We start from the raw sequence: 288,358 nt of genomic DNA, 5'->3' as shown, positions 1-288,358 counted from the left end.
TACTTTTGGCCATCACCACATAATTCAAGATCTAATGGTTTAGACACATAATTGTGCATATTATATTCGGACTTTCATATTCACTAATATATTGGAACCTTTAGACGCTCCCACTCATAATTCAGCAGCGTTGAATATTAATTTCAGGGTGTGCTGTTAAACGGATGCAGTTGAATATTGTCTTTGACTTAGTTCACATATTATTATTAGTATAACTTGGTTTAAGTTCATATAGTGACGGACAATTAGCCTACTACAGATTCTGGTGGAGACCCCTATTTGATCAAGACATAAAAACCTTGAACGTTATATACGAAATACGCGACACATGTTTATAACACATCCACAGAGAAACATTTCTCTGCGATAAAACTCTAATAAGCATAAAAGCGTGATCTCTAGATGCTCTCCAGGTTGTGCCTAAGATGAATATTTCCAGGTGGAAGGTCCTGCCCATAACTTTCAGATTTTGTTTCTAAAATGCTTCCGTCTTTATCATACCTTTTCTGGGAATTCAATTTTTTATTCTTTAAGATGCGTATGACAATTCTGTACTGCAAATCCCCATTTTTAATTTCTTCTGCTACAAACAATGCTGAATTAATTACTTTCAAAGATTCCATCTTCTATTTAAAATTTATTCGTATTTATTGATCAATTATCTCAGCTGTTATATTTTGTATACCAGAATTATGTCTAATGTGTTTATATTTTGTTACCTTTTTTATAGTAAATCACAAAAGATTACAAAGTAAATAAATATTATGTTTTTTTAATTTAAACAGAATACGTGATGGGTAAATGTTTAATTGATGAATTTCTATATTTAAATTCTGTATTTAAAGTCGATTCTATTGATGTGGATCGACTAGTTAGCTTAGGTTGCATTACCAAAATTTAGAATGTCAATCCTTACCGCAGGTCTTCTTTCATTTAACTTCACAACTTCTCAAATTTTGTCTTCCATCGGTTCTGGATAAAAGAAAATCAAATAGGTATTTGAACAAACGGCTAATTTTATCATCATGCTGTAACGTATCTAAACAATAATCCTCTGTACCCTCTCCTGAAGATAATAAAGTTCGTTACTGATCTGTTGAAATCTATTTCATTTGTATACTTAGCCTTATGGTTTATACTTCTCTTTAAGCGAATTCAACTCATTATTTATGACAATAAAAGCTATTGGATTCTAAAAATTAAATTGATGTCAAATCTCTTGCTCAAAATTTGTTTTTTAATAATGCAGATTCATAGCAATCAATGAAATTGGCGGATATACTGTTTCTCCGTTTGTATCCAGCCTATTGAATTTTTAAAACCAATTTCTTCCTAGGCATTTAAGGAATAACTCTTTAGGGCATCAAATATTCAAATTTACTGAGTTGTTACTTACTTGAGATCATTGAAATGATTGCATCTAAAAGAATCAATATCCAAAATATAGAAGATCAAAAGGTGTCAGTTAGAATTATTCAATTGGGCTAACAAAACTGAACTAGATATTCAACAGAAAGAGCTGGCTAGCACAAGAAATCGTAAAATTTCGACATTCAAAACCCAGATCATTAAAACTGCACGGAAATGACTGGATATCCATTGAGAACTACCGTAAACCATTTCATGAGCATTAAAAATGTTTTTACAACCTGTGACAGTATGCATGCAAATATCCAAGAAGGTCCCCTGGATGTGAAAATCATAAAAATTATTTTACATATGCAGACCATAGTTATAGCACTATCTAGTGCTGTTTCACTCTTCTTTTTTCTCTTTTTTTCTTAAAAAATTCTACCCTTATGACTGCAAAAACGTAATATCCTTTTGACCCGTTGTAAAAGAATATTCTTTCAAATTTCTTAAAAGCGGTTAACTGTTGGTGGGTCCAGCTTTTTTTTTTTTTTTTTGCTTAGATCATAATATAGTTCTGAATTCGGTTGCTGCAGGATATCAAGGTGGGGTGTAATCGACCTAGTCATGTTTTTGTACTTTTGTAACTTCTGGGTGCGCTAGATAATTCTGGTATTTTGGGTGAATGCTAAGTAGCATGTTCATAATGTTATATATGTATATGCACGCACACAGACATATATATATATATCTATATATATAAAAATAAGTTGTTTGTCTGTTGACTGACGTCATGTTTGTGTGTCGACTGACGTCATGTTTGTCGACTGACGTCATTATAAGAATTGACCTGTATGTCGTCATGAAGTTGTTTGTCGACTGATGTCATGTTTGTCAACTGATGAAATTACAGACCCGGACACCGGAACACAAATGACGACCGGGACACAGGGAATATAAATAACGACCGGGACACTCAAAGAGAAATTACAGACTGGGACACCGGGACACAAATAACGACCAGGACACAGAGAATATAAATGACGACCAGGACACAGGGACATAACTACAACGGGGACGCCAGGGGCACAGGGGGGATAAATAAATGACGACCGGGACACAGGGAATGTTCGAAGAGAAATTACAGACCGGGACACCGGGACACAAATGACGACCGGGACACAGGAAATATAAATAACGACCCGGACACTCAAAGAGAAATTACAGACTGGGACACCGGGACACAAATGACAACTGGGACACAGGGAATATAAATGACAACCAGGACACAGGGACACAACTACAACGGGGATGCCGGGGGGCACAGGGGGATATATAAATGACGACGGGGACGCAGGGAATGTTCGATTAGCAATCACCATCAACAAAGCTCAAGAGCAATCATTAGAATAATGAGGTATAGATCTGAATACAGATTGTTTTTCCCATGGACAATTACATGTTGCATGTTCAAGAGTCGGTAACCTGACAATCTATTTACATGCACAGACAACGGGACAGCGAAGAATGTTGTATATTCGCAAGTTTTACGTATATTAAAATATATATATATATATATATATATATATATATATATATATATATATATATATATATATATATATATATATATATATATATATATATATATATATATATATATATATATTCACAGGTGGGACACAGGGACATAACTACAATGGCGCGTAACTAATATGGCGCGTAACGACTTACGCGTGCGGGGGGACTTGGGGGCGTAAGGCGCCCCCACCAAGTAGGTGTTTGGGTGGCGCTTTGCGCCACCCCAACAGCTAGTATATATATATATATATATATATATATATATATATATATATATATATATATATATATATATATATATATATATATATATATATATATATATATATATATATATATATATAATAATATATATATATATATATATATATATATATATATATATATATTTATATATATATATATATATATATATATATATATATATATATATATATATATATATATATATATATATATATATATATATATATATATATATATATATATATATACGGTCCCACGTTTTGTTATGAGAGAGAAGAGGATTACAGGAACGGATAAAACTTTTTTTTTACCTTTATTAATTTAAAACTCGGGCCAAGAGGAATTGATTACATAAAAAATTGTTTTGAAAAATTCAGGCACAAAAAAAGGCAATTAATTTTCTCCTAGTGGATGGAAACGCACATTTTCGACTAAAAGGAATCCAAACATATCAAGAAAAATAGAAAAAGAAAAAACAATATTGGTTTCCCCAGAATGAAGTTCGACTATTAGCCAAAAAGGGGAGCATGTTTATCTGGGATATGCAATGGTTTTTACCTTTCAGGGACTGTTATTGGGTCAAAACGATCCCACATTTTATTGCGAGAGAAAAGGGAATACAGAAACTGGCCAAATATTTTCTTTTGTCTTTATCTATTTAAAACTAGTAGCTGAATGTCCTCAGGCCAAAAAGAAATAATATAGAAAAATTATTCTGGGGAAGGCTCCTCTCAAGAAAAAAAAAGAATTCAGCCACAAAAAGGGAAATTACTAGTGGATCGAGACGCACATTTTAGGCTAAAAGGAGTCCAAACACATCAAGAAAAATAGAAAAAAACAATATTGGTTCCCCCAGAATGGAGTTTGATTTTTGGGTCAAAACGATCCCATGTTTTGTTGCGAGAGAAAAGGGAATACAAAAACGGGTCAAACATTTTTTTGCCTTTATCCATTTAAAACTTGTAGCTGCACGCCCTCGGGCCAAGAGGAAATAATATATTAATTATTCTGAGGAAGGCTCCTCTCACGAAAAAAAAAGAATTCTGCTACAAAAAGGGTAATTAATTTTTTCCTAGCGGATCGAGACGCACATTTTAGGCTAAATGGAGTCCAAACACATCAAGAAAAATAGAAAAAAAAACAATATTGATTCACCCAAATGAGGTTCGACTAGTTGGCAAAAAAGGACCAAAAAACTTTTTCCCTGTCACTTGGTATGGAATGGATGATCGTAGAAACTTGGAAAGGGGCTTCTTGAATTGAAATAAGCATATATTGAGCCATTTTAAGGCCTGGGAGTGATTGGAAGACAATCAGCCTCCCTTCATTTTCTTTTTCTGCTACCTGGTCCACCGTGACCCAAATTATGCTGAATCAAAACTTTAAAACAGTCATTTGTTAATAATATGAAAAGATCTAATAAGTGTGCCTCTGGGTTCCACACCGACCCAAAAGCCCCGAAGATAATGGCCTAAAACTATGTAAGTTACTCACTGTTTACATGTAGTTTTTACTAGGAAAATCTGTCATTTTTGGTCTGGGTTGTTCGATCAGCAAGGAAGTCTTGGCGATTTGTCCCTAGACAAAGGTCTCAGGAGTTTTGCAAGGGTATAATCTGTAAATGACACGCTTATATGAGTAAATGAAGAGCCGCTATGTGCGCCTTTTTATTTTTAATTTTATCTGTATAATCTCAAGAGACATTGGGAGATCCATCTTTCAGTGAGTGTTTTGGGTTAAGCAAACTCCAGATTTTGGCTCGGCAAAGGGGTAGGGCTAAATCTATGGATGATTTTTCATCCATGGAACTGGAATATCTCTAATATCTTGAGAGTGGCCTGGGAGATAAAGTTCAAACTTACTGGTACTACTGGGGAAAGGAAGAAGTGTGGGACAGGAGGACAAATTTTGAACTTTGAGGAGGGAGAATTGCTTAAAGATTTGTTTGCTTTGATCCGCCCAAACCTTTTTATGCCATAAATTCCAATAGGAACTATAATATATGCATGATTAAATAGCGAGGTAAATCAAACACACCTTGTTTTACCAGGTTAAAAAAGTAACATATCTGCAATATCAAACAGTTCGTGGTAACGAACTGTAGTGAGGAGTGACCCGGCTCAATAGTAACCAAAACTCGTATTTTTGGATCGTATTTTAAAAGGATCGTATTTTAATGCTAATTTCAAATATATAAGTTTCATCAAGTTTAGTCCTACCCATCAGAAGTTACGAGCCTGAGAAAATTTGTCCTATCTTAGAAAACAGGGGGAAACACCCCCTAAAAGTCATATAATCTTCACGAAGATCACACCATCAGATTCAGCGTATCAGAGAACCCTACTGTACAAGTTCCAAGGTTCTATCTACAAAAATGCGGAATTATGTAGTTTTTGCCAGAAGACAAATCAGGGATGCGTGTTTTTTTTTCGAAGGGGTGATCGTATCGACCTAGTGGTCCGAGAATTTTGCGAGAGGGCTTATTCGAACGGAAATGAAAAGTTCTAGTGCCCTTTTTAAGTGACCACAAAAATTGGAGGGCACCTAGGCCCCCTCCCGCGCTCATTTTTTCCAAAGTCGTCGGATCAAAATTCTGAGATAGCCATTTTATTCAGAATAGCTGAAAAACCTTATAACTATGTCTTTGGGGACGACTTACTCCCCCACAGTCCCCGTTGGAGGGGCCGCAATTTACAAATTTTGGCCAGTGTTTGCATATAGTAATGGTTTTTGGGGAGTATACAGACGTTTCCAGGGATATTTTTTGGTTTGGAGGGGGGTTGAGAATCGGGGATTGTGTGCGGGATACTTTCCATGGAGGAATTTGTCATGGGGGAAGAAGATTTCCATAAAGGGGGCGCAGCATTTTCTAGCATTATTTAAAAAAAAAACAATGAAAAAATAAATATGCAAAAGTTTTTTCAACTGAAAGTAAGCAGTAGCATTAAAAATTAAAACAAACAGAAAATATTATGCATGTAAGGGGTTCACCTCCTCCTAATACCTCAGTCTTTACGCTAAAGCATTTATAGTAATTTCAACTATTGATTCTAGGGCCTTTGGGATTCAGGGGACAAAATTTAAGCTTTAGTGTAAAGAGCGAGGTATTGACAAGTGGGTGAACCCTCTCATGTACATAATAAAAACGTACGAATACAGAAGTTTGTTACGTAAGCTAAATCGTAAGTTACATATATCTTTAACTAACGAAAACGTTCGTAAAAAACTAAAAGTTCTAGTTGCCTTTTTAAGTACCCAAAAAATTGGAGGGCAACTGGGCCTCCTCCCCCTACTTTTTCTCAAAATCATTCGATCAAAACTATGGGAAAGCCATTTAGCCAAATAAATAAATATGCAAATTTCGCTATTATTCATCTGCGGAGAGACGAAATCAAAACATGGATTAACTAAAAAACGTTCAGAAATTAAATTAAAAAAAAGTTATTTTAACTGAAAGTAAGGAGCAACATTAAAACTTAAAACGAACAGGAATTACACCGTATATGAAAGGGACTGTTCTCTTCAACGCCCTGCTCTTTACGCTAAAGGTTTTACTGTTTTAAAAATTAGAGTTAAGAGAAAGAGTCAAACTTTAGCGCAAAGAGCAGGGCGCTGAAGAGGGAACAGACCCTTTTTTTTGCCGTAGCAAAAAACAGCAAATTTGCAGTCTCCGGTATTCGTCGTCAGTACCTCTAGGATTCGAATTGGCCAGAGGGGATATCCCGCAAATTTGGCTAGGAATAAATCACCGATTTTAATGTTCGCAGGAGTCATGCCTAGTAAAAGAAAGACTATAAAGTGAAAGAAACTTATCTTTCCGTGAGAGCCGAGCCTCACTAATGTATCCAAGTGAACAATCTGTCCAAACTGTGTGAGGTCGGCCCAACTGCTAATCCTTCTCTACACTAAACAGCGTAATTAACTCGCAGGCAAATTATATCAATTTTTCTACACACCACACTTGGCTATCGTATCTAATTTTCTCAGTTCAAAACGCCAAAAATCTGATTGTGTGATAAATTCAAGTATCAGATTGCACAATTTCTGTAGTCACTGAATTAATTCATGGCTAAGGAATCAAGTTCAAACATTTCAAAAGTTCAAACAGGTGTAATCCTTTTGAGAGCTAGTTCAGTACTGCAGCATATCAGTATACTGCAGGCATATTCTTTGAATTAAATTCGTTTTTTCGGTAATCTCGGTTATAACGTTTTTTTCCGATATTATGAGAAATAGAAACATTCAGATCGAAATAAATATTTTTAATTTTATGAATGGCTTAAGAATATTAAGTGGAAACTTTCAGGGCATGATGAGGGGGATGTACAACCGACGAAAAGGCAATATGCGCGTACTTACTTATATGAAATTACTCCGTATATGAAAGGGGCTTTTCCTCTTCAACGCCCCACTCTTTACGCCAAAGTTTGACTCTTTCTCTTGACTCTACCTCTTAAAACAGTAAAAAACCTTTAGCGTAAAGAGCGGGGCGTTGAAGATGAAAATGCTAACTAAAGAAAAAAGACACGACAGATTGTCTGAGTGAGACTTAGACTTGATTTTATTAAACAAGAAACGATATACATATATACAATGGCCATCGTATTTAATTACTATAAAGTAGAGGGAGCAATTAATGAATGAAAATAGTGAAAAATTATTGATTAATGGAAAAAGTAAGAGTAAATTAAGAAATAATGAAATCTTAATAATTAAAATAATGAATATCAATTAAATAATAAAAAAAATAATACATTAAAAAATGATAAAGAATAAAATATTGATTAATTATTGAATTAAAACACTTTCATTAATAAACTTAAATTTTATAAGAATTTGGCCTTAGGTTTTTGGGAGGCAATGAGCTAATCAATATTTTTTCCAGGGCACAAGAGAGGCCTGAGCCCCCACTGGGCCGCGGGGCTTCATATCGTGTTCTATAGGGAAGGATTGCTAAAAAAAAAAAAAACTTAGAATACGTTCACGGCTAAGCAGCAAGGTAAATTAAAAGACACTATGCGTTGCCAGGTTATCCAAATAGAATATCTGCAATATCTTGGGAACAGTATAAAAGGTGGGAACTTTCAACAACTGAAAAAACTTGAAACTTCAAGGCAGTTTTTTTTTATTTTGGGGGGTGGTTACACGTGGGAATTAGATTCTAAGTTGTTGGAGAGAGCAAAGACGACACGTTCTGTATCGAATCTTCCTAAAAATTGTTAATTCAAGACCCTGTGGGACTAAAATTCATTCGCGGTGAGGCTGCAACGTAAATCTGAAGAGACTATATATACTTAGGTTAACAAAACAAGGTTTTTATAAACCTTAAGAACGGCTCTTGAAGTACAACCGAAAGTTCAAGGGGGTGTTGGGGGTTCCAATGGACCTCATTTTGACTTTGAGGACTAGGCACAGATGAAAATATGTTCGACCTTCGACCTTTGCTTTCCAAAAAGACAAAGAGTATCCAGGTCAGGCTTTCAGAGACTGTTGAACGGAGTGTGGAACCAAATAAAAACATGTTATGTGCATAAGGGTTGCCAAAAGGGCGTAACTAAGAAATGACTAAAAATTTAAATTTAGAACTTTCAGGATATGATAAGGGAGATGATCAATTGACCAAAGGGAAATATTTGCATGCTATTTACTACTACTACTACAACTACCACTAATACTACTGCTACCACTACTACCACCAAAGCTACTGCTTCTTTAGCGAGTAATACCAAGGTTAAAGATATTGAAATGAACTTCTGAGGAAATGTCCAGGGGAAAGTTAAACTAAATCAAAACATACTATGCGAATACAGATTATCAAAAGGGTTTATCATCAATATTTTTCGAGCAATTTACTGTATCAAGATGATTCCTGGACATCATGAGGGGATGTTCAACTTACCAAAAGGTAATATGTACATGCTACTGTTATTAATACGGTTGCTACTACTGTTACTACTATGATACTACAAAATGTTACTGCTATAAAAGATAGGTGTATCTAGGTGAAAATTCGCATGAATACTGAAGAAAATTCGAACCAAATCAAGAGACACTATGTGCATGCAGATTTTCAAAAGGGTGTATCTCAAGAATGGATTTGGGTATTAAATTGAAACTTTTAGAAAATGCTTAAAGGGGAAGATCAATTAACCGAAAGGTACTATGTGCATGCTATTACTAATTCTACAACAAACAATGCTTTTACTGCTATTGCTACCACTACTACTACTGCTACCAAACTACTCCAACTACGACTTTTATTGCAACTACTTGTTTTGATAATAATATCAAGAGGAAAATCTCCAGAAGTATGTGAATATAGAGGTTACCAAAAGGCCATATCAAAAATGTCATAGTAACGGCTCATTGTATTAAGTAGAAACTTCCAGGGATTGGTGAGGGGAATGTTCAGCTGACCAAAAGACAATATGTTAATATTAGTGCTGCTACTAGTACTAATGCTATTTTTGCTGCTACTACTACTACTAATACAACACTACTACTGCTACTACTTCTCCTGCTACTACCATCACTAGGCTACTTTAATACTAGTACTATTAAGGTTAAGCGTATAAAGGTGAGAATCTGAGAGAATATTGAGGGAAACTTGAACTAAGTCAACTCAAACTATGTGCATGCCGATTGTCAAAAAGAATGCATAAAGGGGAAGATCAATTGACCAAAAGGAAATTTGTGCTCGCTACTATTAATACTACTACCACTGCTACTTTACCACTACTACTACTAATATTGCTGCTGCTACTACTACCCCTACTACTACTACTACTACTACGACTACAATAACAACAACTACTACTACTATTATCTCTGTGGCTACTACTACTGCTACTACCATTACTACTGTTTCTACTACTATTACTACTAAAGTTAAGTCTGCTACTATAAATTCTATTAATACTGCCACTAAAGCTAAGGAAGTTAAGCCAAAAATTTTGGGAATATTGAAACAGGATTGTACCAAATCAAAGAACACTATGCTCATACATGTTGTCAAGAGGACATATCAGCAATGCTTCAGGAACGGTTTATGGTACTAGGTTAAAACTTTCGATGTTTGTTTAGGGGGATGCTTTTAAAAAAACAAAAGGTGATATGTGGATAGTGCTACTAATACTTTTACTTCTACTACAACTATTGCTACTGCGCAAGCTAAGGGTATTAAAGCGAAGCTTTCAAAGGATATTTAGACATATATTGAAATAAACCAAAACGAATGATTAGCATTAGATTGTCAAAAATTTGGCATAGTAATATCTCAGAAACAGTAAAGAGCAAATTGTGTTCTGGTCTTCAGAAGGCATGGGAGGCGTTAGCCCTGCTCATTTTTATTTCTGCTCGTTTTGAGTTTGCCTCGGTTATTTATTGTATTTTTATTCGTTTTTAGTTTTACTGATTTATTAATGATGATATGTGGTATTTCTACGCTTGAAAAATTATACGATTCTATTTGCGCTCATTTTTGGTTTAATGTAGCTCTTTATTTTTCTTTGAAAACATTATTTTGTAATTAAAAGTATTCAAACTAATCATAGGCAGAGCAATAGCCCTGTCTAAGTAAAGAGCGATATAGGCACATTGTATTATTTATTTAGTTTTTTTTTTCTTTAAGTCAGGGCACTTCGTGTAGAAGGAGTTATCATAGGAACTTCCAAAAGGGCTCAAGTGATTGGTAATTGAGAGGGCTAGTTCCCTTCTCAATAGTCAAAGATGGTTAGAGGGTGACCAGCCCCCCCCTCGCCCATCATTTTCCCAAACATATGTAATCGAAATTTTGAGATAGCCATTTTGTTCAAAGTAGTTGAAAGGTCTGGAAAATATGTTTCTGACGATGAGCCCCCCAAAAGCCCTTAGGTTAAGATTTTTAAGTTTTGCCCTGGGGCAATAAGGCTCTTATAAAAATAGTGGTTGTATAAACCTTGGAGAGGGTTCATTGGATTGTTAATAAGAAGTTCTAGTGTCCTTTTAAATAGTCAAAAGTAATTGGAGAGCAGCCAGACCCCCCTACCCCACGCCCATCATTTCCCCAAGTACATCCAGTCAAAATTTTGAGATATCCATTTGTTTAATGTGTTTCAAAGGTGCAGTACTTGTATCTTTGAAGGTTAAAACCGCCTCCCCATTGCTCTCAGAGTTGTTAAAATAAGTCTCCTAGGGGGGGGGGTCATTGGATCAGAAATAACAATTTCCCCTCCAGGCCCATCATTTCCCCAAGCTTATCCAATCAAATTCTGAGATAGCCATTTTGTTAAGCATACTTGAAAGGTCCACTAACCGTGTCTCTGGGCATGAGATCCCCCACGGTCTTTAGGGCAAGGGCTATAAGCTATACTAATTGCCGATTGTTAACATTTAAAGTTTTTCTGGAAAGGGTGGTCATATACTTCAGAGAAGGTTCATTGAGTGTAAAATTGAAAATTCGAGCTCCCTTTTAAAAATCAAGAGTGATCGGACGAGAAACAGCCCCTCCTTCCACGCCCTTTTTCCCCAAATTTTCCAACCAAAATTTGGATAAAACCATATATGAGCATAAAATTCGGAAGTGGCTCATTCAATAGTAAATCACAGGCCCTAGTGCCCTAATGAAAAGTCAAATATGATAGAACGGCAACTAGCCCCCTTCCCACGTCTTCTTTTCCCCAACTGCATATGATAGAAATTTTAAGATAGTCATTTTGTTCAAAATAGTCTAAACATTAAACAGAAAGGCCTTCAGGGTTGAAACAACACCCTGAACCTGGGAGCAAGGGTTTTAAGTTATGCCCCAAAGGTTCCTGTCTTGAGCAGCGGAAGAACCACTTCTGCTCGCTCCTAAATAATGCCAGCCCACCTTTTCCTCCAACTGTTAGTCTCGCCAAGTCTAGCAGTTAAAGAAATGAAGCACATGTTCCCCAGATGAGCCCTTCAGTCCATCAGAAATTGAAAATGCAGTTAAAGGGCACAAGAATAATACAGCTGCTGGTATCTTTGGCTTAAGCTCTAAACTGCTTAGGTATGCAGGCCCTACAATGCTTCTGTTCTTCCACACTCTGCTCTCCATAATCTGGCAAACTGGGATAATCCCCGAAGATTGGAGGAAGGGTGTCATTATCCCCTCATGGAAGAGAATAGGCTGTACAAGCAACTACTCAAATTACCGTGGAATAACTCTGCTGTCATTTCCCAGAAACTTTTCTCAATGGTCCCGCTGGATCAACGTCGGTATGTCATTCGTAGGATTTGCCGACCGGAGCAGGCTGCTTTTATGTCAGGCCATTCAACCAACGAACATTTTTTTACGATTCGTCTCAGATAATCTATGGAATCTACGGAGTTCCGACGTAAAGCTTGTCTTGCCTTCGTCGACTTCCGTGCTGTTTTCGTGGATTCTAGAATCGAACGGCCTTCCTGAGAAATACTGCTGTTCTTCAAAGCTCTACACCATGGTACAGAAAGCTGTGTTTAATTCAACGGCCAGCGCAGCTCGTTCTTCCAAATCACAACAGGAGTGCGTCAAGGATGTGCAGTAGCCCCAGAGCTCTTCAATTCAATCCTAGAACACATTATAACAAAGGCGACTGCACTTCTCAGTGGGATCAAGTTTGCATCATCTCAGATGCTGATTTTGCCGACAACCTTGCCATTCTATTGGACTCCATGGATCAGTTGCTGGAAGCGCTTCGGATCCTACAAGAAGAGGCCGCAAGCTAGGGACTGCAGATAAACTGGGATAATAACAAAATTATGGCTATAGATCCGTCTTCTCTTACTGTTAATTCTCCAGTTAGCCTAGACACAACAGCTAGCATTGAAGTTGTCCATAGGTTCACCTACCTGGGCTCTACAGTTTCCTCAGATGAATCGCTTCTCCCCGAGTTGCAAGCAAGGATATCCAAAGCGTCTTCTGCCATGGGTAGGCTGAACTGTCATCTTTGGTGAAAATCGAACATCAGTCGTTCAAAAAAACTGCGGATTTTCAATGCCCTCGTCGTTTCTGTAATGCTTTACGGAACTGAAAAATGGCATGCATCAACCTTAATACTAAAGGCCATCGATGTATTCCAGACGAAAAGCCTGAGAAGGATCGAAGGTCTAATGTGGCTTGATTTCAAGAGTAATGAGAAGCTGCTGAAGTTCACCAAGCAATATTGGCATTCTATCCAAGAAGCTGAACGTATCTTGCGATGGTTCGGACACCTACCTTGAATGCCCCTGCACTTACTCGCAAAGATGATCTTTGACTTTGACCCTACGGAAGCTGGTTGGAAGCCAACCTGTGGCAAAACGAAGAAGCGATCCGACAGCCTGTCCCCATTTCTGGCGATGACAAACATCAGACCGAGTGAAGCGCAAACGCACGCACTGGACCGAAGCGGATGGAGGAGGCAGGCATCACCCTCTACGCCAAGTCTCGCCCGGCAGAAGACCTAAGTCAAGTCCGACGGCATATAAGGTTCTTATGGAAGGCATGGTCGTATAAACTTTAGACGAGGCATATTTAACTGGAAACTTAAGTTTCTAGTTCCCTTTTAAGAGCTATCCCACCTGACACCCTCTTTTACCCAAACGTATCTGATCGATATTGTTAGATAACTATTTTGCTGAAAATAGTCCAAAGAACATATTAAAAATACTTCAGGGTTGACACAACCCACCAGAGCCCTGGGGTAAGGGTTGTAAGTTATTCCCTGGGGGAATACAAGGTTTTAATGGAATGGATGGTCGTATGAACTTTTCTACGGCTCATTTGATTGGACATTGGAAGTTAAAGTGTTTTCTACTGGAATTTTAAAGTGAATTGAGGGCCCCCCAGGGCAAGGGCTGTAAGTTAGGCAGTTTGTTCCCTGTTTGCATATAGTATATATTTTGAGAGAGGTAACATTTTTTACCTTTACTTTCCAAATAGAAAAAAGGTATTCAGGTTAGTCTTTCATTAAAATAACATTGAAACTTTTAAAAGAGCTAATTCGATTCAAAATTAATAGTTCTAGTGCCGTTTTGAAGAGGAAAACAGATTGAAGCGAAAGCAGCCCTCCTCACAACCCCATTCATTTTCCAGACACATCCAGTCAAATATTTGAGACAGCCATTTTTTTTCAGCATGGTAGAACGGCTCAGCAACTTCGTTTCTACGGATATTTTTTATGTCAACCCCCCACAACAATATAATTGTACCATTAGGCTTTAAAACGAAATGCTGCTTTAAAACTAAATGCTGCTTTAAAACTAAATCAATAGGCACAATGCGTAAAGTACAAATTATGCTCTGGTATTGATAAGGCATGGGGATTTTCAGCCCTACCAATATAATTTTTGCTCGTTTTGAGTTTGAATTGGTCATAAAGAGTAGTTTTTGTCCGTTTTGATTTTCATTTATTTATTGGTGGTGATTTGTCGTAGTTCTACGCTTGTAAGATTGTTTGACTTTATTTTTGCTAATTTTTGGCTTTATAGAGCTCTTTACTTTTCTTTGAAAAACTTGTCTTGTGGAAAAAGTTTTAAATTTTAAATTAATCATCATAAAACCCGATTTATTTAATGTGAATATTGTTATCAAACTCCTTTTTTTCAAGTTTTGCTTACTACTAGCCCAGATTGTTCCTTACTTAGGCTACATTTCTTTTACAATAAACTGCTTGATGATGATTTTCTTTCTTTTTTTTGGTTTTGTTGGTTGAGTTTTGACAAATAAACACCAGTGTTTTCAAAATATCTTTCGTTTTCAATGATGACAAATAACCCACAATCCATTCTGAGGGTTTGGAATGGAGATGGTAGCACCACTCTTATTTGTCAACCTTGATTAGCCTTGTGGTGATCTTTGGGTGTTTTATTGTTGTTTATGTTGCGTTAAAAAAAAGAAAAAAAAAAAAAAAAAAAAAAAAAAAAAAAACTCAAAATTCACATGCTTTTACAGGATAAAAGAAATACAAACAACTAAGGAACACAGATTACTTTAATACATCTAAGAGTGCAATAACTTGAAAATATTGGCTATACCTCATACAACAGCTGCCAGCACTGACTAAAATTTTCAAGGACATCACACCATCAGATTTAGTGAATCAGAGAACCGTACTGTAGAAGTTTCAAGCTCCTATCTACAAAAATGTGGAATTTTGTATTTATTGCCGCAAGACAGATCACGGATGCGTGTTTATTTGTTATTTTTTTTCCCAGGGGTTAAGTATCGACCCAGTGGTCCTAGAATTTCACAAGAGGGCTCATTCTAACGGAAATTGAAAGCTCTAGTGCCTTTTTGAAGTGACCAAAAAAACTGGAGGGCACCTAGGCCCCCTCACACGCTCATTTTTTCCCAAAGTCAAAAAATCAAAATTATGAAATGGTATTTTATTCAACATAGTTGAAGACCCCAATAACTATGTCTTTGGAAACGACTTATTCCCCCACAGTCCCCGTGGGAGGGGCTGCAAGTTATAAACTTCAGCCAGTGTTTACATATTGTAATGGTTATTGGGAAATGTACAGACGTTTTCAGGGGGATTTTTTAGTTGAGGGGAGGGGTTTAGGAAAGGGGTTTATGCGGGGGGAACTTTCCATGGAGGAATTTGTCATGGTGGAAGAAAATTTCCATGAAGGGGCACAATATTTTTAACATTTCTTAGAAAAACAATGAAAAATAAATATAAAAAAGTCTTTTTCAACTGAAAGTAAGGAGCAACATTAAAACTTAAAACGAACAGAAACTATTACACCTATGAGGGGTTCACCTCCTCCTAATAACTTGCTCTTTATGCTAAAGTAATTTTATTAATTTCAACTATTTATTCTACGACCTTCGTTATTTAGGGGTCATTCTTAAGGAACTGGGACAAAATTTAAGCTTTAGTATAAAGAGAGAGTTATTGATGAGGGGGTGAACCCCCTCATATACTTGATAAAAACATACGAATATAAAATTTCGTTACGTAAGTTAATTCGTAATTTACGTATATTTTTACTAATAACAACTCCCCCGCCCCTTTTACTAAAAACTATGAGAAAGCCATTTAGACAAAAAAACAACAAATTAATATGCAAATTTCGTTTTAATTATTCATGTATGGAGAGCCAAAATCAAAACATGCATTAATTCAAAAACGTCCAGAAATTAAATAAGAAAACAAGTTTTTTTTTTAACTGAAAGTAAGGAGCGACATTAAAACTTAAAACGTTCAGAAATTATTCCGAATATGGAAGAGGCTGTTCCCTCCTCAACGCCCGCTATTTACGCTTACGTTTGACTCTTTCTCTCGACTCTACTTTTTAAAACAATAAAAAACTTCTTTTGATGGGTAAACATCAAAATAAATGGGAGCTTGAAACTTCTACTGTACGGTTCTCTGATCCACTAAATCTGATGGTGTGATTTTCGTTAAGATTCTATGACTTTTAAGGGGTGTTTCCCCCTATTTTTCAAAATACAGCATATTTTCTCAGGCTCGTAACTTTTGATGGGTAAACCTAAAATTGATGAAACTTATATATTTAAAATCAGCCTTAAAATGCAATTCTTTTGATGTAACTATTATTATAAAAATTCCGTTTTTTAGACTTTCGGTTACTATTGATCCGGGTCGCTCCTTACTACACTTCGCTACCACGAACTGTTTGATTTCAAGTAATCCTGCATACTTTTCATAATATTGAAAAAAGATCAAACTGCAAAAGGCAACAAGTCAAAAAAAAAAAAAATCAGAAAACAACCGAGGAAATCAGAATTTGCTATTCAAGACTGGCTTTTCCGGAATTACTTTAAGGATACGGAATTTTACTATTCAGTTCTGGAGAGAACATTTGATGTTCTATAGGAGTATGGCATAATGCGTATTATTCGTAAGAAGTTCACTTTCCCACCTACAATAGTTTTGTTTCGACATTATGTTCAACTTGAGGAGAACAACAACAAAATTCTGGAAAACTACATGAAACTATAAGAAGTTGGCTGGAACTTTTCTTTCCTGTTTCATGACTTCCACACCAAGGAAGTATTCCAGGTTCGCTTCTCATACCACTGGGGAGCTACAGACCTGTGATCGCGAGAAAAAAAGAAACACCTGCGACAGCAGCAGTGCTCCTCCGCAACACAATTAAAAGTAAGTCAAATGATGTGGGCCTACAGGGACGGATTTATAGCAGAATCTTGTGGGAGGCCCAATGTGACAAGGGCCCCAAATGAGCAAAATCTTGGGGATTCAATGGGACACAGGTGCCAATAATTGACCGAATTGACAAATTATTGGAAAAAAAGAGTAAAAAATAGAAAAAAAAGACAGGATAAGAGAGAGGCAGAATATTTTTTGGAGGGGGGGTCCCGCCCCCTGGGTCTACCAGTGTTTGCCTGTGTTCTGAAATATAATTAATGAAAAATGGACCTAACAAACTGGGTTTCTAAATGGCCGGTGTACGTAATGGAAGCCGGCCATTAAAACCTAAAACACCCAACGTTATTTTCCGGATTTATTTATTTTCTAAAATGTTTAGTTAATACAAAATCATAAGTGCAGACTAAAGGGCGCATTCCTTGTCCTGCAAAACAGTGCAAAGGATAGATATTCCCGATTCTAATAAATATTAGTATTTAGCATTAAGGACAGAGAGGGATTCATGAAAATACATACTTTCAGGAACACTAACTCGGGAAAAATTTTTCTCGATGGAAAAGGATGAAAAAAAGCAAGTATATCATGCTGAGTTTCCAGGCCTTGCCATCCTTTTCTACCTAATATGGCTTAAAAAATTAGCAGTACCTTACACATTCCTTTTAACTTCTGTAACTAAAAACAGTAGTTCCGAGCTGATTAAGCGTTGAAAGTGCCGCTTTTGTATTCTCTAGCTGTAATATGACTGCCTGTTAACGAGATACTAACAAACAGTTCGTGGTAACGAACTGTAGTAAGGAGCGACTCGGCTCAATAGTAAACAAAACTTTAAAAGACGGAATTTTGATGCTAAAAGATACATCCAAAGAATTGGATTTTCATGCTGATTTTAAATATATAAGCTTCATCAAATTTAGTCTTTGTCATCAAAAATTACGAGCCTGAGAAAATTTGCCTTATTTTGGAAATAGGGAGAAAACCCCCTAAAAACCCCCTCATAGAATCTTAACGAAAATCACACCATCACATTCAGCGTATCAGAGAACCCTATTGTAGAAGTTTCAAGCTCCTATCTACAAAAATGTGGAATTTCGTGTTTTTTGCCAGAAGACAGATCACGGGTGCGTGTTTATTTTTATTTTTTTTTTTTTTCCAGGGGTCATCGTATCGACCAAGTGGTCCTAGAATGTCGCAGTAGGGCTCATTTTTGGAGAAATGCAAAGTTCTAGTGCCCTTTTTGAGTGACCAAAAAATTGGAGTGCGGGAACCTAGGCCTTTCCCACGCTCATTTTATCCAAAAGTCAACGGATCAAAATTTTGAGATAGCCCTTTTGTTCCTCATAGTCTAAAACCATAATAATTATGTCTTTGGGGATGACTTACTCCACAACAGTCCCTGGGGGAGGGGCTGCAAGTTACAAACTTTGACCAGTGTTTACATACAGTAATTGTTATTGGGGAGTGTACAGACGTTTTCAGGGGGATATTTTGGTTTTGGGGTGGGGTTTAGGGGAGGGGGCTATGTGGGAGGGGGCTATGTGGGAGGATCTTTCCTTGGAGGAGTATGTCATGGGGAAGAGAAATTCAATGAAAAGGGCGCGGGATTTTCTAGCATTATTATAAACAAAAATGAAAAAATAAATATGAAAAAGTTTTTTTCAATTGAAAGTAAGGAGTAGCATTAAAACTCAAAACGAACAGAGATTATTACGCATAGAGGAGTTCTAAAAATACTTTAGCATAAAGAGCGAGGTATTTAGGAGGAGATAAATACATCGATCTTTATGCTAAAGTATTTTTAGTAATTTCAACCATTTATTCTTTGGCCTTTCTGATTCAGGGGTCATTCTTAAAGAATTGGGACAAAACTTAAGATTTAGTGTAAAGAACGAGGTATTAACGAGGGGACAAACCCCCTCATATAAGAATATAAAACATAATAGTTTGTTTAAACATAACATAAGTTTGTTACGCAAGTTAATTATTAAGTTACGTATATTTTTACTAATAAAAAAGTTCGTTAAAAATTAAAAGCTCTAGTTGCCTTTTTAAGTGACTAAAAATTTAGAGGGCAACCAGGCCTCCTTCCCCACCCCTTACTTTTCAAAATCGTCTGATCAAAACTAAGAGAAAGCCATTTAGCCAAAAAAGAATTAATATGCAAATTTCATTTTAATAATTTATGTGCGGAGAGCCAAAATCAAATCTGCATTAATTCAAAAACGTTCAGAAGTTAAATAAAAAAAAAAACTAGTGTTTGTAACTGAAAGTAAGGAGCGACATTAAAACTTAAAACGAACAGAAATTACTCCGTATATGAAATGGGTTGTCCCCTCCGCAATCCCTCCCTCTTTACGCTAAAGTTTGACTCTTTGCCACAATTCTACTTTTTAAAACAATTAAAAACTTTAGCGTAAAGAGCAAGGGATTGCGGAGAGGACAACCCATTTCATATACGGAGTAATTTCTGTTCGTTTTAAGTTTTAATGTCGCTCCTTACTTCCAGTTAAAAATAACTAGTTTTTTTTATTTAATTGACTTTAAAAAGGAAAATAACACTAGGTCAAAGTAAAAATTTGGATAGTAAATAACTACATGTAAAAATTCAAAAAAAAAAAAAAACAGGACTGCATAATTGATTCACGTTTCGATATAATAACACATAAGTCTCTGATTTTCAGTCGTCCATTTTTCTTAATTTCAAGAGCCCAACAATCATCATAGAGTGTAGGCTACTGAACCTTGTAAAAGTTTCAGTCTATTGTTCAACTTTTCTGTCAATTATTGTTTAAAATTTTATTACTTGACCAGAGACGTTTTCAGCCAGAGGGGAAAATGTTAAAAACCAGATTTCATTGGAGAGTTCGAAACATTGTTTGTTAAATAATTAATTAATTGTTAACAGTTAGAGATAACGGTCTTTATAACAAGTCTTGGACCTAGTCAAGGAGAAAACATGGGAGGAAACAGAACAATTTCCTATAAAATAAAAAAAACAGTTTTTTTTACAAATACGCATAGCAACTATTAAGCAACCTTTAAGCATTACTGGCTGTAAAATCTGCCAGGTGACACAGAATAAAGTTTGTTGCGTCGACATAGGGCGTAAAAAACGGTATTTGGAAAACAAACTTTTCGGAGAAATTGGAAGACATCAATAAATCTGAACGGTCATTTAATTTAGATAAGCAGCTTGTTTCCAATTATGTGCCATGCATGTCTTCATTTACTTTTTTACGTCTTGAAACAATAATCTTTTAAAATTAGAGTGGGTGCGACAGTTTTTTTTTATTTACCAATGGTAATTTGGAAAAATGCTCCAGTCAAACTTTCCACCGTGTTTTGGAGTACAATTATGGAATTTATCACTAAAAAGTACTTATTCCTGGGAGTCATAAAGCGCATCGTTTGCGGTAGGAAAACCGCGTTGGATCATCAAACAGTTCGTGGTAACGAACTGTAGTAAGGAGCGACCCGGCTCAATAGTAATCAAAACTCTAAAAAATTGAATTTTGATATCAATAGCTACATCAAAAGAATTGCATTTTAATGCTGATTTTAAATATATAAGTTTCATCAAGTTTAGTCTTACCCATCAAAAGTTACGAGCCTGAGAAAATTTGCCTTATTTAAGAAAATAGGGGAAAACACCCCCTAAAAGTAGTAGAATCTTAACGAACATGACACCATCAGAATCAGCGTATCAGAGAACCAAACTGTAGAAGTTTCAAGCTCCTATCTACTAAAATGTGGAATTTTGTATTTTTTGCCAGAAGACAAATCACGGGTGCGTGTTTATTTGTTTGTTTTTTTGTTTTTTTGTTTTTTCTTTTTCCCAGGGGTCATCGTATCCATCAAGTGGTCCTAGAATTTCGCAAGAGGGCTCATTCTAACGGAAATGAAAAGTTTTAGTGCCTTTTTTAAGTGACCAAAAAAATTGGAGGGAATCTAGGCCCCCTCCCACGCTCGTTTTTTTCCCAAAGTCAAGGGATCAAAATTTTGAGATAGCCATTTTGTTCAGCATGGTCGAAAACCATAATAACTATGTCTTTGGGGATGACGTACCCCCCAAAATCCCTAGGGGAGGGGCTGCAAGTTACAAACTTTAACCAGTGTTTACATATAGTAATGGTTATTGGGAAGTGTACAGACGTTTTCAGGGGTATTTTATTTTGTTTGGGGGTGGGGCTAAGGGGAGGGGGCTATGTTGTAGGATCTTTCCTTGGAGGAATCTGTCATGGGGGAAGAAAAATTCAATGGAAAGGGCGCAGGATTTTCTAGCAATACTATAAGAAAACAATGAAAAATAAACATGAAAACGTTTTTTCAAATGAAAGGAAGAAGTAGCATTGAAACTTAAAACGAACAGAGATTATTACGCATATGAGGGTTTCTAAACCCTCATATATCTAAAATACTTTAGCATAAAGAGCGAGGTATTTAGGAGGAGATAAATACCTCGCTCTTTATTCTAAAGTATTTTTAGTAATTTCAACTATTTATTCTACGGCCTTTCTGATTCAAGAGTCATTCTTAAAGAATTGGGACAAAACTTACGATTTAGTGTAAAAAGCGAGGTATTAACGAGGGTACAAACCCCTTCGTATACATAATAAAAATATAAGATTATGAAATTTTGTTACGTAAGTTAATTCTTAAGTTACGTATATTTTTTACTTATAAAAACGTTCGTTAAAAATTAAAAGTTCTAGTTGCCTTTTTAAGTAACCGAAAAATTGGAGGGCAACTAGGCCTCCTTCTCCACCCCTTATTTCTCAAAATCGTCTGATCAAAACTAAGAGAAAGCCATTTAGCCAAAAAAAGAATTAATATACAAATTTCATTTTAATAATTTATGTGCGGAGAGCCAAATCCAAACATGCATTAATTAAAAAACGTTCAGAAATTAAATAAAAAAACTAATTTTTTTAGCTGAAAGTAAGGAGCGACATTAAAACTTAAAACGAACAGAAATTATTCCGTATATGAATGGGTTGTCCCCTCCGCAATCCCTCGCTCTTTACCACAATTCTACTTTTTAAAACAATTAAAAGCTTTAGCGTAAAGAGCGAGGGATTGCAGAGGGGACAACCCATTTCATATACGGAATAATTTCTGTTCGTTTTAAGTTTTAATGTCGCTCCTTACTTTCAGCTAAAAAAATTAGTTTTTTTTTATTTAATAATTGTAGAGATTCACATTAAGACAGCCAGCCGTCATCAGTTTAAGCCAGTTTGACATAAGACAACCTATCATGGCAACACTCTACACGACAATTTGAATCCCTCCATTATATTATTCGTTAGAAATGCAAAAAAAAAAATACCAACAACAGTTGGATTATGGGAAATGATAATGAGACTACAAATAAAGGTGAAATGGGTACTAACAATTAAGAATGCAATGAAATAATAAACAAGAACTAAGAGCTCATATGGCACTTTTGACGAGGGATCGTATCCCGTCCGGTTATGTCAATCACGCATCTAGAACTTGTACTTATTCTCGAACTCGCTAAAGCCGTAAAACTCCCCCCAACTTCCTCAAAGAGAGCGGATCCGGGCCGGTTATGTCAATCACGTATCTAGCACTTGTACTCATTCTTCCCACCAAGTTCCATCCGATATCTCCCCTCTAAGCGTTTTCCAACATTTTCGATTTCCAAGATTTCCATCTCCCCCCTCTACTCCCCAATGTCCCCGGATCCGATTTGAAAGTGAAGTATCTGAGACATGACATCTTTTTATGTATCAAGTTTCATTAAGATCCGGGCACCCATTCGTGAGATAGACATACCTCAATTTTCACGATTTCTCCTCCCTCCAGTCCCCCCCAGAAGGTAGAATCGGGGAAAAGACTGTTGTCGAGTCAATTTGTGCAGGTCCTTGACAGGCCAACCGATTTTCATCGTCCTAGCACGTCCAGAAGCACTGAACTCGCCAAAGCACTGGAAAATCCCCCTAAACTTCCCCAAAGAGAGTGGATCCGGTACGGTTATGTTAATCACGTATCTAGGAATGTATTTATTCTTCCCACCAAGTTCCATCCCGATATCTCCACTCTAATTGTTTTCCGAGATTTCCTTTTTCCTCTCCTACTCCCTCCAATGTCAAGGGAACCGGTCGGGATTTCAAATAAGGGCTCTGAGACACAAGTTTCCTCTAAATATCGAATTTCACTAAGATCCGATCACCCGTTCGTAGGTTAAAAATACCTCATTTTTAATTTTTTCTTAATTAACCGTCCTTCCATTCACCCCCCCCCCCCCACAGATGGTCAAATTGGGGATTTGACTATTTCTAATTTAATCTGGTTCGGTCCCTGATACGCCTGCCAACTTTCAGTGATCGCTATATTGATCACGTATCTAGTTTCAGATCTTCTTCGTGTAAAAATTGGGGTGGTCCGGGATTCGAATCCAAGACCTCTCGCATCTTAAGCGAGAGTCATAACACTGGACCAGCAAGACAGACGTAAGAACTACAATCGTTTGTTTATTGGCAAATACAATTTTTTCAACTATCTCGTTTGCTTGCTCCCCTCCAGATGGTTGAATGGGGGAAGCGACTATTTTTAATTTAATCTGGTCTGGTCCCTGATACGCCAGCCAACTTTCATTGTCCTAGCTTATCTGAAAGTGCCCGAACTAGCAAAACCAAGACCGACAGACAGACAGACCAACGGACAGAAGTTGTGATCGCTATATGTCACTTCGTAAATACCAAGTGCTATATAAGTGAAAAGACAATATATAGATAAATACTGAAATGCGTACATTTATAACAGAGGGTTCCTCTCCTCTCTGTGGAGTAGGGAGTATTGTTGATACTATCTTGGATTTACCCATATTGTGTCTGATGCACTGCATGAATCCTGTACTTGAATCCTCAAAATTGTTTGGAAGTAGTAGCAATAGTTTACGAAGCTGAATATGAACATCTGGGATATGAGATTATTAATGCATGTATCTCAAGCGCTAGCCGTACAAAAATGTGTTGAAACAGTTTTCAAAGAAATTAGTTGCAATCTGAGGTTTTTTGTCCAAGAGCAAATTATAAAGTACTTACATTAGCCAACATAAGAACAACATAACAGTATATACATGACAATACATTCCAACAATAGAGAAAAACATATTGTAGGCACTTTTTACCTCGGTTTCATTTCTTGCGAATAGAAAATAAACTCAAGATAATCATCATAGAATTTGTTAATCAGTAAGAACAACAAAATTTTGGACTCCACTCCAATCACAAGCAATAAATTTCCGCAAGTTAGTCTAAATAACAAAACTTGGAAAGACGGTCATATGACTTTCAAAGCGATATTTAAATAGAATGCTATGGAACGTATTTGTCCTGGAAATATTACAGTAGAGCTCTAGCTGGTAGAAATCGTACAGAGTCGGAACCTTGGAATATTCTTTATTTGATTAAAAAGCTTGAAGCAAATAAAACAAAAGGAAAACTGGATCTCTTGGGAAAAAGATAACTCATTATGGTTCTTTCGTTTCTTATCAAATTACACGCTAAATAACTCAAATTTATGAAAACAAATTGGCAAAAACTCAATGGATTCTGTTGATTAATTTGCTTACAAAACATGTAGTTTGGTTACAACAAGATTCCTAGTGGTATTAACGAGATTAAGCCGGTAGTCTCTCTGATTATCATTTTATCATAGGCAGTCCAGTAGCGCTTCCTAAATTAAGAGCGATATGGGTACAAGGTATGGTTTTTTGTTATTTTGTTGTTGTTTTTTTAGACCAGGGCACTTCGTATAGAAGGAGTTATCATAGAAACTTTCAGATGGGCTAATTTGATTGGAAATTGCAAGTTCTATTGCCCCTTCTAATAGTCAAAAGCCATTGGAGGGGAACCACCCCCCCCCGCCCATCAGTTTTTGAAATTAAGCCAATATAAATTTTGCGATAGCCGCTTTGTTCAGCGTAGTCGAAAGGTCTTAAATTATGTCTTTGAAAATGACAACCCACCCTCCCTCACAGCTCTCAGGGCAAGGGTTGTAAGCTATGTCCTGGGGGTATATAAGGCTTTTTATAGAAAGGGGGGTCGTAGAAACGTTGGAGAGGGCTCATTAGATTAGTAATTAGAATTTTTAGTGTCATTTTTAAGAGTTAAAACAAATGGAGGGTAGTTGCCCCCCCCCCCACCACACACAAGTTGAATTTTCCATAAATACATGTGGTAGAAGTTGTGAGATAGCAATTTGTCCAAAAAGTAGTCTAAAGATCATAGGCAGCGAAATAACGCTGCCTGAATAAAGAGCAATGGGTTTACAATGCAATATATATTTTTTTTTGTTATTTTGTTTTTTGTTTTTTTTGTTGTTTTTTTTTTACCAGTGAACTTCGTATAGATGGAGTTATCGTAGAAACTTCGAAAGGGGCGTCATTCAATTGGAAATTACAAATTCTATTGCCCTATCTAATAGTCAAAAGTAATTGGAGTGGATCCGTCCCCCCATGTCCATCATTTCCCCAAATACATCCAATCAAAATTTTGAGATAGCCGCTTTGTTCAGCATAGTTGAAAAGTCTAGCAATTATCCCTCTGAAGATTCAAATCCCAGAGCCGTAAGGGCAAGGGTTGTAAGTTATGTCCCAAGTGGTGTCTATACAGTTTGTGATGGAAAGAGTGGTTGCATAAGCTTTGGAAGCGGCTTTTTAGATAGGAAGTTGAAAGTTCTAGGGCCCTTTTTCATAGTGAAAAGTGATTGGAGAACAACCCGCCTCCATCCCCCTCCATCATTTCTCCAAACACATCCAACTAAAATTTTGAGATAACCGTCTTGTTAAGTATAATTAAAGGGCCCAAAAATTATTTCTTTGGGAATGACGACCCCCCTCCCCTGAGGCTCCCAGGGCAGGGACTATAAGTTATATTAGTTGCCTTTGTTGATATCTAAGGTTTTACGGAAAGAGAGGCCGTATAAACTATGGATGTGGCTCATTCCATTGGAAATCAGAAGTTCCAATGTCCTTTTTAAGAGTAAAAAGTGATAAGACCCCAACGTCTTTATTTTCCCAAATGCATCCGATAGAAATTTTGTGATAGCCAGTTTGCTCAAAATAGTCTAAAGATCATATAAAAAAGCCTTCATGGTTGAAAAAGACCCTAAGAACCTGGGGGCAAGGGTTGTAATTTATTCCACGAAGGCATATGAGGTTCATATGGAATGAGTGATTGAATAAACTTCGGTAGGCCTTATTTTACTGGAAATTGTAAGTTATAATGCTCTATTTAAGAGTCAAAAGTGAATTGAGAGCAAACAGCCCCCCCCCCTATACCCCGGCCATCATTTTCCAAAATAAACATCAAATAAAAATTTTGAGACGTGTACTTTCTTCAGCATTGCTAAAAGATCCTGTATTAATGTCTTTGGGGACGTTAACTCCCCTCAAAGCCCCTAGAACATGGGCTGTAAGTTAGACAATTAGTATAGTAAATGCTATTGAGAAGGGTATGCATATTTGACCTTTAATTTCCAAAAAGACAAAGGGCATTCAGGTGAGCCTTTCAGAGAACATTGAGGGAAGTGCTGAATCAAATCAAAACATATTATGTGTATACGGGCTGTCAAATGAACATCACCCAGGAGTAGCTGAGTATATTAATTTGGAACTTTCAGGAAATGATAAGAGAGATGATCCATTGACCAAAAAATAATATTTGCACGCTAATTTACCACCACTAGTACTGTGAACTACTACTGCTACAATGACAGAACTCAATTCAAAGTATTGAGGGGAAATTTAAGCTAAATCAAAATACGCTCTGTGAATGCAGATTGTCAAAAGGGTGTATCTCAAGAATGGAATTAAGCATTAAGTTGGAACTTTCAGAAAATGCTTAAAGAGGAAGATTAATTGACCCACAGGCAATATATGCACGCTACTACTAATGCTACTACAACTGCTACATTTACCACTACTGCTTCTGCTGCTACCTCAATTCCTATCTCTATTGCAACTACTTGTAAGGCTAAGAGCATTAAGATGAAAATCACGAAAGATACAGCTTATCAAAAGCGTATATCAGTAATGGTATAGCAACTGCTAATTGCAATAAGTTAAAACTTCCAGGAATTGATGAGAATGATTTTCAAATCACCAAAAGGCAGTACATAAACTATTAATACTACCACTATAGTTACTGCAACTAATGACGCTAACCCTTGGTTCCCATTGATGTGATTTTCTTCTAACGCAAAACGGCTCACGGATAGTGGATGCAGCAAAATCACAAAAATATTCCCACAGAAACGGCTCACTGCAAGCGCAGACGATATTATTATGTATTTAAGCATATAAACAATTTTTTTTATTGCATAAAAATATTATTAGATATTTAAACAGCAGATACATAGGAATATGCTAAGTCAAATTCTAGAAGCCAAGAGCAATATTCAAAGGGCCAACCTGTGTAAGCCTATGCTAGCTATACTTGATTAAAATATAATTCTTATCTTGTATGTTCATTTACCTAGAAATATTCATCGAGGCAAAAAGGATTAGAATCTTGGATGAAAAAGGCATGACCCCCGTTATGTTTTGTCAAATAGTAGTGGAAAGCTTTAGAAAACATTATTAGCTTCTCAGTCACTTTCAATTTTTAGTTCTAAAAAGTTTCAGTTCAGAATAACGGATGCGACTTTCAACGCTAAATAGAAATATTTCTACGCAGCCGTTGAACCGTTGTGACGCATATAATTGCAGCAAAAATGGAGGGAATTTGACGGATCGCGCAAAAACGGCCGTTTTTGGGTGAAATCGCATCAGTGGGAATCCAGGATAAGCGTATTAAGGTGAAATTCTTAGGGTACGCTTAGGGGAGTTCTAATATAACGAAAACTACATTCATTTAGGTTTTCAAAAGGACGTATAAGCAATATCATAGGCAACACCGCTCTATAATAGCTAGAAATATCCTTGGAACTTTTTAAGGAGCTAATTCGATTCAAGGTTAAAAGTTCTAGTGCCCTTATTAAAAAAAGAGACTGGGGCCCTTCTCCGAAGCCCATTCATTTCCCAAACACATCCAATCAAAATTTTGAGAAAGCCATTTTGTTCAGCATAATAGCACAGTCCAGCAGCAGGGGTTGATATGGGTATATCAACCCCTTGCAATCATGCAATTGGCCTACTATGCTTCGAAACTGAATGTTGCTTTAAAACTAAATCAAAAGGCACCGTAGGTATTGTTATCAATAAGAAACCTTAGGAGTATATTGAGAACGACTGAGGATATTAGTTTTAAACTTTCGGGACTACTACTATTGCAACTTCTACTCTTACTATTTAAATAGATCAAAAGAATGTCAAGGTATCCAGGTTGTCAAAGAGCATTGATCGATGTTTCTGGGAATTATTGTAAGTTTTATTTTTCAGGACAACTCGAGGCGGTATGAACTTAAAATAAACAATACTGTTTGCGTCAGGAACAAAAACTGTTGACAAAGTTTCTCCAACATGCAAATAGCAAGACTAACGATGGATTCTTATAGAAATAGCTGAAACAATTTTTTTTTTTTTTTTTTTTTTACATGAAAAAGACTATGTGAATAAAAAAGAACAGAAACTAGTGTAAAAAAAGAAACTTTTTCTACAAAAGAAGTCTTTCAAAGAAAGGTAAAAACCTCCGCTAAGCCGAAATAGGAGAAGAATAAAGTCTAATAATTTTCCATGTGTAAAACTACCGCAAAATACCATCAATAAATAAACGAAACTCAAAACGAACAAAAATTATAATAAATAGCCAATTCAAACTCAAAACGAGCGAAATTAAACATAAGTAGGTCTGACAACCCTTATACCTTTCCAAGACCAGAACATAATTTGCACTCTACTGAAAACAAATTATGTTTTAAATTTTTCACTTTTTTTACTTTAATAAATAAAAATTATTGTAACTTTAAGGAATAAATATAAGTCTATGTATATTTAACCGACAATCCATGGTCATTTTTTTTCAGTAGAGTGCAAGTTATCCTCTGGTCTTGAAAAGGCATGGGGGTTGTCAGCCCTATTCATGTCAATTTTGCTTGTTTTGAGTTTCACTCGGTTATTTATTGTAACATCTCTTCGTTTTGAATCTCGTTTATTTAATGATGGTTTTTTATGGTGGTTTTACGCTTGGAAGGCTATTTTACTTTATTTTTGCTTAGTTTTTGCTTTGTGGAGCCCTTTACTTTTCTTTAAAAAGACTTGTTTTATGGTATTTTTTTTATAAGTTTTCAAAAAATGGTTGAAGACAAGAGTTCAGTACAGTTGCAACAAATCATTGGAGGAAGCTTTTCGGTGAATGTCTCCACATGTAAACCTCGTAGTCAAAGTAAAATCTACAAATGGAGTTGCTTGGAAAGCCAATTTATGTCCAACACAGATGTAGAATAAAGCAGAGATAGGTCTTTTGCGACCGGTTTTAAAGTTACAGGTAGACAAGGCTAAGATAACTTTACTGAACATGAACGATTTAACAAAATAGGTTGTTTTGATTGGTGATGTCATAAAATAGGTGCCAAGTATTTTGTGGCTTTTCTACAGTTTACCGAGATAGTTATCACGTTTTTCCTAGAGCTATCACAGAAAAAAAAAATCAGAATGCAGATGTGGAATACAGCAGAGATAGGTGTTTAGCGACCGGTTTTAAAGTTACAGGCAGACAAGGCTAAGATAACTTTAATGAACATGAACGATTGAAAAGAAATAGGTTGTTTTGATTTGTGATGTCATAAAAGATATAATAAAATATAGTTTTCAGTGGTTTTCCTACAGTTTACCGAGATAGTTATCACATTTTTCCTATAGTTATCACAGATAAAAAAAAAAGCAGTTAAAAAATCAAAAAACGAAAAAATCCAAAACGTGAAAAAAGTTAACGCGAAAACCCTTGCAACCAATTCCAGGGGGGGTGTTTTTAGAGGTAAATTTAAACCATATTAAGAGATATTTTTAAGAGTTTTTAATGACAATTCATTCCTGATTGATAAGCATCTCAAACATCATAAGTTCAAGGAATAACAGAAAAAAAAGCAGTTAAAACTCAACAAACGGAGAAATAAAGCGTGAAACAGCTTATAAAGGAAAAAATATAAGCAAAAAGAAGCATGAATTAAAGAAAGGCGGGAGTCTTAGCAAACGATTCCGGGGGAGAGGGAGGGGGGAGGCTTACTAACAGAGGTGAATTTAAGTCATATTAAGAGACATTTCTGATTGGTCTTAATGAAAATGCCTCGTTCCTGTTGCATGATTAAACGCACATGCCTGTTACATTGTATTAATTTAAATCTCGGTTATAGCAAAATCATATTTCGAATGAGCCGTAGATATACGCTTTATGCAGCAGAAGCCTTATAACTGACAATGGTAATCATAAAAAAAATTCAACTTCAAAATATATTTTCTCGGTAGCAAATGAAACACGCAAACAAAGAAAAAAGAGACACTTTCTAGCATTTGCTTCATGATGGATCATAAATTTTTTAATTCTTACTACAAGGAGGGCAACAAGGAGCAATGAGAGATTTCTTGCTAGCAAATTATGCGCACCAACGAAGGAAAAGTAGACCCTTTTTTGCTTTTATTTCAAAATGGGTCATAAATGTTAATTTTTTTTTCTATAAGGAGAGTAACCAGGAACAAAAAAAAAACTTTTCACGTTAGCAAATGGGACAAAACACACACACAAAAACACAAAGTCAGGCAGACATACATAAAAACACAAAAAGTAAGACTCACAAAAAACACAAAGACATGCACAGAGACATGCAAAATGACGCTCAATCACACAGGCCTGGTGGGAGAGAGACAAAAACACATTCTCAAAAACACAAACTTAGATACACAAACACACAGAGTTAAACACTCAAAAACGCAAAGACCGACGCAGATATATGCAAACAAACGCTCATTCACAGAGGCACAGCGGAAGAGAGCCAAAAAACACACAAGAAAACCCAAAATCAAACAGATAAAAACACAGAGTCATACACAGAAACACAAAGAAAGACACTTAGACTTGCAAACAAACACTCAAACACAAAGGCACGATGGGAAAGAGATTAAAACACGCATAGTCACACAGTCACACAGACATAGTGGGAGAGAAACAGAAACACACAGAAAAACACAAAAGCCAAAAACACAGAGTCAGACACACAAAAACACAAACACAGACACAGAGACATGCAAACAGACGCTCATTCACACAGGCAGGGTGGGATACAGACAAAAAGAAACAAACAAAACACAAATTCAGAGACACAAACACACGGAATACGACACACGAAAACAGACACTTAGAAATGCAAACAGACACTCAGTCACACAAGCCTGGTGGAAGAGGTGACAAAAACTATAAATAAAAATAAAATGTCCGAGACACAATCACACAGAGTCGGACACACAAAAACAAAAAGACAGACACGGAAACATGCAAACAAGCACGTAAACAAGAAAGGTGGGAGATAAACAAAAACACACACAAACACACAAGGTCAGACACAAAAACTCTCAAACACACAGAGTCAGACGCTCAAAACCACAAAGAAAGACACAGGACATGCAAGCAGGCGCTCAGTCACCCAGGCACGGTGGGAAAAAGACAAAAAGACAAACAAAAAGACAAAGTAAGACACATATAGTCAGACACGCAAAAACACAAAGATACACAAAGACATACAAACAGGTACTTAGTCACACAGACACGGCGGGAGGAAGACGAAAAAATCACATAAAAACAAAAAGTCAGACACATAAACACACAGAATAAGCAAAAAAACAAAAACAGACACAGAGACCTGCAAACAGACGCTAAATCACACAGGGACGGTGGGAGAGAGAAAAAAACACCAACAAAGGCCAAAGTCCGACCCAAACACACAAAGACAGACTAAGAGACATGGAAACAGACACTCAGTCGCTCGATCACTGTGGTAGAGAGACGAAAAACACACACAAAAACATACGAAGAAACAGAGTCAGACACACTAAACCGCAAAAACAGACGCAGAGCCGTGCAAAACAGAAACTCACTCACACAAAGACGGTGGGAGAGAGACAAAAACAAAGACACAAAAACACATAGTCAAACAAACAAACACAAAAAGTATGACACACAAACACACAGAGTAAGACAAACAAAAAGCACAAAGACAGAGAATGAGACGCGCAAACATACACTCAGTTCACATGCACGGTGGGAGAGAAAACAACAACCCAAACAGAAACAAAAAGTCAGAAACACAAACACACAGAGTAAGAAGCTCAAAAGCATAAAGACAGAAATAGAGACAAACAAAAGCCGCTCAGTCACACAAACACGGTGGAAGAGACACCAAAAAAAACCTTAAAAACACAAAGTCAGACACACAAACATACAGCGTCAGACACACAAAAATTCACAAAGAAAAAACAGACACATGCAAACAGACGTTCAGTCATACAAGCACGGTAGGAGAGAGACAATAAACACACACACAGAGTCAGACACACAAAAACACAAAGACATACACAGAGACATGCAAACAGACGCTCAGTCACACAGAGACGGTGAGAGAAATAAAGAACACGCACAAAAATACAACGTTAGATACACAAACATACAAACACACAGAGTTAGACACACTAAAAACACAAAGACAGATACAGAGATATGCAAACCGATGCTCAGTTACACAAGCATGGTTAGAGTGAGATAAAAACACACATAAAAAAAACAAAGCAAGACACACGAACACAGAGAGTCAGGCACACAAAAACACAAAAAAAGACACAGATACATGCAAATAGACGCTCAGTCACAAAATCACAGTGGGAGAGAGACAAAAATCACACATAAAGACACAAAGTAAGACATACAAACGCGCGAAAACGCAGATTAAGACACACAAAAACACAGAGACAGGCACAAAGAGATATACAAACAGATGCTAGCTCACAGAGACGTGTTGAGAGAGAGAGAGAGAGAGAAAGAGAGAGAGAGAGACAAAAAACACACAAACACAAAGATTCTGACACACAAATATACATTTACAGAGACTGAGACATGTAAACAGACACTCAGTCAAACGGGGAGAGTGGGAGAGAGAAAAACATACAAAAAATACGAAGTCAGACACAAAAACACACAAAGACAGACACAAAGACATGCAAACAGACGCTCAGTTGCACAAGCACAGTGGGAGAGAGACAAAAACACAAAGAAAGATACAGAGATAAGCAAACAGACGCTCAGTCACACAAGAACGCTGGGAGAGAGACAAAAAACATGAACAAAAACACAGGCGCGTTAGGAGAGAGGAAAAAACACAAATAAAAACACAAAGTCTGACGCACAAACACACAGAGTAAGACACATAGAAACACAAGACAGACACAGAGACATGCAAAAAAGGCGCTCAGTCACATAGAAACAGTGGGCGAGAGACAAAACACATACGAAAAGACAAAGTCAAACACACAAGCACACAGAATCAGACACACAAAAACACCAAGACAGATGCAGAGACATGCAAACAGACCCTCAGTAACACAAACATGATGGGAGAGAGATAAAAAACACACATAAAATAAAAAGTCTACACAGAGACATACAAACAGACGCTCAGTCACTCAGGCACGCTGGTAGAGAGATGAAAAAAAGCACACAAACAAACACAGAAAGTCAGACACATAAAGTCAGACACACGAAAACACGAAGACGGAAAGAGAGACATGCAAAAAGATACTCATTTACACAGGCACGTTGGGAGAGAGACAAAAAAAATTAAACGCGAAAAACATAGTCAGACACAAAATCACAAATTGTCAGACACACAAAAACACAATTACAGACACAGAGACATGCAAACAAACGCTCAGTAGCACAGGCACGGTGGGTGAGAGACAAAATAAAAAAATGAGTGAAATTTGAATTGAATATTCAAATCAAAATTAAAACAGACAAAAATCACTACAAACAAGAGTTTGGCTATTGACTTCTTCCCTATCTTTAAAAGTCTAAAGCCTAATGCGTCATTTGCACTTTGTCTAAACAAATCATATTACAAATATTTTCTTTTTTACTTTAAATTTAAATTGGATATTCAAATCAAACTTAAAACAAACAAAAATCACTACAAATAAGAGTATGGCTACTGCCTCCTTCTCTTACCGTAAAAGTCTAAAGCCTACTGTGTCATTTGCGCTTTACTGAAAACATATTCTACTACAAATATTTTCTTTTGTTCTTGCAACATTGAAAATAAAATTGAAACTACAGTGAAATAAAATCTTGAACTGGTTGGCTTTCATTTATTGATGTCACTATATATCAAATATTCAGTTTAATTTATTAATTCTTTCCAAGAGCTGTTCTTGTGAAAGTTTCAAGCTCTCATTTGTAAAAATTTAAAGTTTTGTAAATATTTTGCCAGAAGAAAAATCACTGTTCCTGTTTTTTTTTTGTTTTTTTTTGGTGATCGTATCGAAACAATTGTCCTAGAATATTTAAAGGTGGCTCATTCAAACGAAAATTAAAAGTTCTAGTAGCCTTTCTAATTGACAAGAAAGATTTTAGGGCAACTAGCCTCCTTCCATATACCTTTTTTCACAAAGTCATCGGATCAAAATTTCGAGAAAGGTCCACGAGCTGTACGTCTGTGGTTGACATGACCCCCATATCCTCAGGGGAAAAGGTTGTTAGATATGAAATTTGCCCATGGTTTACATATAGCATTCGTTTTTGGGATGTACACAGACATTTTTGGGGGGATTCTCTGCAGGATGAGGGGATTATTTCCCACAGGTAAAATATTCCATGACGAGAGAATTTTCCGGAGTTGAACTTTGGGAAATGTTACATGGGGGATTTGTCACTTACGTAAGAAATTATTTTTACTTGTCCTACTTTCTCTTTTGCGAATCAATTTCAAATAGTTCGTGGTAACGAGCTGTAGTAAGGAGCGACCCGGCTCAATAGTAAACAAAACTCTAAAAAACGGAATTTGATACCAATAGATATATCAAAAGAACTGGATTTTTATGCTGATTTTAAATATATAAGTTTCATCAAATTTAGCCGAACTTAGTATTTTTTGCCAGAAGACCGATTACGGGTGCGTGGTATCGACCAAGTGGTCCTAGAATGTCGCAAGAGGGCTCATTCTAACGAAAATTAAAAGTTCTAGGGCCCTTTTTAAGTGACCAAAAAAATTGGAGGGCACCTAGGCCCCCTCCCACGCTCATTTTGTTCCCATAGTCAACGGATCAAAATTTTGAGATAGCCATTTTGTTCAGCATAGTCGAAAAACGTAATAACTATGTCTTTGGGGCTCACTTACTACCCCAAAGTCCCCAGGGGAGGGACTGCAAGTTACAAACTTTGACCAGCGTTTACATACAGTAATGATTTTTGGAAGTGTACAGACCTTTTCAGGATGATTTTTGGTCGGGGGGTTGAGGGGAGGGGGGCTACGTGGGATGATAATCCCTTGGAGGAATTTGTCATGGTAGAAGAGAAATTCAATGAAGGGGGCGCAGGATTTTCTAGCATTTAAAAAAAAAACAATGAAAAAATAAATATGAATAAGTTTTTCAACTGAAAGTAAGGACCAGCATTAAAATTTAAAAAGAACAGAGATTATTACGCATATGGGGGGTCCATCTCTTCCTAAATAGCTCGCTCTGTACGCTAAAGTATTTTTAGGGATTTCAAATATTTATTCTACAGCCTTTGTGATTCAGGGGTCAATCTTAAAGAATTGGGACAAAATTAAAGCTTTAGTGTAAAGAGTGAGGTATTAACGAAGGGGCCAACCCCCCCCCCCCCCATATACATAATAAAAGTATACGAATATTAAAGTTCGTTACGTAAGTTAATTTGTAAGTTATGTATATTCTTTACTAGTAAAAACGTTAGTTAAAAATTCAAAATTCTAGTTTTTAAGTAACAGAAAAATTGGTGGGCAACTAGGCCTCCTCTCCCACCCTTTTTCTCAAAATCGTCTGATCAAAACTAAGAGAAAGCCATTTAGGAAAAAAAATTAATACGCAAATTTCATTTTAATTATTCATTTGCGGAGAGCCAAAATAAAAAACGTGCATTAATTCAAAAACGTTCAGAAATTAAATATAAAAAAATAAGTTTTTTTTTAACTGAAAGTAAGGAACGACATTAAAAATCAAAACGAACAGAAATTACTCCGTGTATGAAAGGGGCTGTTCCTCCCTCAACGTCCCGCTCTTTACGCTAAAGTTATTTACTGTTTAATAAAGTAGAATTGAGAGAAAGAGTAAAACTTTAGCGTAAAGAGCAGGACGTTAAGGGAGGAACAGCCCCTGTCATACACGGAGTAATTTCTGTTCGTTTTAAGTTTTTATGTCGCTCCTTACTTTTAGTTAATAAAAACTTGTTTTTTTTTTTTTTTTAATTACATGTAGAGATGTTCTGGGAGAATTCTCTTGGGGAATTTTAGTAGGGTTGGAGATTTTTGCCTGGAAGATTTTTCCACGGGGAGGGATATCGCACATAAAAATGTGCGATAAATTTTGCATGGGGGAATTTTCTGCTTGAGAAAACAGACAGTGGGGGAATTTCACGGGGGAGAAACATTTCATTGGGTAGGTGAGGACTTCCTGAAAAACATTCCAAGGAGGTGAGGGATTCCAGCATTATGTGAAAAACGATAAGAAATTAAATGAAACAAGTCTTTGTTCAAATGAAAGTAGGTGAAGGAGGATTTTCTAGGCAGAATCGTGCAAAGGAAATTTTTCCGGAGGAATTTTCAGCGAGGATAGAATTGTACGGGGAAATTTTTTGGCGGATTTTAAGCAGGGGAATCTTTTAATAGAGGAATTACTTCTGTGGGGTTCCATGGATGGGGGGGCATTTTTTGGTATGAAATTATGTATAGAAAAAAGGTTCTACAACCGAAAGTAAGGAGCAGCATTAAAACTCAAAAGTAACATAAATTATTTGTTATATGAGGGGGGGGTACTACCCTCTCCTCAATGTTCCGCTCTTTACACTAAAATTTTGATTTTGTCACACTTCTTAAAGAACGGCTCTGGAAACACAAGGACCGTTGAACTAGAATAAGAACTTTTTACAAAGTGCTAAAACAAGAATTTAGCATTCAATTGACCAAAGAGCATAGAGCATGAATTTCACGTGTTGTTGATGTAAAAATTAAGTGATGAGCAAACCCATTAAGCACTGAGAAGGACCGAGGGCAACTGGACCTACGCAATTCTAGCTGAAAGGAGTCAGTGACGAGTCGTGAATACTGTTTATCATTGGACGTCAGAAAGGGGTCGTAAGCATTATTGACTAAAAGAGGTCACAAACTAGGGGAATTACAAAGCTGGTGTATAATGTTTACAAAAAAAGGTGGAAAGGGAGCCCTAAAAAGTTGCCTATGGGATCAAGTCCTAAAATATGAGACCCGTAAGAAGGTCGCACCATTTTTCCATACTTGGAGCACATAGTCTTAACCGCTTCGGTCAAACAAACAACAATATACAATAAAAAAAAAAATAAGAAAAAAAAAGCAAAATCTAACCTTTATCAGTGAACTACACGAGAGGAAGACAGATACTTCTGTATCTGTCTTCCTCTCGTGTAAGTTCACTTATAAAGGTTAGATTTTGCTGGGTTTTTTTTCTCTGTTTTCTTTGAGCACTGAGGACGACTTGGCGGAGGTCCTTGTCGAAATATTTGCTTGTTTTTCATATTTAGCTACTGGCTGATAAAATCCTCGTTTTTTCACCTATTTGTTTTTTCTCTTTTCATTTTTTATTCCCTTTCTTTGTTTTCATACGTTAGTTGACCAAAACATTTAGCCCAAAAAGGGCCAAAAAAGCATTGTTTTAATGATGCAAAATTAATATAGATTCCTGGGTTTTTTTCCTGATTGGCTTAAAATTTTATTTTTAAGTTCTTGCGCCAAGCAACCCCCAATCTGCCAAAAAAATACTGGTCTGCCAAAAAGCGGGGCCTGAAAAAGGCCAAACGATGTTTTTCTTCAATCAGTTTAAAACTTCAGTCAGTAAGGTCTTAAACCACATGACACAAAAATGTAAACCGTTCAAATCTTTATGTTTGATCGGCTTGTAACTCAGACCAAAATAAAATTTGTCCTATCATACCCTGGTAACACAAAAGAGGCAAAATATTTTTTCTCTAAAGTGTTTCCGAAAGTCCCAGGGACAAGGAAACCCTAATCTACGAACAAATCCTTAAATTATATTGAATATATCCTTACTTCAATACACACGTAAGTTTAAAACTTATATCTGTCAGTCCCTAGGCCTATGGCGCCCCAATGTGTAAAACATATTGAACAACAAATTTGGCTCAGTCAGCAAGAGGCCAAACAATTTCTTTGTTTCTTTTTTTTGACTGATCAAGACTAAGTGATGCCTTGGAAACAAATAATAATATTCTGAATTTTAATTTGATAAATCATTTTAATTTACTTTCTTTTTAGGTTTCATTAGTTCATTGATAGTAGCTTCTATAATGAATTATTACATGATTTCTTGTCTATTTAGGGTTTCAGATGGCTGTTTACCTTTCTTTTAAATTTTCTTTGGAAATTGTTTTTTTTCAGATTTTTTACAATCAAAGTAAATTCTGTTGGTGCAAATATTTTAATCGAGATATCGTTTTGACTTTGTTTTTGTTGACAAGGGTCGTTCTTTGATTAAAGTAATTAATCACCAACAGTTTGGCCAGGATGTATTGAATGTGAGACAAGCTGCTACTCGTCCCCTCCCCCTAGCCCTATTTTTTGCGTTCAAGTTCAATATTCGTGTAAAAATGTGTTAAGAATGATAATAATCCCTGAGCAGTTGCATCCCTAAAAATGTTTTTAGGACTAATGTTTCATGGAACCATAATCCAAATGATCGTTGCCACAGTAACTTCAACCTTGTAAAGAACAGACCACGACCAATAGTTGTAGGAACTTGAAAACGGGCCATGGTAAATATTTCTCACGTAACACCATTCTTATAAAAAGTTATTTAATTCCGATCCTAATGTTGTAATTCAGATCAAGATGAATCTTGATGCAATATATACAGAAGTTTGTAATTAGGGAAAGAAACCTATTGGAAGTTTGAAAAATACCCAAATAACCCTTACATAATATGTCAAATTGAAAAAATGGCCCTGCTCAAATCCCACAGTGTCTAGAGGCCATGAGGCTCCATTTTCAAAAACTTGAAGTTGGTAGTCTTTAACAAGGGAATGGCATTTTTGCATGGGTAGCGCTGATATTTCTCGACATTTTTCTTTTTGTGTTTTCCCGTCCTACTTATAAAACATGATTAAATCAGCCCCTGATGTTAGGTATTAGCTGTGATAGCGCTTATTTATCGGTTTTGTTTTGCTACTTGTCTCCGTTATGGTTTGTTTCTTTATACTGATTTGTGTTTTTTAATGGCTGACAATCAATTTCAAATTTATTTGCTGCTCCAATAGCTGTCAGATCCAATCTACATAGGTGCGTAGAGAGAAAGGGGCATCAGGGCTTGCTTCCCCACAGTTTTGGAATATGTTCCTAATTGCATTACAATAGATCTATTAGCAGCCGCTTCAACAAATAATCCCCCTCCCTCGACGTCTGAGCCCTATTGGAGGCTCCTGTGTAACTGACTGAGAGAATTGAATATACAATGAATTTTGTGAAATTAAGAAAAAACGATAGAACAGCATACATTCAAGGATTTGGTCTAAAAGCAAACTTACAAAAAATCTGGAAATAAAAACTGTTGCTTCCAAAATTGTATTTATTTTATTCCCAGGTTTGACTTTGTCTAACTGCACAGGTGCAATAAGAACTGAAATACGGAGGGGCAGCTGCTCACGACCATAGTTATAACGAGGAGCTCGAGCGTTGTTGAAAAAAATATTGAGTCTATTGGTGACATATTTTGAAATTTGTCGTTTTAATTTTAATAATCAATGGGGAAAAAAAAGAAAATTTAAGATTTGGAAAATTTATTCAATGAGAGCCTTTAACCCACTGGTTACGGCTATGTTTACTTGGGTGTCATTACTTTTTAAAACTATAGTCAAAAATTATCTTCAAACGCTTGGATAGTTGTCTAAAATGCAATAAACTTGATTTAATTTCAGAATCACAGCATCATTAACCTTTGATGATATAATGGCCAGTAATTATGACCTTGTATGTAATCATTGTGCTCATTGGACATATATATGAGCCAATCGTCTCTGTAGGAACTTAACACTGATCATTCCGAACTTCATTGGCCAAAAAACAGTTTAGTCGAGCGATTAATAGAGCTTTTTCATATTATTACGACTATTAAATATTTTACACCAGCTCCAAGTGCTTAAAAGCCACATAGAATCGCAGCTTCATCGTTAAAAGTCTTTTGTAGGGCTATAATCTAAACATATTCGCCACAGTTATTCATCTACATTGGATGGGTACACATTAAAATTATAAGCATCAATAACATTTTGAAAATTTGTGATACTGGCTAAGAGGGTACATAATAAAAGACACAGTTTGAACCAATCAGTACGCTGGGTTACTTTAAAATGTGATCAAAACTATAAATCGCTGGAAAATGTTTGTGTTTTAGAAAGAATGCTTGACCATACTCCGCTCCTATTTTTTCTCAACTCGCTTTAGATAGTAGTGCAGACACAACTGAGTAAGATAAATTAATCTGTTAGTACTTTGGGTCGCTGGGATAACTAAAATAATGTGCCTGCATACGGCTGCTCGGCTTTGCTTGACATATATACATTATAATAAACCCAGACTTACAAGGTTCCTAAATGGTCAGGACACCATGTAGTAGGAGTAAAAGCCAGGCAATGCAATCGGATTTTATTAACGAATTGTAAAAAAAAATTAACTGGAAAAGGAAAACAAATATCAATATGTCTATTTTCATAATAACGCTATTAATCAAATACAACTTCATCAACTCATACACATAATTATACTCGACTCAAAACTGACACTAAAAAATCTATGAAGTAATTAATAAGAGAAAACAATTGGCTAGCAGAATCTATTACAACCATAAGACCATCGATTAAGGCCGTATCCAGGGGGAAAGCTACTGGGTTTGATCCCCTCGTCAATTTTTCTCTGACTTGTTAAAATATAAACAAAGATGTAAATAAATAAATTGTTGATGCGTTTTGTTAAGTTTCCCCCCAAGAATATCCCTACGAATAAAAATTCTGGATACACCCTTGCCCTCAATCATAAAAGAAGGAGCGATGAACTAGAAAGCCAGCGGCAACAGAATATTGGAAGAAGGCTCATTTGAAAGTAAATCACAATATGTATCAGCTTTTTTCAGTTATATAAAATATCATGTCATGGCATGGCGGTATTCTGTGCCCCAAAAAAAGTTTTGCTCAAGAAGGGTCACAAAAATGGATATTCTAAAATACCCAGTCGATTTTTCAAAGTTTAAGCCCCTGAAAGAGTATTTCGGCCCTCGCCTCCAAAACCTTAACAAAACAACAGGAAAGGGCAATTTTCTGCACTCTGAGCCAGAAAGTATTAGTGTTTGTCAGAATAGGAACGAAAGTGGTGAATACAAATCCTGATACTACCAGCAGGGCCGTACCAAAGATTTTCGTTCGAGGGGGGATGGGGTAAAAAAAAATTCTCCGGTGGACTTAATCTAATTGTCAACTGTGGAGATCTTCAGTCCGCCCCTTGCGAACGAGGAAGTATCTGCTAGAGATACTTTTGTAGCTTTAAGGGGTATTTATTCATTATTATTTTTTTTGTAGTATCGCATTAGCAAACCAAGCATTTGAATATTTATGTACATAATATATCCACATAGCCGACCAAGAGTTCTTGTTAAGTAATCTAACTACCTACTAAGCAAAATATAAATGACGGTTTTTCTTCCTTGCGAAATGGAAGACTTTTTATGACTTTTTAGTGGCAGACACCAATGTCTCTATAGATGGCGAGCAGGGCTAAACCACTAACCCTTTCATGTCCTATTGAATTTCTTAGCCAAGCTTTTAACCTTCTAAGTGTAGACAACCTTCTTTCTTGAGTAGTAGTACTGACAGGCAAGGTTGCAAGGACAATCAATAGAAGGGATATATTTGGAAAAAATTTTGAGTCAGATCCATGAAAAGAAGATACAGAAAAAGAGGGCCTTTCTGTGATAAGAGGTGTTTCCCATTTGCTGCACTAAAGCTCAACCTCTTGTTTCATGCAGTCTGTCTGGGAAGAATATCGTCATATGACACAAGCAAAGACTCCGTCTTCATGGTTTTGGGACTAACTGATAGAATCTACGAAGGGACAAGGATGCTGAGATGAGACAACAGATTCTGGCGTTGTTCAAAGCGTTGTATCAGCTACGATATAAAGTGATCTAGAAAAGAAATAAACAGTGGGGCTCTACAGTGAGTGAGAAGATCAGGAGCATCAAGATGATATTTCCTTCCACCTCTAGATCTTGGGCGAGTCATCTCAAGCCCTAGAGTAGTTTACAAAAGACTAAGCTTTGTCAAAAATAGGAGCAAAGGTAGAATCTTTTCGCATTGCATTTGTTCTAAAAAGAAAAGTTTCTACGCGTCTACAAGCAGCAGGTAAATCAAAGTCAACCCACTGAAGAGTCTTGCACAAAGGCAGTGTCAGGCAGAAAGTGTTTCTTATGACATGAAGACACATGAAGAACTCTGACTGGTTCATGACGTCCAGCATTTGAGACGCTTTCGCAGACGTTTCTGCGTTGCTGTTCTCCTAAAGAGCTTCGAGAGAATGCATAATTGGCTGGTAGAACTCAAGAAAATGCACAACTGAATCATGGTACTAGATCCATCTTGCTTCTTAGAGTCCGGTCACGTTATGCTGGAAAAGCTTCATGAAGATTTCCATCAGGGGTGTGTTGGACGTAAACACATGGGTGCTCCGTATTGGAAATGTCCACCTTTTCGTCAACAAGCACCAAAAAGCAGGGACTTGCTTTTACTTTTTCGAAAATGGATTGTTGAAGAATTTCTCCGCAAGCTGAAATTAGACCATTCTAAACCTTTGGTGAAACATACGTGACATTTTCTGCTTCGGAAAGAAGATGTTTTACAGGACTTTCAACGACAACCCTTGCCCTTAGTCACAATAAAGCTTGCTAGTTGCCATAATTTTGAGATGGTTCTGGATCCGTTTAGACACCCAGTTTTAGCACAAGAAGCACTATCTTGCGACCTGGACATCTGACGACGGGGTTACCAAAGCCCAGATTGACCAGTTTCTCGTCAGAAAACGTTGAAAGAGCTCATGTCAGGATGCAAGAGTCTATAGAGGAGCAGAGACAGGCTCAAAAAATGTCTCCGATCACTTTCTTCTCATCTCTAAATTTTAAATGAAAGTAAGGAGCGACATTAAAACTTAAAACGAACAGAAATTACTCAGTATATGAAAGGGACTTTTCCTCCTCAATTCCCCGCTCTTTACGCTAAAGTTTGACTCTTTCTCTTAACTCTATTTTTTAAAACAGCTGTTTTTTTTTTGTTTAATTTCTGAACGTTTTTGAATTAATGCATGTTTTGATCTTGGCTCTCCGCACATAAACAATTAAAACGAAATTTGCATATTAATTTTGTTTGGCTAAATGCCTTGTTCATAGCTTTAATCGGAAGATTTTGAGAAAAAAGGAACGAGGGAGGAGGCCTAGTTTCCCTCCAATTTTTTGATTACCTAAAAAGGCATTAACTATAAATTTTTTACGAACGTTTTCATAAGTAAAAAATATACGTAACTTACGGATTAACTTACGTAGTGAACTTCTGTATTCGTATGTTTTTATTGCGTATATGAGGGGGCTCGCCCCTTTTCGATACCTCGCTCTTAACACTAAAGCTTAAATTTTGTCAAAATTCCTTAAGAATGACCCCTGAATCACAAAGGCCGTAGAATAAGTAGTTGTAATTACAAAAAATACTTTAGTGTAAAGAGCGAGGTATTACGAGGAAGTAAGCCCCTAATATGCGTTACAATGTATGTTCGTTTTCAGTTTAAATGCTACTCCTCACTTTCAGTAGGAAAAACTTTTCTATTTATTTTTTCATTGTTTTTTTAAATAATGCTAGAAAAATCCAGCGCCCCCTCCATTGAAAGTCTCTTCCCCCATGAGAAGCTCCTCCATGGAAAGATCCTCCCACGTAACCCCTCCCCTCAACTTTCCTCCCCCCAACCAAAAAATCCCCCTGAAAACGTCTGTACACTTCCCAGTAACCGTTACTATACGTAAACACAGGTCAAAGTTTGTAACTCGCAGCCCCTCCCACGGGGACTAGTTGTCACCAAAGACATATTTATTAGGTTTTTCGACTATGATGAATAAAATGGCTATCTCAGAATTTTGATCCGGTGACTTTGGGGAAAAAATGAGCGTGGGAGGTGGCCTAGGTGCCCTCCAATTTTTTTGGTCACTTAAAAAGGGCACTAGAACTTTTAATTTCCGTTAGAATGAGCCCTTTTGCGACTTCTAGGACCACTGAGTCGGTAGGATCACCCCTGGGGAAAAAAACAAAAAAAAAACAAATAAACACGCATCCATGATTTGTCTTCTGGCAAAAAAATGCGAAATTCACATTTTTGTAGATAGGGGCTTGAAACTTCTACAGTAGGGTTCTCTAATACGCTGAATCTGATGGTGGGATTTTCGTTAAGATCTTATGACTTTTAGAGGGTGTTTTCCCCCATTTTCTAAAATGAGGCAAATTTTCTCAGGCTCGTAACTAATGATGGGTAAGACTAATCTTGATGAAACTTATATATTTAAAATTAGCATTAAGATTCGATTCTTTTGATCTAACTATTGGTATCAAAATTCCATTTCTTAGAGTTTCGGTTACTACTGAGCCGGGTCGCTCCTTACTACAGTTCGTTACCACGAACTGTTTGACAATGGCCCTAGAAGATTGACAGTGGACTCAAAAGAATGTAAATTAAAAATTCTAGTGCCCATCTTAAGTGAAAAAAAGTGACTGGAGGGTAACTAATCCTGCTATACCCTTCCCCTTGAGCCCCTTCCTTCTCAGTCTTCAAAACAAAATTTAGAGATAAATACGTCCTGAGACCATACTGGCTATGCATGACGTATGAAAACAAGAAAGGCAATAATAAATGAAAAGACAAAAAATCAAATAGGTGAAAAACGAGGATTTTGTCAGCCAGTAGCAAAATATGAAAAACAAGCAAATATTTCGACAAGGACCTCCGCCAAGTCGTCCTCAGTGTTAAAAAAAATAAGAAAGAGGAAAAAGAAAAAAAAAGAAACAAAGAAGAAACAACAACAAAATCTAACCTTCTTAAGTGACTCTGTAGACACCACTACCTAGTATAGGGTCCGTTTTATCCTTTCCCGAGTTGAAAAAATGTTCAACTTTTTTGTTCAGTTTTGAAAGAAACAGAGAGATTGTGTTTTTTAAAATTTTTCCAAGTTTGTCGCTGAGTTTCGAGATGTATGGTAATGTAGTGAAAGTCTTTTTTCTCAATTGCAAGTGTAACTGAATCCAGGGGGACTGGCTCCCTATGTTCCTGTTGTACCATTTTTAATCGTCTATCTATTATATTTTGAATGAGATTGATTTGATAGCCATTGCAGAATAGAATATCTTTAACGTAATCTAACTCGGATTTTACATGATTACATGAACATATTTTTAGAACCCTGTCGACTAAAGAAATTACTACCCCTTTTTTTACACTATGAGGGTGATTTGACGAGAAATATAGATACCGATCAGTATGGGTCGGCTTTCTATATATAGAAAATTCAAGGCTAGGAATATTTTTATAATTAAAACATCCAAGAAAGGAAGCTTTCCTGAAACTTTCAGTTATATTGTGAACTGAAGATTCGAATCAAAAGGATTCAAGTGTGCTAAAAAATCTTTTAGAGAGTCCTGACCATGTTCCCAAACAGCAAGAATATCATCAACGAAACGAAACCAGAGAGAGTGTTTTAAGGGGAAACTATTCAAAGCAGACTGTTCTATGAAATCCATGTAAAAATTTACCAAAAAAAGGAGACAAAACAGTGCCCATGGGTAGGCCCTTGACCTGAAGGAAAATTTTTTTCTTGAAACATAAAATATAAAGAGAACTTGTTGCAAAGACGTACAAGCGTCATTATTGTGTCAATTTCCAAGGTTTTATTATCTGACAAAGCAGAATTTTCCTCTAATTTTCTTTGTAAGGCCTGTTCACATTTATGGACATCGAATGAAGTGTGCATGGAAACTGCATCAAAACTAGATAAGATAGTTTTTTCTGTTATGCTATGATTTTTCAGCTTCTCAACGAGATCTATGGAATTTTTTATATAAGATTTCTGTGTTGTTAGAACAGACTTGAAAATTGTAGCTAAGAATTTCCTACACCTGTAGCTGGAGAACTATAACATGCTTCAATAGGACGTAACGGAGTATCCTTCTCATGGATTTTGGGTAGACAATAAATTTTGGGGCTGAACAACCTTTTGGGCTGTACATTTGAGGGGTGATTAGTCTATTGTCTTTTAAAATTTCTAATTCTTTCCTCAGCTGCTTAGTGTATTATCCGTGGGATCAGTTTTTATTTCTTTGTAAGTATTTTTACCCAATAAAAGGGTATTTATTTTATTTTGATAATCTGCAGAATCCATAATCACAACTGTGTTTCCTTTGTCAGCTTTTGTCATTACTGTATTTTTATCTTTTTTCAAATTTCGGAGGATTTTAATTTCTTCCTTTGGTTGAGTTGTATGCAACCATGACGGCTAATAATCAAGAATACTCTTTTTTATTTCTCCTCTTTGTAGGTCTGGATTTTCAACTTCACCATGAGAGCTAAAAATACCGGACTCCACACTCGTAGTAATTTCTGATACATTTACGTGTGTCTAAGCCATTGCAAATTTAGGTCCTTTTGATAGAATACTTAGCTCCTTGGGTGCGAAAACCTTGGAGGATAGATTTTCCAAAGGAGAGCCAGGACAAAATCTAGGAAAGAAAATCCGTGTTTGTTGAAAATGTTGAAATTCGAGTTTTGAAATTTTTCTGATAAGCGAGTTTTCGCTAAATTAAAAAGTGTCGGAAAGACCTTTGTGAGATGTTCTTGGATGTTTTAATTATAAAAAATATTCCTAGCCTTGAATTTTCTATATATAGAAAGCCGACCCATAATGATCGGTATCTATATTTCTCGTCAAATCACCCTTCTTGTGTAAAAAGAGGGGTAGTAATTTCTTTAGTCGACAGGGTTCTAAAAATATGTACACGTAATCATGTAAAATCCGAGAGATTATGTTAAAGATCTTCTATTCTGCAATGGCTACCCAATCAATCTCATTGAAAATATAATAGATAGACGATTAAAAATGGTAAAACAGGAAAATAGGCAGCCCGTCCTCCTGGATTCAGTTACACTGGAAATTGAGAAAAAAACTTTCACTGCATCAGCATGCATCTCGAAATTCAGAGACAAACTTGGAAAAATTTTAAAAAAATATAATATCTCTGTTTCTTTCAAAACTAAACAAAAAGTTGAACATTTTTTCAACACGGGAAAGGATAAAACCGGCCCTATACTAAGTAGTGGTGTCTACAGAGTCCCGTGTTCATGTGGAAAATTTTACATTGGCAGGACCCATCAACAACTAGGGGAACGATTGCATGAACAGAAAATTTCGATAGATAAGTCCCTGAGATTTAAAAATAAAAACGACAACTTTGATTCAGCTCTTGCCCAGCATACATACGAAAATCCTGACCATTTAGTTCTTTTTGAAGAGGCAACTTCAATATCTACCGTAAATGGCTTACCGCAATCTTTTAAAGAGGCAATTAAGATAAAAAAAAAACATATAAATAGAAATTTGACTATAAATAGAGACACGGGAGATATTTTCTTAAGCCCAATTTATAACAATTTAATATTAAAAGACTCTATAAAAATTTTTGCCCAGTCTAATTTAAGACAACCTGTTTCCATAACTAATGAAAACCGAAATCGTAGACAGGCGAAATCTGTTGCAAGGCAAAGGATACTTATTCAATTTAATTGGTAACTTCTCTTTCATTGATTTCAAGTTGGTTTTTGTTGTTTGATTCAGTGTCTTTTTTCCTCTCGTACAGTCCACTTAAGAAGGTTAGATTTTATTGTTGTTTCTTCTTGGTTTCTTTTTTTTTCTTTTTTCCTCCTTCTTATTTTTTGAGCACTAAGGACGACTTGGCAGAGGTCCTTGTCGAAATATTTGCTTGTTTTTCATATTTTGCTACTGGCTGACAAAATCCTCATTTTTCACCTGTTTGATTTTTGTCTTTTCATTTATTATTGCCTTTCTTGTTTTCATACGTCAAAATTTAGAGATAGATATTTTATCAGCATAGTTCAAAAGTCCTATAATTATGCTTATGGCGATGATATGACCCTCAAAACTCCCTGGGGAAAGGGCTGTAAATTATGCAATTACGATAAAACAAGGGGAATCCTATCGAAAAATGGTCTAAGAAGGTTTCCATAGGGCTCATTCGAATCGAAAATGAAAATTCTAGTGTCCTTTCTAAGACACCAAAAGGGCTGGATCGTCTATCTATTATATTTTGAATGAGATTGATTTGGTAGCAATTGCAGAATAGAATATCTTTAACGTAATCTAACTCGGATTTTACATGATTACGTGAACATATTTATATGTTCACTTTTTGTAAATCTCCTCCTCCTTCCCCCAAATCGTCCGATCAAAATTTTGAGACACCATTTTGTTCAGAATCGAGAGGTTACTAGTTCAAAAACCTGTTATTCTCTTTTTTTCAAAATAATGAAGAGTTGAAAAAAATGACTCCTGACGGTCGTTTAATTAGAATAAGAAGCTCTTTTAAAAGTACTAAAGAACTTTTGCGTGAACAGCGAAGTGTTGAGGAGGGGTCAACCTTCCTAATATAAGATATAATTAATACACACAGGTCATGCTTTTTTACCAGGGGTTATCGTATTGAACCAGTAATCTTAGAAGATCGAAAAAGGGTTCCTTTAATCGGTAATCAAACTTTCTAGTATCCTTTTTAAGAGACAAACATGTTGGAGGGTAGCTAGCACCCCTCCCAAGCTCATTTTTCCCCAAAGTCGCCTTATCAAAATTTTGAGATAGTCATCTTTTTCAGCATAGTAGAAAAATCTAATAACTACTTACGCATTACTTTTTGATGGATTAGTTTTGCCAACCGGCTTCAAAATTTGTGTACACCCTTTTCTATCTTAAGGATTTCGCGGTATTAAAAAATAAGATCTGAAATGAAATATCTATATAGATAAAAATAAGTTGGCTGTGTGTCTGTGTGTCGAGTGACGTCATGTCATCAGGTCGTCATTATGACGATGATGTCATTAAAGGTATTTAAGACATTCGTTCACGGAAAAATGTTTAATTGTAAAATGACTGAAAAACCTACCATATCAACAGCCGAGGAAGCTGCTCAAAGAGTCTATGCCAAAAAACTTGCTGCTGATAGAGAAAGTAAGAAAAGAAAGCGTGCCGAGGAATCACAAGAGCAACGCGAAACCAGACTAGCTGTTAAAAGAGAAAGTGAAAAAAGAAGGCTAAAAGTATTTAAGCGTTCCGAGGAATAACAAGAACAGCAAGAAAACAGGCTTGCGGCTAAAGAACGCAAAACCGCGCAGTTAGATGAAAATCCACCTGGACAGCGAGAGTCAAAACATATCAAAACTGAAAATGATAGCGATGATGATTGGGTTTGGGATTTTAACTTTGATAAGGTCATCAATGCCTACCAGATTTTAGTTAAAAAAACAAAGGTTCGACGATATGTATTTCATAGTGACGCTGAAAAATAAAGAATAAAAAGGAAAACTGAAAAAAGAAAAAAGGTAAAAAACTAAAAAAAAACTAAAAAGAAAAAACACTCAAAGAGAAATTACAGACCGGGACACAAATGACGACCGGGACAGAGGGAATATAAATGACGACCGGGACACTCAAAGAGAAATTACAAACTGGGATACCGGGACACAAATGACGACCGGGACACAGGAAATACAAATGACGACCAGGACACAGGTATTTAAGAATATCGTTCAAAGACACATTTTTAATTGTAAGAAGATCGATTGTAAGAAATTGTAAAATGACTGAAGAACCTACAATGGCAACACCAGAGGAAGCTGCTCAAAACGAATGTATTCAAGCCGAAGTAGCTGAGTTGGTAAAGCGTTATGTTTCAGGTTCTAGGTCCGAGAGGCTCCAGGTTTGAACCTTGGCTTTAGCATTAATACAAAAGAAGAAAAAAACTAAAAAAGGTAAAAACTACAAAAAAAACTAAAAAGAAAATACTAAAAAAACTAAAAAAGCTAAAAAACTAAAAAAAAAAAACAAAAAAAGGTAAAAAACTAAAAAAAAAGAAAAAAAACTAAAAGAAACTAAAAAAAGGTAAAAACTACAAAAAAAAACTAAAAAGAAAAAAAACTAAAAACTAATAAAAAAACTAAAAAAACTAAAAACTGAAAAAGAAAAAAACTAAAAAAAGGAAAAAAACTGAGAAATAAAGGAGAAAAAGAAAACTAAAAGCCGGGACACAGGGAATATGTTTGACGACCCGGACACTCAAAGAGAAATTACAGACTGGGGCACTGGGACACAAATAACGACCGGGAGATATAAATGACGACCGGGACACTCAAAGATAAATTACAGACCGGGACACCGGGACACAAATGACGACCGGGACACAGGGAATATAAATGACGAACGGGACGCTCAAAGAGAAATTACAGACTGGGACACTGGGACACAAATGACGACCGGGATACTGGGAATATAAATGGCGACCGGGACACAGGGAATGTTCGATTAGCAATCACCACCAACAAAGCTCAAGGGCAATCATTAGAATAATGAGGTATAGATCTGAATACGGATTGTTTTTCCCATGGACAATTTTATGTTGCATATTCAAGAGTCGGTAAACCTGACAATCTATTTATATGCACAGACAATGGGATATCGAAGAATGTTGTATATTCGCAAGTTTTACGTAGTTAAAAACATATATATCTATAACGAAAAGAGAAATCTTTTCTCTTTTATCTATATTCACAGGTGGGACACAGGGACACAACTACAATGGCGCGTAACGACTTACGCGCGCGGGGGGGTTTGGGGGGGGGGGGGTGAAGCGCCCCCACCAACTAGGTGTTGGGGTGGCGCGAAGCACCACCCCAACAGCTAGTAAGATATAAAAAGAACAAGTCTTTCAACTGAAAGCAAGGAGCAACACTAAAACTTAAAACGAACAGAAACAATCCTGCATATGAAAGGAACTGCCCCCTCCTCAGTACATCACTCTTTTTGCTAAAGTTTTTTATTACCTAATAGAGTAGATTTGTGATAAAGAATAAATCTTTAGTGTTTAGAGCGAGTTATTGAGGGGGTGGCAACCGATTTCATATTCAGAATAATTTGCGTCCGTTTTAAGTTTGAATTTTGCTCCCTACTTTCATTTGGAAAAAAAAGTTATTTTCTTATTTATTTTGTCAAACAATTCTTTGAGTAAAGTACTAGTAAAACTCACAGTTGTAACACAGTTGTAAACTGTGGGGGATGGAGGATACCCCTTATAGACAGAATAAGTTCAGAATGTTTAAACTTTAACGTCTGTCATTAGTTTCATTTGAAAAAAAAACTTGTATTTTTTCGATACATTTCCTTCGAGGTATCAAGTCTTAACACACTTTCTTTTTAAGTAGGAAATATTCTAACTTCCCACTTAACCCGTAGTCCATTAACTTGAGCCCATATTTTCTTGTTTCTCTGTCAAGAGGCTAGATGTAAACGTCATATCTCCTGAACTTGCTCTTTGTGTTTGGAGGGTAAAGTATAATTATTAATTCTATTTTGGAAGCTAGACGACAATTTTATTTTAAAGATAATGGAGTAGAGAACTTGCATTAAATTCTGCATTAAGTTAGGAAAACTACATTGATGTCATACAAATGAGATTGCAGAATAGTTTAAACTTTAGATTCGTGACACTTTCCAAATTCTGTAGGAGTCTAAAGATTAGCGCTTTATTCAAAACAAAAAACCGACTTAAGAAAACAGGGCATTCTCTTAGGATCAGAAAATTCCATGATGAGCCAGAAGGAAGTAAAAGACTAATTTATAAGTCTTTCAAAAGTGTTTCACTGACCGAGATATCGATAACTTTTAGCACGCAATTATGATTTTTTATAAAACTCAAACAAGCTCATTTTTCAGTAACGCGTTATTTTTTAGAATTCTACTGATATCTTTACTTCTTCACTGTAATAAAAACTTAGTTTTTAATTATTTTTGCTCTTTTAATTTATTAATTTTAATTCTTTTAATTTAATTATTTTTATTTTTATTAGTTTTTGATCATTTCAATTGTTTTTTAAACCTACACAATAGGTGTTACAAAAAATTTTTGTTCAATTTCGGTGATGAAACTAAAGAATTCATGAAGATTTTTGTTGCAGGGACATTAAATCTAGGTTTGTTTTCACCGTTCCAGAAATTTTCCACAAGATATTTGCTACTTGGTCACATATCTAAAGGGTCTAAGGAGTATATTGTTACCATATCTTTGGAAACTTGTAGATGTAAAATCCAGTTATTTTCATTAGAAATATATAAAATAAATAAAATTTTTCAAATGGCAGTGTTTTTCTTAAACGCATCTTTTAGTTTTCACTAGCTAAGGAGGTTAGGAAGAATAGTACACACGAGGAGGTACTGTGAGCCTCCGGAGATCGTTTGAAACCTCAAAGAATCATCCTATCTCGTCTATTACACGCTATTTTAGTTTGTGTGCCCAACTTTTCAGAATTAGTTGGGCAGTCTTGCTATAGCTTGTATAGCTTTGATAAGAGATCCAAGATAACGACAAAAAAAATAGAAGTCGACACCTACTTTGCCATTAATCTTAGAAAAACCATTTAATTTCTCTAGTTTTGTGCCAGAGATATTCATATTTAATGAAACTCACACTATTAGAAAGTGTTTTTTTTTTATTATTATTGAACGGAGCAGAGTTTTCTTTTTAAAGTTCGGGAAAAGGCAGTCCTTAAAACTCTTCCAGTATACCTACTTAGGAAACATTAAAATTCGTCTCAAAACAAGCTTCATTGAATAATTTGACACCTTTGGAAGTTTCCAGTTATACCAACTATCTTGATTGAAATATTTGCAGAGAGAGTGCACGCTATTTATGCTGTATATTCATCGATTAGATAGCGTTTAGCTTAACAATTAGTAAGAGATTAGAGGCTTCCTTTCTTTTAAATTAGTTTCTCATTAGCTTTTTGAACCATTTACACATCTAAGATCCCCTTCCAATATATATACCAAAATTTCTGTTGAAGCTCCCTGTGGTCTTGAGAAAATTTGCTAATGGCCCTTTGTCCTTGAGACTGTCAGCCAGCGCTGAGAATTGCAAAATGATATTTTCTGTGTCTCGAACGTAATTTGAGACTTTGGATCATCGATTTTACAATGGTAACGTACTTAGAGACTTTGGACCGTGGATTTTATAAAGGCACCTTATTATATTTTCCAACTTTTCCGCTACAGGAGGTACCAAATGACAAATAGGTAGGCAGTAGCTTCCAAATGGGTTGTTAAAGTCTCTCTACAACCTTAGGTAACCTGCTCGCAATATGAGAAAAATAATTATAAATAATAATAAAATGCATGCCAACCAGGCAAAAAAGATTTTCCCCTTGGTTAATAAAGGAGATACGTCTGTGCTTCCCGTGCAAAAAAAAATCTTTGTTGTTTAAGGCGAAGCGCTTTAATTCTCCTGTTTGGGGATCGTGACCATGTAAATTTCAATGGTGCCTTTTCATTTCGATCTTACGCCATTTTCGAAGGGCTTTGGGATCTTCTTTGAAATTCTCATAAATTTGTTGTTATAAAACTTTTACTATTAAAATTAATGGAATTGATAGTTTTCATTCCTGAACTGTGTCAAATGTTTTTTTTTCTCACTAGACGACATCATTGCATATATCACTGCCACCATGATCAGTACTAAAAACCCTATCCAAAAAAATCTATTTACAAAAAGTAACTAGTAATAGTGAAGCTGAAAACAAGCATGGAAAAGTTCATATAATAAGTAAAGCTGACAACAAACAGAAAACAATGTAGATAAAACCTAGAACGTCTAAAACCAAAACCTTAAAGAGTCTCAAAACTTGAGAGGAGTGGAACCAAATCCTTTGCGTATGTACCTGACTTAGTACGTGAACTTGGCTCAAATACTATGATATTTGATTCATTTTTTTTACATTGATTGCACTAATTTCGATTTGTGAATGAGGAGAGAAATAGCAGTTCAGAAACATTGTGTAAAGAAGGACTAGAAAGAATTGACATATCTTTTTGAGTAATTGTCAAAAGATATTCCGTTGTCGTAGATTTCAACATCTTCCTGAATTAAGTAAAATACTATACAGAAAAGTGGTAGAAGAGCAGCAAACATCGTGAAAGTGGTTTTAGGAACTTTTCACAGGAAGGGGGGGGCACAATAAATAAACAAATACACATAAAATATTGGCAATTCTTCGAGATATATTTAGAAGAAATAGTAAAAACCTAAAGGTTTCGGAATGGCTCTGCTTACACGCTTGTCCGGAGCTTAGTTTTTTGGAAAGGTTTAAAATGTAATACCAAGAGTTAGGTCTAACGACATTTTGAAACTTTGCTAGAATTCTTCCATCGTTACAGTCTAAATTTTACTACGCGGTACTGCTTGAGGAAGGTGCCCCTCCATACAATCATAAATATTTCCATCGTACCTGCCGGCCAAAAAATTTTCATCCTCTATCACCTTTCTAGACCAAAAAAGATATCTTTTCCCCAATCACATGGTTTTATGCAGTGACGATGCTACTTTTAATGTTTACTGTGAAGCAAACTATTGATGAAGTGGAATTCCTGTTTCTCAATTTAGGATGATCTAAGACTTTTTGAACATTTGTAATTTGAATACTAGGACAAGCGAGGAAAAAAAAACTAATTTATCTTTCACTGGGATGGTTCACATTTATTTGGTACAGTCAACAAAACAATTTAATCGCACAATAACTTCGCTTACTAAACAATAACAAATACATCACAAAATGGCTGAAAACAGAAAGTAACTATTCAAAAAAACCTCACCTGAGCAGGCAGAAAACAGTTGATAAAGCCTAACTCACAAAAAAGCTGCATTTAGCAGGGTAAAATAATTTGTTTTTTGTGCTAAAGGAGGTGAGAATGTAACGATCTTTTTCTCTAAAAATTTCCTATTTCGAGTATTGCTCTTAGAACTGTTTTCGTTTTCCCCTCTTTCTTAAAAGGAAAGGTCGGTTCATCTGGATGTGAGCACAACCTTTCTTATCCCCAAAATCTAAGAAATTATTCCCATTGTATTATCTTTTTTACAGTATATTAAATAAAAGAATTTGCTTCATGAATTAATAATTGAGTGATGTCGTCCAGACCAAAATGATGGAATCTTTAAGTGAAGCATATTTTTGAGGAGATTTTTTTGGGGGGAGGGAAGAATTTAAAAGATTGAAAAAACAGTTGAATTACTTCAAAATACATAAAAGATTGGCGACAAATCGTGAAAATATTGAATTTTTTTAGTAAGGGTAAGGCCCTAGGCCTCCTTATATAGAAAGCTCTTGACATTCATAAAAGATTTTGAGAATATGCGGTCTTTATTTTTTCGGTCAAAACAAACAAAAAGGGTAATTGCTGATGCATTTTCTCCAATTCTTGCAAAACAGAGAACAAAACATCTAGAACAGTTCGATTTGCACATAACTCTAAGAAAAAAAAATTTGGGACAATCAGTGGTTAACGCCGGAAACGATGGAATCTTTTGTCGGAAGCGACTATGTTCAAATGGCAACAAAGATAATATAATATTTTTAATAACGGTAGCTCAAATACCGTTTTTACGAGTATTGACAAAACGTTAAGAACAGGGTTTAACATCTTTTGCAAATTTAGCAGAGAAAACCAGTTATTCAATCAATTATTTTTTTACTTTTAATAACACTCTGACGCTTGGTGTTATATCGTTACCTCTAAGTCGCTAACAGTAAACTGAAAGTCGAAAATTTCTTATTGTACTTCGAAGCTTGGTATCCTTGAAGAGTTTCAGTATATATTAAGTTCCATTAATTTTTAATATTAGTCTTTTCATTAAAATTACCGAAGAATCATGTCCCTTGAATTGATTCTATTTTGATAGGCATTACATTTTTTATTTAAACAAAAATTACTTTGTGCAATTTTTAGGAAAGTAAGATAAAAGACCAATACTTACAACAAGCAAAATATCACTAATTAAAACTAGACTATTCAGCGTATACTTGGTTAAGGTACTCTTGGCCAATGATAATGCGTGCAGACCATGCCAAGACTTATAAGACTAGCCTGCACTAGTATTCCATAGTCCATACAACATATTTGCAAACAATAGTGGCTCACCTAATGGCTGGATAGTAACACTACTACATTTATTCTTTTCCAAAAAAGGAGGCAATTATTCAAAATTGACTAAAGGAATGGTTATTCAACGTTGCTCTCATAACAAAAAAGAAAAAAAGGAATCAACGAGAAAATTACTTAGGAGGTATGTGAAACCATCCCTGTCTCTATTGGAAATACAAATGGTTTTAGCCAATGGAATTAAAGAATGGAAGTCTAACCCCTTTTTGACTCCCCCAAATGTACAAGTGGAAACAGCAGGAACAGAAAGTTGATTTTGAAATTACATATACACGCATTTTGGTGATATTTGGGCAATTATTTTAATCATTAATATGACGCAAGGTTTTCAATTTTGTAACTTGAATGTTTTCTCAGCAATGATTGTAAGCACCCATAGGCACTGTATGAGTTTTTTGATAAGAAAACTAGTTAGAAAAAATTTAGTTAGAAAACTAAGTAGCTCTTGAAAATAATTCCCGCCAAGAAAAAAATAGTTCTGCCCAGGCGCTTTTACCCGAGTTAAACTATAATCATATTGGTCATTACAATTAAGATCACGTGTGAAATCATACTAAAATGTATTATGTTCATAATTTAATGACTTGGACAAAGTTCAAGTTTTAATTGTAATTTGTATGATGACCATTCGGAGTGAAGATTTAAAGCACTTTTTTATTAAGAAGATGAAAGCTTGGAACACCAGTTTTCCTACTTCGACGATAAAACTGACAAAGATCAATCCGATTTCTTCACTTTTAGCAACACATGTGACTATGGTAGGGCTTGGGCATCAAAATATCCACGAAATTCAGCCAATTAAAAATTGGTTGCTTTACTTTCTATCGTGTCCGTAAAATACCCAGTAAAGCAGGGCTTAGGGAAATACGTTATTAAACGTTTCCGAAAGGCATTTTGAGAAAAAACGAAAATTAATCAACCCATGAAAACCCAAGAAAAGTGTTTTTTCAACAAAAAACGCAAAAGAAGATTTTTGCTGGCTGATTCTTTCTGTGTTTACTCGTCATACACCAAATAGAAACATTTTGCGGTATGTTAACACTTTGAAGCTATCTACGTAAACATAGATGGCATCGGTAATTAAGCCTATATCTTATTTTCCATTGCTTTTTTGGGCCTTTTGGGCGAAGCGCTATCACATTTGTTCACCAACTATTATGAATATGGATTGAATAATTAGTCGTTGCTTATTCAGGTAATTTTAATATATTAAGAAAATTAAAAATTTTTGTTCATTACGACAACGTTCCGCCGAAATCAGCTTGCTGCAGTAATATTGAAATTATCTTCGTAGTATTGAACTGTGTCCACTTACAAGGCTGACTTAGCAAATTATTTTGCAAAATACACTGTGTATGCTACAAAAACAAGAACTGCTTCAAAAGTGGGCTACGTAATAGTTTTCAGTATGTACCACCGCAATGACGAAAATTGCATATTTCCCTCCTTCCTCTTTCCCCTTCTTTGTGCTGAATTTCCGGCTATGCTTGCAATCTTTTGTATTTTAAAGAAATAGTGTAAACATTAAATTACGAACAAGAGGAATGGGAGCGTGGAGTAAGGGTTTGAACCTGGCGGTACATCCACGACCTTGTTGTTTTTTCTGTTTGTTTTTTTTTGCTAAATAAGCTGGAAAAAAAATAATTCTGATTAGTTGCTTGCTAAAGGATGAGCCGACTATGTTTGCAATAAAGACGCTGCATTTTAAGGTATTGCACAATGTAACGACTAATTGGCTCTAGAGATAAAATCACACTTGAGTTTTTTATAAAGCAGTAAAAAGCACTAAAATAATCTACAACTTTAAATAGATTGCTTTGCACTAAGTACTGGAAATACATGATTTCAAACTCTAAAGACCAGGGTTGCCATTTAAGCAGTAACTCTATTAAAAGGCCATTTCAGAAACTTCTCTACAAATTGAAAAGTTTTATGCAATTTTTCCCTTTTTAAATGCAATGTAAACCAGGTTTGTCATTTGGGGGAAGGGGCGTCATAATAAATTATTTTCATTCTCTCTGGATTTTAAATCCTCCCCCAAGATTTTAGAAACTAACCTTTTTGATATTTTATAAACAAACAAGATTAATTAATAAACAACAAGATTCCTTCTCCCTTGAGGTTAAAAAAAGAATTTATATGTTTATTTAAAATAAGTCAAAACTCTTTTCCCCACCCTCTCTCCTTCTATATTTTCATGAATTGGCGTCCTCAGTTTATATCAGTTGGAAATTAACCATTGGGCATTATAAAATAAGTAAATAGATGTATGAACGGCACACTTAAACTGTGGAAAGAAGAGTCTCATTGAGAGGCATAAACACCAATTGCGCGCTTTTTTCCTGCCTTGAGACACTTATAAATGTGGCAACCCTGAATTTGACTATATTCTACAACAAAATAAGTGACAACAATATTTAAAAGATTGTCTTGAAATTTAAATGTTTTGTTGGTTTTACCACCAGAAACATCGTTTTCTTATCTCAGATGGGGGTAAAAAATCTAAGTCAAACATCAAGATTAAAAAATAATTTTAATTATGTACGCCAGATATATTTAACAAGTAAGAACAGTCAATTTTATATATTGCCTAGTAACCGCCAGCATTTTGTTCTTGGAACTAGTACAAGGTCAGCCATTATTATTAAATCAACAGCCTTATTTCAAACTTGCCATACAAATAACCAAAGAAATTGAACAAAAAATAAGAAAGCAAAATACTTAACTACACAGTACAAAGTGCAGAACAATCAAATATATTCTAATCATCACCAATTTCTTCAGCGTAAACCTGGATTTTAATATGACAGTGTCTAGGATCTGGAAAAACAGTGTAATGCCATTGTTCAAAATAAAAATTTCGCATTCTCAAATAGCAAATTCTTTCCAATAAGTGTTTTTGATGCTTAATACCCCTAGAAAAATGTAAAGAAACCAAAGAAAGGTTGACAAAATCATTGTTTTTACCCCACATTAAACTTACCGACCATAAGAAAAAAATGACTGTGACAAAGGCTATTGTTTGCTACTTTTTTCACATATAAATTTATTACCCTTTGCTGAATGTTGTAAAATTTAACACTGTCAGAGTAAAATTCATTTACACATTGAATTTCGAGTCTTGTGATCTACTCCATGATAAAACATGGTGCAATAATAACAAAATATACTTGTGCTTATCACGAAGCCAAACAAAGATCTGAAATGAAGTTTCGAAAATGAGCGAACTTGTATATATTTCAAGCACAAAGTTGAGCAACTAGCAAATGGCTTTGGGATAACAAAATTGTTTTCAGTTTTTCATGTCCTTTGATGATGATGTCGAGCTTAATGGAATAGGAAAAAGAGACTAATGTTTGGAACACGAAGAAGTACCATTTACACCAGCTAAGGTTTGTCCACTGTGTATATCATTGTGATTTTGTCTCTGTGTAGTCTTTTTATTTTTCATTCTTCTATTTTGGAACCATATTTTAACTTGTCTTTCAGTGAGATTCAAATTTCGTGCTAGTTCCCATCGTTTCTGCTTTGAAACGTAGGCGTTAAATAAAAACTCTTTTTCTAATTCAAGAGTCTGGAACTTGGAATATGGCTTCCTCTTCTTTCGAACTGTCACCTGACCGGTCCACTCTAACGGATTTGCACCAACTGCACCTACAAACAAAGAAAGTGTACCAAAGGGAAAACACATAAAAGGTACATTTATGCAGTTGCAAATTTTGAACGACCCAGTTTTGAACGGATATTCCAGACCCTGATTAAATGCACATCATAGGGCTGTAAACCGCGTTAGACCAAAGCCCTTCAAGACTGCTATTATTTTTTTTCAAAGGCCAAGTTCTATTGATTTTTCTCTTCCTCTCTCTCTCCGAGTTTTTTGGTGTATTAAATAAAAAAAACCTAGTTTTTTCAACTGAAAGTAAGGAGCGACATTAAAACTTAAAACGAACAGAAATTACTCTGTATATGAAATGGGTTTTCCCCTCCGCAATCCCTCGCTCTTTACGCTAAAGTTTTTAATTGTTTTAAAAATTAGAATTGGGGCAAAGAGTCAAACTTTAGCGTAAAGAGCGAGGGATTGCGGAGGGGAAAACCCATTTCATATACAGAGTAATTTCTGTTCGCTTTAAGTTTCAATATCGCTCCTTACTTTCAGTTAAAAAAACTAGGTTTTTTTTTATTTAATTTCTGAACGTTTTTGAATTAATGCATGTTTGATTTTGGCTCTCCGCACATAAATTATTAAAATGAAGTTTGCATACTTATTCTCTTGTTGGCTAAATGGCTTTCTCTTAATTTTAATCAGACGATTTTGAGAAATAAGAAGTGGGGAAGGAGATGTAGTTGCCCTCCAATTTTTTGGTTACTTAAAAAGGCAACTAGAACTTTTAACTTTTAACGAACGTTTTTATTAGTAAAAAATATACGTAACTCAAGAATTGACTTACGTAAAAAACTTTTATATTCTTATATTTGTATTATGTATATGAGGGGGTTTGTCCCCTTGTTAATACCTCGCTCTTTATACTAAATCTTAAGTTTTGTCCAAATTCTTTAAGAATGATTCCTGAATCGGAAAGGCCGTAGAATAAGTAGTTGAAATTACTAAAAATACTTTAGCATAAAGAGCGATGTGTTTATCTCCTCCTAAATACCTCGCTCTTTATGCTAAAGTATTTTTAGAACCCCTCATATGCTTAATAATCTCTGTTCGTTTTGAGTTTTAATGCTACTCCTTATTTTCAATTGAAAAACTTTTTCATGTTTATTTTTTCATTGTTTTTTTTATATCAATGCTAGAAAATCCTCCGCCATTTTCCTTGAGTTTCTCTTCCCCCATGACATATTCCTCCAAGGAAAGATACTCCCACATAGCCCCCTCCCCTCAACACAACCTCCCCAAACCAAAAGAATCCCCCTGAAAACGTCTGTACACTTCCCAATAACCATTACTGTATGTAAACACTGGTCAAAGTTTATAACTTGCAGCCCCTCCCCCAGGGACTATGGGGGAGTAAGTCATCCCCAAAGACATAGTTACTATGGTTTTCGACTATGAGGAACAAAATGGCCATCTCAAAATTTTGATCTGTAGACTTAGGGTAAAAAAATGAGCGTGGGAGGGGGCCTAGGTGCCCTCCAATTTTTTTGGTCACTTAAAAAGGGCACTAGAACTTTTCATTTCCATTAGAATGAGCCCTCTTGTTTCATTCTAGGACCACTTGGTCCTATGTCAAAAGGACTATGTCAAAGTCATTCTATGACTTTTAGGGGTGTTTCTCCCTATTTTCCAAAATAAGGTAAATTTTCTCAGGCTCGTAACTTTTGATGACAGAGATTAAATTTGATGAAACTTATATATTTAAAACAGCATGAAAATCCGATTGTTTAGATGTACCTTTAGCATCAAAATTCCGATTTTTAGAGTTTCGTTTACAATTGAGCCGGGTCGCTCCTTACTACGGTTCGTTACCACGAACTGTTTGATTAAATCACAACTTGATAATTGAGATGTGTCCTCTGCTTATAATTTTCTTTTTATTAATAATTAAAATAGTGTCACGCTTATAGTAAATTGTCTTGCTAACTTCTTTTTTTTCTTTTTTACTATAGTCACACTCTCTTAAGTAACCATCTCTCCAAATAACTGTGGCATATTTCTGGTAAAGTAACTCCCTCTATTAGATCGGTTTTATGTGAGCCGTAGTGATTCTGGCACGGATTTTCCCTGGAGGGAGAGGAAGGTCTTATCACTCAATCATGCTACAATCTTCGGGCATCTCGTTTTGCCTGAGTAATAGTATGTCTCTTCAATATTTTTTCCAGAGAAAATATCATTAAATGTTTTTTTAATCATAATTTTATTTTTATACTTTTATTGTTTTTAATACATCTTGCTTTTTAGTAGATTCTGAAAGATTGCCTGATTTTGCTTCAAACATCATTTTATCGTATTCTTGCTAGGGGTGTCAATTGTTAAGAGGAAGGAATAGGGGGATATAAAAGCCCCCAAGGTTTTGAAAAAGTTCATGTAATTATCAATAGTATTTACAATAATCTAACATAGTTTTGGAAGTTCCTTTTGATTTTTTATTAATTTAATTTTTGTCTTATAACAACCAACATTAACATTAAAAAGAAAAAACGGCAAAAATTATCCTGTGTATAAGGGGTAATTTAACTGCTTAAATGTTAACATTTAAGGTGCAAAAAAACATAGTTATTTGGTTATCGTAAGTATTTATTCTGCCAATGCCTTCCGAAATCTTTGAACGAAAATGTTACTGTTTATATCAAATTAATTTTTAAAAAAATCTAATAAGGAGGTTTTCCAACGAAAACTAAAGAGCTACGTTAAGCCAAAGATCAGTAGAGATAAAGTGAAATAATTTTCAAGAGTAGAAATACCACAAAATCCCGTCAATAAATAAATGAATCCCTAAACGAACAGAAATTACAAAATATAACCGAGACAAACTCAAAACGAGCAGAAACTGAGAGGAATAGGGCTAACACCCCACGTGCCAACGAAACACCAGAACATCATTTACACTTTACTGAAAATATTCCTTGTTTCAAGCTTTGTTTTTATTTGTCATAATATATAAAAAAGAAAAACATTGTAATTTGTGTTCGTTTTGGTTTCATTTATTCATTGATAGAGACTTATGGTACTTTTACCGTTGACCAATCATTTGACTTTATCTTTTCTCATCTTTGGTTTAATGTTGCTCTTTGGTTTAATGCAGCTCTTTATTTTTCTTTGGAAATATTATTTCTTGGATTTTTTTTTAATTTATTTCTTTTTCTTTTTAATCAAATAGTCTTTTTCATTGGTTAAGAAAAGAATATTTCAAATCCCTTCGGTTTTTCATACACTTCGCGGCAACGAAAAGTAACCAAGGAACGACGTGGCTCAATAGTAATCAAAGCTCTTAAAAAGGGGAATTTCGATATTAATAGACACACAAAAAATTCACTTTTTATGTTGATACTAAGTATATAACATTCATTAAGTTTATTATTGCCCATCAAAAACTACGAGCCTGACAAAATTCACCTGGCTTCTGCAAATGGGAGAGAACACTCCCAAAAGTGAGAAATCTTAATGACAAACACGCCGTTAGATTCGGCGTGTTATAGAGACCTACTTTAAGGGTTCCAAGCTCCTATCTGAAAAAACGTGGAATTTTGTATTTTTACCTAGGAAAAATTACGGATATGTGTTTTTTTCAAGGATGAATGTATCGAGCCATTGGTCCTAGAATCTCGAAAGAGGGCTCGCTCTACCAGAAACTAAAAGTTCTAGTGCGCTTTTCAATTGAAAAAATAAATTAGATGGCCACTAATCCCCAATTCTTAGCCCCTTTTTTACCAAAGTTATTCAGTCAAAATTTTGGGATATCCATTTTGTCCAGCATATTTGAAACGTCCAATAACTATGCCTTTTTGAAATAATACGTTACGCAATGGCCCCTGGAAAACGGCTGCAAGTTTAAAATCTGTCCATTGCTTACGTGTAATATTGCGTTATCTGGAGGGCTTTTCCATGGAAGGGGAATGATATCAACGGGATTTTATTTTTTAGGGGGGTTAGTAGTGGTGGGTCAACAGGGGTAGGAGGAGCAATCCCTCGGGTCATTTGAACTTCATTAATATAAGCCGGGAGGAATATAATTTGCGTGACCGGTTCACACCACATTTGCATATTGACATCGGTACATAGATAATTCCATCGTTATAGCCTCAATGTGTCCAACAGACACTTAATTTATTCCCTACCTATAGCGTCAATAGATCCGACAAGTACAAAATTTGCCTCTACTCAAACAGGAACATAGTTTACATATTTAAACAGGCCAAAAATTTGCATACTCAAGTTGTACAATTTAAGAGTACGGTCGCAAAGAAGTTGAAATACACGTTCTATTGCCACTATTTTTTTGTATAAAAAAGCCTTGAGAATGGAAGATTATTGGTAGTATTGAACTTAATATAAAATGAGTAAATGAGTTCAAGATATACCTTTATATGTTAGTACTATCGAATTATTATTTCACATTTACTAGGGGGAGAATGGGCCATCATAGTTTTTCTCTTATCAAAATGTATCTATAAACTCTTTTAGTTACTGAAATTCATATCCTAAAAGATTTATCTACCTAACCGATTATTTCTTCTTTAAGGAAGATATATTATTTACACAAAAATCTAATTTTACATAGCACAAAATATATAAAACCACCTTCACAGTCGATTGTTGAATAAATAATCTTAAATTAAGCTTTCTTCAAAGTTAGCTCTGCGCGCTGTTACCTCTTATCAAAATGAGCCATCAGGGGTTAAAATATCGAGTGTCAATCTGACAGCTAACAACGTTTGTTAACGCTCATGTACGTTTATTAACTTTGATTTTGCTCATGTTATCTTAAAGTGAAATACTTTTTAAAATTGTTTTGTATGTCTCTTAAAGAGATTAAAATCTCTTTGAAATCGGCCCGTCCTTTGCATAAGTTTTTAGAGCTCCTATGACTGTGCACCTCCCTAATTTTATAACAGGGACCATGACAGCACCCAGGAGTGCCCTCTCCCTTTGCCACTCCCTCCCTCTCCCTCCCATATTTTTTTATTCTTTTTTTGGGCAGATTTTTTAGAACGCCAAAAAATTTTCAACTTTTATTCCATGTCTTAAATGATATTGTATATACATATAACAAAAAAATTCACCTGATTAAGGCTTTTTTGACATACTATACACTTTTATGCCTTCTCCATTGCATATATTCTTTAGTTTCTAGTTACTGAATTCTTAGATTATAGGATATACATCATCTTTATTTTAACTTAGTTTTCATGTCTTTATTCTAGGAGACCTTTGAGAAAGAAACACCAACGCAACCACCATTGAAGAGATATAGAATAATTGGTGTGGTGTTGAGATACCATGAGCAATGAATGCTCTTCAAATGATGAATTTATGCTATGCATCAGACGAGGAATTAGAGGGAGCTAAACCCACAAAACAGGAAACACAAGAAGTGAGTTTATTTAATTTATCTTTGGTATGCTTTACATATTTGAAAATTTTTCTTATTCATTTACATTTAATTCTTCTGTTTTTAATAAATTATTACATATTTTTAATGGTTTTCACTTAAAATAGCCTTGAAAATCTCATGTCAAAAAGTGGGATAAGGAATGGTCACGCTCCTTTTTCACTCTTATAGATACAACAATAAAATTTACATCCCATTCCAAATAAAGCGGTTTATCAAAATGCAAAATTCATCAAATACCAACAGTTAATATTACTGTATAATAGATATATATTGTTTGGAAGTCAAATGATTTGGTCCAAAAAGACCATTGCAATAGGGTCTCTCCCATGTCTAGTTGGATATGTGTATTCACCTCCCACGCCGAGGTTAATACAAATGGTAAACCCCACACCTAAATTGGTACAAGAGGTCGCCTTCATACCTACGATGGTACAAGACTTCGCCTTTATACCAATATTAATACAAGTGATCACTCTTATACCTAAGTTGATAGAAGAGACTCACACCATGCCTACACTGATACATAAGGTCACCTCCCACGCCTATGTAATTACAAGTGGTAACCTCTTTACTAAGTTGGTAGAAGAGGTCACCAGCAAGGGTGTCTTAAGACATCTAACCTTCGAGACAAAAATAAAGAAGCCTTATAGGTGTGTGTGTCTAATATTTGTATTTATTATGTGTGTGTCTTCAATGATAAGAAAACACAGCTTCCTTTTTTTCAGCTTTATAAAACCGTACTAATTTCAAAAGAAAATAACTTCGATTATCATTATTCTAGGTGGTTAACCTAGATGTATTGTCACCAGCTTGGGGTACATATAACCTCTTTGACGGTAGAGAAATACTTAAATTGACAAAACCAGTACGATTTAAAAGATAATCATCATTTTGACTTACTCTCAGATAACGACGAACTAGAATAAACTATTGAATGACTACTTTGAAGAGGTGAGTGTTGATAATGTGTTAATGATGACCGCCATATCAACTTGCCCTCTGATAACAACGACCCCCATTCGATTGATAAATTTGCAAAAGAATACTTTGGAGAGGTGAATGTGCCCCCCAATATTTCAATGAGCATTACTCCAGCTCAAACAAGGGCTATTCATAAAGAGTGACGATGGGCGGATTGACCCCGCCGTTCTTGAAGCACTCGAGAAAATGATTAATGACCTGGAGGATTTCATTCCGTGCTCCACCTCTTTTACACACACTGATGGTGAAGCAGGACAAACTGGTAGTGGTATTGTGATAGAAGAAAATCCCGCGACGCCCCCTGTTTTGCAAATCTTTTTGACTGATTTCACTCTGCTGACTTCACACGCTGATCTTAAAGTAGTACAGTAGTAGTAGTAGTAGTGTGGTAGAGGAAAATGCTGCAAAACTGACTGTATTGCCAGACTTTTATCTGTCAAAATCTGCTTCTGGTAATTTATATGTTAATAGGACAACTTTCGGGGATCCATTTAATACACTTATTGTGGTGGGGGTATTATCACAGATCCAATAAATATAGCACACTCCTATGTGGGAAAGATTTGAACCCTTCTTGAACGAAAGATTTGAGAATGGGGTGGGAGGGATAGCTTAAATAGCTCCATAGCACAAAAACTGTTTTTGTAACGATAAATCGGATGATGTGTATTTGTACTATGTTCAAACTGAAATGCTAGCATTTCACCCACACGTACAGAATTTTAATGGTGTATTTTTAGATTGGGTTGAAAGTATTGTGACAAAACTAGATAACTATAATGAGAGGGAGAGTGGGTCAGTGGTATTATATATCAAAAATCTAGACGTAAATGTGCGCAAATTAAAAAAAAATATTTTAAGAGCGAGTAAGAGGACTAAACTCTTACAATATAATTCAGATTTAGAGGTTTGTAGTAAATATACAACAAATTTGTTTCAAGGCAGGGATTCAGTGTTTCAAATTAGTATTCCTTATAGAATCCCGAAAATCCCTGAAAAAAGATGCTAATAAGACACATTAGGATTAATTGGTAGTCTATGGGGGTGGTGAAAAGTTTCCTAAGTAGATTTTGATTGTTTAAATGGTCAACATCCAGTAACGCTAAAAGGGATACATATTTTCTAGCAGAATAATGAAATTTAAAGATTTGTGTTACTGTTCTACAATATGATATAGAATCTGAGGAGCGTGAGTGCACTGATAAGATGGGGATAATATATCAAGTGAGGGTTCCGTCCATTAAATCAGTGATGCAATGGATATGGCTTCTGTACACGTCTTCTATAGCACCTGATTAAATTGGACATTTTAATCCAATAATAATTGTTAATTTGGCTCTTGGTGAGGGGAAATCAAATCAACGGAGTGCTAATGCTTATTGTCTAATGTGTCTTTCTAGATTTCATACTGACTTAAAGCCAAAGCATCATATGATATAGTGTAATTGCCATGAGCACCTATCTGTGGATATTTTATTTTAAGTAAAAATATTTCTTGTAGTAGTGCAATTAGAAATTTTCAAAAAAAAATCACTTTAGAATTAGCTTACAATGTGTGTAGACACCAATGGCCGAGGGAGGGGGAAAACCAAGTGTATGGTGGAGACAATAATTCACTCCTGTTAGAAGTTAAAACTGACATTTTATTTTAAAAAATTGGAAAACGGTAAGCACATTAGCTCTCGAATGGACTTTACCAATTAGAACGAGTCCATTTATCCGGAGCTTCTTAAGTATCAGGCTCCAAATAATTTATTATATCTAAATTCCGAGACGGGAGCGACCTGATATCCAATGGTGTGCTTAAAGGTCCAAAGGTGACTGTATTCAAACTCACAATGAGAACATCTTAAAGTCTGCAAGGGGGTGCCTAAATACTAAGTGAAAGATAATTTTGATATTAGTGTTATAAAAACTCTGTGGAAAGTTGTTTAGTTCCAAGAGTGAAAGTTCTTTAAGAACGTTTTGTTCTTTAAAACGTAAAAGCTACACAGATACAGCTGAGAAAATCTCGTGTCACCCATGTCGGATAAAGTCTGTATGTGTGAGAGTGGTGTGAAGGTACTACCCCTTGGGCACTATCTCACTTCCGATTGAGCTTTATGCGTGAACAACATCTCCGTCTCATACAGACAACATCTCCGTCTCACATCAACACATGGGTGTTGAGAGTGTTGAAGATCCTGGTTGCGGGGAGGGTGGTTCAAGCCTTCGGTCAGCCAACGCAAGCGGCTGTCGAGCCCTCTGGGAGGGGACTCTTTTCTAAGTGTTTCTTAATCCGTGATATTTTTGTAAAGTGTTGATTAAAATGTTGTGTATTTAATGTAAAATAAAAGAAAATGTGTATTCTATTAAGTTTTTGTTCTTGCACATTCTATTAGTAGCGTTGATAGGTAAATTATTATTTATTCATTAGCAAACTACATTTTACAGTTAGTTGTATTCCAGTTGTTGAAGACGTTGAAAATAACAAAAATATGTATTACTTTGAAACACAATTCAGATCGTTTCTTTATGGTCCATCAATGTCGGGCAAAATGAACAAAACGACATTTTTAACTTTTATAATTCAAAATCATAATCAGACAATTTTGAAAACCCAATAATCTATTATTGCTAAAGTGTTTGTCAAAAGTCTTATGATAAAATAAACGCTATTCAACCACACAAAGAATTCATACAGGGACTTGACGTGTTCGACATTATTGAACCAAACTCTTAGTTAATTATTGATGAGTTAGCTAAATCCATTGAAAAATGGTCTCAGGAGGTGACAAAATTATTTCTTGTCCGTTCGCATCAAAAAAAAATTATGTAACATTTGTCCTTCACAATCTTTATCATCAGAGCAAATGTATGAGAAAACTTTCTTTGAATTGTACCAACTATATCATCTACAAGGTTGTTCATTATTGAATTTTTTTAATAACTTTCAATAAACAATGTATCCAGCTGCTCCAAAAATTTTACTTTTTGCATATTTTCAGACAACAAATAAATTCTATGGTTACGTTCTATTAGATATTAATCAGAATACACTCGAAAATTTGCGTGTTGTAAAAAATATTTTTGACAATGAAATTCCAGTATATCTTCCTGTCAACAGTAAAAAAGGTCATTAGTTGATATCATGACACTGAAGAAACTACATGAAAACAGACATTTACTTTCCCTCCTAAGCTGTTCAAATCTGGCATTTAGGAAAGCCATACTCAAACATGGTATTGACAAGGCATTCATTGACCTCATATCTTACTTGGTTTAAATTTACCCAAGGGCAACTTTCAATTGCCAGAATCAGTTAAGCAACAGATAAAGCAATATTGTCCCATTTCAAGTGCCCTAGCAAGAAGAAATAACAAAAGAAAAGATTTATAATTTTACAGAAAACGTTTTCTCCAAGCGGGTGGTAGCTTTATTATAATTTAACTGCCAATAATTGCAGGACTTGTAAACAGTTTTCTATTGAAAAAACTGGCTAAGACCAGCAAACTGACACTAATAGAACTTGCCCTTTGACCAATGGAACATTTTGAGGGCAATCTCAGTAAAGTTATTACTGATGAGAATATTGCCGAAAAAAAAACTACTTTTGCATGAAGATTTATTTCGACGAGTGGACATGAATAAACCTTATCACGTGAAACCGGTCAATGTAAATATCATTGACAAAATGGAAACACCATAAGATTCTGCAACAACAAAAACAACACAACCAAAGGAAGAGGTTTCAGCATTGTCCAATGTTTTGTCAAGTGTTGAAGATCTACTGCCACACTCAAATCGTGAACAAAGTAAAAGACTCTTGACATAGCTCATTGAAAGTGAACATATTCAAGTTGATAGTAAAAGGAATTGAATTTTAATTCAGGGGAGAAGTAATAATTTACTTGATTTGACACATGATATTGTTACAAATCATCAATCACTTTTATAATTTGATAATCATCTATACAACTTTTAATCACATTAAACTTCCCGTAAAGTCTTGTTACCAATACGAGAATTGTACAAAAATTAATGGAACATAGCAGCAGCAAGCAAATATAACAAAAGAAGATTTTAAATCAATCTTGGAAAATACTTGCACACCTACCACAATTAGCAGTAAAAAAGATGATTTGAAGACACCAGTGGTGGTGAAACAAAAGCAAAGACGTCTTGATATCAACTCATCAACATCATCACAACCTACTAGCGTACAAAAGGGTGGCGGAAACTACACTACATGTTTGCTTCCAAAATGGTTGAAGTTATGAAACATATTTGTGAGAATATTGGTGGAATGGGAAGACTAAGTTCCCTCACCACATTTTCTCATGTCACTGAACTTAAAAAAGGGATAGCAAGAGAATATCTAAATATGAACCAAGTTACATTCTACATCGAAATCACAGAGTTCGGTATAATTATTATCGAAAAACTAAAGCCTTTTCTCCCTGCATATATTGCAAGCAGATCTTTCAAATCTAGATGAGATTTAAAAGCGTCACAACTCACCCTATATACTATATATATATATATATATATATATATATATATATATATATATATATATATATATATATATATATATATATATATATATATATATATATTCTACTTTCAATCAGTGTCACCAGTCGCTCTTCATATGCTATACCTTTGCGGACAAAGATAGGTGTTAAATTTGTTCGAGCCATAAAAGTATTCTTAATCAATTTGAGAAAAATTCAAACGGATCCAGGTAGTGAATTTGTTGATCCACATGTAGAGAAGATATTGTTGAAATATATAATACAATGCCCTATCAAAGTCATAGTCCTATAATGGCTGCATTAGCAGAACAATATGCTATGCTTATGCTATTTTGTTGCAGACAAAGAGAGGTGTTGAAGTTGCTAAGGCTATAGAAAGTATTCTTGATCAAGATTGTTCTAGAAAAATTTGAGCAAGTCGAGGTAGTGAATTTGCTATTCCACAAGTCGAGAAGGTATTGTTGAAATATAATACAATGCTCTATCATAGCCATAGTCGTATCAAGGCTGCATTGGCCGAACGATCGATAGGAACTTTTCCACTTTTAATTTCATGATATTGTAAATTGAAAAACACTGCTGCTTTTATTCAAGATTTATATAAAATCATGTAGATTTATAATCAATACCCCCATCGGTCAATATCCAACGTTAGCCTTCAGGAAGTTCATCAAGGAGATCATGACACACTTGACACATCTCTTGAACAGTATTCTAGTGAAAAGGTTCGGAAGAAGAAAAATTTAATTTTGGTGATACAGTTCGAGTTAATCGACCTAATAACATTTTTGAAAAGGGGATTTACTTATGGCCCACTAAACTTTTTAAAGTTTCAAAATCTTAGAGACTAAACCTGTAACGTATCGTTTACGAGACACCAAAGATGAAGTAATTTTTGGAGGTTTTTATGGCTATGAACTTCGAAAGTCAAAAATAAAATAGTAAAATCTATAAGACTGAAAATATATTAATGAGTCATACGCACAAGGGCGAGAGACAGTTGCATGTTCGTTGGCTAGGATATAACTCTGATTTTGATTCTTGGGTAGCAGTTGAAGACAAATTTAATACCAATTTCTATGACATATATTCAAGTCCAATGACTCTGTTCCGCTCTACGATGACTTGAATAAAACAAGGGATTTTTAAACAAAACTCTCTCCCACCATCAAATTTGATGGGAAGTATGAAGTTGATCTTGTCGATTGTATTCTCAAAAATACATATAAAATCTTGAGAAAAGATCGTAAATGTGATATAAAAGTTAGGCCACCTAATTTGCCACTCCTTGGCGATGAATGGATAGAATCACTTAAGCCGGGTGAATACCCTTCCCTCACATTACCATACAAGAAATTTGGCAGCATGAATGATTTATGTTGTGCTATCAATTGAAGCGTCTCCGCTCGTAAAAATGATGCCTTTCAATTTAACTTTTCAATGTAGCAGGGCAAGATCTACATTAGTTTTCATATTGACAATGAAAAGATTATTCTCAAAGATAATCTGAGAGGAGTTCTTGGTTTTAAACAAAATACAATCAAAGGCAGAAGTGCTGGAAGAACCAGTGACATGGATCTTATCATTTTCACTTACTACCCTCCTTGCTTCTCCTCGGAGAAGTAAGAAATAAGAAAGTGTATTTTTTACGCTTCATTTGAGAGATGGCAATAGCAAGGTTCCCCTTCAACATGCTCTTGAACGAAAAACAAGTCAACATCACAATCATCATTTGAATATAAAATATCTTCAATATATCCCTGTAGACACTTGTTATTTGGAAGTCTGACAGTTAACATTGAATTAGGTGATCCTGTAGCAATAGCAAAAGGTTTGGCTGTGATTACATCTCATTTTCGACCCATTCAATAACATGATGTCTAATAGAAAAATTGGGTTTGTTTTTCCTGGTAATGATTGCTATGTTGCTACCCTTGGTCCAAGACAAATTGGTCACTGAATAGACTATTACAAAGGTCGTTCATCAATGTTGCGGAATGGGATCGGCATTTGGTTTGCTAAGTTGTTGTACCGGCTGCCGTATATTTTGCATCCTCTACACTACACGGTTGGGGCTCTGACAAGGATTAAAAAAAGTGTTTCGGAAAATCTCAGGTCTTGTACACAATCCCTTGGTGATCCATTGAAATCTCCACAAAGTTAAAAAAGCTTTAAAAGGACGAGAAAAACTGCATAACTCGTCAGTCTCTACTCAGGTCAGAAACGAAAGACATCATTCTTGTCAAAGAAGAAGAAAGCAAGGAAACCAAGGAAGAAAACTTTTAGATGAAAAAGAGATTTCTTCTCCTAGACTGAAATGACATATTTTCCAAATAAGGAATCCCATCCATCAGTCACTTTGTCTTTTAATATTTTAAATACGGAAAATGATGAGGTGAGTGTAAAATATGGTTATTATGAACTACTTTACCCCCAACAACCGCTCTTTGAAAATATTAATGTTCAAATTTATTTCAATGAAGTTTATTTCGTGGCCGTGTCTTCCAAATTTGTAGAATTAAATGTGACAGTCAAGAAGTCTAAGAATGAAACGCCAAGTCCTACTGATGGAGTATCCCAAGAAAATTGTGCGATTCATAATTTTTTTAGACAAATCAGTGTCTACATAAATGGATAATTGGTGAGCACTAGCAACAATCTCTCAAATTATATGAGCTACATATCGTTTATGTTGATGACACCAAAGTCATAAAAGGAATTGGAGGGTTCAGCCAATGGATATAAATGTAAGACAGACACTGAATCTACAAATATACTTAAAGAGGTGACAACTTGTGAATTATAATGAGTTGGGAAAATAAATCATGAGATATTTAACATACCCTAATGGCTACCACTGGATATTATGGTGGACATTAAATTTACGCTTGCCTCATCCAATTTCATTTTGCAAAAAGTACTTGCTACAGCACCCTATGTAACAGCTTCTCTTACCTGGGAAAAACTCCATGTACAAAATTAACAGGGTATGAATTTTATCGCTCTGGTGGTGGAAAAACTGAGATCTCGTGGAAATAATATCAAGCTACTTGTAATTCATAAAACTATTAATCTGTGGCATACTGCCACAGTTTCACGCACCTTCACCGACTCTTCATTTACCAATGGTGAAATTCCTTTAAAATTGGCATCGGCATTTGTAAAAAGTGCCAGTGCTATAGGATAGTGGACAAGTTATCCACAAAAATTTAAAATCTTTGGACTTTCTTCTCTCGTGTCTAAAGTAAATGAAAACCCACTCTATAATTTATCATATGATAAATCCTATAGGACACTGTATAAGTTGACTATGCAGTCCCAAGATCGAGATTCACAACCATTTGAAAATGGCATAGCTGACACAATGTTTGCAAAAATACCTGGTATTATTGTATTGGAGTTGTCTGGCACTCAAGATATGAGTATTGTACGAACGGAGAGTGCACGTTTGAGTACACTTTTGCCGAGCCATCATCTAATATTATTGCATTCTCTTTTTAAATCAATAGAAACTTACTGGGAAATCAATCACGAAGGCAATTGTTCTACTAGACGTCTCACCATGAACACAACTCAAACAATCAGCTTATTTCATATGGATCCAAACATGTCCAAATACAAATCCCATTGTATAACCCTCAGATTCCCTTGAACAAATTCAAATTGTCATAATTACGGTTATCATTATTAAATGCAGGCCATCGAACGTAAAAACGGGTCATTGGCTATGCATCTATCAAACAGCGAAGAATATAGAATTTCTTAATCCTTTTGGTCTACTATGCGCATTCCACGCGTCAGCTACTTCAATTAAAAGCAGTGGGAAAACTATTGTTTCAAAACCAGAAGAGAGTGCAGGATTTAATGAGTAAATCTGTGGTTTTCTTGCACTATCATATTTCGTTTTTCGATTGTGTGGCTATATTTACAATATATTTCTTAACATTTAACTAGATATCTTTCACTTGAATGGTTCGCTAGTGGAGAATACACTTTAATACCTGTATAATATTGATTTCAGTGCCCTACGGATAAAATGTTCTAAGAATGTTTGTAAATTTAAGGATCATCTGAATTCACTATGTACTGATCTTGATATACAAAGTCAGAGTCAAATTTTCTAGAGTTCAATGTAACTTCACTCTTACACTCTTATTGCATCTCTTTGTGAGGTCAATGATATTTTATCCATTCATATTGTAAAGCTTCCGTGTTTCAATTTGTTTATTTGAAGCAATATCACATACAGTGTTTGGATTTGTTGATTCATCTTTCATAATATCATCATTTATTCTTTGAGAGAAAATTTTATATTGCAATGATAACTATTTAAACTGATCATTTAAATTCAAATCTTTGGATTTGTTGCTTGTCTGTTATCACCTTTGAGAGTGTCAGGAATAGAAAAATGGATGGATTTATGAAACCTAAAATCATGAGGAATCTTGTGATTTTGGAAAAATGTTTGAATTTAAATGATCAGTTTAAAAAGTTATCATTGCAAAATAAAATTTTCTCTCAAAGAATAAATGATGATATTATGAAAGATGAATCAACAAATCCAAACACTGTATGTGATATTTATCACTAACACTATACTTATGTAGTACTTATGTAGACACTGATTTAAGTTTTATTTTTTGGGATTGAGGTGCGAAACTAATTCAAAATATATTTATAACTAACTTATTTAATATATCTAATCATAATCCTAATTAACTATAACATATATGCATACCTAAATTTTTAAAAGGATTTATCAAAAGGTTCGTGGTAACGAACTGTAGTAAGGAGCGACCCGGCTCAATAGTAACCAAAACTCCAAAAAATGGAGTTTTGATACCAATACCTACATCAAAAGAATCGCATTTTAATGCTGATTTTAAATATATAAGTTTCATCAAGTTTAGTTTTACCCATCAAAAGTTACGAGCCTGAGAAAATTTGCGTTATTTTAGAAAATAGGGGGAAACGCCCCCTAGAAGTCATAGAATCTTAACGAAAATCACACCATCAGATTCAGCGTATCAGAGAACCCTACTGTAGAAGTTTCAAGCTCCTATCTACAAAAATGTGGAATTTTGTATTTTTTGCCAGAAGGCAGATCACGGATGCGTGTTTATTTGTTTTTTTTGTTTTTTTTTCCCAGGGGTGATCGTATCGACCCAGTTGTCCTAGAATGTTGCAAGAGGGCTCATTCTAACGGAAATAAAAAGTTCTAGTGCCCTTTTTAAGTGACCAAAAAAATTAGAGGGCACCTAGGCCCCCTCCCACGCTAATTATTTTACCAAAGTCAACGGATCAAAATTCTGAGATAGCCATTTTATTCAACGTAGTCGAAAAACCTTATAACTATGTCTTTGGGGACGACTTACTCCCCCACAGTCCCCATGGGAGGGGCAACAAGTTACAAACTTTGACCAATGCTTACATATAGTAATGGTTATTGGGAAGTGTACGGGCGTTTTCAGGAGGATTTTTTTGATTGGGGGAGGGGTTGAGAAGAGGGGGATATGCTGGGGGAACTTTCCATCGATAATTTGTCATGGGGGAAGAAAATCTCCATGAAGGGAGCGCAGGATTTACTAGCATTATTAAAAACACAATGAAAAAATAAATATGAAAAAGTTCTTTCAGCTGGAAGTAAGGAACAACATTAAAACTTAAAACAAACAGAAATTATTACCCATTTAAGGGGCTCACATCCTCCTAATACCCCGCTCTTTACGTTAAAGTGTTTTTAGTAATTTCAACTATTTATTCTACGGCTTTTGTGATTCTGGGGTCATTCTTAATGAATTGAGACAAAATTTAAGCTTTAGTGTAAAGAGCGAAGATCTGACAAGGGGGCGAACCCCCTCATATATGTAATAAAAATATGAGAATACAAAAGTTCTTTACGTAAGCTAATTTATAAGTTACGTAAATCTTTTTCTAATAAAAATATTCGTAAAAAATTAAAAGTTCTAGTTGCCTTTTTAAATAACCAAAAAATCGGAGGGCAACTAGGCTTCCTCCCCCGCTCTTTTTTTCTCAAAATCATTCGATCAAAATTATGAGAAAGCCATTTAGCCAAAAAAAAAATGCAAATTTCGTTTTAATTATTCCTCTGCGGAGAGCCAAAATCAAAACATGCATTGATTCAAAAACGTTCAGAAATTAAATAAAAAAAACAAGTTTTTTTAACTGAAAGTAAGGAGCGACATTAAAACTTAAAACGAACAGAAATTACTTCGTATATGAAAGAGGCTGCTTCCTCATCAACGCCCCGCTCTTTACGCTAAAGTTTTTTAATGTTTTAAAAAGAAGAATTGAGAGACAGAGTCAAACTAGCGTAAAGAGCGGGGCGTTGATGAGGAAGCAGCCTCTTTCATATAAGAAGTAATTTCTGTTCGTTTTAAGTTTTAATGTCGCTCCTTACTTTCAGTTAAAAAAACTTGTTTTTTTTATTTAATATTATTAAAAAATCGTTGAAAAATGTTGTCCAATACATAAATAATAAGTCAAAATCTAGATTCTTATAGATTAAATAAGAAAACAAGTTTTTCAACTGAAAGTAAGGGTCAACATTAAAAGTATAAACAGAAAGAAAATATTCCACATATGAAATGGTGCCCCTCCTCAATCCCTCGATTTTCCCGCTAAAGTTTTTAGTATTTTTGAAAAGCTCCTTGATCCGATTAAATGGCCCGTGTATTTTAGCAGCTGTTCTTAAAGAATTAGGACACAAAATCAGACTTTAGTGTAAAAAAGCGAGGTATTTTGGAAGCACCGCTCCTAACTCGTATTCGGGGTAATTTTGTTCCTTTTTAAGTTTTAACATTGCTCCTTACTTTCTGTTGAAAACAAATTTTAAATGTAATTTCTGATCCTTTTTTAAATAATACTGTGAAATGTGGCTCCCCTTCTTCTCCCGTGGAAAATTCCTCGTTAGAAAGTTCCTCAAATTAAAAGACACTTCTAGTAGTAGTGGTGGATCAACAGGGGTGGTAGGAACAATCCTTCATGCCATTTGAACCTCATCTACACAAGCCGAGAGGAACAAAATTTGCAAAACTTGTTTACCTAGCAACCAGACCCAGCCATGAGCCTTCCCAAGCAACCAGATTGCCTATAATCCCAAGAAAATCTCATTTGCTTATTCACAGGGGGCACATAATTTGAATATAACATATTCATTGAATATGAATATAATTTGAATTTAATGTTGACCCTTACTTTCAGTTGAAAAACTTGTTTTCTTATTTAATCTATAAGAATCTAGATTTTGACTTATTATTTATGTATTGGACAACATTTTTCAACGATTTGTAATAATATAAATCCTTTTAAAAATTTAGGTATGCATATATGTTATAGGTAATTAGGAATATAATTAGATATATTAAATAAGTTAGTTATACATATATTTTGAATTAGTTTCGCACCTCAATCCCAAAAAATAAAACTTAATATTCTTTTTTGTTCCTAAGATATTGTAAATGTACTATTTCGACAACCTGAATGTACTTTTACCCTTTTGATTCAGTTGAATAATTAAAAAAAAACAAGTTTTTTGAAATGAAAGTAAGGAGCGACATTAAAACTTAAAACGAACAGAAATTACTCCGTATATGGAAGAGGCTTTTCCTCCTCGACGCTCCGCTCTTTGCGCTGAAGTTTGACTCTTTCTCTCAACTCTTCTTTCTAAAACAGTAAAAAACTTTAGCGTAAAGAGCGGGGCGTCGAGGAGGAAAAGCCCCTTCCATATACGGAGTAATTTCTGTTCGTTTTAAGTTTTAATGTCGCTCCTTACTTTCATTTCAAAAAACTTGTTTGTTTTTTTAATTTCTGAAAGTATTTGAGTCAATGCATGTTTTATTTTGGCTCTCCGCACAGGAATAATCAATTGATGAACAATAAATTATTAATTGTTAAATAAACGTAATGAATAATTAACTTACGTAACGATCTTCAATATGTGTATATTTTTATTACGTATATGACGCGATTCGCCCCCTTCGTCAATACTTCCCTCTTTACACCAAAGCTTAAATTCTGTGCCAAATGTTTAGGAATGATCCCTGAATCACAAAGGACGTTGGAGAAATATATAACACATATATATATAACAAATATTACAAACTTCTATATTCTTATATTTTTATTATGTATATGAGGGGGTTTTTCCCCTCCTTAATACCTCGCTCTTTACACTAAATCTTAATTTATGTCCCAATTCTTTAAGATTTACCCCTCAATCAGAAAGGCCGTAGAATGAATAGTTGAAATTGCTAAAATACTTTAGCATAAAGAGCGAGGTATTTAGGAGGAGAAAAACACCTCATATGCGTATTAATCTCTGTTCGTTTTAAGTTTTAATGCTACTCCTTACTTCCAATTGAAAAAACTTTTTCATGTTTGTTTTTCATTGTTTTTTTTTTATAGTAATGCTAGAAAAACCTGCGCCCTTTTCATTGAATTTCTCTTCCCCCATGACATATTCCTCCTAGGAATTTCTCCAATATTCCTTCCACATAGCCCCCTCCCCTCCCCCTCAAACTAAAAAATCCCCCTGAAAACGTCTGTACACTTCCCAATAACCATTACTGTGTATAAACACTGGTCAAAGTCTGTAACTTGCAGCCCCTCCCCCAGGGACTGTGGGGGAGTAAGACATCCCAAAAGATATAGTTATTATGGTTTTCGACTATGCGGAACAATATGGCTATCTCAAAATTTTGATTCGTTGACTTTGGGGAAAAAGTGAGCGTGGGAGGGGGCCTAGGTGCCCTCCAATTTTTTGGTCACTTAAAAAGGGCACTAGAACTTTTCAGTTCCGTTAGAATGAGCCATCTTTCGACATTCTAGGACCACTGGGTCGATACGATGACCCCTGGGGAAAAGAAAAAAAAACAAAAAACAAACAAACAAATAAACACGCACCCGTGATCAGTCTTCTGGCAAAAAATATGAAATTCCACATTTTTGTAGATAGGAGCTTGAAATGTTCGCTATAGGGTTCTCTGATACGCTAAATGCGATGGATTGATTTTCGTTAAGATTCTGTGACTTTTAGGGGGTGTTTCCCCCTATTTTCCGAAATAAGGCAAATTTTCTCAGGCTCGTAACTTTTGATGACAAAGATTAAATTTGATGAAACTTATATATTTAAAATCAGCATGAAAATTTGATTCTTTTGATGTATCTCTTAGCATCAAAATTCCGTTTTTTAGAGTTTCGCTTACTATTGAGCCGGGTCGCTCCTTACTACAGTTCGTTACCACGAACTGTTTGATAATAGACGTTACAGGGATATTACTAATACGCTCCTTTGCTGTACCATGTGTAAATAGTGTGCTTTGATTCGGTTCAACACTGCCCTCATCAGTCCCTATATTTTCCTAACTTTTCTTATTTGGAAGAAAGAGGGAAAAAACCCTAAAAAGCAGTCACGCCATCAGATTCAGCGTATCAAAGAACCCTATTGTAGAGGTTTCAAGCTCGTATCTGCAAAAATGTGGAATTTTGTATTTTTTGCCAGAAGAAAGATCATGAATGCTTGTTCGTTTGTTTTATTTGTTTTTCTTCCCAGGGGTGATCGTATCGGCTCAGTGATCCCAGAATACCGCGAGAGGGCTCATTTGAACGGAAATTCAAAGTTCTAGTTCCCTTTTTAAGTGACCAAAATTTAGAGGACAACTAGGCCTCCACACACGCTCATTTGTTCCCCAAAGTCACGGGATCAAAGTTTTGAGGTAGCTATTTTCTTCAGACTAGTCGAAAAATCTCATAACTTTGTCTTTTTGAATGACTTAATCCCCGCAGTTGTCAGTGGAAGGGTTGCAAGTATGAACTTTGTCCATTGTTTACATACAGCCTAGTATTAGCTATTGGGAAGTATACGGACGTTTTCGTGGAGAGTTTTTTCTGGTGGGGGGATTGGGAAGAGGTTACCTGGGAGAATATTTCTATGGATTAATTTGTAATGGGGGAAGAGAATTTTCCATGAAGGGGGCGCTGGATTTCCCAGCATTATTTAACGATCAGAAATTAAATGAAAAACAAGTTTTTTCAGTTGAAAGTAAGGAGCAACATTAAAACTTAAAACAAACAGAAAGTATTACGTATATGAGGAGGTTCTTTACGCAAAAGTTTTTTTTAGTACTTTCAAAAGAGCTATTTATTCTAACTAAACGATCTTTGTGAATCAGGGATCATTCTTAAAGAATTGGAACAAAATTCAAATTTTAGCGTAAAAAGCGAGGCATTGACGAGGGGGTGAACCCCTCATGTTCGTAATAGTTTCTCTTCGTTTTAAGTTGTAATGTTGCTCCTTACTTTCAGTTGAACAAAACTTGTTTTTCTTATTTAATAATCCTCAAAGCTTAACAATAAAAGCTTAAATTGCAATATAGAGCATGAGGCCCCATCCTTATATTTTGGAAAATTATTATTATTAAGTATTAATGTTGCACTTTTCTATCTAAATTTTATCCATAATATTAAACAGCCTGGTATTATAGAAAATATTCGTACACAGTAAATATTATTGACTAATCTATAGCATTTGTTCTTCTTATAGCAGTATTAAAACAATTTACAAAGATGAATTTCATTTTATCAGGTAAATAAGCAGATTTATTGTTAAAGTATGCTATAAAAAGAACATCTTATATTTTATGATACTGTTTCGCCACACAACGCGTGGTCGTAATGAATTTTAGCACTCCATAAGCAAGTCCATTACAGATTTACTAGCCCTAGGTAATACATAAAAAAAGCTTTAATTTTGCGGTCAAATAAAAGATAGAATAGTTTAAGCGTCGAAAGTGATAGAGTGAGTACCGATAAAAATAATAGATGTCAATGATAGTTTGGACCTTGTTATATGTCTCCAATTTTTTGCTACTTGAATTAAATTAAGTAATGAACGCTTCTTCGCAGCAATTAACACATAGAAAAGGATCAGAAAAGGTTTTGAGAAAGGATTAATATGGAGATCAAGAGTTAAATGGCGATAGCCCATTACCCTAGAAAAAAATCGATAATAATACACAGATGGAAATTCCATTCATTTAATGCCATTGTTATACATTTTTCCAAAGCTAGAACCTCTTCAAAATGAACTGAACCCTTTTGGAATAGAATATAGCCAATATTCCAGATCTCTATTATGTAGTGTATTCGACACGTAAGTATTCAGAACTATAACTCTCTTATAGCTTTTTAAGTAAAATTCCAGATAGATTTTATAGAGTGTATTATTATCCACAAGGAAGACTATATATTCTCCAATTCTTTCTCATCCCTCTTTATTACACGATCAAAATCATCTGAAACACACTAAATGCTGCAATCTTTTGGGAAAATGTGACAACTTTAAGCTAAAAAGTATCTCGTACTAAACATCCTCTCTCTAAAAACGTTTTACAGGATTCCCACACCCCTCAGAGTAGCATTTACATGAAGATAATTTCTCAAACCTCATTGGTCTGCCATAACATAAAGAAAAAAACGGTCAAAAATGGGGTCTTTAAAGACCAAATGAAAATACTGAAAAAAATAAAGAAAGTGAATATTTCAAGAAAATAACCTCTTCTCTTCTCCAGCGTAAGCAAAATAATTTGAACAAGGAAAAAACAAAAAACAAGTATGGAAAGCACAAAAAAAAACAATCGAAAAAACCGCCAAAATTAAATAAAATTCAATAAAAGATCAAAATTTGAAAGAATTAAAATCAAATACCTAACAAACAATAAAGTGAATTGTTTGTCAATATACACGATTTGCGCTAAGTCCAAACAAATATGAACTGCCATCGACGGATACTAACGAACAACTGAGAAATAAAAAAAAATTCATTCACTCAAACAAATGAAGCAGCAATTGAATAAATTGGAGAACTAGGTCACCTGATTTCTGATTTTAACCATTGCATTTCTTGCGGATGCACTTTGAGACCTAAGGGGTTGATGATGTATTTGATTTTGTGATGGGGGAAGTGGTTCAATGTTTATTTTAGGGATTATTAAAGTACAGTCTTCTCTTTTGAGAAAACCGAAATACGACTCATTTATTCTTAAATCACCTTTGTACATCGTCTTGGTACATCGGAAGAACTGATCAATGACTTACGGATAGATTAACTCAACACTCAACCTCAATTAATAACACCCTTAAAAAGTGGGAAAAAAACAGAAAATTTTGACTCTGCCCTCTCAGAACACACATTTAATAATCCAGACCATCCAGTATTATTTAACCAGGCTAGCCTAATTTCGGATGACGAAGGTATTGTCCAGCACTACAGAGAAGCTGTGGAAATTTATAAATACCAACATTTAGATCTAGCTTTGAACAGAGGTCCAGGTGATTTAGGAATAAATGAGTCGTATTTCGATTTCTCAAAAGAGAAGATGATACTTTAGTAATCCCTGAAATAAACGTTGAACCACTTCCCCAGTCACATAATAAAATACATCATCAACTCCTTAGGTCTCAAAGGGCATCCGCAAGGAATACAAATGTTAAAATCAGAAATCAGGTTACCTAGTTCTCCAATTTATTCAATTGCTGCTTCGTCTGTTTGAGTGAATGAATTTTTTCTTTTATTTTTCAGTTGTTCGTTAGTATTCGTCGATGGCAGTTCATATTTTTCTTGGTTGTGTGCAAATCGCGGATATTGACGAAAAACTCACTTTATTGTTTGTTAGGTATTTGATTTTAATTCTTTTAAATTTTCATTTTTTATTTAAGTTTTTGGCGGATTTTGTCATTGGTTTTGCTGTACTTTCCGCGCTTGTTTTCTTTGATTTTGTTTTTTCCTTGATCATATTATTTTGTTCGCGCTGAAGAAGAGAGGCGGTTGTTCTTTTGAAATATTCACTTTCTGTGTTTTCTTCTGTATTTTCATTTGGCCTTTAAAAACCCCATTTTTGATTGTTTTCTTTCTTTATAGCGTTTATATGGTGCTCATGTTTGTGTTTGCCTGTATTAATGGTCAAAATATCCCAGAAAATCGTCAAAAACATGTCATAATTTATAAATTGAATCGATGGGGTGTAGTGGGCTAGGCAAGATTCCAACTCGAAAGAGCGAGGAATCAGTTATGGAAATGCATTGTAATTACCACGCAATCAATGCATACAAATTTTAAAAGTGTGTGTCACACTCAAGACAGAGGTTGAACTCCCTCGCTGTGACTACCCACCTCATCAGGTAACATACATAAAATATTGCTGCATCAAATTTTCATTTTTATCAAGAATACTTGAAAAGGATTAAAGAGGACAGTTTATTGTTCAATTAAATAAAAAGACAAGTTTACCAACTGAAAGTAGGGAGCGACATCAAAAATTAAATTGAACAGTAATTACTACGTATATGAGGGGGTTATACCCCTCTCAATCCCGCTGCTCTTCACGCTAAAGTTTTTTAGTATTTAAAAAAAAAAGTTTCCTATTGTTCTAATCAAACGGCCCTCGTGTTTCAGGAGTCGTTCTTACATAAAGTCAAACCTTAGCGTAAAGAGCAAGATGTTTTGGAGGGGTTAACCCCCTCATATACGTAAAAATTTCTGTCACTTCAATTTTAATATTGTTCTTTATTTTCAGATGAAAAACATTTTCTTATCTAATTTTTGCTCGTTTTTAAATAGTGTGGGGAAATCCAGCTCCCCTTCCATGACAAATTCCTTCCCCCACAAAGATTACCTCCCTGGAAAGTTCCTTCCACATCCAACACACCTCTGCCTGGAAAATTTCCCAAACAATTCCATTCTTGCTGAAAACTCCCCCCGGAAAATTTCTTGCAGACAATTCCGGCTTAAACATCTTCTTAGCACAATTACATTTGAAAAAGACTTTAATCTCTGATTGTTTTTCAAATCATGCCGGAAATATCCCTCCTTCCGTAGAAAAATTTTCCTACAAATCCCCCCCCTAGTAGAAAGTTGTTCCCACAGGAAATTCCCCCTGGAGAATTAATCCTGCAAAAAAAAAATCTCTCTCCCGGGGAAAGATCCTCTAGAAAATTCGAACGCGACGAAAATTTTCCTCGGACGACTCTCCCTAACATCTCCTCGTGCAAATTTGTTTCGGCAAAGAGAAAGTAAGACAAATTAAATAATTTCGTACAGGAATTCTGGCCAAACACCCCATCTTAAATTTTCCCCTAAGAAGCCCACCCCTCGAAACCTTCCCTCCCACGGAAGATTCTCCCCACTGGACTATCCTCCCAGTAAGGAATCGCCATCCCCTCGAAAATATCCGTGTACTTCCCAATAAAGAATGCTATATATAAACAATGGGCAAATTTCATGACTTACTGACCTTTACCCTGTGGCCAGGGGGAGGGGGTATGTTATCCCCAAAAGCATAGTTGCCGGATCTTTCGACTATTCTAAACAAATTTGCGCTTCAATCATTTTGGTCGTTTAAAAAGGACACTAGAACTTTGATTTTCCTTCGAAGGAGCCCTCTCTCTTTTTATTCTGGGAGTATTGTTTTGATACGATCTTCCGTGAAAAAAAAATAAAAATAAACACCCATCCCGGATCTTTCTTCTAGCAAAAAATACAAACTCTACATTTTCGCGGATGGGAGCTTGAAACCTCTACAGTAGGGTTCTTTGACACACTAAATCTGAGGGTGTGATTTTCATCAAGATTATTTAATTTGTAAGGGGCAACTCCCCCTTTTTTGAAAATAAGGTAAATTTTCTCAGACTCGTAGCTTTTGGTGGGTGACACTAAACTCGATGAATCTTATATATTTGGAATTAGCATAGTCTAATTCCAAACATTGATGAAAGAATTGGTCAATATTTGGAATTCAATATTTGATTTATCTATTGATGTCAAAATTCCATATTTTAGGGTTTCGGGTACTATTGAGGCGCATCGCTCCTTACTTACAGTTCGTTACCACGAACTGTTCGATTTTCAAGACGTATTTACGCTTAGGCTATTTTATTTCGTGACAGCTTGTGAAGCCTTTGCGTAAATTTAACACTTTGAGTTAAGCGTGGGATTTAATGAAAGTACAAACTAAAAGAAGTAATTGGATTCTAACCACAGACAAAATATGCTTGCATCGATTTGTTGGATTGTTTTGCGTTTGAAGCGGAATAATTGTATACCTTGCTATTTTCAGGCTATGGGAATTATAAAGGCTAGAGGTAATATGTCATTAGAGCGTCATGGCTTTATTCCAAACAACACATAATTACGTCAAACCAACTTCTGTTAGCGTTAAGAACCGAATCAAAATTCAGGATTGGAAAAAAATCTAATTCAAGATTTTAGGTCTCGGATTATTATTATTAAAAATTTTATTAAAAACAGAATCTGGTAATTCCAAGGTATGGTTGGATGTACAGACGGTGTGAAAAGAGTGCTGCCTGGGGCCTGTGCTATCACACATTCCCTCAAGGTTCAGTTGTTTGGGAGTATGCTAAATGAAAGAAACAGATTCCAATTAATTAGGCACTATTCATTAATCTTGGCCCCACGTTCCCCTGAAGATTTTAGTTTCTCAACTACTTTCCCAAGAGGAACCGAATCGCAGTCTCCTTTTGAGGGTGCTACAAAGAAGGATTTTCTGTCACGGTTTTAAATTTTTAAAACTGCGCAATAATTGTAATAATCCAGGAGTTACAGGAAAAATTGTAATTTATCCCTTGAAGACTATCTTCCTAGCCGTGTAGAAAACCATTCATAGATCTTTGCAGTTCTTAGACTGTATTGAATAAAAAAAAATAACAAGTTTTTTTTTGCAAGTAGGGAGCGACGTTAAACTTAAAACGAACAGAAACTATTCCGTATATGAAAGGGGTTATCCCCTTTTCAACCCCTTGCTCTTTACGGTAAAGTTGGACTCTCTCTCACAAGTCCACTTTTTAAAACAATAAAAAACTTAGCATAAGGAGTGAGGGGTTGAAGAGAGGAAAACCCCTTCCATATGCGGAATAATTTCTGTTCGTTTTAAGTTTTGATGTTGCTCTTATCTTGCAGTTGAAAAAACTTGTTTTTTTTTTATATATAATTACTGATCTTTTTTCAATTAATGCATGTTTTTATTTTGGTTCACCGCATATGAATAATTAAAACAAAATTTGCATGTTAATCTTTTTTTTTGCTAAATGGTTTTCTAATTGTTTTGATCGGACAATTTTGATAAAAAAAAGGATGGGGGAGGAGGCCTAGTTGCCCTCCAATTTTTAGTTACTTAAAAAGGGAAGTAAAGCTTTTTATTTTCTTAAGAATGTATTTATCAGTAATAAATATACACAACTTACGAATTAACTTATGTAACGAACTTCTATATTTGTATATTTTTATTACGTATATGGGAGGATTCTCACCCTTGTCAATACATTGCTTTTAACGCTGAAGCTTGAATTGTGTCCCAATTCTTTAAGAATGACCCCTAAATTACTAAGTTCGTAGAATAAATAGTTGAAGTTACTAAAAATACTTTAGCGTAAGGAGCGAGGTATTGTGGAGGGGACCCCCTTGTATGCGTAATAATTTCTGTTTGTTTTAATGCTGCTCCTTACTTCCAGCTGAAAACACTTTTTTTTTATTTATGTTTTCATTGTTTTTTGTTTTTTTTTTAAATAATGCCAGAAAATCCTGGCAATTCTCTTCTCTCGTGACAGGGTCCTACATGGAAAGATCCTCCCACGTAATCCTCTTCCACCAACCATTCCCCTCCCCTCGACGCGACAAGTCCCCCTGAAAATCTCTCAAGGGGACTTTTTATATGCAAACAATGGTCGAAGTTTGTAACTTGCAGCCCCTCCCCCAGGAACTGTGGGGAATTAAGTCGTCCCGAAAGACATAATTATTAGGTTTTTTGACTATGCTGAACAAAATGGTTATCTAAAAATTTTGATCCCGTAACTTTGGGAAAAAAAGAGCGTGGGAAGGGGCCTAGGTGACCTCCAGTTTTTGGTCACTTAAAAAGGGCACTAGAACTTTTATTTTCCGTTAGAATGAGCCCTCTCGCGATATTTTAGGGCCACTGGGTCGATGCGATCACCCCTGGGAAAAAACAACTGAAAAAAACAAACAAACACGCATCCATGATCTGTCTTCTGGCAAAAAATACAAAATTCCACATTTTTGTAGATAGGAGCTTGAAACCTCTACAATAGGGTTCTCTGATACACTTAATCTGATGGTAAGATCTTTGTTAGGATTCTTTGACTTCTAGGGGGTGTTTTCCCCTGTTTTCTAAAATAAAGCAAATTTTCTCAGGCTCGTAACTTTTGATGGGTAAGACTAAACTTGATGAAACTTATATATTTAAAATCAGCATAAAAATACAATTCTTTTGATGCAACTATTGGTATCAAAATTCCATTAGAGTTTCAGCTACTATTGAGCCAGATCGCTCCTTACTACAGTTCGTTAACACGAACTGTTTGATTAGCCTTTCTAATTGATGTACTTTGACACAGCCAGTAAAACATAACTGGTAGTATTCCCCATTAACTATAGTATATTCAAGTTTTTGGGTCCAATTACCTATACTTCTTTGCTGGCAAAGCTGTTGATACCAGATACTTGTGTCCACAAAGAGGTTGAGGGACTTGAGCACACCGGGACTCTCAATTTTTTTTTGCTAGGTCAGTAAGTCTGATTTGGTTTCTTTTAGAAGTGTTTCATATTTATTCGCACAAATTTTCTTCCAAGCTCTACGACTGTTTCTTGAGAGGCGTAGCGTAGAGGCGTAATATCTCCTTTAAAATATTGTCGTTTCTGCTCTATGATTAAATAAAAAAAACAAGTTTTTTAACTGAAAGTAAGGAGCGACATTAAAACTTAAAACGAACAGAAATTACTTCGTATATGAAAGAGGCTGCTTCCTCATCAACGCCCCGCTCTTTACGCTAAAGTTTGACTCTGTCTCTCAATTCTTCTTTTTAAAACAGTAAAAAACTTTAGCGTAAAGAGCGGGGCGTTGATGAGGAAGCAGCCTCTTTCATATACGAAGTAATTTCTGTTCGTTTTAAGTTTTAATGTCGCTCCTTACTTTCAGTTAAAAAACTTGTTTTTTTTTATTTAATTTCTGAACGTTTTTGAATCAATGCATGTTTTGATTTTGGCTCTCCGCAGAGGAATAATCAAAACGAAATTTGCATTTATTTTTTTTTGGCTAAATGGCTTTCTCATAATTTTGATCGAATGATTTTGAGAAAAAAAGAGCGGAGGAGGAAGCCTAGTTGCCCTCCGATTTTTTGGTTAATTAAAAAGGCAACTAGAACTTTTAATTTTGTACGAATATTTTTATTAGTAAAAGATTTGCGTAACTTATAAATTAGCTTACGTAAAGAACTTTTGTATTCTCATATTTTTATTACATATATGAGGGGGTTCACCCCCTTGTCAGATCCTCGCTCTTTACACTAAAGCTTAAATTTTGTCCCAATTCATTAAGAATGACCCCAGAATCACAAAAGCCGTAGAATAAATAGTTGAAATTACTAAAAATACTTTAACGTAAAGAGCGAGGTATTAGGAGGAGGTGAGCCCCTCAAATGGGTAATAATTTCTGTTTGTTTTAAGTTTTAATGCTGTTCCTTACTTCCAGCTGAAAGAACTTTTTCATATTTATTTTTTCATTGTGTTTTTAAATAATGCTAGTAAATCCTGCGCTCCCTTCATGGAAATTTTCTTCCCCCATGACAAACTATCGATGGAAAGTTCCCCCAGCATATCCCCCTCTTCTCAACCCCTCCCCCAACCAAAAAATCCTCCTGAAAACGCCTGTACACTTCCCAATAACCATTACTATATGTAAGCATTGGTCAAAGTTTGTAACTTGTTGCCCCTCTCATGGGGACTGTGGGGGAGTAAGTCGTCCCCAAAGACATAGTTATAAGGTTTTTCGACTGCGCTGAATAAAATGGCTATCTCAGAATTTTGATCCGTTGACTTTGGTGAAATAATTAGCGTGGGAGGGGGCCTAGGTGCCCTCCAATTTTTTTGGTCACTTAAAAAGGGCACTAGAACTTTTCATTTCCTTTAGAATGAGCCCTCTTGCAACATTCTAGGACAACTGGGTCGATACGATCACCCCTGGGAAAAAAAAAAAACAAACAAACAAATAAACACGCATCCGTGATCTGCCTTCTGGCAAAAAATACAAAATTCCACATTTTTGTAGATAGGAGCTTGAAACTCCTACAGTAGGGTTCTCTGATACGCTGAATCTGATGGTGTGATTTTTGTTAAGATTCTATGACTTCTAGGGGGCGTTTCCCCCTATTTTCTAAAATAACGCAAATTTTCTCAGGCTCGTAACTTTTGATGGGTAAGACTAAACTTGATGAAACTTATATATTTAAAATCAGCATTAAAATGCGATTCTTTTGATGTAGGTATTCGTATCAAAATTCCATTTTTTAGAGTTTTGGTTACTATTGAGCCGGGTCGCTCCTTACTACAGTTCGTTACCACGAACTGTTTGACTACGGCACTGGTTTTACAAAATATGTCTTAGTGGACCTAAAGAAAATCTTGCTTGATTTTTGACTGGGGATGGCCATGTTTAGGGGTGAGAAAATGGTTCAAAAAATATATTTGTTTCAATTTTTGGAATTTTTTATCAACTACTAGACCTTACAGAAGCCGGGAACCCCTGAACCCTCGTGTAAAGGACTATTAGTTTTATTACTGTAGATCCGTACAGTTGTAAGCCAGCTTAAGTTCACTTATGGGCAAACAATTCTCCTCTATTCCACTCTGTTTCAAGTTTTACTTTTGTTACTTCTCAATACATTTAGTGAATTTTTAAAACTGCGTCAGATCGTTGTCAGGGGCGTCAAAAAGCCTTTTTCTTAAAGTCTAAGCACAATGCTTAAAGCTCAAAGCCCACAGCGATACTGATTTTTGGAATCAGGTAAATTCAGGTCCGTTCACAAAAAATGATTAGTTGACATTCAGAACCGAATGTAGCCAATTCCACTGTTACATCAAAAATTAAGGGAACAAATTGTGGAGATGGTTAGCTTCAAGATTTAAATACATGCTTTAATACATGCTAGAATCTGAGCTTTAATACATGCTAGAATCTGATCGATAGTATCAGGTAATACCTCCGACTGAGACATCCTGAATAAATGCGTGAGGCAACGTTCAACTACCAGTATCAGTTTTGGATCGACTCTAGAACTCAAAATTCGATGATGTTGGGCTCAATTTCAAAATAAGATTCGAGTCGAGCAGTGTACAGAGGAGTTCTAAACTAGATCTTCCTCATACAGACTGAAAGTAATCTGATTATGTCTTGAAATTAAATTCTACATCATAGAATTTTGAGTTTTGTACCAAACAGTTGGTGATAACGAAGTTTAAGTTCGGAGCGACTCTTCCCAATAATAAACTAAACTATAAAAAAAATCGGTAAAAATTAATGCATCTAAAGAGTTATCTTTTTATGCTGAGTCCAAATATATAAAATTCGTTAAGTTTAATGTTGCTCATTGGAAGCTACGAACCTAAAAAAAATTGCCTGATTTTTGGAAAGGCTGGAAATATCCCCCAGAATTCAAGTAATCTTATTGAAAATTACGCAATCAGATCACAATAAACCGACAAATCACAATAATCAGACACAATAATCAGATCACATTATCAGAGAACCCTATTGCAGAGCATGTATACTTATTGTTTTTGTGTGTACGGTTTTTTTTCTTTTCTACAGGGGTGATTGTATCGAACCAAAAGTCTTAGAAGATAGAAATCAGAAGATAGGCTTATATGAACGAAGATTAAAAGTTCTAGTACTTTTTTAAGCGAACAAAATGTATGAAGGGCAAGTAGACCCTCTCCAATGTCCCTTTTTTCCTCAAAAACATCGGATTAAAATTTTAGATAGCCATTAAATTCAGGATAGTTGAAATTTACAGTAACTAAGCCTCTGAGGATGATAAGATCCCCCAGAGCCCATGGGGAAAAGGCTGTAAGTTAATTTTTTTCCCATTGTTTACATATAGTATTATTTAAGGTAATACACAGAAATTTTTTAGGGGGACTTTCCGTGGTAGGAGGGGAAACTTTCCACGGGAAGAATTTCCTATGGCGAGGAATTTTCCAGGAGAAAATTTAAACTAAGGGGAGAAGGGGGATTTTATTGAATGGTTTGAAAAACGGTCAGCCATTAAATATAAGATAGGACTGAAAATAAGAACCAATATTAAAATTTAAAACGACTGGAAATTATTCCGTATATGAGGGGACACTAACCCATCCTCATTCCTCGCTCTTTGCACAATAGCTTAACTTTTTATCTCAATTCCTTAAGAACGAATCAATGAACATAAGCTAAAACTCTTTGTTTAAGTTCCATAAGGACGACTTCGTAAACACATGGGCCTCAACACTGCTTGTAGAATCACATTGTGAATATACAGGCCGGTTGAAAGCTGCAGAAATTTTTTGCAGAAATTTTTTGCATTTGTGGTCTCTTTTAAGCCAGGGACATACCCAGACCATCCCTTCGTGATGCATGTTCTGGTTGGGCTAAATTCTAGGGTAAAGTTAGATATGTACACATGAGGGTTTTGAGTCAGGCTCCTCTTCCAAAATATTATAACCGTCTATTATCTTTAGGATTCAATGCATAGTGTACCTGTTTTTACTATTCAACAACGGTACAATTTCTCCCCCCCCCCAACTCCTGGAATAAATTACTGGGAAAGAGCTGGGTTTGAACCACTTAGTTCAAAACAGCCGCAATTACCAACTCATCAACAACCTCTGCCCTACTTAATAAAAAGGCCTCAAAATGTCCTTAAACACACATCTTCCACTTCTTTATGGAGCGCTTATGCTTATGTGCCGAAACTGGGATGTAGGCCTACTCGTTGCTGTTATCTCAGATAGGCTACTCCAAAGTTACGACCTAACTAGGATTCTTTTGCTCTCTCATACATACTTAAGTGACGAAGGATATATTTGTCCACAAATATAGTAATTTTTAATCCCCATACTGAGACAGCCATATCAAGACGGAACTAGACTTAGTCTCCTTAGAAAGCACAAAAGCAGTGCACATGTTGCCTCCCTCTCTTCTGGCCTCCCTCTCTAAGTGCCTTTCATCATCAGCGTCGATTGAAATTAACGAGATTGTATACTGTAAGCCTGACTTCTTTTGATGAATTTAGTAATAATCACCAATAGGCATCTGGCCAGCGCACCGTCAATTTTGTTATAATTAGCTTATCATATTAATTACACCTAGTCGCTATGCTAAGAGAATTTATGATTTGATTAATATGACTCATAGAATTCCAACATTATCAAATAATTTTCACTTGTTCCTATATTGCTTTCTTAGCGATTAGGGAAGTTGCGTGCAAATTCGTATAAATAAATCATGTCTACGCATTTGTTTACCTCCAGTCGAATTATGAGTCCCTAAAGGCTATTATGTTGCCATTGCTACAATGAAAGGCGGTGCCGTTTTACGCTCTAAGGATGAAAAAGAACATCCAAGAGCCATCTAAAATCACACAGATTATTGAAAAGGGATATAAATTTTGGTTGTTGATTATGAAACAACTTTCAGTTATTGTTTACTTGATACTATATTTGTTTTCAAGTAGTGTACTGATTTTATGCCATATTCATAACAAACTACTTTATCCAAGATGGCGTGCTAGAGCAGAGGAGGGGGGGCATTTGTTTCTGCCCATGCTGCAAAGTCGATCGCGTTTCCATATATTTAATAAAGCTTCTTGATATTTAAATAGAAACATCTTCCGCATGGACTCCTAGCAAAAAATGTGGGTCTGATTCTCCGTCTAAAACGGGAAGGGGGTAAATTTGCTTATTCCATATAGCACTGGAAATGATTGTCCAAAAACATGTAATCGTTGTTTAAAAGCAAATGAATAATCTACAAATATTTACATATCGCAATTTTAAAGTAAGTGCCTTCTCACATAATAATGACATATTTACAAAATCCTGAAATATGTATATATATATATATATATATATATATATATATATATATATATATATATATATATATATATATATATATATATATATATATATATATATAAATGGCAATTAGACAACATTATCCCTATTATCTAAATACTTGTCAAAGGTACATATTTGTGATTACCCCAGAGGATTCTTTACGGTCAAATATTCATCAGAACGATGATTAAAAAATAGATAACTCAGAATAAGAAATTCTACATTATTGTTATAACACTGATTTTGATATATAAACTTAGTCCTTGACTTGAGCTACTAAGAAGCCAACATTATTTCTTGTACAGCCGACAAAATTATTATGTTTTTAGATCGCTTTAACAAAATAGTAAATAAAAAATAATGGTACTGAACATAAGACAATAAATCATTAATAAAATTGGAAAATGTGAACAGATTTAAGATCAAATTAAATTTTAAAAAATACTATGTTTTTCTAAAGGGTATTGCAAATTAATAAAAAACAGAAATTGATACATATAATATTTTGAGCGTTTTTATCTCAGTATATATTATATACTATTCTTTTTGAAGTTCTGAACAATTCTTTTGAAGTTCTATCTCACTAGTTTTTCTCTTCTGTTATTGCTTTAACTACAAAGAAAGGTGCAGTACAAGCATGAAGATGAAGATGGTTTTTATGCGCATACAGATTATTAATACAATATATTTTTTTAATGTAGGCGATGCATGGAAATTTTTCATTCAAATATTTTTAGTACCACTTAAATGTCAGTACAACGCAATAAAGCTTTCTTTATCCCAGATCACCCCCACTAGGATATAATGTTGTACAAAAAAGCTTTTAAAACGGATCAAAAATGTTTTTATACGCTTTGTTATGAGTCGAACAATTTTTTTTAGGAGGGAGTGTTCAAACCCTTTACCCCCCTTCCCCGGATACGGCTTTGATAAAGTTTATAAAAACTTAAGCTATTTTTTCTTGACAGTAAAAAATTTTACGATTAGCGGCTTTCTTTCCACAATCGGAAAGTAAAATAAAAATAAAATCTGGCGTTCTAGAGGCCTTAAATTCACTCGGAAATTGAGAGAAAAAAAATTTGGAATGAAGGAAGTTACATAACAGAGTCTGGCAAAATCTCTTACTGTCCTTAGACGAAAGTTTTTAAAATAAAACTTTATATTTTCAGATAAATAATGAAAGGAGATTTCATTTTTACTACAGAAACACTTTATTTTTCTTTTTTTCATTTTTTGTTCACATGAACTATTTCTGGTCGTATGAACTAGTGATAATATTTATGTATCCAGTGATGGTAGTTCAGATCATGGGGAATAATAAAAACTAATCTAACACAAACCTGGAATACGGCCAATTACTGACCTAACTTACTTGAAGAAAGCTACAATTATTGAAAGGTGTGTCTAATTATAGTAAAAAAAAATGGAAAAACACACCTTATTTGAATATAATACTTAGAAAAAAGAGGGATAAATAAAAACGAACATATTTTATTTATGTAAACCAACATGTTGTTTTAGTTGAAGAATAAACAGTTATTTATATATTTCTATAATCTCGGCGTGTTTTTTTTTCTGATTTCAACACAGTAATTTATAATTTACCAACGCTACTGCTTAAAACTGGAAAATTATCTCTAAAATGTTCCAGTCAGTACACGGTACTCTATTTGCTGATGCTCTCAAATACTTGAGCATAGTTACTCAGGAGTAGCTGAAATTTTAGTACAGAACATTAATGATATTGCTTAACGAATATTTTCAGAAAAAGTGAAAAATTAAAATATTTTCCTTCGGCGTATTTTCAAGTCTCCCATTAAGACATTGTTGCTGATTCACAAAAATTTGAGGGGAGGGGGCAAAAATGTAGTTTTTCAATATGGGGGAAGCATAGGGGCATATTTACCTCCCCCCAATTGAGGCCACTGATTAAACATAATTTGTTATATTATAACGGAAAAGACAAAGCAGTAGTTAGTAATGTGTTTTCAAAAAAAAAAATGGAAGAAGCAAACAGGTGATAAAATAGTAAATAGATAAATGTATACGTAAATGTCACTTATAGTAAAATATAAGTCAACTAATCTATGCATAATTGGAATCGGTAAACTGGTGGTGAAATGGGCTGGTAAGTGATTAAAACATAGACGAATATCAGACATAGTAACTAAAATAACAGTTGCTAACTTATAGGTCAGTACCACATACTTGATTAAGAGGGACATAAATAGGAGTGTAAAGACAGTAAGCCTTTAGAAAATCTACTCAATATAGACCTTTGCCAATATTGTCTGGCGTAAGGTCTGTTTCGTATCTGGCGTAACGAAATCGATAAGTTTATCAAAGAAAATTATTCAGAAGCTTTGGATTCAAAGCAAAAGGGAAGCAGAAAATATATTTGAATAACGTTATGAGCCCTTCGACAAAATTCCATGTAATAATTAGTAAGATGATGCGAATGCAAGATGTTTTTTAGCAATGGACATTGAAGCAGCCGACTATGACCATATGAAATCTTTTTTCATTAAAGCTGGAAATTATATGCTACCGAGTTGTTTTTTTTACGAAGGAATAAAAAAAATTAATTATATATTCCTGTAAAACATTAAGATTTTTTTTGTTTGTTCGTCAGGTTTTGAAATTTTCCAAGATTTTAAAGCCAACTTTTAATTGAATTTGTTAATTCCTAGTGCATCGGATGCCAAAATTTCCAAATGAAGTATAGTAGAGAAAAATTTTTCAATAGTAAAAATATAGAAGATCATAAAAATTTTAGGAACAATATTTTAACTTGAAATGGTAAAATGATTCATTTTTAAGTACATATTTAAACACAAATGCATCATTTCTTCAACCGGATGAGACGCATAAGACATGCCTTTATACTAAGTTCTATGAGACAACAGAAGTGTGGCTAAATTGTTATCCTGTATATCTTTTTCAAAGTAAAATCTTCAGAAAATATAAACTTTTGTAAAGCTACTGAGCACCTTTTTTTTACAAAATAAGACTCAAGTTTCTTAATTTTTTTACAAACTTGTGAAATACGTTGAATAACGGTGATATATGAGATTGAGCAAAAATAAGTTTCTGTTAGTAGATTTTAACAAAAAGAAACATATGCGCAATTTAAAGAAATAAAACATACATGCAGTTTTCCCTGAAGTCGTAAAATTTTTCTCAATTTTGGATTTAATAATCAACAACAAAAGTCAACCTTTCATAAACACAAAAAATAAAAAAATAAAAATTACAGTTAAAGGTTTTTTATATGCATATTTTATGTTTTCAATCACTTTTGGTCAGAAAGGCGGCTATTCAATGGAAGTCATAAATGCATGTGTTTTCAATTGTTTAAACACCGCTTTAAAGCGTAAATAACTCCCTAAAAAGGTTTTTTTTCAAAATGTAACAAGAATTTACAATTTGAGCTGTTTTTTAAAATGGCACTGGTTGTGCTAATGGAGCTTAAAAAATCTAAGAACAATTCTTAGTTTTTTTCCTCTTTTTTGCACAAAGCTTAAAAAAATTAAGATATACCTGTGAAGAGCTATTGAAACATTTTATGTTTTAAGTAATCATTAATAGAAAGTATTATAGCGAATTCAAGAGATAAGAAAATTGAAACAAGAAAGTCCTAGAATTTGTCGGAAAATACACCATTCTCATGCAATGTTCCCTTGTCGTAAAAAATCGATAATCTGACAAGGGTGATTCTTTTAAACAGACGAAAACTACCTGCTAAACTTTCAGCAAAATCAAGTTGTAAAACTAGTTTTTTCGCAAAGGATTGCAAAAAGGTATGCTATTTAGAATTGCAAACGAAAGGAAAAATGGCAGATACCTGTTGCGTACAATGAGGGCGGCATATCTGAGGCATAGGCTCGAATCCCATAACCGTCATGTGAAAAGCATCCTGCTTCGGCTCTCCTGACATCTTGAGGGTCTAAATAACCGGCTACACTGGGAGAAACACCCATTTGCGTAGGATTTGCACCAAGAGGATGAGGGTGAGGATGTCCATGAGGCTCTGGAACTCTACCTCCATACCCATAAGCACACCAGGCTTGACCGAACTGTACGGAGGGGTCAACACTACTAGAAAGCATTCCAGGCCCTGAACCTGAATTAGTAGGCGCGCTAACATATTTGCTATATTCTGCTGGCCAAAAGGGTATTGAAGGTTTTCTATCTGTATTATAGTAGGCTGCCGCGGCTGCAGCCATATTGTCTCTAAGGTGTTGAGTATGGTATGTAAGGTCAAAAGGAGCAGTGGTACTCGAAATAACGTGACCGTCTACAGAATAGGCCCAAGACTGGGCGGTATGGCGTACACTATCAATTGTATCTGAATCTAACTGGTTTGAATTGCAATATGTTGATGTCCTTTTTGTTGAATAGGGGCTAGAAGTAGTGATAGGGGATATTGCACTTTCCCCAGAGGTTCTTTGAGACGGCACAGAGGCCGGGCTTTCTTCGAAAATCCCACCCGAGTTCATAGTGATGGGGCTACAAGGTGCCCCATACAATATTGCATATCACAGAAATTGCACTTAGGGTCAACACTTAAATTGCAAAACAGTAGTTCACAGTCTTGTGACAAAATCGAAATGACCAGTTAAAGATATTTTATGAGCACTCAAATCCAGGTAAACTAAGCATACACTGGTTTATTGATGTTAACTTCACATTTACGTTGCCACGAAATGGGTTTTTATCACTAAACATTTTCCCCGAAATCTACCTGAAGTGCCTGCAACGGACGCGCCAATCGTTTTGCGTGAAATACAGGCTGCCGACACTATAAACTCCTCCAAAGTGCCGACGTAAAAACGTCCGCCTTCAAATGGGCCAGCCTCAACATTCAAACTACACTACTATATCTTGCATTTTAAAGAGTGCTCCGGCGAAGAACTTTTCGCGAAACAAGACACGGCTGCGCGCTTCTACATATTTGCAAAAAGCCCTCTCAGAGTAAAAAATACCGCTAGATGCCATTGTGTGAAAAAAAAGATGCAATAAAATTTACAGTCTTGATCTAGCTTGCTTAAAGGGTTTGTTGAAAATAATTTGAGTCGTGCTAATTTAGCAATTGATATTCATTTTTTAACTTGAAAATTCGATTTCGCAATTTTGAAATGAGACACCTCTTGAAAATGGGAGTGAAATTTGTATTCAGAAAATTAAAGGCTATTGCATAAACATTTATTTTGATATTTCAAATAACATTTTCCAAGTTATTATTCTTCTATCTATATTTAATATATTCAATTTTATATCCTAAAATAAATGTTTATCCTACATTATTTATGAATAAGTGTTTCTTTTTTTCTATTCTGTTTGAAATATACTAAGTCTATGGTCTCCAACAGACTAATACTTATGTAGGGGCGAATATTCCTACGATTTTAGTCAAATTAGCAATTAATTCGAGAATTTCCATAAAAATGGAATCTCAATATTGCATTCCAGAACCGAAAATAAGACAGTCTCTTGTAAAGGGTATTAAAAAGAGTTTTTTTTTTTTTTTTTACATATAAGCTCAGGATATTGTTTTTGGATATATTTTCTGTATGCTCAGAAGAGTATACAGAATTGTATAGGACTGAATTGCATGCAATTCAGTCCTAATATCGGTATGGAAAATTACATTCTTAGGGTTGAAATACCCATTTCTTTCATGAACATATGTTTCATACTTTTTATTATTCTGATTGAAATATTTTTAGTTTTAATTTTCATGTTATTAGTTATTTAATGTTAGTTTTTTGTTTTTGTTTTTTTATTCTTAAAAACATTAAGACTTAGTGAAGGAACCAATATCTAAATAAATTTCTAGTTAAACCCCAGCTACAAGTCAACGGAAGAAGACAACTTTATTTTGCAAGTTTTTCAACAAGGATGCCAATTTATCAATTCATCCTAGAGCCAAAATTAACTGGAAAACATAATAAGAATATATTTAACTAAAAAAAACATAAAAAAATCGAAATTATTTATTCAAACTAAGAACAAGTAAAATAATACTTGCTTTAAAAACACAGAATAAATAGATTCTTCCACTGTTAACTCAGATTACAATATATTTGCTATTTGAAAAAAGTAGTAAAGAAAGGAAAAACTTTAAAAAGACTAGTAGCAGATAGACTTACAAACTATAAGGTATCTAGGAAAAGTAAAATTTTTTTACTCATGCAAAATTTTATAGAGTATTATAAGTTATTAAAATAAGGAAATTCTCTAGTGACTAAAGTTCGTCATGTCTATTTTTCACGTTTTGCCAGAATTTGCTGCTTTTTTGGTCAGTAGAACAAAGAAATAGAATAAATCTATTTATTCATTTTGTAAGCAGTGTTCGATACTTTGGCTAAGGGATTTAGTATTTCTGTAGCTGATTAAATTTAAAAAAAAATTAACTGAAATTAAGGAACAACATTAAAACTTAAAACGAACAAAAATTATTCAGTATATGAAAGGGGCCTTCCTCAACACCCCGCTCTTTATGCTAAACTCTTTTATTATTTTAAAAAGTATAGTTGTGAGAAAGAGTCAAACTCTAGCATAAATAACGGGGCGTTGAGGAGGGAAGAGTCCCTTTCATATACGGAACAATTTCTGTTCGTTTTAAGTTTTAATATCGCTCCTTACTTTCAGTTAAAAAAAAACTTGTTTTTTATTTAATTTCTGAAATTTTTGAATTAATGCAGGTTTTGATTTTGACTCACCGTACATGAATAATTCAAACGAAATTTGCATAGTAATTTTATTTTTTTGGCTAAATAGCTTTGTCAAAGTTTCCATCGGATGATTTTGAGAAAAAAGGGCGGGGGAGAGGTCTAGTTGCCCTCCAACTTTTGGTTGCTTGAAAAGGCATTTAGAACTTTTAATTTCATTTGTGAACGTTTTCATTAATAATAAATATATGTAACTTACGAATCAACTTACGTAATGAACTTCTGTATTCGTATATTTTTATTACTTATGTGAGGGGGTGTTCCAATTTCTTAATAATGACCCCTGATTCACAGAGGCCGTTTAATTAGAATAAACAGCTCTTTAGAAATTACTAAAAATACTTTAGCTTAAAGAGCGAGATATTAAGGAGGAGACGAACCCCCTCATATACGTAATAATTTCTGTTTGTTTTAAGTCTTAATGCTGTTCCATACTTTCAGCTGAGAAAAACTTGTTTTTCATTTATTTTCTTATTGTTTTTTTTTTAATAATGCTGAAAAATCCAGCGCCTCCTTTATGGAAATTCACTTCCCCAATAATAAAATCCTTTATGGAAAGATTCTTCCCTGTAACCCTCTCCCACGACCCACCCCTGCCCCAACCAGAAAAAATCCCCCCTGAAAACGTATGTATGCTTCCCAATAACCATTACTATATGTAAACAGTGGGCAAAGGTAATAACTTGCAGCCCTTTCTCCGGGGACTGTGGGGGATTAAGTCGTCCTCAAAGATATTGTTATTAAACTTTTCGACTGTATTTAATAAAATGGCTCTCTCAAAATCCAGTCCGGTGATTTTGGAGAACAGATGAGCGTGTGAGGAGGCCTAGCTGCCCTCCAATTCTTGGTCACTTAAAAAGAGCACTAGAACTCTGAATTTCCGTTAGAATGGGCCCTTTCACAACATTCTATGACCACCGGGTTGATACGATCACCCCTGGGAAAAAAAAATACAAATAAACACGCATCGGTGATCTCTCTTCTGGCAAAATATACAAAATTCCGCTTTTTTGCAGATAGGAGCTTGAAAACTCTACAACAAGGCTCTCTGATGCGCTGAATCTGACGGTATGATTTTCATTAAGATTCTATGACTTTTAGGAGGTGTTCCCCCTATTTTCTAAAATAAGGCAAATTTTCTCAGGCTTGTAACTTTTGATGGGAAAGATTAAAGTTGACAAAACTTGTATATTTAAAATCAGCATAAAAACCCAATTCTCAAGATATATCTATTTGTATCAAAATGTCATTTTTTAAGGTTTTGGTTACTATTGAGCCGGGTCACTCCCTACTACAGTTCGTTACCACGAGCTGTTTGAAACAAAAAACAATGAAACCAGTAGACTTGTAAATGTCTTTCTGAGATTTCTTACTTCTTTTGTCCGTAGTAGAGATGAGCACAGAGCGCTTTCAGTCCCTCACCTTCACTCAAAACATCAGAATTTTTTACCTTTTTCTCGATATTTACTTTTACTTTTAGTAATATGCACCTAATTTTCTTAGTGGGTGGGGAGGGGGTATATTATATAGGTATATTATATATTATATAGAGCGGATTTTTTTTTAATAGCCACATGATAAAGATGAATTCTATAATTATTTAGTTCATTAATTTTTTTTTTTTTTTTTTTTTTTTTTTTTGCAATGTGTTAATATTTGTGATTTGGTAAATTTTATCATATTTAGTTTACCTATTGTTGCTAAAAAGAGGGATATATTAACAGGATAAGCTTGTTTTGGTGTTACTTGGTTGTTTTACATTTGCTTTTTTTTCATAGGCATGTATTTTGGGGGTGATACCTGACACGGGGATGCCATGGATATTCTGTGGTAGCCACAACACTTGGCTGGGTAGAGAATTTAAAGCGGTGAAACCCTATAGGCCAGTGTATTCTCCTGATGAGCCCTTGTGTTGGGTTGTTGCCTCTGAATTATTTGTCTTTATTATTTTTTCTATTGTTTGGTAAATGACGACTTATACTTATTGACGACATGACTGCCTGTCCATGGATTATTCTGTATGGTTGATTGTGTTTGGCTATGCTGTTTGACCTATGTGATTGTATGGATGAGTAGGGTTAATGCCTCATTCAAGTCCTGGTCTATATTAATCACTAATTTAGGAAAACAGTCTTCCTTTTCTCCTTCTGTCTTTTTTTTATGTGTTTGTGCTGTTGCATTGGTGATTTCTCTTTTCATGATAAAACACCACTTGTTTAAATTATATATTATGCAAAAATTTACGATATAATTCTTTTCTCAGTTCTTCTGTAAATCATTTTTCCAAAGAAGCATATCTTTTATGGCTATAATTTTTAACGTGTTCCTAATTTATTATTAATAAGTCATACTATTACCATTACTCTAGTGTAATAACATAATCATCTAATCAATAATTACAATAACTCAGTATAATGAACTTAAATCCTTTCAAGGTCAAGACCGTCTACTTTTATGGAGTGTGGTTAAGTCGTCACTAGGGTCCAAATTTACATACTCTTAATTTTGCAGTTTTCAGAATCTGGTGGTTTGGCAGTTCTTAATTTGGGTATATCCTTTATGGCGCACACTTGGAAAAAGGGTAGGCCCTAGAACAAACAATGACAACTTAGTTTCCATGGGCCTTGAAAATAGATGGTGCTTTGGTAAATGTCCCACTTAATCATTTGGTAAATACCGCACATTATAACATTTGAACCGTTATAAAAAAAAAATTATTTACATCTTGATTGGCTTTATCCTAAGGAGGACGGCAAAGACTATGGAAGATATGAAATGAAATGGGAAAGTAAAACTATCTAAACACAGAGTATGCAGATGACCCAAGTATTCTAGATAAAAATGTTAGCAAAATATACGGATTTCGGCAGATTTAGGGTTCAAGGTGAAAGAATAAGTTTGAAAATAAATTTTAAGAAGACTAATTCGCTTAGAAAAGAATAAACTAGGGTGAAGAAGAGATGTTGGGCATCGAGAAAGTCGATCACGTTTATAGCTTCACTTACCTAGATAGAGTTATAAGCAACGATGGGGGCACTGAAGATGTAAAAAAAAGAATGGTAAAGGCCCAGGGTGTTTTTTTACAGTTGAAGAAATTTGGGAGAATAGGAAGATGATGTTGCGAACAGAGATTGTAAAACTGGAAGCTACGGTAATGACCGTGATCATGTATGGCCCTGAAACATGGGCGCTTTGAAAGGCAAAGGAAGATTTGTTAAACGTTTTCTCGAAGAATTTTCTCAGAAAAAATCTAGGTACACGTTTGACAGAACATATGTCAAGCCGTAAGCTGTACAAAAAAAATTTCCCATCTTACTTCCTAGGACTATAACGAAAGAAAAGTTCGAGACAGCTCAGACACGTTTTATAGATGAAGGATGACAGTTTACCAAAAATGTTCTTTTCTCATTCGTCTGCAGCCAAATGAAATATAGGTTGTCCTTGAATGGAGTGCGATGAAACTCCATTTCATCTCAGTTGGAACTTCATGGGAGGGGGTAAAGATTGAAGCTATGAATAGATTAGATGGGAGGAAGAGTGTGCGTGCACAGCTGTGCTGTAATCAGGCACCTTGATGCTGCAGTGAGCTGCTAGAAGTGGTAATACACTGATTTTAACAACTCTCCCCCAATATATCGATTCATGAAAATTTCAATTTACGTGGCATGCTCAGTTTTTACTGACTATTGGAGACAATAACTATCTAGTCAATGCTAAAATTTAATTATGAGATTCCGTCACATCTAAAAAGTACTTAGAATCTTCAGCTATTTTAATTACACTGGAAATCAAATAACGAAAAGGTATAAAAATTATATGAGAGTGAATCCACTTTTAGACGAAATCTACTCAGAACTTTATGGTTGAGGGATATGATTTTTTGCAATGTAGAACGTTTTATGGTATTAAAATGCTAAGCCACTGTTTTTCATAAAAGTTAGTAATTAGTTCTGTTTAAGTTGTTTAGTTTCAGCTCTGTATTTCAAACTCTTAGTCGGCATCCAGCTGAGTTCTGCAATCACGAGAAAATAATCAAAGTTAAGTAGCTCGTCTGAATGCAAATTTTTACAAATTGAAAAGAAACCTAGGCACATATGGGTAAGCACAAAAAAAGAAACCATAATTGTGAGAGTTAAAATTGATATTTTTATTGAAAAGACTCAGTGATCCACTTGTAGTCAACATACAAGCAGAGGCGTAGCTACAGTATTTTTACTGGGGGTGCAAAGGGGGTACTATTGAAATAAATACTATCTAAGTGGTAGCAATGGGGTCAAGGAGGGAAGACCCCCTCCCCCTTTGCCCCAAATAATTTTTCAATAATTAGGAAAAAGAACTATTAATTATCGATTAGCTTTAAAAATGTTGCTCGTATTAAATGTCAAATCTGCTCTTTACTTTGAGCAGATATTTTTTTTTATTAATCCGTGATCATTTTTAACATAAGAAAAACGAGAAAAATAGACGTCCATTACACTTCAAATTATGTTCCACATTTATATTTTTTCTAAATATACTACCTTTTAAACCTTATCATCAAGTAAAAATGTGAGCCTAGTTAACGGCAAAATTGAAAAAACGTTCTATGATTCCTGTTTTCCCACATTTGATCATGTAAATTTTTTCCTTGATATTTAAGGTGCTTTTCAATCAGTTCGTGGTAAAGAACTGTAGTAAGGATGACCCGGCTCAATAGTAAGCAAAAGTCTAAGAAACGGAATTTTGATTCTAACAGATACATCAAAAGAATTGGATTTTTATTCTGATTTTATATATACAAGTTTCGTCAAATTTAGTATAACCCATCAAAAGATATGAGCCTGGGAAAATTTGCCTTATTTTGGAAAATAGGGAGAAACACCACCTAAAATTCATAGAATCTTTACGAAAATCACACCATTGCATTCGTAGAAGAATTGTAGAAGTTTCAAGCTCCTATCTACAAAAATATGGAACTTCGTAATTTTTGCGAGAAGACCGATCACGGGTGCATGTTTTTTTTTTTTTTTTTTTTTCTCAGGGGTGATCATATCGACCCAGTGGTCCTAGAATGTGGCAAGAGGGCTTATTCTAACGGAAATCAAAAGTTCTACTGCCCTTTTAAAGTGACCAAAAAGATTGAGAGGCACCTAGGCCCGCTCCCACACTCACTTTTTGCCAAAATCAATGGATAAAAATTTTGAAATATGCATTTTGTTCAGCATACTCGAAAAACATAATAACTATGTCTTTGGGGACGACTTACTCCCTCACAGTCCCCGGGAGAGGGGCTGCAAGTTACAAACTTTAACCAGTGTTTACATACAGAAATGGTTATTGGGAAGTGTACAGAAGTTTTCATGGGGGATTTTTTTGTTGGGGAGGTTGAGGGGAGGGAGTTACGTAGAAGTAACTTTCCATGGAGGAATTTTTCATGAGGGAAGATAAATTCCATGAAGGGGGCGCAAGATTGTCAAGGATTATTTAAAAAAAAATAATGAAAAAATAAATATGAAAAACTTTTTTCAACGGAAAGTAAGGAGCAGCATTAAAACTTAAAACGAACAGAAATTATTATGCATATGAAGGGTTCATCTCCTCCTAAATACCTCGATCTGTACACTAAAGTAATTTTAGTAATTTCAATTATATATTCTACGACCATTCTTAAAGAATTGAGACGGGTCATTCTTAAAGAATTGAGACGAAATTTAAGCTTTATCGTAAAGAACGAGGTATTAACAAGGGGGCAAATCCCCTCATATACGTAATAGGAATATGCAAATATGTAAGTTCGTTATCTAAGTTATTTCATAAAGTAGGTATATTTTTACTAATAAAAACGGTCGTAAAAAATTAAAAGTTTTAGTTGCCTTTTTAAGTAACCAAAAAATTGGAGGGCAATTACGCTTCCTTCCCCACCCATTTTTTTCAAAATTGTCCGATCAAAACTAAGAGGAAGCCATTTAGCCAAAATAAAAAAAAATAAAATATGCAAATTTCTTTGTCAAACAGTTTGTGGTAAGGAGTGACCCTTCTCAATAGTAACCGAAACTCTAAAAACGGAATGTTGATACCCATAGTTACATCAAAAGAATCAAGTTTTTATCCTGATTTTAAATATATAAGTTCCATCAGGTTTAGTCATTCACATCAAACGTTACGAGCCTGAGAATTTTTGCCTTATTTTAGAAAATAGGAAATATCCCCTAAAAGCCACAGAATCTTAACGAAAAGCACACCATCTGAGTCAGCGTATTAGAGAACCCTACTGTAGAAGTTACAATCTAAGAAAATTTGGAATTTTGTATTTTTTTTGCCAGAAGACAGATCACGGATGCGTGTTTATTTGTTTTTGCTTATTTTTTTTTCTCCGGGCGTGATCGTATCTACCCAGTGGTCCTAGAATTTCTCGAGAGGGCTCATTCTGACGGCCATTAAAAGTTCTAGTGCCCCAATTTCTAGTTCTAATTTCGTTTTAATTATTCATCTGCGTTTTGCCAAAATCAAAACATTCATTAATTTAAAAACACTCAGAAATTAAATAAAAAACGAGCTTTTTTTAACTGCATGTAAGGAGCGACATTAAAACTTAAAACGAACAGAAGCTATTCCGTATATGAAAGGGGTTTTCCACTTTTTGATGTCTCGTTTTTTGCGCTAAAGTTTGACTCTTTGTCACAATTTTACTTTTTAAAACAATAAAAGACTTTAGCGTGAAGAGCGGGACGTTGAGGAAGGGATAACCCCTTTCAAATACGGAATAATTTCTGTTCGTTTTAAGTTTCAATGTTGCTCTTTACTTGCAGTTAATAAAAACTTCCTTTCTTCATTTAATACTTCCTAGATCTAACAGTTCAAGACTAGATTCTCTTTTTTTAAACCTTTCAAAAGTGGAAATGAATACATGCTCTAAATCTGCAAGCAGGTTAGCAATGAGATAATTGAAGAAGAAGAAGGTAGATATACAGTGAATAGAACTTCCTGAATGAAAAAGAAACCATTGAAAAAGAAAATAGGACTTAGTGATTTTTATAATTACATTCGTGGTATAATTAGATAGGTCAAATCGGTTATTCTTTCATCATGGAATTTGGTAGAGGGGGATCCGCACCAGGAATCTTTTAACCATTTTAATCTTTTATTTTCGGTATTTAATTGAAACTCCGATAGCGCTGATAGTAATAGCTAAAATAAGCTCCAAATTCTAATTTTGTGAGCTCCAAATTCTGTTATTTGTAGTTCAAACGCCTAACAAGCGACAAGAACATCCTATTCCTTACTTTTTGGATTCACATAATAATCCATAAATGTAAAATTGCCTCTATGCCTCTACCATGCTGACTTCTGGCTATTTTTGTTTTTCTAAATATTTCTTTTAACCAGCTCCAAAAAAAAATTGGCATAGCATAAATGGGCTAAGAATTATGACTGAAATTAGTTGCATTTTCACACAACGCCAGCGTTACTTGTGGGGCATTTATCTCATATATTTTTCTTACAGATTAGAAATTTTGTGTGCACGTATAAGTGGTATCAATCCCTTTTCTTTTTCTATTGTTATCAGTTTCATCATTCTGCACTAGGAGACCGAGCTTTGCTTGTGAAGAGAGTTATAGACTAAAAAAACGATAATCAGTGTAACCTTCGTCCATAAATGTATACCCCCATACCCATGATTTACACAAGAAAAACTTTTGTATAATTCTTATAGAATTTGTCTTTTAAACAAAGATACAAAGGGGGAGGTCATTTTCAAAGTCTAGATGTCAATTTTCCCTTCCAAATTGGCATCCATGGCAATTTTCAATTAATTTAATATTTCTGCCGCAATGATGCCAAAAATTGTTTAGATTTTCTGAATATTCTTTGTCAAACAATACCCAACGGATAAGTCTGATAATTCTAATTGTATTTTTTGAAATCTTTCAAATTTGAAATACTGTTGCTGTTTAAATGTGGGGAACATGTAAGAATGTAATGTTACACAATCTGTGGTGATACTTCGACTTATCCTGAATCTTTGCTTAGACAGCGCTTTAGCGTTGTCACTGATTTTTGTTTATGTGATTTTTCTTTTATGAATTTGGCTTTATGGGGCCCGCTGAAATCAATGCTATTTATTAATATAAATCAGTGAACCCACGAACAAATCAATTTAATAAAAAACCATAAATAATATTTCAATAATTTGCGTATATTATAAGATTAATTTAGTACTTCAAATTAATTCTTACGGAGTCAAAATCCATCCAAAAATATGATCAAATGAATAACTCAATACGCGGCGCTATTATAATAGAGCTTAGTTCAATTATGAGATTGAGCATCGTGTGCTGGCTGCTTGCTGACAATCAAACAGTTCGTGGTAACGAACTGTAGTAAGGAGCGACCCGGCTCAATAGTAACCAAAACTCTAAAACATTGAATTTTGATATCAATAGCTACATCAAAAGAATCGCATTTTAATGCTGATTTTAAATATATAAGTTTCATCAAGTTTAGCCTTACCCATCAAAAGTTACGAGCCTGAGAAAATTTGCCTTATTTAGGGAAATAGGGGGAAACATCCCCTAAAAGTCATAGAACCTTAACGAAAATCACACCATCGCATTCAGCGTATCATAAAACCCTACAGCAAATATTTCAAGCTCCTATCTACAAAAATGTGGAATTTTGTATTTTTTGCCAGAAGACAAATCACGGGCGCGTGTTTATTTGTTTGTTTTTTTTGTTTTTTTTCTTTGTTTTTTTTTTTTTTTTTTTTTTTTTTTTTTTTTTTCCCAGGGGTCATCGTATTGACCTAGTGGTCCTAGAATGTCGCAAGAGGGCTCGGAATGGACATGAAACGTTCTAGTGCCCTATTTAAGTGACCAAAAAAATTGAAGGACACCTAGGCCCTCTCCCGCGCTCATTTTTTCCCCAAAGTCTACGGATCAAAATTTTGAGATAGCCATTTTGTTCAGCATAGTGAAAAACCATAATAACTATGTCTTTAGGGATGACTTACTCCCTCACAATCCCTGGGGGAGGGGCTGCAAGTTACAAACTTTGACCAGTGTTTACATATAGTAATGGTTATTGGGAAGTGTACAGACGTTTTCAAGGGGATTTTATTTTGTTTGGGGGTGGGGCTGAGGAGAGGGGGCTATGTTGGAGGATCTTTCCTTGGAGGAATCTGTCATGGGGGAAGAAAAATTCAATGACAAGGGCGCAGGATTCTCTAGCATTACTATAAGAAAACAATGAAAAATAAACATGAAAACGTTTTTTCAAATGAAAGGAAGAAATAGCATTGAAACTTAAAACGAACAGAGATTATTACGCATATAAGGGGTTCTAAAAATACTTTAGCGTAAAGAGCGAGGTATTTAGGAGGAGATAAATACCTTGCTCTTTATGCTAAAGTATTTTTAGTAATTTCAACTATTTATTCTACGGCCTTTCTGATTCAGGGGTCTCTCTTAAAGAATTGGGACAAAACTTACGATTTAGTGTAAAGAGCGAGGTATTAACGAGGGTACAAACCCCCTCGTATACATAATAAAAATATAAGGTTACGAAAGTTTATTACGTAAGTTAATTCTTAAGTTATGTATATTTTTACTAATAAAAACGTTCGTTAAAAATTAAAAGTTCTAGTTGCCTTTTAAGTAACCGAAAAATTGGAGGGCAACTAGGCCTCCTTCTCCACCCCTTATTTCTCAAAATCGTCTGATCAAAACTAAGAGAAAGCCCTTTAGCCAAAAAAAGAATTAATATACAAATTTCATTTTAATAATTTATGTGCGGAGAGCCAAAACCAAACATGCATTAATTCAAAACCGTTCAGAAATGAAATAAAAAAAACTAATTTTTTTAGCTGAAAGTAAGGAGCGACATTAAAACTTAAAACGAACAGAAATTACTCCGTATATGAAATGAGTTGTCCCCTCCGCAATCCCTCGCTCTTTACGCTAAGGTTTGACTCTTTGCCACAATTCTACTTTTTAAAACAATTAAAAGCTTTAGCGTAAAGAGCGAGGGATTGCGGAGGGGACAACTGATTTTATGTACGGAGTAATTTCTGTTCGTTTTAAGTTTTAATGTCGCTCCTTACTTTCAGCTAAAAAAATTTTTTTTTTTATTTAATTTTAGTAAAAGCCAAGCACCGACACTTATATTTATGATTGTTTAATGTGTGTCTATTATTCATAATGTTTAATTTAGTACTACAAATTAAATCTTACAGAATCGAAATCCATTCGAAATTATGACCAAATTAATAACGCAACACGCGGCGCTATTATAAAAGAGCTTAGTTCAATTATAAGATTGAGCATCATGTGCTGGCCATGGGAGTTGGAGGAAGTGGATGGGGGGTATATACTTCAGTATTAGTGTTTAATCTGGCTGAAAAAAGCCGAGTGTATACGACTTTCACCTTCACCCACCCGAAAGCTTGTTTTTGCTATACTACTATCGTCTGCAGTTTTTAATTGCTGACAATTTTATTAAAAGTCAAGCAAAAGCCCGGATGGGTGAAGGTGAATGTCGTATACGTTCGGTTTTTTTCAGCCAGATTCACCAATAATGTTGCAGTACATATCCCCCCTCCACCTCCCCCACGCTCAGCACAGGATTCCCAATCTCATAATTGAACCAAGCTCTATTCTAATAGCCCCAGGTATCGCAATGCTCGTAATTTAGAATGGATTTTGACTCTGTAAGATTTCATTTGCTTTACTAAACTTATCTTATACGTGATATATTGAAATGTTATTTATTATTTTTTATTAAATTGATTTGTTTGTGGGTTCGCTGATTTATATTAATAAATAGTATTGATATCAGCGATTCAAAGCCAAAACAAAATCATAGGCTGCGTAATAGCGCTGTGTAAATAGAAAACAAGATATGACAGAGTATTACCACAGATTTTGAAACATTATATTTTGAAATATTCAATATATTTAAATAGTTACCGTATCATAAATTTGACAGTATGCAAAAATAAAGTTGTACTTATTATCTTATCCATCGGGTATTGTTTGACAAAGAATATCTAGAAAATCTGAACAAACTTGGCATCATTACGGCAGAAACCTTAAATAAATTAAAAATTGCCAAGGATGCCAATTGGAAGGGAAAGATTAATCCTTAGTTATTGAAAATTACCTTCCCTTTTGTGTCTTTGTTTAAAAAACCGAATTCTATAAAATTTACACAAAGCTTTTTCTTGTGTAAATCAGGGTATGGTAGGTATACATTTCCGGAGGAGGTTACACTAAATATGGTTTTTATGTCTATAATTCCCTTCACAAGCAAAGCACGGTCTCCTAGTGCTGCATGATAGAACTGATAACAATAGAAAAAGAGAATGGGTTGGTACCAATTATACCTACATACAAAATTTCTAATTTGTAAGAAAAATATACATATTTTGTTTAAATTTACTCAGAAGACATTTCGTTCAGCATGCTGATGTTGAGATATATGTTCCACAAGTAGCACTGGCGTTGTGTGGAATGAATGCAACTAATTTCAGTCATAATTCTTAGCTCATTTATTTCAGTTCTTTTTTGGAGCTGGTTAAAAGAAATATTTAGAAAATCGAAATTAGCGAGAAGTCAGCATGGTATTGTACATAGGCAGTTCAATATTCATGAGTAAGTGAATCCAAAACACAAGGAATAAAACGTTATCTGTGCTTATTAGGCTTATTAGGCATTTTAAAGACAGATAAGATAATTGAAGTTTGAATTAAATACGAGAAATAAAAATTAAAACAATTAAGTGATTTCTGGAGTAGATCCCCCTCACCAAATTTCAGGACCAAACTAAAACCGATTTGACCTATCTAGTTATAGTGAGAATATCATTATTAAAAGCAGAAAGTTTTATTTTCTTTTTATTCAGGAAATCATATTCATTGTATATCTACCTTCTTATTCTTCAATGATTCCACTTCTGTGAAATAATTGATTTCTATGTTGTTGTTTTTTTCATTCAGGAAGTTGTAATCACTGTATCTTCAATGATTCCATTTTTTCCTATTTGCAGATGTAAAGGGTGTATTCATTTCCACTTCTGAAAGTTTTAAAGCAAGAGAATCAAACAGTTCGTGGTGACGAACTGTAGTAAGGAACAACCCGGCTCAATAGTAAACGGAACTCTAAAAAACGGAATTTTGATACTAAAAGATATATCAAAAGAATCAGATTTTCATGCTGATTTTAAATATATAATTTTCATCAAATTTAGTCTTTTGTCATCGAAATTTACGAGCCTGAGAAAATTTGCCTTATTTTGGAAAATAGGGAGAAACACCCCCTAAAAGTCATAGAATCTTTACAAAAATCACACAAACGCATTCAGCGTATCAGAGAAACGTAATGCAAAAGTTTCAAGCTCCTACCTAAAAAAATGTCGACATTCGTATTTTTTGCCAGAAGACCGATTACGGGTGCGTGTTTATTTGTTTGTTTTTTTTTGTTTTTTTTCCAGGGGTCATAGTATCGACCAAGTGGTCCTAGAATTTCGTAAGAGGGCTCATTCTAACGGAAATGAAAAGTTCTAGTGCCCTTTTTAAGTGACATAAAAAATTGGAGGGCACCTATGCCCCCTCCCACACTCACTTTTACCAAATTCAACGGATCGAAATTTTGAGATAATTATTTTCTTCAGCGTAGTCGAAAACCATTAAAACTATGTCTTTGGGGATGCCTTACTCCCCCATAGTCCCCGGGGGAAGGGCTGCAGGTTACAAACTTTGACCAGTGTTTACATACAGTAATGATTATTGGGAAGTGTATAGATGTTTCTAGGGGGATTTTTTGGTTTGGGGGGGTTGAGGGGAGGGGATAAAGCCTCTAAAAAGTCAAAGAATCCTACTAAAAAACCCACCATTAGATTCGACATATCAGTGAATATTAATGTAAGAATTTCTAGCTTCAACCTGAGATTGTGAAATTTCATAGTTTTTGCCAGGAGAAAGATCACGTATATGTTTTTTTTTGTTAGGGTAATCGCATCGAACCAGTGGTCATGTAAAATCTTGAAAGGGCTTGCTAAAACGGAAATTAAAGTTCTAGTTCCTCATTATGTGACCAAAACGATCGGGGGGCAACTAGATCCTCCTCCCATGGCCTTTTTTCCCATATGCATCTAATTAAATTTTTTAGACAGCGATATTAATCAGCATAGTTGAAAAATCAAGTGATCATGTCTTTGCGGATGACACCGCCCTGTAAATGTCGGCAGAGAAGGTTGTAAGTTTCGAAATATATCTAGTGTCTAGGTTTTTTCTTAAAAGCTATACAAATTTATGGTACATGCAACTTGATGATTATTATATATCTGTAGTCGGCGTAAAAGCGAATTCTTTTCATGTACTTATTGTTATCAAAATTCCGTGCTTTAGAGTTTCGGTTGTTATTTGGTTGAACTTCTCCTTACTTACAGTTTGTTGCAAGGAACTATATGATTAATTGATCAGGATTGGAGTCCAATATCAAAAAGGGCATTTGTGGTGGAAATTCACATTAATTTCACGATAAATTTATTTAGGTATCTCTGAGACCCATATTACAGGACTTCCATGACTTTAATGAATCAGTTTTTCTTGGAACTAAAGACTCCCTACTGAAAATCTGGAAAGCCATGAGAGATGCAACTGCAAGCTGAGCTTGCCTTGCATTGGCTACTTTAATATTTCATCATGTAATTCCCACAAACTGGCTTGAATCTCTAGTGGCTGAATTGCAAGGTCGGTCATGGCACTTGCATCTGTTGATACAAATTCCAGAAAGGCCAAATCATGTCTCTTGCTATTTTATTCTCAACTTGGAGTAGATCGTCAGGGATGCTATATAATTTCTTAAAACGCGAATTGAAGCATGTGGCAATCGTTACGGGTGTGACCTGAACAAGGCATATAAGCCTGAAAGGTATTTTTATCTAGCCAAGGCTTTCGGAGGTTCTCAGCAACATTTGATAGTTCTCACTAAACATAGTTTGTAAACAGGCTATGCCAACTTCTGTATATAGCTGTACATGTTGTGTATCAGCGTAGATGAGTCAATAGATAGAATGTATTATTCTTCTTGTCGACCATTTACTAAACAATTTTCTCAGTTAGATCTTTTCTGCGGGATGTTCACCGTTAGATAGAAAAAAAGCCGAAATAATATCGTTTTCAGTATTGAAATTTACGTTTCGATATTCGATATCAATATTTGGTGTGATATATCGATATACCGATTTGCCCGACACTACACTAAGGAGTATTTTATATGCAGAACCATGAGCAAGAAATTATCTGAAGGGGGGATTCGCAGCGAGGACGGGATTATCCAGGGATAATATCCCAGGAGATAATTTTGCGTGGGAGTAACTCACTGTGGACACATTCTCGTGGGAGGGGGGGTTCCACGAAGGATGACAGATTTCCCGGGATTACTTAAAAACGACCAGAAATCGTACAAAAAAACAAGTTTTTTCTCCTGAAAAAAAGGAGTAATGTTAAAATTAAAAATAATTAACGTTGCTTCGTGTATGAGGGAGGCTGCCCCCTCTTCAGTACACTGCTCTTTACGCTAAAGTTCAGCCAATTCTCAATTCTTTTGTCTCAATTCTTTAATAGCGATTTCTGAAGCACAAGGACCGTGTAATTAGAATCAAAACCTTTTTTAAAAGCACTTACAAATCCTTAGTGTGAAGAGAGGGGCGTTAAGGAGGGAGCAGCCCCCCTCATACACAGAGTAATTTTTGTTTGCCTTAAGTTTTAATGTTGCTCCTTACTTTCAATAGAAAAAAAAACTTTTTTTTTTTTTTTTTTTATTTCATAGCATTATGACTGGGTGGCTTAACGGATGGGATCCTCTCTAATATTTCAATTGCTCGGAAAATGATATTAAACAAACAGAAGTTAAACAAAGCAATTTTTGGCAATAGTCTGTTATAGCGCCTATGTTATATTTTTCATTTAAGTAGAACCTGTTTCTCTGATTAATCTTAATGAATTGTCACAAAAGATGGCGAAAATATATTACTTTTGAAACAAATCTAGGCTAAATATTCGCATATTAGGGGGGATGGGGTAAAATATAGTAGGTCTGCATGCAAAATGTGTTAGGTACAACTATTTTGCATATTAAAAAGTTCGAATTGTTGTCTAGCTTTACGCTGTCAAAATATTTTACCCCCTCCCCTGTTGTGTGCAAATATATAGCCCAAATTATATATCTTCCATCTATGCTGTTACTTCTCTTTGTCTTGTCTCACGCGAAGCTGAAAGAACTTAACGAAGAAACCAGTTCTATAGTGAATGAAGTACTTAACATAGACACTATAACAGACCAGTAACCAATTTTTCTGCAGTGAAATTAAAACAGGATGGTATAACCGAAAACGAATAAAAAACGACCTTTTTGTGAGGGGGTAAGGTACCCTTAACACCGTTTCCCCTCTTGATGCTAAAACTTAATTACTTATTCTCAATACTTTAAGAATGAATGGCCAAGCTCTGGAATACTGTAACAATTTTTTTTTTTTTTTAATGAGAATGCTATAAGAATGAAAGGCTCATTTTTCGCATTTGCTTTAAACGATGCAATTTTTAGTTCAAATGTTTTGAAAGGCAATCGGTAAATGAAACACTTGCAATTACCACCAAAGAAGCCTGATTCTGGTAATTGACACCCATTTCCGGCAATAATTTTGAAACAAGAACCAGCGCAAAAATAATAACATGTGGACAAGATAATTGGGGTTTTATTATCTAATGGCTATTGGTAACATAAATTGGGGGCAGGGACATTAGGTCCTTCAGATTTGGTCACCCTTACCCCTATATTGTGAAGAATATATCCCTCTCCCCTAATTTATGTGAAGTGACGCCACTAGGCTACGTCCTTTTTGTTTTTAATTCAATTTCTTTTATTAAACTGGACATTTTGTGGGCATTTGAATTATTAACTGTATACAAATCTTAAAAAAAAAAAAACAAAAAAAAACAACAACAATAAAATACTGAGAGATATACGTGAGATCCTGATGAGATTCTTATGGATTATTAAAGATATCTTAGAGATTATGATAGATTCTGGCCCTCATTTTGTACGCATTTTGTACGGACTGTTCTTCATTTGTTTTGCTTGTTTAAAAGGATTGTATTCACAAATTTCTGTTTTTGCATAACTTGTGTTTTGACATTCAGGCACCGAGAATTTTGTTGAGGTATACAGGCTTCTCTCTACTGTAATTTAGTATTACGCAACACGAATTTTAGCATGTTTTTGTACAGATCAAACGGAAATTCCACCCACCATGATCTATTCAGATTTGGCCTCATAGTTTTCCCCCTATTCCACGTGTTTTTTTTTTGCGAGAGGAAGCAATAAAGAGCTAAAATAGGTTTGAAAAACAGATTCAAATAAACCAAAAGTGTGACCAGACACCATTCTGTCGTCATGTAGAGATGGATTGAATGTTGCAAAATCGATTGTCATTTGCATTTCGACTGTTTACACCAAATTAGCGGCCTCTGTGTCTAGCACAAGGATACAAGAGTGAATATCGCAAGAAACATTTGCTGGTTTCGGCAAGGTGGACAGGATGCCCAGGAAGAACAAATAAACAGACGGTTCCTTTGTATCTTTTAAACTTTCATGCTCTGCTTTTTGAATTAGTGGCAACATCTTTGGTGTCTGAAACTACATATTTTTAAAAATGACTTTATTATTATATGTTCTGTTTACAAAAGTTGTCATGCTGAATAGTTCGGTTCTCTGCGACATTTTGAACTTTATTATCTGCATAATGCTTGCTATAGATGGTATATAGGATGTTTTAAATGTGAGTGTAGATAAAAATTTCAGGTACTTAAGTATTATACGAGAAACACTCGAGAAGTGAAGTTTGGTTGATACTAATGAAATATACCTAAGTAAGATAAAAATATAACAGTTTAGAAACAAATTTTGGCTATGTATTTGCACATTAGGGTGGTGGGGTAAAGCATAGCCTATACTAAATACTTAACCTAATCAAGCCTATTCTAACCTAACTTAACCAAAATACCAACTAAATATCCATGGCCAGACACTATATTCTATCACTATGCATTACAAACTAACCGGGATGAAAACCGGGTGATGTCTCGAGTGGTTCTCGTATAATACTTAAAAACCATTTGATTCCACTAAACCAAAGTAAAAAATTATACATTTTAATTTATGTTTTAATTCTTTAAAGGCTAAAAGAACCTCAACAAATAATGAATTCATATTTAGAACGTTCAGCATAAAAGTAGTGTTAAAATGGGTAGGCTACTTGTCGGTTATTCAAGTTTGTTGTCGGTAACACATTCAAGAATTACCCGTAGGTTACATATCAGAGAACTGGTTTCATAGCTACAAAAACAAGTCAAGGATGGTACAATGCATTGGACTTAGACAAAACGCATTGGACTTGTATAATTTGGGCCAATTATTTGCACATTAGAGGGGCTGGAGTTATTTCAGGTTATGTTAAGTTAGGTAGGGTTAGGTCACGTCAGGTTTCCATAATTTGTTTCTGAAGTATTATTTTATCATCATGTTTTGTTATATTCCATTAGGATTAACCTAGCTTCACTTCTTGGGTGTATTTCCAATAACCAAAAAGTACCTCAAAATGAAAATTATAATAGTTCGTATATAATAATCCGTTTATAACAACAATGGCCTGTAGATGGATAATAGCAATATTTGTTGATTTCTAAATGATAAATTGCATCAAAAAAGATATTCATTAAATAGCTCCAAAAAAACATTATGCATGCATGCAAAACACAAAACCGACGATAAAATATAATTAAAAATATGAAAACATTTAAGTGACTCACAGAACATAAAAGAATAGTTCATAAAACTCTCAATAGTCTTTTATTGGGCGTGAAATCAATAGCTATTACGATTCAATTTTAACACAAGTTTAATAAGAAAGCTTAGTTTTCAGTGAAGAATTGATTTTTCAGAGTTTTCCAAACATCGGGAAGTGTCATAAGCGGGTTATTTAGAAACAGTTTTTCACAAATATGTTGCATAAACCTTGAAGCAGTAACTTTGATCGTTTTAAGACTCCACTCCGCTCTTTACTTTCATCAAAAAAGCCCTTTTTAAACATAATTTTTGAGGTTTGCACATGCACGCTTTAAAAATATTGCCGTTAAAGTATATAAAAGATTTTATCAACTTAGGAAAAGAAACTAATGAAAATAGCATTGCTGCTTTGCTAACTGAAGAGCAAATATAGGCTTAACTTCACATCTCTCTTAAACTTTGCCTTACAAAACCAGGGACTAGGCACCAAAAGTCTGGAGAGAATTTATCTTTGGCACCTTTGAGGATTTACAAATAAAATGTTTAATTATCCATGACATGACTAAAAAGATTTAATTCTTAAAAAATTCAAAATAGTTTAGAAAAGTTTTTGTTTTCCTTATTTTTGCTTCTCTGACTTAAACGTTTTGGGAAAACCGATCACTGGAAATGGATCAGCGCTTGAAAGAGTCTATACATTAAAAAATGTTCTACACAACATTTGAGCTTTTGCTACAGAAGCCACAAGGCAGATCTATAGCCACTAGACTAAAGCATCTTATATATAAGCCTTTTTTATTCTACTTTCTTTTTCATACCGTTGGTTTACTGCATGGTAGAAATTTAAGATGATAGGTAATATAGACCATAAGAATCTATCATCGCTTGATATGTCTATTTAATACTTTTTTTCAGTACAAGTCTTCAAAAATCACGCTGAAATGATCAGTAGCTTCGGACTAAGCCTTGAAGCATCTCAGAACGATTTTGTCAGCGTAATGGTTCTACTGGTGGGAATTGAGGATGGGCTGCCTGTTCACCCCTAGATTTTTCCATAGCCTAGATCTAAAAAATACCTTTTTGGAGTTTTTTTTTCACCGGAAAGGTCCATTTTCTTGTTATTTTCAGTTAAGAAAAATAAAAAACCCAATGTTTACTTTTTTGGTGTCATACGACACTTTATAATGCATCATCAAGTCAACAAAATAAAAATCGGTTAGGTATGAAAATTAGCTTTTAGATAAGGGCTTAAACAGCACTCTATCATGTGTCATTAACCTTCTGCTGGTAAGTAGACAGGTTATGAATAATATTAAGGAGGCTGGGAAAAGAATATTAAAGAGGGAGATTTAAACCTCAGAATTAGGCCTTCAAACCATGGAGATTACCATAGTGCACTTTTCATTCTTCCCAGCCTTTCTATTTCAGATACGGCACCCAAAGTGCTGTTTTAGTGCCATATGGCACTTTATGGTAGCGTCATCAAGTCAAATTTATAATAAACGGTTAGATATAACAAAAAGTAGCTCTTAATTTAGCCCTGAATCATCTCTCTAAAGTGCTCCTGTACCCGATCCAGCCTTTCCATTCCAGAAATGACACCCAAATTGCACTTTGGGCCACCATATCACCTTTTATAATGGGGTATCAAATTGGATTCATAAAAATTTATTAGGCATAAAAAATTACATTTTTGATTAGCCCTTAGACAGCTTTGTATTACTTTCCAATGCCCCATAGCGACAAAAAAAAAAGAAAAAACACATTTTCCTTGTTGTTTAAGCTTGAGTGGCTTTATGTTTTCTGTATATAATTTTCAACGATGGATATTCCAACGGTACACTTTTGTTTTGCTCCAACACCATTTTCGTGGGTTTTATAAAAATTACCACAAATGTAATTTCAAAATAAGACGTTATTATTAAGATTAATCAAAATACAAGCTAGCACTCCTGAGTCAGCTATAAATGAACATTGTTTCCATGAGATAGTTCCGTAAAACAAACGCACTTTTAAAGATTGCGCTGTTTTGGGCCACGGTTCATTATTTACTAGGTTAAATCTATCGCTGCACCCATGATAACTTTTTTTTTCATAAATCGACACTGTTGCTTTTTTGGCGGACAACATCCTTTCATCACTGGGGTTATATTTGTAAGCTTTTCTAGCTTCTTGATTAAAATCGCTGTCTTGACTCAATACTATATGAAGCAAAAAACCACAGCTCCTTTGGGTGAATCAAACTCCGAAAAGAGTTGTTGGGTTCCCTGTTACCCACTTTGTCACTTAAAGAGGACACTAGATTAAAAAAAAAAACTAGAATAAGGTCTATCCCAAGTTTGTACAATTTTCCATTCTACAAGACAAGGCTGGAGAAAGACCTAAAAAATGCATAGGATACACATTACTCTTTACTTGATATATAGTACATAAAATATAAAATCAATAACGTCAAAACCCTCAATGCCAACTTCGAAGGAAATCAAAGCTCTTTGAGATATATATTTTCTTCCTGTGTTGCTTTTGGATTTTTATGTTGCAAAATTAGCCTCAGATCTGTAAATAAAGGGGTGAAAGATTTTTGGGGGGAATAGGTGCTAAGACATTTATAAAAAATACATGTTGTATTCTTGTTTTGTTTTAATAGACTTAGATTGTAGTTTCAGCCTCACTTTCATTATTAATGACTTCTAAAACCTTAGAGACATATCTCAGTGAAAATCAGACGCCAGTTATTTAAAGACTTACTGATGCTGTTTTGTTTTTGGACCCCAATATCATAGCATTAACCAATGTTTAGGTATCAGTAAGCTCAGAAATTCTTTCTATACTGCAACAGAAGCTGCTGATTTTTATTCAGTAATCACCAAAAATTTGTTTTATCCGAAATATGGTATAAGTTAAATGAGTTTCCATATTTGTAACTACTGACTATAATTGTTCGTAGAAATCAGCTATGACACATTTCGGGTATAATCTTTGAAATAGTTCGTGTCGTCGTTTTATTTATATTTGTGTTTCAGCAATTACATTGCTGATCAGCAATCAGCAATTACATTGAATAAAAACTGTGATGGAAATTGAAAGACGTTGCGGAAAACACTGACTATACTCGGTAATTTGTTTAGGACGCTCATATTACAGTTTTAAACTCATGTTTGTGATTAATGGCTTCAAAAGCCCCTAGATACCAATTTTGGCGGAAACCAAACGCCATTTTAAAGATATAGCCTATACCTACAATTTTCATCCTTGGACTTATATATTCTAATACCAGACTTTTATTCATAATCCAACGGCACACAAATCCTTAGATACAAGCCAAAAACTGGAAGCCTTTTGTGAAAAAATTGGCTAAATGTTGGGTTTTTGGTTTGGGAGTCTTATATTGCAATTTATTATTTGCAATTAATAAATTCTCGAACTATTAAATGCCTCATTTGGTAAATTGTAAATACCATTTGTTAAATATAGGATTACCGTTCCCTTCACCCTGGTTCTTTGTTGACTGTGTATGCGCTGGGGCACATGACTGAGCTTTTGGGCCATTCTGATAAAAAAAAAAGAAAATTCAATTTTGATACAATCCTGTGTTTGCCTGTAGGGGTGCCTGGCTGCACTACGTGCGTCAAAGGGCAACTGAATCCTCCCAATCCTTTTTGCTATTTACACGGGTATTAAATCTCAGGAATATTCACTTAATGAGCCTCTGTCTGTGTACAGGGTAATCTGTTCTACATTATGAGGCTAGAAAAAATAGTCCATTGGAGAAACATGGTTTTTCTTAAACAACGGTATTGCATTGATATATTATGCTAAGTTATAAGACATACTTGAGCTCAAAATTCTTTTTATTTGATGTTTCTGTTGTCAATGATCTTTTTTTTAACTATTAAAAATCGATATGCTTTAGTAAAAACCGAGCAGTTTTAGCAAAATATGTGGGAACAAAAAAAAAGTATCAAATAATTAGATCTTTAATCTATCACCGAATTTATCTAAAATTTTAAATCTATTATAAAAAAAAATGAAACCCTGTACAGCATCGATTTCAGTGTGTGTCTAACACCAATCTGGCGTAACTTCTTTCTTAGATTTTGAATATATTGATTTTGCTTATCTTTGTACTGAAAATTACCACTGAAGGCCAAGAATAAAATAAGAATCACAATTTTGCCCGTTTTCCTATTATTTTTCTCATAAATTGAAAGCATTATTTTATGTGTCAATTTCAGCCGATGCATGTGATGTTTGCAGCTATTTTATTTATTTTTAAGTACTCATAATTTATTTATTTCATGATCCATTGACTTTAACGGTTTTGAAACTAAAGATATAGGCTGTGGTTCAACGAAATACTTAATAAAAATATACATATGGTATCTTAAACAGACAGCCTAATATATCTAAAAATGAAATCGCAGCCAAAATTTTTGGATTCCTAAAATAATTGATAAATCCAACAAATCCAATTAACAAAATTTCTTTTTGTAGGATTCATTGGAGTCTGTTTAATCTACTTAACTCTTATAATCCACCCAATCTGCTTAACTTTCGTATTATATAATTTTTTTCTGATTTTTTTTTTTCTCTTCTTTGTAAATTATTTATATTTCTTTCTAATGTAGTAACTCATATGTCTACATCCTTGTTTACAGGTCAAAGAGCCTCTGGGGAATAGTATAGTGTATTGTTGTATGCGTATTTCATCATGACTTACTCCAGCCTTACTCCAAATTTTTGAATAATTACTGAATCGACTTTTGTCGCTTAAACAGATTTCGATTTTTGGAGGTATTTTGACAAAACTAATGGAATCTCATTGTATGCGATGCAAAATCATATTAAAATGAGGTGTCCAGGGAATTTTTGCATGCTTTTTCTTTTGGAAAAAAACGTACAGTGGGTATTTATCGAAATGGGCTGGGTTTTTCGTACTCCTAAAGCATTGCTTGATCTGAATAATTATGAGTTTCTTATGTGCTTTAAAATTGGTATCGTGTCCCATCAGTTTCTACTCAATCCCGCAGTGAACATCTCAAATTTACCTCCTTGCCTATTTGCTATTGTATACCTATTTTTTGCCAAAAAGCATAGACAAAACTCCACACACCGATTTCCCAAAATTTACTTCATGTAAGATATTTATTACGATTTGAGGCTTCTAGTATGTGAACTGAAAGAAACAAAATGCGTAATTTTATGTTTTCATTTGTCTACAAGAGGTGTTCAATCAATTTTTACTGCTGTTGGTTGTAGGTCTTATTGCTGCCGAGAAGAAGCTTCATTTTATTTCAATTTTATGTTTTCTCTTATTTTGACGAAATTACTCAGGGTGAAACACATTGCTTGGAAATGATGCTATAAAAAGAAAAAGGTTCGTTTAGGAAGCAGAGTAACCTACGAGAATTATTGTCACCCAAAATTTTAATGGCTAAGGGATATTTAGCTTTCTTAGATTTTTTCACGCGCTATAGTAACCTTGTTTATTGCTTAGTTAGACTTCATTGGAGATTGTGGTTTCTTTGGGGTATTCTTCTTTACATTTTTTTACCGGATTACATCTTGAGAAGAAGAAGGTTGAAGGAAATTAATAAAATTGTTCTAAGGTGAGTAGCCTAGCCATTTGCGTGGACCATATGCAAACTTAATCTGTAGTTTGGTGACCTCTTTGAAAGATCCATAGAAATGAAAGCATGTCTTGAGAGTTTTCTATGTTTGCTCACTGTGAATTTACTGCTTCTTGACCTTTAACAGACTAGCTACTAAACCAATTATGTTTTTTTTTTTAACCTCGAAGAATTGAACAGCACAGTGTGGGAAATTCAAAAGATAAATTTGGTTTTAGAGTAAATTCAAAGCCTTACCCAGGGGGGTTGGGATTTAAAAGCCCCCCCCCAAAAAAAAAACAATTGTCCGACTCATGTTTTCAAATGGATTTTCGATGCGTTTTTTTTTAAGTTTTTTGTAAAAAAAAAACATAAAAATCCTTTTGTAACCCCACCCCCCGAAAACGAATCCTGGATACGGCTCATATTAAATTATACATTTTTTATAACTATATAATCATTTAGCTCAAAAATATAATATGCTTTATTTTTTTCAAATAGAAAAAAAAAAATCAAGTTTGCCATTCTTACCGAAGGTTTACAATCACATATGATCTTAACAGAAGCTTATGTTTGAAAAATGGTAGTAATATTTAATTTTACTAATCTAACTTTTTTTGGTTTTTGACATCAAATTAACTGTTTGACCTGAAACAACTTCTATAATGCATGAAAATTAAAAATTAGGTTAATGCCGTGCCATCTCTGGCGCATATTTAATTTATCTGCGTATTTAATTCAACGCATATTTAACCGACGGATCCTCTGCGCCGTCAGCCGGGATGCAGCTAGGATCAAACTCCTTCTCGTGTACTAGCAAGCAATTATCAACCCACAGTGGTAACATAAATTAATACATATTAATTTATTTTGTAGGCTATCTTCACACTAAAACCGAATTCATGAGAATGGTGTTCAGCGAAAACGACTTAGTTAAGCTAGAAGTTTCACTAATATTATATTGGCTAAAATTTGTAAGGAAATAATCCTGATGTCTTAAAGATAAAGTTGTGGCTTTAGAACAGTGAGTATGACTGACTGTTTACCGCATCAGAATATTTGCAGAAGATAATAATAGTATAGTTGAAAAATTATTAAGGAACGGGTGTTTTTGTGGAGTCTGAATTTTATTCTGTTTATTTAAATATTCTTATGGGAAAATATGATAATATGTAGTTTCCGGAGATAAGACATGACGTCTGTTTTTATATATTTATTAATTATTATGGTTGTGTCGGTGGCAAAGTTTTTTTTTTCTCATAGCGATTTTCTCGATAGCCTTCCCCGTAGACAAGCTTTGCTTTTCAGAGGAGGTAGTTCAAAAAAATTTGTATTGATTTGATTAATACATTTTTCCTTCCTTAAAAAATAAATTTTACAACGAGACCTATCTTGCAAAAAGAAATTAAATGCTCCAGTTTAGTTCCTTTCAATTATGCATTATTTAAAAATTATTTTATTTATTATTTAGCGTTGTAGTCTACTTTTACCATCACCCACAATGGTGAGCGTATATGCAAATGACTTACATTACGTATTCTTGAAGTAGTAAATAACTTTGCCGGTAAATTTTTGCAAGAAAGTTTCTTTGTCTAGGAGCCTTAAATAAAATTGTGAAAAGTAGTCAAGATAAAAAAGTATTTTTAACCAAATTGAGTATTTTCCTACTTAGTGCACAGTCCATATTTTACATTTGATTTTCTGTTCTTGCAAAATATTTATATTCGTGTTTAATCCATTTTATTTTATACTTACTCTTGCATACACAATCGAAATGGCATGCTTTCAGACTAAGTTTAAAAAAAATTCTTATGCCTAAAAATAATAAAAGAGATTCTTGGAACTTGTTAATCACAAAATTTTTTTCTACTATAACTTAAAATTTTATAGCCGTGCCGACGGCAACATTTACAACGTTTAAACAAGCTAACTTTCCTATTCTAAAAGTAATTTTCTGGGAATCTCTTTTTAAAATATGGCATAATTCTAAATCATTTATAGAGACTGCGCAAAGCTTCGAAAATTGAACCAGTATTCAACCTGATGAATGACTTAAGCCATAAATGATCTTAAGATAAAGATTAATTTAAAAAAAAAAACGTTTTTTCAACTGCAAGTAAGGAGCGAAATTAAAACTTAAAACGAACAGAAATTATTCTGGATATGAAAGGGGTCGTCCCCTCCTCAACGCCTCGCTCTTTCACTAACGTTTGACTCTTGGTCGCAGTTCTACTTTTTAAAACAATAAAAAACTTCAGCGTAAAGAGCGAGGCTTTGAGGAGGGGACAGCCCCCTCTTTGTCCCCTCCGCTTCCCTTTGCTGCGACTGGCGCCTATGTTGCTATCCTTATTCAGTTTACTAAATGGTTTTATGCATCTTCTAAGCATACGCTTGAAGGAATCAAGACACTTTTTTTTCAAGAAAGACACCAGTGGGGGGATGGTTAGTATACAACACCAGAACTTTCTGCTTGAGTAATATTTCTGAGCAGGTTGGGTAAACAGTGTTAACAACCATTTTTTACATAAAGTATCACTATTCTTTCCAAAAAAAATAATTTGCAATATTTCTAGTTATCGATATATCATTTTGGTGAAAATATTCGATTTTTTTTATTACAGTTTGAAGTTAAAGACAAACTTTAAAACTCAGACGTTCAATAATATCAATTAGAGATCACAAATTTGATAGTTGTGGTATGATGCATCAAATAGCTATTTTTATATCATTTGTCTTGTTCTAAAAGTTGCTTCATAATATCGACTTGCCAGTTTTCCAGGAATAAATTTAAGCTTGAAAGGACTACCAGACATATGAAATACCAAACAACGATACACCAGATGGCAAAATGTTTTAGTTTCCTCGTTAATTTCCTTGTTCTAAAAAAACAATATTTGAAACTTCCTTGTTTTATAAAATTTTCTCAATATTTTATATCTAATATGTGCAATCAATAACTAGAACCAAAAATTGAATGCTTCAGAAGGTTTTTCAAACCTAAGTATTCAGAGTTTTTATTACTGATTTACTGTTTATACTTCAATTTACTGTTTTAATGTCTCAAATATTGTAATCGCAAAGATTGTAAACATATGTGACTGTAGCTTAGCTATCGCTTGGCACAGAAAAAAAAAACCCTTTGTAAAGGGGCCCAAACATCGACAAAGTTCTAAATGATGACAAACGTTGCCTGTATTTGATTTGGGAATATTGGAGGATTTTACAAGATGGAAGGAGGGTTCTTCAGCCGAATATATTATCTCCAGAAAATATGATATTGACCCTTGTTTGCTTTATTTCCATAAAATACTAGGTTTTTGACCAAAAACCTCTTAACAGGGTCCGGCACACTCCTACGTTGAAAACTGACCTCCAGACAAATCCCTTCAGAAACTCCCACTCCGAAGAGGGGAATTTTTCCCCTTTTTACCCAGTGCCGAGCGTGTTTACTGTTTAATGAGTTGTTTTATCCTGCTCTCTTCGTCATCCAAGTTTATGGTTTTCTTTATTATTTATTATTAGGTAAACAATCAATTTCTTTCGCTTTTTCTTTAAGCTAGAGGATAGAATAACTGCTAATTTTCCAACTTTCTACCCCCTATATCACAAACTATGTAGCCTTATAGAGAACATAGATACAATACGTCATTTATACAATAAATGACGTCAATTATACAAAACATCTTTTATATAAACGTCATTTTATAATGAAATAATGGTATTACTATGTTTTCTACGTGTTGTGCAATGTGACTGAGGCCCCCCTTTAGGTGCCCCTGAGGGAACTCCCTATAAAACATAATCCTTCAAGTTATTTCCCTCAAAAAACATAGAAATGATTACCCAAAAATTCATTTTGAATTTTGAGACCCGCCTCCTCCTCTTGAGACAAATTTGAAGGGGTACACTTTTAAAGAAGATTGTCTTTTTTGACATATTGCTATACAGTTTCTAAACTTGAATGTGTGGAAGTTTAATTTAGGAGGGTCTCGGATCAAATAGTTCATAGCATCAAACTGTTAGTAAAGCGTGACCCTGGTCAATAGAAACGAAACTTTATAAGGGACATTTTTGATCATTTACACTTGCAACATAAAAATGTATTATTTATGTTGACTAAGTATGCAATATTTATTAATTTTAAATTTGATCCTCAAAAGCTAGTAGCAAATAAAATTTGCTTAATTACAGAAAAAGGGATTAAACTGCCCAAAAACAGCGGCGATCTGAAGAAAATTATACAACGAATTTCAATGCGTATCAGAACCCCCGAGCCACTGCTATAAGAATACGAAAATTCTTCTTTTCCTGGAGAGGATAGTCACACGTCCGTGTTCTTTTCCCAGGTGTGATACTGAACCAGTAGTCGTAAATTATTAGAATAGGTCTCATTCAAATGAAAATTTTACGTTGCAGGAAAGTGAAGAATTTTAGCATTTTGGTCCGTAAAACCGCAATTTTGGGTCGACCAGAGCCCGAGTGTTACTGGACAAAATTTGTTACGATTATCGAAAGGGTATTTATTGAGTCTCCCAGTCTCAGACGGCAATAATCAAACAGTTCGTGGTAACGAACTGTAGTAAGGAGCACCCCGGCTCAGTAGTTTACGTTGCAGGAAAGTGAAGAATTTTAACATTTTGGTCCGTAAAACCGCAATTTTGGGTCGACCAGAGCCCGAGTGTTACTGGACAAAATTTGTTACGATTATCGAAAGGGTATTTATTGAGTCTCCCAGTCTCAGACGGCAATAATCAAACAGTTCGTGGTAACGAACTGTAGTAAGGAGCACCCCGGCTCAGTAGTGACTGAAACACTAGATAATGGAATTTTGGTACCAATAGTTACATAAAAAAAATCGTATTTTAATGCTGATTTTAAATATATAACTTTCATCAAGATTAGTCTTACCTATCCAAAGTTACGAGCCTGAGAAAATTTGCCTCATTTCAGAAAATAGAGGAAAACACCCCTTAAAAGTAATACAATCTTAACGAAAATCACAAAATCAGATTCAGCGTATCAGAGAACCTTATTGTAGAAGTTTCAAGCTCCTATCTACAAAAATGTGGAATTTCACATTTTTTGCCAGAAGACAAATCATGGATGCGTGTTTATTTGTTTTTTTTCCCCAGGGGGGATCGTATCGACCCAGTGGTCCTAGAATGTCGCGAGAGGGCTCATTCTAACGGAAGTTAAAAGTTCTAGTATACTGTTTAAGTGCCCCAAAATATTGGAGGGCACCTAGGCCCTCTTCCACGCTCATTTTTTCTCCAAAGTTACCCGACCAAAATTCTGAGATAGCCATTTTATTTACCATAGTAAAAAAACTTAATAATGATGTCTTTGGCGACGACGTACTCCTCCGCAGTCCCCGTGGGAGGGGTTGCAAGTTACAAACTTTGACCTGTGTTTACATATAGTAATGGTTACTGGGAAGTGTACGGACATTTTCAGGGGATTTTTTTTTTTTTGGGGGGGGGGGGGGTTCTACTGAAAGTGAGGAGCAGCATTAAAATTTGAAACGAGCAGAAATTATTACACATATGAGGGGTTTATCTCCTCGTAATAACTCGTTCTTTACGCTAAAATATTTTTAGTAATTTCAACTATTTATTCTACGGCCTTTGTGATTCAAGGGTCATTCTTATGGAATTGGGACAAAATTTAAGCTTTAGTGTAAAGAGCGAGGTATGGAACAGAGTGAACCCCCTCATATAGGCAATAGAAACATTCAAATATAGAAGTTTGTTACGTAAGTTAATTCGTAAATTACATATATTTTTTACTAATGAAAATGGTCGTAAAAAATTAAAAGTTCTAGTTGCCTTTTTAAGTAATCAAAAAATTGGAGGGCAACTAGGCTTCCCCCCTCGCTCCTTTTTTCTCAAATCTTGCAATTAAAACTATGAGAAAGCCATTTAGCCAAAAAAATGCAAATTTCGTTTTAATTATTTATGTTCTGAGAGCCAAGATCAAAACATGCATTAATTAAAAAACGTCCAGAAATCAAATAAAAAAACAAGTTTTTTTAAATGAAAGTAAGGAGCGACATTAAAACCTAAAACGAACAGAAATTACTCCGTATATGAAAGGGGATTTTCCTCTTCAACGCCCCGCTCTTTGCGCTAAAGTTTTTTACTGTTTTAAGAGGTAGAGTTATGAGAAAGTCAAACTTTAGCGTAAAGAGCGGGGCGTTGAAGAGGAAAAGCCCCTTTCATATAAGGAGTAATTTCTGTTCGTTTTAAGTATTAATGTCGCTCCTTAATTTTATTTTAAAAAACTTGTTTTTTTTTTTATTTAATAACATGCTGGACTGGCGCATGATGTACCATTCTTATCTAAACATACATGCAGACCTTAAGAAATTAAGCCTTACAATAGAACGATTATCCTAAGGAACTAACGGCTATAAAGTATAACATAGTAACCAGATATAGATTAGGACGTTATCCAACAGATTATTTTTTGAGTGGACCTAGTACTTCAAAAGAGTATTTTTGCTCAAGATTGTTCAGCTTTCTATAAGAGGTGCTTCAGATTATTTATTCGAATGACTATGGATTTAACCTGTGACTGCTCTTTATTAGGAAAGATATACGTGAATGACAATAGGATGAGGCATGTAGTATGGGGGCTGAAATTCCCCTCTTACTTCGGAGAAAATTATCCATTCCAGAAAATGACGTTTTTTTTTTTAATTTAAATATACTGAGTTTCTTTTGTTTTTCTCACAGAATTGTCCTCAAAGCCAAACTTTGATGCAAAGAGTTAGTGCTCTGCGGGCACTATCGGCTTAAACCCGATCGGTTTCTTAAATAATCTAAAAAATTATAACCTTTTATACTTCAAATTTCTTATTCATATTTAAGTGTAGCATGTGGTCATAAAACTACCAGGGATGGTTTGAATCTTAAAAGCGGTACAGTAGTCAAATTATTTTCACTGAATTTTACCGTTTTACAACAGCAAAAAACTAAACCTGTTATACTGTCGGTAATGGTTATTTACATCAAGAGATTAAATTCGTAATTTAGTCTGTTTTATACGTTTCTACTGGAACCTACAGTTAATTACCTTTTGATTCAAATAGGTTTTAGAGGCACTATGAGAAGCAGAACGTCGTCCATAGATTTCATAAGAATATTAATTTAAAAAAAAAATCCCTGTAACCGTACCAAATCGTTAAATGATTATTTATATGATCAACCTTTCTCATTGATTCCAACCAGGATTGTCATTTTGGGAAGGCTGTCAAGGGGTATCATTTGTTCTCCGGACTTTTTTGCCCCGCCGACATAGATACTGAAAAATAGTTTTTCGGTATTTTCATTGAAAAATGTTTTTTTGGCTACCCTAGATTTACTCCTCCCCCCTAAACTCACCCTGGACCCCCAAAATCTACTCCTCCCTTAGTTTTAAAAAGTCTTCATCCCTCCCCAAAATTTCTCCTTCTTTCACAGTCATCCTTTTGCTTCTCCCATAAATGGGAGAAAGACCTGTTGAGGGTTTTTAAAATTAATTGAGGAAATATGGCTGGTGCACCGAGTTTAAAGTATCGAGGTCAGCGAAAATGAAATATGATAGTTGACATTGTCTATGTAAAAACTTACCACAACCATACTCTTTCTAAAAAATCCAAGAAAAATCAAAAATTCAGTTGCTAGTGGGAAAAGACTCCTATAAGCAGCAATATAGCTCTTCGTAGTAACTGTCGCTAGATTAAAAAGAAACGTATGTGAAAAATGCGCAAAAAATAGGTCAAAAACACATGGCAACATAAAAGCTTAAGGAGGTGTAGCTTTATTTTAAAGGTGTAAATTACGCCTACAAAGGGTATGTAACTGTCTTTGGGAATCAAAAGATTGTTAATATTTGATTTTTAGCGGACAAAAAGCGTGGTCAAATATAACTAATTATTTGTCTGATTTGTTTTCGTGGTTCAAATTAGCAACATGATGAAAGTGTGAGAGTGCCCTAAAAACATCATAACTTGGAAGAACTAAGAAAAATAATCTTGGAAAATTGCTGCTCTCAGTTATGAGTGGGCCTAAAGTGGGCCCAGGGGAGGGAAGAATATTTTTATTTCAAAGTCCATGGTACTTTAATGAAACTGTGTTCGTGGCAAGCAAGCAAGGAACCCGTATCTACATCCAAGAACTATTCATTCGTGCTCGCATACAGAAACCTGGTCTGGCTATTTAAGACAAGTATAATGAACTAGAAGGAGGGGGTTTAATATATGAGATTATTTACATTTCAGATAACTTCGAGAACCACACTGCCTTTTCATGACGAAAGTAAAACAGTTCAAAGATGATACCTTTTTATTGACAGTGAATAGATATAAAATTATTTAACTGTATATGTGTTCGAAATATCCAGTTAAATAATTTTATATCTATTCACTGTCAATAAAAAAGTATCATCCCTATTTTGAACTGTTTTACTTTCGTTATTTACATTTTTTAACTTTCCAAGGACAGCCGAACATGAAACTAAAAAGTATAAAATTGTGAGACGTAGAAGATGGCTGGAATAACTTTAAGAAACTATTTTTCAAAACAGCAGATAAAGCCTTGAAAGGAAAGTTAGAAACCCAGCTAAGAATATTAGCAAAAAATTTAAGCGTGTTTTGATAATTTTGAACTGATGGAAGATTTATTGGGGCGCTTGAGACACTATTAAAATGATCGAAAAACAATAAGGCCTCAGGTGAGGCAGAGGGTGATAAGAGTGAGTGTGGTAATTGCACAGGCAAGAGTTTGATTTCTGTGGGAAGCAAATTACTTAGCAATAGGATGCATATTAGACAAAAAGATGCTGGTGTGGTTTTAGGCAGGGAAAAGGATGCGTCGGCCAAATTTTCGCTATTAGATTAATAATTGAGAAGTGTCTGAATCATCAGACCTCTGTATAGATTATAAAAACAGATTTGGTTTAGCTGATAAAAAAAGTTATTAAAGAATGTCCTACCCTTATATACTTTACCCAATAAGTATATTAAACTGATTAAAGATACTTATGAGAGTGGTACTGCTGCAGTTAAAGGTGATGTTAGCAGTGGTCTCGGCAAGGAATCAGTTGTTAAGAAAGGTTTTGTTCTATTCCTGTTTATACAGCTTATTTTGATAGACCTTGTCCTGAGGAACTCGGCAAAGGCTAAGAAATAACATAGTATCATATGGGGCGATAGTACTGTTCTAGACACAGAATATGCAGAGGATTCTAAAGTTATTGATAATTCTTTAGCGAAACGAATACGTTTTTGGAGATTTTGGAGTTCAGGGTAGAAGAATAAGTTTTGAAAACTAATATTAAAACACTAGGTTGCTTGGACTATGATCAAATGAGAATGATAAGATAACACCAAGTTAAAAGCAGGTTGTCTCTGAATAAGGAAGGACTTCAAGGAGGAGTTTAAGGAAAGTAGAATTGTATGTGGGGGAAAAGGGGGTAAAGAGTGAATATTTCAATAGATTTGGGAGGAATAGAAGCGTTTGCAACTCTGTTGGCCGCGGGCTTCTTGGAGCGGCAGTGATTTCGCAGCAACATTTCGGTGAAATTTTCAAAACAAAACTAGTCGAAGTAGTCTCAAATTCAGGTTGAAAAATGCATGGTTTAATTTAATATAAAATTTGAATTTGCTCAAACAGACCTCCAAAATGGAGTAAATTCAACTTTTTTAGCCCTACTTTTCCTATCTATGGTGGTTTTCAATCCTCCAAGACTCTCACTGCCCTCGCGTGATAACGCAAGCCAATATACAGTCGTTCTGTTTCAAGCTAAAAATCATTGCAGAAGGTTAACCATTATAGTTACGAGTGTTGACAGGTTGATAACCATTTAGTAACAGGTTAAGTTTGATATGTGGGCCTGGAAGTCCAAAACGTTTTTTGAATACAATATTGTTCGTTTCACGATGGATTTTTTCAGGAGGTGAGAAAAATACTTATGTAGCCCTAGTGTTTGTAATTCTTGTAGGGAAAATTCTTAGTCCTAATGGGATGGCTTTATATCGTAAAAAGGTCTGTTAGGTCATTACTACAGTATTCTTACAGGCTTTAGATTTTGACAGACGCCAGAATATAGTAAAACTAGATGAGATGATACTAATACGACATAGTCATTACAATCATTAAAATAAACTTTCTGTTAGCTCATGGGAGTTTTATCACCTTTATGCGGGTTTTAACACCGGACGCATTTTGTTTACTTGAAATGCTGAAAACACGATGATCGTGTAGTGCTATATAAATGATTTGGCATTAACTCTTGTAGACAGGCCAGAAAAAAGTAAATATTTTGCCAGTGTTCACATTGAGAAAGTTTATTATTTCGCCTGTTAATCTAAGATTTTGATTCAGTTGCAAGTTGTGATCTTGGTTGACTTTTCATTAGTTCATCAATAGGCTACTCATGAATAAATATGAAAACCATATTAGTCTTTCACTTAAAGAGCGTCGGTAACTTATAAGAGTGGAAACTGGCACTAGTGTCGAAGCACTGTAATCATTTTTCTGTAAATGAGATAAGACACTTACTACTACCCTACTTTTACTAACAACACTGATTAAAATACCGCATGTTATCATACACTAGATGGCGTTGATAGTTTCTTGTGGACACTGGTGCCAGTTCTCTCTCTTATAAGTTACTCAATCTCTTTGCTTTCACCGTTCAAGACATCGATAGCGTTTACCATGCAATTCAAATCCTCTAAAAGTTCATCTCAGTGTTTAGTAGAGTGCTAGTTATTTTAGAATTTTACAAATATTAGGGAACAACGTGCGTTCGTTGTTTGAGCTGGTTTTGGAGACTTTTGTTGCATAAACTGCGAAGCAAGAATTTTGTTCATTTTAAATTCCAATTTCGCTCTTTAAATCAGAAAAACTATATTTTTATATTTATTTTTGTTCATTCTGAAGTTTTTAAATGTATACAATAAGCCTATAGACCTTTCTCTGTCTCAGGCGATGAAACTAATGAACTCAGCATGAATTTTAGTAAAAAAAAAAAAAAAGAGCATTTACTTCCCTCTTCTTTTAATTTTCCGCAAAAATATGCATTTTGTCCATAAAGAGTCCGAGGAATATACTATCATTGGTATCTTTGAGAAGTCAAAGACAAAGATTTCAGCAATTTACAAATATTGCTCAATACGAAGATTCTAGAAAACTGAAGGATATTAAAAGGATTTTAAATGTGTAGTTTGTATAGCTTGCTGAAATTCGTGTTTCTATTGGTGTAATTTTTCTGCCTCAATGTTCTAAAGAATTTTGAACTTTTCGTTATAAAGTTTTTCGTTTTGTTATTTTTGTTTCTTCTACTTCAAAATTTTAGAAGAAATGAAAAAAAAAAACAATGTTATTATCAATCCAACCAGTCAATCAAAAAAGCGGCTAATTCACTTATGCCTTGACACGACGAGGGAATTAAAACTGTAATCACGAAAAGTTCGCTTGATTACCAATTTCAACGAACCCACGATGTTCCGATGTCCCGCAGTCCCGCTAACATTGAAAAGGACAGAAAAAATAAACACGTCAGGATTTCAAACTCAATCTCTATATTTCTCAAAATATGTTTAACAGTCGACTTTTAATGTTAGGATAGTCATAAATAGCCCTTATTATTTAAGAATTAACGACGCTTCTTGACTACTATGGTCCCTGCGTCGGCCCTGCAGTGCATTCCTGCAGCGCGATTCGATCTCTGGGTCCCGTATTACCAAGCTAAGATCAAATCCACTGCGCCACCACAGGACAAAAGAAATAAAAAATAAATAAAAAATAAATAAATAAATAAAAATCAATCATAAATAGCCCTTAATATTATTCATTGTCAGCTTTGAATTTGAGTGAAAAGTTTTTTCCCGGGCTTTTTTAGACTCATTTTTTTTTAAGTGAAAACACAAAAGTGATTCAAAAGTGTAAACACAATTAGCCCCATCTTTGGTGCCATTTCCCACTTTGCAATGGCGTTGCCTAAAGAAGTTTATACTAGACATAAAGATGTATGCCATAGCTTTTAAATAAGCTCTTAAACAGCTCTTAACGACGTTTGAGTCCCTGCTAATGGCTGAAAAGTAAAATAGATAAATGGGACAAATCAGCGTTTCAAGCTCAATTTCAGTATTATCGAAAAGTGTTTCTATAATCAACTTTTGCTGTTAAGACAAATATAAATTATTCCTGAATGAAATTTCAGCGGCAATTTTCTAGTTTTTCCTTCTGCGGAAAACACAAGAGGGAAGACGTACCCTAAGGCAAAGGTTTTTGACCTTGAAGACTATAATAATCCCCTTGTTGTACATCCCAGTCTTCCAATCTCAAAAATGGCACAATGAAGTGCGAATTTTGGTGCCAACTAATACTTTACGATAGCAGTATCAGGACGATTCTACAAAACCACGTATATATTACCAAGATATTTTAAGTGAGTCATTAAACACCTCTCCAATGTCTTGTCGTAGCCTGCTAGTTCTGACGAGCGAAAAAGGAGCAAAAAAAAAGACATTACTATTACCAATACAAAAAACGACTTTCCTTGTTTCTTAAGTTGGGGGCCCAAAATCTCCAGAAACGGGGTCTTCTTCCAATGTAATTCAATTGTTCACTTTTCATTTCGATTCACCACCATTTTTAACAGTGACATAATGCAGTGAATTTTCCCAAACCAAGTGAAAATGATAATAAATACTGAAAAATGAGCCATATAGTACCATAAACGTTACGATATACTAAAGAAAAGTGATCTGTTTCTGTGGATGCTTTAATTAAGTAGACCTATCTTAGTCTTAATAAGATTTGCTCCCCTGTCCTATGGCAAATCATGCCCCTATTTTTAAAAGGTTTCAAGCTCTTCTCCAAAGTTCCTGAAAATTTGTTTCTGTAATAACCTTTTACTATTTGGTTGAAATAATCATCCTAATAGTTATAACCTCAACAGTAATGTACCGTGTGCTATAATAGTTATCATTCCTAAATTATCTTTATACGATTTTATTTTACTTTAAACAGTTTTTTCATAACGCGTTTTAAGACTTTCGGTCACTATGGGCCGTGCTCCGCAATTTAATAGATTGCAGTAATTGCTGCAGCCGTGATTTCTATGCTTGCTTTAATTTTGATCAATTTGATATTGGGGGGTGTATTTGTGATTAATAAAAATGAAAATTAAAACAGTTTTCAAAAGAAAAGCGAAGAGCGCATATGAAATGAGCAGAATTAAATTTCAAACTTAAAAAAAATTGCTGTGAATGAATGAATGAAACGAGAAATGGCAATGCTCTAGCTTTGCCTATAGTAAAAAGCCATAAGGCTTCGATGTATTATGGTCATTTTTTCCCCGAAGACACTTCATATAGAAGGGGTGAACGTATAGACTTTGGAGGGGGCTCATTTTATGGGAAATTGAAAGTTTTGGTGCCCTTTTTAAAAGTCAAAAGTGACTGGAGGGTAACCGACCCTCCCATTTTTATCACATTAGGTATTAAATTTAGAAAAGGGCGAATGTTTGATCCCAGGTCTTCAAGATGGGCTAGGGTGTTAAAGTGAAATCTTAAATAACTTTTCAGAGAGACGCTATGTACTATCAAAACATAATACGTGCATGCTGGTTGTAAAAAGGGTTTATTAGGAATATTTAAGGAATGGCTTAGGATAATAAGTAGAAACTTTTAAGTGTAGGTTGAGGGGGAGATTGTATATTGACCAAAGGGAAACGTTTCCCCTTTTTATGTTCCCCTTATCCTCAGCATTGATCAAAGTTTGAAATACAAATTTTGTTCAAACTAGTCAAAAGGTCTCCATGGGTATGTGAATCGTGAAATGAGATTGAAAATTTCTCGGGAAGTTGATAAGATCTCTAGCAGTTTTTCAGCAAAAGGTTAAAACCATTTTTTTCCCGATGTTGTACATGGTGTCAAAACAAAACTATCCTTGCTAAAAATGTGAACAATGCCGTATTCCCACACAATATTAAAGTATCTTAAAACGGTACAAACATATGGAACAAGAGATAGAGATACGGAACAAAGTTCCGAATCTCTTCTTGATTTCTCAGGGATATTTCTAGAAAGGCAATCTCCATTGCCAAATTCCAATTTCCCTATTTCAGACATTTTATTTGATCACTCTTGAATTTATTGGAGTAATGCTATGAAAAGTGCTCAAGACAACCTGATCTTTCTTATATACAAAAGTGTTTTTTTTTCACTTGGAAATTTTTATCCAAAGTCGTCATGACACCAAAAAGATTTTGACATTCTAGAGGTAACTTTTTTTGTAGACAAGGTAAATTTTTCTTCCGATGCAGATGGAAATACATTGAGTTTTTGAGAACTGAAGTTGACATAGGTCTCCCCCTGCCAAAAAATCTTTTTGCCACAGTTCTATCCTGAAGTTCTGATTTAGTGAGTTTCCTACATTTTGTATAAGTAATATATCCTAGATTCAAACCTAAACTTTTCATACATCAAACCCCTTTGAATATTGATAGATCCTCATGTTATTCCTTTGAAAACCTAAGCAAAAATTTTCCGTATCTCTCATAATGTTTTTGCGAAATAATGCCGTAATCCCTGATTTCAACATACTGAAGCTCCAATTCTTTTATTTTTTGTAAGCTTTTTGATTTCAATGTGTCTTATATTTAAATGTGTAATACCATGAAAAGTAAGCAAGAAGACATGCACTCTCCTATACCTGGAAATGAACCGTACACTACTAAATGACAAATTCACATTTTGAACAGTTTTAATAATAGTCATTAACCGCAGTAAATAGTACACAGTCTTAATAAAGGTAAAAACTAAAATGATACCCATATAGAATTTGACGATTATTTCGTACGCATAGAACTAATAATAGGAGTTTTTAAATAGGTATTGATCTTGAAAATGACGAATTACAGCAATCATAACTCAACTGCAAACAAGATACGGGAACATTCACGTTTATTACCAGATATAGTCGCATGTGCTCCTCTGAAACTGTGATCCTTGGGCCATGGCTAATACAACACAATAAGAAACGACGAAGGCCACACTGCCTTTCCATCACAAACATCAAAAACAGGAAGAACATAGGGAATTCTTTTCGTAAGACAGTGGAATTCTAACTTGAATGAATATTTTAGCCCTGAGCCGCCTTAAACTAGCTTATCTGATAAAATGGAAGAAAAAGAAACAAAACTGCTGTCTTACAACTTGAGTTTTCAGTAAAGATTATCATGTAGTAGTGTCTAGGGTTAATTGAAATCTGGTATTTAGGAAGGGTGACTACATTCCAGGAAGTTATGCCGTTGGTATGCTCCAGAATGAGAAATTTGATGGATTTTTTCAGGAACAGTTAAATAAGAAACTGGACAATCTGAAATTTAGCAATGTAGAAGATGGATACAATAAATTTAAGAAAATAGTTTACTAAGTGCAATCATGTACGAATTTTATTGGAAAGGGAGAGTATGTTTGATCCTGTATATCTAGAAAAGCTAAAGGTTTTAAGGTAAAATTTCAGGGAATATTACAGAGGATGTTAATCCTCTGTAATATAAATTCCTCTGAATTTAAGAAAATAGTTTACTAAGTGCAATCATGTACGAATTTTATTGGAAAGGGAGAGTATGTTTGATCCTGTATATCTAGAAAAGCTAAAGGTTTTAAGGTAAAGTTTCAGGGAATATTACAGAGGATGTTAAACTAAATTAAAAGACACTATGTGCATCCAGGATGACAAAAGAGCACATTTGGAGTATCCCCAGAATGGCTAAGGGCATTTATTTGAGTTTCTATCACGGCCACACCCTTTTTGGTGAACTTTATTTCTATTTCAATAATTATACAAATCTTCATGTGCTAAAAGATTCTAATGAGCAATTTCAAAATTTATACAATTTGCACATTCGAACACTATAAAGTTCGTTTATAGTGTTTTAGGTTTCCATTGACAAGAGCTGCTTTTTACTTACAGCTTATTACTACGAGCTGTTCCATCCAAGGCTCGTTTAAATTTGCAGGAGGGCTAGTATTCTCTCGTTCAACCCCAGTTTTTACATTCAAGGTTAATGTTTGCAAAACAATGCTTCGAAAATGAACCTTGTTCCTGATAAAATGTTTCCCTTGGAAATTTTTATTCGGAGGGAGTCTGAAAATACTAAAATTAATTTTAGGGGGCATCGTTTCAACATTCTTCAAGGTGAATTCTTTCGAAAAATTTTATCATAGGATTTTATCGTGGACACCCTCGGGGAAGGAGAAATGCCCTCCAAGAAACGAGAACCTGTTAAACATTATATGCAAATAGAAAAAGAGAAATGTCGTCATTTATATCCCGTTAGAAATCTCGTGGTAGTACTTACTCCCCCCCTTCCTCATATCGAGTAATATCCTAACAGCAACAATGACCTCCGCCCTCTCCACGTTTGTGCTGATACGCATATAAATATAGCCAATTATGTCACATCAAAAAATATTTTCTCCACTTTGGCGGGTGCTATTGCCTCCCCCCAAACAATATTACAGGCGTAGTCAAAAAACATCTTCGGGAATCAAGAGGGATTACTGATTAATTTCTAACCAAACTTCCCTCCCTCAAAACTATTTGCTGTATTTATTTGAAGGCTCAAGAAGAATTAGGAAATTTGGCACAGGACCACGTTTCTTTGAGAATTAAATAAGAAAAATAAGTTTTTTTAACGGAAAGTAATAGTCAGGGAGCCACTCAACGAAAATGTGTCGGGTAGGTGATCAGTGAGCAGCAGAAGGTTTGACAACGGAATATGGGGTAATCGATAGCGCTGATCACGAAAATGGGCCTTATATACTCGGCCCGGGGGTGCTTGACCCCGAAAATTGAAAATTTCGCGTTTTTTTTTTACTATTAAACCACGTTTCGGAAAAATTTCCACAATGATCGCCAAATCTTTCGTAACTGATGCCAGAAGTGACGAGTACAGTAGGGACCATCGCGAATGACCTTGAAACTTGCAATTTTAATTTTTTTTTTATTCGCGCTGGAAAAGATTTCACGCCTAGATTCAGCTGGTAGCGGATAGTTTTATTATCTCAGACAGGAAGATTGCCACTATACTCAACAATGACCTTGATTACAACTCTCTTTCATTCCTAATCAGAATTATTAGTAAACTTGACAAGATTATTATTCAATAAGCTTGAATAAACAAAAAAAAAGATTACTATACTAACACCTGCTACGGATTTCGTGAACGGCACTTGTTACTACAAAAGTTAAAAAGTAGCTCAGCATATCAAATTATCCATCAAGCATATCAAACTCGTCCATAAAACACTTCCCACCACAGCCACAAAGTAAATCGCAAGGTCTATTTCCAGCACATGAACATTTTTTTGTACAGCGCTTGCACGAGCAGTACTGGGGGACCACACCTTCTGGAAATGCCTGAAGGGTAGACACAACTGGCCTAACCCCACCGTCTTGAAACATCCAGCCAAATTGCAGGGGATCCAGAAACTGTGGCTTTGCTCGATTTGCTTGCAAAAAAATGTCCAACTGCAGGTACACGCGCTTAGCATGACACTCAAACGTACCGTCAGATGGTGGCAAATACTTAAGCTCCCGCTTTCGAGGGTACAAATGCAATCTTAATTCATTAAGAGAGGTAAAGTGGTCTGGGTCTTTTCCGTATGAGGCAACAACGACCTTTTTGCAAATCACACTGAATTTTTCTAGAACCGCAGGGTCGAGCTTTGACTTCTGTATCTCTTGGACAAGCAAAGCAATCGGTTTCTCCAATCCCCATTTCTCGACAGCCTTGGCCACCACTCGTTTTCCTTTAGAAAACATGAAACCCACGGTATCACACCCTGAAAGCGTATGAAGAAGGCAGATGGAGTGAACAAAATTGTTCGGTAAATTGCTGCAAAGCCGATGTATAGGCACTAAATAGCTGTGGAACCTGACATAAACTTTCCGCTTTTCACAATTTGGGTGGTTCCCAAGGAATAACTTGTAGTGATATAGCAAGACGACAACTATGTCTGTGTCATTCGCATCGACCAAAACGACATCGAAACCCCTCTCCAAACAGTCCAACATGTGTAACACAACTCTTGTATCGGCCTCTTCATGGGTACAGCTCAAACGCTCTTCAAAGTTTGTATCAGCATTTCCACTTCTGTTGAGCATCACCACTCTCATCCGGTCTCGAAAGCCTCCTGAGAGGTACACAGTGAACCCTGCTTGCAGCAGGTGAACTGAGTTTTCAAACTCACCGAGTAGAAGCTCAATCAGTCTTGCCTTTGTCTTGGAATTTGAGAGCAACGAGTTCCAGTCATCTAGGTTTGAGTGTCTACCTAGAGCTACCGGAGACCTGTTTGAACATCCTCGCTGCTCATGGCAACCACCGCAGTCCTTTAGGGAGATCACCTTGCGTTTTTCGTCGGAATATCCAAAAATCCCATCATATCTATCTGCAAGGACGTGCAGCTCCTTAACGTTGCTGTTGAAAGACACAAGCGTAGAAAATGTCCGTTTTCCATAGCTCTCAACAGTTTCTGATGGATTTGGTGGATGGCTTCTGAGGTAGGGCATCAAGTGTACCACCCTTAAGTGAGTCGACTCACTGCTAATCTCGAGGTTAACGGACCACTCGCTCAAGCTGATTTTTGTTTTCAAATACTCCAGAAGAGCTGACTTTGTTCCTGTCCGAAGCACAACCATTCCAGATATGGCACTTCTCTGGAATATAGAAGGTGAATATGGAAGAAGCTCATGGGAAAGCAAATTCTTTAGATGGTGAAGTCCTCTTTCGCCTGTAAAGTCAATACTCACCAATACCCTTTTGACAGTTTGAAGTTCAACATTGGTAAGGCTATTTACAGCACTAGAAGTATTGGTTGCTTTTTTCTGTTTCGCCTTCTCATTATTCATGACCTTTACTTTGCTAAAGGCACCTTTTTCACCGTCCAAGTAACGATCAACCGCTCTGCTTCCAACAGATCGCACACTGAGGAGACTGTCAGCTATCTCACTATCAACTGTCTCAAGCGTATAAATATTCAGTATATCTTCGTCAGTGGATCGAAAGGGATTGAGCCTGGCTTCCAGAACAGACTTCACTTTATCAACAGCCATGTGTTGCCGCAGAACGAAGGAAGGGTGATCTTCGTGGTGAGAGGAGTCAAACTCACTCTGGGGAACAATGCGTAGCATCTCAGTGAATGTAGACGAGACTGAGGCACAGAACGGAAGAGTTAAAGTCCACTTCACCAGTGCCAACTCATTCATGGTAATACCCGTCATTCCACCTTCCGTTTTTGAATCTAAATTAATGGTAGATTCTACAGCCTGGTCTGGGGATATGCAGTTGAATTTTGCATTCCTCCTCTTCACATTGAACAGTCCATTGTGGAATGCCTGATCTACTTCTTGAGGTAAGCCCTGCATCTCAGCCAGGTACTCAATCAAGCAAGTGCCATACTTATAGTGACCACATGCAACTAAATAAGAAGCATTTTGCTAGCTCCTTCAAGATGGCCATCCCAGTCACCAGATCTTTCACTGTACAAAAACTGCCACAAAACCAGTACCATTTCTTTGTACTGCTTCCAGAACTTGTGGGTTTTTGAGCGTGCACGAGAAGTCTCGAACCTTTCTAACCACGGGGACAATGCGGTAAGTTTTTCCTTTAGAAAGTTCAAGTTCTCATCACCCTCTCTTGAGATCTTCAAGTTTTGCAGTAAATCTCCCATTTCTTCAAAGATAGTGAGGCACGATGAATCGTCTGATTCTGCGCAAAAATCTTCGAAAGCTTCCAAGTACAGAATGGATATTGCCTCGAGGACTAACGTATGAGCAGCGAGAGCTTTATAGTACGGTTTACCACTCATCACTTTCTTTGTGGTTCCTTCCAACAGAATTCCAGCCTCGTAAATCACCTCTGTTAGACCCGAGCACCTCATTATATGACCGATGGCACCCATGAAGCTCATTAAAATATGAAGACCGCCCATTCTGAGGACAATATCAGAATATACTTCAGGATTTCTGACTCTCAGAGCATGAACGATTTCATATACGGCCTGGTCACATGTGACGACGGTGTAACTCAGTCCCAGTTCTCTGATAGTTTTCTGGAAAGACTTAATGACTTCATTAAACCAAAATTAAACCATAATTTTGTGTTTAGACTCCTTTGCTTGACTTTTTCTATTCAGCTTATCTTGGAAAATCTATCTGGCCGGGTGAACCCTGACGCATTCACACTGGATAGATGCCGCTGCTTATCCGAGCTAAAAATTGGGTCAATCCGCTTTTCTGTCAATAGTTCAAAAACGAGAAGAGTTAGAGAATTTCTGGATCAGTCATTTTGTAGGACAATAAATTTCCTACAGAAGCCATTAAAAAAAAATACACCTCAGTCAGGCAAATTTTCAAGATGGATCAAGATTAATCCAAAAGAGAGATAAATTGTGTTAACTTGTTCGTCGAAATTTTGTGATTACAACTGAACGGCAAAAGATAAAAATGTTTTGAAAAGAGAATATGATTCTTTATTTAATTACCTTCGATCTGAGATATAGCTGAACAATTTTGGAGTAACCTGTAATTTTTTATCGATTTTAATATAATTTTTGCCAGTTAAGATGGATTTTTAGGGAATTTGAAGAAATGTGGATGTCGCACCCATTTGTCGACTATATAACGCCGATTTTCGTTTTCAGCATGGTCGATTGCATTAGATTGCACACTCAAACCTTCTGCTGCTTGCTGATCACCTCAATCCTTAAATATCAACATTTCTCTCGTGTGGCTCCCTGACTATAAGGAGCGACATTAAAACTTAAAACGAACAGAAATTACTTCGTATGTGAAAGGGGCTGCTTCCTCATCAACGACCCACTCTTTACGTTAAAGCTTGACTTTTTCTCTCAACTCTGCTTTTTAAAACAGTAAAAAACTTTAGCGTAAAGAGCGGGGTGTTGATGAGGAAGCAGCCTCTTTCACATACGAAGTAATTTCGGTTCGTTTTAAGTTTTAATGTCGCTCCTTACTTTCCGTTAAAAAAACTTGTTTTTCTTATTTAATTTCTGAACGTTTTTGAATCAATGTATATTTTGATTTTGGCTCTCCGCAGATGAATAATTAAAACGAAATTTGCATATTTTTAGTTTTTTTTGGCTAAATGGCTTTCTCATAGTTTTGATCGAACGATTTTGAGAAATAAGGAGTGGGGGAAGAGGACTAGTTGCCCTCCAGTTTTTTGGTTACTTAGAAAGGCAACTAGAACTTTTAATTTTTTACGAATGTTTTTATTAGTAAAAGATATACGTAACTTATAAATTAGCTTACGTAACAAACTTTTGTATTCTTATGTTTTTATAACGTATACGAGGGGGTTCACCCCCTCGTCAGTACCTCGCTCTTTACACTAAAGCTTAAATTTTGTCCCAATTTCTTAAGAATGACCCCTGAATCACAAAAGCCATAGAATAAATAGTTGAAATTACTAAAAATACTTTAGTGTAAAGAGCGAGGTATTAGGAGGAGGTAAGCACATCATATGCGTAATAATTTATTTTCCTTTTAAGTGGTTTTAATTCTGCTCCTTACTTTTAGTTGAAAAAACTTTTTCATATTTATTTTTTAATTGTTTTTTTTTAGTAATGCAAGAAAATCCTACACTCCCTTCATGGAAATTTTCTTCCCCAATGATAAATTCCTCCAAGGAAATTTTTTCTAAAATATCCCCCTCTTTTCAACCCCCCCCCCCCCACAAACCAAAAAATCCCCTGAAAACGTCTCTACACTTCCAAATAACCATTACTATATGTAAACACTGGTCAAAGTTTGTAACTTATAGTCCCTCCCACGGGGACTGTGGGGGAGTAAGTCGTCCCCAAAGACATAGTTTAAAGGCTTTCGACTACGTTGAATAAAATGGCTATCTCAGAATCTTTGATCCGGTGACTTTAGGAAAATAATTAGCGTGGGAGGGGGCCTAGGTGCCCTCCAATTTTTTGGTCTCTTAAAAAGGGCATTTCCGTTAGAATGAGCCCTATCGTAAGATTCTAGGACCACTGGGTCGATACGATCACCCCTGGAAAAGAAACAAAAAAACAAACAAATAAACACGGATCCGTGTCCTGCCTTCTGGCAAAAAATACAAAATTCCACATTTTTGTGGATAGGAGCTTGAAACTTGTACAATAGGGTTCTCTAATACGCTGAATCTGATGGTGTGGTTTTGTCGTGGTTGCCTCCAACCAAAAAATCCTCCTGAAAACGCCTGTACACTTCCCAATAACCATTACTATATGTAAGCACTGGTCAAAGTTTTGAACTTGTAACCCCTCCCACGGGGACTGTGGGGGAGTAATTCGTCCCCAAAGACATAGTTATAAGGTTTTTCGACTACTCTCAGAATTTTGATCCGTTGACTTTGGGAAAATAATTAGCGTGGGAGGGGGCCTAGGTGCCCTCCAATTTTTTTGTCACTTAAAAAGGGCACTAGAACTTTTCATTTCCGTTAGAATGAGCCCTCTCACAATATTCTAGGATAACTGGGTCGATACGAATCGATTTCCGTAAAGATTCTAAGACTTTTAGGGGGTGTTTTCCCCTATTTTCTAAAATAAGGCAAATTTTCGCAGGCTCGTAACGTTTGATTGGTAAGTCTAAACTTAATGGAACTTGTATATTTAAAATCAGCATTAAAATGAGATTCTCTTGATGTAACAATTGTTATAAAAATTCCGGTTTTTAGAGTTTCTGGTTACTATTGATCGTTCCCACGAACTGTTTGATACGACACTATTCAAATGAGTAAACTTATTTATATTAACCGTTCGTTTCATAGGGACTATTCTTTGAGGAAGTTTTTTTCCGACAATTTTAAATTGATTTGTTATCGTAAAATTTTCACTCGCTGACCTTTTGGTACCTTTTGGGCCAAAACTGTTGTTTTATACCACCAGATAGGTGAAAACGCTACTTTTGCTGTTGCAAAATCTTTTTTGCGGCTTAAAAAGATAATAAGACTTTCGTTGTCCTTTCTATAGAGCCTGTTTCTAATAGTCATTGTTAATTGGTTCGATACGATAACCCCTGAGGGGAAAAACAACAACAGACAAACATATGTATTTATGTAAATTGGGCTTGAAACCTCTACAGCAGAGTTTTCTGACGCGCTGGATCTGGTGTTTAAAGCAAAATATTGGGTTTTTAAGTTTAATTCTTATATATTAAATGGTTTATGGCAAGCAAACTGTAAGTAACGACTGACTCGTGCTAATAGTAACCAGAACTCTAAAAAAGAAGTTTTGATAGCAATTAAAATATTTAAAGGATCAGCTTTTTATGTTGACCCCATTTCCAGAAAAAGGTGGAAACACCCCATTTCGTGATATAGAGAACGAGTTGTGGTTCAAAGAGCAACATCATTACGTCTCGGAACGTGACTACCCTTCGTAATTTCCTACTTTAGATTATCACTAGACACGGGAACTGACACATCTTCTCAAGTCTACACGAAGCGCTTAAGCCAGCCTAGAACCGGATAGCAAAGGAAGTCCCTGGGACCTCCAGTATGAATTGGGGGTTTGTAAAATTCTGGATTCATCTTGGTCACAGCATGCTTTTCCACACTTGTCCATGCTCTTCTATCAACAAGATTCGAAATCCTGCACAAGCAATCTCAAGCCTATTACCTCTTACTCATTATACATTCTTGCCTACAAATATTATACTACTATGGGGAGGTAGAACATAATAAGAACGCAAAAACAGACAAAACCCAGAAGAATTATACATCAATCAGAATCTAATGCAAATGCTATGTCATTTACTAGGTTATAATTTCCTCGAGGGACGCCAATCAAGGCCATCGTGCAACGCTGTTTGCAGTCACGGTTCTAATAAGGCAAACCCATGAAAGGTCCACTCTGGCACCACTAAAAGGCCACGCAAAGAGGATTTTTCTTTCGGGGATACGGACGGAAGAAGGAATATATGACGAAGTGGAGACCCCAGCACATCTTACAGTCCAGGACAGCACCTATCTTTTGTATCAAGGCTATCCTCGTTATGGCAATCGTCATTAATACCTTGTTCGTATAACATAAAAACAAGGGGTTGTTGCGCCCCAATCATTAATGGCCTCTAAGCTGAATTTTAGCTTTTGTATAAACAAACGATTCGAAAATAGAAATCTCTCCTTGAAAATGCGACCCCTTAATTTGTTTTTAAGAGACGCCTGAAGTGCCAATGTCTTTTCAAATTGGATTTTTTATATTTTTAAGGAAGTATTCACTGAAGAATATTGCTCGTATTAAATTTCTCTTATTTGTTTTACGCTTTTGTAAGTAAGCCTAAGACATAATATTTATTACGTAAAATGCCACTGCGTCATTGCAACAATAAAGAATAATCCATAAATTTCTTGCACTTGCCTCTACATACTTGTCTCATACAATAAATTTTGTTCTAGGGTGACATGTTCTTAAGATGCCTACTTCCATATACCCTAGAATTTTTTTCAAAATAGTCTACAAGGGTGTAGAAAAAGGCTGGAAACACCCGACTACGATTGGGACGAGTATGGCCCAAAATATTTTTGAGCCTATTTTGATTTAGCCAGTACCGAAGCTTCAGAGTAAGTAGGACAGAGGAAAGGTAAATCCCAGTGTTCCATCCTCCTTTGCAGCAGTGCCAATTGTGTTTGGGGGACATCTAGTATTGTGGGAGGGGGTATGTTTTAAATAGATTCACATAAAACTAGCCAATGAATTATAACAGATTCCATCGTGATCCATGCTTATCTTGAGGAGTCTCTGCAGCCACTAAAACTATTAAATAAACATAATCTTTTTATTTGTGCTAAAAATGCTTCTGCTATAGTCGGGAAGCCATTCTTCCTTTAGTATCCATACTGCATCCTTAGTCCAACTGTACTATTCGAATGAGGGGATGAAAAATTGGTCCTATAGATGCGATTCTTAGGGTGGACTTCTAGACCGGTTGACCATCTTTGAATTTCACTTGATAGAAGTTTAGTCATGATTTTTACAAAAAAAAATTGTTTGCGCTACAAAATGGTTAACGTGTCACCCTTTTCCTTCGGTACCATCTCCTATGTTACTTTAAAATATCACTAAAATTTCTATTCTATTTGAATGAGCTCTTTCCAAGTATTGTACCATCACTTCTTCATTTTAATCACGCTTCTGTTACATAGCCAAACAAACAAATAGAAAAACACACCCACTGCCATATTTTTTGGAAAAAAATGCAAAGTTCTGTGTTTTTGTACATAAGGTTTTTATTGAAGGGGTGGTCGCATGAACTTTGGATGGGGCTCATTTGATTGGAATATGAAAGTTCTAATTCTCTTTTTAAAAGTCAAAAGTGATCAGAGGACAAGAAGCCCTTCCCTACGCCCTCTTTTCCCCAAATGCATTGGATTAAAATTTTGAGATAGTCATTTTATTCAAAATAGTTCAATGAGCAGATAAAAAAAAACTCAAGGGTCAACACACTCCTCCCCCTAAAGCCCGTAGGGACATTTTGAAAGTTATGCACCGGGAATATATAAGGTTTTACTGGAAAAGATGGCCGTATAAACTCCAGAGAAGGCTCATTTGATTGGAATTTGAAACTATTAGTTCCATTTTTGAGAGTCAAAAGTAATCGGAGGGCAACAAGATCCACGCTCACTTTTCCCCAAGTGCAATCGATCAAAATTTGGAAATAGCTATTTTGTTCAAAATAGTTCAAAGATCAGACAACAAAACTAAAGGGTCGACAGAACCTCCCATAACCGGGGGCAAATGTTGTAAGTTATGCCCCGGGGCACATAAGGTTCTTAAGGAAAGGGTGGTCACATAGATTTGTGACGGGGCTCATTCCATCGGAAGTTGAAGCTTCTAGTTCCCATTTCAGAATCTAAAGGTACCAGAGGGCAACTTGACCTCCTCTCACCCGCCACGCCCTCTTTCTCCCAATTTTATCTGATTAAAATTTTGAGACAAGTTTTTTGTTTAAAATCGTCCAAAGATCAGCTAACAAAATTTTGGGATCGACACAACCCCCCCAGGGACCGTGGGCAAGTGCTATAAGCTATGCCCATGGGGCATATAATGTTTTTATGGAAGGGGTGGTCATATAATCTTTGGAGGGTGCTCATTAAAGAGCACACCTCTTTTATTGTTCTTATATAAGACCTTGTCTTGAATCTGCTTGCCCTGTCTGGCACCCTGGATTGACCAAATCCCAATGTTCTAAAATTGAAAGCATTCAAAAAAGAGCTATAAAAAATTATACTGGGGACGTCCTATACTACTTATGATGAAGGTTTTGCAAGACTTGAACTCACTACATTGGAATCACGACGTCACTTCCTTACCATGAACTTTGGGCACAAGTGCCTTAGTTCTGACTATCATCGACGTCTTCTTCCCCCTTCAAAGAAAACCCCCCAATCCTTCCCAATACAAGACTTAATGCTCGTAGAGCTCCAAATACTCAACTTGACTTGTATCCCCAAATGTTGACAATGAGGTACAAAAACTCTTTCGTTCCCTATTTTGTTTCGCATTTTAATAATTGATTTAACTTTGTAACTATGATTATCCCTTAACATTTATTTTATCATTGTAATTGTAATTATTCTGACGTGCTTATGCTAGCTTGTGTGCTATTTTAGCCAATAAATCATATTTTATTCTATTCTATATTCTATTCTATTTGATTAGAAACTGAAAAATTCTAGTTTCATTTTAAGAGTCAAAAGTAATCAGAGGGCAACTAGTCCCCTACGCCCTTTTTCCTAAGCACATTCAACCGAGATTTTGACATAGCCATTTTGTTCGAAACAGCCCATTCATCATATGGCAATGCCTATGGGGTTGACACAGCCCGCAAAGCCCAGGGTGAATGGTTGTAAGTTATTCCCAAGGGACATATCCAAGGGACTATATTCTATAGAAGGAGACGGTCGAATAAACTTTGAAGGAGGCTCATTTGATTGGAAATTAAAAGTTTTAGTTCACCATTTAAAGAGCTAAAAATGGTCAGAGGACAACACCTTCTCCTCCAAACTTTTTTCTCCAGTTGCATTCGATCGAAAATTTGGGGTAGACATTGTGTTTAAAATAGTCCAAAGATTATATAACAAGCCTGAAGGGGCTGGTACAACCCCCAGAGTAATGGGGCAAGGGTTGTAAGTTATGTTCCGGGACATATAAGGTTCTTATGAAAAATGTTGCCGTAAAGACTTTGGAGGATGTTTATTTGATTGGAAATTGGAAGTTCTCTTTCCCTCTTAAAAAGTCAAAAGTGAAGGGAGGTAGAAAATCCCCCCTGCACACCCTCTTTTCCCCAAATATATCCGATGTAACTTTTAAGATAACCATTTTGTTCAAAACAGTCCTAAGATGATATACCAATGCTTTCGGGATGGACACAGTCCTAAGAGCCATGGGCAAGGGCTGTAAGTTACGCCTGAGGGGCACATCTGGTTTTTACGGAACTGGTGGTCATATAAACTTTGGCGGCATCATATTTGATTGAGAACTGAAAGTTCTATTTCCTTTGTAAAAATCAAAACTGATTTGAGGGCAACTAGCTCCACAACGTTTTTCCCCCAAATGTGCTGAATCGAAATTTTGAGTCTGCCATTTCCTACAAAATAGTCTAAATTAAAAAAAAAACTTTGGTTCCGGGTTCGAAACACCACCCCGTCCCCTCCAGCCCTCTGGGAAAGGGGTATAAATTATGTTAGCTATACATCGTTAAAATATATAATTTTTATTGAAAACGCGTTCGGATAAACTTTGGAGATGGCTCATTCAATTGGGAATCAAAATTTCTCTTGCCCATATTAAGAGTAAAACGTGATCAGAGGGTAACCAGCCCCCCTCCTACCCTCGCGTACTTTTTAGCATATGTATCTGATTAAAATTTTAAAATAGGTATCTTGTTCAAAATAGTTCAAAATTCAAATGATTGTAACTTAGGGATTTAAAAATCTCCCATAGCCCATGGGGCAAGGGTTGTAACTTATACAAGTTGGCCATTATTAACATAAAAGGCTTTTGTAGAAGGGGTGGTCGTATTAACTTTGGAGATTTTTGATCTTATTAACTTTAGATCATTCGATTGGAAATTGAAATTGAAAATCAAAAGTTATCAAAGGACAACCAGCCCCACCCCCCACCCGTTTTTCCCCAAAGGTATCCAGTCAAAATTTGATTTGTTCAAAATGGTCCAAAAGTTAAATAGCTATACCTCCAAGGTTGAACTCCCCCCAGCCCCCGGGAAACGGGTCATGAGTTATGCAAGTTGCTTATTGTTACTTTTATATTTTGTTTACTTTGATACTGGGATTTACCTATTTACGGGGTAACTTTGATTTACGTGGCAAGGGTTGTAAGTTATGCAAGTTGCTTATTGTTACTTTGATGCTTTCTTTACTTTAATTCTTCGTTACCTTGGTACTGTTACTTTCATACTAGTTCTGATACTTTGATGAAACTAACATGTTGAAAAAAATATTGATTTTGAAATAAGAAATTTTAAAAAACTTGAAACTTTGGCAATGAAAAATGAACAGAAATTAATTTAAAAAAAATACTGCCCGAGAAAGAAGTTTTCAAAGAAAAGTAAAGGCCATATTAAACTTAAGATCAGTGGAAATAAAAGTCTATAATAATTCATACTCAAAACGACCAGACATTACTATTAAAGAATAAACAAATCCCAAAACAAACGGAAATTAAAATAAACAATCACAGAAAACCAAAATACAACAGGTACTGATATAAATGAAGAATTAAATCTGAAAACGAGTAAAACGTAATTTGAATATTCTAATCAAGCTTAAAACAAACTAAAATCATTACAAATAAGAGTTTGACTACTGCCATCTTCCCTAACTGTAAAAGTACAAAGCTTTCTGCGTCATTGGCGCTTCTCTGAAAACGAATTACGTTACAAATATTTGATTTTGTACTTATTACAACATTGAAAACAAAATGAAAGTTACAATGAAAAGAAATCTTGAACCGATGATATTTCATCAACTATACTATTTAGTATCAAATACTTAGTTTTATCTTATTGGTTCTTTCCAAGACTGTTCAAGGTATATGTAATTTTTAGTAAAGTGCCAATGACGCATTAAGCTTTGTACTTTTACAGTTAGGGAAGGGGGCTGTAGCCAACTCTTGTTTGCAGTGATTCTTGTTTGTTTTAAGCTTGATTTGCCTACTCGATTTAAGTTTTACTCGTTTTAAGATTTATTTATTCATTTACATTAGTACCTTTTGGATGTTTATTTGCTATGATATTTTTGTTCATTTTGGGTTTTATTTATTCTTCAATAGTAATTTCTGGTCGTTTCAAGATTGAATTACTGGATATTTTTATTTCTATTCATCTTATGTTTAATCAGGACTTAACTTTTCTTTGAAAAACTTCTTTTTCGGTTTTTTTTTCTTTAATTAATCGAGAAAAATTAACATGCAAAAAACGGATAAAACATCTTAATCTTTTTTGTCTCGTAAAAATCATTTATTTAGTCAATCATATAACATAATAATCAATCCACACATGAATCAGAGCTTTTCCATGGTATAGAAATGACTAAATTTTCATGAATAAAACAAGAAAAGAAAAATAAAGAGAGATGATCCCTTTGTCTATTATAGACATTAAACCTAATTTAAAATATACCAAAAGGCTTTCTCTCGAATATAAAAAAAACAAGAGCTAAGAGCTCAAATGGCACTTGTGACGAGGCGAGAAGAGCTAAGAGCCAAGAGATCATATGGTATGAGCTCTAACAAAATTCTATGAATCAATAGATTGATTTAAAAAGGAAAATAAGAGGCTTAATGCCGGTCAAGATTTAAAATAAGAGCTCTGAGTCACAAAGTCCTTCTAAATATCAAAATTCATTAAGATCCGATCACCCACTCGTAAGTTATAAATACCTAATTTTTTCTAATTTTTCCTCTCCCTTTTGCCCCCCAGATGGTCGAATCTGGGAAAACGACTTTATCAAGTCAAATTGTGCAGCTCCCTGACACGCCTACCAATTTTCATCGCCCTAGCACGTCCAGAAGCACCGAACTCGCCAAATCACTGAACCCCTCCCCCCAACTCCCTCAAAGAGAGCGAATCCAGTACGATTCTGTCAATCACATATCAAGGACATTTGTTTATTCTATCCACCAAGCTTCATCCCGATTCCTACACTCCAAGTGTTTTTCCAAGATTTCCCCCTCCAAATCCCCACAATGTCAAAAGATCTGGACGGGATTTGAAATAAGAGCTCTGAGAAATGAATTCCTTCTAAAAATCAGATTTCATTACGATCCGATCATCTATTCGTAAGATATAAATACTCCAATTTTCATGTTCTCCAAGAATTCCGGTTCCCCCCTCCAACTCCCCCGAATGTCACAGGATCTGGTCGGAATTTGAAATTAGAACTTTAAAGCACAAGATCCTTCTAGATATCAAATTTCATTCAGATCTGGTCACCCTTTCGTAAGTTACAAATGCCTCAATTTTCAAAATTACCCCCCCCCCCCCCCAATTCCACCAAAGAGAGCAGATCCGGTCCAGTTATGTCAGTCACGTATCTTAGACAGGTTTCTATTCTTCCCATCCAGTTTCATCCTGATCTCACCGCTTTAAGTATTTTCTAAGATTTCCGGTCCCCTCAACTGCCCCCCCCCCCCAATTACGCTTGATCCGGTTGAGATTTAAAATAAGATATCGGAGTTACGAGGTCCTTCTAAATATGAAGTTTCATGAAGATCCGATCACTCCTTCGTAAGTTAAAAATACGTCATTTTTCTTATTTTTCAGAATTACCCCCCCCCCCCCGCAATTTAGCGGATCCATTCCAATTATGTAAATCACGTATGCAAGACTTCTGCTTATTTTTCCAACCAAGTTTCATCCCAATCCCTCCAATCTAAGCGTTTCCCATCATTTTAGGTTTCCCCACCCCAAACTTCCCCCAATGTCACCAGATCCGGTCAGGATTTAAAATGAGAGCTTTGAGACACGATATCCTTCTAAAAATCAAATTTCATGGAGATCCAATCACCCGTTCGTAAGTTAAAAATACCTCATTTTTTCTAATTTTTCAGAATTAACCCCCCCCCCCCCAACTACCCCAAAGAGAGCGGATCCGTTCTGGTTATGTCAATCATGTATCTAGGACTCGTGTTTTTTTTCCACCAAGTTTCATCCCGATCCCTCCACTCTAAGTGTTTTCCAATTTTTAGGTTTCTCCCTCCCAACTCCCACCCCCAATGTCACCAGATCCGGTCGGGTTTAAAATAAGAGCTCTGAGCCACGATATCCTTCTAAATATCAAATTTCATTGAGATCCGATCACCCGTTCGTAAGTTAAAAATACCTCATTTTTTTTATTTTTCAGAAATACCCCCCCCAACTACCTAAAAGAGAGCGGATCCGTTCCGTTTACGTCAATCATCTATCTAGGACTTGTGTTTATTTTTCCCACCATGTTTCATCCCGATCCCTCCACTCTAAGTGTTTTCCAAGTTTTAGGTTTCCCCCTCCCAACTCCCCGCCCCCATCACCAGATCCGGTCGGGATTTAAAATAAGAGCTCTAAGACACGATATCCTTCTAAATATCAAATTTCATTGAGATCCGATCAGCCGTTCGTAAGTTGAAAATACCTCATTTTTCTAATTTTTAAGAATTACTCCCCCCCCCCCCCCAACTACCCCAAAGGGAGCAAATCAGTTCCGATTATGTCAATCATGTATCTGGGACTTGCGCTTATTTTTCCCATCAAGTTTCATCCCGATCCCTCCTCTCTAAGTGTTTTCCAAGATTTTAGGTTCCCCCCCCCCCCAACTCCCCCAATGTCATCAGACCCAGTCGGGATTTAAAATAAGAGCTCTGAGACATAATATCATTCCAAGCATCAAATTTCATTAAGATCCAATCACCCGCTCATAAGTTAAAAATACTTCATTTTTTCTATTTTTTTCCGAATTAACCAGCCCCCACTCCCCCCCCCCCAGATGGTCAAATCGGGAAAACGACTGTTTCTAATTTAATCTGGTCCGGTCCCTGATACGCTTACCAAATTTCATCGTCCTAGCTTACCTGGAAGTGCCTAAAATAGCAAAACCGGGACTTTAGGTTTTCCCCCTCCAACTCCCCTCCAATGTCATCAGATCCGGTCGGGATTTAAAATAAGAGCTCTGAAACACAATATCATTCCAAACATCAAATTTCATTAAGATCCAATCACCCGCTGATAAGTTAAAAATACTTCATTTTTTCTATTTTTTGCGAATTAACCGGGCCTCCATTCCCCCCAGATGGTCAAATCGGGAAAACGACTATTTCTAATTTAATCTGGTCCGGTTCCTGATACGCTTGCCAAATTTCATCGTCCTAGCTTACCTGGAAGTGCCTAAAGTAGCAAAGCCGGGACCGACAGACAGACAGACCGACAGACAGACAGACAGACCGACAGAATTGGCGACTGCTATATGTCACTTGGTTAATACCAAGTGCCATAAAAACAGCTATATTCATCATACTCTGAATGTAATATTTCCCTAATGTCTTTCCGATAATGAACCATATTTTCTGAATTTTCTGCGTCCTCTCCTTAAATTATTCCAAGCCTTAGCCCCCTATACATAAAAGAAAACGTTGATCTAACTACGACATCCCAAACATCGTTTAGAATATCCTGCCATTAACTAAAAGACTAAACAGGCATTATAAGGAACTATATGTAATAACCATTCTAGTAGTGTAAAATCAATTTTGAAGTATATTCTTCCTTATGCAAGTCTTAGAGGTGGAAATAGTATTTGTTACAACAACAGTTATTTCATCAGTGGAACCGGTATACAGAATATTAAAATAAATATAAAGTTAAAACTTATTTCCTTGAATAAAAAAAGCACAATATTTATCTTACTCTCAGGTTTTGAAACATAGTCATCAATATGAATTGAGGGTAGTCTAAGCAAGGTTCCTTCACAGGGGTGAGTCATTTAACCCTTCGACCGTAACTTATGACCTGAGTCCATGTTTAAAGGCCCCTCTTTTGTCTAATATTCGTCATTTGCATGTGTTTAGCTCTAGAAAACATTCATTTGAGTTCAAGAATTACAAAATTGGATGCTTTAATGCAACAAATAATGAAAAAATGAGTGGAAAAAGAAATAATTTATTTTGCTTAAAATAACAATGATTCGATGAGTGGAATATTTAGGATTTTTTTGGCACTTAATTCTGTACTTAATTCTTTAATTCTGACTAGGAAGAATATTTAAAGACACACCTTTTATGTGGCTGCCTCCCTCTGTTTCTGGGAAGCTATAGTTCCTAGACTTAAGAGGTCGTTTGCAAATTTCAAGTCAAGATAGAATTTCTTGATGCCAGCCTGTAGCCAATAAATGCCAGGTTTTGAATAAAAAAAATATATTTTTGAGAATGTGGGTCTGAAGCCATTGAGATTAAACACTGAATTATGGAGACCTGTATACACTACTCATAAAACTCCATATTTATTGCTGTACACATTGGAGGTCTCTAACAGGCTAAGCTGAAAGTTTACATTTACTACCATTACAATTGAATGCCTACCATACCTAAACCAGCGTATAACATTGGCATTTTTTATGTTTACGACACAACATCTCTCATCTTGGTAGAAAACAACAATAAAATATTTGGCATGGGATGTATTTTATTGAAATCGTTTTAAAGATTTCCTCCTTGAGCCCTATGTTGAGGCGTGACAAATAAAAAATATCGATTTGAAATGTTCCCTTTATTGCAATTTTTCGCAATGTCGCCATTTCCTCATAAATTTTACCGCCGCATCTAGTAATAAAAAAGTAAGATTCCCTTAGCGAATCAGCGTTTTTGCAATTAAAAATTTTATGTTCCCGTTTGGGAGGAGCATAAGAAAGTTGACAAAACGAGGAAGATCTTAATGGAACCAAGTGTTGAGGGCTTCTTCAGCTGAAGAAATAATCCTCTGGGTTCATTCTTCAGTAGATTGCTTTTTTGGATTAAAAGATAACATTCTTTCAGTGGTATCTGGCTCTTGGGAGAAATACCACAATATTTAATTCAGCATTACTGACATGAACTTGTCTTAAGCCGTCAGCTTTATTTGACTGGCTTGGAAAAAAGTTAATTAGAAGAAAAGAGATCCAGAATTGTTGCTGTTGATACTTGAAACTATAGCTAAAAAATAATAAATGTTTATACTCTAAAGTTGATTGATAAATCCGCAACATATAAGAATTGAAGGTAAAAAAAAAAGAGAGATTCAATCTGTTGGAAATTCAGAAATGGTTCAAATAGTCTGAAGAATCAGACTGGATGCCCAAACTTTACTAACATTAAGATACTTCGAACAAAAACGATTATTATTGAAAATTAAATAAGTAAAGTAGTCTAGGAATTTCCATTATTTCTTCTTCGAAAATGCGGTGGTAAAGTTTGAAAAGTAAATTAAATTATCTACAGTTTATTAACAAAACACTCACAGAAAACACAGATGAAGAACGAGTCACTATCCGTTCACAACTTCAAATTGATAAAATTTGCTCCAGATCTACTTAATTTGCTTAAAACTTATAAAGACTTTTTGTTTCCTGTTAGTATTATTCTTAACGCAAGGGTTGAACGGTAAATTACAAAGAAACTAACAGGGCAAAGGAGTCCACAAATATAGAGGTCCATAATATTTTAAACATTTGTGTTTCTATTTTAAGTGAACTTTATTACCATAGATATATGTGAGACATTAAATAAAATAGAAACAAGTTTTCTCAACTGAAATTAAGGAGGAACATCAATACTCGAAACAAAAAGAAATTATTACCTGTATGAGGGGGTTGCCCCATTACTCAAAACCTGGCTCTTCATGCTAAAGTTTTCAGCACTTTTAAAAAAGCTTCCTATTCTAACTAAACGGCCCTTGAGTTTCAGGAGTTGTTCTTAAAAATCGGGACAAACAAAACTTTAGCGTAAAGAGCAAGATATTGAGGAGGTGATCCACCCCTTCAGATACAGAATAATTTCTGTTCGTTTTGAATTTTAATGTTGCTCCTTACTTTCTGTTAATTTTTTTTTATTTCTTTTCATTTTTCAAATAATGCCGCTAAATCTGGCTCGCCCTCTATGAGAATTCTCTCTCCTCACGGAGACTCCTCCATGAAAATTCCCTTCCACGAAAAATACACACTTTCACACAAAATCATAAAACCTCCCCTCCTCATAAATTCTTGAATCATAAATAAATCATAAGAAAATCATATTTAATCATAAGAAATCTCAAATTTCTTGAAGACGATTCAGCCAAAAAATTATTCTTAGCATAATTTCATTGGAAAAAAGACTTTAAGCTCTAATCATTTTTCCGATCACTCCAGAAATCCCCTCTTCAATGGAAATTTTTTCCCAGAAATATATTTTTCCCTCGGACAATTCCCCTGGAACATCTCCGCATGCAAATTTGAGTTGGCAAAGAGAAAGTAAGCTCCAAAGGCATATTTTAACTTTTCAACTATACTGTGAAAAAATGGCTATCTCAAAATCTTGATCAAAATTTCCGAATTTTTTGGTAAAAAAAAGGACGTAAGAGGAAGGCTTGTTGCCCTCTAATATTTTTGGTCACTTAAAAAGGGAATTAGAGCATTTAATTTCCGTTCAAATGACCTCTCTCTTGGTGTTCTAGAGCCATTGGTTCGATATGATCACCACTGAGAAAAAAAAGTAATAAACACGCATCCGTGATCTTTCTTCTGGCAAAAAAATACATAATTCCACATTTTTATAGATAAGAACATGGCACCTCTACAGATGAGCTCTCTGATAGACTGAATCTGATGGCGTGATTATCATGAAAAATTTTATTTTTAGGGAGTGTTTCCCCCTTTTTTCGAAAATAAGGCAAATTTTCTCAGGTTCGTAGCGTTTGACAGGCAACGCTAAGATTAATGAGTCTTATAAATTAAGGATCAGTATAATAAGCAGATTCTTTTGACATAAGAGGGGCATACCTACTCCCGCCCTTTACCCGTGCCATTTAAACAAACAATTGGAAAACTATAGATTCTACGACTATCTTAATTCTATGACTATCTACCTTAGTTCTTCTGCCCTAGGAATAACACATGGACGTATAATAAATAGACTTATCTATTAACAAATGAACTAACATCACTTTTATACAATTTTAATAAGGGGGTTAATGCAAGATTTTCCTCTCAGTCAATCAGACTATCTGTCTCGGCTGATACGCCGAATCTGATGGCGCGATTGTAACACTAAGCTTAATGAATCTTATTAATTAAGGATCAAAATGATAAGCAGATTCTTTTGATATATAAATTGATATCAAAATTCTACTTTTTTAGTTTCAGTTACTATTTAGCCGTTTCGCTCCATATTTACAGTAAGTTTGTTACCACGAACTGTTTGATGAAGTAATGTCCATGGCTGTTTAAACGATTTAAAATTGCCAGAACTTTGTGCCGTTTGGTAAAAATGATAAATTTAAATTTTCCAATCAACCACTGCCTCTGGTTGAAGGTGTTGTATGCACTGTAGGGCCAAATTGATTCCTTGTCATAAAATTTCTAGAATAATATATAACTCAAAATACAGAACTTCCCACTTATTGGCAAAGTCCCACATTCTGAACTGAGTATAAATGATCCAATATGGAATATGACAGCTACTTATAGGACCGAAACAACTTAAATAAATAAAACATATATCTAGGATCAACTTTTCACAAGATCCTTAACTTGTTTGTAATTTTCAAACTACTTCGATGATATAATTTAATCCCATAAAAAAACTATTTGTTACTTTTCTTTTAATTTCTATTTATCATGCCTCTACTAATTGTTTATGTTTATAAAATAGAAAGTGTTACATAAAGAGTATACAGTTCTAATGCCTGTGTCTGAAACTTATAAATTACAGAAGCCACTTAAAATATATAAATTTGCTGGTTTCTTCTTTATATTAAGCCAATCAAAGATTGGCAGTTATATTCCATGTTACGAACATTTATCAAGAGGGGAAGGTAAACTTTACTTAGGGCTACCGCGATTATGACCAGTCAAAGTTTTGCTTCTTTTCCTTGTTGTAATTTGCTTGTTATTCAATAGAACAATTTTGTTTTATTAAAGGTAAAAGGTAAATGTTACGGCATTTAGACTTTACAGTCCGTACCGGCGGTGCTGATCTCCGTTTCTTGGCCCTTCAACCAGGAAGTGCAATGGGGGGCTGGGGGCCAGCCAACCTGTGCTTTCGCACACCCTTCCTGTTTACCTTCCCCAGATTTCTCCAGGTACCCATTTAGAGCTGGGTCGACTCTGGCTAAGCTTACAGAGTCACGCCACTGACCCCCGTCCCAAACTGAAGAATTGGGTACACTGGGATTCGAACCCGCGTCCTCTCAGACAAGGGATATCGAATCCAGCGCACCAACCCACTCGGCCAGGGCGGCATTTTGTTTTATTGGGAGGCTAGATAATATAAGTTTTGACAATGAGTGTCTGGTCCATCTTCGACGCTAGTAGGTTTTAACTGCCCAGTGAGAGTTCTACCCACTTCAATACTAACGATAATGCAGAAGCCGTGAAAAAAAAAACAGCGTTTGCATTTAAAACACTTGCCTTCCATCCCTAATTACATAGCCTCCCACCAGGAACACCAACGAGAGGGTCTCAGAGCCTTGTCTCCCCGAAATCTTTTCTCTCCTTGAATTTTTTGAGCACTTTTTATTAAAATTGGCGATCAAATGCTTTTTTTATTATGATTCTTCCTCGCCTCAGAAGAAATGCTTGTGTTCGTACCAGCCTCCAATATAGAATTCCAGATCCAAAAACTGGGTATTAATTTTTGCTGAATGTCGTCTCTGCAGTCGTCCCTGCATATATTACTTAGCCGCACTAATGCCGCAATGGCAAGGGAGCTTTGAAATTCCGACAAGTTTCAGTACCATAAGCATACTTTTATCTCTATATTAGAACAGAATTTTTCCAAAAGTAATCATTCGAAGCCTTGGCCTGGCTTATTTCTACAATTGTTTCAATCACTTCTCTCTATAAAGTCTTTTTTCATATTTGACTTTTTTGACAATTGTCCGTATTTTTGAATTGAAAAGGGAATAGTTGTGGGAAAAGTCAAGTCATGGCCAATTGTAGAAAAAGCCAAGACAGATCGTCCAATTAAATGGGCATCAAGTGCAAGGTTAAATTTACCCCTTTGATTGCCGTTGTTACTGTCCCCCACTTATGCTACACCTCTCATGCATGTCACTCCTCAATGCCGAACTAGAGTCAACCTGTTGAGGTTGACTATAAACCTTGCCTTTTCGCAATTATAATTGCCAAATTGACAATTATAAATGACAATTGTCGATTGTAACTGACGAAGGCAAATTGTTTATATATAGTCCAATATCGTATAGTCCATTATCTATTTGTCATAAAAATTAAATTGAGTAGGAAAAAAACAAGAACAAATCAAGAAAAAATAGATAATGACAAATAGCTAAGAAAAAAAAATAGACATGGGCTCTTGACTGTATGGCTCCAAAGCTTAAAGGTTTCTTTTAGTATTCTATTTGTAATTCACTTTTGAAAATACATTTTGGATTAATTTTTTTTTTTTTTTAATAGAATATTCTATAGCAGTGAACTGGTAAAAACTATTCAGGGCTTTTGTATGATCTTGTCGTAATGACAACGATGAGAAAGAGTTAAGGAACAATTTTTTTTCTAAAAAGTGCAATCTGTACTCTTCAGGTTCTGACTTGGGGACCATCATAAGTAGTCTTTGTTAAATTCGGGCTTGTTTTAATATTTAGCCCTCAATTTATTTACCAAACTAATTTTTCCGAATGCATATCAATGGAAAATTATATTTCTGACCTAGTTTTGCTGGATCCAGTACAAACATTTCCTGAAATTAAATGTTCGTTGGTTATTAAGAAACAACTTTATAAAAATATATGAACAATATGAAAATAATCCATAATCCGAAAATTGTATTATAGAAGTTCTTTTACTTTTAAATATTCGTCTATGGGGCAAAGTATGAATCTGGGTTGGAATTAGACACTTTTTACTACAATTTAACTCAAGGTTACAAATATTTAGGATGTTTTCATAATTTTTGCGAAGGAGTTCATGGGACACCTTCTCCAGCCCTTGATATTCTATAATCTAATTACTAGAACAGCTTTCTTGTTTTTAGTTATGCTTTGATGTTACAGTATACACTACTATTTACAGAGAAAATAGAATTGAATATGTCTGCTTTCAAAAAAGTCTGAGGAGTCTAAATCACAAAATAGGGCACCAACACTTAATGCAATTTTAAAGCTTTGTATGAACTAACACTGGGAAAAATATCATCCGAATCTGGAAACAAAATAGGGTCAACCACATGTAAATCATTTTTTTTACAAAAAATTACCAAATTTCTTATGTACATGGTGACCTTTCATCATTACATTTGCTTAGTATTATTTTCCCCTACCTGCTCTTTCCCTAAGTCTTTTCATCCCTTCCATTTGAGCGATTCATAAAAATGTTATGTTTTTGCACTGCTATATCATTGGAATATAATAAAGACTTAATTTGATAATAAAAGCAACCTATTAAATGTGACAGCCAAAAAGGTTTTAAAAGACGAGTTTCAAAACATTTCCTTTTCATGGGTATTAGAGAAAGCCTTAAAAACATAAAACTAAAAACGCTCTGGGATAGTATTCAATATCTTATATAATTTAAGGTAGAGTGATCTTGAATCTACATTTACTCGTTAATTTATATTACAGCACAGTTTAATGAAATTTATTATTGGTGATAATTAGATAAAAAAATAAATTTTCCGAATAGAAGTAAAGAGCGATATTGAGGGGTTCTGCTTCCTCCTCAACCCCCATTTCTTTATGCTAACTTTTTATCGTGCTTTACTGAAAGCATTTATAAGTGAAAACACCGGGGTTAATGGGTTTTACAGGTGCTTTATTTACCGGTTTCATTTTAAAACATTTGAGCAAGAATCCTTATTTTTGATGGCCTAAATTTTAGAAGCAATGTCTCAAGAATGGATGGGCATTTAGGGGCGCTTTTGCTTAGAGTGCGCTATTTGCGCTTTTGCGAATGTGCACCCATAACCTCTTCCATTATTAACGCATTCCGAAAAAACCTTTTATTCCATTTGAATTGAAAGAAGTTATTTTTCGAGGCCTTGTCCTGGCTTATTTCTACAATTGTTTCAATTTCTTCTCACTATAAAGGCTTTTTCATCTTTTGACTTTTGGCAAGGTTTGGCATAAAAACTAAATTGAGTAGGAAAAAACCTACAACAAGTCAAGAAAAAATAGATAATGACAAATAGCTTAGAAAAAAATATAAACATGGGCTCTTGACTACAGGGCTCCATAAGTTTAAAGATTTCTTTTATTATTCTGTTTGTAATTCACTTTTGAAATTATATTTTTGATTTATATTTTTTTAAGTGAAAGATTCTGTAACAGTGAACTGGTAAAACCATTCAGGGATTTTGTATGAACTTGTCACAATCACAACGATGAGAAAGAGTTAAGGAACAATTTTTTTCTGAAAAGTGCAATTTATACTCTTGGGAGTGAGGTTCTGACTTGGGGACCATCATAAGCAGTCTTTGTTCAATTTGGGTTTGTTTTAATATTTAGCCCTCAATTTATTTACCAAATTAATTTATCTGAATGTTTATAAATGGGAATTATTTTTCTGCCCTTATTTTGTTGGATCCAGCACAAACGTTTCCTGAAATTAAATGTTCGTTGGTAATTAAGAAACGACTTTATAAAAATATACGAACAATATAAAAATAACCCCAAAATTTTCTTACAGAAACTCTTTACATTTAAATATTCGTCTATGGGGCTAAATATAAATGTGGATTGGAATTGGACACTTTTTACTATCTTTTAACTCATTTGATTCTCCTTACAAATGTTTAGGATGTTTTCATAATTTTTACGAAAGAGTTCATGAGACACCTTCTCCAGCCCTTGATATTTTATAATATAATTACTAGAAAAGCTTTTCTTACTTTCAGCTATGCTTTTATGCTATAGTATAAACTATTATTTACAGAAAAATAGAATTGAATAAGTCTGCTTTAAAAAAAATCTGAGGAGTATAAATCACTAAATAGGGCAACAACACTTAATACACTTTTAAAGCTTTGTAGTACAAACTAACATTGGTAAAAATATCATCCAAATCTGGAAACAAAATAGGGTCAACCACGTGTACACCATTTCTTCAAAAAATTACCAAATTTTTTATGTACATGGGGACCTTTCATCATTGCATTGGCTTAGTAATATTTTCCCCAACTTACCCTAGCCCTAAGTCTTTTCATCCCACCCATTTTAACCATTCATAAATATATTGTGTTTTTGCACTGTAATATCTGTTATATATTCGCTCTATAAAGGCTTTTTCATCTTTTGACTTTGGGCAAGGTTTGGCATAAAAATTCAATTGAGTAGAAAAAAACGAGAATAAATCAAGAAAAAAAATATAGACATGGGCTCCATGAGTTTCAAGCTTTCTTTTATTATTCAATTTGTAATTCACTTTTGAAATTATTTTTTACATTAAAATTTTTTGAAAATTAAAAGATTCCGCAACAGTGATTATATTGTGCTGCCTATGAAGGGGTAGGATAAAACTAAGAGGTATAGGGACTGACACCCTTCATTTCTTCAAAGATAAGAACATAATTTGTTCTCTACTGAAAACAGCCCTTATTTTGAGTTGCGTGTTTCTATTTATCATAATATCGAAAGAAAATTGAACCATAAGTAATCGAGACCCTAAGAAAATGGAATTTTGATAACAATAAATACTTTGAAAAATTGCCATTTGTGGCTGATTCCGAATGTATGAAAGTCTTTAAGTTTAATGCTACCGATCAAAAACAACGAGTATGAGAAAATGTGCATGGTTTTTGAAAAAGAGAGAAACATTCCCAAAAATTCAAGTAACCTTAACAAAAATTGCATCATCAGATCCAGTATATTAAAAACCCTGCTGTAGAAGTATCAAGATCCTGTCTGCAAAATGTGGAATTTGTTTTTTTTTTTTTGCCAGAAGAAAGGTCAAAGATGCGTGTTCATTTGCTATTGTTTTGTTCTTCTAGGTTGATCGTGTCGAACGAATGGTCCGTAATCGTGGGAGGGCTTAAGCAAACGGAAATCAAAAGTTCTAGTGCCATTGAAAGTGACAAAACAGATTGGAGGCCCTTCTCCCATCCCCTTTTTCCCGAAAGTCATCCAACCCAAATTTCGAGAGAGGCATTTTGCTCAACATAATTGAAAGGTCGAACAACTATGCCTCTGGAATTGACATGAACCCCACAGACCCTGGGGAATGGGCTGTAAGTTATGAAATTTGGTCAATGTTTACGCATAGTATTTGTTACTGGGAAGTATACTGACGTTTTTGGGGGCTTTCTGGAGGGGGGGGGTCCATGAGAAAAATTTCGGGGAGAAGGGAAATTTCTGAGGGGCTGAACTTTCTAGAAAACCGTTTTATTTGTCTTAATTTTTCGTTTGCCGCTCAATTTTAAATGGGCAGGCATTGCAGGGGACATTTTTTTTAGCGAGGATTGAACCGTTTGGGGGATTTTTCTCCGAGGAAGAGGGGGTTTCCGCTGGAAAATTCACCATGGGGGAATCTAACACCTAAATAATTATTGATGAAGGGATTTTTCACGAGATAAAATTTTCATGGGGAGAGGGGGTGTCCAAGAAATAGTTTCTTCAGAGGGGGTGTTTCCGGTAAGATTTGAAAAACGTTCAGAAATTAAATATTAAAAAAAAATTCTAATGAAAGTAGGCAAGGAGGATTTTCCTGGTGGAAATGTCCGCAGAAAATTTTGCGGGAGAGTTCTCAGCGAGGATGGAATTGTTCCAGGATTTTACATGGGATAAGCTTTCCATGAGGAATTTTCTGTGGGGGATAATTCCATGAAGGGAGGAGGCGGATTCCTTGGGATTATTTGAAAGACGATCAGATTTTTTTAAACAAGTTTTTCGAATGAAAAGAGGAGAAACATTAAAGCTTAAAACATACAAAAACTATGTAGTTTATGAGGGGAGCTGCCCCATCTTCAATACCTCGTTCCTTATGCTAAAGGTTAGCTTTTTGTCCCAGTTCCTTCAAAACGAATACTGAACCACAAAGGCCGTTTAAGTAAAATAAAAAGCTTCTTAAATTACTGAAAACTTTAGTATGAATAGCGATGTAATGACGAGGGGACAGCCCCTCTCATATTCGGAATAATTTTTGTTCTTTTTAAATTGTAATGTTGCTCCTTACCTTCAGTTTTAAAAACTTTTTTTTTTCGTTTAACATTCCTCAGAGACACAAGTGTCATGTCATTTGCGGTTTGCTGAAAACTATATCAGTTGCTTGAATTTAACCAATCGATTCTTTAAACAAAATAAAAACTGATTTTTTTTTTAATTGGAACTATGGAGCGACATTAAAACTAAGGACGAATCGAAATCATTCTGTATATGAAAGGGGCTGTTCCCACCTCAACGTCTCGCTCTTTGCACTAAAGTTTGACTCTTTGTCACAACTGTACTTTAAAACAATAAAAACTTTAGCGTAGAGAGCGAGGTGTTGAGGAAGGGACAGCCCCTTTCTCATGCAGAATAATTTGTGTTCGTTTTAAGTTTCAATGTCACTCTTTACTTCCAATAAAAAACTGTTTTTTTTATTTAATTTTTGAATGTCTTTCAACTAATGCATGTTCGAATTTGGCTCACCAGAAACGAAAAATTAGAACAAAATTTACATATTAATGTTGTCAGATTTACTCCATATATGAAGTATATCCCCCTTTTCAATACCTTGCTCTTTACGCTAAAGCTGTTGGCACTTCGAAAAAAAAGCTTCCTATTCTAATTAAACGGCTCCGTGTTTCAGTTTTAGTAAACAGTCAAATTTTAGCGAAAAGAGTAAGGTATTGAAGAGGGGGTAGCCCTTCATATATGGAATAATTTCTGTTAGTTTTTCAAAGAATGCTGGTATATCGGGCTTCATCCAACATAATGTGCACCCCCCCCCCTCGTCAAATTTCCTCCAGACAGTTCCATCCTCGCTGAGAATCCCCCTCCCTGTAACATTGTTTGTGGACAAAATAGCCTGAAAATTCCCCTTATCATTCTTTCATTTGAATAAGACTTTAATCCCTAATCGGTTTCTCGGTCACTCCAGAAATGCCCCCTTCCATAGAAATAATTTCCCAGAAAACAAAACACACGGGAAAAAGCCTTTGGATAATCCCGCATAACGTCCCCACATGAAAAATTTGGCAAAGAGAATGTAAAACAGTTAAAAAGGATTTCGTATAGAAATTTTGTCAAATCTCGCCAGTGTAACATTTCCTTTGAAATATTCCCCCACAAAAAAAAATTGATTCCCCAAGAAAGATCCTCACAATAGAAATCCACCCCAAGAACAACCGTCTCCCCTCGAAAACAATGTTTGCATACTTCCCAATAACAAATACTATACGTAAACAATGGGTGAATTTGATAACTTACGGGCCTCTTCCCACGGACTGTGTGGGGCTATTTTACACTTAAAGACATAATTATTTGATCTTTCAACTATGCTAAACAAAATTGATATTTCAAAATTTTGATCATATAACGTTGGACAAAAATGGGCGTGGGAGGGGGCCCAGTTGCCATCCAATCTTGTCGGTCACGCAAAAAGGGAACTAGAACTTTTAATTTCCGTTCGAATGCACCCTCTTCCGATCTTCTAGACTATTATTTCGATACCATCACTCCTGAGGAAAAGAAGACAGACGTGATCTGTCTTCTCGCAAAAACTGCAAAATTTCACATTTTTGCAAAGAGGAGCTTGAAACTTCTACAGTAGGGTTTTCTGGTACGCTGAATCTGATGATTTGATTTTGATTAAGATCTCTTTAATTTTAAAGGGTGTTTTTCCTATTTCAAAAATCAGGCAAATTTTCTGAGACTCGTAACTTTTGATGGGTGGTACTTGCTAGCGTATCCTAATAAAGTAATAAACAAAAAAAAATATTGAAATAGGGGCATTTGAAATATCTTCAAAAAATAAAAATGAATGCTTTGAATCCATTCGATAAAATAATTGACTAGTCACAGATTAAGTCTGAATTGGGTCATGGATAACCAAGGACTGTCGTATCATTGCTTAAAGTATTTACGACTTTATAAATTTCAACTTTATGCATATCCCCAATACTAAACAATATTTTCAAAATATATAAAAATATATTCAGTGAAGGTCGAATATTTGCTAATCATATATTGACAGGAATATGTACACCCAAAAGGGTCGGATACCTGTCTGGGCGGTTCGTCATGTAAGTAGGTCAAAGACCCTGATATAGTATATAGTTTTAGTGCCCAAATAAGGGAGTATCCTCCATATTGCAGACATGCAAACTACTTCCCAGGAACCTGGTGACAGCTATCCTAGGTGATACTAGGTGATACACTATTATCCCTTATGATTCATTTGAGTAGAGCGCTCTGTGCTTCTTTAGTAATCAGAAGTTTCTCCTCCAGTTTCTCGTTTGGTTTCTGGTCCCCTATGTAGAATGAAGCGATCATCGTCAAAACTTTTTTGTCCAGAACCAAGCCATGATACCTCTGATAATTCCTACAGGTCGAGATGGTAGTTACGTATTTCTTGTGAAACATACTCCGTTTTGCTAGCTGATACATTGTGCGAATGTCCCAGAAGCCAAACCTAATGTCTGCATTCACTTTATGCAATCTTGTCGTTTGGAACGCAGTTTTCCACCTATTGGGGTTCTATTCCGAGGTTCAATAATAATGTTTTAGTAGCGCTAGATGTCCCCCCTAGGGTAGGCTCTCGAGGTCCTGGTTTTGAGTTGCTAGCCCAAAGCCCAACTCTACTCATTTAACAAGACTTGGGACATCATACTCTTCCGGCCTCTATTAGACAAGGTTCCTTGTATTGTTGATTTAAAGATAAATAGGACAGATTAAGCCCCCTAACAAGCCGCCATTTGGTAAACTTTATTTAAACTATGCGTGTAATGTACTAACTTATCTGTACAAAGGTGGAAGGGCCGGGATATCCCACAGTATCAACGTTCGAGCAACCTTTATCAGGGGTGATTTTTTTTTTACTATTGAAGCAATATATGCAGAAGTTAAGCTTGAATGCAGATATTAGAGGGATAAAAGGGGGAAAAGCAGCTTTACTTATGTTTAGGACAATCCCGAATGCAATATTTTGTCCTGATGCACAAAAATTAAATTAGAAAAACGAGTATTCCAAAACGAGCCGTTTCAAATGAAAATAACAAGAGGCGTTAAAACTAAACACTTAAAAATCGTCACACTTATACCTCCGCTTTTGACTTTAAAGTTTAGCTTATTATTTCTTTGAGTATAACTCGTAAATATAAAATTTTGAAATCTTTTCTTTAAAAATGAGGGGTTTGAGGACAAAGAATAAATTTTTGTTCAATTAAAATCTTGAATTTTCTCTTTACATTGATTTAAAAGGACTCGTTTTTAGTAGGTAAACATAAATTAGATAAATAAAAAGTTTTTACAACTGAAAGTAAGGAGCAACATTAAAACTCAAAACGAAAAGAAATTATTCTGTTTATGAAGAGTTGCCGCCTCCTCAGTACCTAGCTCTTTACGCAAAAGCTATTAGCACTTTTATAAAAGGCTCCTACCCCCTGTTTTTCAGTAACCATTCTATAAAAATTGGGACAAACAGTAAAATTTTAGCGTAAAAAATAAGGTGTAGAGGAGGGGGCAACCCATCATAGATGGAATAATTCTTGTTCGTTTTGAGTTGTTATGTTCCTCCTTACTTTCAGTAAAAAAAAATGTTTTTTTTTTATTTAATCTCTGTTCGCTTTTCAAATATTGCAGGTAAATCTGGCTTACCCTTTATGAAATATGCCCACCCACAGGAAACTCCTCCTTGAAAGTTTTATCAAACATAAAGTACACCCCACCGTCCGGTTTCTTCCAGACACTTCCATCCCTGCTGAAAATCTCCCCTCTTTGTAAAATTTCTTGCGGACGATTCAGCCTGAAAATTATCTTTAGCATACTTTCATTTGAAAATGACTTTAATCTCTAATCGGTTTTTCGATCAGTCCGAAAATACCTCCTTCCATAGATTTTTTTTTCCGGAAATCAAAACACGTCGAATATAACCCCCGGATATTTCCTCCGGATCATCTCCAAATGCAAAATTGAGTTTTTTAAGAGAATGCAAGACAATTAAAAGGAATTCTGCATAGGAATTCTGTCAAATCCCTACAGTTTTCCTGGAAAATTCACCCTCCCCCAGGGAATTTACCTCCCTATGGAAGATTCTCACAATAAAAATCCACTCCAAGCACAAAATCCCCCCAGAAAATGTCTGTATAGGCTACTTCCCAATAACAAATACTATAAGTAAACAATGTGCAAATTTTCCTAACTTACAGGCCTCTCCCTACGGAGTGGGAGAGTCATTTTACCCCTAAAGACATAGTTGTTTGATCTTTCAACTATAATAAATGAAATGGCTATCTCAAAATTTTATCAGATAACTTTGAGAAATAAATGGGCATGGGAGGGGGTCAGTTGCCCTCCAATATTTTTGTCACTTTTGTCACTTTTTCGTCACATTTTTGTCACTAAAACTTTTAATTTCCGTTCAAATTTGCCCTCTCCCGATCTTCTAGAACTTTTATTTCAATACGATCAACCATGGAAAAAAAAAACAACACGCATCCTTGATCTGTCTTCTGGCAAAAAAAGCAAAATTCCCATTTTTGTGTATAGGAGCTTGAACAACTTCTACAGTAGGGTTCTCTGGTACGGTGAATCTGATGGTGTAATTTTCATCATGATTTCTTTAATTTTGGAGGATGTTCCCCCTATTTCAAAAATCAGGCAAATTTTTATCAGGCTTGTAACTTTTCAATGGTAACACTAAACTTGATGAATCTTATTTATTTTAAACCAGCATAATAAGCTGATTCTTTTGATGTGCCTATTGATATCAAAGTTACGTTTTTCAGAGTTTTGATTACTATTGAGCTGAGTCGCTCCTTACTTACAGTTTGATACCGCGAAGTGTTTGAAAGTATATTATTCAAGCTATTTTGTGTTTGTTGCAAGCTAAACAAATCGAAACAGATGGAAAGTGCCAATGTTTTTTAAATCATCAGAGTGGGGAGTGGCACAGGTTGGAGTTGGCCCCAAGGACATTTCAAACTACAGACCAAATTCTGTGCACGATTGGGATTTCAACTATGTCTGACATGTCTACATATCCACTAAAATTTACACATACATGAAGCTTCTGTTTTAGATGGTTTATTTGCATAATTTAGATTCATTGCCACTGAGGCTAACGCAGACCTCTCCAACTTTATAAGATCGTCCACTGTGTATCATAATTCTGAAAAAATAATACATTTGCGACACATCTCTCTTTACTAAGTCAGTGCTTTTGTGTTGACAATGATGAAACAACGAAATTGAGGACTCCTTGTGCAAGCTTGACGTGATTCTGCAGAAAAGTTTTTCTAGCAAACAAAAGCAAATAATAAACAACAAGGGGCTTACTGTTTAGCTCTAGTTCAAAATTTAGCGTTTAGATTTAGCGGAAAACTAATTTTAATTTAGCTTTTTCATTGGTTATAAACTCTAGGAATTATTTTGTTGCTCCACAGCAAAATAGACAAAACATTAATTTGATTACAAAAGCAAATCATTTTTCCATTTTAGTTTTATGTCTTGGAAGAGGCATGTTTATAATAGGTCATGTTTCAGAAACATGTTTATAATAGGTCATATTTCATTCGTACACCTAAATTTTATCTGCTATATCGTTTTATTGTTTTGACGTGAAGCTTGGAATTACGACGGATCGTTTTACTTAAGCACCATCAAGGACTAAAACACTTTTATTAGATTTATTCGACTGACATGGTTAATACGGTGATTATTTCAGCAATGAAGTCCAGAGCTCTAAAATTCCAAAGCAGAACCGTTGTTTACGTGCTGGAATTTCCCCATGTAAACTTTTCATTATTAATTAAACAATCTTATAAAAATTGCTGAATTCTTATTTGTAAAAGTGGATGATTGTTTAATAATGTAAAGGTTTTGTCAAATTTTCAGAGACGGCTCATTCCTTTCAGTCTCGCCCCAGAGGAGACATATTTTAAATACATCTGTGAGTGGTAAAGGCACTCACAGATGCTGGGATTAGGGACATGGAATAACCTATTTGACGATCAAAGAGACTAAAAAATCCACATTTTTGCCCTTGTGTAAGAATTTGCTTTTTTTTTGGAAGTGGGATTTTTAACTTATTAGACAATACAACAACTATGCTATGTGAAAAACTATGTGGGTTAAAATGCGTAAAATAATTAAATTAAAAACTGAGTTTCACATCAAGAGCAATCAGCCAATTTGAAACTCAAAATGAAGAGAATTTAGCTTAAATAAGATTTTGAACATAAAACCAACAAAATTACAGCAAATGAAGACATGAAACTAAAAATAAAGAAGAATCACATAGACTAAGTGTGATGTGGCCGATCTCGAAAAAACCTAGAGGATCATTTCAGAAAAAAACTGAAAACAAAATTTATTGAACAATTTTTCATTTTTATTGCAAAGTTTTAAAAATATGCATAGCAGGGCAAATAATGTGTAACAATCAATTTTGTATAATTAGCCCAACACGTGTTGTTATTTTTTTATTTCATCTTCCTTTTAAATATACATCCCTGTATGTGAATAGAAAATAAATTGATTAAATAAAACAGTCCAAGATTATATTTATTTAATTTTGACTTGGCGCCAACATTGATAATATCGGAAGATTCGAAGCAGTATGTTGGATTATCAAGTGTACAAAAATTCAAGATAGAACGTACACATATGAGAAGTATGAGAAGTAACACATATGAGAGTGAGAGCTACCATCCTTTCAAAGCCCTGCTAAACTGATATGTAATTTAATATTTAATCGAAAAAAGAGCAAAATTTCAAAAACCCAAATGTCAATCATCTTCCTAAGAGAAAAAGAAATTGTCGATATAAAAACTTTGGTAACAGACAATTAAGTTAGTTTTACTACTCAAACAGTTCCTTATTTTGCTATTGTTCTCTTCATTTAAGTCCGTTCCGATAAACCAATAGAATCGAATTTATTTCCACATCACATATTATAATACCAGGCCTTTGAAAAAGTTGCCAAAAGGAGGGCGAACCTCAAACTGGGCCATGTAATAATTACAATTAGCACAAAAGACAAAAGGGTGTCATAGGAACAGTGGGGCCTAACAATCCTAAAAAAGTAGACACAAACCAATAGAAACAATGATTGTTGATTACCTATCATTGTTTACTATGTGTTTCCTTTATATTTAATAGGAATAATTAAAAGTCACAATATTACAAGTATCAACCAGCATATAAAGTCTATTACCTATTCATAACTTTTAGTTTAAGTAATCTATTTACTTTTTTGTAAAGTGTAATTGACATTCTAGCCTTTTCTCGGATAGAAAGCGGTAACACCATAGTTATGTGTCGTAATTAATGCTTAACTCAAGGTTACTTAATTGTTAAATGTAATTTACTTTCGGTTCGAGCTTCACTTTTGTATTCACAGTAGTATCTGCTAATTTTATGTTTTGCCTCTTATAAAAGCTAATTCCTGCTCATTTTAGTAAGTTTTAAATTCGTACTTTGAATTTTATGAAATAAAAAAAAGTTTTTTTTTAATACAAGTAAGGAGTGACATTAAAGCTTAAAACGGACAGAAATTCTTCTGTACATAAAAGGGGTCGACCCCTCCTCAATGCCTCGCTCTTTACGCTAAAGTTTGACTCTTTCTCACAACTTTACTTTTAAAAACAATAAAAAACTTTAGCGTAAAGAGCAAGGCATTGAGGAGGGGTCAACCCCTTTTATATACAGAAGAATTTCGGTTCGTTTTAAGTTTTAGAAAAAAGGGGGTGTTTCCCCCTATTTTCTAAAATAAGACAAATTTTCTCAGGCTCGGAACTTTTGATGGGTATGACTAAACTTAACCAGATTTATATATTTAAAATCAGCACTAAAAACCTTGCCAGCGAAATATAAAAACAAGAAATCCCAAATTGGGAGCATCCAGGGAACAAAAGACTGCAGTGATGGTACAATTGTAGATGGTGGTATTCTGTTTATCTTTTTAACTAGTTGAGGCAGATTAGTCTTGGAACGTAGTTATAGAAGGTAAATAAAACTCCTGACGAATGGATCCAGAGTCTAAATGACTCCCTGAAAAGTTAATTTGAAGTACCGACCTCTATCATTTCTTCATCTAAAGTACACTGATCTTTGATGATAAATTAAAGCCTTGACATTATAAAAGTGAAACCGTTAGAAATAAGTCTATTGCTCAAAAGAGTCTCAAATAAAGTGTACTTTTCTTCAATCCTCATTTATCTGATCTTCAAGGGTTGTAGAATGCTATGCCAGCTTTGCCTCTCACTCAGACTATCTGTCTTGGCTTTTTCTCCAATTAGCCATGGATTGATGGCAACTCGATGTTACTTCAAATTTAGGATACTTATTTACGATATTTAGGATAAAAGCCAAAAAGGTAATTCCTGCTCCCTTCCTTTTCCGTTGATTTTTGAATTAAAATCAAGTTACCATTACGTGGCTAATCAAACAGTTCGTGGTAACGAACTGTAAGGAGCGACCCGGCTCAATAGTAACCGAAACTCTTAAAAAACGGGATTTTGATACCAATAGTTACATTAAAAGAATCACATTTGAATGCTGATTTTAAATATATAAGTTGTATCAAGTTCAGTCTTACCCATCAAAAATTATGAGCCTGAGAAAATTTGCCTTATTTTAGAAAATAGGAAGGAACACCCCCTTAAAATCATTGGATCTTAACGAAAATCACACCATTAGAGTCAGCATATCGGATAACCCTACTAAGTTTCAAGCTCCTATCTGCAAAAATGTGAATTTTGCATTTTTTCCCAGAAGGCAGATCACGAATGCGTGTTTATTTATTTATTTGTTTTTGTTTTTTTTCCAGGAGTGATTGCATCAACCCAGTAGTTCTAGAATGTCGCGAGAGGGCTCGTTCTGACGGAAATTAAAAGTTCTAGTTCCGTTTCTAAGTGACCGAATAAAATTGGAGGACACCTAGGCCCCCTCCCCCACACATTTTTCCCCCAAAGTCACTAGATCAAAAGTTTGAGATAGCCGTTTTGTTCAGCTTAGTCAAAAACCTAATAACTATGTCTTTAGGGACAATTTAATACCCCACAGTCTCCGGGGGAGGCAGTGCAAGTTACAAACTTTGACCATTGTTTACATGTAGTAATATTCATTATGAAATTACAGACGTTTTCAGAGGGACTTTTTCCTGTTGGGGTTGGGGTGAGTCGAGGGAGGAGGTTACGTGGGAGGATCTTTGTATGGAGGAATTTTTCATGAGGGAAGAGAATATCCATGAAGGAGGCGCAGGATTTTCTAGCATTTTCTAGGATTTTCTTTTGAAAAAATGAGAAAATAAATAAAAAAATCAACTAGAAGTAATGAGCAGCATTGAAGCTTAAAACCAACATAAACATTACGTATATAAGGGGGCTCGTCTCCTCCAAAATACCTTGCTCTTTACGAAGTATTTTTAGTAATTTCAACTATTTATTCTATGGCCTTTGTGATTCAGGGGTCATTTTTAAAGATTTGGGACGAAATTCAAGCTTTAGTGTAAAGAGCGAGGTATTGACGAGGGGCTGAACCCCCTCATATACCTTATAAAAATACACAAAAATAGAAGTTCATTCCATAAGTTAATTCGTAAGGTACGTAGGTTTATAACTAACAAAAACGTTCGTAAAATAATAAAAAAATCTAGTTGCATTTTTAAGCAACCAAAAATCGGAGGGCAACTAGGCCTCCTCCCCTACACCTTTTTTTATCAAATCGTCCGATCAAAACTATGAGAAAGCCATTTAACAAAAAAAAAACAATATGCAAATTTCGTTTTATTTGTTCATATGCGGTGAGTCAAAATCAAAACATGCATTAATTCAAACATGTTCAGAAATTAAATATAAAAAAACAAGTTTTTTTTAATGCAAGTAAGGAGCGACATTAAAGCTTAAAACGAACAGAAATTATTCCGTATATGAAAGAGGTTGTCCCCTCCTCAACGCCTCGCTCTTTACGCTGAGGTTTTTTAATTGTTTAAAAAAATAGAGTTGTGACAGAGTCAAACTTTAGCGTAAAGAGCGAGGCGTTGAGGGAGGGACAACCCCTTTCATATACGGAATAATTTCTCTTCGTTTTAAGTTTTAATGTCGCTCCTTACTTGCAGTTAAAAAAAACTTGTTTTTTTTTTTTAATTGGAGTTAAAGCCAAGACAGATAGTCTGAGTAAAAGGCAAAGCTGACATAAGCCTTTTTCAGGATTGTATGAAAATGATGTCATTTTTACTTGTTGGTAGATAGTCTTATCTATCAACATCCTTAATATGGATAATAGCCTTAATTTAGGATAAAAGCCTAAATAAGTAAAAACAGTTATTGTTCGAATTAAATTTGCGTAGACTTATCATCTATGAAGTCTTCATATCCCTAGCGGTAAGGGTAGAGGGAGTAGAGATAGTAGCTTGAGAATTCCTTCCCGGGGAAGCTCTGCTACCTTCCATTAGCAGAGCTTGAACTCTCCACTAGAACTTTACTGAAAGGGTGGTTTTTCAGCAAGTATTTCTTTCATTTTTACTCTTGAACCTTAAATAGTTGCTAATACAAAATAAAATCTGTGAAACAATGTTTGAAAGTAAAATAATATACAAATAGCACCTTCAATTATATAACAATTCCAAAAACGACTTAACCCAATATAAAAAATATATTTGTTTCTCTGACTGAAACACATTATCGCTGCAACCTCAAAGACAGTTTAAAATTGATTACATTTTCTAAAATCCATTATGCGTTATACAGCCAACCTTAAGCCATTTATCCAAGAAAGCAAGCATAATTCGATATGTGGGGAGCGCCTTTGATCCGGTAGACGGATAGGCACCCCCCAGGGATGCATATTATGCGATTGGAATCTTCTACCTATAGTAATAATGGCTTTTTAGCTTTGCCTTTATTGTTGAAAATGATTAGAAAATTTTTTCGAAAGTTTTTAATATAAATTATTATTGACAGAATCTTAAATGTAACGTGGAATCATAAATGTTGGAATGTTATCGGGAATTAGGCCTAAAGAATAAAATTTCAAAGTTCGACAGACCCAAATCCTAAAATTATTTCTCTGGAATACTAATATGGTGGTGAGGTCTTTATCTCATTCGAAAATTTGACCTTCAAATAAATTTAATCACATTAAACAACAAAACCTGCAAAAATTATGAATAAAATTTTCTAAAGTATACTGACGTTGCTGATGAGATTTCTTATAAGAATAGGTGTATTGATGTCACTGATGAGATTCCTTATAATTATAAGTAATTATTTTTATTTATATATATATATATAGATTACCTTAGATCTTAGTTCCGCCAGAGTCATCGTTGGCGCATAGGGCGTCGACAAGCATAGGTAATATGGATTTTTATTTTTATTTTTTCTCAGTTTTTTTCCTTATACTGTCCTGTGATATACTTGGCAGTGTAATTCCTCTGCTCCTCTTTTTCCAGTTATTATTCTGTAGTTTGGTATAGAAATGTTTAAGATTATTTCACATGCTTATACCAAAAAAAAATACCTTCCAGCAAACCATAACAAGTTGGCCTTTCCAAATCAACTGCGCATTCCCTGTTGATTTTTACAATTTACTCATATCATTTAATCAGATGTACTATCTCTATTATTTTTTCGGAAGAGGAAGGAGGGCTTCAATCTAAAAAAAAATTCTTTTTTACTGCTTCGTAATGAAGTTCCCTTAATTTAGAACATATTTTGTTAATCTCATCGAAATGAGGTTTGTGAAATGGCAAAATTGTCATTCATTACAGTTTCTAAATTTTCCCTAGCTCTTCTTTTGCGCATAATCTATTTCTTATCCAATCACCAAATCCTTTCAAAGAAAACGAGTTTATTAAAACATACAACCCCTTTAAATTTTTTTTTTTTTTACTTTATCGTGACTTTTGATCCTATTCAGTTTTTAGTATGTTAACAAAATCCCTTGTGTAAAAAAAAAAAAAAAAAAAAAAAAAAAAAAAAAAAAAAAAAAACATTGAAAAACACGGAAAAAATAGCCGCTCAACTTTCTCTTAGTTCAAGAAAATTGTAGCTATTATCTTTTTTTAGTTAGGTTTTTTATCTGTTCTCTGCAAACCAAATGGATCTATATCAATGTTTTATTTTTTAAGGTAAATTTTAACAAAGGTTTATTGCACACTCACTTTTTAGGGAAAAATTAATGACTTTTTCTTGACAAAAACAATTTTCACTTAAAGCAAGGAAAATTATGCGTTTTCAGATACAACAGAGGGGGAAGGAGGCAGTGTCCAGCCTCTGACCTCCCTTTTGTGGGTGCCCACGGATTAACAATTAACTAGTGCTAATTGATTTAGCCTTTGGAAGGGAACTGTCCTAACTTAAAATGGCCAATAGCTTCTTTTCAGTGATGAATATTTTTAAGATATCAGATAGACTAGCTGATAGCTTTAATTGAAAAACATAATTATGTTTTTCTTGATTAGCTGATAGCTTTAATAAAACATGATTATGGTTAATCAATGTTTTCTTTTAACAAATAATTAACACAATATATTACATTTTATTATAAAAACATATTCACATGATCTACTTAATATTAAAAGTTATCACGCCAGTGAGCTAAGTCGAGGAGACTGGATAGACTCCAAAAAATAAAGGTTTCATTCATTGATTAGCACCACAGCCTGTCGGACAATAAGCATAAAAAAAATATAAACAGCTGTAGCCTATACTCTTTTCTTAAGAATCAGAGAACAAATTGTTTGCCTGCTTCCTCTAATCATAAGACTGCATTCCCTCTCGCTCCCTCCAGATAAAACCCTGAATGTTTTAAGCCGATCCCCCTGTCGTGGGACAAAACGTAGGGAGGACTTACCAAAACTATGCATAAAATTCGTCTCGAGATATATTTTCTTGGCTTCTGCCTTCAGGTAACCGTTGTGTAGCGCCATATAATTGTTTTTAGAGTTGAAGATTTGTGATTGGCTTAGGGTTACTGAAATAGACAATTGTATAATTAGGTTTTTAAGTATCCTGGAGACTACATACACTTAGCACGGAGGAGGGGAGAGCTTAGACTTAAGTCTTAAAGTAAAACTCAATAGTAACCGAAACTCTGAAACACAGAATTTTGATATCAACAGATATATCATAAGAATTGGGTTGTTATGCTAATTCCAAATACATAAAATTCTTTGAGCTTAGTATTACTCATCAAAAGCTAGGTGCCTGAGAAAATTTGCATGATTTTCAAAAAATGAGAGGAACACCCCCTAAAAGTCCAGGGATTTTAATGAAAATAACATCATCAGATTCTACACATCCGACAACCCTATTGTAGAAGTTTCAAGCTCCCATCTGCAAAAACGTGGAATTTTGTATTTTTGCCAAAAGAAAAATCACGGATGTGTGTTTATTTGTTTGTTTTATTTTTGTTTTTGTTTTTTCCAGGGGTAATAGCATCGAACAGATAGTCCTAGGATACCGAAAAAGGGCTCATTGGAACGTAAATTAAAAGTCCTAGGGCCCTTTTTAAGTGAAAAAAAATTATAGGGCAACTAGACCCCCTCTCAACCCTTTTTTTCCTCAAAGTGGCCCAATCAAAGTTTTGAGATAGGCAATTTGTTCAGCATAGCTGAAAAGTCCAATAACTATGCCTTGGGAAGTAACATGACCCCCACAGCCCCAGGAGAAAGGTCCTGAAGTTGTAAAATCTGCCTATTGTTTACGTATACCGTTTGTAATTGGGAAGTATGTATACAATTTTTGGGTGGAGGTTGGTGAATTTTCTGCACGGGGGATTTTGTGCGGAGAGAATTTTCCACGGGGATGGAAGTTTCCGGGGGGTTTAATTTACGTGGGAAATATAACAGTGCGACATTTGCCGGAATTCCTATACGAATTTCTTTTTATTAGTCTTACTTTCTCTTTGCCGACTCTATTTTACATGTGGAGAGGTTAAGAGGAATTATATAGGGGGAAATTTTTACCGGGTTGGAGTTGTCTAGAGTATCTTTCCCTGGGAGGAGGGTTTTTCACGGAAAAACTCGGCATGGGGGATTATTCCGCAGAATAAATTCTCCAGAGAGAATTTTCTGCGGGAGCAACTTTCTACTAAGGGGCAGGGTGTTTGCGGGAAAACTTTTCGAGAAGGAGGAAATTTTTGGAATAATGAAATCATCCCTAAGAAATTTTTCGGGGAGAATTTTCAGCTAGAATTGAATTGTCTGGGAGTAGGTATCCCGGCAGGATGGGTATTTTACGTAGGAATAACTTTACGTGGAGGGATTGTCCGTAGGGAGAGGGAATTTTCCACAGAAGAAGAGTCGGATTTTCCGGCATTATTTAAAGAAGATCAGAAATTAAATAAAAAAGTTTTTTCAACTAGAAGTAAGGAATAACATCAAATCTTAAAAACGAACAGAAGTTAATGATCAAACAGTTCGTGGTAACGAACTGTAGTAAGGAGCGACCCGGCTCAATAGAAAACGAAACTCTAAAAAACGGAACTTTGATAATAAAAGATACATCAGAAGAATCAGATTTTCATACTGATTTAAAATATATAAGTTTCATCAAATTTAGTCTTTGTCATCAAAAGTTACGAGCCTGGGAAAATTTGCCTTATTTTGGAAAATAGGGGGAAACATCCCTTAAAAGTCAAAGAATCTTAACGAAAATCACACCATCTTATTCAGCGTATCAGAGAACCCTATAGCAAAAATTCAAGCTCCTAACTGCAAAAATGTGGAATTTCGTATTTTTCGCCAGCAGACAGATCACGGGTGCGTGTTTATTTTCTCTTTATGCTAAAGTATTTTTAGTAATTTCAACTATTTATTCTACGGCCTTTCAGATCCAGGGGTCATTCTTAAGGAATTGGGACACAAATTAGTATTTAGTGTAAAGAGCGAGGTATTAACGAGGGGACAAACCCCCTCATATACATAATAAAAATATAAGAATATAAAAGTTTGTTACGTAAGTTAATTTTAAATTACCTATATTTTTTACTAATAAAAACATTCTTTAAAAATTAAAAGTTCTAGTTGCCTTTTTAAGTAACCGAAAAATTGGAGGGCAACTAGGCCTCCTTCCCCACCCCTTATTTCTCAAAATCGTCTGATCAAAACTAAGAGAAAACCATTTAGCCAAAAAAAGAATTAATATGCAAATTTCATTTTAATAATTTATGTGCGGAGAGCCAAAATCAAACATGCATTAATTCAAAAACGTTCAGAAATTAAATGAAACTAGTTTTTTTTAACTGAAAGTAAGGAGTGACATTAAAATTTAAAACGAACAGAAAATACTCCGTGTATGAAAGGGGCTGTTCCCTTCTCAACGCCCCGCTCTTTACGCTAAAGTTTTTTACTGTTTAATAAAGAAGAATTGAGAGAAAGAGTCAAACTTTAGCGTAAATAGCGGGGCGTTGAAAATCACGCCATCGCATTCAGCGTATCAGAGAACCCTATAGCAAAAATTTCAAGCTCCTATCTACGAAAATGTGGAATTTCGTATTTTTCGCCAGCAGACAGATCACGGTGCGTGTTTTTTTTTTTTTTTTTTTTTTTTTTTTTTTAGGGGTCTTCGTATCGGCCAAGTGGTCCTAAAATGTCGCAAGAGGAATCATTCTAACGGAAATGAAAAGTTCTAGTGCCCTTTTCAAGTGACCAAAAAATTGGAGGGCACCTAGGCCCCCTCCCACGCTCATTTTCTTCCCAAAGTCAACGAATCAAAATTTTGAGATAGCCATTTTGTTCCGCATAGTCGAAAAACATAATACTTATGTCTTTGGGGATTACTTACTCCCCCACAGTCCCTGGGGGAGGGGCTGCAAGTTACAAACTTTGACCAGTGTTTACATACCGTAATAGTTATTGGGAAGTGTACAGACGTTTTCAGGGGGATTTTTTTGTTTTGGGGGTGGGGTTGAAGGGAGGTGGCTATGTGGGAGGATCTTTCCTTGGAGGAATATGTCATGAGGGAAGAGAAATTCAATGAAAAGGGCGCAGGATTTTCTAGCGTTACTACAAAAAAAAAAAACAATGAAAAAAAAACAAGAAAAAGTTTTTTCAAAAAACATGAAAACGAACAGAGATTATTACGCATATGAGGGGTTCTAAAAATACTTTAGCATAAAGAGCGAGGTATTTAGGAGGATATAAATACCTCGCTCTTTATGCTAAAGTATTTTTAGTAATTTCACTTATTTATTCTCAAACACTATGTTAAAAAACAAAACTCAGTGATAATAATTAACACCCGAAAATAATTAACAACGTAACATCACAAAACACACTACAGTTACCTTAAGATTTCTCAAAAGGAGGTGCCAGGCAGCCACAGGGAGTGTGTTTAAGGATCTGCTCCCTGGACTGTAGTTTAGCGAGGAGTACTCCACAATCAAGACCAATCTTTTTCTCTTATAAACTTTGTCCATATACCTCAATAGAATTTGCCCGAACGTTGAAGTGGGATTTTCAAGTCGTGGAAGCTAAACTTGATCTCAAAATAGCACTCACGAAAAACAAAGCTGTTTTGCTAGGGCATAACATTTTAATATTAAAGAATTATTAATACTATTATGTCATGGCTCATTTTCTTTGTTTTTAATTTGTCTTTTGCAAAAGTTGACAACACGTTAAAACTTTCTTTTTGAACTTATCCGTCACTTAATATATTATATAAGCTGAACAAGTTTGGATTTTATTTTAAATGACTTCCTATACCCGTGAAACCCATTGAAACATTGACAATCATTCCACGCCCAGTGAAAATGCCAACTCTGTAACATATAGGGTGTGTATAAACAGTGACAACGTCTAACAGAAAAGAATAAACAGAAAGAATACAAAAGTGTAAAAATAAAGAATAAAAGAGAAGTAGCCGACAGTAAGATTTGTATAACTTATGTAATTTTTAAAACATCAAACGATTTAAGATTTAATTTTGCACAAGCTTTTTTTATTATATGTTATAATATAGTAAGTTTTATTACTTAATCTTCAACTATATGCACATTATCTTAGTTGGGCGTGCATTGTGGGCGGCTGTGAAGATCGGCCGAAAGATATCCCCCCCTACAGATTATTCTTGGGATGATCTAGTAAGTGATAGTAAACCATGGACCATGGAGGACTTAAATATATTGGGTGAAAGTTTACGTTTATTTTAGGCCTAGGCTGTCAAAATTGCTCCCAAGTTTTGGTGGTTGATAAAAGGTAGATTGTGCTTCCAAATATAGCTGTCAGTTACTTTTAGAATAAAATTACCTTTCATGAAGTAAATGAACTTAAACGTCCCATAAAGGCTCAATGATTTTCTACCACCAAATAACACAAAGATCTAAAGAGCAAATATTTCTACAGTCAAAATATTTTTGTTAATATTGCCATCCTAAGAAGCTAGACCAAAAACTACAGGTCTTGCTTTAAGGAAGGTTTTAAGTGAGACAATTAGTTCAAATATACCTAAACTTTACGATGCATTTTAGAATTATCTGACGTAGCGTTCCGAGTTTGGTTAGAACTCGAGTTTCACTCAAGTTTCTAAACGATTTACTGACTCGAAGACAAATCGGAAAAATCTCAGAAACTCGAGTTTTTCTTTGAAACATAGGTACCCATTTACTAAAGTTGTAACGCATTAACAAATGTAATGCAAATATTTTTAAGCTTCTTATACTAACAATAGTCTAACACAGTTTGTCTGCAAATAAAACATATAATAACAGATGATATAAAAAGTGCTTCGGGAGTTGCAAGCGTTGCGACCGTACCTGGCCCCGTGCCTTCTGGGGCCCCGTGCTAACAGGGCCATGCAGCACCTTTCATCGTTACGTGGTTATTATATGACGTCTTGTCGAAACCAGAACGTTCTCGCTAAACCCTAGGAATCACATTGTTACCGCAGTGACGGCTGCACAAGGCCTCACACACCAGTTAGGCCACCTCTGGTTGTAAAAATAAATGTAGAAAATGACTTCAGTCACCTAATGTTCAATTTGAGAACTTCAGCTGTTCAAAGAATAAAACAAAGTTTGGAAGGTGTCCTACTCTTTCAACAAACCTTTTTTATGAACAATTCTTACCAGCATTAACCAACTAAAATATGCTGTACCTATATACAATTAAATAAAAAAACAAGTTTTTTAACTGAAAGTAAGGAGCGACATTAACACTTAAAACGAACAAAAATTACTTCGTATATACAAGGGGCTGCTCCCTCCTCAACGCCCCGCTTTTTACGCTAAAGTTTGACTCTTTCTCTCAATTCTACTTTTTAAAACAGTAAAAAAAAATTGCGTAAAGAGCAGGGCGTTGAGGAAGGATCAGCCCCATTCATATACGAAGTAATTGCTGTTCGTTTTAAGTGTCAATGTCGCTCATTACTTTCAGTTAAAAAAAAACTTGTTTTTTTATTTAATTTCTGAACGTTTTTGAATTAATGCATGCTTTGATTTTGGCTCTCCGCAGATGAATAATTAAAACATAATTTCATATTTATTTTTTTGACTAAATGGCTTTCTCCTAGTTTTGATCGAATGATCTTGAGAAAAAAAGGAGCGGGGGAGGAGGCCTAGTTGCCCTCCAATGTTTTGGTTACTTAAAAAGGCGACTAGAACTTCTAATTTTTTACGAACGTTTTTATTAGTAAAAGATATACGTAACTTACGAGTTAGCTTACTTAGCGAAATTTTGTATTCGTATTTTTTTATTACGTATATAAGGGGGTTTACCCCCTCGTCAATACCTCGCTCTTTACACTAAAGCTTAAATTTTGTCCCAATTCCTTATGAATGACCCCTGAATCACAGAGGTCGTAGAATAAATAGTTGAAATTACTAAAAATACTTTAGCGTAAAGAGCGAGGTATTAGGAGGAGGTGAAGTAAGGTGAAAGTAAGGTGCTCCTTACTTTCAGCTGAAAAAAACTTTTTCATATTTATTCTTTCATTGTTTTTTTTTAATAATGCTAGAAAATCCTGCGCTCCGTTCATGAATATTTTCTTCCCCCATGACAAATTCCTCCATACTAAGCTCCCACAACCTATCCCCCTCTTCTCTACCCCTCTACCCATAAAAAAATCCCCCTGAAAACGTACGTGCACTTCCCAATAACCATTACTATATGTAAGCCCTGGTCAAAATTTGTAACTTGTAGCCCCTCCCACGAAGACTGTGGGGGGAGTAATTCGTCCCCAAAGACACACTTGCAAGGTTTTTCGACTATGTTGAATAAAATGGCTATCTCAGAATTTTGATCCGGTGACTTTAGGAAAACAGTTGGCGTGGGAGGGGGCCTAGGTGCCCTCCAATTTTCTTGGTAACTTAAAAAGGGCACTAGAACTTTTCATTTCCGTTAGAATGAGTCCTCTCGCAATATTCTAGGACCACTGGTTCGAAACGCTCACCTTTGGGGGAAAAAAAACAAATAAAAAAACAAATAAACACGCATCCGTGATCTGCCTTCTGGCAAAAAATACAAAATTCCACATTTTTCTAGATAGGAGCTTGAAACTTCTACAGAAGGGTTCTCTGATACGCTGAATCTGATGGTCTGATTTTCGTTAAGATTCTATGACTTTTGCGGCTGTTTCCCCCTGTTTTCTAAAATAAGGCGAATTTTTCAGGCTCGTAACTTTTGGTGGGTGAGACTAAACTTGATGAAATTTATATATTTAAAATCAGCATTAAAATGCGATTCTTTCGATGAAACTATTGGTATCAAACTTCTGCTTTTTAGAGTTTCGGTTACTATTGAGCCGGGTCGCCCCTTACTACAGTTCGTTACCACGAACTGTTTCATTACTATGTCTCTCTAAAAGTGCATTTGATTCCTTTTATTGGTTTGTTTGTCATTTGTCTGTTAAACGGAACACACTAAGGGCTTTTGCTATATAAGATCTGACAGATTCCGGTTTTCTTCCTGGATCGGTTATTATTTGCTTATTTGAGTGAGGAAACTACAATGTATGTATATTTTTATTAAATTTTAATATATAGAGGTGGTTAGGGGTTAAGTATTTAATATAATACGTTCTGCGCTGCCTGATCTCCACAATTTTTAGTCGTAGTTTCCATAATTTTGTTTCTGAAGTATTATATTATCATCATGCTTTGGTATATTTCAACAGGTTTAACCTAACTTCACTTATTGGGTGTGTTGCGTTTAACAGACAAGTACCTTTTTTTCATCACAGTAATAAGTATACCCATATTTCTAATATCTGAATATCCCTTTAACCAAATACAACGTAACATAGCAGATCATAAATAAAGATCTATTTCTACTTGAGCTAGAAAACAAATCTCGATTTCAAGTTTTGTGAGTTTGTTAAAACCCCAACCCTGACACCGAATTGTGTTATTTTGTTGGAATTTCTTCATAGCAATCGATAGCAAACTAACAAAAAGTTGTCACTCAACAGCATTAAAGAGTTCAGGAATTTATATATCGATGAACTGTTGTGGCTTCTGTGTCACTTCAGATTTCTAACAATGAAGATATTTCATCCATAAATGTTGAATTATATAGACCATTAATATAGGACAGAGAAATGCACTTTAATAATTTATAGTTAATGCAAACATTGAATAAGCTTTCAGTGCAATTTTATTACCATTTTATTAGCGAGAATGTGTATGGGTTTATAAATATATTTGTATAACCAAGATTTTTTTTTCCGAAAACTGTACTTGTGATATAGAGATTGCTGAAACATTAAAATTTCTTCCGATAAGTGAACATGATATAATCCACGGTAACAAAGATTATTTTATGGCTATTGAAAAAAGAATTTTGAATTTTGATATCCATTTAAGGAAAAATAAGCTATGGGTTGTTCAAACGATTGTGAATTTTTTGTTCGCTAATCTTTGTTCTTTTTTGATTGTCTGAAAATTAAAGGAGTTGAAGGGGATTCATCCTTTTCATTATAATCAGAAAATTTGAATCAACCAATTCTCGGCTCATTTCATTGGGAATCTAGTCTCATCTCTCGGAGGTATAATTCACTTCCATCCGAGGTCTCGACTTTTATCGTTTGAATAATAGCTTGAGCCATAATAACGCACCGTTCTGAGACAGTTCTATCTGTAGCTGAATGATCTTCAGCCAATGAAATTTAAGGGATGTCTCGACTGAGCCCTGATTGGATGAAATTGTTATTCCGCCTCCAAGAATAATTCTTTTAACTGAAAGGAAAATATTTTTATGTTTGAAAATAAATTTCAGTTTTGGCATGGTGACGTTGGTAGAGCGTACAACCGCAGTAAATTTACATCGTAAAACTTAGATCTAACTGCAGTCATAAAAAGAATTACGATCGGCTGTTATTTCTTTTTACGAGCAAGTTAAAGTATTTTTCCTTCAAAATTATATTCCACGACCTATGGACTGGAGGGCTAGTCGACTCCTCCAGCTTCCAAAATATAATAAACAGTTTAAATCCATTTTAACTTCATTACAAAAATTAATCATAACTGTGACACGAATATACAATCGCGTAGGATCCTGAAACAATTAGATTTGATTACAATGAGGTCGTTTCAATAAATTTTAGCCTTATAAAAAGATTTATTTAACATAAATGTTACTCACGTGCTTTAAGAAGGGAAAGGAGATGAATCCGTCCATTGTTCGATGCATACCCATTGCATAGAGATGGAAAGAAAATATACTTAAGGGAAAAATTATAAGACCTTCCCCGTTTGAAAGACCCGAAACACGGAAAAATAATTACTTTTTTTGGTTTTTCAAAACAATCGGATATTCTGTGGTAAAAAAAATCAAACTTTTATTTTTCTTGAATATTTCTTGTGGGTTTAATCCCGAGGTTACGCCTACCATATTGGAATTCTCGCAGACGCCATCGAGCTGGGATTTAGAAAAGAAACTTAGTCGGACTAAAATCTTGAGATAACCAAAATTGTTGTAGGCCTATAAGATATTTTTTATAATGTAGTGCGTTTTTAATTACTTTTCCATAACTTTTTTCAGCAATAACAGCTTGTCCTTTCCCAACGGTTTGTTTCAGTTTGAGTCGAATCTGCTTATGGCTGATGAAATTGTAATTAAATACTTTAGTATATTTAAAGTTTTAAAGAAAATATAGTCTATATGCATATAATTTTCTTCGTTTTGTTTTTGCCTGTATTTGTCAGAATCTATTTGTTTATTTCCCTTTCTTTCTTTATACTCCATCGGTGTTGTATTTAAATCTATGATGGGCAATAAATTTATACATACATGCAAACATCACGCACCGACGCAGAAATATTTTTCGAAGGACTAGTAACAAAATTTGATTTTGGGGTAGGTCTAAGAATAAAAGAAAAGCCAAATCTGATAATTTCAATAGAAACTACCCATAAATTTTAAAAGAAATAGGGTTTTAGGGGGTGGGAGAGGCACCCCTTTCCTTTACATCGCTTATATAAAGCTGAAGTATGTTAATGATTTTGCCAATAAAACTAAGTGCCAACAGACAGTAAAAATTACTATTGTAGGCTACAATCATATCCCTTATTAGCTTTTTCTCTTAATTTCAAAATTTCTATGACAAAATATTTTGCCCTCTGGATTTTCTTTCCAAGTGAACTTTTACTCAAATCGGTTAATTTGGTTTGTGGTTGAAAAAAGTGTAATTAGGAAAAGTTTGTAAATGCAAAAACAAGTATTTCTAGATCCAGAATTGAAAAAAAAGGAGGGTCTCTAGCTCCCCGAGTCAATAGGTCAAGGAGCAGAAATCAGATTGATAGGAGTTTATAGCACAAGACATTGGATGATTCAGCATTTGTTTCTTAACTTAATTTATTTCTCAAACACTTCTCGCTGGTGAAAACTGAAGCAACAAAAGAGACATTTAGCCATTATTCCTGGTAAATTTTCGGCAGCTTGTGGCTCTGAGGTTTGAAAAACTGTTTTATCTTGTTTTCGAATACGCAACATTCAAAAATCAAAGATTTATTCCAGTTCTTTTCTTGAGGGTTTTCACTATCGCTTTGCAATTGCTCGAAGTTTCTCACTGTTATAATATTTAGGTATAAAACTTGCAAAAATTTAAATTGGAGAATTTTAGCTATAAAAGTAAAATCATGTAAGTTTTTTCAATCCAAATCAATCGCAGTTTTTTTTCTACTATAGCCTATATTTTTTCTAACTCTTAAACTTTAAACTTCCCTTCTTATACTGTTGTCTACTATGTTGGTGCTACACGCCGCAACCATGTTTCTATCGTCTGTAGTCTTACTGTATTACTCGTATCATCTGTAGTTTTCATCTGTATTTGAAGATATAATGCATTATGCTAGCGTGGTTACAGTGAAACTGTGAAAATACAGGAAGAGGAAATACATTTTCTTAGATTTAAAGGAGAAGACAGGAAAAAGGGATAGGGCCTAAAATCTGTTCTCAAAATACCCTTAAGGTCTTCAGGATTACGGAGGGTTTGTTTAATTTGTTCGCCGAAATTTATATGATAAGTGAATATTTGGTACTTTGTGCGGACTTTTGGTATTGCTTAATTCCAAGATTCTATCACTGAGTATGCACGGTATGAAAAATTACAAACGGTATTCAGGTTTAAGGTAAGGGGCGTGCATGCAGGGAGGGTGTTTTCGCGTTTGGACCGAATTCTCTATATTCTAATGGCAGTCCCAAATTTTCAATATGCTTCACGTCTAATCAGGTTAAAAATAGGTATTTTTAACCAATTTAACCCGACACCTCTTCTTTAAAGTGGCCAAAATTCAAATACGAGGCGCAAAAAAGAAAAGTGAAAAACAAAGTCAAATCAGTTAATTTGTTTTTTTTGGTATTTTTTGGTATTTTTATGATGGTATGGTGGTTTGATATTTTCAACCAATTTAACCTGGCACCTCCTCTTTAAAGTGGCCAAAATTCAAATACGAGGCGCAAAAAAGAAAAGTGGAAAACAAACTCAAATCGGTTAATTTGGTTTTTTGGTATTTTTTGGTATTTTTATGATGGTATGATGGTTTGGTATTTTTAACCAATTTAACCCGACACCTCCTCTTTAAAGTGGCCAAAATTCAAATATGAGGCGCAAAAAAGAAAAGTGAAAAACAAACTCAAATCAGTTAATTTGGTTTTTTGGTTTTTTTGGTATTTTAATGGTGGTATGGTGGTTTGGTATTTTCAACAAATTTAACCCGGCACCTCATCTTTAAAGTAGCCAAAATTCAAATATGAGGCGCAAAGAAGAAAATTTAAAAACAAAGAGGGCCCTATGCAAGCTGGGGCATATCCCAGTCAGAAAGACCTTATCATTTTTAATGTATCTGCAAATGGAGCGCAGTGCTTACACAGCCACTGTTCCAAAAGTTTGTCTACCCTTTCCTTTATGCTGGAGTGCCCTATACATGGAGGAAGGAGAGGGCTACATCATCCAAGATCATTCTAAAGAACAGCACCAGAAATTCTAGGGAATTCGAGCCTAAAAGTGGATTTATGTTTGATATTAGAATCACCAAAGAAAATCACCTGAAATCCCCCTAAAAAAGTTGCTTGTGTGTGCTTATGAATACAATGCCATAGATATAAATAAATAAAAGAAGTATCACAGTAGATTATTAAGGCATGGTAAGAAATGCATTGCTAAGAGCTCGAAAATGGTGTTGAACTCAAAAACTTTGACCGTTTTTCAAGATATCTAAATTTAATATTGTGAAATTATTTTGTTAGTTTTTATTAGTGGCTATTAGTGAATCATTCATGTTAACTGTAATTTACTGATTTGGATAGAGGAATCGATGGATTTTGGTGGAATATCTCCATACCGTCACTTTATTTCAATAAATCAAAACCTCTTCAATTGCAAATCAACCTGCTTAATATATTTTGAGTGTTTAATCAGAGAGTGAACTGAAAGGTGAATTCGAGCTACCAAGGTCTACCTAGTATGGAATCGAGGATGTGCATTGATAACTTAGGAATTTCGCAATCTACATAACAACTAGTCGAAACGAAAATGTATTATGCAAGCAGAGGCGTCTTTGGGGGGGGAGCATTTACCACCCAAACAATGTGGTGGAAAATCGTTATATATCCCATGCCCCTTGACCATCCGGATACGGACTTCTCTTGTCCCCCCATTAAAAATGCTGGACATTTGCCCCTGTATGCATCATCATATGCTTTCGCATATTCTAAATGCGTTGCCACAAAAATAAAATGAAAAGCCTTAACGTGCTTTCTTAAAACACAGGTTTCCAGCTCACGGTCAATTGTTAGTACTTTTTGGTGACTATTTAGTTGTATTAACAGACCATTCTTCCAATGGACAAAGAGCAATTACTAGTAACCACAATAAAAGATGTGGCCTGACTAGCAACGGCAAAAATTGAAAAAAAAAATACTAAAAAGAAATGAAAAATGGGTTAAAGGCATGAAAAATCACAGAAAACAGTGTAACTTAGATATTTACGAGCGAGATATCAGCGATATATTCCGTTTCGTGAATTTAGGGCATAGATTTATTTTCTTGGTTATTCTTATTGATTTTTATTTGAAATCTCAGTAGCCTTAAGGCAGATAAATGCCAAGGAGATAGGCAAGAGAATGTAGATTAGTTAAAAGCTACAGACAGATGAATTTTGAGTTTGTATTAGCAAAGTTTTCCGTATTAATCAAGTAAGTAGGAAGTAATGCATATCTAATAGCCTAATAAGGTATCTTACCTACCGTGGTAAGGAACAGCACAGAGAGAGTAAACTTTTTATTGGTATTCAAGCACAAACTTGGAAATAAATGTACTAAGGCTTATTTTAGGGGCTGACAGATGCTTTTGTAAAATTGAAAACAGACAAAAATGAGCAGATAACGTCAGAAATTTTGACTTTATAGGATCATAAAATCTTAAGATTTCAGAAGAAACAGGCTCTATACTACCAAAAGTTTTGCAATTATCTAACTTGAGGATCCTAGAGCATTATCCCCTTGTATCCCCCTTTGATTGTATGCTTGTTTTTGTTTATTTATTATATTGGGAATTTTCATCCATTGGAAATCCAATGGCCAAGTCAAAAAACGTCAACATACTCTGTTTATTGTAAAAATACAATCTTTACTGAGTAGACTCTTTCGTCGTTTCTTCTCTCCTCTAAACCTAAAAACACAGAAAAAAAATAAGCCGGTTCTACATAGGAATATATCAAGATAAAAAATCTATTCACAGGCTTGTTTTTTAGGAATATTTCCCCTTAATTCCAACTGTATTTCTTTTCTACACACCCCGTTTATTTAAGAAATCATAAAGACAGGGTTTTTAAAAAAAGGAATTAAAGAGCAATATTTAAACTTATAACAGGCTCGAATTATCCTGTATATATGCGTCCCCCACCCCGCAGTCCTTACGCTAAAGTTTGACAAGATCTCTCTTGAAAGCAAATAACAGTTCAATAGAGACAAATCCTTTTATTTGGCAATGAAACACAAAAAAAAATCTCGGGATATTTCGGTCACATATACAGTGGCCGTCATCAGCAGATAAACTAAGATAATGCAAACAAAACACCGAAATTTATACAAAACAACAAGTTAATTACATATTGTTCGACGATCTTGTTTTTTTCAAAGCAGATAGAGATGCTAGTCTCTTTACTTTTCCAGTATCCAGTCCATTGACTTGATTTTTATGTGAAATTCCATATCAGGTAAGCAAAGGTCAATGATATTGATAAAATTAAAAAAAAAATTATTTGGCTGTAGTAAATCATCATAAATTGAATTTAACCCAAATTCACCGGAATCTCTGTTTGAAGCTAGGTTTTTGAATAAGATTCGTTCAATTTCAATAGTTCCCAAAACTTCTTTTAAACCTTGATCCCCAGAAATCAGGGAGTCATTTCTGAACATAATAAAACGGTCTAGGAAATTAAAAATATCAAACAGTTCGTGGTAACGAACTGTAGTAAGGAGCAACCCGGCTCAATAGTAACCAAAACTCTAAAAAATGGATACCAATAGCTACATCAAAAAAAATCGCATTTTAATGCTGATTTTAAATATATAAGTTTCATCAAATTTAGTCTTACCCATCAAAAGTTACGAGCCTGAGAATATTTGCCTTACGAGCTTGAGAAAATTTGCCTTATTTTAGAAAATAGGAGGAAACACCCTCTAAAAATCATAGAATCGTAACGAAAATCACACCATCAGATTCAGTGTATCAGAGAGCCCTATTGTAGAAGTTTCAAGCTCCTATCTACAAAAATGTGGAATTTTGTATTTTTTACCAGAAGGCAGATCACGGATGCGTGTTTATTTTTTGTTGTTGTTGTTGTTTTTTTTTTGTTTTTTTTTCCCAGGGGTGATCGTATCAACCCAATGGTCCTAGAATGTTGTGAGAGGGCTCATTCTAACGGAAATGAAAAGTTCTAGTGCCCTTTTTAAGTGACCAAAAAAATCAGAGGGCACCTAGGCCCCCTCCCACGCTAATTATTCTCCCAAAGTCAAAGGATCAAAATTCTGAGATGGCCATTTTATTCAGCAAAGTCGAAAAAACTTATAACTAGGTCTTTGGGGACGACTTACTCCCCCACAGTCCCCGTGGGAGGGGCTACAGGTTACACAAACTTTGACCAGTGCTTACATATAGTAATGGTTATTGGGAAGTGCAAAGACGTTTTCAGGGGGATTTTTTGGTTGGGGGAGGGGTTGAGAAGAGGGAGATATATTGGGGTAGCTTTCCATCAAGGAATTTTTCATGGATGATGAAAATTTCCATGAAGGGAGCACAGGATTTTCTAGCTTTATTTAAAAAAAAACAATGAAAAAATAAATATGAAAATTTTTCAACTGGAAGTAAGGAGCAGAATTGAAACTCAAAACGAGCAGAAATTATCACGCATATGAGGGGCTCACCTTTTCCTAATATCTCACTCTTTACGCTAAAATATTTTTGGTAATTTCAACTATTTATTCCACAGCTTTTGTGATTCAGGGGTCATTCTTAATGAATTGGGACAAAATTTAATCTTTAGTGTAAAGAGCGAGGTACTGACAAGGGGGTGAACACCCTCATATATGTAATAAAAACATGAGAATGCAATAGTTCGTTACGTAAGCTAATTTATAAGTTATGTATATCTTTTACAAATAAAAACATTCGTAAAAATTAAAAGTTTTAGTTGCCTTTTTAAGTAACCAAAAAATCCGAGGGCACCTAGGCTTCCTCTCCCTCTCCTTTTTCTCAAAATCATTCGATCTTTTGCTCTGATTGCTATGAGAAAGCCATTTAGCCAAAAAAAAAAACATGCAAATTTCTTTTTAATTTTTCCTCTGCGGAGAGCCAAAATCAAAACATGCATTCATTCAAAAACGCTCAGAAATTAAATAAAAACAACAAGTTTTTTTTTTAACTGAAAGTAAGGAGCGAAATTAAAACTTAAAAGGAACAGAAATTACTTCGTATATGAAAGGGGCTGCTTCCTCATCAACGCCCCGCTCTTTACGCTAAAGTTTTTTACTGTTTGAAAAAGAAGAGTTGAGAGAAAGAGTCAAACTTTAGCGTAAAGAGCGGGGCATTGATAAGGAAGCAACCCCCTTCATATACGAAGTAATTTCTGTTCCTTTTAAGTTTTAATGTCGCTCCTTACTTTCAGTTAAAAAAAAAATTGTTGTTTTTATTTAATGTTGAAATAGAGCTGATACGAAATTGTCAGGTTTGTATCTTTGCTTCAATGTTGACGAATTAGATGCCTGAGTAATCTAATTTTTAAATTATGGTTAGTACATCCTAGATAGAAGCTTTCACTTCCATTATTCTCAGTTAAAGCTTCGAATTCTCAATAATACCTTCATATTTTTCAAAAGACACAAAGGATAGAAAACTTTCACGAAGTGGTGTCAGAAATTTCTTTAAACTTAATTGACTTTTAAAACTTAGAGGCGATATTTTATCATTATTATTTATTAATAATGTTATTATTAAACTTAAAGGTGGAAGGGAAAAAAGTCCCTTTTTTCGGAAATATATGACTCTAAAGCAGACACATGTCTTATCCTGGAAGCATCTCATTTAGAAATTTGTCAAAAATACTAATACTAGAAAATTTAGATCTTGCATAATGCGATGCTTTAATGACTCGAGAGCATTTCCTTCTTAATTAGTTTCCATGCAGCTAGAATTCTTATTTCCTCTTCGTGCTTCAGACACAAGCATTCAGCTTAATTGTGGAATTAAAATATCACGAAGTCAGCTCGTTCATTGCTTAACCTGAGACTTGTCTTACAAGACCAGCGTTAATGAAGAGCTAACATTCAAGCAGTAGTTCCCCTTTGTCTGCGTTTAATTTAAACTTGACTTTTATAGCCCATCTATAGTTAGATTTTCTGTGCCATTTCCAAGAATTTTGGAAATAATGAGTCCCGGTGGAATACGAGGAATGCAGCCTTGGCTGAAAAGAGCTGGATTTCGATGAAACATAATTTATTTGTTTAAAACACCATGATAAACACGGTAATTTTTATAGCCGTTTATGTGGGATCATTCCCTCAGTTATGGGTTTTTTTTCATACCAGTTTCATAATGAAACATTTTTATGAATGCAATTTCAGGCAAATTTAATTGCCATGTAATATATGTCAGTTGAGGAAAAAATGTCTATTTTCTTTTCTAAGAAGTAAAATGCACAAGATTTACTATGTTTGCTATTTGTTATAATAAAGTATCAAACTTTATTAGAACATAAAAAGTGCTATACACTACTTAAACAGAAAATGACTTATTTTCTTATAAGCTTTTAGTCTTATTAAATAAAAAAACAAGTTTTTTCAAATGAAAGTAAGGAGCGACATTACAACTTAAAACGAACAGAAATTACTCCGTATACGAAAGGGGCTTTTCTTCCTCAACGCCTCCCTCTGTACGCTAAAGTTTGACTCTTTCTCTTAGCTCTAATTTTTTTTAAATGAAAAAACTTTAGCGTAAAGAGCGGGGCGTTGAGGAAGAAAAGCCCCTTTCATATACGGAGTAATTTCTGTTCGTTTTAAGTTGTAATGTCGCTCCTTACTTTCAGTTGAAAAAACTTGTTTTTTTATTTAATTTCTGGACTTTTTTTAATTCATGCATGTTTTGATCTTGGCTCTCCGCGCATAAATAATTAAAACAAAATTCGCATATTAATTTTCTTTTTGGCTAAATGGCTTTCTCAAAGTTTTAATCGGAAGATTTTGAGCATATGCGCAATAATTTCTCTTCGTTTTAAGTTTTAATGCTGTTCCTCACTTTCAGCAGAAAAACTTCTCATATTTTTTTGTTCCTTGTTTTTTTAAATAATGCAAACAAATCCTGTGCCCCCTTCATTGAAAGTCTCTTCCCCCATGAGAAGTTTTTCCATGGAAAGATCCTCCCGCGTACCCCCCCCCCACCTCAACTCTCCCTCCCAAACCAAAAAAAAATCCCCCTGAAAACGTCCGTACACTTCCCAGTAACCATTACTATATGTAAACACAGGTCAAAGTTTGTAACTTGCAACCCCTCCCAGGGAGACTGTAGGGTAGTAAGTCGTCCCCAAAGACATAGTTATTAGGTTTTTTGACTATGGTGAATAAAATGGCTATCTCAGAATTTTGATCCGGTGACTTTTGGGAAAAAATGAGCGTAGGAGGGGGCCTAGGTGCCCTCCAATTTTTTTGGTCACTTAAAAAGAGAACTGGAACTTTTAATTTCCGTTAGAATGAGCCCTCCCGCGACATTCTAGGACTACTGGGTCGATAAAATTCCAAATTTTCCAAAATGAGGCAAATTTTCTCAGGCTCTTAACTTTTGATAGGTAAGACTAATCTTGATGAAAGTTATATATTCGAAATCAGCATTAAAATGCAATTTTTTTGATGTAGCTATTGGTATCAAAATTCCATTTTTTAGAGTTTTGGTTACTATTGAGCCGGGTCGCTCCTTACTACAGTTCGTTACCACGAACTGTTTGATAATTCATCTTGATTTAAATGGGTGGAAGCTAGAAAACTGTTAGTAATGAGTAACCCGTATTAATAGTATGTGGAGCACCAAAAAAGGAAACTTGATAACAGTGATCCGAGTACAAAATTTCCCCTTAAAATTTCACCCCCTGGAAACTTCCTTCCCTATGAAAAAATACCGCCGTGGAAATTCTCACTACCAGAAAATTAACCCTATTATATATATATAGAGAAACTATATATATATATAAAAGAACTTACATCAAATTGTGAGGATTAAAACTGAATAATTGAGTCCTGGTTGAACTTTGTTGAATTAAGGATGCTAGGGCTATTTTTAAAAAAAGGTTTTAAAAAGTGTTTTGAATTATTCAGTTTTAATCCTCACAATTTGATGTAAGTTCTTTTATATATATATATATATATATATATATATATATATATATATATATATATATATATATATATATATATATATATATAGTTTCTCTCTTATTCTTGTATTGTGCTGAAGACGGCCCTTGGACATAGGGCCGAAATATCTACAGAAATAATTTCCACTGTCTTGAAATTTTCCCTATTGTCTCTACGTTGTATTTGTTTGTTATGGAAAGGCAGTGTGGTCTTCGTCGCTATTTTAGTGATTAGAGGGCAACCAGCCCCCCCCCCCATACCCATCATTTCCCCAGACACATCCAATAAAAATTTTGAAATAACCATTCTAATCAACGTAGGTGAAAGAATTGGAAATTATGGCTTTAAGTATGACATCCCCCCCCCCTACAGCCGTCAGGGCAAGGATTGTAAGTTATGCCCTGGGGGCATATAAGGTTTTTATAGAAAAAGTGGTCGTATAGACCTCGGAAAGGGCTCATTGGATCGGTAATCAGAAGTTCTAGTGCCCTTTCTTAGAGTAAAAGTGATCAGAGGGCTGATACTCCCCCCCAACCCATCTTTTCCCCATATACATACAATCAAATTTTTTAGATTGTCAATTTGTTCAACGTAGTTGAAAGGTCCAGTAAAATGTCTTGAACATTAAAACCCTCCAAGAGCCCTTGGGGCAAGGGTTTAAGTTATGCCCTGGGGACATATAAAGTTTTTATGGAAAGTGTGGTCGCATAAACTTCAGTGGGATCTCATTGGATTAGGCATTGAAAGGTCTAGTGCCCTCTTTAATAATCAATAGTGAATGGAGGGTAGTTTATTCCCCCAAGCCCATCATTTCTCCAAATACACCCAATCAAGATTTTGAGATAGCAACTTTGTTCAGCGAAGTTGAAGGGTCCGGAAACCATCTATGTCTTTATATCTTTGAAAATTACTCTCCCCCCCCAGAGTCCTCGGGGCAAGGGTTGTAAGTTATGCCCTTGGGGCTTATCAGTTTTTCATGGAAAAGGTGGTCATATAAACTTCAGTGAGTGCCCATTGGCTTGGAAATTGAAAGGTATAGTGTCCTGTTTAATAGTCAAAAATTATTGGAGGACAACAAGCTACCCCCCTCACCTATCATTTCTCCAAACACATCCAATAAAAATTTTGAGATAACCATTTTGTTCAGCCTATTTGTAAGGTCCACTACTTATGTCTTTAGGGATGACAACCACCCCACAGCCCTCAGAGTAAGGGTTGTAAGTTATTCCCAGGGACATGTAAGGTTTAAATGGACAGGATGGCGATATAAACTTCGAGAGGGAGGGGCTCATTGGATTGGAAATCAGAAATGCTATTGCCCTTTTAAGAGTCAAAATGATCGGAGGGCAAATACCCCCCTTTTACGGTCTATTATCCCCAGATGCATCCGACGGAAATTTTGAAATTGCCATTTGTTCAAAACAGTGTAAAGATGACATGCAAAGGCCTTCAGGGTTGAAAAAAAAACCCAGAATCTAAGGGCAAGGGCTGTAAGTTACGCCCCGGGGGCTTACAAGATTTATATGGAAGGGGTGGTTGTGGGAACTTTAGAGGAAGCTCATTTGATTATAAATGTACAGTTGTAGTTTCTTATAAGAGTTTCAATTGATGGAGGGCAACACGCCCCCCTCCTTGATACCCTCTTTTCCCAAAACGAATCCGATCAAAATTGTGAGATAACCATTTTCTTCACAATACTCCAAAGAAAGTATAAAAATGGCTTCAGGGTGGACACAATTCTCTAGAGCACAGGAGCAGGGGTTGTAGGTTATGCCCCGGGCACATAAGGTCTTATGGAAAGGATGGTCGTATAAACTTCGGATCAGATTGGGCTCATTTGATTGGAAGTTTGAAGATCACGTGCCCTTTTTAAGAGTCAAGACTAAAAGAATTTTCTTTTAAATAAAAGTAAAGAGCAAAGCTATGTCTATGTATGCTGTACATTCCACGCTTTATTCTGTTAGGCCCCTCGCGAAGTCGCAAAATCACTCATGTGATTTTAATTTGTAGTATAATTGACCCTGTTAGTGTAGGGCCTCGGTAGGTGCTTGGCCCGGTACGGTCACACCAAATGACACCCCCAAAGGCCGGCATTGTTCCTAATATGTGTTTGATCTTACTTCCAAGTCTTCGGCATAGTAAAAAAGATAACTGACATAATGTCAGTATAATAAACTGACTAATCAACTTTTAGTTGATATGATCCACTAAAAATTAAAAGAAACCACTTAATAAAAATGAAACCAATAATGAACTTACAGTTTACATAAAATAAAATTAATATGAAACTTATCAACTTAAACTCAAAACGAACAGAAATTACTAAACAAATTAACGAGGAAGTTGTCTTTGTTGTTACCAAATTATAATGTTAAAATAACGCATATTATAAGATGCATTTTAAACTTAATAGAAACAAATATTAGATTTAATAAAAAAGGTGAATTTTATTATTATTATTTTTTTTTGGAATTGTAATTTTATTTTTGGAATGTACCAAAAGTAAAATTAATATTATACTGAAACTCAAGACGAAGAGAAATTACCAGATTTACGAAGTGCGAAATTTTCTCCTAGTACCCCAATTGTAGCGTGATTGTTATTTGTGCTTTACTGAAAGCAAAATATATTTTAAGAGATTTTAAAGTGAAAGCGAAATTAACAATGGAATTTGGTCAAAAACAAAAACTCATGGCCGTATCCAGAGCGAAGGGTTTACCTGGCTTCAGCTCAACCCCCTCCTCCCCCCCAATCGACCAAAGGTTAAATTCTACTCGTTAAAAAGGCTACAAAAATACAAATAAACTATTTTTGATGCGTTTGAAAAGTTTTTTTTGTAACCCTCTTCCTCTCGAACAAATATCCAAAACAAAAGCTACCAGAGTGAAGGGTTTTACCGGACTTCATCCCCCCAACCCTCGCTCAAAGGTTCAATTCTACTCGTAAAAAGGCTATAAGAATCCATATAAATAAACGTTGATGCCTTTTGTATATTTGTTGTTAGCACCCTTCTCAAAAATCGTAGCCCTTCCCCTTAATATAGTCCTAGATATAGCCATTTAAAAACTAAACTGTAGAAAATGCATATTATTTTCAAAGAAATACAGCTTAGAGTTTTCAAACGAAAGAACAGTGAAAGAAAGCACCATTATTATATTTTTTTTTTTTTATTTTAATTGATTAATCCCGGAATGTTATTTTTCTTTGTTGTGAAAAGGAAAGAAAAGCAAAAGGAAATACCATTTTTTATAAAAAAAAAAAAAGAATATTATTCCCGGGACGTCATTTTACTTTAATGTTAGAACAAATTAAAACTAAAATTATCTGTGATTTACTTTTCAATTAAAAATATGACAGTTAAAACTACAATTCAAATACCAATCCAGACCACACCAAAAAAAATCAAGTTAAAAAAAGTTTTATGTCTGAATTCTTCTTTTAGTTTTATTTCATTTAAACGTAAAGACCAATGGTGCCTCGATTACTTATAGAAAATGAATAGTTATATTTTTTTGTAGAAATTGGTTTTATTCTTTAATATAAAGTTTTATATTAACGAATCTATTCAGCTCTTTTATGCATTTTAAAGAGATATGTTCGGAATGAAGAAATATTAACGGAACTTTAGTGCCTATCATCCTGATGGAACTGGATTAATATTGGAAACCGTAATAGCATTAACTTTGAGAGCTTTTGCTACTTTATTTATTTTTCAATGTTATAATGATAAAATAGAAATTCCTATATATATATATATATATATATATATATATATATATATATATATATATATATATATATATATATATATATATATATATATATATATATATATATATATATATATATATATATCACTTTCAGAAAAGCGAAAATGATTATCACCCTTTAATTGGAGTGTAAAGGGAAAAAATTTCCATTTCATATGTTCATTTTGTATTTGGTACATTCTAAGTTCATTATTGGTTTTATTTTTTATTAAGTCTAATTACTATTTCTTTTAACTTTACTATCTGTCTTATAATATCTGTTCTTTTAGAGTTATAATTGGGTAAGAACAAGACGACTTCCTTGTTAATTTATCTAGTAATTTCTGTTCCTTTTGAGTTTGAGTCGAATATTAATTTCATTTTCTGTGAAGATTAAGTTCATTATAGGTTTCATTTCTATTAAGTTGTTTCTTTTAACTTTCTGTTGATAATTCATTATGATATCACATATCTTTTTTCTGCTGAAAACACATTTTTGCTCTTTACTTTTGTTAAGAAAAAAAACCTCTTAGGTTTGTTTTGTGCAAAATAAAAACCTAGTAAGTTGCTGTTTATTCAGAAATAAGACAAATTTGGAGTCACCAATCAGCATAACAATTTTATTCCATAGATTTGGTCTTCATTAGTGTCCTATTCTCTCTGTCTACATACCGTGTAAAACTAATTGAAACTACAAAACAAATTTGCTAACCCAGTTTCGGGTGCCACACATCGATACAACCAGTCTTCAAAGTGTTTTGTTTTTATTGAGGTTTAGCTGGCCCAGTCTACATGCTTCGTAAATTACGAGGCTATCAGAGAAGAGAAAATTTGTTGCACATTTTGGAAATAGACCAATACAGCCAAAATTAGTCTCAAATTTATTTTTGCTTAGATATCCACATAGCGAAAAATCTTCTGAATCTGATTAAAGGAGTGAAATTTAAGGCCCTGTTTTTGTATTTTCCAAACCTTTTAGCTGTTCAATCTGGGATGATTAAAAATGTTCCAAATTAGTAATTGTAATCAAAAAAGTACTAGAAGTCCTAGCTGATCGAAAAAAGTCAGTCTTTTTTAAAGAAACAAAATTTGAAGTCCACTTGCACTCCCCAAACCGTCCCAAAAGTTTCAACTCTATCCCCGCAGTAGATGATTATGCTAAGCAGTAGTATTTTGATTTACTTAATTGCATTACATTACCGTGAATTCAATATCTCTAGCATTACATCACTAGAGATAATACTGCCAAAACTTGTAGGTGGATTAGAGACAAACACTTGTTGATCCACATCCTTTCCCTTTAAGCACAAAATTTAACGTTCCCCATCATTCTCATCCCAAAGGTTCCAAAATGTTTAACTAAATCCCAAAAATACACTCCCAAGATATTGCACATATTCGATTTTCATTACCTGAGCATATGTTTTTTTTTTTTCCCTCTCCTCCCACCAAGTAAAAATTCGAGGTTTTAATATACTCCCAACATCGACAGGGAATCTTCTGTTCCTAATATTGGTTCCTGAAACAATGCAGGTGTGCTAATTGGATAACCTGGGTACAAATCATTTCTTTTGATTTAAATCGCCTTTTCATCAAGAGTAGATTCTAGCAGAACAAGGGCCCCTAGTGCCAAAAATGTTAAATAAATTTGAGAAATTGAGATTTTGAGTGATCATTGTACGGAGTAGTTAGGCTGCTTAGGTAGACAAAGAAATCGAATTTTCTAACTGGCTCTCCTTTAATTGTTATCCGCACAGTTAGTGTCGCAGGGTTGCTAGATACCAATATGACCTTGGTTTTGGCTGTATTAAGGATCATCCCAAAGGCTTCAATTCCTGACACGAGTTCATCAGTGTCCGCTTGAAGGTGGTGTTCTACGCTATTAGTTTTCATAATATCATCTGCGTATGCTACTTTGTCATTTAGTTCACCGCCAATCTTTGGGTCATCTACGCTTTCAGCCAAATACAGTAGAATAATTAGTTCTTTTCAATTAACTTTGTCTATTATGGTGATTCTTCATTTTTTTTTATGTTGTTGTTGTTGATGATTTGATAAATAAAACCATTCTGTTCAAAATATACATAGTCGTCATTGAAATGCAAATAGCATTAGCTATCTAGAGGTTTTGAGAGGGAGACAAAGGAACTGTTAGCATCCCCCTTATTTGTAAACCTTGACTGCCCTGTTGAGACACTATTTTGAGAGGTTTTGAGAGGGAGACACGGGAACTGGTAGCATCCTCCTTATTTGTAAACATTGACTACCCTGTTGTGACACTATTTTGAAAGGGAGACAAGGGAACTGTTAGCATCCCCCTCATTTGTAAGCCTTGACTACCCTGTTGAGACACTATTTTGAGAGGTTTTGAGAGGGAGGCAAGGGAACTGGTAGCATCCCCCCTATTTGTAAACCTTGACACTATTTTGTTGTCGAGGTATTATGATATGACAAATAAAGATCCCCTACTCGAAATAGAAAAATCTTTACACTAAAGCGCAAATAGTGTTTTTATGTTCGTCTTTATTTTTAAATTTATTAAATTTAAATTAAATTATTATTAAATTTATTAAGTTAAATTATTAAATTTACTTAGGTTGAGTTATTTGACTTATTTATGCCTGTCTTTGCTTCTATTCAGCTCTATCGTTTTTTTTTATTTCTTTTTTTAGAAAAAGTTCCTTAATTAATAGAGGTTTTGAGAGGGAGGCAAGGGAACTGGTAGCATCCCCCCTATTTGTAAACCTTGACACTATTTTGTTGTCGAGGTATTATGATATGACAAATAAAGATCCCCTACTCAAAATGGAAAAATCTTTACACTAAAGCGCAAATAGTATTTTTATGTTCGTCTTTATTTTTAAATTTATTAAATTTAAATTAAATTATTATTAAATTTATTAAGTTAAATTATTAAATTTACTTAGGTTGAGTTATTTGACTTATTTATGCCTGTCTTTGCTTCTATTCAGCTCTATCGTTTTTTTTATTTCTTTTTTTAGAAAAAGTTCCTTAATTAATAGATAAAAAATACAAAAGTTACAGATTTTACCTTCCATTTTCGGCGTAAACAACATTACATTACATAGTTCCATTTAACGAAACAATTCATGAAGATTAGCTGTTTTTCACACACTTTAGCTTGTTAGCTCAAACCTTAAACAATGAATATTTTTCTTGAATAGCTTTTAAGTTACCTTCCTTCGAAAAAGTCAATTTTCCATTGAAGAAAAAAAAATTTCTGAAAGGAAATGAAATATGGAAATGTAAGGAATCCTCTCAATGGTACTAATGTTGACGGAAAGTTTCTGTCCCATTTTAATTGAGTTTTTAAAGTGTTAGTGCGAATACCTATAACTGATAAAAATTAAATGTTTAGAATTGTTTTTCAAATTCGTGGGACGAATATATGAAGACTGAAAATACACTTGGATTCATGTATTCCCACGTCGGCTAGTAACAGTGGCGTAGTTTAGGGGGAGAAAAGGGCAGTTGCCCCTCTCCCAGTAATTCGGAGAAAAAGTTATCAGGCAATTTAATGCTCGTTTTAAGTTTCATCTTCGTTCTTCACTTTGAGCATTTTTTTTTTAATCCATCCCCGTTTTTAATGTATAAAAAAGCAAAAAAAGGGTCCTTTACGATTCCTATTTTTTCCAGATTAATATTTATACAAATATGCCTCCATCGAAACCTTATCATCAAGTAAATATACACATCTAGTTAATGGTAAAATCACGAAAATGTTCTATGTTTCCTGTTTCGCCAAGTTTTCTCAGATCAATTTTTTTTAACCGATAAGGGTCTTTAACTTTCGAAAATCTATCAGTTCCAGTTGAGATTTTCCTGTTTTAATACTTTCAGAAACTGATATGAATATACCCTCTCCATCTGCAAATAGGACAGATATGTCCTCTTTGATAGCGTCCTATTCAATGCGTTTTGGATTCGCATACTAACCCATAAAGGTAGAACTCCCCGATATACAATACCATGATGACTTCTTGTTATTTCCGCTTTTTAAATGTCTCTTTGAACCAGCTCCAAGAATAAAATTGACATAAATGTACTGAGGATTATTGCTGTTATTAGTCGCATGTCACGTAACGTCGGTGCTACTTGTCTGATGTTTATCTCTGCATCAGCATGATGTACGAAATGTCTGCAGCAAGTACGATAAAGTGAATCCGGACAATAAATGTATATTTTCTCACAATTTATAAATTTTATGCTCACATATAAGCGGTACCAACCCATACTCTCCATCTGTTGTTATCAGTTTTAACTTCCAGCACTAGGCGACCATTCGCTTGGTGAAGGGAATTTTAGACATAAGAAAATATTCGTCCCCTACCCTTCCGGAAATGTATACCCCCATACCCTGATTTACACAAAAAAATACTGTTGTGCAAAATTTTCTAGATTTCTTTTTTTTTACAGATACAAAGGGGAAGGTGATTTTTCCTCTCTAAGTGTAAATTTTTCCCATCCAATTGGCATCCCTGGCAAGTTTTAATTAATGTAAGGTTTCTACCGCAATACTGCCAAGTATTTGATCATATTTTCTGGATATTTTAATCAAGCAATGCTCAGCGAGTAAGTTAATAATTTAAACATGTTTTTCGACTACTTTAAATTAAAAATAATATCGTTATTTCAAATATAATGAAATTTGGGGGGGGGGATTGTCCATGGAGGAGAATTTCCGCAGGGGTGGAGGAAAATTTTTCCGGTGGGTTTTTTCGTTGAATAGCACCCTTTTTTTATTTTTTTATTTTAAAAAAGAAAACAACCCAAATTGTGTTTTTACTGTATCATGTGTTACTTTATGATGGCCTTATCGAGTCTAATATATTAAAAACCCATAAGATGCAATAATTAAGCGTTTAGGAGTCCTTTAACAACTGTCTATTATGTCCCAGTGTCTGAACAGCAACGAAAAAAATAAGAGGACATATCACTGTTGCCAACGTAAAAAACAGTAATTTTTTCTTGTTGTTCAATGAGGGGGTTGTAATTTTCTTTTGTACGGTTTCAGCAAAGGCAATCTAAAGGGTGTACTTCTTGATTTGCTAATACATCATTTTCAAAGCACACGCAGCTGAATGACGCGATGCACGGATCTGTTGGAATAGTGTGTAGTTTAACTGTGAGATTTAGTTTCCTATGATGGGCGCGGGCTTTGAAGGAAGTGGGAGGGGGAATATGCACTTCAATATTAACGGTAAAGCTGGCAAAAAAGCCGAGCTTGCTAAACCTGCCACCACCCACCCGATAGCTTGTTTACAGCATCATGTTTGTTTGATATAAATCCATTGTTTATTTATGTATTCTTTAGTGGTTTTAAGTTTAAGACGGTTTAAGTTTAAGTTTTTTCTGTTGCACGGGGGTTCAGTGGCACGGGGGTTCAGTGGCAAGGGTTAAGCAGTACGGGGTTAATTTAAACGGGTGTTCAGCTCCACGGGGGTTCAGTTGCACGAGGGTTCAGCTACAGGGTTGCAGTTGCTTGGGGTTCAGTTACACGAGGGTTCGGCTGCAGTGAAACGTAAAGATATGATGGGAGCTCAATTAGTGATAAGGAAAGAATTGAAGAGAGATAAGCAGAACATTTTGAGAATGTGCAAAACCGGATAAAGTTACAGGAAATCATATGGAAAAAATGAAGTGAAGGAATTCATTTTGGAAGTGAAGGAAGATTTATTTTGCGAGGAAAAATTAATAACAGTACTTAAAGGATCGAGTAAACAATAAGGCTCAACATGCTGATGGTGCTACACATGAGTTTATCATAAATGGTGAATATGATGATAAAGATAGATAAAGGAAGGTTATGAATATGGTTTTTGAACAAGAGGAAGTACGTAGCAATTTTAGGAAAACTTGAATTAAACCCCTCTATAGGAAATGTAATAAGAGTGAGTTTTGCAATTACAGAGATGTTAGCTTGGTTTCTGTAGGAAGCAAATTAGGCTTTGAGTCCTGCATTATGATGCCAATGATATTTTCTAGACTTAGAGATGGTATAGACAAAGTTTCAAGAGACCAACATTGTGGTTTTAGGAAGAAGAGAGGATTTTTTAACAAAATTTTCACTTTTAGGCTAATAATTAAGAAGTGCCCGAATCCCGAGACCCCTTTAGTCTTTAGTTTTGATGTTTATCAGCATGCTTTTGGTTCTGTCGAAAGAAGAGTTTTAGTGAAGGTCCTATTCTTGTATAGTCTACCAGATAAATAAATTAAAGTGACTAGTGTGCTACATCCGAGAATAAAATTGCTGCGGTTAAGGTAGGAAAGACAGTTAGTAGCTGGTTTTGTATTGAACAAAAATTAAGCAGGGTTGCGGCTTATCCCTGACTATATAGATCATTTTAATGGAATTTGTCCTAAGGAACGTGGCAAAAGTTATGGAAGAGCATGGGATCAAATATGAAAGTGAAACTCTACTAGACTTAAAGTATACTCATGATTTGGGTGTCCTAGATGAAAATTTTAGCAAAATGAGTGATTCGTTGAAAGTCTACGGGCTCAAGGTGCTAGAATAGGCTTGAAAATTAATGCTAAGAAAACTAAGTTGCTTTGACTGGGAACACATGAAGGTGAAGGACTTATGGTTCTATTCAACCTTCTAGGGCTATGATGAGAGAAATATCGAGATGGTCTGGACCAATTTTGCGGATGAAGGATGACAAATTGCTAAAGATCGCCTTTTTGGCCAACCATTTAGAGCCAAAAGAAAATCCACGTCTCTGATTTGGGTGAGAGGAGGTCACAAGGAAGGACTTATATCGTAATTTTTTAATAGGGTGTAAAGAATGAGACTTCAAACAGATTAGTATTGAGGAGCATGCGTAGCTGTGTTTGCCTTAGGTAGTCTTGTGTTGTAGCAAGTTGTTAGTAGTAGTAGTATTAGTAAATTCCGTCCCAAAAAGGTTTACAGTGGGGGTTAAGACTGAGGACCTTCTTGAAGCTACAAACTTCCATTGAAATTTTACCTTTGTGGAAAAAAATCCGATCGATAACACTAGTTTTTAGCGAAGGCCGTATCCATGGGGGGCGGTAGGGAGTTTGAACCCTCCCCCCGGAAATGTCTGTCCACCTCGTTAAAACGTAACAAAACTGAATGTAAACAAATTTTTGATGCGTTTTTTAAAATTTGTTTTTGTAAACCCCCCTTCCTCCGAAAAAAATTCTTTGGTAAACACCCTCCCCCTAAAAAATCCTAGGTACGGCCCTGTGTTTAACCTTACTTTAGGCTGGGAATATATCAGGTAATATTGTCTTATCAAGCAATAATTTTAACTGGTCATGTACCAACCCTCTTCAGCGTCGCTTGAATTTAAATCACCACAGATTTGAAATCAACAGTCTCAACTTCAAACAGGCCTGACAACTGCAGTAGCAGCACCGGATTCAGGTGAGGGGCGCGGGGGCGCGCCCTCCCCCCCTCTAACATAGTTGTAGATTTGGGGATAATATCATATTGCCACATTAAATATCATATTTTTCGTAGAGGGTGAACATCTTATCATTTTTTTATGGCGGGGATGTTTCTATAACTTACTATTTTTTGTATCAATACTTTTACATCATTTAATTTTAACAGATTTATTAGAGCTTTAACCCTCGGCAGATTTTTGATTAAATTTGCGACTATTTCCACAGCCTACCTACAGCGTATAATCGTTGAGGTTCCCTTTCAATTGCTGGTATTTCTTTGTTCACAAGTTTATCAGAGTAAAATATATTGCACCCCCTGCTAAAAAAAAATCCTGGATCCGCCCCTGTGCAGTAGCAGGGCAAGATGCTCTTGTCTAACCGATGCTCTAACCTTTTCGAGCAAAACTGTCATTAGTTGTTGTTTTTTTTTTACTCTCAACAAGTGCGTTTGGATCTTCAGCTGCAACTAGCGACACGGAAGCTCAAGGGTGCCGGCAGAAAATTTTCCAGGGGGCCAAAACATCGGTGGTGATTGGGTGACACGGAATAAATTTCAGGAAATTTTTCGTAGGAATAAGTTTATCTTTAAATACTTTAGGAAAAACTCAAATAAAAAGAGCAATTAAATTGCGTGCAAAATGAAACAAAACACAGTGAGTTTTAAACGACAAGGATTCCTGGCAAAGGGATCAATTTATTTCATCAATAATATATTTAATTATTGTGCATTTAGTCTTAAAATAAAATCAAACTCAAACTAAAATTACAGAAAGATTTATTCCTTCCATAGATTATAACAGATGTAGACTTGTCTCTATGCAATTTTCTACGCCTCAGAATAGTTTACAGAAGGAGTAGAGATACTCAAGATCCATTCTGCCTGCATATGTACCACGTTTTGGTTTTGTAACGGCCATATAAAATATATCTCTTTCAAAAAAGGAATATTCCCTCCTCGAACTTAGATACCTTATATATTCAGACATTAAAAAAAAGAATAGCGAAAGAAAAACAAAATTTCAACTTACTCTTTCAAAACAGGAATGTTCACCCCTCGAACTTAGATCCCTTATATATTCAGACATTAAAAAAAAGAATAGCGAAAGAAAAACAAAATTTCAACTTACTACCCAGCTGACAAATTAACCCTCTTTATTTTTATTATCCTATTCAACTAAATAAAATGAACAGGTTAAAAAAAAATCTTCATAAGAGAATTTATCAAATAGTTTTTGATAAAAAAAAAACTGGAAGTAAAAAGTGGTTAGACCAATATTCACCAAAACTAAAAATGGAATGCTCATGACAATTGCTACACCAACAGTATTGGTTCTTTATTCTGATTCTAAATATATAAAATTCTTTCAGTTTATTGTTACCCACCCAAAACCAAAAATCTGAGAAAATTTGCCAAATTTTCAAAAAAGGGGAAACACCCAAAAAAAGCAAGCAAATCCTTTTATTAAATACGTCATATCAGAGAACTCTACCATAGAGGTTTCGAGCTACAATCTTTAAAATGTGGAATTTCACTTTTTTCAGAAGAAACATCGTCGATGCATGTTTATTTGTTTGTTTTGTTTTTTTTAGGTTTTTTTAGGGTCATTCTATCAAACCAAAGGTCCAAGATAATTAAAAAGGAGTTTATTCAAGCGTAAATTTAAAGCTCTTTTTTAAGTGACTACACAGATTGGGTCAGGGGAAAGTCTTGTTTTCTGCCATTTTAGGCAGACTACAACTTTGACTACAACTGACACCAAACTAGAACTTTATCCCAAAGACAACGAATTCGCAATCAATTTAAGATTCGGAGAAGCTAATGGTGGCAGCACAGGATTAACCCAAGTTGATTCGCTTTGTTTGTAATGAAATAAGGCTACTTTTGGTGATCTGTAATTGCGTATCAGCTATAATGAGGGGAGGGGGTGAAGCATTGCTTAGGTGGGGGCAGGATAAAGTCCTAAAAAGAACATTTTAATGGACAAACTGCTTACTCTTCATGAGGCTTCAGATAAATGTTGATAGAGGTAGGGTAGGAGGAGGCTAAAATTTTACACTCCCATATCTACCAGCACAGAGGTGAAAAAGGCAGGGCAAGTCATTATCAGCCCCGCCAGGAAACTTCTTTAGGATGGCAAATACTGCTGGTAACTTAGTTTTCAGTAATTTTAAATGCTGTTGTTTTCTTTTTCTATTTGTATGAAGTACTTTAATGTGTTTAAAGACATGTATGTAGTGTATTTATCGATAAGAAAATCCTATTGTAGAGGATGTGATGGCTTCAGTTATGTAGAAGATCAAAAGTCTCACATAATTTCTATCCATACTAACAATAATCCTCCTTTTCATCAGTAGTAATATTAACAAGGAATTTTTACCAAAATTACTATTCACTATAGATTTTTTTAATAGAATTCAAATTTTATCCAAAATTGATATTGCAAATTTAGACGTAGGACGGATCTAATCAGCGTACAATTACTAATTTACACATTTTAAAAGCAATCAATCAGGGATTTAAGGGACCAGTGCCTCAAATTATATCTTGATATAATAATATAACAAAAATGATAGCTTTTCGAAGGGAAAGAGACAGAGGTTGCAAGCTCCTTCCACATAGGTTTCAAGCTCCTATCTACAAAAATGTGGACATTTTTCTGCCTAAAGAATGACCACTGATGCATATTTTTTTTGTTTCCAGGGGTAATTGTATCGAATCAATGGTCCAAGAAGATTGGGATGGGTCCATTCGAACGGAAATCAAAAGTCCTAGTGCCCTTTTTAGGGGACCAAAAGGATTGGAGGGCATCTAGTTCCCCTTCCACACCCCTTTTCCCCCCAAGGAGATCCAATCAATACTTTGAGGTAGCCATTTGATTTAGCATAGTTGAAAAACCCAGTTACCATGTCTTTGGGGATAACATGGCCACCTAGAGTCCCAGGGAAAGCGCTGTAAGTTATGGGATTTGACTATTGTTGACATGTAGTATTTGTTAATAGAAACTATACGGAATTTGTTTGTCTTTTTCGGGGGGCGGGGTCCAAGGATGAAAATTTTCTGTGGGGAAGAAATTTTTCATGGGGAATTTCCCAGAAGTGATTTTACATGGGGGAAGGGGGTTTCTCGGCATGATTTGAAAATTGGTCAGAAATTAAATTAAAAACAAGTTTTTTTCAACTAAGAGTAAGGAGCAACATTAAATTTAAATCTAAATAAAATATTCTATATATGAGGGGGGCTACCCCCTCCTCAACCCTCGCTCTGTATACTAAAATTTGACATTTTTCCACAGTCCTTTAAGAAAGACTGCTCAGAACAAGGGCCGTTGAATTTGAATGTGAATTAGTTTTAAAGAACTTTAACATTTTAGAGTAAAGAACAAGGGTTGAGTAAGGGGCAGCCCCCCCTCGTATACGGAATAATTTTATTTCGTTTTAAGTTTCAATTGCTCCTCATTTTCAGTGAGAAAATTCTATATTTTTAATTTAATCTCTATTTAAAGCGAGGTCTTTATGCATGTATTTTTCAACTTCAATTGCCTCCCTGAAAGATTGTAGTAAGGCATTTACTGAAAGCTTGAGTTCATATAGTCTCTCTAAAACATACATAAAGACGTTGCTATAAGTTTGAACTTTTGTCTTTTAAGACAAAATATCTTTTGAAGACAGTTTTCCGAAACTTTAAGTGCATTTGATTTACTTCAACATCCCCCTCGGCATTCTTTCAAAGTTTAAACTTAAAACTCTTTGTCTTTCCAGTGTTCTCTTTCAAACAGTTCGTGGTAACGAACTGTAGTAAGGAGTGACCCGGCTCAATAGTAACCAAAACTCTAAAAAATGAACTTTTGATATCAATAGCTACATCAAAAGAATCGCATTTTAATGTTGATTTTAAATATATAAGTTTCATCAAGTTTAGTCTTACCCATCAAAAGTTACGAGCCTGAGAAAATTTGCATTATTTAAGAAAATAGGGGGAAACACCCCCTAAAAGTCGTAGAATCTTAACGAAAATGACACCATCAGATTCAGCGTATCAGAGAACCCTACTGTAGAAGTTTCAAGCTTCTATCTACAAAAATGTGGAATTTTGTATTTTTTGCCAGAAGACAAATCATGGGTGCGTGTTTATTTGTTTGTTTGTTTTTTTTTCCAGGGGTCATCGTATCGACCAAGTGGTCCTAGAATGTCGCAAGAGGGCTCATTCTAACGGAAATGAAAAGTTCTAGTGCCCTTTTTAAGTGACAAAAAAAATTGGAGGGCATCTAGGCCTCCTCCCACGCTCATTTTTTCCCAAAGTCAACGGATCAAAATTTTGAGATAGCCATTTTGTTCAGCATAGTCGAAAACTATAATAACTATGTCTTTGGGGATGACTTACTCCCCCACAATCCCTGGGGGAGGAGCTGCAAGTTACAAACTTTGACCAGTGTTTGCATATAGTAATGGTTATTGGGAAGTGTACAGACGTTTTCAGGGGGATTTTATTTTGTTTGGGGGTGGGGCTGAGGGGAGGGGGCTATGTTGGAGGATCTTTCCTTGGAGGAATCTGTCATGGGGAAGAAAAATTCAATGAAAAGGGCGCAGGATTTTCTAGCATTACTATAAGAAAACAATGAAAAATAAACATGAAAACGTTTTTTCAAATGAAAGGAAGGAGTAGCATTGAAACTTAAAACGAACAGAGATTATTACGCATATGAGGGGTTCTAAAAATACTTTAGCATAAAGAGCGAGGTATTTAGGAGGAGATAAATACCTCGCTCTTTATGCTAAAGTATTTTTAGTAATTTCAACTATTTATTCTACGGCCTTTCTGATTCAGGGGTCATTCTTAAAGAATTGGGACAAAACTTACGATTTAGTGTAAAGAGTGAGTTAGTAACGAGGGTACAAACCCCCTCGTATACATAATAAAAATATAAGATTATTACCTTTGTTCATTACTTGTATAATTTCAGAACATAAATTAGATACAAAAAATAAAATTTAAGTTCTACAACAAAGGGAATAGGTAAAGTAAAGAATGGAAACTGGAACCGTTGCGAAGGAAAAAACTACAAACACCATCATGCGGTCGAGACTTTTAATGTAAAGATGAGACAAAATTAGTGTAGTAATAAGTGTGAAACAATCGTGAAAGAAAAACAATCGTGAAGTTTGAAAGATGCCAAACGCAGATGGCGTCGATTATCTTTCTTCGACACTAGCGCCAGTTTTCACTCTTATAAGCTACCTATACTCTTTGGCCGATAAGGATTGAACTTAATTGAAATATTGAAATCGTCGTAGTATCAGAAAACTATGAAAGTTTTCTCTTAGTTACCAAAACTGAATCAGGAAAAGAAAACGACATGTTGAATCCACTGAAACCGCGAAATCAGATTGAAAGCGCAAAAATCGGTCAACGGAGACTCATTTTGCTAAGTAAGATATCTATAATCTCGTTTTTGTTGTTTCTCGGGTTACTACTACTACAACTAACAACTCACTGTAGCAACGAGCCTTCTGAGGCCAACACAGCTACCCACGCTCTTTCGCCATCCCAAATTCCAAAGCCTCCCTATTTGCACCCTTCCAGGAAATTTTCATTTCCCTTTCTTTCATTATGAAATCCTCCCACCCCAACCGCGGACAACCTGCTTTCCGTTTAGCCCTAGACGATAGGCCGAAAAGGACAATCTTCGATCTTTCATCTTTAGATTGTGCCCTAGCCATCTCAACCTTTCTCTCATTATAGCCCTAGAAGACGGAATTGAACTCCACTTTTCATACAGCAAACTATTTGAAATACAGGTCAGTCAGCCGGGTACACAGAACAAAGTCGGGTATCGGTCACCCAGAACAATCCGTAGGCAATTTCTCTGGAAAACATCTAGCAAATCCTCATCCGCTTTTCGGAGCGCCCATGTTTAGAGCCATATTTGGCCATTGTAGATTCCAATATTCTAATCTTGGTTTGCAGGTTTATCTTCCTATCCTTCCAAGCTTTTTTCAAAAAACACCCTGAGCCTTGGCTATTCTACTTTTAACATCTTCACTGCTCCTACCGTCTTTACTAATCATGCTACCAAGCTAAATGAAGCGGTCCACCTGATCAATCTTTTCGTTACCCAACGTCACCATTTCATCTTCGCTTATTCCTAGCTTTGCCGACATAGTCTTCCTGAAATTAATTTTCAAACCTATTCTAGCACCCTAAACTCGCTAAAGCTCTATAAGTCCATTCATTTTGCTCACACTTTCATCTAGGATGCTCAAACCATCAGCAAAATCTAAGTCCAGGAAAGTTTTTCATCCCCATTTGATTCCGTCTTCTTGCATTGCCCTTCCTGTGCCCCTTAAGACGAAGTCCATCAAAATGATCCATATAAAGTGGATACAACAGAACCCTGCTTAACTCCTTATTTAATGCGAAATCCGCTGTTAACCTCATTTCTAAGCTTAACTGCAGCGGTGTGCTGCTTGTTTCACTTCGTCTTAACTTTAAATTTAAGCAGCCACATTAAAAGCTAGAAAGTTCGTTTTACCTTTTTTTTTCCTTTTTTTTTTTTTTTTTTTTTTTTTGATGGAACACTTTGGCACTGAGTAAAACTAATGAAAAATACACATTATGTAACTTATTTACTTTACGAAACTCATTACGTAAAGTAAATACGGTAATTAGTTAAAAATAAGAAGTGGTCCTCTATCACAGCTAAACCTTCAGCACCCAATAATTATTTCTGAGGATGTCTTGGGTGCAAAATATTTTGCACAAAAAAAAAACATTCATAGAGGGAATCGAATTCACAAAATGTCAAAGAACATGAGACTTTTACGAGAATTCCATAGAACTATGGGATAACCATGAATTTTATAATAAGGACTCCCCCATCCCTACTCCTGTTCCTACGCTTTTCACGGGGCAAATAAAAATCTATTGATGAATATATGAATTTATTTTATGAATGTTTATTCTTACCCACTCTTTACTCTAATAACTTTTTTTTAATACTTTTTACTAATTGACGAATTTGCTTATATGGCAACAGCCTTAAAGTCAAAATGGTCTTGTTTCTTATTTCCTAAAAATTTAATCTTGTCTAATCTCATCCTTTTTCAGTGTGGTTTTACGCGACTATACTTAACTCTTTCTAGGAGGTTAAATCATTTTACTGATATTGCGGAAGGGCCCTCTTATTCACACTCTGGAGGCAGGATGGGGACCCGTAAAACAATTTTGCAATACTCAGAACAAAACAATGCTTCGAACTGTTTTCAGACCTGTCCTCCCTGAAAAATCGCTGCAGGCCCATTCGTTCCCTTAGAAATATCTATCTAGTGCCCTTGATTCACCTTATTCAAGAAGATTTTTTCTTGAGAAGTAAGTGATTATTTTGGTGTATAAGTAGGTTATATATTAATACAGAACAAAACAAAAAATGCGTACAGGGCTTCATCAACCCTATAAGCAGAAATTTCTTTTGAGAAAGGGAATGCAGTTTTGGAGGGTGTACCATAAAACGGTATAAAACAGGCAAATTATATGCAAACTATAAGATTTCTGTGATCATTTATAGGAGTACATAAAAAGATAGTGATTATTCGGGGTTAAAAGCTGAATTATATGCTTCTCCCCTATATGGATGCCTCTGTGCAGTTATGGACGACAGTTTCTTAGAAATACCAGCGTTGTCTAAGAATAACGAAAAGAAAAAAGATATACTCTTGAAAAATCAACGTTATTCGCTACACAAGCTGATGATAGCGGAATTGTCCTATTTACTGTTGAAATGTGATATTACCAGATTTCGTAGTTTATACCTGCATTAAAGAAGACAACAGCCCTTACCCCTCTTTAACAGTTTGGATCCGTTTCTGAACGAGCTACCAGAAGTAATTTCATAATTGTACCTCTATGGCAAAGAGTATGGGAGATTGATAAGACAAAAAACATCTTCTTCAAGCAAAAATATCTATAATCATCTAGTGCTTTGCGGTAAAATCATAAAGCCAATCGGGGAGTACCAGGATGAAGATATTATTTGTATTAATTAATTTTCTTCTTTTTCATTATTTTACTTTTTCTTTACAAGAGTCGAAGATTCTGGCACTTTGCATAGCCAAAAGAAAGCGAGACTTTTGGTACAGTTTATATGTATTTTATTTTAGTTTCCCTTTAACTTATTAGTTTCACTTTACTCTAATACTTTTACTTTTAGATTTTAATCAAACCAAAAATCTTGACGAATTAAAACCATATATAATTTTAACTTATTTTGGATAATTTGAACCTCATGTACCACTGTTAAAACTTGTCTAAATACCTCTGCACACCTGTCTAACTTTCAGGTTTACCTATTCACATACGAAAAATAGTGACAAAAAATGTGTTTTTTTTTAAATAGTAAAATTGAATCGAAAGTCACAACTACATTTATTCCAAAAAATCGTTTGTTCTTTCCTGTGAAAATTTTATTTGGTGTTTTTGCTGATGTTATGACAAATAAAAAACACTTTTCGATATTCACATCGTTTCCAACGAAATACCAAGGATACTCTAGTCCTGTTAATCCGAACGTGGAGTGCAGGCCCTATCGGTGGGGTGTGACAATATTTTGGTGTGCTATAGGCAGGACGTGCACCCTTTGGCTGACTACTTCAGAGCCTTAATTATGAAAAAAAATAAAATATTTTTCATGTGAATGATGTCATATTCATTTAAAAAGCAAAAAGGATATATGATAGCATTGCAATAATGTCATGAATTGTATAAAAGGTATTTTATGCAAACAATATTTTTCATTAGTATAAAATATGCCTAGAGGAGAACCGGAAAAAAAAAATACCAAATTAATTGCCTTTTAAGCTTCCATCAGGTGAATACACGTAAAATTCTGAATAACAAAATTTGAATATTATGAGAGCGGACATCAGGATTTTAGAAATTCCTAAGTGGGACATGGCCCAAAATCGGTTGAGAACTACTGCTCAGGCCCTTAAGTGGTTCCAAAGAGGGGTCGCCCCACTCCTATTTGTGGCAATTCGTGTTCACTTTAAGTTTTACTTGATTACTCATTTTGATTTCAATTTGTTTTAGGTTCAATTAGATTCTGTTCGTATGTATTATCCACAGTAATTCCTCTTCATTTTAAGCTTGAATTGATTGATGAGTTTATTTTAAATCGTTCTAAGTTTTAATATTTTACTTTATTTTTCTTTGAAATGGCTTTATTCCATTTATTTCTATTAATTTTAAAATGACACAATTTTATTATATTTCAACTGTAGGAAACAGAGGCGCCACTAGCCAAGAGTAAACGATCCAAGAGCCTGGACCTTACAGTCGAACTGTATCTCTCCAAGAAGCTTGATTGATAGCAAACTATATGGAATAATCTTTTTGCATAGGAGCTATACATTGCTTTTGTCTGAAATGTGTGCTTATTAATCATTAACCTACCTTCTAGTGTTCTGAGGATATTATGTTAGTTTTTGGCCATATTTCCTTTATACTTGATCATAATGTAAAAGAATGTTATCATTCAAGTGGATGCTTGTACTGGTACCAAATAAAGGAAATGTTTTCTGAATTTTAGTTTTTCGACTATCAGATTTTTTTTTCCTTTCCTCATTTCCTCATTTTCTAATTTTACTATTATTGTGTCATAGTTTGACATGCACTTTCTAATACGAACATATACAGTTAGTTCTCCTAAACAATCCAAAGACGTATTGTCTGCCTACCCAATTGAATGTCTCCAGTACAGGTATATTCCTCAATTATAAGACATGTGGTTCATATCGGATACTGACGAGGGAGAAAGCTCATTTAAGGTCACATTATCATCACAACCTCCATTGCCCCTTCCTTTACTATGGAACTTATGCTTCCTTTTTGCTATGGGACTTATGCCACAGGGAAGTAAATAACACAAAAAAGGCGCAACATTTGTTATTTTCGAGTTAGCATACAAAAAAGAGGATAATAAAGATGCACATTTATGGATATGTAATCGTTATCTTTCGGGCACCAGATGCACTTCAAGCCAGCAGGGGCAGGATGTAACAAATCGTCGAGAATATCCTGGTCCCCAGCCTTTAACAAAGCTAACAGTCACTGAGTCATGCTGACTTTTGTCTGAGATTCTGTAATCAAATAACACTACACTATGCCCATGTTGTATTCTGTGAACTGGCCACTCAGCAGAAGCTAGCAGCGAAGAGGTAACAAAAACAGGGTATTTGGATCGGTTGTAAAGGAACACAGATGAACCTTCGTACCAGAGGATTACACCTGAAAAAAAAAATCATCGTCATTGAAGTCTAGAAATACAAATACCCATAAAAGTCGTGTATGACCCAATCTATATGACCCGTTTCCATGCACGTCTCTACTGTCAGACCAAGGTCTCATTAACTTTACCCGCAGTTGCGAAGCAGCAGATGCAAAAACGTCTCAAAGTTAAAGCTTGTTTTTGGCGTTTCCCGTCAGCCATTTGCCATAGAATTAGACAAGACCAAACGCTAGCCTTATGTGCAAGATGAGAGGATAAAACTGATCCAGTGAAAACTATTTCACATATATCAGTATTAACAAAGTATTTGTTGTAATTAACAATTTGACAGCCAAGGAATTTTTCTGAGGTCTTGGAACGAAAGTAAAAGACTTAGTTTAAGAATAAGACGACAAAACTTAGCCATAAATAAAACGAGACACTCAATTTACATTGTCCCCATTTTGTCAGCAAATTCTGGACTGTAGCCCCCTCGCTAGAGGCGAAACCTAGCAGGACCAACCTAAACCTCAACTGTAGATGGTGGCCAGGTTTGGCTGAATTCCATTAGACAGCATGGTAATTAGGGTGATGAATAGGAATGATGGCCCGACTGCCACAGGTAACATCCCTGCCGATTGTGTGTTACTAATTCATCGAGCTATTACAAACTCACTTCCATCCTGCCTCCGATTGGAGGCAGTGAAATACGTTAGTTCAATTTTATCTTCTGTTACTAAGACGGAGATAACCGTTTACAATTACTGAAATTACTTTTAGCCTCTTATCGACTCAGGGCTCTATGGTTTTGACTCTTGGAATAATTGGACTCTTGGAATTTCTCGTGAAAATTGTTCCAACATCTTACAATACAGATAATATTTATGAAGTGATTGCTTCTCTTTAATATTTATTAAGGTTTTATAATGAATCCCATTTTCCAGGAAAAAAAGATTGAAAAGTGCTCTAGAACTACCCCATGCGTGAGTGAACCTATAATAATACTTATCACAAAGAAATTAAACAATTTGAGTTTTGTCAAGGGTATGCACCAAGGCATACCTTTGGTCTCCAAGATAGACTACATTATACTTTCCCAATTTTCAAAACTCTGGAAATCCTTTCTTCGCGATTGGCAGGAAATCAAAATTATTTTTCGCATTGACGTTAGACAATATGGCAATTTGACCTTTTGCGCCTATACCACTCATTACCTCATGCAATCGTTACAGACCATCTTAAGCAACAACAAAAAGCCAAACGGTAAGCTAAATCCTGCCTTAATTAGTCTCCAAAAAGCCTTTGACTTGGTCGACTTTCAAATCCTAATTCACTTACTATTGAAGTACTGTGAACTCAACCCTCTATTAGCAAATATCGCCACGTCATTCTTCTCGAAGGGATCGTTAGCGGTAAAATACAAAAATACATTTCCCTGATTTCGTCCTACTTACCGTGGAATTTCCCAAAGAACTATGTCGGGGTCACTTTTATTTCTTAAAATAGTTACGTAAGTCGGCAACGAGTTACCTTGTCGTCCAAGCTTAAGTTAAACATCCACGTTGACAACACTAATAAACTGGCCAACATATCCCTACCTCAAAATAAGGATTTTTCATGATTTTCACACCCAGTAAATCATATTATTTGCATTTAACTCATTTGTTCGGGCTCTATCTGGATACGTGTCTTTTTAATTATCTTTAAACACCGTTAAAACACTAATGCCCAGCACTCATCTTTTAAAGAAGACAAGTTTGGTCACCCTTAATAATAAACATAAAGCTCTTTGCATCAGCTTTAATCGAAAGGCTATAATTAATTCCTGCACCCGCGAACTATTTCCTCCCAGACGTAACCCAATCAGGAGATACCCCCTAAGCGGGAAAGGCAAATAACTCCCTATAATCACTCCAATTTACCGTTGAACCGAAAAGTATATGAGGAGCTCAATTCCGTCTTTTATTTTCAGGATTACTGTTTAATGCCAATTTAGTTGGTGTCTACTCAACTTTTAAAAGCATAGGCTTCCTTATTTTTAGTTGATTTATCTTTGACGATTGTTTTAGTTTGGTAATTTTCATATACTCTGCAGGTTTTTTTGTCTTCCTATCGGTTTTCTTCGACTGACCTTTTGAGTCTCTCTTTCGAATCTGTGTAAATATTTTATATATTTGTATTTTTTTATTGCATTGTTTACCCAGTCATTTATAGTGATTTACGTCAGTGATAATCTTTTTTTGTTCTTTTTAATTGACAAAAGACAAAAATTTGGCCTGTTTTGCATTCGATAGTCGTTTTCAAATAAATTTTATCTTGTATTAAATCAAAAGTAAAGGTTTTCTATAAAGCTACCAATTTGCATTATCAAGTTTATTTTTTAGTTCTACGAATCGTTCTAACGCTATTACTCTACAAAATAGATTCGGGAAAGTTTTAGAATCGAATATGCATTTGCTAAAAAAAAATAGAACATTTCATATTTTGATTGAAACAAACATTCCCGATAGATTTTTTCCAATCTCTAAATCTTCTCCAAAAAGGCCTTATTAAGTTTAGCATATTTACATTACATTTTAATATAAATAATAAAACAGAACCTTACCAGGTCCAATTTTACCCATAGCTTTCACGGATTTTTCGGTGCTATAATTATCTTTGGTTAAGCTAAAGAGACTCAATGTTGGGGCTTCAGGAGGAGTTAGTTCAAACGGAGCGGCGGTTATACACAAGGTAGGACTAGATACAGGGCAGAGGTGACCGACTCTGACTGAACCTTCCCAATAGGCTAATGTAGCCCAATGACCGGGATCTGAAATGAAAAGGTCGCATTAAAGGCCTGAATAAAACAGAAATAAAGTGGAAATAGGAGGATATTCACTCTCAGTCGTATGAAACTACTTACATTTTTTATGTATTTCTGTTGGGGCTTCCAAGTTTCCCACAGTAACAAGAACAACCTAAAATCTTCAAAACAAGGTCTTCAAAAATATTCAAATTACTCATAGAAATATTCAAAGTAAGGTTCTACATTAATTATTTTAATAATCAGCTGCCTTAGTTTTTTGTTTTTTTTTTAAGTTCTATTTAGTTTTAGTTCCTTATGCCGTATTCATTCAATTATCAATAAACCGTAAAATCAAGCTTTTTCATTAAACCATTACTGAAACTTCAAAAGTGAATTAGCCAAAATTTAGCGGATTTAATCAACATTCAAAAATCATATGTACATTTCTAATCGTAGATTTAAATCTCATTGGGCCCTTGTTAAGTACAGGGACCACACTCAAGAAGTGAAGTTAGGTTTCATTTCTTAATGAAATATATCAAAATACGATAAAAATATAATACTTTAGTAAGAAAATTATGGAAAATATAACGAGAATTACGGAAAGCAGGCCGCCCAGAACACATTATAGTAAATATCTAACCTAACCAACTCTATATATTAAATATTTAATTAAAATATACCAGCCTAGTAGTTTATTTTGTAGTTTAACACCTGCCTAGCAACTGGATTTTAGAATGCTCTAAGGTGTTCCGGGGGCTAAAATGGAACAAAAAAAAACACAGAAAAGGTATAATTCTTTCTTTAATTCAGATCTTAGTGATACCATTAATAAAAGAACTAAGAAAGGGAATGTAAGTGAAAAAACTGTAAAGATTAGCTGATTCCCTGATAAAGACTAAGGTTTAACGTACTATAATTGAACAGACCCAATCAAAACTTGTTTTTATTATTTTCTAGGAGGAGAAACAAGCTTTTATTTTTGCAATTTATATTTTCAGTATCTTGATTATCTACATAAGCATATCCAGCCAAGAGAGAGGAAAGGTGAGGAGGGGAGGAGGGGTGGGTGGAAGAGTAACAGAAATTTAGGAATAAAGAGGTAGAGTTACAATCGATCACCGTTACACCAAAAATTAACGCATACGATTGGCCAGGAAAAAATGGGACGATGCTTAGAAACAAAATAAAAGTAGAAATTTAAAAATTGTGAAGTGAGTTTTTTTTTGTATATATACATATGATTATATACGTATATCCATGAGGGCCAATAAAGAATTTATCTATCTATTATTACAACTGGTAAGTTCCTGGCCTTTCAAAGGATGTGATCTCGTCAACATTGAGTCACGTTCTAGCACCATTTTACAGCATACCTCGGTGGCAGGCTGCGGCAGATATTTCGTTCGTGCCACAAGTGGCAACTGATGAAACTTCAGGTACATTTTCAACTGCATCCAAACCAAAACTGGAATAAGATGAAGGAGATGAATTCGACAGACGACCTGAAAGAAAGAAACGAAACTTTAATTTGGTACAGACGCTGTTTTAACGGCTTATAGGGTAAAAAGAAAAACAAAGAGGTATTAAACCCCCTAGAGGGCCCAAATGACCCCCATTAAATATTCTTAATTACGTATATAGCAACGTATTTCCCTCGAATAAAGAAAAAAGTTAGTTTGTAATAATCAAAGTGTGATTCTATAGAGAAAAACAAATCGAAACCATTTGACATTCAATAAAACAGGAAAAATTATTTTTAAGCATCTTCTGTTTCTATAAGGAAAAATGTATTTTATTCAAGTATATTTCCCTAAAGCCAGACAGGATGGTCAAGAGACTGGAGAAGTCTTAGACGCCATAAATCAGGATCCCCTGGGATTTTGTTGGTCTTATTCCCCTCATGACTTTACTAAATTTATGAAGGGATCTCTCGCCAAGAGTATCATTTCGACCCCACTGAATTTTGATTAGAGATATGTAGCCTTCGAGCAATGGATGTGCTGAAAATAAACTTATCTCTCAGTCAACCATCGGCTAAGGAGTCGATCATATATGCATCTATTTATATTGATATATACTTGCATAATTATGTACATGGATTAAAATGTGTCATTTTTAGTATTTCAAACATTTTTAAGTATTTCGTGACATCAGTATACTTTTCATCTAAAATGAACATCCACCCTTAAAAAAATGACACATTTTAAGCCAGAATAGCTCCTTTCTTCTTTTTCAACTAAATTTACAAATTAAAAAGAATGTAGCGATTGACATTGAATCAAATTTAAATCAACGATAGTTTACTTGCACGAATTTGACGGATAGAGACAACAGATCAGTTGGCCAACATTCTTGCTCAACACTTTATTACATTGTGTTTAAGGAAGTAGAGATATGTGAAGCATGAAAGGAAAAGACGAGCATTTAAACATTAAGGAAACCATTTATATACATGTCATTTTATTTAAATAGTTGATTATACTTTACTATTACCTAGGAAAATATGTGTCTGGTACGTATATGACAATCCTGTCACGGTTCCAGAATTAGGAGGGCGAGAGGAAGCCCACAATCTTCACACCGGAAAGAGGGGTACCAAAGGCACATTCACCTTCATGGTTCTTAAACAAAGGAATTAATTTTTTTATCTACCCCCACCCCCACCCCCAAAAAAAGTCGGTAGCTGCAATGTTACTGCTTAATCTAATTAGTAATAGGGATAAGGGCAGCATTACGGTGGATCCTATTCATGTCTCAAGTTTATATGTAAGGAAAATTTTGAACATTCTTGAAAATCAAGTTGTAATTTGGGATGAGGCAAGAGACACTATGCTGTGAAAGCAAAGGTATATCTAACAAGTAATTAAATCAATGAAAAATCGCATTTTAAATTGACATTAAAACTCAAAACCCGATTTTCAGGTTGGACTTGAGTGATTTTTGAGGATAGTCTCTTCAGATTTGCGAACAAAAAGTTTCGACGATAAATAGTTTCACAGAAGAAGGGACCTGGTTTAACTATCTGAAAATTTTGATTGACGTATGGGGAAATTCACTAAACAATTTAGATTAGGAGGGGGAGGCTAATAAATGCACATGAGTACATTTATATAGTTAGTTGGATTTTTCCTTTATTTTTGTTAGTTTGCTTGTGATTGTACCAGGACTGTTAATTTATTTTGTTGTTGTGTTGTTGTTTTCTTTTACCATAGTAATTAATCGTGTTAGCATCTTAGAAAATAATTTTGATCTTCCGGATGTATTCTTGAATTTACTGGTGATCGTAGCAGGACACTAGTAGTCAACTATCATCTATTGAACTACTCGGATCCTTCATAATTTCCAAAGATTTTTATTGGCACTGTACTAATTATGAGAATATTTGAGATTTCATTAAAAACACAAGCACACTAGAAATTGATTGTGATCTGCCGTTGATGCAATTTAAGCCCACTCGATAACGATGACTATATGGTAGGTATGTCCTTGAGAAACCATTCTCAGGCGATTAAAGCTGATATCGCCCTACAACAAGCAAATTTGGATAGTGTGCAAGATGGTTGAGTTTGACAAGCGGCATCAACCTCCGGGAAAAGTGCTCTCATGGGGATCTGGTCCTAGTTGGAATCTTAGGGCAACAGACTATCCCACTCACACTTCCATGGCTCACAGTTTTCCTCTTTGTCAAGCTTCGACTTCAAAGACGCATTAGCGGGTGCAGTCACCGGATCGTGTTACAGGCTGCTCCAGTTATCGACAAAACACCCTGTGAACAAAATTTTGGCACATTCTACACTTTACCGATTGCTTTGCTAGCTTATATAAGTGTTCGGCAGGTTTGTTGACCTGTAATATAAGTGAGGAGGGGAGAAAGTTTAGAAAATTTAACCTAGCGTCATAAACTTTATATTTCCTTGAATTAAAATATGTGTTTTTGAGAATGCAATCAGCTAGAGCAAAAATACTTCCAATAAAATTTGATCGAGTCCAAAAAAAATATCCTAATTGTAACAGGGTCTGAAAATTGGATATGAATGTAGCATGAAAAGTTATTTAGAGACCGGGGTCAATTTAAAAGACATAAGATGAAAACTGCTCGTCCTCGTTCAACTTCACGAAAAGCTCTGTCCACTGTGAGTAATATGATTCCTGAGAGTGTGCGTGATATGGTTCAGCGGCCAATCTTTCACGGGCTGATGAGAAACCAGAGCCTCAGATGCAAGAACCAATGATACCCTTTATTCGCCTTTTTAATAGTTTGTTGTTTTTTTTTGTCATCTCTCCAGCAGTTTAGGGGATATGTCTAGTTAGAACCTAATAAAGAACGAACCACGTTGTCACTACTTTTACCCAAGTCACTTTTTAAAGTAATCAGGGAATCAGGCAACAGAATCGACCAAGCATGACATCACAACTTTGTCAAAAGATACGTGTGCCATATCATCTTCTATTTGAAGATGTAGCTTTTGTAAAAAAAAAATTGCATTTAATTTTGACACTCTTTTTATTTAATTACAAAAGGCAATATACATAATGATTTCCTTTTATATAGGCCCTTAAACGCCTATCTATGAAGTTTCAGTACCCCCCCCCCCTAGTGGTGACTAAAGAAAACAGAGAAGCGGGAGAATACAAAAGAGACAGGTCACTGCTTCCTATGAGAAAGTGATTTTCTTTATTATTCAGAAGGGAGGACTGTAGTTCTACTAAATGAGGCTTTTTGTTATGGAGATTCGACGGTGCAATTTTCATATCGATATGACATAAATTTTTATGGGATTTCACGCTATTTTTTGAAGTTCCCATAAATTTACTTTTTCGCTAAACTTATGCCATCAAAATTGCCATTCCTAAATCAGCTTCGAATGGCGATTCTTCCTCACTTGACATTTTTTTAACGCCTTTCGAAATTTTTGGTTACTTTGGGCTAGGGTACGGTCTTTACTCGGTTGTCCCTAAGAGGGCACCCATGATCAAGAAAGCTCCTAAACTCGAATCAAACGTTGATCCACTCCTGTCTTTAAATCATTTTATTTAAAACTACATACTCGAAAAAAGGAAATTTCTCAAGACAAGCAAAAAGTGACATTAAAATTTAGAACGAGAAGAAATAAAGTCATTTGATGAGTCAAACTTAAAACAAACAGAAATTAATATGAATTGAAAAACGAAACATAAAAACAACCGAATTTGACAAAAGATACCCAAATAAACCAAAACCAAACAGAAAATTAAGACAAGTTCAAGTAACGGAAGAAACCAGCTTCTGCAGGAAATCAGGAAGATATTCTGAACGAATATGAGTCACCAAAGGGGAAGCTCGTTTCCCCTTAAGCAGACTATTTCAAACAAGCTTACAGGAGTGACTCAACAGACCAAGCCCCGAAGCACAAAATGAACAATTGTAACATCTAGCTTTATTACATTGGTCTATAAACCTCTTCGAATGTTAAAGAATGTGTAATTGCACTTTTTAATCAATTACACTTTTTCCCAAATGTAACTTTATGCTCTTGCTATAGCAAAGATGACAGCCAACAGAAATAATTTCAAGCTTCCTTGTGCAAAATACTATTAAAAATCAAAAACATATTTCTACCAGTATTCAAAGTTACATGTTGTAAATCAGTGTGAAATTACCCCAAAGCTCGCATAAGTCTTTGTTAAAGAGGGCCAGAGCTATTGGACTGTGGATGGCATATGAGCGCAATATGAGTTGCAACTTCCTTGCAACGTGAGTGGAGTTCTGCTTTATATTCTAAGAGTTGGAAAATCATTGAAGACCCTAAATGAACTAATATTTCAATCCATAGAATTTACCTCGTTTTCTCACCATGTCAGAACTTGTTTTGTGTTTACATCAAGTTTTCACAGTCCCCTTTTTTCCCTCCAATCATGCAGTGTTAAGTTCCTTGCATAATTTCGGCTCTAACAATGTGCAGTATACTCATCTTTTCTGAAAAAGTACATGTCTATGTATGTCCTAGCTTCTTCGCATACTTTGGGGCCCCTACCCCTTGAACTGTGTTGCAGGTTTCCTGTAGATACATATTTTTGAACATTTCAAATATCCAGAATGAGGTTGAGATACGAAAATTTTGATTCGAAGTCAAGGGGGCTATGAAGATCCACGGAGGCTAAAAAGATGTGGAAGAGGAGATGTCTGCCATCTGACCATATTTGACCCTTACAAAGAGCTATAATTTCGATTTCAAATCAAATAGGTCCCCTCCCAAGCTTCTATGGTCTCCTGTTCTATAACAGAGGATATTTTACTTATTGCTATTTGGATAACCTGTGGCATTTCATTTTTCCTAATATGTTTTTCAGCTAATTTTTCCCTAATATTGTTTTTTAGAGCTGACAGATGCATAAACATAACGAACACTTTTTAGCCTAGCAAAATGCGCTTTCTATGCCTTTTCGGCAGAAGTAATGTTAGAAGTAATGCTAAACGGAAAGCAGGTCGTCCTTGTCTGGGATGGGAGGATGTCATACATAAAGATTTAAGGAGCTTCCTGGGAGGGTGTAAAGAGGGAGGGCTTGAATAGATTGGGTTGGAGGAAGAGCGTGCGTAGCTTTGTTGGCCTCAGGCGGCTTAGTGCTGTGGTGAGTTATTAGTAGTAGTAGTAACGTTACTCCTTGCAAATTGACAAATTTAGAAAGGTAGATTATTCGCAAAGAAAGCAATGCCCTGTACTTTCTGTCAACAACTCAGAAAATTATCATATGTTTTAAATTGAGACAATAGCCGATTATTGGCAAATTCGTTCATTTTTCATCTCCGGCAGAGGATCTTAGTATCATACCAGTGAGAATAACTAGATGGCACTCTGGCATGTAAATAAAACTTTGAGTGAGCCCCTTCTACAATTACACTATCTTAAACTCTTAATTTAAGTACTCAGACAATGAAATATAAAATAAGAAGTGAATTTTTTATGTGCATCCGCCTCGCGATAATTTGAATTATCAACTTGTGGAAGTGATGAAAGAAGACTTAAGAGCCATGGCTAATTAGAGTAAGGCCAGAGTAGATTTACCAAGACAGATCAGTTCTGTGAGCCATTTGAAGGCAATTAGAAACCAAAAAATTATTCAAAGATTTATAACCAATCAGCAAGAAAGAAGCAGTCAATGCAGCAAAATCAAAAATACAGACATATGAAACATCTTGTAAACAGAAAATACTTAGATTTTGCCCCAAAAAAGAAAACGCAGAAAACGCCCCATGCGTTTTCGCGAATTTGCATCATCAACATTGGCTAAGTAATATCTGAAGCATATATACATTTTTCTTGTGATTTTACTTTATTAAGGTTTCGCAGAAATAAACTAGATATTTTCAACAGAATAATCCTGGGAAATCGCTGCATTCCCGAAAATTTAAAAACAAGTTATTCTCATGAATTTTGCAACGCCATCTAACTAGTTGAGCTAGCCAAAATTCAAGATGAGTTTTAAGATGGCGTGGCAGACATCAAAATAAAAACAATACATAACAAGAAAATGTGGATTCAAAGGCCCTTAATAATGAAGATGCGCCGTTAATCAAATACATATGTGCACAACTGCTTCTTATAGTCCCAAAGCATGCACCATCACCAAGATAAGAGAAACATAATCAAAAATACATATCGGATATTTAAAGAAAAAACGACAAAATTTACGAACAAATAGCTACCATGGATAACCATCAAGAACAAGACGAAATTGCTCTCCTGTACTACATTAATCAAAATTTAAGATGTCAACTTATACCTTCAACCCACGGTCCCATCCTTAACTTATCTTTTGGTGTCTATGACAATGTCATTGAGCCATGTCCAGCAGGACATGAATGCCATCACTCATAGTTTCCATCTTAGCTGAATAATAAAAATATATAATTTCTCCCATAGACAAACATATATCAAGATCTTAGGGGAGAAAAAAACATGTTAAGTTCCAACTATTTTCCGGTTCCAATTGGAAAACAGGGGAAGAAAAGAAAAAAGAGTTAAAAAAAATGAAAAACCTTTTAGATGGTCGTAAATGGATTGCGATATGGAATTAAGCGGACAAGTAGGGGACGCACTGGGAGAACAATCCTTTTTTCGTGATGCTTCGCTCAAGCTCGATAAGTAGGAATAACCTGAAAAATACAAATAATTACTATTAATTATGGGTTTTCAAAAACATTAAGCATTAGTAAGTTACCATGGTAAGTTCAATAATTGTTTTCAAGTAACCAAGATTTAGGGGTGAAACTATTCTCAAACCCAAATCAACATGAATGCCGAAGTTTTTTAATTATCTACCATTAACTTGAGGATATTTCCTAGAATACACATTAAATACATAAAAATTAAAGTTCGGTAATACAGACAAACTACGCCAAATATATAAATGGCTCGTGTAGATGATAAAGACCCTCAAATGAATTATATAAAATAAAAAATAAATATAATTCAAACAAGAGCTAGGCGCTCATATGGCACTTATGACGAGGTCGGAAAAGCCAAGAGCTCATATGGCACGAGCTCTAGCAAAATTCTAAGAATCGATAGACTGATTTAAAAGGAAAATCAGAGGCTAAATGCCGGTCGGGATTTAAAATAAGAGCTCTGAGACACAAGGTCCTTCTAAAAATTAAATTTTATTCAGATCCGATCAGGCACTCGTAAGTTAAAAATACATAATTTTTTCTACTTTTTCCTCTCCCTTCAGCCCCCCAGATGGTCAAATTGGGGAAAACGACTTTATCAAGTCAATTTGTGCAGGTTCCTGACACACCTTCGAAACACCCATTCAAAACTTCACCCATTCGAAAGATAAAGATACCTCAATTTTCACGCTTTCCAAGATTTCCAGTTTCCCCTTCCAACTGTCCCAAAGTCACCGGATTTGGTTGGGATTTAAAACAACAGCTCTGAAGCAGAAGATCCATCTAAATATCAAATTCCCTTAAGATCTGATTACCCGTTCGTAAGTTAAAGATACCTCATTTTTTCTAATTTTTCCGAACTACCCCCCCCCCCCCCAACTCCCCTCAAAGAGAGTGGATCCGGCCCGGTTATGTCAGTCACGTATCTTGGACTTCGGCTTATTCTTACCACCAAGTTTCATCATGATCTCTCCACTCTAAGCCTTTTCCAAGATTTCCGGTCCCCCCAACTCCCCGCAATGGTACTGGATCCGGTCGGGATTTAAAATAAGAGATCTGAGTTACGAGGTCCTTCTAAATATGAAATTTCATTAAGATCCAATCACTCCTTCGTAACTTAGAAATACCTCATATTTTTTAATTTTTCAAAATTAACCCTCCCCCCAACTCCCCCAAAGAGAGCGGATCCGTTCCTGTTATGTCAGTCACGTACCTAGGACTTCTGCTTATTTTCCCAACAAGTTTCATCCCGATTCCTCCATTCTAAGCGTTTTCCAAGATTTCAGGTTTCGCCCTCCAACTCCCCCCAATGTCACCGGATCCGGTCGGGATTTAAAATAAGAGCTCTGAGACACGACATCCTTCTAAATATCAAATTTCATTAAGATCTGATCACCCGTTCGTAAGTTAAAAATACCTCATTTTTTCTAATTTTCCGAATTAACCCCCCCCCCCCCCCAGATAGTCGAATCGGGGAAACGACTATTTATAATTTAATCTAGTCTGGTCCCTGATACGCCTGCCAAATTTGATCGTCCTAGCTTATCTGGAAGTGTCTAAACTAGCAAAACCGGGACCGACAGACCTACAGAATTTGCGATCGTTATATGTTACTTGGTAAATACCAAGTGCCATAAAAAGTTGAGTCCACCTAATAAATACATATATATAACAAGAGCTAAGAGCTCATATGGCACTTGTGACGAGGCGAGAAGAGCTAAGAGCCAAGAGATCATATGGTATGAGCCCTAACAAAATTCTATGAATCGATAGATTGATTTAAAAAGGAAAATAAGAGGCTTAATGCCGGTCAGGATTTAAAATAAGAGCTCTGAGTCACGATGTCCTTCTAAATATCAAAATTCATTAAGATCCTATCACCCACTCGTAAGTTATAAATACCTAATTTTTTCTAATTTTTCCTCTCCCTTTAGCCCCCCAGATGGTCGAATCTGGGAAAACGACTTTATCAAGTCAAATTGTGCAGCTCCCTGACACGCCTACCAATTTTCATCGTCCTAGCACGTCCAGAAGCACCAAGCTCGCCAAATTACTGAATCCCTCCCCCCAACTCTCCCAAAGAGAGCGAATCCAGTACGATTCTGTCAATCACGTATCAAAGACATTTGTTTATTCTATCCACCAAGCTTCATCCCGATTCCTCCACCCCAAGTGTTTTTCCAAGATTTCCACCTCCAATTCCCCCCAATGTCAAAAGATCTGGTCGGGATTTGAAATAAGAGCTCTGAGACATGAATTCCTTCTAAAAATCAAATTTCATTAAGATCCGAGCATCTATTCGTAAGATAAAAATACCCCAATTTTCACGTTTTCCAAAAATTCCGGTTTCCCCCTCCAACTCCCCCCAATGTCACAGGATCTAGTCGGAATTTAAAATTAGAACTTTAAAGCACAAGATCCTTCAAAATATCAAATTTCATTAAGATCTGGTCACCCTTTCGTAAGTTACAAATACCTCAATTTTCAAAATACCCCCCCCCAATTCCACCAATGAGAGCAGATCCGGTCCGGTTATGTCAGTCACGTATCTTAGACAGGTTTCTATTCTTCCCATCCAGTTTCATCCTGATCTCACCGCTTTAAGTATTTTCTAAGATTTCCGGTCCCCCCCAATTACGTTTGATCCGGTTAAGATTTAAAATAAGAGATCTGAGTTACGAGGTCCTTCTAAATATGAAGTTTCATGAAGATCCGATCACTTCTTCGTAAGTTAAAATACGTCATTTTTTCTTATTTTTCAGAATTAACCCCCCCCCCCAATAGAGCGGATCCGTTCCAATTATGTAAATCAGGTATGTAAGACTTCTGAATATTTCCCCCACCAAGTTTCATCCCGATCCCTCCAATCTAAGCGTTTTCCATGATTTTAGGTTCCCCCACCCCAAACTTCCCCCAATGTCACCAGATCAGGTCAGGATTTAAAATAATTGCTTTGAGACACGATATCCTTCTAAATATCAAATTTCATTGAGATCCGATCCCCCGTTCGTAAGTTAAAAATACCTCATTTTTTCTAATTTTTCAGAATTAACCCCTCCCCCAACTACCCCAAAGAGAGCGGATCCGTTCCGTTTATGTCAATCATGTATCCAAGACTTGTGCTTATTTTTCCCACCAAGTTTAATCCCGATCCCTCCACTCTAAGTGTTTTCCAAGTTTTAGGTTTCCCCCTCCCAACCCCCCCCCCCAATGTCACCAGATCCGGTCGAGTTTAAAATAAGAGCTCTGAGCCACGATATCCTTCTAAATACCAAATTTCATTGAGATCCGATCACTCGTTCGTAAGTTAAAAATACCTCATTTTTTCTAATTTTTCAGAAATAACCCCCCCCCCCAACTACCCCAAAGAGAGCGGATCCGTTCCTTTTATGTCAATCATGTATCTAAGACTTGTGTTTATTTTTCCCACCAAGTTTCATCCCGATCCCTCCACTCTAAGTGTTTTCCAAGTTTTAGGTTTCCCCCTCCCAACTCCCCCCCCCATTTTCCCCAGATCCGGTCAAGCTTTAAAATAAGAGCTCTAAGACACGATATCCTTCTAAATATGAAATTTCATTGAGATCCGATCACCCGTTCGTAAGTTAAAAATACCTCATTTTTCCTAATTTTTCAGAATTACCCCCCCCCCCCCCCCAACTACCCCAAAGAGAGCGGATCCGTTCCGATTATGTCAGTAATGTATCTGGAACTTATGCTTATTTTTTCCCATCAAGTTTCATCCCGATCCCTCCACTCTAAGTGTTTTCCAAGATTTTAGGTTTCCCCCCTCCAACTCCTCCCAATGTCATCAGATCCGGTCGGGATTTAAAATAAGAGCTCTGAGACACAATATCATTCCAAACATCAAATTTCATTAAGATCCCATCACCTGCTCATAAGTTAAAAATACTTCGTTTTTTCTATTTATTACGAATTAACCGGGCCCCCACTCCCCCCCCCCAGATAGTCAAATTGGGAAAACGACTATTTCTAATTAAAGCTGGTCATGTCCCTGATACGCCTGCCAAATTTCATCGTCCTAGCTTACCTGGAAGTGCCTAAAGTAGCAAAACCGGGACCGACAGACCGACAGAATTGGCGATTGCTATATGTCACTTGGTTAATATCAAGTGCCATAAAAACAAGAAACAATCATTATATGATATTCATATAATCGAAACAAGCATTATATTAAATACCTAGCCTAACCACCTCTATATTTTAAATATTTAATTAAAATATACCTGCATAGATACCGTTTATCTCGCTCAGGCTAAGCTGATTATCTCCGAGTGGACACAGGAAACCCGGGATCATTACAGAAAAAAACAAATTGTGGTCGTTATAACACGCAAGTGCCCAAGCCTTTTATATTTACGTACTGATGTACGCACTTGACGTACGTCAGCAGCCTTGCCATCAAAAGTAAATTCCGTGGGGAAAAATCGTGCTAGATGTAAGCCTACAGTACTAACATTTTTCCATTAACCCTAATATGGGAACTGGGGAATTTGTTCGAATTAAGTGATGGTCATATTTTAGAGGAGGACTCGTTTTGAAAATACTATTTCTGGGAAATCCCGCCCCTCAATCTCCCACGTACGTGACTCTGGTGAGTATATGTTGCGATGTTTAATACAAAAAAAGCCCCTTCAACAGGAAAAATAGTAAATGATATTTAACCAAAAGTAAATGTATAATAATAGGGGATTAATTCTGCCCTTAGCAATCACATTACCTGGCTAGTATAAATACATTATTGCAAATGAGATGAAACTAAAGGTTAAACCCCCCCACCTGCCACATAAACACAGTTTTGGGATATTCAGAATAGTCTATTTTCTAGACAATCTGGTCGAAATTTTGTGAAACAGATAGCCCGAAGCGAATCAGCATGAAAAACTGATAGGAAATTACTATATACTTTTTTCTAAGTAAGGCAAGTCGGGCCTTCAAGCAAAATTGTCGAGGCTCTTCACTATAAAATTTGAAAATGTAGAAAAGCTATTTTGGGATATGACAGCCAAATATTGATGGCATTCTGGGTACAGAGAGATAACTAAGATTTGCCAAGGCACTAAGGCACTTTTGAATAAAAACTGAACAATAAATGTGAAGTGAAGAACAAAATGTAACTTGAAGAACGAAATGAGCGTAAACCAAATTTGTCAATAGGTGTAAGCAAATTAACAGAAAAAAAGTTCCACTCTTATTTCCATATCGACTCATTTTATAAAACGAGCGTAAATCAGGTTGTTGATGGTTGATGGATTGATTAAACTGTTTTGTCCTAGGTGATTGGAGGGATGAGTAAGGTCAAGACCTTGTTCAGGTGCTTGTTTATTTTAATTGCTAAACTAGGAAAACAGTGTTTGAGTGTGTGTGTGTGTTTGTGTTTTATTTTTACCAAATAATTACCTGTAATATGACGATATTCTTTGACGATATTTTATCATTTCCATTCTTTAAACAAATAGAAATATAACAACAGTGATTACTATTGTTATTATTAGATTAGTGATTATTCTTTAATTATAGGCCTACTCACACTGAAATTCCAAACAAACTGGCGAGAACGTGTCATTGGCATTATATTTTTTGTAGATGCGAACCCAACATGAGTAGCAAATTGATCGCATTTTAAACAAAACATGCCAAAGAAATCAAGTCGGGTTAATACTAAGGAATTATAACCTTTAGTTTATATAGGCCTAATAATGTAATTTGGACAATATATTTGCACATGAAGTGTGGGGTAAAGTAGTTGGACATCGCCCTTAATCTAACTTAAACTGATCCAATACTTGCTAATTAAACGAAACACATTCAAGAATTAACTGTATGTTAGATCTCAGAAAACCGGTTTCATAGCAACAAAGACAAGCGGCGGGTGATAAAATACATTGGACTGTGTATTTGGGCTATATATTTACACATTAGGGAGGAGGGGAAGTTTACGATAAATTTCATTAGGTTAGGGGCACTGTCCAAATATTTTATCCAATCCCACTCCTAATTTAGGAATATATAGCCCAAATTATATTGCTACTAGCTGTTGGGGTGGCGCTTCGCGCCACCCCAACACCTAGTTGGTGGGGGCGCTTCGCGCCCCCCCCAAGCCCCCCCGCGCGCGTAAGTCGTTACGCGCCATAATAGTTACGCGCCATTGTAGTTGTGTCCCTATGTTATATAAACTTGCGAATATACAACATTCTTTGCTGTCCCATTGTCTTTGCATATAAATAGATTGTCAGGTTATCCCCCTGTTTCCCCCGGTGTCCCCGTTGTAGTTGTGTCCCTGTGTCCCGGTCGTCATTTATATTCCCTGTGTCCCGGGTCCCGGTCATCATTTGTATCCCGGTGTCCCGGTCTGTATATACATTCGTTTTTTAGTTTTGTTTTTCTCCTTTATTTTTTTCCTTTTTTTTCTTTTTTAGCTTATTTAGATTTTTAGATTTTTTAGTTTTTTTTATTAGTTTTTAGTTTTTATTTCTTTTTAGTTTTTTTGTCCCGGTCGTCATTTATATCCCCCTGTTTCCCCCGGTGTCCCCGTTGTAGTTGTGTCCCTGTGTCCCGGTCGTTATTTATTTTTTAGTTTTTTACCTTTTTTTAGTTTTTTTAGTTTTTTAGCTTTTTTATTTTTTTTATTAGTTTTTAGTTTTTTTGTAGTTTTTGCCTTTTTTTTAGTTTTTTTAGTTTTTTAGCTTTTTTATTAGTTTTTAGTTTTTTTTGTAGTTTTTGCCTTTTTTTAGTTTTTTTAGTTTTTTAGCTTTTTTATTTTTTTTATTAGTTTTTAGTTTTTTTTGTAGTTTTTGCCTTTTTTTAGTTTTTTCAGTTTTGACGTCACCTGATCCAGTTTTTTCAGGTGACGTCACCTGATCCACGATCCACAGATCCACAGACAACTTATTTTTATATATATAGATAGTTTTTTTTTTTTACTTATGTCCTGGTCGTCATTTATACTCCCTGTGTCCCGGTGCTTTGTTGATTGCTAATCGAACATTCCTTTTGTCCTGGTCGCTTTCTCTTTGAGTGTCGTCATTTATTAGTTTTTTCCTTTTTTTTTTAGTTTTTTATTGGTTTTTACCTTTATTTTAGCTTATTTTTCAGTTTTTTCCTTTTTTTTAGTTTTTTTTTATTTTTTATTTTTTTTATTTTTTTACCTTTTTTTAGTTTTTTTAGTTTTTTTAGTTTTTTAGCTTTTTTACTTTTTTTATTAGTTTTTAGTTTTTTTTGTAGTTTTTGCCTTTTTTTAGTTTTTTCAGTTTTTTTTTTAGTTTTTTATTGGTTTTTACCTTTATAGTTTTTTTAGTTTTTTAGCTTTTTTATTTTTTTTATTAGTTTTTAGTTTTTTTTTGTAGTTTTTGCCTTTTTTTAGTTTTTTCAGTTTTGACGTCACCTAATCCAGTTTTTTCAGGTGACGTCACCTGACACATCCATCCACACATCCATCCACACATCCACAGACAGACAACTTATTTTTATATATATAGATATAAACTAAAGTTTATATATAGGTTACATTTCATTAGGATTAACCTAACTTCACTTCTTGGATGTGTTACGTTCAATTAACAAGTACCCATGACATTAAATATAGGTTTTATTTCCACCTTCTGTAAACTTGCCCACAAGATATATGCAAATTTGTCACATAACTAAAGAGTACGAGAGGTATTTTGTCACCAGTACCTTTGAGAATTCGCACATATTAAATTTAACTACTTTGATGAAAACAAAGGATTGACTTTTTTTACTTGGTGTTTGTTTTTTTTTCAAATTGTGTTTTCAGGTTTTGCTTACTAAGGGGACTGAGGGGATATACAAAACAACTACTACTACTACTGCTAACAATTCACCGCAACACAAAGCCACCTGAGGCCAACAAACTACGCATGCTCTTCCGCCATCCTAAACTATTCAACAAAGCCTCCCTCTTTACACCATCCCAGGAAGTTCCCATTTTCCCAGGAAGAGGGGAATGGAAGATTAGACCAAGGAGATTACAATGGTACCCCATAATATGCTTCTCCTCTTGGTCCTGTCTCCTTGTTACATTAATTCAGGACTTAGCTTCTTTTTGCACCGGAGAGTTCATTTTTGCACTGCATCGGAATTTCGTTCGTTTTATGTGCCACGCAAAGAAACAACTCGGTTTGCACAGAAACAAGTTTAACTTATTTGCATGATTACAGTTTTAACAAGGTGAAATATTTCTACTAAAATGTGGCGACGAAGAAAAGGAAAAAATCCAAAATTTTTGGGCCTTTGTATTTGGGACTCGTTAGCATGTCCTACCCCGGAGGTACATGTTTGTGTCTCTCGATCATTCGAAAAGAAATCACTATCTCCAAATTCTCTTCCTGTATCCCTTAGGGTTATGGAGTACATGGGGTAAAAAAAGGACACGGGAAGGGAATTAATGGCCCTCAAATTGCTTTCGGCCTTAAAATATTCTTTAGGAACCATCAATTTCCGATCGTATGAACACCGTCCCCCGTATGGCTAAACTCATAGCACTGTCGACGCGCATTGCCTGTTAATACGAACACTAAATCTTAGCCTATTTCTTATTTTTTGGTTTATTTATGCATTCAGCCTAGAACAAACTGGTTGTTGCCGTAAAATTATAATCAAATATAATATTAAATAAAGGTTTCATTAAATTTGTTATAAATAAAGTAGAAAAATAAAAAAACGTTTAGGCAGAATACGGTAGACTAAGGCGCACTTAAGTATTATACATAAGACAGGACACACCCAAAAAAAGAAGTTAAGTTAATCATTTTTACTTCATAATATGAAGAATAAACATAGTTAACGCATTTTGTATTCAGTTTCGCTATACTTTACACCACCACCCCTCCCCTAATATATATATATATATATATATATATATATATATATATATATATATATATATATATATATATATATATATATAATTTGGGCTAAATATTTGCACATTAGGTAGGAGGGGTGAAGTATAGCGAGGCTGCATGCAAAATGTGTTAACTATAATCGTTCTGAGTATTATGAAGTAAGAATGATTAACTTAACTTCATTGCTTGGTTGTCTTCTGTGTAATATGTAACTGTTTTTCCTCGTTTGGACCCTCCTTCACCAATGAGCAGGACCTCCCACAGTAGAAACCTGACCAGGCTCCTGATTTGCATTGAGGACCAAAGGACAGATAAATGCGAACACAATTTTACTCAAAATACGGCATGGCAATCTTAAAAAGTTCCTTTCAATACAGCCTAATGAAGTTTACAATTACACTTGAATAAGGTGAGCATTCTTGAGTTGAAGCAAATACTGAAACAACTTATATTTTATCTCCAGATCCTTATAAGTAAACATAATACAAGCAGGAAAATAGGATCAAGAGGATATGACTTCTAAATTAGGCTACAATCAGAGCCCCCGGAAGCATTCTACGTCTGGCGTCACTCAGTCGGTCGCCAGAACGGGGCTTGGCTTGATGTCGCCTTGGCGAAGCAAGTAACATTACAATTAATGTATTCAAAGCTTTCAACTGCACCGTGGGTGTTGTATTCAAAATGAACGACTTGTAGTCAAGCAACGGAAATAAGAAAACACATTGAGTTTCACAGTCATAGTGCTTATTAGCCGGATAAAAAGTTTCAGACATGCAAGCCTTGGACGAAACAATAATAATTAACAACTTAGCTTAGTAAATATAATGAAACTTGATTGCGTCTAAAAGAAAAATGTAAACGACAATAATGCTGTTAGAAAACATTTAAGCGATATGGTTAAAATCTGAAGTAGGCTTAATTGCATCAAATTTAGTTGACTTAACTTTATTATCCTTAATTTCAGGCGGGTAAACAACACAAGGGACCCCTGTCCCCTAGAAAACCTCAAATATTAATTATTTTCTCAATAATTTCTGACAAACTTAATATAGCCTAATTCACTCATTCGGTCTTTCAAAGATGACCGACCAAAAGCCAAGGGGTTGCTCGGTTCTCACCACCTGGTGTACATTTTCAACAGCCACATGTTCCGAGAAGTAATATCACAGATGCGTTTTTATGGCACTTAGTATTTACCAAGTGACATATAGCGATCACAATTTCTGTCTGTCTGTCGGTCCCGGTTTTGCTAGTTCAGGCACTTCCAGATAAGCTAGGACGATGAAAGTTGGCGGGCGTATCAGGGACAGACCAGAATAAATTAGAAATAGTCGCTTCCCAGATTCGGCCATCTGGAGGGCGAACGAGAAAGTTGAGAAGAATTTAATTTCCCAATATAACAAATGATTATTGCTCTACAGTATAGCTTGCTGGTCTAGCGGTATGATTTTCACTAAGGGTACAAGAGGTCGCAGGTTTGAATCCCGGACCACCCAAATTTTTACATGAAGAAGATCCTAAACTAGATCCGAATCGTGAAAACTGAGGTATGTTTATCTCACGAATGGGTGATTGGATCTTAATGAAACTTTATATATAGAAAGACATCATGTCTCAGATGCTTCCTTTTCAATTCGAATCGGATCCACAGACACTGTGGGGTGGAGGAGGGAAACGGATATCTTGGGAAACGCTTAGAGTGGAGAAATCGGGATGAAACTTGATGGGAAGAATAAGTACAAGTTCTAGGTACGTGATTGACATGACCGGATCCGATCTCTTTGGGGGAGTTGGGGGATTTCTAGTGCTTTAGCGAGTTCAAGAATAAGCACAAGTTCTAGATGCGTGATTGACATAACCGGACTGGATCCGATCTCTCGTCACAAGTACCATATAAGCTCTTAATTCCTGTTTCCTAGGGGTGATTGTATCGAACCGGCAGTCAGAGAGGATTGGAAAATGGTTCGAATGAAAATTAAAAGTTCTAGAACCCTTTTCAAGTTACCAAAAAGATTTTGCCACGAGAAAGTGGCGTTTTTCTGCCATTTTGTAAAATTAAGGTTTTGGCTTAAAAAGGAAAAAAATGCTATCGACTCAAAATTCTGAGATAGTTAATGATTTCAAAATATGAAAAAAAAAACATACTGATCTTCCCAGTTGTAGAGGAAGTAATGTGACACGGTGGTGCAGTCGATCCTGAAAATCTACGAAGTCAATAAAGCATAAATGGTCAATATCAATATTTACCAAAATACTTGATTTGGCAAAGTTGATTCACTTGATTTTTCATCAAAGTAAAAAAAATAAATTATGTTGAGTTTTGGAAGTCTTCTAGAATGCGGCAGTTTAACCCTAAAGAAACTTGCATCCCCAAGGGTTGAAATAGCCGTTCCAGGTAGTATATCTAAGCTATGTTTAGTGATGTATAATTGCAAATAAGGAATTATGATGGAGGGCGGTGGGTCATTGTGTAGGAAAGAGGTGTGTATGACATATACCCAAGAGAACCCATTCACATACCCAAATTGTCTAACTCTCCAAGTACTTTCAGACAAATTTGAAAGGTGTATGGAGAGGAGGGGGATACGAAGTGATTTTTCATCTCCTTTCATTTATAATAAGCCTGAGGAAGGAAATGGAGGGGGTTGATACCTCCCTTCTTATTGCAGACAAATGTGCCTGATATTTACTTTACAGCTTCTTTGAACTAAACTTATTTGTATTTCTTTCATAAAATTACGTACTACTACTACTACTACTACTAACTCACTGCAGCACCAAGCCACCTGAGGCCAACACAGCTACGCACGCTCCTCCTCCAACCTAATCTATTTAAAGCCTCCCTCTTTACACCCTCCCAGGAATTACGTACAGTGATTATTAAGTGCAAATCAGCTATTATGAAGGAAGGGAGTTGGTTTATGGTGTAGGCGGAAGGGGGTTAGTGCCTCAAAGAGGACATTTTAATGCCAAAACATTCTAGCTCTCATTGAGAAAACAGATAAATGTAGTGAGTTTTGAGGGAAGACGGGGAGGGGTGAAGTGCTACCAGGAGCTTTGTATGCATCGATTTCAAACGGTAAGATTTTTTCATATATAATTTTTTCTTGGTTCTACAATGAAGCATTTACGTAAAATTGAGAACGTAAAATTTTGTTTCTTTGAAAAGGCACTGAAATTTGTGATTTTCATTCGAATGAAACCTCTCCCAAAACTCGATGACTTCTGGTTCAATATGACCCCCCCCCCTGTTGAGAAAGGGGAAGAAAACACCCGTGAAAATACAAAATTTCGTATTCAGTGGCTTGAAAATTGTTTGGGAAGGGAACATTGGGAACACGGTTATCCTCTCCCCTTTTCTGAAAAAAACTTTTTTATGGGTACCTTTTAAACTTGAAAAAATACGTATATATTTGAATCAGCGTATAGTAAAGATTTTTGTACGCATTTATTTTCGAAAATTCGGATTTTTAGAGTTTTAGTTACCATCGACGTGGGTAACTCCTTACTTACAGTTCATTTCTTAATTATTATCTTGTCACTGTTTGATTATTAACATTTAAGAAAAATCGTTTTTTATTAGGGGGGAGGGTTTGCACTAGAAGCTTCGAATTATTCTGCTTACTGAGAATTATTCAGGCTGTTCACTAGCTGTATCAAAATAACAAGTGTCTCAATTGAAAATGATAGGGCTTGTAGAAAGAACACAAGTTGAAAAAGAACGTTAACTTTTTACAATAGACTGCTATAGACAAGAGAGGCGTCTACAAGCCCCTTAATGAGAAATGGACAAAATTCTGTCGACGCAACTTAAAAGAGAACGATAGGAATGGATTCAATCAATTTAGGGCGAAGCTTTTACATAGCATTCGTCAAATTCTTCGTTGGTCGGACATACCGGCGCCGACTGTGTCGATATTAGATGCATTCTAAGACTAAGAGACTCATTCATTAAGGCAATAAGGCTTGTTTTATTTCGATAGGACATTGCACTACGTGGATCCTTAACCAATCAATAAAAAGATTGGCACGAGATTGAAAATACGTGACTAACACAAGCAAATTTTCGATACTGTCCATTATCTTAGTGATAACGATAGATCATACGGTATTACATTTATAAATTGCAGTACGACCCTTTCATTGTTGTGATGATGGTCATAAGGGAAGTGGTTACACTGATGTACCACAATATTCCTACATTATATGAAATATAGGCCTAAGTAAAATCATACAAAAAAGCTTGAATAACTAGTGGCTTAATTTTTAACTGGTAACGATCGATTAAAAAGAAAACAGTCAACTTGTACAATTTCCCCCATGCAAGATATATTTTACACTGTCCACATTTCCCCATAATCGGGAAGTTTTACGAAGACAGTCACTTTTTATTGCTTTACTAAGGCCCCTCCCCATATATATTGGTCCTTTCCCCAAAAAGTCTACGTATGTACCTGGTTGAAAAACATGTTTTTCCGGGTTGAGGGAGTGACCCTTCAAAGATTGATCCTATTCAATGGCGTCAATTCACCAAATTCAGGGAGGACGGGGTAATTTTTTCGGTACTTAAGTACTATACGAGAAACAATCGAGGAGTGAAGTTTGGTTAATGCTAATAAAAGAAAACAAAATATGATGAAAATATAATACTTTATTAGCAAAATTGTGAAAACTACAACAAAGAATTATGGAAGGGGGCCGCCCATAGCGCATTATATTAAATACGTAACCTAAAGTAACCTTATTAAATACCAACTAAATATTGAATTAAAAAATAGCTACTATGCATTTTCCCAGCGAGCCGAAGCTAATTGTCTGGTATTATCACCGTGAAAAACTCAATTATTTCCTGCATAATAATTAACTACCAATCTTTCAATATATAAGGGGGAATTACGTCATGTTTTCAATTTTACACTAAAAATAACAAAAAGGCATTTTCAATGAAAATGCCCCCCATGAGTATTTTTCCAATCTAGGGGGGCACAGATTATCCTCTGTCCCGATCCACAACTGATCCCATTGTTTCCACTGTGAGTTATGGTTTGAGTTAAATAATAAATTTTTTTTTTTTTTTTTCAATTTAAAGTAAGGAGCAACATTAAAACTTAAAACGAACAGAAATTGTTATGTATATGGCGGGGTTTGCCCCCTCTTCAACACCTCGTTCTTCACGCTGAAGTTTTTCAGTATTTGTAAAATTATTTCTCATTGTTCTAACAGAACGAGTCATGTGTTTCAGGAGTCGTTCTTGAAGAACTGGGACAAAATTCAAGCTTTAGCGTAAAGAACAAGGTGTTAAGGAGGGGACAATGTGTGATATCTTGACCACAGGAAGTACCCGTTTTAAGAAACAATTCTTACTTAATAATATGCAGAATAATCACTGTCAACACATGTTCCACGCAACCACGCTACACTTTACCCCCCCCCCCTAATGTGCGAATATATAGCCCAAGTTATGTATTTATATATTGCCACCCGAAACTTGTTTTTCCAGTTCTTGTTTTATCAGAGTTGATTCTATTGCTTCACGAGTTGAAACAACTGAGACGCATTACAAGAACAGATAGGAAATAATGTAATTGGTGCTATATATTTACACATCAGGGGGTTGGGAGTAAAGTATAGTGGGGCTACATGCAAAATGTATTAACTATGATCATTCTGCATATTACGAAGTAAGAACTGTTTTCTTAACATGGGTACTTGCCGTGGTCAGAATAGCATACAAGTATCCCCTCCTCTCATATACTTCTGTTAGTTTTAGTTTTAATGTTGCTCCTTACTTTTAGTTGAAAAACTGTTTTTTTCATTTATATTGTGATCTTTTTTTTAATAATGTCAGGAAAAGTGGCTTAACCTCAAAGTAAAAATACTTCCTCCCCGCGGAAATATCCTTTAAACCAGAGGTTCCCAAACTTTTTTGTCTTATAGACCACTTTAAAAATTTTAGGTTCTGGTGGACTCCCTTTAGCTACATTTCTACCATATTTCCAAAACTCGATAAAAATGTGAATATCAGATCTACCTACGGAAATTTGCTTTGTGGCTGAGTTTCAGCCACGAATTAACAGTTTTCGAAAAAAAAGTGAGAATTTATTGGTTGATTAATAAACTGATTGTGCAGTGAGTGGTTGTCAAAGTGTAAGAGTGACCAATCAAAAAATTGTGTCCATTCCACCTATTTTTTTTCTTTTATTATTTTTTTACATCTACTCACAGCAAAAGGAACCAATAAATTCTCCCTTATCTTATTTAAAAATAATCGGAAAAAAAAGTATACTTTCTTGTGTTGTATTTATTCAAATATGTAATTATTACACTTTTGATTAATAATGTAAAGTAAATTCTACCTTTCTACAATAACAATCACAAAATAGTCATATGTTAATGGGAAGGATGTACTTCATGAACTGACAGCAAATTATCAATATTAGGGTTCAACTTGGCTAGGAATAACCGCACATCTCCCCGTTCCGTGATATTCAATCTGCTCCTTTTTTCCGTTAAAAGGTTTGTAACGACACTAAAGCTCTTTTCGACAAGATATGATGAGGGAAACTCTATCAAAAGTTGTCTCGTAATCATCCACAGTCCAGGATATTTTTCGGGGTATTTCTGCCTGCAACCAAAATGTTTGATACCTTCCTTTAAATTTCACTTTCAGCTCCTCATTAGTGCTAAGGTCGAGTAGCTCATCTTGTTATATAGCATTGCCCAACTCCGTTTCATCAAATGGATCTATGATCCATGGTGGTATTTCCATCGTCAGGATATCTTCAAATCTGATTTTGAAGTCATCATGCAGGACAATTAAACGTTTCTGAATATCCTCATCAAGGCATTCTACCTGTAACAAGTTTAAAAACTGGGAAAATTCGCGCCGACTAATATTTTGCTTCAGATATTTCAATTTTCCAAGAAAAGCTGAAATTACACCCTTTGCTTTTATTGAATTGAGACTGTCCCCTTATTAAAGTTATTGTTAAAGACTGTCCCAAAGTTAATGTTATTAAATTTCTTGAACAAATCTATCAAATACGCGATGTTTGCTTTCGAATTGATGAGATTTTCTCTTAAATTTGGATCTTTACATTCCAGAAGCTCTAATACTGATTCGAAAATTGGATAAAATCTTGTTAAACATGCCCCCTTCGATAACTAGCATACTTCGGTATGCAAGAGCAATCATTGAAATTCTTCCTCATTTTCATCGCACAGTTGTGCAAATGAACGCGCATTCAATGCATTGCTTTTTATTTTGTTAACTGCATTAATCACAAATTGAAGTGGTTTGTGCAATTTCTCACTCAAATTTTTCGCTACTAGATGTCGTCGGTGGATGACACAGTGAATTGCAGATACCTCTAGTATATTTTTTTTTAAGATGCCTTATTAACCGACGATATCGCACAACCATGGCAGGAGCCTTATCTGTTGCCACTGAAATAACGTTTGTGAATGGAATCGATTTTTCCTTAAAAAAATTGCTCAGGACAATAAATGTTGACCTTTCGAGTCCGTCTTGGAAGTTTTTGCGAATAGTAACTCTTCATAAATTTCTTGGTCCATAACAGATCGAACATATGCCAATAATAATGCTTCATTACCGGGTAAGGTTGACTCGTCAAGTTGAATAGAAAAATGAATTGTTTGCCGATAATTACATAAGAAATTGTCAATATCAGAGCTAATTTCATCAATACGTCTTCGTACAGTGTTGTTACTCAAAGGAATTCTTTTGAGTATGTCGAATAAGGGATTTGTGCACAGCGGTTTTTAAAACTCTTCAACAGCAGGTAAAATTAACTGTTATCCAATGGTGTGCGGTTTTCCAGATTTTGCTATAAGCAATGAGATATTGTAAGATGCTCGCAAGCCATCATCGTTTCTTTAAGACGTTGAAGCAAACATACTAAGCACAGTGGGTCTCTTTTCATTTTTTTTTCCCTTCAATTTTTGAAAATATTCCAATCTTTATCAATTTTATCAGGATGACACTTTCTAAGATGATGTTCGAGCTTCGATGGTTTCATAGAGTCATTGATCAAAACTTTGTTGCATAAAAAAAGGCTTATGGGCAACCGCTTGTCTGTTTTTGATGGTAGAAAACCAAATTTTAAATAATCAACACTGTATTGTCGACATTTCTCTTGGATTCAGCCATGTTTCGTATCAATTACCTACCTATACATTAAAAAAACATTGTTTTAGTAAATTTATGTCGGTCTTACTTAACAGGATATGGCTATTTGAACAGAGAAGGAGCAATGAAATTAAAAATTAATTATTGCAATGAAATAAACAAAGAACCGTCAGTAAACTGATTCTTTACCTTATTAAATAAAAAAAACAAGTTTTTTGAAATGAAAGTAAGGAGCGACATTAAAACTTAAAACGAACAGAAATTACTCCGTATATGAAAGGGGCTTTTCCTCCTCGAAGCCCCGCTCCTTACGCTAAAGTTTTTTATTGTTTTGAAAAGTAGAGTTGCGAGAAAGAATCAAACTTTAGCGCAAGGAGCGGGGTGTCGAGGAGGAAAAGCCCCTTTCATATACGGAGTAATTTCTGTTCGTTTTAAGTTTTAATGTCGCTCCTTACTTTCATTTCAAAAAACTTGTTTTTTTTATTTAATTTCTGAAAGTTTTTGAATTAATGCATGTCTGATTTTGGCTCTCCGTACATAAATTATTAAAATGAAATTTGCATATTAATTCTTTTTTTGGCTAAATGGCTTTCTCTTAGTTTTGATCAGACGATTTTGAGAAATAAGGGGTGGGGAAGGAGGCTTAGTTGCCCTCCAATTTTTCGGTTACTTAAAAAGGCAACTAGATCTTTTAATTTATTAACGAACGTTTTTATTAGTAAACAAAATACGTAACTTAAGAATTAACTTACGTAACAAACTTTTACATTCTTATATTTTTGATTATATATATATGAGAGGATTGGTCCCCTCGTTAATACCTTGCTCTTCACACTAAATCTTGTTTTGTCCCAATTCTTTAAGAATGACCCCTGAATCAGAAAGGCCGTAGAATAAATAGTTGAAATTACTTAATTTTTTTTTAGCATAAACAGCGAAGCATTTATCTCCTCCTAAATACCTCGCTCTTTATGCTAAAAGTATTTTTAGAACCCCTCATATGCGTAATAATCTCTGTTTATTTTAAGTTTTAATGCTTCTCCTTACTTTCAATTGAAAAAACTTTTTCATGTTTATATTTTCATTGTTTTTTTTATAGTAATGCTAGAAAGTCCTGCGCCTTTTTCATTGAATTTCTCTTCCCCCAAGAAATATTCCTCCAAGGAAAGATCCTCCCATATAGCCCCCTCCCCTGAACCCCACACCCAAACCAAAAAATCCTCTTGATAACGTCGGTACACTTCCCAGTAACTATTACTGTATGTAAACATTGGTCAAAGTTTGTAACTTGCAGCCCTCCCCCAGGGACTGTGGGGGGTAAGTCATCCCCAAAGACATAGTTATTATGGTTTTCGACTATGCGGAACAAAATGGCTATCTCAAAATTTTGATCCGTTGACTTTGGGAAAAAACGAGCGTGGGAAGGGGCCTAGGTGCCCTCTTATTTTTTGGTCACTTAAAAAGGGAACTAGAACTTTTTATTTTCGTCAGAATGAGCCCTCTTGCAACATTCTAGGACCACTTGGTCGATACGATGACCCCTGGGAAAAAAAAACAACAAAAAAAAACAACAAATAAACACGCACCCGTGATTTGTCTTCTGGCAAAAAATACGAAATTCCACATTTTTGTAGATTGGACCTTGAAATTTTTTCTAAAGGGTTCTCTGATACTCTGAATGCGATGGTGCGATTTTTTCCCCTATTTTCCAAAATAAGGCAAATTTCTCAGGCTCGTAACTTTTGATGACAAAGACTAAATCTGATGAAACGTATATATTGAAAATCAGCATAAAAATCCGATTCTTTTGATATTTCTTTTAGCATCGAAATTACGTCTTTTAGAGTTTCGTTTACTATTGAGCCGGGTCGCTCCTTACTACAGTTCGTTACCACGAACTGTTTGATTCCCATATTCGGTTAAGTTTCACTCTAATTGTTATGGGAATATTCCAACCCGCTTGGAAGTGCTTCATGGTGGTGTTCTTTCCCCGTATCTTTTCAGTATTTGTATCGCAGTGTGTTATACAAAATTATGCCCTTTCTTTTTTGTAATTTGGCAAATGTCTTTGTATTGCATATGCGGATGATATACTTCTAGATCTAGCCGTTCTAGATTTAGCCTCTCGAATTCCGTATCATCTATTTCAAAACATTTCAAAACTGTTGGTCTGTCATTGAATATTGATAAGTGTGAGTAACTAGTCTTTAATGCAAAGTCTATGCCCATTTGAAATCCGCGTTCTAACTTCTCCATCCATTATGTCTCTGATTTGTGGCGGTCAAGCATTCATATTTATTGGAATCTACTAGCTTTCCGGATCAATATTGTACGGCATATTAAAGAAAACTAAAAGCGGGTTATGGTAAAATAGTAGCTAATCGTGGTTATTATTATCGAAAAGCGCTTGCATTGCTATACACTAGTTTTTGCGACCATTCAATACTTTTCCTATCTGGTATTTCACCTATCCTGAAAAAAAGACAAGATCTGGCTGAATTGTGTATATTATATTTCCGCTATTGTAAGTTTGTTTCATCTACCCCGGTCTTATAGGAAAAAGAAAATAATTCGGTATTTCGGGGCTTCTGACATTATTACTCATTTGCGGAAGTTAGGCTCAAAATTGGAAAAGGATTATATTTTTTCTCTGGGCCCCTTCCACCTCTTAGTTCGTTTATTTTCCCATTAGTTTTCACCTGTTTTCGCTTTATAGTTGTGTTACCTCTTAGCAGTTCTTTCGTTAGTTGAGTTATGGTTGTGGTATATATGTTTTATCGCTCGTATAGTTGCGTTATTTTCAAATTATACTCCATAATAGAGAGGCTCCGAACACCCAGCATTGTATATTAAGCTCTGAATTTGACGTTTTTTTCTAACGTGACCAGATTCGTCCTGCGCCCTGCGCCCTTTTCATTGAATTTTTCTTCCTCCATGACATATTTCTCCAAGGAAAGATCCTCCCACATAGCCCCCTCCCCTCAACCCTACCCCTAAAACCAAAAAAATCCCCCTGAAAACGTCTGTACACTTCCCTATAACCATTATTATATGTAAACACTGGTCGAAGTTTGTAACTTGCAGCCCCTCCCCCAGGAACTGTGGGGGAGTAAGTCATCCACAAAGACATAGTTATTATGGTTTTCGACTATGCTGAACAAAATGGCTATCTCAAAATTTTGATCCGTTGACTTTGGGGAAAAAATGAGCGTGGGAGGGGGCCTAGATGCCCTCCAATTTTTTCGGTCACTTAAAAAGGGCAGTAGAACTTTTCATTTCCGTTAGAATGAGCCCTCTTGCGACATTCTAGGACCACTTGGTCGATACGATGACCCCTGGGGAAAAGAAAAAAAAAAAAAAAACAAAAAAAAAAACAAACAAATAAACACGCACCCGTGATTTGTCTTCTGGCAAAAAATACAAAATTCCACATTTTTGTAGATAGGAGCTTGAAACTTCTACAGTAGGGTTCTCTGATACGCTGAATCTGATGGTGTCATTTTCGTTAAGATCCTACGACTTTTAGGGGGTGTTTCCCCCTATTTTCCTAAATAAGGTAAATTTTCTCAGGCTCGTAACTTTTGATGGGTAAGACTAAACTTGATGAAACTTATATATTTAAAATCAGCATTAAAATGCGATTCTTTTGATGTAGCTGTTGATATCAAAACTCAATTTTTTAGAGTTTTGGTTACTATTGAGCCGGATCGCTCCTTACTACAGTTCGTTACCACGAACTGTTTGAAAAGCAATAACTGGCTAAGATCAATAATAAAAGTTTTATGAAAATGACCGAGCCAATTTCAGTTTTTGTTTTTTTTTTACGTGTAAAATAAATTGTAAAATAACAAGATCAAAAGTATGAAGTTATAGCATATAAGCAGGTGATTACTTACTTTTTCAGACACTGACAAACACAAACATCGATCCACTTTACTTCTCTTTTCAAAAATTCGGAAACAAATACGATAACAAACGTTTTCGGAAAACGTTTGTCCTTAGCATTCGTATTTATATTGGTGAACAATCAAACAAGTTCATGCAAGATCGCAAGCACATTCACCACATGTCGTATTTCGTCCCTTAGCACGTCTAAACAAGCGTTGCAGAAGGCGGTGACGGCAGCGGTAGTGCTTTGCAAGTCTTGACATGTTGTAGTGAATATAAAATATGCAAGTTTTTACAAGTAACAGTCGCTGAGCTTCTTAAAATTTATATCTACCTATATTAATTGATGGAGTCAAGCCGACATTTTAGTTATTCACAACTGAAACCAGATAAAATCTTGTGGACCGGACTCTCTTTTACTAATTGTGGACTCCCATTTTTTTTGTCACAGCAACGTAGAGCCCCGTCAAATTTCCCGTGCACTCCTGGGGGTCTACCTGGACTGCTTTGGGAATCACTGCTTTAGACAATTCAACCCCGGTGAAAATTTACCCGGATAACTACCCTTCACATCTCCACGCGTAAAATTGAGTCGGCAAAGAGAAAGCAAGACATATAAAAAAAATTTGGTAGGCCTATACGAATTCTAGAAATTCCCCTGGAAAGTTCACCCCCTGGAAACTTCCCTAACCATAGAAAACTCTCCTCGTGAAAAATCCCCCCAGCAAAAATTTACCCCAACCCGAAAAACGTATGCATATTTCCCAGACCTTTCCCCAGGGGCTGTGGGGGGGGGGTATCTCCAGAGGCAAAGTTATTGTGCCTTTAAACTACGCTGAACAAAATAGCTATTTCAAATTTTGACTGGACGATTTTGGGGAAAAGGGGCGTGGGAGGGGGCCTAGTTGCCTTCCAATATTTTGGTCTCTTAAAAAGGGCACTACAATTTTTAACGTTCGAATAAGCCCCTCTCTTTATATTCTAGAGCCACTGGGTCGAAACGATCACCCCTAGAAACATAAATAAATGAACACACATCCATAATCTCTCTTCAGGCAAAAAAAAACAATAACTAAATTTCACATTTTTGCAAATAGGAGCATTACACCTCTAAAGTACGATTTTCTGATACGCTGAATCTGATGGCGTAATTTTGATTAACATCCTTTGACTTGTAGAGGCTGTTTCTCTCCTTTTTCGAAAATCAGGCAAATTTTCTCAGGCTCATAACCTTTGATAGGTTTGATTTAAACTCTAAAGTAAGCTTTTAATTGTTTTAAAAAGTAGAATTGTGGCAAAGAGTCAAACTTTAGCGTAAAGAGCGAGGGATTGCGGAGGGGACAACCCATTTCATATACGGAGTAATTTCTGTTCGTTTTAAGTTTTAATGTCGCTCCTTACTTTCAGCTAAAAAAAAATAGTTTTTTTAATTTAATTTCTGAACGTTTTTTAATTAATTCATGTTTGGTTTTGGCTCTCCGCACATCAATTATCAAAATGAAATTTGTATATTAATTCTTTTTTTGGCTAAATGGCTTTCTCTTAGTTTTGATCAGACGATTTTGAGAAATAAGGGGTGGAGAAGGAGGCCTAGTTGCCCTCCAATTTTTCGGTTACTTAAAAAGGAAACTAGAACTTTTAATTTTTAACGAACGTTTTTATTAGTAAAACATATACGTAACTTAAGAATTAACTTATGTAACAAACTTTCATAATCTTATATTTTTATTATGTATACGAGGGGGTTTGTACCCTCGTTAATACCTCGCTCTTTACACTAAATCGTAAGTTTTGTCCCAATTCTTTAAGAATGACCCCTGAATCAGAAAGGCCGTAGAATAAATAGTTGAAATTACTAAAAATACTTTAGCATAAAGAGCAAGGTATTTATCTCCTCCTAAATACCTCGCTCTTTATGCTAAAGTATTTTTAGAACCCCTCATATGCGTAATAATCTCTGTTCGTTTTAAGTTTCAATGCTACTTCTTCCTTTCATTTGAAAAAAACATTTTCATGTTTATTTTTCATTGTTTTCTTATAGTAATGCTAGAGAATCCTGCGCCCTTTTCATTGAATTTTTCTTCCCCCATGACAGATTCCTCCAAGGAAAGATCCTCCAACATAGCCCCCTCTCCTCAGCCCCACCCCCAAACAAAATAAAATCCCCCTGAAAAGTTTGTACACTTCTCAATAACCATTACTATATTTTAACACTGGTCAAAGTTTGTAACTTGCAGCCCCTCCCCCAGGGATTGTGGGGGAGTAAGTCATCCCCAAAGACATAGTTATTACGTTTTTCGACTATGCTGAACAAAATGGCCATCTCAAAATTTTGATCCGTTGACTTTGGGAAAAAAATGAGCGTGGGAGGGGGCCTAGGTGCCCTCCGATTTTTTTGGTCGCTTAAAAAGGGCACTAGAACTTTTCATTTCCGTCAGTATGAGCCCATTTGCGACATTCTAGGACCACTTGGTCGATACGATGACCCCTGGGGAAAAGAAAAAAAAAAACAAAAAAACAAACAAATAAACACGCACCCGTGATTTGTCTTTTGGCAAAAAATACAAAATTCCACATTTTTGTAGATAGGAGCTTGAAACTTCTACAGTAGGGTTCTCTGATACGCTGAATCTGATGGTGTCATTTTCGTTAAGATCCTACGACTTTTAGGGGGTGTTTCCCCCTATTTTCCTAAATAAGGCAAATTTTCTGAAATATTTGGAATTAGCATAATAAGCCAATTTTTGTATATATCTATTGGTTTCAAAGTCCGTTTTTTTTTAGAGCTTTGGTTACTATTGAGCCGCGTCGCTCCTTACTTAAAATTCGTTTTTTTTTTTTGGGGGGGGGGAGGGTACAACATTTTAAACTCTTTGCATACGGGTTTCTATGAAGGTGTCTTTGGTGGAGGGGCTGTTGAATTCACAATCAGTGAGAAACGCGATGGGGTCTAAAAAAAGTAGCAAAACATAGACAAACATTCATAGATGATCACAGAAATGCCAACATTCCAAAACAAAAAAGAGAAAACATGGCCTATAACACAATAAAACCTTTGTCTACCAACAGCTGACCAGTGTAGGGTCTTCTCATAGGAATAGTAGGACAAATACCAAATGCTACTGGCATCCGATGGCTCATTGAAGCTAATTTATTAGATTACCTTCTCGTGATTTCTCAGCCTTTTCCTTGGAAGAGGGAAGTCCTTCAAACAAATCCTTTGGGCCCTCTTTTTCATGTGTCCAAGTATATATAATTGTATATTTACAGCTTAAGACCATATAAACATGCAAAATAATACAAGTAGATAGGATATTGAGAACAGTACACTTCTTGCATTACAGATCAGGGTCGAGGGGAAGGAGTTAGGATCCTTTTCTCTAAAAAAAAAGAGCAGCTTTGGTTTATAAAGTGGAATCATATCCTGGTATTAGTTTAGCACATGTCGAAAAAAAAAATAATACCAAAAAATTATTATAATACTTTCATCTAAAAATGCAAATTTTTGATATGAACCTCAGTACATATCCTTGAAAGTTTGAGACTTGTTATTGTTAGTTTCTTTTTATCAAAGAAAATGTATACCCATTTAAGTATGCCAATAACATAAAACAGATTGGAGGGTAAAACAGAAAAAATGTGTAATCATAATTCAACACTGTAGTATGTATTGCTTGGTGAAATGGCTCTCTTAGTGAATTACCCAAAGACTCTGTGTATGTCCTGGAGTATTGCTTGGTCTAGACAATAATTTACTAGCATACTTGTTAGACGAGTCTGTTTGTAAATTAAATCAGGTTCTGCCTTATTAAAAGCAAGAGAAAAGGAAAATAAATCTTACCAAACGAGTATTCTTTGCTCCAGTGATATGGATTGCAACATATTCTTCCATCTTCCTGATGGCAGCAACTTGAAGGCAATCTCCTTAAACATGAAGGTGTTGACAGACTTGGCCACCGAAACATGGCACACATCACTGCATGAGGTTCCAGCTTTAAATTTTCAACAGTAGAATAACTAGCAGAAGAATCATTTAACGATTTTTCACACTGAAGCCAATTATCACACCCACAGCAACCTTCAGGAGAAGGGGATCGAGAAGGATTTTTATCCGGTATATGAACACATTCAGATAAGATCTCACCTTTACTTTCAATAGATCTAAGCAGTGATTCTAACTGATCTTCAGAGATTCTCTTTAAAATTGAGTGCAATGCTCTTTTATAAGCCCGTTCAATAGCAACCATTTCTTCGTTGTCTTCTTCTGAAAGCTTTTTTACTGAGGCCTTCCAAAGTCTTTTTAAAAGGCTTGACCTTTTACTTTGAAACATAAACATTGGCCAACAGGGGCAATTGCCCAGGATTTCATGACTGGGTGTATTAACAAATATTCGCTGAATGATATTCAGCTAAACCAAAGAACCAAAACAACAACAGTAAACCTGAAATGTAAAAAAAAAATAAATTTAAGTAAGCATGCAAATTATACTTACTGTGTTCCAGAGCAACAAATTGGTATTGTGCTGTTTTGTTTTTTATGCCATTAGTTTCGGTTTATTCTGAGAAAGGATATGTGTGAAAAGGACCTTACCTCTGTAGTTTTGTTGAGAGTGGAACTTAAGACAGAATTTGGGAAGCCACGTACTATTCTTGCCTTCAGCCGAAAAGGATGGTTATCAGTTATCCTTGAGCCAGAGGCTATAGTGTGTCAACTGAAGTGGACTCACTCTTACAGTTAGTATCAGAAACAACTATTTGAAATTGTTCCAACAGAAGTTGATCAGCATTTAAAAGTGCTTAAGAAGTGGAATTACTCCCTGGCCTCATCACAAAAATACCGTCCTAGAAAAATAACTTAAAAAGAAAAAACAGAGATCCAAAAACAGAAGTAATTTTCTATGGGTTCGTTTCTACCATGGCTGCTTCTGTTTGCGATTGCTATTGAGCCGTCATTCCGTTTCCTGCAACAGGGACTGAGCGAAGAGAACGGGCCCATGTTTGCCTTATAAACTTTAATAGTTTATAAACAACAAAGAGAGATAAAACTCTACAAAAAGAAAACTTCAAACGAGACGACAGCCAGTAGAGAGGAAACACTAAAACAACGCGGATATTTCGCCTGTATCCAAACAAGGCGTCCTCAGCACAAGATAGAAAATTAAAAGAAAACTAATCTAAAAACAAGAGCTAAGAGCTCATATGGCACTTGTGAAGAGGCATGAAGAGCTAAGAGCCAAGAGATCATATGGTATGAGCTCTAACAAAATTCTATGAATCAATAGATTGATTTAAAAGGAAAATAAGAGGCTTAATGCCGGTCAGGATTTAAAATAAGAGCTCTGAGTCACGATGTCCTTCTAAATATCAAAATTCATTAAGATCCGATTACCCACTCGTATGTTATAAATACCTAATTTTTTCTAATTTTTCCTCTCCCTTTAGCCCCCCGGATGGTCGAATCTGGGAAAACGACTTTATCAAGTCAATTTGTACAGCTCACTGACACGCCGACAAATTTTCAGCGTCCTAGCAAGTCCAGAAGCACCAAACTCGCCAAATCACTGAACCCCTCCCCCAACTCCCCCAAAGAGAGCGAATCCAGTACGGTTCCGTCAATCACGTATCAAGGACATTTGCTTATTCTATCTAGCAAGCTTCATCCCGATTCCTCCACTCAAAGTGTTTTCCATGATTTCCCCCTCCAACTCCCCACAATGTCAAAAGATCTGGTCGGGATTTGAAATAAGAGTTCTGAGACATGAATTCCTTCTAAATATCAAATTTCATTAAGATCCGATCACCTATTCGTAAGATAAAAATACCCCAATTTTCACGTTTTCCAAGAATTCCGGTTTCCCCCTCCAATCCCCCCAATATCACAGGATCTGGTCGGAATTAAAATTAGAGCTTTAAAGCACAAGATCCTTCTAAATATCAAATTTCATTAAGATCTGGTCACCCTTTCGTAAGTTACAATTACCTCAATTTTCAAAATTACCCCCCCAACTCCACCAAAGAGAGCAGATCCGATCCGGTTATGTCAGTCACGTATCTTAGACATGTTTTTATTCTTCCCATCCAGTTTCATCCTGATCTCACCGCTTTTAAGTATTTTCAAAGATTTCCGGTACCCCCAACTGCCCCCCCCAATTACGCTGGATCCGGTAAAGATTTAAAATAAGAGATCTGAGTTACGAGGTCCTTCTAAATATGAAATTTCATTAAGATCCGATAACTCCTTCGTAAGTTGATAATACGTCATTTTTTCTAATTTTTCATAATCACCCCCCCCCCCCGATAGAGCGGATCCGTTCCAATTATGTAAATCACGTATCTAAGACTTCTGCTTGTTTTTCCCACCAAGTTTCATCCCGATCCCTCCAATCTAAGCGTTTTCCATCATTTTAGGTTCCCCCACTCCAAACTCCCCCCAATGTCACCAGATCCAGTCGCGACTTAAAATAAGAGCTTTGAGAAACGATATCCTTCTAAATATCAAATTTCATTAAGATCCGATCACCCGTTCGTAAGTTAAAAATACCTCATTTTTTCTATTTTTTCTGAATTATGAGTTACTGAGCTATTTGAGTATGGGTTTTCTATAGTTAATAAGATGTAAACCAGACCAAAGACACAGATATCAAACAATGTCTCGAGAGGTTTAATTTATAAAGGAAACTTATCTTACAGAAGTAAGGAGCAAGGTTGTAACTAAAAACAAGCTAAGATTATTGCTTTGCATATTACTCATAATATATCTACAAATAACCTCCAATAAACAGACTCGTGACATTTTGAAACATCTATAGAATCTGTAGCCTGGAGAAAATAAAAGACTAATTTAAAATCCTATCAACAGTCTTTCACTGATGATAACAGTAAATTTCAGTATATATACATTTATATTTCTCTAAAGACTCAAGCAAACTCAGTTTTTATAAAGCAATAATTTTTATAACAGTACAGATATTGGACAGTATCACAAGTCAACAACTCCAGAGTGGCTAACTCAAAATCTTTCCTTAGAACGAAAACTGTGGAACAGGGCAGAAAAGTTCCAGTGAAGTTTGTAAATTTTCCAGTAGTTTTAAAGAAAAAACATTTTTTTTCCTCATTTTATGTCAGAATAAAACTATCTTAGCTTAGAAAGTAAACATGTCAGAACAATTTTATGTCATGCTCCTTCAGATCATTAAATTATTTTGCTAAGAATTGGAAGACAAATTCCATATCTCTTCTACATGCCTTGGAAATAATTCTGGAAAAGCCAACTTTAATTTGAACTTTTAATTTGACTCCTCTTGTATTTTAATGAAGTATCCTAGAGCTATGAAAAGCAAGCAAGAAATTTCTTATATACAAAATTGCTTCTTGCAAAGTTGCCATGACATATCAATTTTTTTATACGCTAGAGGCAAAGATGTATACAGGATTTTTAGTCAGGGGGGAAAGGGGTAGTTGTCGTTTACAAGAAAAAAACTTTTAAAAACGCATTAAAAACTGGTTTTTATGTATTTTTGTTAAATTTTCCCTAGTCAAACAAAAAAAATTAAGGGGGAGGGGTTAAACCTGGTCACCTGCCCCTGGATACAGCCTTGCCTAGTGACTTTTTTCTAGACAAGATAGATTTTTCTTCCAGATGGACATATAATAATCTTCTAAGGATTGGAGTTGACATTGATTTTCCAAAAATAAAATTCCTTCTGAGACTTTGTATTTTGAAATTTCGATTTTCCTGATTCCCTATATTTTTCTAAGTAAAATGTCTTAGCATTGAAGCTAAACTTGTTGAAAATCAAATAACTTCGAATATTTATAGAACTTTATTATCTCTTCAAAAACCTAAGCAAAATTTTCGTTTTTTCTCATATAACATATCAGAAAAAAGCAACTGCTATGAAACCCTGCAACAGCTAACCCAAAACCTCAGTTAAATCAAACCAAATTGATGGGGTCATATGTTTCATTCTCATAGACTATGATGCATCAAGCAGATTTAGTCTGATCCCACACAGCAAAAGAGCTGATCAGCTTGGAAAGTCTCATTTGTGTAAGTTACATTTCCTGTCACAAGAGGCCCTACAAGAAGCCATGAAAGACGCACCTAAAATTGTTCTGAGCATGTATTCATTGAAACATTCCAGTCTTGCCTTGCCAGCCCTACTGCTGCCATAAAATTAGCCACCTAGTCACTCTCCGTCTGAAAACCAAGATATTTTCTTATTGCACAGCTACAGATCACGCAAGTGCCAAAACACAACCCTATAATCTGGAACTGAAGTGGAAGACTGAAGGCAATACCTGCTATCTTCCACCTCTCTGGAAAATAACAAATGGCCCCTTGCACTTGATCAGTAAAAGTATAAGAGTGAACAATTTTCCAGTGTCATTGAATATCAACAGAGGAATCCTAAATAAACTACCAAGCCTGGAAGTGCTATGTGGCAACGATCATATTGTCTACATACAAGAACACGTTTTCATAGGGAATAATTTAGATGTCTTAGCATTTACAGAAAATACTAAAGAACATGTATCACCAGCAAAACAAGTAAAAAATAAAGGGAGACCCATTGGCAGTCTTGTCATATTGCCTAGGGGTAAATCCAACCTATAGGAAACATGTGATAATTGTTGCACTGTTTTTATTAGTTAATTGGTTGTTATAAATTTGCACTCACCTATATATTACAAAGATCATGACTTGGAATGAAACTTTAATATGAGGTGCAGGAAAGTCACTAAACTTAATAGCAAATTATCAAAAATGAATAAGAAACATCTTTTGATTGGAGAATTTAAATATGATTTTCTCAAAGTTTCTTTTAAGAAAGATAATACTTTCCTTGCCACCATGCCAGGTGGAAAAACTGTCCTTCCCAAAGACAATTCATGTTTCACATTCCAGAAAAATATCAAATTCAGACTGTGCTTTGTTTTCAGAACTAACTGACTCTGCAGCTAAAGTTGGGTCAGCCAACAATTAGTGACCATGTACTGTTATATCTGGTGTTACACTCAAAAGGTCTGTTGTCAGATGAATATGGATAAGACCCTCAACCAACAAGAATGTAATTTTATACTTGATAGAAATAAACTGTTCCATATCATTTACTCCAGAAAAACTGTGGAGCTGCTGAATCTGATTCTGAGGCATGTATCATCCTTATTTTTTATTGTGGATTAATAATACATGCATAAAGGCATGCTGAAAGAGTTTTTGCACATTAATAAATTTAGAGCTGGCTCTTAAGTTCAGGGTTGGTTGCTAAATGCTGAACTTGAAGCATATTGTCAGTTGTCCAAGCTATAGCTGCATATCTAGAATAAGTATGGTAGGTTGAAAAAAAGGATTGTTAGTAATATGTGCCTCTCTACATAAAACAGTACTTTGAAAAGGGTTTGAAAGTCCATCAGGTTAACCTTCAGGTGGCTAAAGCTGAAATGATTGCAAAAGACCCAAATAAGTTTTGGAAACTTTGTTTAAAAAAAGTCAGTCAAGCTAGGCCAAGAACCCAATTGATGAAAAAGTGGTGCTCTTATTTCAGAAATGAGTTTAAATATGCTAATACTTGTGTCTCAAATAAATTTGAAAATGATATGTTTGAAAAACTTGGTAGGCCTTCACCTAGAGTACCTGTTATATATTCAAAAGATAGTTCTGCAAGTCATTAGCTTAAAAAGAAAAAGTCCAAGGGTCATGATCATGTCTAAGCCTGAATTTTGAATTTGGTTTGGAAGAACTCCTTAATCATATTGAAAACAATTGGCATCAAATGGTTTTTGTGCTGGTACAGTTCCTGATGTACATTGCATTGGTCTTATATCTCAATTTAAAAAAGGAATGCCTGTTTCTGAATGCATATGTTACCAACCTGTTACTTTGTCTAGTATATTTTCAAAACTAATTTAGCTGATAATAATTGGTAATTTAAGAGACTTGTTATGCATTCAGATTCTGGTTTGGATTTCAACCTAATATTCAGGGACATAATTTACTATAGGACATGAGGGGGGTAATTGCTATTTCAGACCTCAGTTTGCCCCCAAGGTCAAATTTAGCTTCTCAAAAAATCTTGTCAAAACTAAGATAATAATGCATAACTTAAGCATCAACAGAAACATATTAGTTTTTTTAGTATATATTTACCTTTATAGTACTATAAAGCATCTTTATAGTACCATATAGTACTTTCATCAAATGGCTCATTTTTCAGTTTTTACTGTCATTTTTGCTTGATTTGGAAAATTGGCTTCAACTTTGTCTCTCCCCCCCCCCCAGGATTTTGATAAAATTACACCACTGCTAATATTAGTCACTCCCAGGCACTGAAAGGTTTGTTTAGTACATTGATAGATGCTGTTGAGTCAAGTAAATCTTTAACTCTCTCAACTTATGATGTCAGCAAAGCATTTGACTCTCTCCTATATCTGTAGTCTATGACTGAACTGATAAACTGTATATTTACTATAATTTAAAGACTATCATACATATCCCTGCTCTACTGTTGTATTGCATAAAATACTTGTTTCATTGGCAAAAAAGGGCAATTATTTACCCTGGCAGTGCAATAATACTAACCTCCCAGGCCAAAACCAATTTCTCTCAGAGCTGTCTTTTCAAAAGAAAAAATAAACTATTTCTATTTTATGTTTTACTGATAATATATTTAATGTAAGTCCTATGGCTGTAAATTTATGAAATTACAGATTGGACAGATTTAAGAAATTGGATAATTGGTCTGGCCTACAACACTTCAGTGTGATGTTATGATTTTGAATCAGACATAGGCCTATTCTTTTGACATTAAAGCAGACTAGAATGGTACTCTTGTTAACTCTTTGATAAACTGATCTACAAGGACAGAATTTGCTGTGGGACAGGGAGAATGGGCAACTGTCCCCTCAAGACCCTAGTCCCCCCCCCTCAACTAAAATTTAGTGTCTCGAAAAATCTAATCAAAACTAAAATAAGCCTGCATAAGTTGATTTAAATGAAACTTGGATCAAACTTTGCCCCCCCCCCCAGGATTTTATTGACAAAATTACACCACTGCTCATCTACCTGGTTAACTAATTCAGATTTGCCGCAGAAGATGACACAGACAAGGATTTTTACTAGTTCCCCATACAATTTAGGCTGAAAAAATTTTTCAGCTCCCTTGGCAAAATACCTTGTGTGCTTATCAAAGTAGTAACATATTTTGCTTGATTCTCACATGCCATAAATGAATAAAAAAGCTTTACACTGATTATTTCGGGCTAATCATAACAGTTGTAATAATAACATGTCCAAATTACCAAAACAGCAATTAAAAAAATTAGAAGATCCCAGCTTGGTTATTCCTCTTTTCTTAATCAATTTATGGACCGCCATCTAGAAATTGGATTCAATAATAGATGTCAAAATACTTCATTCATGGAAAACTCAACCCGATTTTACTCCTCTTTTTATCGTTATTAAATAAAAAACAACTTTTTTTTTAACTGAAAGTAAGGAGCGATATTAAAACTTAAAACGAACAGAAATTACACCGTATATGAAAGGGGCTGTTCCTTCCTCAACGCCCCATTCTTTACGCTAAAGTTTTACTCTTTCTCTCAACTCTACTTTTTACAATAGTAAAAAACTTTAGCGCAAAGAGCGAGGCGTTGAGGAGGTGACAACCCATTTCATAGCCTAACATAGTGACAACATAGCCTAAGATGAGAGTTCTTACACGGATCATGCCTACACCTTAAGCCATCTCACCGTATTTGACGTAATCAAAAAAAGACCAGTGATCGTAATATCTTCTTCAATATTTCACCAGAAATTAACTACATTATTCTTTCAACCAAAATTTCTTAGACCATAGAAACGGTCTAAACTTGGTCTTCTTAAGACGTCTTGTGTCTTTTAATGTATGTCACCAGAATTTTTTGATGAAGGAAAGAGTTTTTTTCAACGACACAGCCAGCAATAATGATAAGATACTAATATCGACATTATATCCTATTTGATCATCACATCTTTTTCTATCATTCGATAAAATTATTCTAAAATCTGTCTGATTACAAGAAAAATTTAAATAATCTATTTCCCGAGCAGTAAGTTTCCAAATGAAGGTGACCAACAGGAGCTCTCTTATGTTCCCTTTGAGAGGGGTTGAAGGTACATCTCCAGTAAAAAAAGAAAACAAGAGCTAAGAGCTCATATGGCACTTGTGATGAGGCCAGAAAAGCTAAGAGCCAAGAGCTCATATGGTATGAGCTCTAACAAAATTCTAAGAACCAATAGATTGATTTAAAAGCAAAATCAGAGACTTAATGCCGGTCAGGATTTAAAACAAGAGCTCTGAGTCACGATGTCCTTCTAAATATCAAATTCATTAAGATCCGATCCCCACTCGTAAGTCATAAATATTTTATTTTTTCTATTTTCTCCTCTCCCTTTAGCCCCCCAGATGGTCGAATCTGGGAAAACGACTTTATCAAGTCAATTTGTGCAGATCCCTGACACGCCTACTAATTTTCATCGTCCTAGCACGTCCAGAAGCACCAAACTCGCCAAAGCACTGAACCCCTCCCCCCAACTCCCCCAAAGAGAGCTAATCCAGTACGGTTACGTCAATCACGTATCTAAGACATTTGCTTATTCTATCCACCAAGCTTCATCCCGATTCCTCCACTCTAAGCGTTTTCCAAGATTTCCGATTTCCTCCTCCAACTCTCCCCAATGTCAACAGATCTGGTCGGGATTAAAAATAAGAGCTCTGAGACATAAATTCCTTCTAAATATCAAATTTCATTAAGATCCGGTCACTCGTTCTTAAGTTAAAAGTACCTCAATTTTTCTGATTTTTCCAAATTAACACCCCCCCCCAGCTCCTCCAAAGAGAACAGATCCGTTTCAATTATATTAATCACGTATCTAGAACTTATGCTTATTCTTCTTATCAAGTTTCATCCCGATCTCTCAACTCTAAGCGTTTTTCATGATTTCTGTTTCCCTTCTCCAACCCCCTTTGTCCCCGGATCCAATTCGAGTCGAAAATGGAACATCCGAGACATAAGATCCTTCTATATATCAAGTTTCATTAAGATACGATCATCTATTCGTAAGATAAAAATACCACAATTTTCACGTTTTCCAAGAATTACAGTTTCCCTCTCCAACTCCCCCAATGTTACAGGATCTGGTCGGATTTTAAAATAAGAGCTTTAAAGCACAAGATCCTTCTAAATATCTAATTTCATTAAGGTCTGATCACCCGTTCGTAAGTTGCAAATTCTCATGATTTTAGGTCCCCCCAAACTCCCCCCAATGTCACCATATCCGGTAGGAATTAAAATAAGAGCTTTGAGACACGATATCCTTCTAAACATCAAATTTCATTTGATGCTTCAAATAAAATTTGAAACATCAAATCACAGTTGATCCGATCACCCGTTCGTAAGTTCAAAATACTTCATTTTTTCTAATTTTTCAGAATTAACCTCCCCCCCCCCCAAACTACCCCAAAGAGAGCGGATAAGTTCCGGTTATGTCAATCACATATCTAGGACATGTGCTTATTTTTCCCACCAAGTTTCATCCCAATCCCTCCACTCCAAGTGTTTTCCAAGATTTTAGGTTTCCCCCTCCCCCCCCCCAATGTCACCAGATCCGGTTGGGATTTAAAATAAGAGCTCTGAGATACGATATCCTTCCAAACATCAAATTTCATTAAGATTTGATCAACCCTTCGTAAGTTAAAAATACTTCATTTTTTCTATTTTGTCCGAATTAACCGCCCCCCCCCACTCCGAACAGATGGTCAAATCGGGAAAACGACTATTTCTAATTTAATCTGGTCCGGTCTCTGATACGCCTGCCAAATTTCATCGTTCTAGCTTACCTGGAAGTGCCTAAAGTAGCAAAACCGGGACAGACCAACAGACCGACATAATTTGCGATTGCTATATGTCACTTGGTTAGTACCAAGTGCCACAAAAATAGATTTGTTCGAAGAGCTTCTCTTAACCGTAAATATCGGGCTAAAAAGTTCTCAAAGTATTGTTATACAAGCCTGAAACTTGAGCCTAAGAACCTAGATTAAATGGGAGAGTATGCAAGGACAGTACTTTTTTGAGGGGTGGACAGTTTCTAGAAACAAACTGTGAAATAAAGAGCGACCTTGTCAGCAGAGACTAATACTAAATGTGCAAGATTCATTCATTCTGAATTTCTTCATCTAAAGCTGCTTGTGCATGAAAATTTGCATAATTAAAAAAAGGGGTTATATAAACTCTAAAAAGTTCGACATGTTCGAAAACTCGACATGTAAGAAAACTCCAAAGCTACTACCTTTAAGATACAAAATTGAGTATTTTTTCAGAGAATGATAATTACGCAATCGTGTTTGCCCTTTGATGTTGCCCCTACGGTGATCGTATCAAACCAATACCCGTAGATTAGTGAAGGATCCTGAAGAGGGATCATTTGAACGAAAATTTAAAGACCTTTGTCACATTGAGTCCCCCAAGATTTTGCTCATTGGCACCCTCGTCACATTGGGCCTCCCCAAAGATTTTACTCTGGATCTGCCCCTGGTTTAGATGGATATATGACGATGAGTGCAGAATAGGTATTGAGGTGTCTTAGCTTCCCATTTATTGAGTTTTTTTTACACAGTTTATTTAGGAAAATTCAATTATTTTGGATAACAAATACACCAAATGGGTGCTTTCTGTCGAATCACTATCCTGAAGAGTTAACTATACACGAGTGACACTTGTGGGGGTGGTAGCCCCTGGATAACCCTGTGTGTGGTAAAAGAAACGGACAAGAATTAACTATAAAATAAGCTTTTTCAAATGAAAGTAAGAACTGACATTGAGTTGCATTAGCACTTAAAGCGAACAGAAATTACGCTGCGTGTGAGGAGCGCTGCCCCCAAAACCCCTACTCTTTACGCTTTAACTTTGAATTATTTGCCCGATACTTCAACAGCGAATCCTGTAACACAAGGCCAAAGGGAATGAGATAACATGTATTTTCGTAATGCTGAACTGTAAAAAAATAACTGTAAGTAAGGAGCGACACGGCTCAATAGTAACCAAAACTCTAAAAGACAAAATTTTGATATCAACAGACATATCAAAAGGACAGGCTTGTTATACTGATTCCAAATATATAAGATTCATTAAGTTTAGTGTTGCTCATCAAAAGCCTGAGAAATACGCGCCTGAGAAAATATGTCTTATTCACAACACTCAAGACCTTGTATCGCGAACATGAGACAGTAATCAGTTTTCATTGTCTTTATACCAGACAATATTAGCTTCGGTTCGTTAGGAAACTACAATGTAGCTATATTTTAATTAAATATTAAGTTGGTATTTTGGTTAGGCTACATATTTAATATAATGCAATCTGGGCGGCCCCCCTTCCATAATTCTTTGTTGTAGTTTTCGTAGTATTGTTGATAAAGTATAATATTTTCATCATATTTTGTTTTACCTCATTGGCATTAACCAAACACTCGGCAAAACTTGAGTGTGGTGGCTACAAGGAACAAGTACCGAAAATGATTTGACACGATTGCATCAACTACTCCAAACTATGTTCCCAGCTATTGTGCACAAATACTATGTCGTTGTACCTTACCCAGATTCATCTTTAAGATAAAGAAACTGATGTTTCATTCTTTCATCTTTACTAATTTCAAAAAGGTCAGCCTTAAATCCTTACTCTGACTGGTCAGTCACAAATTCTATTATTGAGAATTATATGCTCTTTACCTGAGACAAGAAAAGTTTTTTTTTTTTTTTAAATTGAGAAAGGACCAACAAAATTTTCATTGGTTGTGATAGCAATCATGAAACCATGATAAATCACTAGAGATGCTCTTTGCCCGTTTAAATGCATCTCAAGAAACCTTGCTGGCGACCTTCGTCCTTTAATGTTAATAGTGATAAGGCATTGACCAAGGAATAAGTCCATGGACATATTGGGAAGTACCTTAATTTAACGACTAGATAAAGTAAATAGCGCTTTTGCTTTTTGTAAGGAGGTAATTACCTCGATGATTACCACTGGATCGATATATTCCTGCTTCTCGAGAGACAGTGAGTACTGTCTTCAACTGTCAGAAATGATATAAAAAAATTCCTTCGGCAAAAATCACCCCATTTAAGACAAATTAAAGAAAAATACAAAAGGACTTGTACTCACACAAGACTCTTTGTTGCGAGTATCCAACCTTTTAATAAGTTAAAAAATACACCTTTATGCAATTTATCCTGATAATGCCGTCCTGGCAAAGTTATCCGTGTGACCGTGACGACGACAACTCAATTTAGGACCAAAGCAATTTAAGACGAAGTCCATCAAAAAGACGTAGTAGCCAAAGTCTACCGGGTGGGTAGGTAATTATTTTCAATGCTTTTTTACGCCTTATGTCAAGGTAGACAGTTTCACTAAACACTGCCAACTTTTTGTTGCTTCGAGTAAATTTGGCTGAACATGCAGATGAATTTTTCTAGTTAGTCAATGATTGATCAACAGATGTCGATCGATGTAAGGCAAGAGAAAATCAAACTCAAATCAATCCGTAGTGAAGTAAAGTTATTCATCAGTATCAGTAACAAGGTGCTACGCTAAACGAAGTAAAGGAATAACAGGGAGGTGAGGGCAAGCATTAAAGTATGAAACAAGGAGATAAAATATTGAATAAAGTGTGAAATAAAGAATAGAATTTCTGAGGACCTGGAAGACGCAGCCACATGGTATAATAGTATGGGTTCTAGGCATTCCCCCCGGAAAATACACCCGGCGTTCACCTCCCCCCATGGAAGATAAGGGGGGTAAAGTATTTGGACAGTTTGAAGTCGGGAAACAATTCTTATTTCATGTCATGCAGAATAAGTGTACCTAACACATTTTACAAGCAGACCCGCTATACTTTACCCCTCCCCCCCAATATGCAAATTTAAAGCCCAAAATTATTTCAAAAGTAATGAAGAAACTGGTTTGTTCTCGAGTTTTGTACATTGTAGGCCTAAACTTGAGTGAGTGGCGTATAATACACAAGTACCGCAATTTTTCATATAGAGAGATCCAGATTCCCCGGTATAATTTAAAAACGATCAGAAATTAAATAAAAAAAAAACAATTTTTTTTCAACTGAACGTAAAGAGCAGCAACGAACCTTAAAACGAACAGAAATTATTACGTATATGAAAGGGGTTGCCTCCTCCTCAAGACCTCGCTCTTTACGCTAAAGTATTTTTCTTATAGAATTTTAAAACAAAGCTTATTATTCTAATATAACAGCCATTGTGTATCAGGAACCGTTCTTAAAAAGAATTAGGACAAAAAGCCAAAACTTTAGCGTAAAGAGCAAAGTCTTGAGGAAGGGACAACTCCTTTCATATACGCAGTAATTTCTGTTCGTCTTAAGTTTTGATGTTGCTCCTTACTTTTAGTTGAATATTTTTTTTTAATTTAATTTCCGATCATTTTAAATAATACCGGAAAATCCGGCTCTCTCCATCAAAAATACTAGTACTTGTGCATTATACGCCATATGCCACTCACTCAAGTTTACGATGGGCAAAACTCGAGAACGAACCAGTTTCTTCGATAGTTTCTTCGTTACTTTAGAAACGAATTTGGCTTATATATTTGCACATTAAAATTAAAATAATATATTGGCTTATATTATTTGCACAAAGTATATCGATTCTGCATGCAAAATGTGTTAGGTACGCTTATTCTGCATATTCTGAACTAAGAATTATTTTCTGACTTCAAACTGTCTAAATACTTTATCCCCCTCCCTTATGCTTGTCTTTGTCCTGTCTCACTCTAAACTAAAAGAAACTAACGAAGAAATCGGTTTGTTCGTGAGTTTTACACCGAATGAACTTGAGCGAGTGGCGTAGAATACACATGTACCAAAATTCCTTCCCCAACTGAAAAAAAAACTGACATAAAATTTTCAAATTCGGAAATCCTTATTTCCCACGGGGGAGGTATTTTCCGGGGGTATCTTAAGGGGGAGGGGGTATTTTTCGCGGGGGAGACATTTCCCTCGGGATATATTTCCTATGGAGGGGAATATTTTCCGGGGTAAGTGTCGGAGGTTTGTTTTCCAAGGGGAGGGGGGGGGGGGGTAAACCCCAGTCATTAATAGTAAGACTTTATATTAGGATGCTAAGAAACTGAGAAGTGGCCATCCCGGAAAAGTCGGTTAATCATTCAATTAGGGATAAAAAACTGCCAAGGAAGGATGGCCAAAAAATTTTGAGGGGTGTTAAACCACGATAAAACTGTACAAAAAGAAATAATGTTTGATAGTTTTGAAGTAAAGGAAGTGCTTTCTTAGAAAAGGGAGAGGATACATTGAAGTAATTTTAACGCTTCGTCAAATTACTGGTAAATGCCTGATTTGTCGGTCCTTATTCGTGTGTTTTATAGATTATGAATAGGAACTTGATTCAACTTATAGAAATAATTATAGTGCAATGTAACCCTATATAATGTTTCTCCTATTTTGAGAGGAAGATATTTGAAAGAAGATCTTATTACGTGTTTTACCCGTGTGGTACCTCATTTAAGTATAAGCAAACACGATATTATTGACGCATTTCGTTTACCATAAAAAAAAGTCGGACCTATTGTAATCGGATTCCGACCTATAGATCTCGTACTCGCGATCCTGGAATATGACCTTGCTGTAGCTCCCGATTATTCAGCTAGTGAGCGGCTCACCAGAGGGAAGCTTATATCAATTACGATACAAGGGAAAGAAGAAGGTCAGCCAAATATTAAGTTGGGGGGTGTTAAACTTTTTATTGGAAATCTTTTATTTGTGTACGGAAAGATAAACAACAGAGTGGGAGAAATAAAGAAGATTGAGGAAGCTATAGTCCGTGAGTCAGGGTTCAAGTAGATAGGTTTACTAGAGTAGTTGTGAGAGTTAGTAGACGAGTTTCAAGGGTAGTTAGAGGTTATATTCTCTGAGACCAACCTTACTCTTATCCATACTAATAGTAAATGGTAATAAACTTACCTAAGCTATGGATGTCAGGTGATTGATTTTTTTTTATCTAACTATAATTTCGACAGGACTTGTGCCTGTCATCATCAGGTTCAAATTCAAATGCCAGGCACAGGTCCTGTCGAAATTATCATTTGAAAAAAAAATCAATCACCTGACATTCGTAGCGTAGGTAGGCTTATTGCCATCTACCATTAAGAAGATATACCATTAAGAAGATATAGATTAAGAAGATATACAGGTGTTAAACAGGGTTGCACATCTAAATTATTCGCCCTGTTTATAAATTCTGTAGTGGCGTTTATGGAAAAGAAGGAGGCGCCGATGGTGAGTTTAGATATTGTATCCATTTGCATGATGTTGCTAGCCGATGATATTATTTTGTATGCCAATTCACAAAGGAACCTTCAGTAATTGCTTGATACTTTAGGCGATTATTTGCATAGGCAAAAGATAGAGCTTTATGCTGTTAAAACCGTAGTTTTAGTTTTCCGTAAATGTGGTAGACTTGAGGAGGATGTTAAACTTAATTTTAAGGGTAGAAGGATTAGATTAGTGGGGGAATGGTCATATTTAGGGGTTAAGTTTAAGGCGAAAGGATATTTATTTAGTAGCCATATAGAAAGTAGGATCGAAATAGTAAGGAATGCTATAATATGGTATTAAGAAGTCAACTCAGGGATATTAAAAAGATCCCAAATAGTTAAACAGATTTTCAGGGCTAAACTTTTAGATGTGATGCACTATGGATCTGAGGTTTTGGGCTATGCAAAGGGAGATAGGCTAGAAACAGTGCAATAAGGATGTTATAAGAGGTGGCTAGGGGTAAGTAAGCACACAAATAGTTTAGTAGTAATAGGTGATTTAGTTTTGTTTTCTTTATGAAGTCGTAGGCTATTTAACATGGTTAGGCTTTGAGAAAAAATTCAGTGATGCCTAAGGTGCGGGTGATGAAGGCAGCTTATTTAGAAATGTAGAATGGCAGCTCAGGTAGGGGATGGCCGTACAAAACTAAGAGTGTATTAGATCAATGTGGACTAAGCCATATGTGGGGGGATGGTTTAGGGCTCTTAGATATGGGGGACCAAGTAAGTGGATTAGTTGAAAGAATTTTACAAGACAAAGAAATACAGGCATGGCAGGCCCAGCGTTCGCTTTCGACTTCACTGGGTCTTTATTGTTGGTTGCAAGGGATTTGGGGGAAGCTTTATTTTTAACTTGGGTTTGAATAAAAACGAAATATTGGTTATTAATTGAAATGGGGGGGCAGAAAGTTTGCCAGTGGGCCAAAGAAAAAAGTTTATCAGGAGGGAAAGGTCAAAGACTGGTCCTTATTATTGTTCTAAGTGTGGAGGTTTAGAGGTTTAGATGAGAGCGTACATTACTTGATGTATGAATGTGAGGAGCTGATTGGAGACTTGAAGTGTTTGGTAGGGGGGTTATGATTTTGAGTGGTTAGAGAGAGTGTCTGGGAGAGTGTCTTATGGGTATCAGAAGCTTGGCATGATTCCTCTGTTTCGCGATGAATCATACAAGTAGATTTTTGTAGGACTTGTGCAATTTCTTTGTAATTGTTCTTTGTTTATCTTTTTTGCCATGACCTCCGGGGTTTAGCGCGAATGAATTCTATTCTGTTCTATAGGGACAGGTCAAATAACTCCCTAAGCCTAAAGACACATTTCTGTCGAGCTAGTAAAATTTTACACAAACATGTCGATTTGCAAACCTGTCCGCTTAGTTAACCTTATTTGTCAAAGCTACTCGCTCAGAGCTACTTTCTTAAGTGCTACTAAATTCAATTTTTAAAAACAAAGAATTAAAGATCTATTTCTTCTTTAAAAAAAAAAATACTGAATATTACCCAAGTAGGACTATACATAGACAAATTTGTAATAAATTTTCAATTTTTTCGATTAATGTGCTAACTGAAAGATTCACATACCAGCGACTAGCCTTTTAGCACATTTTCGAAATGTACGAATCACTACCCACGCAGACCTACCCCCCAACCTGACGGGTTCAATATAGCCATTATCTAGGCTATCATTATCTAGGCTATGCAAAATAATGCTGATTTCGTGGGTTTGCATTAGTCGATACTATTGCTGCATTTCTATTCTCCAGAAGGGAATATTAAATTTCTTAAGACTATTTTAACACGTTCTATAATACTTACTTACATCGTTCCTTAAAGAGGACAAATAAAATTTACCCCCCTCCCTAACGGCTAAACGTATACTCCAAATAGTAGTCTATAAATGAAGTTCCTGTACGCGGAATTTATTGGTATATCGCTTATTTGCCGTTCTATTTATTTGAAGAAAAAGTCACAAATGGAAAATTCTTTGAGTACATACAATTCAAGTAATGAATACTAAAATGGGCAAATCATACTTACATAGGCCCAGATCAGAAGTCGAATTATATTCCAATAAAAAAAAAAATTCTACGAGGTATTAGCCATGTAATGTTTCACTACAGTCTTGTGAATGAGATTGAAGCAGAAAATACCTGTTCTCTTCAGCGGAAACAGACCGGCTTCAGTGTTATTGGCGTCAACAGCGTCCCATCAAGACGGTTGCGTGATCATCCGCCTGTTTGTCGGGCGCCTTCTTGCCTAGCCGGTATTCCACTTTGTCATTATCAGACTTTTGTTTAAATGGCGCCTCAATGAAATTTTCCGGACATAAAGTGGAAATACTTTTTTGTTCCATTTATATGTTGACGTGACTCCGTGTTTTTGCCAAAACATTGTCAAATGACGACGCCTCGACTTAAAATCAATTTTGATCTGTCGGGTGAATAGAGCCGAGCAATTTAGTGTAAATTTAATGATGACAATATTTTAATTTCATAGTACTATCTCAAGACTGGAATTCAGAGAATTCTTCTCTTGTTCCAAGGTAACATGTTCCTTATGTCAAATTGTCTCGAGTCAATTATTTGAATAGTTTTCATAAATTCTTTGTATCAAACATTTCGTGGTAACGAGCGTCAGGAGCGATCTGGCTCAACAGTAACTGAAACGCTAAAAAACGGAATTTTGATACCAATAGTTACATCAAAAGAATCAAATTTTAATGCTGATTTTATGTAAGTTTCATAAAGTTTAGTTTTACCCGTCAATAGTTACGAGCCCGAGAAAATTTGCCTTATTTTAGAAAACAGGGGGGAAAATCCCCTAAAAGTCATAGAATCTTAACAAAAATCACACCATCAGATTCAGCCTATCAGAGAATTCTTTTGTTTTAGCCTCAAGCTCCTATCTTCAAAAATGCGGAATTTTGTATTTTTTGCCAGAAGCCAGATCACGGATCCGTGATTTTTTTTTTTTTTTCTCAGGGGTGATCGTATCGACCCAGTCGTCCTAGAATGTTTCGAGAGGGCTCATTCTGACGAAAATTTAAATTTTTAGTAGCCTACCCTTTTTAAGTGACCAACCTAGAGGACACCTAGATCCCTTCCACACACATTTTCCCCCAAAGTCACCGAATCAAAATTTTCAGATAGCCATTCTGTTCAACTTAGTCGAAAACCTAATAACTATGTCTTTGGGGAAGACTTATTCCCCCGCAGTCCTCGTGGGAGGGGCTGCAAGTTACAAACTTTGACCATTGTTTACATATAGTAATGGTTATTATGAAGTGTACAGACGTTTCAGGGGACTTTTTAGCGATGGGGTGGGAGTGGGTCGGGGGAGGGGTCACATGGGAGGATCTTTCCATGGAAGAATTTGTCACGAGGGAAGAGAATTTCCATGAAGGGGGTGCAGGATTTTCTAGCACTATTTGCAAAAAAAACAATGGGAAACTAAATAAAAATGTTTTCACCTGGAAGTAATGAGTAGCATTAAAACTTAAAACGAACATGAAATATTACGTTTATAAGGAGGTTCGTCTCCTCCACAATACCTTGATCTTTACGCTAAAGTATTTTTTGTATTTTCAACTATTTATTCTTCGACCTTTGTGATTCAGGGGTCATTCTTAAAGATTTGGGATAAAATTCAAGCTTTAGTGTAAAGAGTGAGGTATTGACGAAAGGGCAAACCCCCTCATATACGCAATAAAAATAACAAATATAGAAGTTCGTTACGTAAGCTAATTCGCAAGGTACGTATGTTTAATACTAACAAAACGTTCGTACAAAAAATAAAAAAAATCTAGTTGTATTTTTAAGTAGCCAAAAATTGGAGGGCAAATAAGCCTCCTCGCCCAATCCTTTTTTCATCAAAATCATCCCATCAAAACTATGAGAAACCCATCTAGCAAAAAAAATAATATACAAATTTCGTTTTAATTATTCATGTGCGGTGAGCCAAAATCAAACGTATTAATTAAAAATGTTAATAAATGAAATAAAAAAAAGTTTTTTAATTGCAAGTAAGGAGCGATATTAAAACTTAAAACGAACAGAAATTAATCTTATATGAAAGGGGTTGTCCCCTCCGTAACGCCTCCCTCTTTACGCTAATGTTTGACTCTGTCACATCTCTGCTTTTTAAAACAATAAAAAAACTTTAGCGTAAAGAGCGAGGCGTTGCAGAGGGGACAACCCCTTTCATATCCGGAGTAATTTCTATTCGTTTTAAGTTTTAATGTTGCTCCTTACTTGCAGTTAAAAAAACTTGTTTTTTGCAAGTTTTTAAAACTTCTCATAATGAATTGAATGGCATATATACGATTTATAATAAAATTATTTTAAAAAAATGGGGTGTATTTTGGAATCATACTGATATAATTGGGGTATCATCAGGATTTATTAATCGTTTATCGGAGCAAAAAAAAAGAAATAATACTGATTGTCGACAAAAAGTCTCGTTAAATAGAGTTAAAAAGAACACCACGTCTTATGTTAATTCTTTAGTCAGAAAACGTAGGGATAAAATACTTTCCGTTCCAATGATCTTATTTCATCCGTATCTTTTCTTTTATTTTCTTTATATATTTTGTTGTCTTCATTTCTGTTTCTTTTAGCGTCAATCTACAGATGAGGAAGCAGCCCTTTTCATATACGAAGTAATTTCTGTTCGTTTTCAGTTTTAATGCCGCTCCTTACTTCCCGTTAAAAAACTTGTTTTTTTATTTAATTTCTGGATATTTTTGAATCAATGTATGTTTTGATTTTGGCTCTCTGCAGATGAATAATTAAAACGAAATTTGCATTTTTATTTTTTTGGCTAAATGGCTTTCTCATAGTTTTGATTGAATGATTTTGAGAAAAAAAGGAGCGGGGGAGGAAGCCTAGTTGCCCTCCAATTTTCTGGTTACTTAAAAAGGCAAATAGAACTTTTAATTTTTTACGAATGTTTTTATTAGTAAAAGATATACGTAACTTACAAATTAGCTTACGTAACGAACTTCTGTATTCCCATATTTTTACTATGCATATGAGGGGGCTCACCCCCTCGTCAGTACCTCGCTCTTTACACTGAAGTTTAAATTTTTTCCCAATTTCATAAGAATGACCCCTGAATCACAAAAGCCGTAGAATAAATAGTTAAAATTACTAAAAATACTTTAGCGTAAAGAGCGGGGTATTAGGAGGAGATGAGCCCATCATATGCGTAATAATTTCTGTTCGTTTTAAGTTTTAATGCTTCTCCTTATTTTCACCTGAAAAAAACTTTTTCATGACAAATTCCTCCAAGGAAAGTTCTCCCATCATATCCCCCTCTTCTCAACCCCCCCCCCTCCTCCAACCTAAAAATCTCCCTGAAAACGTCTCTACACTTCCAAATAACCATTACTATATGTAAGCAGTGGTCAAAGTTTGTAAATTGTAGCCCCTCCCACGGGGACTGTGGGGGAGTAAATCGTCGCCAAGGACATAGTTATAAGGTTTTTCCACTACGCTGAATAAAATGGCTATCTCAGAATTTAGATCCGGTGACTTCGAAAAAAAAGACTTCGGACTTCAGAAGGGACCTAGGTGCTCTCCAATTTTTTGGTCACTTAAAAAGGGCACTAGAACTTTTCATTTCCGTTAGAATGAGCCCTCTCGCAAGATTCTAGGACCACTGGGTCGATACGATCACCCTTGGGAAAAAAAACAACAACAAAAAAAACAACAAAAAAACAAATAAACACGCATCCGTGATCTGCCTTCTGGCAAAAAATACAAAATTCCACATTTTGTAGATAGGAGCTTGAAACTTTTACGATAGGGTTCTCTGATATGCTGAATCTAATGTTGTGATTTTTGTTAAGATTCTATGACTTTCATGGGTTGTTTCCCCCTATTTTCTAAAATAAGGCAAATTTTCTCAGCCTCATAACTTTTGATGGGTAAGACTAAACTTGATGAAACCTATATATTTAAAATCAGCATTAAATTGCGGTTCCTTTGACGTAGCTATTGATATCAAAATTCCATTTTTTAGAGTTTTGGTCACTATTGAGCCGGGTCGCTCCATACTACAGTTCGTTACCACCAACTGTTTGATTTAGAATTATGCCATATTGTGCGATTCTTTTGATGTAGCTATTGGTATAAAAATCCATTTTCTTGAATTTTGGTTACTATTGAGCCGGGTCGCTCCTTACTACAGTTCGTTACCGCAAACTCTTTGATATATCTTTTGTTTCTGATCAATCGACTTATCATCTCCGCACTTCCAACAATTTACAGATTGTTCATACTCCATCAGTGAGGTCTGACTTCAATCCTCTGACTGTTTGCAACAGAAACCGCAACACGCTCCCAGAGTCTCCAAGAAGCTGCCGCTCGTTTGGTATGTTCGAAAATTATGTTATAGAATTTCTAGCTAGTAAATAAGTTTTTTTCCGGTTTCCCTTGGATTTGATGTCTCTGGATTGAGTTGGACATTTAAATGAGTTGGTGAAATCATGCACTACCCCCTGCCGAGCTTGTCATTTCGGGGATTATTAAGGTGAGCAACAGGATGTTTTTGGGATTGTATTCTCCTGTTCTTTCCCGGTCATGGAGCCTTATGTGGGAGTTTGTGTTGAAGCAGTTTTTTGTTACACAATTTATTGTTGCACAAAGAAGTCAGAACTCAGAAGCATGGTTGTTCCGAAAAGGGGACGAAGATTTGGTAGATTTTTTTCCAGAGAAATTGCATACGGTTTGTTTTGGATACCCGGCTGACTGACTGCATTTCAAACAGCAGGCTGTTCAAAAATGTGGTTTAAGCGCTAGTTTTCTATAATCCTAAAAACATAAGGAAATATGATTAATTGGTTTATTTGTAGCATACTAGCTCTACTGATATATGATAGATAGACTGTGAAGCAATAATTTTGGTTCGTTTTAAGTTTCAACTTTGCTCTTTACTTCCTTTATTAATATTTGCCCTTATTAATCTTTGCCTTTTTTTTAATAAAAATTTAAGGCAGAAGCAACACTGGAAAGATCCTTATAATTTTGTTTGAGTGGGGGGGATGCACTTCATATGCAGAAAAATTTCTGTCTGTTTTAAGTTTTAATGTTGATCCTTACTTTCAATTGAAAAAGATTCATTTAATTTCTGATCTTTCTTCAAATAATGCCGAGAAATCCATGCTACACAAAATGGTGTTAACGATTTTTGAAGGTGGGCAACCTCGACAGTTAGGAAAAAGTAACTGTTTTTCTAAAGGAGATTCTTAAGGTTTTCAGTACCTAATCAAAATTTTGGTATGTCTAACTTATTTCACAAACATCTAATCCTTCCCCCCTGATAAACACCAAAAACCATTAGACATACAAGTGTGGAATAGCAATCAACAAGAAAAAGTTCGAAAGTAACCTGACAACCAGAAAAATATCATAGAAAAAAAAAATGCTAATAGGTTTTTAGTGCTATGAACTCTCTATATACGTTACAAATAGTTTTATTCTATCTATTAAATAGTAAAAAAAGGGAAATAATATGTATAAATAAATATAACCACAAGTAATCCTTCTCTGAAGATACAATTTTGAGCGATTCCAGAACCATGTGCCTACACTTCTTCAACCCCTGAGGGGCAAGGACTTGGGGTCTGGGGCGAAATTTGTTCCAAAAATAGCGTATGGAACATTTCACAATTCACAAAAAATAATAAAAATATTGAATTAGCTGAGAAATAATCATATATAAGGTAGAAAACCATAATCGAAATGAAAATGCCTGATTAAGGAACTGAACCCTTGCCATTCTAATAAAGTCTTACGCGCCAGTGACTGAACTACGGCGGCTGAAGTCCTACAAAGAACAATATATCAAATTACATTACTAGAGGTGTGGTTCTGTTAGTAGAGCTCTTGACTTCAAATTAGATTATAATGCGTTCGATTCCAGCTGGTATTTTTTTTAAATCATGGTTTGTCCCTGCACCTGACCTTTTTTGGTCATGTCATTAGAAAAGGCACTTTTTTTATTTAAAAAAAAATGGAGGAAACAATCGAAAATTCACTTTGTGGGAATTTGCTATCAAGTCAAATTTATAAAAAGCGATTAGGTATTAATATTCAAATGAGGCCTTAAACAGTTCTCTTTCGTTACAGTAGCCTTCTAGTTTCTGCTAGTCAGTGGGTGATTAATAAGGCTCTGTCTTCATTATAGCTTTTTCAGGCGAAGTCGGCCGAGTAAAAACAGTTTTTTGCTCATCGAAAAACAAACGTTCCCTAAAAACATGTATTGTTTTGTGAAGTATGGATAATGAACTTTATTTTATAGACTGAAAGTTTTTGTAGCTGTCGAGGTTGTTTGCAGTATTTTCTAGAGGTGTCTTATCTCCCCTAGATCGGAAATAATTAATACTAAAAATAGGTTTTCAACTGAAACTACGGAGTACAATAAAATTTAAATCAAACATCCATTATTTCGTATAAATAAAAAAGATCATGGCAGCGTTGTTTCTACATTAAGTTTTAATCAAAAACGGATAAAGATTAATTTAAAAAAACTAACTTTTTCCGAGGGAAGTAAAGAGTGATGTTAAAACTTAAAACGGGCAAAAATCCTTCTTACTTCACAGCCTATCTAATATATATCAACAAAAACTAGCACAAATAAACCAGCTAATTATGTTTCCCTATGCTTTTAGGATTATAGAGAACTAGCGCTTTGCTGAAAACAAAAAATAATATAGGAGTTTGGGTACAGTAAATGTAAACCAAATAAGGATACTATTTACAGAATAAAAACATTATAAATCCCTTTTCGGATCAATCCCTTTTAAGATAAAGCAATAAAGCATTTTAGGATTGTTGCTTTATTTTTTTCGTTTAATTTGGTATCACTTCTGCACAATGGCTCAGTTCAATGATTGGCCTTCGTTTTGGTTCTGAAAAGGACATGTCATGATTAGTTTGTACACAAGTTCAAAGTAAAATCATCTTGATAATACTAGGACTATAGACTAGCTTTAGAATTTGAGCGTTCCGAAAGTTTCAGCTTGCTCCTCAAAAGTATTTCGTAAGATGTTGCAAATGTCCCTTTGCGATATTCTGGATGTATTGTTTCGTTTGATTGAACTCTGCCCCTCCCCTATGTCAAAATTGAAGGTGCGCTTAACCTTTCATCACCCCTTAAAATGTCAACTCAATCTCTCGGGATGTTCCTGGGATGATGCAAAAACACTATTTTGATAATCCTGGGACCCATATTTTCTTCTGGTCTGCATTGCTAGTTCACTGGAAAAGATTCTGATAATGTGCATAATTGAGCAGAGCTAGTAATTCCAACCATTTAAACATATTGATGACCAAAATATTTAGAACCTTCCCCTCTGCCCCATCCCGAAGTGAAGATTCAGGGCACACTTGCCCGTTCCCAAAGAAAAAGAATTTCCTGAAAGCATAAATACGACCCAAAAGTTGCTCCCTCCTATTACACTGTAGGTACGTCATTTTATTGTCCCGAGAACACATATTGTCTTTTGATTTACCTTGCTAATAACCTGTGAGTAAACCATAGGCTCCATAAAGGCTTACTAATAAAACAGTTTAAGGTAGCTGGAGAAAAATATTTCAGCTCCTCCCCCCTCTCAGTCTAAATTTGAAGTCTGCCTGGTCCTCCTACAATATTTAAAGTTTAAAATTGATAACCCAGAAATTGAACTCTCTTTGCCGCCTCTCCCCAAACACTCTACTTGAACATGTCAACTACACCCCCCCCACCGTTCTCAACATATTGCAGATAAGCTGTATGCTATTTTCATAGGCTGGATACGTGAAGTGTTTTAAGTTTTACATCGACCCACCCCCAAAATCAAACTTGAGGTCTACTTTGATAAAAAAAAATGATAAAAAAATAGTTAGAGGCCAAAAACATTTGAAGGGGCTTTGGACATGCACAAATCAAAGACTAACTTTAAAGTTAGTCTTTGATTTAAGGCAGTTGTTTACGCGGCGCTATTGATAGAACAAGTAGATCTTGCTATAGATTAAATTAAAAAAAACAAGTTTTTTAACTGAAAGTAAGGAGCGACATTAAAACTTAAAACGACCAGAAATTACTTCGTATATGAAAGAGGCTGCTTCTTCATCAACGCCCCGCTCTTTATGCTAAAGTTTGACTCTTTCTCTCAATTCTTCTTTTTACAACAGTAAAAAACTTTAGCGTAAAGAGCGGGGCGTTGATGAAGAAGCAGCCTCTTTCATATACGAAGTAATTTCTGGTCGTTTTAAGTTTTAATGTCGCTCCTTACTTTCAGTTAAAAAAACTTGTTTTTTTTTATTTAATTTCTGAACGTTTTTGAATCAATGCATGTTTTGATTTTGGCTCTCCGCAGAGGAATAATTAAAACAAAATTTGCATTTTTTTTTTTTTTGGCTAAATGGCTTTCTCATAATTTTGATCAAATGATTTTGAGAAAAAAAGAGCGGGGGAGGAAGCCTAGTTGCCCTCCGATTTTTTGGTTAATTAAAAAGGCAACTAGAATTTTTAATTTTTTACGAATATTTTCATTAGTAAAAGATTTACGTAACTTATAAATTAGCTTACGTAAAGAACTTTTGTATTCTCATATTTTTATTACATATATGAGGGGGCTTGCCCCCTTGTCAGATCCTCGCTCGTTACACTAAAGCTTAAATTTTGTCCCAATTCATTAAGAATGACCCCAGAATCACAAAAGCCGTAGAATAAATAGTTGAAATTACTAAAAATACTTTAGCGTAAAGAGCGAGGTATTAGGAGGAGGTGAGCCCCTCAAATGGGTAATAATTTCTGTTTGTTTTAAGTTTTAATGCTGCTCCTTACTTCCAGCTGAAGAACTTTTTCATATTTATTTTTTCATTGTTTTTTTTTTAAATAATGCTAGTAAATCCTGCACTCCCTTCATGGAGATTTTCTTCCCCCATGAAAAATTATCGATGGAAGTTCCCCCAGCATATCCCCCTCTTCTCAACCCCTCCCCAACCAAAAAAATCCTCCTGAAAACGCCTGTACACTTCCCAATAACCATTGCTATATGTAAGCACTGGTCAAAGTTTGTAACTTGTGGCCCCTCCCACGGGGACTGTGGGGGAGTAAGTCGTCCCCAAAGACATAGTTATAAGGTTCTTCGACTACGCTGAATAAAATGGCTATCTCAGAATTTTGATCCGTTGACTTTGGGAAAATAATTAGCGTGGGAGGGGGCCTAGGTGCCCTCCAATTTTTTTGGTTACTTAAAAAGGGCACTAGAACTTTTCATTTCCGTTAGAATGAGCCCTCTTGCAACATTCTAGGACAACTGGGTCGATACGATCACCCCTGGGAAAAAAACAAAAAAAACAAAAAAACAAGAAAACAAAAAAACAAATAAACACGCATCCGTGATCTGCCTTCTGGCAAAAAATACAAAATTCCACATTTTTGTAGATAGGAGCTTGAAACTTCTACAGTAGGGTTCTCTGATACGCTGAATCTGATGGTGTGATTTTCGTCAAGATTCTATGACTTCTAGGGGGCGTTTCCCCCTATTTTCTAAAATAACGCAAATTTTCTCAGGCTCGTAACTTTTGATGGGTAAGACTAATCTTGATGAAACTTATATATTCAAAATCAGCATTAAAATGTGATTCTTTTGATGTAGGTATTGGTATCAAAATTCCATTTTTTAGAGTTTTGGTTACTATTGAGCCGGGTCGCTCCTTACTACAGTTCGTTACCACGAACTGTTTGATGTTATTGAAAGATCAAGGCAATTTGAACTTTGCAATGGTGTTAGGCCTGATAACCTCTGAAGAGGATTTGGACATGGACAGATGAAAGACTAACTTTAAAGTAAGTCTTTGATTTAAGTTAGCTGTTTACTCGGCGCTATTGAAGGAACAAGCAGTTTTTTGCTGTAGATGCTATTGAAAGACCAAGGCCGTTTGTACTTTGCAATGGAGTTGAGCCCTAAAATATATGAAGAGGATGGACGCAAATACACTGTTTAATTAGCTTTTATCATTAATTAATGGTAAAGTGCCCCCAATGGAATATATTGAATTACACGCCAACTTTTCGGAAATCAGGAATGAGTGTGAGTCAACTGTTGTTTTGGCTTAGCTGATGAGCCAATAAATTAAGTCGAAAATTGTGACACAAGTGACATTATAAGCCCCCAATATATTTGGCTGATAAATGGAACTCAAGGAGATGCCCCAAGGGCTGAAGAGATTTTGGCATAGGAGAATTAACTATTGAAAACTGTCTGTTTCTTGGTGGCTTTCAGCTTGATTTAGTTGCCGGAATGGTCAACTGAAATATCTTGGGTGCTTATAATGTCACTTTGGTTAAAAATTTGTACTTTATTTATTGGCTTAAATAAATGTGAGTCAACTGTTGTGGCTGTTCAATTTTCGCCTTCATTTATTGGCTTATCAGCTAAGCCAAAACAATTGACTCACATTTATTTATTACCGATAGATGGGAATCAAGGAGCCTAAAGTAACGGTAGTAAGAACTGCAGTAAGGAGCAACGAAACTCAATAGTAACCGAAACTCTAAAAATCCAAATTTTGATACCAATAGTTACATCAAAAGAATTGTATTTTATTCTGATTTTAAATATATAAGTTCCATCAAGTTTAGTGTTACCCATCAAAAGTTAAGAGCCTGAAAAAATTTACCTTATTTTAGAAAATAGGGGAAAACACCCCCTAAAAGTCATAGAATCTTAATGAAATCACACCATCAGTTTTAGCATATCAGAGAACCCTCCTGTAGAAGTTTCAAGCTCCTACCTACAAGAATGTGGAATTTTGTATTTTTTTTTTGCCAGAAGGCAGATCACGGATGCGTGTTTATTTGTCTTTTTTTTTCCCAGGGGTGAGCGTATCGACCCAGTGGTCCTAGAATGTCGTGAGAGGGCTCATTGTAACGGAAATTAAAAGTTATAGTTCTCTTTTTAAATGACCGAAAACTTGAAGGGCGCATAGGCCCCCTCCCACGCTAATCTTTTTCCGAAGTCACTGGATAAAAATTTTGAAATAGCCATTTTGTTCAGCATAGCCAAAAACCTAATAACTATGTATTTGGGGACGATTTAATCCCCCACAGTCCCGAGGGGAAGGGATGCAAGTTACGAACTTTGACCATTGTTTACATATAGTAATGGTTATTGGGAAGTGTACAGACGTTTTCAGGGGAAAACGTGTTGAAGCTAAAGATTTCATAATCTGCATCAATAGAATTGAATATTTGATCCTAACTACTTATATTCATATTTACCTTATCAACTCTTTCGCCTTAATTAAATAAAAACAAGTTTTTTGCGATATTAAAGCTTAAAACAAACAGAAATTATTCCATATATGAAAGGGGTTGTCCCCTCCTCAACACCCTGCTCTTTACGCTAAAGTTTGACTCTTTCTTACAACTCTACTTTTTAAAACAATAAAAAACTTTAGCGTAAAGAGTGGGGCGTTGAGAAGGGGACAAACCCTTTCATATTCAGAATAATTTCTGTTTGTTTTAAGTTATAATGTCGCTCCTTACTTTCAGTTGTAAAAACTTGTTTTTTTATTTAATTTCTGAACTTTTTTGAATATGGATACGAAAAATAGTAAGTTATAAAAGCCACCCGCCATAAAAAAATGTGATATTTATTATTTTCTGCATATTTTTTTTGCCTTTGCACTTCTTACCGCTATAGCAAGTGAGTTAAGCTTTTTATTAATAAACAGTGTCAACTTTGACGAAATCTCAAAAATTTACTAATTAAAATTTTACTTTTCATAACAACGTAGTGTATCTTTCACTTTTTAAAGTTCTCTATATTTCACTTAAATTACAGAATTCAAAATTTTATAATAAAATTCTATTTCTGTATATCTATAACCGCCATATCTATTTATTACACGGTCGATGTCTACCTCAATATTTTGGAGAATGTTTATAATTGCTAGTCCTGTCAGTCTAGAGTCCTTTCAGTTTAGAGCTTTTTGTTAGTATTTCCTCTTCTATTCATCCAATTATATTCGAATAAAGACAAAAATCGTCCGAAAGATATGAAGTCCAATTAAGCTGCATGTAGGTATGTGCTTTAAACTAAGTATATGAGTCGAAATTTTCCTTAAAAAACAAATAATTATCTGGTTGTATTTTTGTATTTGATAGTTATGGATTGATGATTTAAATTCCCTGGGTTTCGAACTGTGGTGGATTTCTAAATAATTTATTTCTGATCTTGAGATTTTCATATATTCAATTCAAAGTTTAAATCTCGATATGTCTCTTGACCACAAAAATAAAAATTTTAAATTTGACTCGGATTTAGCATTAAGCAAGAGAAATGTCTGTAAATATTTTGATTTATAAACAACTAATCGTGGAAATATGATAGGATGGCATGTATCAAAATAAGAATAAAAATCCTCAGCGGTATATATAGCAGTTTAGACAATTTTATGGACAATATATGCAACCCCTTTACAAAAACATAACTATATTTTGCGACTGTTTGGAATGAGAAGGTGAGAAATTCTGAAGTAATATTGCAGTTGCATTCTGTTTCCGCGGTTAACTCAAGCTGTGTGAATTTTCGCTTTTTATCAACATTTTATTAGTAAATGTTAAAAAAAAAACAATGCCATTCCTCTGATTCAAACTGAGAATTCAGAGACCCATCTATACCAGTTAGATAATGATAAAATAAATACATACTTATTTGCCTTCATTCATAAACAATTTTTCGAAAATCTATTCTTCTTAAATGATTACTCCGACCTTGGAAGGAGTATTTCGACTCATCTATTTAGTTTTAAGTATATGCTTTTATGAACCTTTATTAAAGTTCTAAAGAGTTTTGCCTTTATTTTATAATGTTTTAGGATAAACAGAGGAGGTGATATGACATACAATGTAGAGCTTTAATTAGACGAAAATAGGCAGTTTGCTCACCAAAATCCAAAACTTAAATTAATAATTTTTACACTTCTCATACATTTACTTTCTTTTATATAAATCCCTTGGAAAAAGAACAATGTTGTAAAAGCCACCCTTCTTTTTCAAAAACAGTAAACCCAAAAAACTGAAACAGACAGCCAAAAACAGTAGTAATATAATTTTTTTTTCGCCTCAGTGCCATAGCAAGACTCGAAAACAAATTTTTGACAGTTAAAAGAAGTGAATATTTTCCTCATCAACCCCATTGTGACAGCACAATCCTGAAATATCATTTCGACAGCCTAAAGAAGTTAGGATTTTAAATTTCCTCTCCTTGTTGTTACGAAATGAAGATTTTCGCCTCCCAGTTGGCTTTTGTGGTAATACGGACTGATTCCTTTGATAAACCTAAATTTAATTAAATACTTTTTGGTGGTATGCGTCATTACTAAAATCTATCAGAGACCGCATAAAGTAACTGAAACCTTTTTTCAAACTTGTTTGCAAAGCAAAACAGTCTTAATAATTAAAAACTTATTAAAAATTCAACTATCAAAAACAATTACAAAAATGATAAATGTGAAAGTCCCCTTTTTTAAATTCATTTTCCTTAATTTTATAGTTTTGTCCAATAAGACACCTGAGCAATATGTTGAGAGCAACTGGGGGTATTAAGTTAAAACTTTTGGGGCTACTACTATTGCTTCTTCTGCTCTAACAATTTAAATAAATAAAAACAGTGTAAGTGTAACCAGGTTGTCACAGAGCCTAGATCGAATCTCTTGGGAAGGATTATTAAGTTTTATTTGGATTAAAAACAGGAGAAAAAGTTTCCCCAACATACATATATTAACCCAAACTATGGATTCTTATATACAAGTAAATAAAAAAACAAGGTTTTTTAACTGAAAGTAAGGAGCAACATTAAAACTTAAAACGAACAGAAATTACCCCGTATATGAAAGGGGCTGTTCCCTCTTCAGCGCCCTGCTCTTTACACTAAAGTTTTTACTGTTTTAAAAATTAGAGTTGAGAGAAAGAGTCAAACTTTAGCGCAAAGAGCAGGGCGTTGAAGAAGGAACAGCCCTCTTTTTTTGCCGTAGCAAAAAACAGCAAATTTGCAGTCTCCCGTATTCGTCGTCATTACCTCTAGGATTCGAATTGGCCAGAGGGGATAGCCCGCAAATTTGGCTAGGAATAAATCACCGATCTTAATGTTCGCAGGATTCATGCCTAGTGAATGAACGATTATAAACTGAAAGAAACGTGTCTTTCCGTGAGGGCCGAGCCTCACTAATGTATCCAAGTGAACAATCAGTCCAAACTGTGCGAAATCGGCCCAACTGCTAATCCTTCTCTACACTAAAAAGTGTAATTAACGCGCAGGCAAATCATATCCAATTTTCTCCATACACCACACTTGGCTATCGTATCTAATTTTCTCAATTCAAAACGCCAAAAATCTGATTGTGTGA

The 288,358-nt window shown here is 35.2% G+C and overlaps 2 protein-coding genes and 1 long non-coding RNA gene across 8 annotated transcripts; 1 reads left to right on the top strand and 2 right to left on the bottom strand.

Annotated features, from left to right (window-relative positions):
* Window positions 1-55,295: 55,295 nt before the first annotated feature.
* LOC136035453 (homeobox protein php-3-like) lies at window positions 55,296-99,280 on the bottom strand. Its single transcript, XM_065717270.1, has 2 exons — window positions 98,218-99,280; window positions 55,296-60,489 (listed from the first exon to the last, which is right to left on the bottom strand). Exons 1-2 carry the CDS (start codon window positions 98,870-98,872, stop codon window positions 60,185-60,187), a joined length of 960 nt encoding a protein of 319 aa, XP_065573342.1. The 5' UTR covers window positions 98,873-99,280; the 3' UTR covers window positions 55,296-60,184.
* LOC136035454 (uncharacterized) lies at window positions 84,009-220,015 on the top strand. 3 transcript variants are annotated; one of them, XR_010619427.1, is made up of 5 exons: window positions 84,009-84,087; window positions 102,124-102,175; window positions 149,007-149,191; window positions 207,452-207,607; window positions 219,722-220,015. It is a non-coding gene; the product is annotated as an uncharacterized LOC136035454 (long non-coding RNA). The 3 variants fall into 3 exon arrangements; XR_010619428.1 differs by lacking the exon at window positions 102,124-102,175 and having other exon boundaries at window positions 149,007-149,171; XR_010619426.1 differs by lacking the exon at window positions 102,124-102,175.
* A 355-nt stretch (window positions 220,016-220,370) lies between these two features.
* LOC136035451 (mothers against decapentaplegic homolog 7-like) lies at window positions 220,371-274,103 on the bottom strand. 4 transcript variants are annotated; one of them, XM_065717268.1, is made up of 6 exons: window positions 273,993-274,103; window positions 256,408-257,008; window positions 231,516-231,632; window positions 224,872-225,000; window positions 223,313-223,519; window positions 220,371-220,727 (listed from the first exon to the last, which is right to left on the bottom strand). In XM_065717268.1, exons 2-6 carry the CDS (start codon window positions 256,901-256,903, stop codon window positions 220,450-220,452), a joined length of 1,227 nt encoding a protein of 408 aa, XP_065573340.1. In that variant the 5' UTR covers window positions 256,904-257,008; window positions 273,993-274,103; the 3' UTR covers window positions 220,371-220,449. The 4 variants fall into 4 exon arrangements, with proteins under 4 accessions (XP_065573340.1, XP_065573338.1, XP_065573339.1 ...); XM_065717266.1 differs by lacking the exon at window positions 273,993-274,103 and adding an exon at window positions 263,868-263,934; XM_065717267.1 differs by lacking the exon at window positions 273,993-274,103 and adding an exon at window positions 263,814-263,917.
* Between the last annotated feature and the right edge of the window lie 14,255 nt (window positions 274,104-288,358).

The sequence above is a fragment of the Artemia franciscana genome, chromosome 14 (genome assembly GCF_032884065.1).
Source record: "Artemia franciscana chromosome 14, ASM3288406v1, whole genome shotgun sequence".
Classification (NCBI taxonomy): domain Eukaryota; kingdom Metazoa; phylum Arthropoda; class Branchiopoda; order Anostraca; family Artemiidae; genus Artemia; species Artemia franciscana.
Note: the sequence above shows the minus strand (reverse complement) of the source record. Positions and strands in the feature narration are given on the sequence as shown.

Coding starts and splice junctions, on each gene's coding strand:
- LOC136035453 (XM_065717270.1), bottom strand. CDS start 98,872: ATGAACTCGGGTGGGATTTTCGAAGAAAGCCCGGCCTCTGTGCCGTCT. Junction 60,490..98,217: donor GCCCTCATTGTACGCAACAG/GTATCTGCCATT, acceptor CTTTGTTTGTAG/GTGCAGTTGGTGCAAATCCG.
- LOC136035451 (XM_065717268.1), bottom strand. CDS start 256,903: ATGTTTATGTTTCAAAGTAAAAGGTCAAGCCTTTTAAAAAGACTTTGG. Junction 231,633..256,407: donor GAGCAAAGAATACTCGTTTG/GTAAGATTTATT, acceptor TGTATTTTTCAG/GTTATTCCTACTTATCGAGC. Junction 225,001..231,515: donor CATTTACGACCATCTAAAAG/GTTTTTCATTTT, acceptor TCTTTCTTTCAG/GTCGTCTGTCGAATTCATCT.